Genomic DNA, 288358 nt, shown 5'->3' with positions numbered 1-288358 from the left:
TCTCTAAGGACATTTGAAGAACATTTTTTTTTTCTTCACTTCAAGATGAAGAAAAATGAAACAGCATACGGGGATGGGAAGAAATACTCTAAGAACAAGAAAAGTAGAGGCAAAGCTGGCAACACTTCGTACACCAGCATATAAATAGTCAGGAAGTGGAAGAAGCATCATTATCAGCAGAGGAAGGAAAGTACAGCACTGCAGGACTGGCCAGAGGTACATATCCGTACCCTTGGTCTGTTTGGCATGCACAGGTCTGTGAATTTTCCTTCACTGCCTTGCAAATTCTCCTTTCTCTTTCTCTTCTACTAACAAATGAAAAATAGCTCACATGGAAAAGCAAAAAGCCTGTGATGCACTGCCACTAAGCGCTGTTGTTGGAGCATACGGCTGGGTAAGCCCGGAGGAGGGTGACGTTTACTCGCAGACATCCGCAGGCTCTCCACGTGCAGCCGCCCCACAGGAGAGCGCGGCAGCAGGAGACAAAGCTCTGCAAGGAGTTGTGCAGCTGACAGAAATCTCCAAACAGGTTGTTTAACTGACCTGGAGAAGTAGAAAACCTACTTAAGGCTCCTGATCCCAAGCGACTCAAGTCTGTTGGCTGTAGACACCTCTACCAGCATCTGCCTATGAAACTCTCCTTTTGTGCGGGCAGAAATAACAGATTAGCAAGCAATACACAGCGCAGCAGCAGCTGACCCACATGGAGGGAGCACAGAGCTGCATTTGTAAGGACCAACTTACTGCAGTACCTAAAGCCTGAAGCTACATTTGTTTATTTGTTTGCTGACAGGCGTTAAGTTCAAGTTTGCGCTCTTTTCCATTTAAATGTGAGGTGCTGAGGTGGTGTGAGTTGGCCCTGAGATTTTTTTTTTTCCTTTCCATATGTACGTGCGGCACTCTGTACTTCCATCTCCATTCCTATCTTCATTAGAAGATGTATTTTTTGTGTAAACATACCAAGGGCCATGAGATGGAGTGAAGATAAAGGACACGTGGCACACAGGTTACATTTGTCACAAACGTAGGAGACTGATGCTGCATTACTCACAATCTCCCAAACCTTCTCATTATAAACAAGACAGCAAATGACTATAAAGAAAGATATTTAGAAAGAGTCATGAAATACAGACTGCAACACTTTAAAGGTCAATAATTCTGATTACAAAGAGGGGCTTAATCCTGCACTCCACAACCTCATTTCTGTCAACAGATTCAAGTTCGGCAGCCAGTAATTGAAATTTGAGGAGGACTCTGCCCCATAGCTCTGATCCAGCAGCTTTTTCAAAGGTCCCCAGGAGAGTCTGCAACAGCATGACTTATACCACCTTTGTATCTCATCTCTCCTGGTAACCCTCTTCATGGTGTTTCTCCATCCAAAACTATTGTGTCAGCTCTTACAAGCCAATTCACAAATCTAGCAATAACTCTGCAAATAACTTGTTTGGGGAAAAAACACCACAAGGGCTAGCTTGGAAAAAAAAAAAAAAAAAGAGAGAGAAGAAAGTGTTAATAGCAGTGCCCAACTGTGGAGGAAATTCCCAGGAAAAGAAACAATAGTCACTGAGTTTCAGAGGGAAGTTTGTGAAGCTGAAGAGAAGTGTTCAAAGCAAGACAATATGCGACAGCCTGCCCAGACACTACACTTTCAGATTAACAGCAGAACACCACCACTTTTTTTTCTTTTTTTAATGCAAAGGATTGTTTTCTGAATGAGCACTTCCTAATTCTTTTCTGCAAGTTCCTGAATTATCACCATCCCATCATAACATTTAGATATTGTCCCCAACTGTGGCAAAAACCCAAGATGATATAACATGAGTGACATGGCCTACACAACATGGGATAGAAAAAAAGGAGCCTTTCAGGCTTCAGTGCAAGTGCAAACTATTTTGCCTGGATAACTAACTGATTTTAAATTTGTTTTATGTTATTTTTATGCTCGCATTTATCACTTGCAAACCAATACTGCTTTCTTTGCTCAAAGCACTGTATTGTTGTTATTATTCCATAGCTACTTTTACAAGGTTAGCCCACATTACTGGGGATCAAACTAATCATCAGGAGCACTTAGCAATGCAAGTAGTCATAGCAAAATCCGGTGCGTACCCAATGTTGAGACGATTCCTTCAATCTTTTCCATCACTCAGGAAGGGACAATGAGACCAGGTGACCACAGGTTATCAGGAAGTCAAAAGACCAATCAAAAGGCAGGTTTCCTATGTTTTGGATCCTTCTCATACAAATAAATTCCATAAACTTGGAAAATAAAATGCTATCCCTTCATGTGCACTAAGCAGAAAGAACTTCGAAAGATCTTCCTTGCTCATAAGGATGCCAAAGCCACATACCAAAATTTTCTTTTAAGCAAAAAGCACAGTAGCAGAAAAGTTATGCAAAGTAAAACATAAAACACGTGCACTCGTATACTCCTGGAGCTTAATGTTATATATCCATCTTTGGACTTAGTTTTTTGAAGCTTCTTCATGCAGGGTCCTTTAGTTCTGGTGTTCAAAGGCCTCAAAAGCCAGGGGGGCTGCAAGGTTTCTGAGGCTCCCTTGGCCGTGGCTGTTAGCTGTGGTTGGCAAGCAACCACCAAGTGAATGTAAAATTGCCAGTGGAAGCAGCCAGGTGTCCCACACTTTTGAAAAATCACATATTCAAGTAGGGGCTAGGACAATATTCTTAATACCTAATTTAATACCTAGAGCCTTAATTTCTGTTCCCAAGTTTGGCAGCTTTTCTGCCTGTGTCACCACTGAATAGAAACAGAAAGGAGGTTTAGACATTAGAAATATTTAAAATTATATACTATGAACTCTTCTTCATTTCTTCCAACCCTCCCCCCAAGATCTATTTGGAAGCTCCTATTGAAAACACAGTCTCAGATGGATATATTTCATATATAGACACACAATTTCTTTGTGTATACACACACTGCTACAAGTAGCAGAAAACATCTGTAATTTGCTATTGCTTCATTTAGTACTCAGGCACCAATGCAACAGGTAGAACAGAATTACCCTTGCACCCCAGGTACCACTGATCAGAGAAACGTGAAAGCATACCCCTGCTGGGCTGTCTGATTCCTGTATCTTTTACAACTCTTCAGTCTGTTTCTTCTGCAAGTCAAGAAAGAAAAAACAAACATCAACAAGTTACTGAATATTACTTGCTCCCTTCTGGACTTAATCCCTTCTTAGGTTGCTGGGCTTCAAATAATTGCAAAGAGCTGGTGGCATGTTTGTGGGGAGGAGCTATCTGGATCCCACCATGCAAACTCTCTGTTGAAGCAACCCCCAACATTAAACTCCTTCTGGGGCTGGAGGCATGTCCACTGTGGGCACCTGGACTGCAGTGAGCTCAGCCAGCTATTTCAGTATGAAAGAGCTATATTTTGAATAGTAACTGAAGTGACATCTCAGGGAACAGTTGAAACTGTTGACAAATGAGTTGACTACCAGAAAAAAAAAACTGAAGAAAAAGAAGTCTGCACTTTTAAAAGAATCCTTTCCATTTTTCAAACTAGATTCCAAAGGCTTCTCTGGTCAGATTCACAAACACAGAAAGAAACACCTCTCCAGAGCCAAGGCCTTTCCTCTCCCAGTTCAGCCAGTCCCCTCAGAGCCAAGTCCAGCCAGAGATCTGACACTGGAAGAAGTGAGAAAATATTATCCTCAGGTCACCAGATATCTGGAATTCCCAGCTGAAATAACATTTTCTCTATAGGCTACAGATCTTGGAGGAATAATAACGTGAAATGCATTTATACAGCAACTGTCTCTTTACCATACGTTCCAGCACAAGATCAGGCAGCAAAAAATTATGCAAGCATGATTTACAACCTTGGACCAACCCAGGTTGCCCGAGTTTGACAGACGACCTCCAGAGCAGAGAGCACTCGTCCGCCGGGCACAGCGCTCCAGACGTCCACGGCTCGCTTCTTGGAGCGGGGCGGCGAGGGCGGACGAGTGCCGTCCTCCGGGACGCTAGCGACGTGCAAACGGGTTGATGAAGCCCAGCACCGTCCAGGCCCTGATCGTTACGCAGATGGGCCCTATGGCGATTGCGCCAACTCTACAGATTCCTAGAAGCTCCCAACTTCCTGAGAGATTTTTGTCTTTCACCTTCATCAGCGCAGGCTTCAGGGATCAGCACGCTCCTTCAGCCTAAGCTACCCTTTCCCTCCCAGTGCAAGGGGAAGACACAGAGCTGGGCAGTACCGCTTCCCTGAGGGCTCTGGGGGTTATTTTCCACCTACGAGCAACTCAAAGGCCTCCTATACTGCTGATGGTTTTCTGAACACGGCAAATTAGCAGAGAAGCCTAAAGCGAGGAAAATTTGCCTGCAAGTGCTCCCTTTACTTGAACCTGGCTATTTTAAACAATGCCTGGTATTGGAAAAACCTCGTGCACATGTTTATTCAATAAGCAGAGTAATTATCTTTGATCTTCATATACAGCCACAGAGGGGAAATTAAAAAAAAAGTAATAATAATCTTGTTTCCGATTTTCACATCCATGAAACATAATGCAACAGTATGAGGGATGTTGTTTTAGTCTGTTAATAAAAAGAGATATGAAAAATCCAAACAAAAGTTACTTAAAAAAAATATTTCGTTTAAATATTTTTTCCTGATAAATGCTAATGCTAAGTGCTCTCATAAAATCTACTTGTGAGTTCTTCAGGAACCCCAGTTTTTCATAATATTTTTTCGTTTGTTCCAGAACAAGTAAAAGAACTGAAATGCTTGATGGAATGGAGCTGAACTTCACTATACCCCTTCTGTCTTTACCACTTAGGATACAAGCCTTTGAGAGTTTCATACAAACAAATCCACATCATACTAAAGAATTCGCAATACAGTAAATCAAGCATTCCTTGTAAATATGTGATATATTTCATAGGTGGCAAAATACTGCAACAAACTCATCAGAAGATGCTGTTAAACACTGCTGTTATTTCTAAGTTCTACAGGGTTTCACACGAAATAAATGGATTTTTTTCAAAACCAGCTGTGCTCACATCACAAAATTATTCTATTTAAGAATAATAATAAGAGGGGGTTTTTTAAGAAAAAAATATTTTAAAAATTATTTGAATCTGATATTGCTGCATGGTTGTTAATAAAGGCTAATTAGCTTTAATTTTGCAGATAGTGAGGTCTGCCGTGCCACCTCCCATGCCATCTACGTATTCTGAGAGACAGGATGAAGACATAGGATTTAGCTGTAGAGGTCCACTCCATTAAGGGAAATGATTGCCTTGGTATCTGTGGCTAAGCTAAAGGAAGGGCCACCGGCACTGTAAGGTTGTACACCCCTGCACCACAGTGCTGCAGGCCACAGCAGCACCAGTTGTAGCTCACGGACAGCCACGGAAGTGACCGGCTGTATTTTAAGATTGAAATGCCACTCGTGCAAACTCAAACTTTTGCGCTAGTAAGCCCATTTCTGGATGCAAGTTCCCTTTTGTCGGACTTGTGGTTCCAAGTAACAGGCTACTCTCCTGAATTTGTCAAAGCTTCTCTCCTAACTGCCCCAACCCACCTTGGTGTCACAGCCTGGGGGTATATGCTGCTCCCAATAAAGAAACGGCTCATCTAGTTTCTCATGCCTCACCTTCCTTACAGGGAGAGAGGAACTAGTTTCTACTTTTATGCAAATTGTCATCAGTTACTTCATCACTTGTTCAAAGAGACATGAAGGAAGCCACCAGTTAGGCATCTTCAGTGCACAAAGAAAAAAAAAAAAAACACCACCACACACCTCTGTAGGTCTGCAGGTCTGCTATTAGTACCTCTAAAACACACTAGCAGATGGAAAGTGTAGCAGTCTCTCCTTCACTAAGCCAGTCACTGCTGTGCTATTGGAAGTCCTTTAATCAGATTTTGTTTATACTTCTATCCAGGACTGCTGAGTCTTGTCAGCAAAAAAATGCCCAGAAAATGCTAACATACAGCATTTTGTGGTCAATTTGCTGTTTTCGTTTGAACTACCTTTTGCAACCCGTCTACCTCTTTCCAGAATAGAGGGGAAAAAAGCACTTAACAAGTTTATTTTCAAGGTTAGTGACTGAAATTTAAAAGAGTCTAAGAACTCCTGAGGTTGGGAGCAAGCAAAGAAGCTCATATATATTCTGGTCTTTTCTACTCTTCGATATAGACAGACAGCTACAGATATCTGCTTTACATATTAAGGAATAACAAAGAAAGCAAAGGCTGGACAGTTTGGGCGAGAGGCAGAGGAGGCGCCAAGGACCTGACACAAGGCTCCCGTGCGGAAGATGCCATGCAGCTGCCTCAGCCCCTAGCCAAGACCACCAGCCCATGCACTGCTCTATTTTCCATAAGAAAACAGAGAGGGGCAAAATACAAAATGAGAAATATTTTTCAATTTTAATGTATTATTTATTTTTACTTTCTTCACATGGATGGTCTTCCTCTCGTGACACAATGTGCTATTGATGATGAGTGTGGGATGCAAAACTGAAAGGTGCTGCAGGGTTCTAACAATCTTAGCAATATATGTTTTTATGGCATCAGCATCTAATCCTTGGAAAGTTTTACTGCCCCTGGAAAGGTATCTTTTGCGAGCAAAGGGATGGATGCATTACTATCTGAATCACACTGATATCAATAAGCCAAAAGATAGGCCACTTCTGCCATGAGGAGCAAAAAAAAATGAAAAATAAAGACAGGTTTCATTTACAAAAACAGGTTTCTAGTGCATAACTTTCAGCATCTCACAAATATGATAATATAAATACAGAGAGCCTGTGGGTTCTTCTCCCCTACTCTCTGGTATTTCTCGAATTGTTTATGCTGTATATGTGTCGGAGCACAGGCTTTTCCACTGCTACCTATATTTGCATGAAATACATAGCAGCAAGAATTCCCAGAGCGTTCTCTCTTCTCTCCCTTCCCAGTAGGCACAGGCTTCCTCTGCACGAAAACTGTTATTAGTATCTTGGATGGTTGCTAGTTTCATATCAAGCAAATTTGGGGAATTACTTCGCCGTTATGAGAAGGAGTAGTGGCAAAGAGCTGCTTGTCTTTCATGCTCCCTTTTCCTCCAGGCTCCTTCCCAAGAGGAAATGGTATGTAGCTGGGATTTGACCATCTCTCCAAATACAACAGCATACAATCCAATATACCATAATAGCAGTAACTGGGAGGCACGTGAACGTTTTGGCACAGGGTCCCCTTGCACTCCATGAGCAGAGGAGGAAGCCCAGCACGGAGGAAGTCAGCAGGCTGCTCGGAGGGTGCTGCTGCCCACAGGGATCATTTAGAAATGCTGCAGCTGAAACCCAGGGCCCATTCAGTAGGACAGGAACAGTCCCAAAGATCAGCCAACGGTACCTGGAACAAACCTGGACGAAACACAAGCCGTTGCACTTGGTGGGGCCGGTGGCAACGCTCAGCAGCTGACCACAGCCATGCACGGCAGCAGCTGCCAAAGGCCAAGAGCAGCGAGGCTCCGAGCAGTCGCTCGCTGGTTACAGGGAGTCTGCTGAAACTAAACAGCAAGACAAATCATACAGGGAAATTCACACTTATAGGGAAATTTCTGCGTTCATTACAAAACATCAAAGTAGCCTAATCTGTTAAACAAGTTGCACAAAACAGCTCCTCATCCATTCCCACCAGAATGAGAATCATTGAGTTTCGACTGATTTACTCCCTTTCCATCTATCATTTTAAAAAGTGCTGTAAAGCCACAGCCAAGCCAGTGCTGCTGGTTAACTATGCCTATGTAGAAGCTAGGAGATAAAATGATTCAAACATCAATCTCTTTTTTCACTTTCTTGCTGCAAAACGCAGCAATAAATTGCAGGCAGTTCACCACAAGGCTAAGATGTAATGCTGTAAAAACTTCTATAAAGCTTCAGTACCAAATTTAACTCCAGTGATAGCCTGTATCACAAGGTCCTCATGCTGTGGCAGGAGATGGTTTTGCTAAACAGTAGCAGCAAATCAGTGAAAAGCTGCAATCAACAGCACAATCCCTTAAAAAGCATTCATAGTAAAAACATGCTAATGCTTCACGTTATATTTAGAAATAGCACATAAATGCCTCACAAGTGCATTTATAAAGCTTTGCTTAAGGATAAAACATCACTGTATATTAATTATAGCTGAAGAGGCTTAAGGAAGTTTCATGGAGGCTTTGCTGTGAAGGACTCTAAACATTTGTAATACAGACTGACCGCACTGTTGCTATACTAAAACTCACTGCTACTCATATGCGAAAGTCTGTTAAGACCAATAGAGAAAAAGTATCCTTGGGTGTATGTTGAAGTATCACATGTCTGTCTGGTGGTTCACGTCCCCTGCGAATGGGAAAATCACTGTGTTCAGGGGGAGCCGCTTCATCTGGGCAAGCGGCAGTGCCAGACCTCCAAGACAACACACGCAAGCAGGCAAGCGCCAGTGGGGCGAAGGCCGGTTCCTCATCCCAGCTCACCATCGAAGTGCCACAGGTCGTTCCCCTGACCAGCTAACGTTGCTGCAGCTGATCTGGATGCTGGCTCCAGAGACACCCATGCAGAACCATGCGCCTGCGGGTGCCCAGGTATGATCTGTGTGGACCTACACCTGGTGCACGCTCCAAGAAAGCGCATGAACACGAGTCAAGATGTCACCTACTGGTATCCACTTTTGAGACAACAGAGTGACTAGGTGAATAGTCTGCAGAAACCACAGCTTACACTTCTCTTGCTATTGGCATTAAATACTTATGATTAAAGAACCGGGGAGCAGGAACAGCAGAGCAGATTCTGCTTCTGCCAGTCCAGAGGGGATGTTTGAACATAGCTCTTAAGGCCTGAGCACAGTGGGAAATATTTTGTCTTGTGGTTCCTATAGAACCCAAAATATTCTGAATGCAACTATGAACTTTACTCTGAAGTGGAAACAGGAGATGAAATATTAACACAGCTAATCTAGAATTGCTGTACACTTATACAATACCTTCCAAGTCAAGGCAAAAGTACAACAGGTAAGCGTGATATTTTGTAGCTGTGATATTAAGGAGCTATCTTGTTAATGAAAATGCTTTATAAATCTTGGGAGACAAAGAGAATCCATGAGACAAAGCAATTTCAACACTTTCCAAGTCAGGTCTCAGAGATACAAATAGTAACATACAGCTCAGTATTTACAAAAGTCAAAATAGATCCCCTACAGATATCCCTAAAAAAAACACTTTACAAACAGCATGAATGCAGGAATCCTGGTACCAGCTAATCAGTGTATTATTTGCCCTAAAATCTACTGTAAGCCTGATCAAAAAGAAGAAAACTTCTTTCATCTAGATTTACAGAATAACATCCACCTCTGTATGATCATGGAATGAATCACAGTCCCCTTTAGCAGAGGGCGTCTCCACACATAAAGAAGAAAACACAACTCATATTGGCATCAACATCTCCCCAACACAGCGCCCTCCGTGCTCCCACCCTCCAGGCCCTCCAGTTCTGCAAGTAGAAAGTACGTCCTTGCGTGTACTGAAGCTCTCACACACAGCACCCCGGACCAAATCCAGCATAGCTATGGCAGCCGATCTGCCACTTCCTCTCTTACTGAGCAGTATACAACGTAATAAATTATTTTCCCCTCCCTTTATCCCTGAGCATCTGCCCCTCTCTACCATTTAATTCATCAGTCTTTTCATGCATTAGGAAGTTTACTCCTGGCTTCAGTAGAATAGATGTAGACAACACGAAACTGAATAGCAGTAAGATAAAAAATACAGAGAGAAATTATATGACCACAGACTAACAATACACATGCAAGTGCATATATGTATATATTTTATAACTTCAGTACATCACACATCCCCAGCTATTCATTTAAGTATTTGGCAGTATAATTGGCAGTTACACATGACCAGCATTTTTCTATTGCATTATTTTTTAAACTTAATATATCTCTTGTTACAGGGTGGAGGCGATTTAAAATATATGCATATATACATATACACACAAAAAAAAAAATTTCCAGGACACTGCAACGGAAACCATTTTTGGTGTAGATTATACAGCACCAAGAACAGCAGGATTCTACGAACAACTGGAGCTTTGTGTACAGCTATAGCAGACCTAAATATATACTTATCCTTTTAGGAACTTTTTCTGTGACAGGAAATTAGGTCACAGTTTTACCCATTTTAGACTAACACCTTCTGTCCAGCTGCTTAAAAAACTACCAAGGATACTCTCCAAGGGCACCGTGTTGAAGATTATGTCATCTTGAAAGGATTTTAATATAGAGGCTAATTCATTAAAAGCGAGAACTTGTGCTTGTACGTGTGGCAGTCTCATGTAACACCCATGTATTCAAAATGCGCTCTAGCATTCACAAGCAGAGAACAAAAACCAGCAAAATCGGTAGACAAGCAAGATTGCAGTAGGATAGTAGGACATCAACCTATTTTTTATTATCTTTTAATAACCGAGACAAGAAATCAAACTGACATTTGCAAAGATCTGCAGGTTTCAAGCCAACCTCTGTGTAACAGTGGGACATACCAACCCAGCTCAACTCAACTGAGTTGCGTCTGCCACCGCAAATCGCCTTCTTGTCCGTAGGCTTGGCCTCCCGTCCCTCCGTGCAGCACTACGAGCTCTCGATATTGTTTCATTCTCTGTTGCTAAGACTCAGATTTGGCACCATGTCAGTACTGAAATAACACCACCCCCAAAAGCCTTCTCCTTCAAAATCTTTGCCCTGCAAGATTTCAAAGCATTTCAAAAGCTACCACAAACGTCACCCTGTTACCTCTGACATAAAGAGCAAAAAAGGCCTCAAAATGAACCACAAGTAGAGCTTTCCATGCAAATATCCTTTTTGCTAGTGTGAACCACCCTATCTTATGGAAAACACCAAAGTATTTTGCAGTCAATTAAATTATATCTATTTTTTTTATGTAAAGACATTCCACAAACAGAAGAGTGAGTAAAAAGAAAAAAGCTGAACGCATTCTGCTTTGAACTTCTTGTGCATTTGTTGTAGAAGCAGACACCCTAAGCAATTTCAAAACCTTATAAAATAAGTTAATTGAACAAAAAAGTTAATTAAAAGAGGTCAGCTGAGTACATGAATGGCCATGCATTCTATGCAAATACTAGAAAAACTAGGCATTCAGAATCACATTAATTCTATATAGAAATCATATGCATGTCTAAAGTATATGCAATTATCAAGTTTGTCATGCCTAAACTTGTGTTATAATTCCCTTTATCTAAAATGTATCAGAAAAGCAGTGCTTCTAAGTCACAAGGTAAGATTGCCTTTTTTTTTTCCATTTTATTCTGGATAGAAGTTGGGATTTTACAGTTAAATGATTTAATACAACAGATTTTTTCACCTCTTTAAAGTGTCATATAGTTTAAAGATAAAGTTCTAGAGATAAACCTTTCATATGCGTTTACAATTATTAGCTTTCACTTTTTAGGCCCTCCAAATTCATACCTGTCACAAGTACGCTTTGAAACAAAAGTAATGTTCTCCTCTTTCCTTTTTAAATACTAAAGTGATGCTTTAAAAAAAAAAAGAAAAAGAAAAAACTTTTGTTCTGCTCAAAAAGAAATCAAAGCAAATGAGATATGTGCAAGTCTTGCACTGTACTATTACCAGGATTAAATTTATTAATTTGATTGTCACAGGCTATAAAGTGCAGAAAATGTCTGAAGTTTACAATTAGAGGAATTCTGGAATTTACTACTTCCCACTGCCATTTACTTTGAAATGCCACAGTCAGCAGCTGGAAGCTAGAAGGCTGAAATTCACATTTTTATGGCCAAAAGAGGCAATAATAAGAATGCTGTTAGAGAAAGCTACTTCCTGTTCCATCCATGTTTCCTAAACAATCCAAGACAAATTCTGTTTTCCATATTATTCTAAAAAGTCAAGATCCCAACTATGGTTATAGTCATATAATTCCAGACAAGGGCACTATTTGAAGTCCTAAACATGTGCCTGTTTTCAGGATCAGGATTCTGCAGGTATAGAACTTGACATTTATTTTGGTATCCTAATATTCTTAAGACTGCAAGAGATGGATAATTGTTTTAAGTCCATTATTTTGATGTCATATTGACTAAAAAGACAACTTGAGATTTAGGGGGGAAAAAAAAGAAAAGAAAAGAAAAGGCTCTTTGTCCTCCTATAAAGGAGTTATGGAGTATAAATGGAGTTATCAGAGAGGGTCTGCTTTTACTTCAGTTCTTTTTCCTTGTCAGCTCTCCAGTGCAACACTACTTAATACCTGTTGTTACCTTCAGCAAGCCTTAAAAAGTGTAAGCACCAAATTTTTCGGTGTGCAAGTGCAGTTTACGTACCTCATCTCATTAACTATATATAAACACCCAAAAGTACAGAATTATCTGCATTTCTTACAGGTGAATTTCCCATCACTCGCTCCTTTATAAGCCCATCTGACATTCACAGCTATATTTCTATATATATTTTATATATATATATATATATATACACACACACATTTTTTTTATATATATATATATATATATATGTATATATATATGTATATATTCATATTCACAGGTATTATAAAATACAAGTCTCGTAAGGAGACTTGAGAGTATCACATGCCAACTCCATGGCACAGCTATGCAGCAACTCCAGTCAAGCAACTACACCAGAGGTCCATAATACAAATAAATAAAAATGGCTCTCCCCAGCAAAAAGTAGAATTGGGAGTCAGAGCTTCTCCTGAGCTCTAAGGAGTGGCCTGGAATTTGCTGCTGAAGATTACAAGGGATGAGCACCTGAAAACAGGAGAAAGAAGGGAAGTATAAATTTGCCTTTAGAAAAAATTAAGATTTTTAAATAATTTTTCCAACAAGTGGCCACTTGCATGTTGTTAGTGCAACAGTTCAGGTATGAAGCCCGTGAAGAATGGGCCTCCTGGGCACCTCCTTTCGCTGTGTTTTTTGATGGAAATAGATGATATATATGCACATTGCACAAGCTGAATTGTATCTTCTATTTTGTGAGGGAAAACGGTCAGTTAGCAAATACTTTCCTCATCGATTTCATCTCGTCTTCACTTTTTCATTTGTTAGAAAATAAGGGCAGTAGCATGTTCCAGCCCCGGAGAACATTATGCTGCCACAAAGATATAAGAATCAGGTATAAGCAGTTTGAGTCCCTAGACATATGGAGCCTTCTTTCTACTCAAGGAAAGACAAACAAGCAAAATAAGATTGAACTGCATTTATCTGCTCCCTGGCACGCAGAGCGATGTGAGATTATCATTTCAGAACCCTATTTTTGTCAGCTTTATCTGAACACTAGCATTATTTGCTTATAGATCGTATTCTACATACAGTGCTCGAGAATGACTGCATGAAAAATGATTTAATGTGCAAGCATTATTAATAGCATCTAGAGAAGGTTGTTTTTGCCTTAAAGAGTAGTTAAATGCATGTTGGGCTCTTTGGGGAATTCTGATCCTATTCCAGCAAAACATCTGAAGAGGTTGCAGCTTCTCATATGCTTAAAACTGAGTGTATGCTACAGCTTTTAATAGCTCTGCATATATTATAATTAACTCTCTGTGGCTATTTTTCATTATTGGATTTTTGTGAAGACTGCAGGAGACTTGACAGACTTGTCACAGTCTGCAGTCACTCAACGGAAAAATAAGGCAGCCTGTATTAGTGACATTTAAGACTATGAGTCTAACAGCAGAAACTCGAGCAGTAAAAGGAGACAATTTTACAGTGCCTGCTTAATGAAACAACATGCAGTCCTGCTGGTGATCAGAATAGCTAACTGCTGCCAGAGAGTCACCTTGCTAAATAACTGGACGCTACCCAGTACTCAAATTGCCAGCGCTGTCACTTATTTACCTAATCGGTGATCATTGAAGGGATTTGTCCTTTAAAGTTTTGTGCAAGTTTGACTTTGCTACTATCAGGTTCCCCGAAACGGGAGCCGTGGCAGAACAAATAGTATGTGCCCCCCTGCTTCCCTGCACGAGGGGCAGGTGCGCAGGGCAGACCAAAAGACTGGCTCTCACCCACCTAAAGCCGATGTTTATCCTTCCCTTTTTTAAAATATTTTTATTAATTGTCAAGTTGATTATCTTTCTTCACATGCAAGAGCAAAACGTGCAGCAAGGCGCTGAGAAGATGTGATTCACAGTGATTATATATGTACACTCTGCAGCTGGAAACACGACCACAGCCCCCGCAGGACACGCGCCCTCCACTTAACCCAGCCAGCCGAGGCAGGAACCAGAAAGATATGAAGCAGAGGATGTCAGCTCAAGGTTACAAACCAAGAGCACGCCCAGGGATCCCCAGAAGTCCTGGGCACAATTTACTGACACATCCAGGCCACCACATCTTTGCTGCAGATGCTACCACCTTTTGAGGTCTCTGGGAAACACCTTCTGCAGAAAGTCTCCCCCAATATCACAATTACCTTCCAGCTGCAGCTGGTGTCAGGAGGCAGGGAGCAAACACAGGGCCACACACTGAGACAGGGCTTACTGCCTTCATAGCAAACCCTTTCATGGGACATTTTTCTGCATCCCCCCACTGCATGCTGGCAACATCTATCTTATTTTATAACCTGGTATCTAGCAGAAAGCTGGCCCACCAAGTCACACTAGCCTTTCAGTGCAGGCATCTTGCTTGAAAATAAGCAGTTCAGCTCAAACTGGTTCTCATCCCCAAAATTATTCCAGTTTTGTTCCAGTGCGCCCCTCTCTGCCATTTGTACGGTAAGAGGGATCTGGAAAACTGATGGTACACGTGGTCTGAAAGTAAAGGAGGGCTTTAAGGGAAAAGAGCTCTCTATCACCATCTCTTGATCAACACAGGGAGAGACAGGACAGCGGTATGCAACAAAACTACTACTTCATTTGCTACCCACCTCCATTACCAGTGTTTTAATGAAAAAGAAAGTTAAATTTTTAGCTCCTGGGAGCAATTAAATCTTATCCTAGTTGAATACCAAAAGATCCACACAACTCACTGTGCTCTGAGCCACCACTCTAGCCAGAAAGGCTGGATACTGAAACTGAGATCCCATCAAAACCCATGGGGAAAGGGGAACTTGCGGTCAGGAGGGAGGCACTGTGTCTGGTGGAGGGTTCTGCGCATACTGAACCCCTTCTACAGTGCAATTGCAGAGGTGATTAGATATTCTGTTTTCCCATAATTTAGTAGTACAAATGGAAAGAAGGTTTGTTATACACTGTACTACGAGCTCCTAGAAGAGAATCCTTTTAACATCATCCACATCCTCAGATAGGATTACACAAATACGCATCACTCAAAAGTCACCATGTCATTGAGATCAAATTCTGTGATTTCATTTCCCGTTTAACAGTCCTACGAGAATCCAGGTGTAGATCAGTTTCTGCTGCTGGGTGTACCTGTCTCCTCAACAAGGGCCAAATTCCTGGCCAAGGAACACTGGTCCTCCGCAAACACCCCTGACAAAAGATGCCAGCTCCAACAGTGCAGCTCATCACAAGGAAATATTTTGCTAGCCGAATGCTTTGATTTCTAGACGGTTACTCATGACATATTAAAGTGAAAAACAGAATTATGGAAATCAATGAGCGTGTATACTTTTACCTTACACCTCTGAGCTGAAGTTGGTATTTTACTGGCCAAAATGTACATGGAATGTCCAAGTGCAGTAAAAGGCGTATCTCATTTCATGTCTTCCTCCCCAAAGATCTACTCATTAACACGGATAAAATATGAAGTACACTACACTCAGCAAAAGCAGACATCTACTCGGTCTATAGGACTTGGTTCTCACAAGCACAGGAAGAATCCTTCAGTTTGTAGAGCCAAGACAGAAGAAATGGTACCAAGGTGGGAAGCGATGTATTTTCAAATGCTCTAGCAAATGTAGACTCTCAGGAATTGAGAAAAGAGATAGAATAAACACAGCCTGACTGAGTAAAAATTCTGGATTCATGGGAATGCATGGATTCATGCCTTTAACTGATACAGAGACAGTTAACTGTTATATGGTCATGCATAAACCTCTCAAAAGCTCTTTTTTATCTTTTGGTCCTTGTGGGCCTTTTAACAAGGCTCCATCTCACATCAATATCAAATCTAAAAACTTTGTTGTTTTACGAACAGTTTCATGGTGCCAACGATGCTAGAGAAGCCCAGTTCTCTAAGGAAAAAGACATCTTAATGATCAGTTAACTCTGATCTCTCTGTTACTGATTTGCCGAAAAAGAAACCCTCACTTTTAATAATAGGACTTCTTTTCATGCAAAGATAGTGGATGATTTCAAAGGATAAATAATTTGTGGTCTTCCAGGCTCTGAAAATAAATTTGTTTCTTTTCTGTTTTGCTTTCCTTCAAGATAGGGCATCTTAGGAAAGCAGAGGAAAGAAGTAGACCGCTCTTCACTTCTAAGGATATAAACATGCTCAATGTTTCACTCCCCATTGCAACAAAACTGTAAGATCAATAGGCAAGCGCTGAAAAGCTTTTCCCACCAGGCAGAGACTGTGCCACCTAATAGCCTCTCAACAGATATAATCTCACAGACAGCAACAACAAAGAAACAGCCGACGCCGAGCTAGGGAGCACGCTCAGAGTAATCGCGGGTGCAAACAAGCCCACAATAAGACATCAAATTAATTAAGTTTGATCATATCAGTGGCTGATGACCTATAGTTCTCTATCCATTATTTTAAGTTTTATCTGCATTCTGAGGGGGATACATAAGAGGGAGGAAAAAAAAAAGCGTGGACTAAGTTGGATAAAAAATGCATCCACCTGGCTGGGTTGCATTTATATAGGTCTGAAGCAGGTCTCCCGCACAGGAGTCACTCCGTTCTCAGCCTGCTGGCCCTTGGAAAAGGATCCGAAACTCAGTTTCTAGACAATTCCCATGACTCCTGTTTGCGTCGTGGCAGGAATCACCTTGTGTCACGTTTTCTTATGAATCACAGGAGATGCGAGAACGTAAAACCTGCAGTCAAAGCCACATCTGGCCCAGAACAGCGTCTCCTCCTGCAAGGAAGGAGGTGATCACTGAGGACAGCGCGTGAGAAGGAAGGCCAGAACCCATCCGTTGGTATCTGGATGGTATCCCCATCCGTCCTGCCGGATTATTTCCTAAAACACACTAACTCTCCGCCCAGTCACAGTTCACGTTCGTCGAATAATAGAGCTCTCAGCACTTACTGCTAAGAGCTCCCGCAGCGTTATGCGGATGCATCACTGCCAGCAACCACAGAATACCAAATGTAAACACAGTTCTGCAGATGAAAGAGTAATATTTTCCAATGATAATTTTAAGCAACATGTCCCTATTCAGGAGGCTCAGAGTGTATTAAAATGACTGATTTGCTGACCAGAGAGGGAGTAGTGCCATTTGAAACTTATAGCTGCTCAATGCAAAGTAATGCTAAGGGTAGAGGGGGAAAATAATAAAATCACTATGCAAGTGATAAGTCGTTAATTTACACCTCAGTGGATGAATTATTTCTAGTAATACTGACATAAGTAGCCATGAAAAAAAAAATCACTGTCAACCATTTCTTTAATGACCGTTACTGTCAGCACTGCTAATCTAGTTAAGAGCCCACTGGAATGATCAAGGAAACACAAGATAACAGATACAGTCCACCCTATAAACCAGCTTGCTGCTTTTAGGCCAAATACCTCACACAATGTGCTGGTATCCATAAAGCTGCAGCTTTCACAAATGTGATGTTATGAAAGTGGCGGGGGAGAAGCAAAGAAAAGTCAAATCAGTTGATTGCAAATACTTTGCGTGGCTGCTACAGTTCATGCAGGTCAGAGGCAGCGAAAGTCATGGAAAAGGGAGGAGAGATCACTTGCAGGGACAACGCTCACGGCTGCAGTGTCACTTCGTCTTTAGGGTCTGGGGCACGATATTGAAATGGTTGTGAAAACTCTCTTAACCATTTCTTTGGAGGAAGTGCTGTTCCAAAGTAGCAATTTTTAGTGATTTATATATATATATATATATATATATATATATATATATATATATATATGCTGCTTTCTCTTTATGCTCTGACGCAAAAGAAATGCAATCACATGTCACTTAAGGCAAAAAAAATGGCCCATTTCAATGTCAGCTGGAGAGAAACTGGACAATTTGCTACACGTCACACAGTTCTGCGAAGGAAAAAGAATCGGTATAAACAGCAACGCAGCAGAAAGACTCTTCTTTCTCAGCACCACTATAACGCAAGGAGAAAAGAGGAGGCCATCAAGGGGCACAGCCTCACTTTTTACTCGCTGAAGACCATCTCACTACTAAAGAATATGATCAGCACCCAGACAGACTACTTTAAATTTAGTTCTGCTAGCTCTATACCTACACTACCCATGACACTGCAAGTGTACCCTCACTTCAAAGACACGGGGTTTTCAATGTCTTAAACCCAATACCCAAAGTTACAGTAAAACAGCCTGGAGCTGTATATCATTCTTTTCCCTCAGTAATTGAAAGGAGAGGGAGGAAAAAAAAAAAAAAAAAAAAAAAAAAAACCACACCCTTAAGTACTGCTTTCTTTAGTCAGTACTATATACATTTAAGCAATTTAGCACATTCATTTCATTAAAATCCAAAGGAATTACTTCAAAGAAATTTAATCAAATTAGCTTTTCTTACACAAGCAAACCCCTTTAAATCCACTGGAATGGGAGTTACGCAGTAGAGCATTGACCACAAAAATCTTTAAACCTTTAGGCTCTGCTTCCTCCAGCGTAGTTTTAATGTACATACTTAACCTGTACTTAATTTAGTACATACACGCTAACACATGAGGGAGCAAGTAGATTTCCCAGTCTTCAACTGGAATCTGTTTTTCCCGGTTGAGTTATGGCACAAAACACCACAGTTGCTTATGCCAAGTCTTCTCTCCACACTTTTGCCAACCTGTCGGTCTCGGTCAGGGATCTGGAACCAAAAGAATCCTCTCCCAGTGAGCGTGTAAGCTACAGCAAAACTTCACTCATGCCACCAAAGTTTATTCACTTTAGAGAACAGGAATAAGACAGGCTGACATAAATACAGTTTTACCACAACTATGCCATGTATAAGATTCAGGTTTATAAGCTGAACATTGTTATAGACCTGACCCGAGCAGAGGAGTGGAGCAATTCATAAGAAATTAATTTCAGCAGATAACTGGAAAGACCTTTTGCTTCCCAAAGAGAGCGAGCTTTGTTAGGGCGCTAGGGTTCAGCTAATTACTGCAGTTTCATTCTCTTTTAGAACTGAATATATCAAGCATAAAAAGTGGTGAGAAGAAAAAGGTTCCCATGCAGATATCAATTTCAGTCACTTAACAAAAATTTCTGTCCCACGTTCAAATTCTCCAAGAATTAAAAGAACCTAGGAAACTGGTAATACAAAGCCTGCAGCAGTCAGTACTAGATACTGCGCTGGTGCTGATTTACACATATGCAAAGGGACTTCAGCAGCTCTTCGGTCAGTGCATCAGTCCGGGATTTCTAGATATGTAGGAGCTCATTCCAGCAGCCCAGACCAATAGACACTGTCACGTGTGCAGTGAGCGTGATGCATCCTGGACTCACACTGTGCATGCTACGGCCCAGCTACATACACACCAAAAGTCCTACAGTTGCACAGCTACAGCTTATTTTACAAGTGCAAGGCATGCACGGTGCATTTGACATATTGATGCACTGATTTCATTGCACATGAATCCATATTTTTGCTCAAGGCATCTCAAAAGAAGATATGGGAACTTGCTGTGCAACTCGTGAGTTATACAGCCCCATGCGTCTCCCTAAATCCCTCCTTAGTTCGGATCACCCCAGCTCAACCTCACATTGTCAGCAGAGAGCCTTGCTTTCACCACCCCTTTGAGACTGTTTTCCCCAGATTTTCACCCGAGCACTGTGGGGTTCCTTGAGCTCCCCAAAGAGGAAACTCTATAGCCACTTTCTCTCTGTTAAGGACTTCATTGACGTAGTTTTGCACAAATAAGACAGGGCATTTTATATGAAAATGTAAGGCAGAAATATCAGTATATATCAGATTCCATAGTCTCGGTTTCAAAGTCATTAACGCCATTACGCTCGCATTTTGCTTAGTCTGTTTCCAGTGTAGAACAGTGTTGTTCTACATTACATTGTTGTTACACTACCCACTGTGGAGTGTGTTTCTCCAATTTGATGTTGTACATCTTTTGAGATCTCACAATTTCTCTCCTAAGCTACTTTTGCCCAAGCCTCCAGCACTTCACTATCAGAGGAAACTGGCTACAATAGCACAGGGTAGCCAGGTTCCAGCACCATATCAGTTCTCCTCAGATCTTCCCCTGTGTAGAAATCCCTTCAAGTATTGTCTGAAGAAGAAAAAGTCTTTTCAGGTTAAGTGCTCTTTCTATTGAATTAGTTTTAAGGCTTTACTTTCAAAAGGCACTCAGGGTTCAGAAGCAAGTAGCTGTGAAAGAACATGTCCACTTCTCTGTTTGCTGTCATATTACAGAACAAGTTAGTCCCCATCTCATCCACATTTCTGAATACATGAGTTTTTTGATTAATATAACTGATTTGCCTTCTTTGTTCATATGCTAACACTTTTCCAGTTGAAATGACAATGTAGAGCAAGTCTTAGGATGACAGCTTTGAATGCTCAGGGTTAAACAGACAAACAAGCAAAAAGGAAGTGATCTGCAAAGTTCTAGCCAGGGGTTATAGGATTTCAGAAGGCATTTACATGTTACAGGTTTTCCAGATCTGATTCTGGGCCTTATCCAAAGCCAGCTGAAACCTGCCCTGTGCTTCTTGCTAATGGACCCTGAGGAAGCTTTCACTGATAATTTAACTGTTTCCAAGGCCAAGTCAGATCTGGAAAGCAACTGACTCCGCTAGAATAATTAAATAAGAAAAATCCAAGGACATTCTGAACAGCCTTGAAGAAGTTGGAGCCTTCTCCTTGAAATCAGATAAAAATAGTTCTGAAAATATTCAGACTAAAGAAAATAACCTAGAGCATTTCTCTCAACCTGCAAGAGCCAGCTAGTGTTGGTCTTAGATCTAATCACAGTTGGACAAGAAATGGTAAGGACCGTGAAGTATTTTTTTGTCATTTTCAAAGTTATTGTTCTTCCTCTAAAATTACCTGCTCTCATGCTTAATAAAAAAAAAAAGTCATAGAAAATAGCAAAACTAAATCTTAATAAGCAGCTTAGCTAGCTTTTATAGTGATCTGTTGGGGTTTGAGTTCAGTTGCCTTGTAGGGAGTAGAAGGAGATCTAAAAATAAACATGCCTCAGAATCTTTCTTCATGTTCAGACCAATCTATCACCTTAGTGAAAACTTCAGATGTTCAAGAAATTCGCGTTTGCTTCTCCCCTGTATATTCTTTACAGGGAGCTGTAATTAAAGAGGGAGAGAAGCAGCTTTACATGACTACCTTTGAAGCACATCATTACAACATGTAAGGGAGAACAGAGAGAATTCATGCCCTCAAGTGAAAAAAAAAATATATATATATAAACAAAACAAGGATTATTTAATGGCTATGTGTTCAAGATTGCTTCTAAAACAGGAATTTTGCATTGCGGTTGTTGTGTGGACAACAGCACCTGGCCATTAGACATTGCTGCAGGCTCCAGGCAGGTTTCCAAAATATACCTCAGCTGGGTAAAAAGTGCAAGCCTGATTTATAGGCTATAAATGAAGCTAGAAAATGGGCAGCTTGATTTTGATGATGCTCATAATAGCAGAAGGTGAGACGACTCACTGGCTAATACCCCATGGCCTTGCATACAACAGAGTAATGACTCACTGCACAACCCGCCAAGGGCCCAAGGACTTTTGAAAAGCACGCAATTTGCCCCAGAAAGGAGAGAAAAAGCAGTAACACACAGGAGAAGACACTCACAGGACATAAAGGCTCTTGCTAGTTAGTGATGTCTGTCGCTAGAAAATTTTCTACTTTAATCTGTGGGTCTGCCTCACTGAGTTAAACTTGAGCCCTAAAAGACAGCAAGGACTAAAACTACAGGTTATATTAGCCGAGATCTAGTTAAATTCCTGCACTTCAAATGTCACTCCTCCAGCATTTATTTACACACACACACACACACCAGTTTGTTAGAGCCCCAGAGAATTTTCATTTTTGTTAGCACTACAGTTTTAAACTTATGGCTCTGATATACTTAGTAACAAGCTTATTATTTCACACTTACTGCCACAGCTGAAGGCTAGGAAATCAAAGGGGGGCTCTGAGATCAAGTTTCCATTAAGCTTTACGTAGAAGGAGGAAAATTGTGAAGAATGCTCTTAGCTAGGCAAAGTTTTTCTCAGGAACTACAAAACCAGTAATTTAAAACAAAATAAAGGTGGACTTTTTCCAAGTTTTTCATATTTCAGCACAAAAATTATTCGAACACAAGCATTTGAGAGGAATAGGGAAGCAAAGGGAACTGAACCAGGAAAAGCAATACATAAAAGAAAGCAGATGATCAAAAAAAAAAAAAATCCTATTCAGAGTTGCCCTAACACTTTCAGATGCCAGGCTCCAAACCTTCTCCCAAGAAAAGGTAAACCTTTGAAGAAAACCTTGAACTTGAAAACACATTCAAGGTAACTTTATATTTGGAAGTTTCCTTCAACACAAAGGAAAAGCCCAGCTGAAAATGAGAGATACAGATCCATTTTTGTGGATTTATTAAACCATTCAAAGCACTCCAGAAAGGTAATGATGATTCCCTGAAGATCAGTGCATATTTAGAACAAATTTGGAATATCAATAGCATATGTAAATATATAGGATGCTTGCACTGTGCACAACTTGCACAACTTCGCACTGCTTTACGCTATGGTGAAATTCAATCTTCCAAAATGTAAATTTGTGACAATATTATGTTAGCAGCAACTCAAATCTCTGCAGATTCCTGGGTACATTGCAAGAACAGGTTAATGACAACCTATATAAATGCTTTCTTCGTGAGGTCTAATGACAGATTTGGTAAATTAAAGAAGCATTTCAAAGATAACAGTTTTCTGTTTATTTTTCTGTTAGAGGCATATCTGTTCACTACAGTGGGGACTTTGTGTACTACACCAGCACAAACCCTTCACATAAGAAAACACAGCTTTGTGGTAATTTCTAGAGTATAAGTTGCTTCTTAAAATGGAAAACACAGAAAAGGTTACTTTAACCAAAGCTGAAATTGCTCACCCAAAATCTTTCAACTTCTGTACAACAGCTAGCAATTGTAACAGCATGTACTTGGCCGGCATACAGATTTCTAAACAAGCTGTTAATATATTTACTGAGATTACATTATGATTGATTATTAATTCATTTCTTATTTGACTGAATCAATATTCAAAGTCTACACTTAAAGCCCCCTGTTAATTATGCAGGAAAATGAACGATCTTATAGGTTAGCTTTGTCAAAACCAGTTGCACCAGCTGACAGAAATTAATTAGGAAAAGATTTATAAGCACAAATGAATTTGTCATATTTATTGAAGAAAAATGGCTTAGGTGATGAAAATTATTTTCTAATGAATATAAATAATATATATATGGCTGTAACCTCTTGAACTAGACATTAAATTTCAGTTCAAAATAAGGAAGAGACAGAGGTACAATTTTCACGTTTGATGCTTAAGGAAAACATACTAAAGCAGATTCAGCTACCTCATGTTTCCTTAATTAAGCCTACAATTCTGCTTCCTCTTACATGTTTCTGTTTACTCAAGTTGTATACCGTGTTCAGTGCCTGCCAGGACAACAGCTGGGGAGGTCCGCTGGCCCCACTGGCCCCAGCTGCCCTAGACACTTTGAGGATCTGGACTGCAAAGCAGGTAACGAAGGTGGCTGGGTACAGGCACCGCAGAGCATACGCCGATGGAGCCATCCCAGCCGAGTCTCCTGGCAGACCTGCACCTCACCCTTCACTTCAAATACCAAGAGATTCCCCAAACTCCAGCAGCCTGAAGGAGAATCGGGGCTATTTTTGGAGCTGTAAATAACACGGCCTTTTCAAAAAAAAAAAAAAAAAAAAGTCCAAAACAAAGTTACCTTTCTCACGCTATTCTCTTTTGCTTTCTACTTCCCTCTGTTGCATCTTGCAGACAGCAGTCCTGATATACTGCAAATAGCTATGCTTAATGACAGTGCCGTGAGAGCTGGCTGCTGCTCTGCAAAGCACAAGCTGCCCTTCCAAGCTGTCCTCTGCAACCAGAGCTGCTGCTCAGGGCTTCTAAGATGAGAAGCACCAACAGAAAAAGCAAGGCCAACATTTCTGTTGCATTAATTGAAAATATCTCATGGTTACTGGGGGATAATGTTTACAAAAAAAAAATGGGGCCTTTCAATGGGAATTTCTGTTTAATTCCCATCTTCAGGCCCATTTAAACAATTCCTCTCCACTGGCTTTTATCCACTAGGTAGGAAATTCAGGTTGCGGCAAGAGCAGGTCTCTGATGAGACCCGCCGGGGAGCTGGAGCCGGGCCCTGACACGGGAAAACAAGGAGCGCCCTGTTCGAGAGCCGGAGGTAGCACAAGTGGGAAGCGCAGGAATAAATTAGCGCAGTACGGGAGGCAAACAGCTCACAAAGCTCTTTTGTGGGAAAGAGAAGGAGTTTGTTTTGGGCCGCGTTATAATGAATTTTTTACGCGCTCCGAGGCGAACGTTGACGGCGAAGCTCGTAACGGGCAGCTGGGGCCGGAGGAGGCAGCTTGAAAGTAGGTTTGATCCTTCCCCGCGCCCCGGAGAAGGGCCGCGCTGGCGCCGGGCGCGGGGGCCATTCGCAGGCACGTCGCTAACGAGGTATAAACCCGCCGTCCCGCCGCTGCCCGGGCTGACGACGGCCGAAACGGCGGGGGACCGCGACCGACGCCATCGCGACCGCCCTCCGTCGCGACGAGGCGGCGCTCGCCGCCGCCCGGGCCCGCGGCTGGGCTCGCGGAGCAGGCGGGCGAAGGGAGGGGAGGGGACCCTTCGCCGCTGCCCGAATTTTATCCTGGCTCTGTCCCCAGCACGGTTCAGAGCCACCTCAGGGTCGCTCAGGTCTTTTCCTTCTGCCCGCTTACTTCACGCAGCAAGTTGCTCTATTGCCATTTTTGTAATAATCAAACACCACCGTTATTTTTCCTCGTGACAAACGTAATGGATGAAGTCCTGGCTCCCAACACATTTGTATTTTCTATCCTTTGCCCATCTCGGTTTCTCTCATTTCCGTACCCTCCAGCTCCCGCCTCACCCCGGCACTTGCAGGGCGCTGGAAGCGGTCTGCGGCTGCCCAGGGACCGGCCAGCGTACGGACCAATACAGCTGGTCGCTCGGCTGAAGCGGAGCGGAGCGGCGCGGGCTGCGGGCTGCCCATCTCCTCCTCCGCAGCACGATTGCGCATCTCCTTCCACTCCCCTGCTACCAGCTGGGAAAGGAAACTCTGGAGAACAGCACGCCTTTAAGGCGCCCACTCTACTTTTTATTTAGGTTGCATCCGCCCCCGCCTTTCAAAGATGATGGGGGACAGGGAGATGCTCATAGACAAAATGCACCGCTGTGTAAAGCCTCATTTCCCAAGGAAAACAGCCTAAAAGTACCTACACATAACACTTCTTGAATTCACAAGCATAGATGTGCATTAGTTGTTGTTTCTCAGCAAAGACAAGGCTAGATCATCGAAAGAACCTGATCAAAACGTAGAGTTTGTGTGTTCAGTGCAAATGACATTAAAATCAGAGATTAATCAGAAGAAAAGGAAAGCACCATCAAGAAAATGAATCTAATGGCGAGAATACAAGGTTTATCTTATTTTCTGCTTTCTAAGTAGACCTACAAAGTCTCAGCAGAAAAGTCATACCAGTCAATATGTGCCAGCCAAATCTGTTGGATTTCTCTTCTGAACTAATCAGTGACTTCAGGTCAGTTCCCACTATCTGTAAGAAGTAAAAAGCTTAACATGTACCCAGTTACCAGGTGTAACAAGCCTCAAAACTTACAGTGATGAAGGGGGAGAGATTTGCTGCAACAATTAACTTAAAATATTTATTTATTCATGAAAAGCAGAGACTGGTCCCACAAACCTAACTTAGGCAAGTACCCTAACCATCAGACCATGCAGTACATCCCAAAGTTGCACTACTAACTGTAATGCATTTAATATATATGTTAATAATTCCCTAGCAGGAAGGGGAGTGGGGGGGGGAAGGAGGAAACAACTTTTGATTTTACAGCAAATAAAATAAGCTGAAATTGAGAACCAACCCCCCAAAATTATTTATGTAGCCCTAATTTTTCATGATCTACCTGAAAAATTTTGGCTCAGATTTAAAAGTACTTTAGGTGCCATATGTTTTATTTGTAATTTAAGGTCACACATTCACAAACATCGGGCTTAACTTTAAATTTCTGAAAGACAGAATTGAAGAGGTCTATTTATTTGAATAAAGCTAAGCACAGTCATGAAGAAGTTTGGTACCTCATGGCTTATCTCGTGCTTTATTCTGCTCTGGAAGATTTTAAAAGGTTTTGTCATTTGTTCTAATCCTTCATTACAAGAGCCTGCTTTTAGCTGTATCACTTATATGCATCCATATTTGCAGCTGGACTCTGCCGCACCAGACCACGTTGTCACCTTTCCCTGTCCACTGAAATCAGCGTCAACACAGAGCAAAGAACAGAAATAACACAGCTGTTGGCTTAAACGTTGATATCTTTGTAATAAAAATTCAGTTTTCCTTCACTGTGGTTAATACACTTTTTTTGCTAACATCCATAATCCATCACAACAATCCAAGTTACATGAGTTTGTTCTGAAAGCGCTTATTTATATCCACTTGTCCAGCTTTACCTCCACCAGCTCTGGGGCTCTCCTTACACAAGCTCCAACCACCATATTCCCCCTTTGCCAAATAAAAGCAGTGACAGGTTACAAACATGTAGAGTAGCAAGAAAGGAAGATTTTGCTACAAATATATTACTGCCAGGTGAGATTCCACGCTTTTCCTGATAGTTACTGAAAATGTGTTCAGGCTTTTCCAGTAAATCATATGAAATATCCATGTTATACGCAAACATGAGATTCAATGAGATGTGCAGAATATATAAATATATATATAAATAATATCAAAAACTCTTATTTTATTCTAAAGTTTAGGTAATAACTTTAAAGTAATTAAAATGATAAAAAAATAAACTATCTGCCACCACTCCTTCGGTACCTCCCATGGAATAGGATTATACAGGCAGACCTGCATTACCAACTGGTAACAAGGGTAGAAGCAGGATTCAGTCTGCTGCTGTCCATTCGTAGGACCACATATCTACACTATGTATTTACCAGCAGTAAGGTTTGCACCAGCTGCTGGTCCAAGATGCAAACCACGCACATGGAAAGGGCTAAGTGCTGGAGCACCTAGCATCCACACTGCACGTGGGGCACTCCAACTAGCAGCCTAGTGCACAACTTTGATCTGAGTTTGAGCAGGAAGAAAACAGTTTCAGGTGCACCAGCAGTGTGCTCAAGCACAGGCTACAAGGCAAGTTTGGACCGAAAAGAACACTACATCGCTGATGTGAACAACTGTCAATGAAATCTAGATAAATAAGTTAACAATGATCCTGCTGAAATCTTGAACTGTGTAGAAAACAGCAAAGTTGCCACTGCTTCTAAAATCAGTTAAATTATAGAAAAACACAAACCAAAAGCTAGCCTAAAAACAACTCAGAACAAGACTCTGAAGTCACGGACTTCATAGCACAGGAAAAACAACAGACAGCAAACACCTTAAATGCAAGAGAGTGGCAGCCTTCAGTGTTTTCCCATGAGCAAGAAATCTTCCAGGTTGTGTGACAATGTTTTCAGTCTACCTGGTACAGCGCTGCTTGAACACTGCCAATAAGGCGAGCAATGGAAAGCAATGCACAGAGTCACTACACCTACAGTGGGAGAGAAATCAGCACCAGAAAGGTGGTCCACGTTTCTGCCCGTTCTGAAAAGGGCCAGGGGCTCTAACATCGGGAAGCAAAGCATCTGTCTAGAAGGACTCCTTTGAGAAACCCGAATGCCTATGGAGGCCTCCAAGAGGCAAAATAGTGACTCAACATTGCCAGGATTCAGAGGTCCGACTCCAAAAACAGTAGGTATTTCCAAGTTGAACCAAGAGCATTTATCTTTCTTGGAAATTGTGTGTCCCTCCTTTTAATTCTATTCTGCTGTTTCTAATTTAATGGAGAAAATTAAGCAGTAATTCTAGCCAGATTCTGCTGCTCTATTCAAAATTATTTTCATCAGATTATCACATCCAGCAGTGACAGAGATATTAATGATATCTTAAAGGAAATATTGTGTTTAACTATACCAAAACTTTTGGTTCGTTTGAGTCAATGAGAAGGAAACATATTGACCGGGAGTTGTGGCTAATGCTGCCTTTTGTAGACCTCCTGTCAGGCAAAGACTGGCTCCCCGGTCTTACCGGCGCTCGGGCGCTTATCTCAGCGCAGCTCTTCACAGCAGCGGTGCCTTCACGCTCACACCTGTGGGAATCTGTTATGCACAGATTGCACACAGAAAACACACCTGGACTTCGGTGTCTGTGAGCTTACAAATACGCTTTCAGCTATCTAGTGCAAACAAGGAGCACAGCTGTCAGAAAAAATGTAAATGTAAGAAAACACATATTAGCATAATCTAACCATTTCTAACTGCATAGTAGGAGAAGTGAAGTAGTAACCAGCAACGTGTGATAACCTAGCTAATTTAATTTTTTTTCTTTTTAAAAAAATGATTTGTTCACAGACTAACTTCTGTGAGGTTTAGCCCTATTGGCATGAATTCAGCAAACACTTCAGGAACCGCATATTATGACAAACTTTACAAATTTCTCCAAATATTCTGACTTGCAATTCCAGCTGTGCAAGTAGTCAGAGGCCTGGGGGAATTTTTGGCTCCTGAATGGTTGGCCTCCACTTTGCATGCCAGTCACTGGGGCATCAAGTCCCTCCGGAAGCAGCAGAAGCGGGTCAGGGAAGGTGCTGCCCTACGCCCAGGAAGGGTCCCGCTGCTTGCGCAAAGCTGTCCTTGCAGGGTTCGTGCAGTCGCGGAGAGGGCAGTAGCTCTGGGTTTTCGCCCTCGCTCACGTGATACGCTGCTGCCGAGATGCCTCGACCGTGAGTAGAGCTGAAAGGTCTAGCACTGCTCGTCACACAGAAAACCTGCTCATCTCATGTGGTTTAAATCAAGAGTGAAGTGGTTTATTGATTTGTTAATGACATGTAATTAATCAGCAATCAGTGAACTATACATTCGGGGTCAATATCAGCAACGCAAGAGGAAAACCCCGGCGCTAGACTATCTCTAAACGTTAACACGTACAAATTGCTAAACCCCTTCCGCAGCCGAACCCCTGCGAAGTCCCCTTGCAACATGCGCCCCGTCCCAAGCCCCGGGGTTATCGAAGCGTCCAACCTGGACGGCTGACTGACCGACCGACACGTAGCAGAGCGCTGTCTCCTAAGGACCTGCCGGAAAGGCTCCGTAGGGAGCCGAAGCCCAGAGCCGAGCTCGCATGGAAGCCGGGTTTGCACCGCGCACCTTCGGAGAGGCACCCGCTGACCTTCCTGCAAAGCGAGCGGGAAATAGGATTTGGAAAACTTTGCAGTCCCTTTTAAACAAAAGGCAACCCGACAGCAAGCCTAATTCTTCTTTGTGCAGGTTTCCCCATGCTCTTGCTCTTACTCATGTATGAAAAACTGCTGTAAACGCACACCTCCCATGCATGTATCAGCTATTAAGGGAAATCCTGCAAATTAAAAAGTTACTTTTTATGGAGTTTATTCACAATGAACAAATGATTTGACAACTGAAATTCAGTTCATAGCTCTCTAGGAGCGGTCACTTTGATTTCAAATTAAAGTAATTCAGCTGTTTTCTCTTCCCAAAGTTCTTTTCCTATTCAAATCTTCAAAATACATTTTTCAAACCCTTATTACCCCTCTGGTGAATGCTTCTATTTCATGTGCCAAAACACCCACAGGAAGCAAAGGCACAATAATGAAAACGTACACCTGCTTGATTTTTTTTTTTTTTAATAATAATATGCTCTATTTGTTCCCTTTTCATAGACAAATAGTTCCAATACATTCTTTAAAAGTCCTAGTGAATTTTGTAACAGATATCTATTACATGCATTTGCCATTCTCTGAGGATATACTTCCTGCCAATCACACAGAATTCAGATATCCGGATTTATATGCCACCAACCATCTTGTTTGCTGTTGAGCAGACTGACATGAAGAGAGGACTGATGTCCAATTTAAGTGCACGCATTGCAGAAAGACAGAAATCCCCAGGAACTAAGGAATTTCCTTCCAGAAAATCTCTATACCATCCGAGCTAAAAGCATAACATAGCAAAGCAAAGCCAGAAATCAAACAAGGCTTGGGTTTTAAAGAAACATCATGTTTTAAAAAGGGCATGCCACTCAAGTAAAAAGCTGGTTTCTGGGTAAAGTTTTCAGTAGAATATCTGCTCAGCTGCTGGACACTTTCTGAGGAAGATTAAAATAAACCTTCGTCCTCTGCTACAGGCCTCTGGTTATCGGTTTCTGATTTATTATCCATTTATTTGGAGCAAAGGAATTGCCTCTAGCCCTCTTATTCTCATCTCCAGCTTTTTTTCCACTGCCTACCCTCTCTATAGGTGTGGATGGCAGAAATGGCTCCATGTTCCTTCAGATGGGGCAATCTTTATAACCTTTATGGGTTTAAGTGACAGGAGGGAAGCACTGCTGCAGAAGTGAACAGTTTCTTTCTTGCCTTTATTGCCTTCCAGGACTGTAAATCTACCAAAGCCTAACCTAGTTTCCTTAACTTCTGGTTCACAAAAAGCTTGTGTTCAGTTTTAGATCATACTTTGACCTGGCGAAAGGTAACACAGGATACCCCAAACAGGTATCCCTGCTTATTATTTATACATTCAAGAACTCAAGTTTCAACTGGGTTTCAGCTGTGTGGCACAGCTCTTATTTTTTGGAGAGACACTACTCCAAAATAACCTGCACTTTTCAATCCACAACGTAAGAACATTTTATTATTTGAATTACACCAAATAATAGTAAAATATTTCACTCCAGGGGTTTTAGAAGTGGAAAAGTAAATGCAATAAAATAGGGGCCATCTCTAAAAGCCTGCAGCCCTAAAGCACCGGTTTAACGTTCAGTGCAGCCCCATGGCCTCAGAGATAGAGGGAAGCAGCTCCTAGAGCCAGGGCTAGTTTGCTCCCAGGGAAGGGAGGAGAACTTGGTCTCTGTGGTTGCTACCTGCCTTTTGAGGAGCACCTTTTTAGTCAAAATGCATTTAAGTTTTGGGTGCAGAGTGCTGACAAGTCCTCCTTGCTCTGCAGCACAAAGACCACAGCAGTGAGATGTCCTCTTGATTAAAATCTGTTTCCAATGGCCTTGAAACTGCACGCACATAGCAAGGGGGAAGTGGAAAATGAACTGCTGTCTTGAAGATAAATGGCAATTTCTGGCAGCTCAGATCACACATGTGGGCTTCACACACCATCGAGTGCCCTCTCCCCACCATCCTCATTGGCACAGCAGCACGGAAATACTGAACTTGGCCTTGCAGCCAGTTGGTGTCTGAGGCCACTGAGGTTTCAAGCAGACACCAGCAGAGCTGAGGGTGTCCTCTTGAAGGTCTCCCTTCCCCGCTACCCAGGCAGCTGAAGCAGCAGAGCTGGGACAACGGTGCCACAGGATGGCAGTGTTGCAGACCACGCGCCTGTGCTTGGAGGAAGTGGGATAACCGTACAGAGACGGTCTTGCTGTTGGAGGCACCAGCACAGCAAAGCACCGGAGCAGCCTTCACACTGTCCAGAAGAACATTACTTTTAGCATCTGGAGCTGGGCTCAGCTGACACGTCTGGGATTTCTCTACCACCCGGTAATAAGCAGCAAGCAAATCTGATCGGGCAGGTGGGAAAGCGGCACGTCAGGAGGCAGTGCACAGCCTATTCTTCACAGGACACCACCAGCACCCTGCTGTGACCAAATTAATAAGCAGTATCCACCCAGAGCCCAGGAGTAGATTCCCATCTGCCCTGAAAATGCCAATCCAGCATACCCAAAGTGCAAACCAGCCCCTAGACACCTGACCCAGACCAACCACAGAGCTACAAGGAGAGGGAGAAGCATTGCTTGCTGCTGCCAAGAGAGCACCGCGTTGGTGCTGCGGATGCCACACACCCTTCCCTCCACACGAGCATCTTGCTTGCCTTCCCACAGCAGCAATATTCATGAGAACAGAATATTTGCTTAGGGCTTTTAGGGGATTAATGGCATGAACAAGGTCTCCACACAGGCACTGACCAACATGCTTTGAGAGGAGCCCTGGAGGTTTCTGAACCTCGCTGTTGCTTCCAACACCACCACCCAGCAGGTGTTTTACCCGTGCAGCAGACTGCTTATTGTCCCCGCAACCAGAATACACGGAGAGAAGAATACCTCTCCCCGTACCTGCGTGTGTGCACTTTATATTTCCCACTAGTGTCCCTTTTAGATACTAGCTGCCAATAGCTGATCAATACCTCACTTGATGAAATGCTGTATTCATTTGTAAAATAATTCTGCCTGATATACTGGACTGAGATAAACTGCAGCGTGTTGAAGCAGAGTGTTGAAGTCCAATAATGAAGTATGGTTTCCGAAACCTTAGGTCACTGACTATCAATAAGCACTGCCATCTAGCTAAAGATGCCATTTCTCTGGAACTTAGATAAAACACGATCAATAAGATCACTGCAGCAATAATATCCCTTGTGCTGAGGAAACCCAAAAGTTTATTTCAAAAGCAAGTTGTAAATAGAAAACCAATTATTAAACACAGAGAAACCAAATTTTGCCCTGTTGGACTGATACAGCCCTGCAGCTGTCAACATACAGCACAAGCTTGTTAAATGAACAAAGCCACGTAAGTCAAGATGCAATAAATATCACTAATACAGTGTCACAGAAATTGGATTGCTTCACTCCCTTCTTGTTCTTGACTCCCAAACTGCCAGCAAATCTCTAGATCGCTTCTGTCTAAGTTATGAAGGCAGCCAAGGTACCAATAAAACCCTGCATACAGCTCCGCTGGTATTTCATGAGATGGTGGGGAATGGCAACCAAAGTTCAACCCCTGGATCATAAAAGCCGTCAGGAAGGGGGGGAAAATAAAAATAAGAACACGGAGCAGCGAGTTAGGTGTGATCAGCAGGGAGGCGCAACCTAGGAACGGAGAGGAGCAACGCGTGCCGCCACGGGACGTAACCTCCCCGGGAGCGTTTCGGACCATCTCCCCGGCTTCCGCCCTGGCGACCCGTGGCATCACGCTTGCCAGAGCGGAGGGAGGTGTCAAGAGCCAGGCCTGAAACAGCTCGCTGATTTAACGCCAGTTAATTATCGATAGGTCCGTAAGCAGACTTTGCCAACGCGAGTCGCGAAGCGGCACAAATAAGTAATTGCAAGAGAAAGCTTTTCAATAACGCGAGGAGAAAGGTCGTTTCATAACCAACTAGTGATCTGCCACGCAGCTGTGGACTTAGTAATGCTGCCGAGTACTATCCTTAATGGACCTGGGGGGGAAAGAAAAAAAAAAAAAGAAAGAAAAAAAAAAAGAGTCATAGGGCACCAGTAACATGTCATCAAATGGAAGAAGCTGCAGCACGGAGACTGGACCAAGCAGCTGGACAGTCTGCAGACAAGGTAATAAGCAGGGTTTAATCATCAGGAAAACACGTGGGCCTTGAATCAAATCACAAGGGAACTACAGTGGCTGAGGAGGAAGATGCCTACCAAAGAAGGGGAAAGACACTGAAACAGAAGAACCACACAATGCATTTGTATAGCATTTACCAACCGAACCTCGATCCCATTTTAAATCTTCTAGACCCTTCTGGAATTTGAGTGAATAAACTATTACAACAACTGCCAAAACCTTCAGTAAATCACAGCTCTCCATCAATCCCAACTAGTACAGTCCATCAGTGAAAACAGACATGAGACATACAAAAGGCACAAGGATAAACCATCACTCCAAGAAATAAATTTTAATCCCTCTTCCTATTCAAATAGGGAGCAGGAAGGTTATGTACAAGAAGTCATATAAATTAAATGCAGGAGGGTGGGGAAGGGAACAAAATCACTGCATTCCTGGCCTCAAAAGCCAAAGGCAGCACTGTGATTAAATAATTAAACTGTCTCACCTTGTGCAGTCAAGCTAAATTTCAACAGGAGTAATTAATCTTCATGTGGTCTTTCATACCCTGCCCTATTTGTACTTTTAGCCAAAGTAAAACATTTCCTCATGTTGCCTGTTTCTTTCTGAAAGGAATAAATATATGAGGAAAGAATAACTCCTCATTTAAATTAAATCAATACCATTTACAAGGTTGCCATTCAAACATAAAGGCTTGTCCTTGTGAGAGTTTTCACATGCATTTGCAGAGCTTAGACCTGGATGAGAAATAGTTTGCACTTCCTGAAGCATTTGGAGTTTCAAAAGGGTTTCTATACCATGTCAGGACAAGTCTTAACCTCTGGAAATTTTTCCATAAACAAAAAGCAGGAACAGAGCAAGAGGCAATCAACAGTTAGTTCTCACCTGTGATGCAGGATACCAGATCCAAGTCCCCTTGCTGAAGCAGGCAGACCATGGACTTGAACCTTGGGCTCAGCCAAGATTTTATTTTTCTTTGTTTCCAGCTTAAGAAACTTGTGTCAAATGAGAGGTAAGACATTTCCACAAAAGCTTTTACTTTCTAGACTCTTCCTTTCTTTTTTTTTTTTTTCCCTTGACATAATATTCCTGACTGGCTCTGTTTAAATTACAGGGGCTGGTACTCCATAAATACAACACATCAGACTATATACTGACAGACACGGTTGCAAATCCCAAGTGCCCCCACTACTCCCAGGACAGAAGGAGCAATAAGCAACAGCAAGTCCTGCTTACTTGTCCCCATTCAGACAGTTGCGTTCATGTCTTGTGTTTCTAAGACTTAGGAAACGACCTGAACCAAACCATAAGGTTCAAAATCACATACTAAGGGAAAGGTCGCATACTAAAGGGACAATATTGTATTAAAATGCAGCTATATTTAATCTCAGCTGCAATACCAAGGCAATCTTTATGCAGAAGCGGCTTTGAGCGTCGATGTCCAGACCTAGCCCTGGTTTATGAACACTTGAGTCACCTCTTTTGGAAGCACTGCAGCTCCGCACCACGTAAGACCACTTGCAAAAAGTCTGAGAACCTGTTTTGGACCAAGGCATCAGCACAGCAGCTGGTAGCTCTATCTACACCACAAGCAGGACGATTTCTACATCAGCATTCGGTATATCCATTTCTAGCACTACTATTATTTCTGTAAGAGAACTCCATCAAAGTCTAGCGAGAATTAATACCTGAATAAGCAGAAAGTGAATAATTTAGAGCTGAGAGGAAAAGGTTTCAAGCCTAGTGTAACAGCAAGCACAGCCTGCTGCTATACACTGTCAACTACCAAACTCTTACCTATCTAATCTGGCACTCAGGATGCATTTTAATTTTCTCTGGCTCTTGAAGATACAGTACAGATTTGAATGAGATAAGAGCTAACCAAGAGCAGCACTAACAGAAAGATGGGGAGAAAGGAACAAAAGGAGAGAAAGAAGGAGCCTTCACACTCCTCTCCACAGCCTTGCACTGTCACTTATACAGATCTTATCCAGCATACTTGATTTTCAGATCTTCTCCAGCACAGCACAATTTATCCAGAGATAGATAAACAGCGAATAATATGGGAAAAGTAGAAATAAATAGCAGTTTTAGTATTTATTTTAGTGGTTTTAAAATTCAGAAGATTAATAATGGACCAGTGTAACATACCTACAATGTCTCAATGTGTTAATACTAAACCTTATGTACCATGATAGTCAGGGAATGGAAAAAAACAAACAAAAAAACCCACCCCACCCACCACTCAAAAGCTAAAACTCCAAAACTGAACTCCAAACGATATCTCCAGACGATCCTTTCTCCTTCTCCCCTCCATCCTGACCAATATTGTCTTATTATTTTTTTTCCTTGGGATTTTCTCTCTTTTCTTGCAGTGCGTCTATCCCTATACCCCCCCCCCCCCCGCCTTCCTCCCCCCTTTTAGGTTTTACTCACTTTTTCATATTTGCCATTAAGGAAAGAGTGAAGTGCAGGCCTCTTTTCATTCAAAGTGCAATGCTGCCCTCCAGAGCTTTCAAGAAGAAAATTATTTTCGGAAGCATGAAACCATCTCCAAGTAAAACCTAGAACCTGGTAGTTCTCTAAGCCTCTCAAAATAAGGAGCAGTCATAGAACTTTTCAAATCCTGACTGCAAGGCTCACTCAGAAGATATTTACTGGTAAGCCAAGAAAAAAAATCAATGTTTGGGTCTGACAGGCATTCAGCTACCAGAAAAGTATTTGATTTTAGATCATCCTTTAATCTCAGTCCTAGGAATAGACTTTCCCACTGACTCTTGAAAATGATGGTGCTGGATGATATCATATCTGGGGTCTCTTTTCTACAAGACAAAATTTTGACTATAATTGAAGTATAAAATTATTCCAATGATTTACAATGAAAAAATGCACAGCTGGAATAATATTGTTAAAATTCTGTCTGGAAGAGCTGCCTTGTTTATCACTGGTAAAGCCATAATGCACAGCTTACAAAAACCTTTTATTTTCTGTAACACCAGGTTTCAAGTCAGCAATTTTTAACCTAAAAGATGCAGCACCACAGAACAGCAAACCTTCCTTTTCTTTTCATTAATATCACTTCCTAACAGCTTCCAGTTGTTGCTGTAAAAAGCAACAACAAATAACACAATTTCCAAACCATTTTCCTCTCACCTTCAAGGTCTGATGAAAAAAGCTTAGAGAGGAGCTTAAACATTAATACATAGATGTTGATTTCAACCCTTCCTTCCCAGGAAGGTTCCAACGTGACTGCATGCAGCCGTGATGTCTTAGAACGCTCCCTGAAAATTCATTGTTGGGATTTATTTTACTTTCCCAAAGCTCAGAGCTACTCTAGTTTGGGGAAAGAGGTGGGAGGGTTGCTTTAGGGCCTCCATTAAAAAGAAAAAAAAAGAAAAAAAAAAAGCCAAACTACTAAAAATTCCATATAACTAGTTCATACTTAATGAATAGGAAAAAATCACCGCCTATATCCTCATGACCCAACACCAGAACTTACCATCCAGTTCTCATCAGTTCATATGTGCTCTCAAGTCCTACCTGTTCTCAGTGGCAACCGAGCTGCGATGGGCCAGACCCTCACTGGCGCAGATCAGGAACAGGACCTGCCAGGTTATCGAGGATGGGAATCTGGCCCAGTTTGTTTTACCAAAGCAAGCTGAGGTGCCGCGCAAACACACCGACTGCTCTGAAATAAGTACATCTACAGCATTCTTGCCATTTCCAGTAAAAACATTCAATCCTTCCAAATACTCAGCTCTTCTGATACAGCGACCAGAAGAGCAGGCAAGAAGCCTCAGGGATCAAGTGCCATGACACAAGGATGCTGCACCAAGGCAGAGGACTCATGAGAAAGGATCTGAGCATCACAGAAAGAGGCATCCTGGAAACAAAACCAAGGCCAGATTTTGAGGTTGGACTCAGCATAGCCTTTATACGATTCACACGTCTGCTTCTCAATTTAAAAGCCACGCAGAGCAAGCGAGAAGCTTGGGAAGCGCCCTAGCTCACAGGGCACGAGAAGGAGCAGGGAGAGACCTTCCACCCAGCAGTGCGTGGCACAGGAAGCAGTCCCCAGCCAGCTGCAGCACTACTGCGTCACCTGGGATGAGCTCTTTTGTCCTTTGTAGCTCTAGTTTCTCAACTGCAAAAATTGAGAAAAACACTTGCTAATACTTACACAACCTCTGTAATGCACTCAAAAAAAAAATCTCTGAAAAGAAACTACTAAATAGGAGGATCCAAAAGATAAGCAGAGACAGCAAAGTGTGTCATAATTCTTGATTACACACTGATGAACTCAAAGCTTCTAGTAAATTTTAATTCAGATACCTATTTTCCAAGCTCCTATACCATAATTTACCTCCCTCGTGCCAGTAGGTCACCTACCCCTGACATTGCAGATCAGATATTTTATCCCTGTATCTGCATACTTTTTAGGTGCTATAGCCAGTTATGATCTAGAACTCTATGCAATCGATTTCAATACAAGGTTTACTTATTAAGGTATATATTCTATCCACAGATTTTGGCAATGGAACAAAGCTGATAGCTCTGGAAGACACTTATTTTTTAAAAATAACTTTAAAGTCTGAACATCACCTTTTTTTCTTACCATCATATTTTTTTCCATTTTTACTTAATTCAGATTCTTTGCCTAGTGCAATTTTTAAATCTCTCTTGTCCCATTTCAAGCATTTTTTAGCTATAAAACCTTAGAAAGAAATACTGAAGGGCTAAATTTGCTTTCTGCAAAATTGCAAATCATGCACATACACCAAGGATATTGTACTTAGTGTAGAAAGACAAGAATTCAATTAAACTCTTTGCCATATTCCAACCTAGACTCCACTGAGTACAACAGTTGGATTTGGAAAAACAGATGACAGCTTTTTTAATTATTATTATCTATTTTAAAGACCAATTTTCCAGATTGTCTCCAGATGGTGGAATTTTAAAGCCAATTTACCTATTCCCTTCACTGAAGGTTTTGTGGTGGTTTTCTTCAGAAAGCTGTAGTATCTGTAAAATTATAAACTGCTTCCAGTAGGAATAATCCACTCAGAAGAAACGCTGGTTTATTTAACTTGGTATTATGTTAGACAATTATAGTCCAATCTTGTAACCTCTTCTGCATTAATGAATCCTGAAAAGTTGCTAGCAGTGTGTTTGGACCTCATCCAGTTCTCCTTGTGTCTCTTCATTTCACACAAAATATTGGCAGTGATTTTGTTGGCCCTATATGGGAGGACACGTTTTTTGTAAAACGTCACTTTTACATGTAAAATCTCAATAGTACCCTAATGCCAATCAGAGGAAGAAAAACCTGCGTGAAAAACCCATATTTCAAAAAAATCAGGCTGTGGCAGCTCTTTCAGAAACATCTCTTCAGTGATATTTTCCGAGAACAAACTGTGCTGTACTTTGTGACCCGCAGCTGACGCTTTGGTGAGTTCCCCAGGATATAATCAAAAAGGAGAAAAGCTGGGGAACTGTAGCTAGGAAAACTATATCACCTTGAGGTTGATATAGCTACTCAATAGCAAGATGTTTATTGGTACGGAGTTTTTTCCTTAGCAACACGATACCTGTGCTCCTCAGCCACAGGCTAATGGATACCCCCAAAGGTCTTTAAAAACCAAAGTGCCCCATATTCCACAATCAACAGCTGTACTACAAATTTCTACAAAGTACTTGGAAATTTCAGGAGCGCACAGGCACCAATGCCGTATGCGACTATGAAGAACCAGGGATGCTCTTTCGGGTGGCAGAGGGTACTTAGCAGGAGCGAGCGGACAGCAGGGGCACAGTGCTACACTCAGTGAACACTTGTACCTGGGGAAAAGGGACGAGAGCCGCACAACACAGCTCTGAGGTTTCTCAGTGTTGACACTCTCAGCGCCTTTAAAGACACTGAGAGACTAAACTGCATTAAAAAGATTCAGAGGAGGTGGGCTCAGAAGAGATCCCAGGACAGATCAGGCTGGAAAGGGTCGATGGGGAGCTTGGCCCAAGCCCTGCCCTGAGCAGGGCTCACCTGGGAGGCTGGTTGTGTCCAGTCAAGCTCTGAATATCCCCAAGGATGGAGACTTCCCAGGCTCTCAGAACAACTTGGTTCACCGATTAACCCCTCTCACAGAAGAGGATTTTTCCTTGTGTCCCGGAAGAAGCTCCCTTGCTGCAGCTCCTGACCACTGCCTCTTATCCTTACATTGAGTAGCTACAAAAATAGCTTGGTCCCACCTTGTCTATTAAAGCCCCATTAGGTCACACAAGCTACAGTTGGATCCCCCACACCACGTGAACATTTCTGGTGTTTGGTTCAAACAAACTCTGTGCCCTCAGCATTTCTTATGCTCCAGCCCCCTTAGCATCTCAAGGACCCTCTGCTGGCCTCATGCCAGCTTTCTCACATTAGGAGACATCCATCCTTCTTAGCTAAAATCCAAACAGCCTGCCAGGATGGCACCGGAGGGGAAAAAAAACACATGGATACTAAAATACTTGGAGAAAGGGAAAAGCAAACTTCTTAGCCACCGTAACACTCCTCTCCAGTAATGGCTGGTCACCTTTCTCCAGCACCGGACCTGCACTGGAAGCGCATTGTTTCCAATAAATAAAACAAAATAAAGAGAAGCAAAACCGATGCAACCACAAGTAACACTGCAGCCATGGATCATCCCAGTTCACATGGAAAGTGCGCACTGCATGCAGAAAAAAACATGGAGAGCACAGCAACAGCCTTGCACCCACAGCTCATTTTTATCCAGAGTTGTGATGTTCCTCTTTTGTAGTCAGAATGGCAGTAATAGACAACAGGTACCTCCAGAAATAACGTCTGTAAGCATACCTAAACGATCACCACAGAGGAGAAGTTGTAGAGGACTAAAACAGCACAACACAAGGACAATTAGACACCCTCACAACGATGAAAAGTGATGAACGTGGTAGGAGCTAAGGAAGTGGAGTTAACTATTAACAAATTTCTCCTCCGTTCTTAAAGCTTTGGTAGAGCTGCAGAGGCTCAGACAGGTGACAGCGTGCCTTTGTAATGCACGACAAACACGAAACGAGAAAGACAACATAAAAGAGCAGGGGTGGCAGCCTGAAATGATGTGGGATCAGTGTGGGCTATAAAGCATAAAGCTTTGTATTGCAGGGTTTCAAGATTCAGCATTTCTAGCACCCATAAATTACAGCGATGCGCGGTCAGAAGCCAAGTAGGGCTGTGAGTGATGAAACCAAGCACGGCCCAAGCAGGGGCAACGTGACACGTGGCAGCAAAGGGAATACTTTTTGCCCATATGTGTCCTGCTGGAGAAGCAAAACAAAACCAAAACACTCAATGTAAAAAGGCATGGCATCATCCTTGCCCCAGTAAAATATATATCCTACCAAGACACAAATATTATTGCCTTTTAATCAGAAATTCACAAAATAATTAATACAGCCCATTTGGAAATCTTCTTAAAAGACATTTAAGGAAGCACTTCTTTGCAATGCTGTGATTTTTTTCTACCAGAAGAGAAGCTTATACTGAAGTGGGTCCGTAAGGATGAAAACAGGGAAGAAAATGGGGCTGGGAGAGAGAGAGAATAGGAGCCATACTACAAACAAATCATCCATCTTTTTGGCTCTGCTCTGCCAGCAGCAATAATGCAATGCAAAAGCCTTATGTCCTGTACAACCTGCCAAGTACAAAATCAGCACAGCACATCCTCTCTGTCATGGAGATGCAGGAAGAGATAAATTTCTTGAATCTATCTGAACAATAAGTAGATGATACAGTGTCAATCCCATTAGGAATAAGAGAAAGAAATCATTCATAGACATTGCTCACGAGTTGCCAAAGCCAAGTGGAGGGCTTTTTGTTACTATTTTTCATGAATAAAGTGCAGCCTTCACAAACATGATAAGACAGACAGACAGAAAGACAGACAGAAATACCAGTGTGCCTTATACTGAAGCCTGCTGATACTGGCCTTGAGACAGAAGTGGTTTACCAGATCCCTGCCCTGTCTGGAGCAGAGCACGTGACACTAAGGTCTGAGACAAGCAGCACCGGTGGCCTCACCAAAGAGGAGAAGAAACACGAATGCAGGAGGCCACCACCGCAGAGATGTGAGTGGGTTATAACAACAGAAAAAAAGATGAGGTGAGGAGCCCATCGTGCACTGTGTGGGCTGCTATAACCCTGAGAACATAAGGAGAAATCTTCTGTACCGCACCCGGGGGTCTAACGACTCGAGCATCTCCTGGAGGACGGGATCCCCGAACGACACCTCATGCTTCCCTGCTGCTGCCTCCAGCCCTTTGCTGCCACGCTAAACCCCCCTACGCAGCCCCCCAAAGGTTGCTACCGCCAGGCCCCCCAGCCCTGCCGAGGGCCGCGCCGGCGGGAAGCGTGCCGCCAGGGAAGGTGCCTCCGCGGCCCTCCCCGAGCAGGATCAAAGCTGGGTTAAGAGCCAGATGTTTACAACAGCACTCGAAGTGCTCCAAACTCTCTACTTTTCTTGATTAAAAGAGCTCATCTTTCTTCAAAAACCTTCATCTAAAGAAAAACCTCAAGACCAAGGGGAGATACATTTAAAAAATATATATATACTAAGTATGATTTTTTCACCCCCGTCATCCAATCGAACCCATTAGGGGTTTCGATTAGCGAGCGTTGTTTCGCCGCAGGCAGGAGTTCCTTACGACGGAAAGACGACGGCTCGTCCAAGCCCCGTAAAAGCATCCTCCTCGCTAGGGCAGACCGCCTGCGACCCAAGCTCGGGCGCGGAAGACTCTGCTATGCGCAGAGCCACGCATAGCGTGCAACAACTTCTTTCCTTGAAGGCTTGAGCCGAAGCCAGTCGAAGTCAATTGAAAGACAACCAGTGACTTCAGTAGGTTTTGGCTGCAGCCCTAAATGCACACCACATGCCAGACGTGACGACTGGTTCTATATCTGTCTCTAGGAAGCACTTAAAGATTGAAATGAGGAAAGGGAAGAAGAGAGCAAGTCTGCATATATCACACACTGTATGTTCAACCAGCTTCAATAAATTGCAGCAGCAGCGCACACGCTGGGAGTTGTTTTCAATCAATAACACAGGGGTTGAATTGTTCACCTGCCACCTCATTACTGCCCCCCAGCAGAGGTGGAATTATCTTTTAGCCTCAAGGTTACTTGCAAACTAAAAGTTACATTTACAGAAACATCTATTTGCCAGCCTTTTATTTTTTCCTTTATTTCCATTACAGGCAGCAGCAGTATTTGACACCCACAAGGACCCTTCTCAGCAAGACATTATATATCACTCCATGGAAATACATAAATGACAAATTATCCCTGATAGCACTGTGTCTCTGCTGACCTGCTCAAGGTTTAAAGGCAGCTAGCAATTAAATGCCATGGCTACAGACCTGTTAAAGGCTTAGGCAGAGCTGTATTTATATTAAGCAAAGGGAATATAGTATTTTGTAGATGTATTTCTCAAATGAATTTGAGTAGTATCCTTTCTTTCACTTCTCCTGTTGAAATTATCTCCCCATCTCTCTCTCAAGTTTTACTGCTTAATAAGCTGAGTTCTCACTTGCACTGGTGACTGCCTGTCTAAATTAAGCACATTGCCTTCCCCTACCACCCCCATCCAGTAATTTGCCAGGGACTGGGAAAGTAGAAGGATACCACTTGCCATGGATCTCTAATAGCTATAGATTTGTAAACAAAACTGTGCCAAGGAGCATTGCAAAGAGCTGGGGGCTGATTGAGCCTATGGAAGATAAGACTAGACTAGACCGTCACGTGGGTATGGGGGGTTTTTTTGTTTGCTTGTTTTTTGTGGTGTTTTGTTTTTTGTTAAGTGAAATAACATCGCATCCCCCTGGGAGCAGGCAAATAGCCTGGCCACTGTTCAGAAGCCCTGGACACAGGACAAGCTAATCCTCATTTCACCCTTGACTCTCCAGGTAACAGCCACAGGCAGCGCACCGCAGCAGATACCATGACTACTCTGCTAACATCTTTGTGAGTGAACCAGCTGCAGTGGAACAGAAATGAGTAGCAAGCTCTGGGATCTCTGAGAACAGGTGCATCTCTGAAGTTCAGTGCGTGTGTTCCCAGAAAATAAAGTTATGTACTGAGGGACACTTCTGACCAAAGACACCCTTTTGTGCAAGAGCAATCATCCAAACCTCCTGGGGAAACAGCTCCAGCTGAGCAAAACTGAGAAGAGAGATTTGTCACAGTCAGGAAGCTACTGATAACCAAGAATGAGGCTTAGAGCAAAAGCAACCAGTTTTAAAAGCTGTGAGTAAATCCAAATAAGATCCCCAGCAAACAAAGTCTCACCCATGTGATTATCACTGTTAGCTCTGCAACGCATATGCATCTGCATGGAATAATCTGAGAATTTTTGAACTAGTTTTTACCATAGCTGGACCTTTCCCCATGTTCTAGTCCTGTATTTTGATATTTTAAGAAATAAAAGGCTGATGCTCAAATTAGCCATGCCACAAAGCTTCCTTCTCCTCACCGCCCACAAAAGTCCTCCTACCTTACTACAACTTGTTCATATTTCAGCTGCTTAGATATAGCTATGAGAAATCCCATGAGAAAAATTAGGTATATAGAAGAAATAAAATTGACAAGTTTTGATCATACCTAAGCTTAGCTTGGAAATTCTCATCTCAAAATTGGAATGCATTACAATTCAGACACAAAATAGAACAGCCTGAAGAAGCTGTAATTCCCTGGGCACACATCATTACTAAGCCTTGGTCATTTGATTAATACCTTATGATATTGGGTTTATTGCAAATCATAAAGATGTATTTAATCTTCCGTCCACTTGAAAGAAACTTTCACATCAGATGAAGACAACTACATCCTCAGCTCTTAGCGTTCCTAAGAATTTCTCTTAATACTCAAACTGTAGACATGAGTAATGGAGTTTCCAAATGCATTCAGTGCCAGTAAACGCTCTGCTCCTATCCCAGTCACATTGATCACAAGGGAAGCAGAGTGAAACTGGCTTTGTGCACGCCAGGAAAAAAAACACTAGCATTCTATGCGTCCCTATATGTATGGGATGGTTGTTGATTTCCCATTGATTTTTAAGTACAAATATAATTGGAGTTATAATGTGTAGCAAAATTTAAAAGAGTACATAATTCATATGTCACATAATTCATTAATATGATTCACAGGGACCTTGGAGGCTACAGCCTGCTGTTTTATAATCGGTATTCTGACCATACTTATCAATTAAATACAGTGATAAAAAAACCTGTCTGGCTAGCAAAGTTTATGTGTTGGGAAAGAAAAGCTATTTGATTTTGTATGAGAGAGAATCATGATTAATAATCATGATTATTGAAGGACTGCCTGCAGACCAACTAAGAAAGGAGCAAGATCCTAGGTGTGTGCTGGAGTAAAACTAACCCTCCCTTAGACAGGTAAGTCCCCATCTCCACACTGCTTTCACTAAAAGTCTTCGTGCATGGTGTGGCAACGCCAGTTGACTCAGCCGCTCTCTTCACACTGACAGAGTTTTGAAATGTGCCTGGCATTAAGAAAGGCATGGATATGACAACCCACCGGCTCAAAGGAAGATACAATCATGCAATATCTTTAGCAGGCCGAGAAAACCAGGCAGCAAAAGCTAGTGACCTGCTGAGACATCCTTGTGTTACAGATGCAACATCACAAGGTAGTAGAGGATTTGCTGGAGACATCTAGAGGTATCTGGCCAGGATGAGGATCCCCAGGAAGAAGTACCTCAGAGCCTTTTAGGAAGGAAATGGAACTGAGGAAGCAAAGGGTTAACAACCGCAGAGGAAATAAATGGTGGACCAAGGTGCCCAGAGACCAAGAATGAGGTTCAGCCAGGATTACTTGGGGAGAGACTAAAGCCTGGGCAGACTGGGAACGTCAAAGGAAAAGGAAAAGCCAGTAAGTAGGCCAAGGAGAATTTTCCACACGATGCATAAGGACTCTTCTAAAAAGATTGAAGATTCAAACCCCTAAAGCACTAGGGCACTTTTTAAGCATCACTATTTAACTTTCAGATGGTTAATGTGACCCATGCCTCCAAAGGCTTTTTACGTTTTTCAATCATTAGTCAGACAAGATTTGGGAAATTAAGAGTATACAATTATATCCCTAGGTTGCCCTAGGAAGGCTACTACAAGGAAACTGTGGGGTAAAAATTTCACATTACGTCTGTGCATCTGGTTTCCATTATATCTTTCTTCTGAAAGAAAGATATAGGTATTTACACCGTCTGGGCCCAATCCAAAACAGACTGAATCCCTACAGAGATGCACTTTTACATGGTACCAGGACATAAGTGAATTCAGTTCCAGCACCTTCAGAAAGGGACAGGACATGCACAAACTGTGGTTGTCAACAAGAACAGCAGCAAGGAAAAGGAACGCTGCAGTCAAGGACTCTGTTCTGAAAACAGTTTGCAGACAAGTCCCAAACACTTGAAAGCTGTTAGTTTTTACTGTCCTGGCACAGACTGTTAGTTAAAAGCAGTCACTTCTAAGCTGCATTTGGAAAGATTAGCTTCATTTGTAACATGAGAGAGAGGGGAAAAGTCCAAATAGGGCTGAATCTTTGAAAACTAAAAATAGTATAGCAACAGTTGGAACTGGGTGGCTTTCATCTGAATTAAGAAAAACAGTAAAAATAGCCTTAGGAAGAAAGACTAATGATGTGAAAGCAAGTTTCACGGAACCTTGACAAGAATATAGCCAAATACAATTTGTTCTTCAATTGGCCCTTCTTTTAGCTCATTTTATTGAAGAAAAGACCTGCATGAACACAGTACTACGAATGTGTGTATACACACACACATACATATATATATATATATAAAATTGATGTTACTGCCTTGAAAGCCATCCTGTAAAAGGAAGAGAGACTATAGGCAGAAAGATTACAAGAGCATCTCTTCACTATTCACAGTTATCACACAGGAGACACTTTCTTGTGGCTCTTTTGCAAGGACATTTCATTTTATTCACACACTTTCCATCTTAATTGGTCAGCGATAAAAAGCAAATGGTTCTACTGTACTTTACTACCAGCCCTCTAGTGTCAAAGCGTCTCTTAACTGGAGCCGAGAGGTATTTCTCCTCACAAACCTTATTCAACCTGTTTGGCCCACACAGGGCAATCACGTCTCTTCTGCAGAAGAGCACCCTATGTTTTTAAGTGCTTTTGCATCAGAGGAAGGCATGTCAAAGTCATGTGCTCTCTTTAAACAAATAGTGTGTATGCACAAAGTACGCATCTCTTATACTGTCCATTAGCTTACAGAGGATTGCACTTACAGTTATAATAGTTTATTTTTCCTTCTTCCATGGGTAATGGTGCATGGAATGAATGTCTGAATCTTGAAATAGCACTGTAGACTACTAATCTTTAAAAAAGTTTCCAGCAGCAACAAAAGCACAGGAGAGCAATTGTTTACACTGTCTCCTCAACAGGGGAGAAGCCATCAGCTCGGTTTCACTGCAGGTCCAAAGACCAAGTCACAGCTGAGAAGTCTTTGAGGCAAAATGCAAAGCACAGTTACCAGAGAAAGCCTTCTAGGAACATTAGATTTTGTTTACTATATGGTTACTTAAAATTACTGGTACAGGACTCACTGCCCTAGATAGTCCATTACAGTCCTACATTTGTGTTTAGCCTATATTCAGTTTGCTGCTGACAGGAGCAAAGTTTTCAAACGATTGCTAGAAGCTGCTTTTCAGCTTCAGTACACCATTATAAATGGAAGGAAGCACCAGACAAAGTCCATGAATTAGCTAGAGCTGCATACATGATCAGCTTAGAGCATCCTGCTACTATTGATTTTTCCTGCATTAGTAACTGAGATATTGCCCTCAGATTTATTCTAGATGACTTTCTAGATTAATTTTAGGCTTCTTGGTGGAATATGAAAGGTCTGAATGGCCTCTTGTCAAAGTGACATGTCTCAGACACAATACAAGTAATACAGAGTAAGTATTTACAGTTCCATACGTTACAGTCATTAGCATGAACACACTGTGAGCAATAAGAACACAATGCTAGACAGGGGGATTGGAATGCAAGCTTTTTTCCAAAATAGGTGGGTTTTACCTCCACTCTTGCTAGTGCGTACGGTCTTAAAGATTAGCAGCACCTGAAAAATGAAGTTATATTTCCATACAGCATACAAAACACCTACACACAGAAGCCATGCTTTGTCTTCTCTGGGCAACTGTTCCAGTCTTTGACCACCCTCACAGATAAAAGATTTTTCTTATGCTTAAATGGAATTTCCCCATGTTTCAATATGTGTCCATGGCCTCTTGTCCTGTCCCTGGGCATCACTGAGAAGAGTCTGGCTCTATTTTCTTCAAACTTTTCCATCAGGTATTTACACACATTGATAAGTTCCCCCACAACCTGAGCCTTCCCTTCTTCAGGTTGCACCATCCCAGCTCTCCCAGCCTCTCATTTTATGACAGATTCTCCAGTCCTTTCATCATCTTCGTGGCCCATCTCTACACTCTAATGTAGAGGCTACTGTCCTGGGAAATACTGTGATGCAGGGCTGCATCCTTTCAAAAATAAAACTAACATGCACACACAAAGAAACTTTGTCAGAAGTCATCTGAAATAAAAGAATAGTATGATATCCATTATACCACTGGTGCCAGTCATTCTGAAAGGTCATTTTTCCCCAGATTTTTTGACTGTCTATGAAAGACATCTGTAGTCCTCTTCTTTGAGGGATCAGCCACAGCAACCAGGCAGTTGAGAAGCACAACCCCACGCAACACAGCCCCTCCACATAACTGACTCCTCAGCGTATAGTTAGCTACAACAGCTTGTCTAAGGATAATAAGCCTGTGTCTAATATCGGTGAGACAAAAAATTTCAATGATTACAGATAACAGTGAATTATGATCTGCTCCTGGACAGCTCAGGGGCAAGAAAACAAGTCATTATGAAATTTCTGATCGAGTCATATTTTCTTCTCCTCTTTGAGATGTCTACAACAGGCAGGGTACGTTATAAGTAAAGTAGGAAGATACAGGAAGGAATAACAAAAAGCAAGCCCCTTCATGAGGTTTTTTGAGTAAGGTGCCATCTGCTACTTTATTGCAATGGTTTTTAATGTTGTGCTGTGGTGGAGCAGTGAAACTGCACTAATCACAGAAACAGACTGTTCAGCCAAAAAGTGGAGCGTGCCAGATTCCACAGAATCTTAGCCCAAGTGTATTGAAATTGCAGGATTTGCTTGCACTTTAATGGATATCTTTTGTATTTATTGGGCTGGACCAAGTTCAGATCTTAGAGGAGGAATATGTCAGATTTCATCTGTTTGACAGCCAAGTATAATTGTATTTTCTGTACGAAATGACCAAAGACAAAAGTGCACATGTCTAGGTACTTCAGTGATGTGCCATATGGAGGTTTAGATAAAGGTTTTGTCGATTGTTAGAGCTCCCTATAATAACTGGGCATGGCCTGTATCCTGAGCAACTAGAGCAGAAAGGACAGATTTGAAGGCTCTTCTGGAACAGAGAATTAAGGTATCACGTTATTTTTCATGAAAAGAATGTGAGGCCTCAAGGATTTAAATTTTCAGTAGAATACACATTTATCCTTCTTAACAGAAACTAGTGTATGCACCTACATCTCAAACTATATAAAGGATACTCCTTCACACATTGAAAATAAAGCAAGAGAGGATATACACAAAAAGATAAGGTGCAAGCACTAGCACCACATCATGCCTTTAATGATTATATCCATTTCAGTCCTCTCCCCTCACCCCCACCCTCACATTTTTCTTTACACTCCCTAACTCTTGATGCTTGGTAACCTAATTTTCTTCCCCTCTCCTCTTAGTCACCCCTCAAAGAAACATCAGCTTCTTAAACAGCTAAACATCTTCAGTTTGGAAAAATTAAGCTTTCTTTTATCAAAGTTTCATCCTTCCTTCCAAAAAATCCTGCTTTAACACACAATTTAGGAAAATAATTTTGCCTCCATCATCATCTGGAAATGAAAGATTAAGGGAGCTCAAACTACAGAACAAGTAGCTCTTCTCTGCCCAGCTATATAATGTCTGTAAACACCTGCTGAATGAACATTAACATACTTCTAATTAGCACACTGAAATTAAAAGAAACCTTTATGCCTCAAATGCAAACTTCTGTAAAGGAAAATAACTATTAAAAGGAGGTTATAAACGCTTAATATCGATATCGTTAGAAGAACAAGCTAAGGTGTCCAGTATATCATCCTCATTACAGTCATTGTTAAAAGAATGGCCTAATTTGTGTAATACAATATTAGTCACGTAGTCTTTGTAATGAAAACAAGTATCCAATTCTATTGCCCAATATATTTTGTGAATAGTAATGTGTTCTACTGCAATGGTCTTTTTAATTTTCTGTGTTTGTTGGTCTCTTTCCTCACAATAATGAAACTTCAATAGATGTGGGAGAAAGGCTACAAGGAAAGATTATTGAACAGTTCAGAGTGCTCTAGCCATGGCTGTAACTCAAACAATACACAGAGCCTTAAAACATCACTTCCCAGGTACTGGGACCAGATCGTAACAGCAACAGAAAATGACACAGCTTTAGCCTGTCGTTATAAACTTACCAGGCCACCTTTATTCGCATGTATATTGCCCATGTTGCACAAGGGATGTTAATATTAGAAGTGGCTGACTTAATATTAAATTGAAGCCCCTCCAGCCAGCCTCTCCTGGTCTGTGCCAATGAGACTTAAAGATGCTCTTACAGTCCCCAGAAAAAATAGTGGATAACCAAGGATGATATATCTAGCACTGCAGGAAATACTGCTCAATACAAAGCGATCACTCTTGGAGTCTACACAACCAGATTTCCACTAACATTCAAGACGTTATTGCAATGTGCTTTTTAGACACTTTGGTTACTTCTTGCTGAAACAGAAGCCATTAAAAAAAAAAAAAAAAAAAAAAAAAAAAAAAAAAAACACTTTGACATAGTACCTGAAAGCCCCTATGATTTTTCCAGCTATTTAAAAAGCCAGATTGCTCTCTACAAGCTGTTTCTTCTCTTACCTTCACGGACAACTGCAGGCAGCTGTAAGAGCACTATAGGTACTTGATTAGAAAAAGGCATTACAAAGACTTGGAAATCATATAATAGTAATTCATTAATCCTATCATTACAAAATTCTGGAATACTGATAATGCAGTTTTGGTTACAATGTAACGGAAGGCACAGATTCAGTCCATACATCTAATATGCTCATGTATACACACACAAGATAACGATAAAAAACCCACACCACACATTGGACTCAACAACAGACAACTGCCAGATGAGCTCTAGGATCATCTTACATTGCTATTTTTTCCCTACAAATTATGCAGCATGATAAGCGACTGTTCTGATACATCCTGCAAGCAATGACTCTGACTGTTCTGGAAGAATTTACTGATCAAAAATGGTTTATTTTAGACGTTACATTTTGTTAAGTATCTTAGAAAGAAAGATTTAAGACTGATTCTTTAAAAAAATAAAATAGACACACACAAAACTAGTCCCTTAAGACATCCCTGGACAACGCTGATGAAGGCAAATAGGGGAAAGCGGAGGTGCACTACTGATATGAGAAACCTAAATGAACAAGAACAGCAGCAGAGAGAGTGATTCCAATGAAACCTCATCCAAAGCCTTCCAGAAGTGTCAGAGAAAAAAGAAACCTTCAGCTGCTGCCTTCCAACAGGCTACGGAGATCAGAATTGCATCAAGACTCCCCTAGAAAGGGCCACACAGGCCCCAAGGAGGAGAGGGCTGCACTAACAAGAGGAAACCATTGACTTGTGATTTACGTAGTGAGAACAGATTTCCTGCCCCCTTCCATTGCTGAGACACAGTATTTGGAAGAAAATAAGACAAAGTCTCTTGTTTACAACAAACAAATAAACAGAAAAAGTCTTGAAAAGTTTTGGTTTGTTTGAATTCAAAATGAAAACAAGGTCTGTGTTTTTAGAAGCTAGTAACTTGTCTCAAATACAGCAAAAACCACCTTGCACTGTGAAGTAACTGAGTTTCTGCACAAGCACTGCTTAAATAATTCCAAAAATACATACTATCAATAACAGCTCTCGCTCTAAAAGCGCAAACCCAGAGGCTCTGCCACAACGAAGCTGGACTCGCGCTGCTCAGCAGGGAGAGTCCCTGGACCCTCCACCCTTGCCGGGGCTCCACGGACTCAAACACACATCACGAGGCAGCAGCTCCAGCCTGCCGCCCAGGCAGGAGCCTGCCCATCGCACGGCTGCCCGGGGAACGCCCGCCCCGGCTCGGGCTGAGGACACCAAGAAGCACACGGCCAGTGACAAGTTTTACTTCTTATCTTTGCTTCTCAGCAGCAGACCAAGTTCTCCTGCATTTTTACAAATTGCCATGAATTTTTCAGTTCACGAACAAAAACATTCTGCTTCCGTTTGCTCTCCATTCCTCTCTGTTTGGCATTTGGATGGCAGAAAAAGGAGACATATCTCTATCAGCAGCACACATACTGTGTTTTCCAGAAACTGCGCACAAATCCTGAGGGACAGCAATAAAAAATGGTCTGTAAGTACCTCAGATGAGTTTTTAAAGTGAATGCAGGATTTTTAGCCACATGATTCCCATCTATCTTAACTGCTTCATTGCTGCTTCACCGAATAAGCACACCATGTAAAATGCGACCTCGGTGCGGGCTGGTGTGCACATCACTGCATGTCACCAGTTTTCAATCGCGGACGCTCCTGTGCTCCAGGCACAGCACAGGCACCGTCGTGGAGAACAAACAACCCCGTTATTATAAGCCCCAGCAAAAGCCATGAGCTGCGCATTGCCTTTTCCTCCCAGCCTTCCTCATGCTGAGTGGTATTTTGCTTCAATAATAGTCCAGCTGATTTCTGTGAAACTATTACTCCACATGAGCAAGAACAGCAGCTTCATAACTTTCCACATAAACATCATCAGGCTGTTAATAGCGGGGCTCCTCGTGCAGTGGAACTAGGGGAGCGCACCGCTCTTCCCTGAACGACTTCTTAAAATTGTTACTGAAGAGGAATTAAAAAGATTTTTTTTTGGCTAAGATGTAAAATGCTGATGTATCATCCCAAAGAACTGGCCAAATATAAGAAAAGGCTGCAGCAGAGCAAGGAAATGCATGGGAATGCACCTACTCGCAGAAGGTATAAACCTAACCTAGGCAGGATCAGGCTTTCACAAGTACTTGCTGCAAGACCTACACTGTGGCCAAAATTCATGTGGTAAAGAGCTGCTCTTTTAGAGCACGATCCTCCTCATCTATCAGAGTCACCAAGAAGGGGGAAATGCTCCTCCACCATCCACAAATACCCTGACACATGCACGCTCAGTTGTAGCCTTTATTTTATTCCAGGCCGAACTCACCATGAAACGAGCTGCCCAATTCTTTCCTGGCAGTAGCCTTTAACTTGAGGACACATACCAAAGCTTTTACCTTTGGGGCGAAGGGTGTTGGGATTTCTCCTCAGAGCTCTCTTGCAGCGGTCTCTAGATCAGGCAGAAGGGTGAACCCAGAATACCGCAAAGCTTTACTATCCCCAAGTCTGCACGTGCTAAACCATCACAAATTTTGTGACAGAATAATTGTTGTGTTTACTGGGAAGGATAATAAAACAGTTTAGCTGCAGAGCTCCTTTAAGAATTACATTTCTCTTTAATTAGTAAAGATTTAAAAATCATAGGCTTTCTTTAAAAAAAAAAATGCTAGGTGTTTAGGGTGAATCAACCTTAATCTTCCTTCTAGGAGGCAGAAATCAATCTGCCAATTTAATAGCAATCACAGCCTAGCCTCTGGGGGACAGCATCCACACCAGTGAAGCAACCTTCTATAGCAGCCTTCTTAGTTGTCCCAGCAAATGTACAAAATGCAAAAAGAACACACTAGCTTCTCATCCAGATTAGATGTATAAATACACTTGAGTTGCAGATGATTAGGTCAAATGTATCTAACAAACCACCCCAGCTACAGTTTAGGATCTTTCCTTCACTGTAAATTCATTTGAATCAAACAAACATATCCCAGGAATGAATTTCAGTTATGAATTCAGTGATTATTTCTTTAAAGAAAAAAAAGCTAATTTTTAGAAGTATTTAAATAACCAGAATGTCTATAATCCCAATTGATTTAATTATGAATATTTTTCATCTCGTATTTGCAATGTTTCTCATTCACTTCTTCAAGCAGCTTCATATCTTATCTTGAAGGACAATAAAGCCTCTCAGCAGAAGTGTGAACAACAAGATCACTTCCCAAACCTGCTACTGTGTTCCTAATCTTTGGTTTGACACATGTAGTAAACTCATCTATACTATAACATATAGACACTCTTTTTCCTCAGGCCGTAGTACTCTCAGATCAGTCCACAAAACTATTTTCACTGCCTAGAGTCAAAATGTTATTTCTGTCTTCTTTAAAATAAGCCAACTTTTTTTTTCCCCCCATTCAGACCAGCATGGATAATTCCCTCCAGCAAAGGAAAATTGCTTTCATCACTGTGTTGGCCAGTCCTGCTACAAGAATGCGATATTTTTAAAGGGCTTTTTCTCATGAGAAAATGCTATAAGCTATATTTATCTCTAACTAATCCATTTCTAACTCTTATTCTAAGATTAAGGAATTAGAGACTGCTACAGCTGCTGTCCTTATCACATTAATTGCTGTAAATTGGCTGTCATCTCAAAAAAGAAAATCCACTTCCAGGGAGTGCCTAGTTCCATGCTTCAAATACCAGGCAAGGAACATACTGAATAGGGTAATGCAATGCTCAACAAATAAACATTACACAAAAGCAATTGGACTCGATACTACCATTCTTAATTTGTCCACACACACCGGTAGAAGAACTCAAGATCTATCATTGCTCAGTGTTTATGTTTAATTTCAGTCTGGCACAAATTACATCCGACTACAGCATTTGGAAAATAGGCATGCTTTATATGTGCATTTAAAAAGCTCTAACATACCAAGGCCTAAAGAAAAACAAAGCTTTGCTTAGACATGGGATTATGCCTTACTTAGTGCTATAGTAACCTCCTCCTTCCAAATACAATTGTTTTTCAGAAAGGCAGAGAAATTAAATTGTAAGCAACACTAATAATTACCGTAACACCACAATAGCGCTTGAGATGCCTTCTGTAACTGTGGATGCAGAGTTTGTTCACTAGTAAGCTCAGTGCCAACAGAGTGCTCATCTTAGAGTGCTTTTATATGCTTCCTCAGCAAGATGCCCTCTAAAGAGTCTGGTATACAAGTGAGAATACCATAAAGCACAATTTCAGACAATTCATGAGTGATTTGGGGTTGTTTCAAGCTATTAAATACTATCTGAAGTTGCTAAGCAGCTGACTACCTCCTCTGTTGCTGATATCTATGTCATGATGCTGTGAGTTTTAACAACATTAAACATGCTAAGGAAACCCACAAACCCTTTCTTCCTAGTCTCATGGGAAGCAAACATGCATCCTTGTGTCTCTGATACACACACAGTACAATATAGTTTCTCCAAAGGATCAGAAATGCAGGCATGAAAGAAAATCTATGTATTTTAATACTTATACATTGACAGTGAAGAAGCAAACGTCACGAATATTAAAGAAATCCCCTAAAGTCACCACTTTAACATACATTAAAATAAAAGTGAAAAATCTGTTTCAGTTTTTGCATTTTTATTGCTCTCTGTAGATGGAGACAATTTTGAAAATAAAATTTTAAATACCAAGGCAGAAACCAAAATACAAAAGCAAAAGATAACATAGTATTTTGTAAGTTATATACTTTACAGAGTTTAACATTAAAAGCTTTCAAAAACTTATTCCTTATAGGATATTTTAGGGGATTCTTCCAACACTGCCACTGGAGAACATGAGAAACAAGCCTAGCAGGAACTGCACAGATTCAGCTTTTAACTTTGATATAGTCTTTTCCTTATAAGCAAGGAATTGCTTCAGAGTTTCAAACCTTTGAGATTCAAATTACTGTAGTAACATTCTGGAAAAAAAAATAGGCTTTGGAAGCAAGTGAATTTTTCAAAAACCATTTTAGTACGGCAAGTAAAGACAACATCTTTTGTGCAATCATCAACAGCTGTGACACAAGCATTGCAATCAAAAAAACAGAAGTAGAAAAGTTCTGGGGAGAAACATGATGGAAAAGCAAGTAACCATTCATCTGACAGAGATTCAAGTCAACCAAGCTTAACTAGGTAACACTTCTGATTTTCCAAGTGATGACAGAGTAGGAACTCAGTATATCATTGCCATTATGATTACAAAATATTATTGAACTACAGCATTATCAAGACAAAAATTTTCATTCAGTCAGATTAGCACACATGCACTGGATGACTCTTCTGACCTTCAACATGAATATCTTTCATTTCCCCTCCACACTACTTCTCCTCCCTGTAGTCCCTGCACAGGCTGATTACACAGCCTACGCAGCATTGCCAAAGCCGAGAAGGGAATGCAAAGAGAATTTCCTAATCAGAGCTACTGTAAGCTCGGATGCTGAAGAGAAATATTGTCCTCCCTATGACCTTCTGCCTTCAACAGTCTGAGAAGGAGAATGTCGCACAGTGACTATCCTCAGACTAAACCAGCAAAGACGCTTCTGACATTCCAAGCAATTGTCAGCTCATTTCAAAAACTGAATTTCAGGAAAGATGGATTCAGCTTTTGAGATGTCATTCTATTAAAACTGCATTTATTTTTGAAGACACCATAAACTGGCTGAGTGAAATCTTGACTGCATTAACTTCTTAAGATTCTTTCAAATGACTGTATTTCATGGAACTGCTACAAAAGCCAGACTTAGTACTTATGTATCACCTCTCGAAAAGAAGTCCATTCTGATATGTTTTATTGAACATCATCCAGTAATAAATCCAGACTCTCCAGACCGTATATGGCTATATCAGTGGAGGACTCCCTTTCACTATCAGATTAGGATCTAAAATGACAGATTCAAGTGCCTAAATTACGTGGCAGTTGCTTGTAGAGATTAGGAGACCACTGGCGTTACTTTTTGAAAACTATTTAATAAATTTAACCTACTCTTTCCAGCAAGTTTTATGGAAGACATGCTATGCTGCTGCTAAAAAGAAGCCATAAACCAGTCCATAGTTTAAACAGTTTAAATATAACATCCCATTCTCCAGAGTATCGAAATTCATTATCATACCCATAGATTATGTGGCAGCAGCAGCCCTGAGTAGTGTTCTTCAGTGACCCTTATTTATTCTAAGCTCAGGGAGCTTCTCAGGTATCATCCAACAGAGGGGAAAAAACCCTCTCTTTCAACGTCAATCATTCTTGGCCCATGTGCACTTTCTCACTCATGCATCTCAACTCTAAAGTGATTGGTCTTTTCCCTCTGGAGTCAGACTGAATGATATAGAAGCTTTCTCAGTTGTGATATTAACACTTCAAGTCAAGCCTCAATCCACTTCTCTATCTGAGAGACGAGATACAAGACCTCAGACCCGCAAGCACTCTGGAGAAGTTCATTTTGATTTGCAAAGTCTCTAGTGCTTTAGAGTTCGGAAGTTTTTTAGTAACCAAGTTGCCTCAAGTTCAAATTCCTTCCTCAGAACACAAAAATAAACTCTTAAGATTTATAACCAATACTGCTATTCTGGTTTTGGTAGGATCCTCAAGCCCTGCTAGTTTTAAGGAAGCGCCCTATTTCCTTCAGGCAAGCATGTGGAAATGGTACAAAGCACTGCACCAAACCTGACTGCCAAAAAAAACACTTCATCCATGCTACAGTTAAGGTTACCCGCATATCCAACAGCTCCAGCAGCAAAGCGTGCCTCTCCATAGACTAATCACGCTGCACGTTGCCCAGCCATCAGTTAAGGCCGGGCTACAAGCAGCAGGAGGGCTGGTAGCTTCCTCTTACCTCAGCTCTGGGCACCAGTGGCAGCGTGTGGCGGTAACTGAAGGGAAAAGTCAAGTTTTCTCATTGGTCTTACTCAGACACAGAGCCACGTGCCTTGGTGGCCCTTCTACCAGGGACAGCGGCTGCAAGTAAGATGCCACTTACTCAAGCAGGTCAGAGTTTCACCATGGAACAAATCACGACAAGAACAGGAGCTGTCGATTTTTAAGACTACTCTTTTTCCATAGGTCACTCTTAAATCTCTTTTCTGGCATGATGATTTTAAAAATGAAATATTTGTTTTCTTTCAAAAGAAAATTTTCATTTTGAACCAGCTCCTGAAAACCAAGATGCTTTAGAAAACAGATATGCCCTCTTTGTATTACTCCCGCTCTGCTGGGATATTGAATGCAATTGAAAGATAATTTTGTTTTCATGAACAGATACATCTTTTCCTTTTCCAGTTTTTATTCTGACTTTTCAAAATACTCTTTCAACTTTAAGATATTCATTTATCCAAGAGAAAAATCAAATTAACTTTTCTACTGAGTAATCTCTTATAAAGTTGAAGAAGTTATGAAAAGTTAAAGTTGGCCAGAAATGTTCGAAGCAAAAAGGTAAAACCCCCTGACATTTGCTTTATTTCCCTTAGAAAAGGGAAAGAACAATGCTTAGTTTCTCTCCTTTTCTTCTTTACCACTTATGCTTCTAACTTCAAAATTTCCAGTTCTAAGGGGGAAAACTGGAAAAACTGAAGCTTTGAAAAGAAAAAAAAAGTCAAATTCAAAATGTTGGGAAAAATAGCATATGAAGTATTGAACAGGCAAAGTTTTTTCTATTTTTAATCACATGAAAGAGAGACAACTGAGATATTTGACAGAGCCACGAGGTTCAACAGTTGTTCAGTTGTAGCTCTCCACCATGGTCTTGGACCAGAAAGACTACACAGAGACAGCTTTGGCAAAGGAAAACAAAAATAGTAATTACACTGGGACAAGCAGTGGCAATACTATGTGTGCTACAAGTAATTTGGAAGAGTAACTGCATAACAAACTCATTCTGAGAAATTCTAATACTAAAATTCAAACTACAATACCTAATTTTATTATTGTAATAATTGCAATAATTTTAATATTTATTGTAATTTTTTCTTCATAGAATTAAGTATCCAAATACTATTGTACAATCTGAACATGTCAGTGTAGGAAATTAGGTCTGTCCAGCTGCTTTGACAAAGAGCAGCTGCTGATAGAGCAACACTGATTTGCGTAAACTTATTCATTTGCAATACCTACAGATTCAGTCTCTCTAAACGAAGGATGGCTGTGAGAAAAGGAGACAACTCGTTGCTCTTTCTGACTTTATATCAGACAGCAACCAGCCAAAAATCTCCATTATTTGCCAGGGTCCTGCAGCCAGGTTCACCGTTGCCTTCGCATGCTGTAGTGGTTGCTCCTCTGCTCTGCTTCCCTGCCATACATTTGTTTTCATACACACACCAGCCACTTGTGTCTTTGGTTCAGGTAGTGACACAACATCCGCATTAGCATCCAAAATGTCAGTTTGGCTTAACAACTGGTACACTACAAATATGCACAGTGTTGTCCTTCTCCCCTCCAGCCCCACAAACTCTGCAGAGACCTACAGCTGAACCCCTCCTGAGCAGCACAGCGTTGTTACCACACGTGGTCTCTTTGGCTATGCGTGGGCGCAGACTTTTTTTAAATTTTATTTATTTATTATTCCAACAGCACTCTAGCCTGGGGGCTCTGGGTAGGTGTTTGAGCCAGACCCGTTAATTTAGAGGAGATGGAGATGAGGGATGAAGTATGTTCCTGCAGAGTCTCGCTGTTGCAGAAGCAGCCCAGGCATGACGGCAGGGGCAGCAAACTGCCCGCAGTGTTATTTTCAGAGTTACTCTACAGAGATCCACCAGGCCTGAAGTTTTACTTAGGGAAGGAAACCTTCCTTATCATATTTTGTATTGGGCAGGAGAGAAGGGTAAGATCAAGCAGCTCATGTTTCTGCAATGTTCGAGTTGGCACCTAGCAGTCTGAGTAAACATCCTATTATACGTAGGAGAACCTCATGTAAGTAAAAATAAAAGCTTAGAGCAGTGGCAGAAAATAGCTTTACCCAGGTTTAAACTCCCTCTGATACTCAGGTTATAACACATTAGACCAGATTCTGGCCTCATTGTAGTCAGTGGGAAAGCTCCCATAAATGTGAGAAGAGACAGGATTAAATTAATGTTACTCACTCTGATCACTGATATCTACAGAGGCAAAGAGAAACTGTACTATAAAACAAAGGGATAAGTTTTACATTACTCTGCAAAACACAGCCATAGCTGTAGATACTGAATAAATGAGAACAAGCTTCAAATATAATCCACACTCTTATTTATTTATACCTTAATGAAAAAAAATTCTCTTTTGGAGCTAAAATGTTCTACACTTGCTCTCTGCTGCAAGGTGATTTTTTTCTGGAATGCTTTGACACAAATATCAAAGCAATGTGAATATTAAAAAGACAAAGAGAATCATCTCTAAAATACAAGTGCATGAAGATATTTTATGAGTGAAGTGAATCTGCTTATACCACATAAAGGAACTGAAAGATAGCATTGACTAATATCTTATTTTCCAGACCCTTAAGCTATTGTGTCTCATCCTGAGATTAGCCTAGAGCAAATAGATATAGACTTTAAAAATCCAAGTTACCTTTGAAGAAAAAAGAATAACTGTAAAAAAATGCAAAGTCTAAGCAAAGGGGACCAGACTCCTACTAAAGTCAGTAAGAAAAACGTTGCCATTAACTTCAACTCAGGGTAAGGACTGGATCCTAAATGACATATTCCTAACTGCAGTGCCTCGTCTCTACCGACAAAACCCAGCATTTTCAGAAGGGCTACACATCTCAAGTCAAAACGACCCAAAGACATATGAGCTACAACATTGCACCTCTGGACCAGGCAATGTAGAAGGACCTCAGATGCGTCTCCTGGGCCAGGACTACCATACCAATTGCTGGCAGCACTGTCCTGCCGCAGGACTAGTGGCTCAGCCAAATCCCCAGGCAGGGAAGGAAGCCAGGCAGCTGGAGTTACTGGGGTTGGCATCAGCCGGCACCCAGGACTGCCCCAACCGCAGCCTATCTCCACTCCACGTCCCATCCACGGGACGTCTTCTACACTTCAGCCTCTCCAGAAACTCCCCTTTTTCCAGCATCACTGGGGTCTCGCGGTAAGCGCCAGGCAGCTCTCAGCCATGCAAAGGCTTTGGTACCCAGCCACAGAGTGGGGAAAGTCAGTGATTACATCCTCAGAACAGCCCACTTTCTGCCTTAGAAAAACCTAACAATGAATTTCTTCCTCTGCTTTCACTTTGAGAGCAAGGCATAAAATTACCCATATTACTCTATTACATCCACATCAGTCAGCCCAGTAGGCTGTACACGAAGAATTTTGCAATGCTGCCCACGGCTAGGCATTCGGAAACAAGAGGAGTGACAACTTAATTGGGACACAGTGCATGCGTTTCTTTGTCAGGTTTTTGGACTGCTCCACAATCTCTGTGCAGACATATCAGAAGGAACAGCAGCAAAAACTAAAGCAAAACACAACTGCAGAAGTCTCCATCCCCTTTCTGGAAAAGGCACTGGCACTTTCCTATTCTAATCGAGACAAATCGTTCATATTGTAATTAAAACACACCTCATCCTCAAGGAGAGGATAACAAAGGTTGAAACAATTAGCTGAGTAAGGCAAACAGCACTAATGGCCCTCCTCCCTCTCCACACTGCAAACAAGTTTTCCTAAGGGGAAAAAAGCACAAAGCTCAAAGGCAAAAAACAAAGCAGCCACTTAAATTAAGAATTATTTAAATTGAAATTTATATGAAAAATGCTCAGGAGCCAGCCTGTTTAAGACAAACTTCGAGTTTTCTGCATGGCTGGAATCACATTAGCAGAGAAATGATAGCCTTATGTATTCACTAATCTATTACCGTCAAGTTAGAAATAGAATATTGCATTAGCATGCAAAAGGATGCAAGCCAGCACTACAGGGGAAAGCAGTATTTCTGTAGTAAGCACTGCAAAATGGCAGTGCAGATTTGTATAAATAATGAGTCAGAAGGAAAAAAAAGTGAGCTCGTACTGTTCTAAGGCTTATGTGCCTTGATTATAATATTGATACTACATTCATTTTAACGCGTCAACTGTTCTGAATGGTCTACTGAAGGCCAATGTTTTACATTGTTGTGCTGGGCCCCTCTCTTTCCCGCTTTCATTTCCCTAAAAAAAATAAATAAATAAATAAAAGAATTAAAGCTCAGATGTCCTGAAATCTTTCATCCACTGGTGACTGCCAACCTTCAAATTAAATTCAAGGGCTGACTGCAGCTCTCAGTCTTAGCTATGTAATTTACAAAGCCTACTAGAGCTGCTAAAATCTAATTTGCAGTTCAGCAGCGATTATCGTTTGCCGACTGCATCTACCTGAAGTTTTTCTTTTGAAGACTGGAAAAAAAAATAGACTTATGACACTGGCATATTTCTTCTGGCCATTGCTTCCAAGAGACATTACCAGCAGATAGCCTGGCATGACACTCACAGCTTTATATAAGCTTTGTTCTTGCTTATTCCCATTGCCTTTAACTCAAAAATGAGCCAAGTCACAATCCATGTTCCAGTTATTGAAAATCTAGGAAAGTTCTGGTCCGGACTGTAAAATTTATTGTTCTCGTCTCAGCTGATGTTCCCAACTTTCACCTTGTTTTTTTTTTTTTTTTTTTTTTTTTTTTTTTTTTTTTTTTTTGAAGAGTTTCCTACATTCTCATAAAGGATATTAGCCAAGAGTCTGACTTGCCATATGCTTCTGTTCAGGTACTATCTGCTCCTGTAATAAGCATGCATCTTCCAGCACCATCAGTAGCAGGTCCCTAGACTTACTCATATAGCTTCTGCCTTTTCTCCCTTTTGAGGTCAAATTTATGCTATCTTTAACAAAGAAGGGAAGCAAGTTACTAGTGATTCCCTAACAAAAATGGGGTTCAAATTATGACATCTTCCTATAGTGATAAAAATTGCTCAAAGAAAAGAGATCTCACAGTGCTTTCCCAAAGCTGGTCAGACTGCAGATTTGCCCAAAGTCCTCTGAAGTAGGACATAAAGCATTCTCCAAGCCAGCTGGGATGTACTTTTTCCCTGGCTTCGATATTTACACAGATGATGGTGAGCATAAGCTGAGGGTCAGAGCTGATGCCAGAGTCTGCAGGCAGGGACTTGCCAGAGGGTCTTCACAGGGCTGAAGGACACACAGAAGTGCTATAGGAACTAAGCAAGGGGTTTAAAGTTTTGCTAACAATGACAAACTCTTATGTTAGCTTAAGTATATGATCTTTTCTTGATTCTTACTCATATCAACAAACAGGCTTTTCTGATGAGGTTGCCTGTAAGGCCATGTGCTGTCCCAGGCTGGATCCTTGAAGAAGGCTGTCCAGAAGTTACTGAGGGCACATCGCCGGGCAATGCTTCAGCTGCACGTACTGCACTCCAGAAAACGCAGACATAAGGCAACCGAGAATACTGATTAATTTAACACCAAATTTGGTAAGTCATTCCAGCTGAAAGCTTGTCTTAAATTTAAAACTTTTAATTTTGAGATCTTCCAAGTGTTTGGACACATTTCATTCAAAACACAAAGTGAAAACATTTCTAGAATGAAGGAGTCCCAAAGACACTGTTTAGTCCTACTCCCAAAAAATCCACACCTTTACCCCCTTGGCTTTCCAAATTCTCCAGCAAACACACACAAACACACACAAACACACACAAACACACACAAACACACACAAACACACACAAACACACACAAACACACACAAACACACACAAACACACACAAACAAAAAAAAAAAACAATTTTGCACTGGTCCGCCTGGGAGCTTATGGAGAATTAAGGATAAGGAGCCCAAGAGATCCAGAGCACTAGGCCCCACGTTGTTCACGGCAGTGTGCAGTAGAAGAGGAAGAGCCAGCAAGAACTTGCAGCACCACAGATAAGAGAAGCTGAAGAGTACACGGATGCAGGGCCCAAACAAGCAGCCAGCTGAGGGCCCAAGCAGAAAGTCTGCTTTGCTGTTAGGTTCCAGTAGCTCTTCATTTCCTATTGCTTTCAGGTTAACTCACTCCTATTTTCATATCAATGTGACAAAGGAGAGACCCTCAATATGTGACATAATTAGGTAGCTAGAGATCCCTAAACATGTGGCCTAATCTTCACCTGCCAGAGATGTAAGAAAATTAGTGTTTTTCTGTTCAACAGCCATTTAGCCAGCTGTCAAAGGCAATATTTCAGCACCTCTGTTAGATCCAGTGTCCTACAGGCAAAATCTGTCAAGATTTAGGCTATCACATTCTTAAATTTGCAACCTGAAAAAAACCCACTGTCCTTCAAACAATGTAGATTGAGAGCTTAAACAGACAAAAATTATTAAATTCTCCCATACTTGATTACATAGCAGGAGAACATATTGAGTATTAACTACAACAAAATACAGAAGGAAAAAACAAGTATATGTATCTCCACTGATCACAATTTTTGCAATCTCCTTTCTCAGCTGAAAATCTGGTCAACTACTTTCAGCCTTGCCCAAAAAGGGGGAACAGGTAGTAACATAGCCAAAGGCAAGGGTTTAAATAAACTTCGTTCTGTTTGCCTCCTCATGCAGAGGTGTTTTACACAGGAATAGAGTTGTTCACACACGGCAATTTTCTAGTGCACCTGCTGGAATAACTCATGAAACTTCCCCAGGCAGATAGACAAGCTGCAAGGAGATAATTTTACACTGCATGTTATTATTTGAATAGGACAGGAAGGAAATGTAATAGAATAATATCAGACACAGTAGACCTTAATTCTCCAACCCACTTCAATTTCTTCTTCCTTATGACTTTAAGAACTACGGTAAAAGGATTATTTATCTGCTCACTCTACAACTTTGCTGGAGTTTAGTTTGAAATGCCATCTCCATGTGGACACTATTAAGACGTGCATGCCCTACAGGGGTGTAATTAAGCAAGCATTAAGATGTTTTCACCAAAGGACAGTTCATTCGTTGCAGCTGCACTCTCTTTTCAGCAGGTTAACTACTTGGCAGCCCTTGCATGTCCTAGAGTCAATCTGTGTCTAAAGGATGGTAGTGAGTGGGCAGGACTGGGCCGTTCATCTTCTCCATCCCCTCGTTTATTACTGCATTGCTCAGCAGTATCGTTGACCCTCCTCACCTTGGTACTGGGACCACACATCGTTGTGGCCAGCAGAATCAGAGAGAAACAAACCTCCTTTGGAGGAAGAGGGGAAAAAATGCCACATAAATGATGAAAATATTAATGGCACAAGGACACCCAAATAGCGCAAACATGTTAAAAGGAAGCTGCTATTTCATTTACTCCCCTACACTCCTCCTCCTCCCACTAAGTGGTTAAAAGATGCACTGCATCTTTTGCTAACTGTGCAGCAGCCATAGTTACGTGTAGGCACAAGCGGAAAATTATTTGCACTTTGTCTTCAGTTCGAAGCAGCTGCCATTTTAGGAGGGGGCGCTGGCTTGCGAGCGGTGCCGCGCTCTGTCCAGACACGAAGGCCGTCTCAGAGACGCCCTTCTGCATGATGGTCTATGGCTTACAACAGCAACATCATCATAGGTGTCACACGCCACGTCACATCGTTCACACAGCTCTGCTGTGATCCTGAAGCAGCAAGGGGAGATCGCGAGGAGGAGGCAACAACAAAGGATATCTTCCATGTGTTTAAACACATCATAAAAAGCTCAAAGAAAAAAAAATTTGATCTGCAGAGAAAACAGCAATGTAAGATGAACAAGACCCATTCTTCTCCCAGCCCAAGGGAGACCACACTGCTTCCTGCTCCCACTCCTCCCCAAGAGCCAGCCCCACCACTGGCCCCCCAGGAATGAGCCCCAGTGGAGCGACTCTGGTGGCATCCCATGCTGCACCAGTTCCTGCGATAGGCACATGCTCTGTGCAAGTGTGGCATCTCCTCTCACCCCACACTACCCCACCTCCTCGCCAGGTCTCCAAAAAGCTTGACATTGCCCAGCAGAGGGGAAAAAAACCCTTAGCAGCAGAAAGCATATCCTAAGGCCAAGCTGCAAAGAATTACTACAAAATTTGACTGCAATTGTAAAGAAAGGAGAAAGTTGCCTTCAGCCACTGCAGAAGCCATTAAGTGGACTTAACACCCCCCATACACCGTGGGCGACACCTTTGCTACAGCCACTAGTGCTGGCTGGGCCTGCTGCACGTGGTTGACCACTCTGCTGAAACCCAAGGTGACTTTCCAGTCAGCATTAACACCACTATCCTTCAGTGCTAGCAACCCCATAAAGTGAAGTAAAGGAGGCAGGGCAAAGTCAAATCAGCTGCGAGAGAGACTAGCAGCAACTCAGCTCTGATGCTGCAATTCCCCAGGTCTTCTCCCCATATATTATGTTTGGGGACATAATATAAAAGCAGCATTTGTTTCCATGCTGTGTTTCATCTCTCCCCAAAACTGTCTCCTCCATTTTCACCAGATACCAGCAACCACAGGAAAGCAGAGACTCCCCTCCTTGGGCTCTTCCATGCAGTCCAAGCCTTGTACAGAGGAATCTCTTGCAAAATAGCTGCACAGCAGCTGCAGGAGAGCATAGAAGACTAAGCAGGTACAGGATGGAGCTTTATACACAATTTGGTATTTAAAGTGCTTCTGCATTAAGAATCAGATAAATCCTGAGGAGGAGAGTGAAATTCTCAAGCAAGTTTAAATGCGCTTAGATCTGTGATTGATAGATATGAGTGACTGCTCCATACTCCAGGGTGACCCTATTCATGCTCTCTCCTCTGACAACAATTCCAGAATAAATTGCCCTGACTGACAAAAGCATAATAAAAAGAGCAATTCTTGAAACCTACTCACTTATCCCATACAGACATGCCTGCACTCTAGTTAAATTTGCCAGGCACATCGGTCTAACAGCTATTAATTTGGTGACTTAATTGTTTCTATTTTAGGGAAGCAACAGTTGTGATGGATAATGATGAATTCATGTTGATTTTAGGGTGCCTATCATCCGAAAAATTACTTTCAACTACATCTAACATTAACCCTTTCATTTGTCTTTAATGACTCCTTAACTACTTTCAGAAAAAAAAATTGGATGAGTAGAGATTGTTTTGGTAAGAGCAAACGTCTGGCAAGACCAAAGGGGACAAGCAGAAGGCATTATTAAAATAAATAATACCAGTTCTGTAGCAACTAGGGTAGAATCTGAAATCCAAATCATTATTACTTTAGCACTTTTATTGCCTGTAGTTCAGTCAGGTCTGAACCCACGCACAAATAGCAATACCTCAAAACAGGTTTAGATCTGAGAAAAGTCACAAGAAGGTTATTCAAACAAATTCAAGAGGCAGATACGAAAGGGCCAGATTACGGATCTGAGCTATTCTTTTCAGTCAAGAGTAGGTATCACGAGCCAAACTGGCTTCTTTCTGTTTCTGACCTCAGCAAGAACAGAAATTATTCTATTAGAATATTCTTCTTATTATTATAATCTAATAGAAGAACCTTGTAAGCAATTTGGTTAAGGTTTTGGGAAATCAGAAAAGACGCTCTCCCCACAGCTGGCTCCACAGAGTAGCAAAACCAAAAAATAGAAAAAGAAGAAAAGAGCAAACCAGATAGAAAAACTCATTTTTTAATCCCACGGCTAAGTAGCTATGACCCAGCACTCAGTGAGAAAGTAGCTGTACTGAGCAAGGGGTCTATTTACATACTTGCTATTACCCTAATAGCACTTTAAAGGAATTGGGCAATCCACGTTTTACATTTGATAAGGATTGCCAGTAGCATGGTTAACGGAGATGGTTATTACTCTTTAATACTGTTAGGGAAGAAAGCCAAGCGAGAAGCAAGCCAAAAAAGGGGGAGGCAGAAGGAGAGAAACATGGTGCTCAAGGCAATCCAAAGGGCAGGTAGGACGGGGACGGCCCCTGCCTCCCCGTCCTCGGGGGGATCCTTCCACGGCATTTTCCAGAACCGCCACGTCCTGACTTGTGCACAAACCAAGCAGAAGTGATTCAACACACCAAAAAATAAAATTAAACTATCGTCAAGACAGCTCACCGGGGTGAGAGGCCTGCGACAGCATTAAGGGCGGCAAACATGAACGCGGGTAGATTGCCTGTGACAAGATACAGGTTATTTCACTCTCAGGCAAATTCAGTAGTAAAGCAGAAATCATGGCATTTTCATATAAATCGAAAACAACAACTTAAGGGCTGGAATCCAGCCCACGGAGGTGGAGCGGGGAAAAGCGCAGCGGGAAGGCGGCCTGCCACCAGCGCAGGAGGCGGCCGGTCTCCTCAGAGCCCCGGCAGCCGAGCGAGGGTGGCTCGCACAGGGCTGCCAGAGGGGCACGGCAGCGCAGGGCAGCGTCGCCGCTGCTCCCCGGGGAGGTGGCGTTTCTGGTCGCCTCCTCCGCCCACTCAACAAAATCCAGCATCAGGTTGGTGGGGAAAAAAAAAAAAAAAAAAAAAAAAAAAAAAAAAAAAAAAAAGGACCACGCCATCCGGCTTTTCGGTTCTTGCCTATTGCAAGTAGAAAAATAACTATCAAACAGTAACATTTTTGACTATTTAAATATGCAAATATATTTTCAATTATTTAAATTATCAAACGATATCAGGGTAACTATATGTCCATTCTGTTCTCATTTAAAGCAAATGTCCAGACCTATCGCTTATCCATCCTCCTTGAAAGATGCTTCTCAGACAGTACGAGGGGATGGATAAGAGATCAGGAAAAAAATGTTCTTTCCTCACCATGCAGTGAGAAAAACAAACTGCACTACACTAGCACAATCTGAAACAGCTGAAAAAAATTTCTCCTCTCAGTGAACCAAATTGGTCTAGATATCAGGCTATTCTGATATATTTTCTGAACATTTTTTTTTTCTTTTAATAAAGTGTTTTTTGACCACCAGGGACTAGCCTTAGATAATATTGCCACCAAAAATAACGAAAAGCTAGTAATTGCCTCCACCAGTTGCTACGTGTTTTCTTTACTTCAAAAGCTTGCCTCCCAGACAGTGTGCACCATGTGCTCCAGCCACGTGAAAGGCTTAAATTAAGGCATCCCAGCATGGAAGAATTTCCCATACTTTCCTTAGATTGGCGCCCTAGAATAGACCCAAACAAGGATCTCGTCCTACGGCCCCGACTCCCAACAACCTGCAAGGCTGTTAACGCCTTGTAGGTATTAACTGCTCCTCAACCTCCTCGCTTTCAGCAAGAACCTAGTTAAATTTGTACGCGGTCGGCACGCAAGGCCTTTTTATTTGCTCCCCGGCTACGGTCTTTCCTTGGCAGGCCCTTACAAAAACCAGGACCCGCGAGAAGCGAAGCTGACGCGCGCCAGGAGCACACATGCAGGGGCTGGTCCTGCAGCGTGCCGAGGGGCCGCGACGCCCGCTGAAGCCCCCCAGGGGAAGGGGGTCCCGGGGGTTGGCAAGGGGGGACCCTGGCCCGGCTGCTTCTGTTACAGCAACACGTTTTGAGGCTTCCTCCTTAAGAAACAAGTCTGAAATTCTTCTGGGATGCAGCAGACGTGAAAAAACAAGGTGCTTTCGTAATTCTCCTTTACATACTGAGAAATTCTTTGTCTAGTTTCTGCCTGCATTAGAAATCGTTCAAAGCAAAATGGCTTTATAATACGGATTATAAAGTTCAGCACAGATGTGTACAGATTGTTCATCAAATATCATACCTTATGGGCTGGTCACATTAGCACAGCACGGAAAGAAGAGTGCTGGTGAGTCATGAATAATAAATGCTGCACACTGAGTTCAGTAATCTCACTTAAACTATTTGTTTTCCCTATTATGGTTGGAAACAGGCAACATAAAACTGTGGAGTTTAGTAAGCATATATTTTGTTTCCAGTTGAGGAATATGAAGCTGGGGGTACAGTGAGAGTATTAACTAGGTTTGCATTTTCTAGATGCTGTAAGATCAGGCATAAAAGGTTAACAGTTACTGGCACTGCTGCTGAACTATTCTGACAAGCGGATGGTTCACAGCTACCTAGACATTTTGCCATATTGCAAGCCATCAGCGGGCACGAAGAGTGAAGAAAACAGAATTCAAGCACACCACTTGCTTATTTTGAAGACTACTATTTGAAAACTATGGCCATGAAATAGCAAGCAGCTTCATGGTGCTCCTTGCTCCCTCTTTCCCAGTCCTTGGCCACTGGGCACCTTTTATTTATCTGTAGGGGGAAGCCTAAGGACTAGTGGAAATGAAACATACCTGTGTAATGGCTCAAAATAAAGTCTCAACAGCAAATTTAGACACATGGGCGCTGAAGATGGTTTGCAAAATTAACGCCATCACGTTGTGCCTTCCTTGCATAGGCTAGATGGTCCCTTTGGGAGAATTGGACAGGACGGCCGGAGAGACACTGGCCATCAAACCCCTTCCGCACCTACTGCGGAGGAGGCAAGCCCATCGCGAGCGAGACAAGGCTGGTGGTAACATAGCGCCCAAGCACCACCTGCTCGTACCCCCTGCCGGTGGGCACCAGGCTGAGCCGAGCCTCCGCGGGCACCTCTGCGGGGACGCTGCCCCTGCAGCACTGCGCCAGCAGGGAGACGCGCTCCCTTGGGGCCGCCACAGCGGAGGACCATCTCCTTCAGGGGAAAATAAGTCAACAAAACCACTAAAACAATTTTTCTTTTCTTTTCTTTTTTTTTTTTTTTTTTTTTTTTTTTTTTTTTGTTGAGGGGAAAAAAATAAGAAAAGGAAAAAAAAAAAAAGCACACTGAAAGTTCCTCTAAACAAATGAAAAACCACAAGAGCTGGAGGCAGTCGCCCAGCATGGAAAATGAGCTGAAATCCTGGAAAGTTATTACAACAGAACAGAAAATAGTCTTATAATGGGAAATGCCAGGCAACCCTAGTAAAAATTGAGGTTTCTAGTCCCACCTGTAATTGCCACCGCTACACTCTTAATAGAATATTTGCAATTATACGCAGATGGTGAGAGATGTTGTAATCTTCTGCTGATGTTTGTGGTTATATATTTTGTTTAATAAAACACTCAGGCAAATTAAGGGCACTCCTGGAGATTTCTCCTTTATTTCTTAAAAGATCACCTCAAACATCAGAGAATATAACCCTAGCAGTCATAACAAAGTGTCTGGAAAAGATAGCTGACAAATTCTAGTTTCTTCTAAAATTGTTTTATCTATTTTCCTAGTGTATTCCAAAAAAAATTAACATTTATTTTATAGGCATTATTTCATATAAGTTTTTAGCTTTTAATTATAAATGTGCTGCTGCAAATGACAAATCAATCATTTAAGAATCATTTTTTGGACAAAGAAAAATAAAACTATTTTATGCACAACCAGGGCATGATGAGAGCTCATTTTTAGATATAAATTTTGGTATAGATAGAATTTTACTTCAAAAAAGCAAGTTTGATGAGACACATTTGAGAAAAGGCTTTTGTGTTTTTAAAAACAGATTGTGTTTTGTTCAGTATACTTCCAGGAGGCAATTAGGTTGAAGTCTATACTTCATTGGAGTTGATATTCAAATATTATGTCCTTAAAATGAGTCCACTTCTCACAGAAAAGTCCTAGTTAAATCCCCAAGAAAATAACATTCTAAAATGTTCCTTCTTAATATTTGAAGAACAATTTATACACTGATTTGTAGAAGCTCTTTACTACCTCTAAATTGTTTATTTTCCTATTTAAACATGAAAACTTTTGTTTACTCCTAAATACTTGAAGGTGGCTTAGTTGTTTTGAAGATGTATTTACAGATATTATTCATCTAAATAAAAGATTACAAAAGGCGGCTTCATGATACCAAAGCTAGATAAATGCTTTCACCCACCAGCACAACAGCTTCGTTGCAAGTGGCAACCAACACCAGAACTCATCTAGGTTTAAGATCAGCCATGGGACTGGTTACCTGAGAATATTTAACCAGCCACCTCACTGAACTTCAGGAGACATGAACTACCTGGTCAAGCTATCCCAGAAAGAGCTAACGTTAATTTAATTTACTATTAAAACTTTCAAAACTTAGTTATTTTGTTTAGTTTATACTGAAAAGTTTATGTAAAAAACATGTTTTACCTATACCAGTAAAATGAAGTTTTACTGAGCAATGGCAAGTAATTGTATATAAATTTTTCCCAGTGAGTCTAATCAGATGCTAAAACATTGCACTTATAGTTTAAGATAGTGACAGCTTCTCCTGCTGAACACCACAATGTTTACACTACATATTCCTGGAAACGAGAATACACCAACAATGATAAAGAGATGACTTTAAAGAAGATATAAAATTCTTAGGATTAGTTACCTTATCAGTCTTAGAATAACTTCTTTGGAGTAATGAACTCAGCAATGTCTTTTAGTTTCATAGGACTTGGATAAGATCAATCTATTTTATCCATCCAAGTCAGTATCTGACAGAATGCATTTATTATCCAAATTATTTTGTCCATCTGCAAACAGTTTAGTTAGGCAGAACAAGAAAAACAAGTTCAAAATCAATTCTAGGAGCATTTCCTCCCCTTTGGTTGCAAATTCATTCTCACAGCTGTCACCTTTGAAGTCCATATAATAACCATTACTGGTTTCATTTTTATCATCTTCACTTTAATTGTAATGCCTTTCTTTTTCTTCCCCAAGATATGGCAAGATACCTGTGCAGCTACAATACTGGCATCTCATCTCTCAATAAGCATTGCAGAAATAGGATTTGGCTGGCATTTTCTTGAGTTTCTATGGAAAATACAGTTTTAATTGCTTTTTTAAAAAATATATGGCACTCAAATTTTACATACCTCTTTGCAATCTTCATATCTAACAAACCAAACATAATTGCAATAATTACATAGTCTAAAGAAAAGGAAAAGTCAAGTTTGAGGAGCAGGTCACAGTCAGCCCTGGATGTGTAACTAGAGATGCACAGAGAGAGAATAACAGGGCTGACAGCAGAGTAGTAATAACATTGCAACAAGGTCTCTTATTTGTGCAAGAAAAAAGGACTAGCATGCTCTTAACCTGCCACTGTTTGCTAAACCAAAGCATCAGGGCCATGGTAGCAAGCAGCAATCTGGATATTCTGAAGTTGTCCCAGCTCAGGGAAAAAAAAAAAAAAAAAAAAAAAAAAAAAAAAAAAAAAAAAAAAAGCATAAGCAGAAAACCAGAGCCCTCATTCCAGATCAGCAGCTATATATTGCATATTCTTAAAGTAACATCATATATTTGGGGACTCTTTTTTCATTCATTCCTTATGTCAATCTGATAAGGCTAAAAATCTCTTCCAAGCAAAATCTTTTTTCCCACGTGTAAGGGGGAAATAGCTCACTTCGGACAGCTCCAAGTTTAATTTTGCCCCCTCTGGAACTTTTCTGGTCTGAAACACAATGCCTTCGAGGCAACCCCAAGCACGCAGGTGCTAAATAGCCCTGTCAGCCAGAAACAGCAGTCTGCTCGAGCTGCAAGGAAAACATCACACAGACACGCAAAGGCTCGGGCTGGAGAAGGTCGCTGCAGAAGGTGCCACGACTGCCTGGGCTGATCAGCGAGCGACCTGAGCAGGCGAAGGAGCCCGTTCTCCACCGTGCTGGGACACGCACGGACGTTTACGTCAAGGATCAGCATGATGCCGCAATCTTGGCTCCAGGTTTCTTCAGATTACTATACAGAGCGAGAGTCAGGCCAGACTCGCCAAAAGACTTTCTGCAGAGATTGCATCTCCCGTGCTGTTTTAACACCAGCCAGCTAGGACCATTCACTCCCTACAGGTCGCTTTGCTGGCTTACGCAGAGCTAGCTGATCAAGCTTTCCACAGAGGGCTGAAAATGAGCTTGAACCCTCTCAACAGAGTGTCAGTCCACCTGGTACACTACCTCCTGGAGACCCATCACCATCACCTTTTGTCAGCAATCGTTCAGGTCCCTGATGTCAACAAGGTTATTAATTCATTAAAATCCCCTTTATTATGATGCTATTGCAGTAGGATGAACCCAGCATGCTTTGGGACCTGGGGTCAGTCATACACGAGACCTTCTCTTCACTATTAAAAAAAAATCACTAAGTATATAGAAAAACACAAGAGCAGAGTCAGCTTTCTTCTGCAAGACCAACTTAAGATAGTAACAATAGGGAAAATCGTCACTATTCATCCAATCACGAGTCAAATTTCTTTGTTTACATTGTGATAAAACTAACAAGCTCATCTTCACAGTGTTTTCACTTTGGGTTTTTTCACATGCAGTTGTCATTACAATCTTTAAAAAGCATGCTTTCTTTTTTCTTTAGCAGTGAAGGCAAGATCCTTCATGACTACAGGGATTTAAATAGGACAGCACAAGGTGAAGAAACTAAGAGTTGTGGAAAACTTGCGGAATGCATTTTGATCTAATTCTCCGAATTAGTCATTTTGAAGGGACTACATCTCTGTTTAAACTCTCAGAGGGCAAACTTCAGAAAACAAACCTCATCAAATATTAAATACTTCAGACTGCACAAGATTAAGAAGTGGGATTTTGGTATAAATCCTTCTTATGTTCAGGATCACTAATGCCAGCAGAGGGTTTGCTCCTAGAATCAACAAAGGCAAAATTACTAGGCAAATACAGCCCAGCAAAATCATTTTTAATTATTACTTAGAAAGAGCAGGCTTCTGAAGTGCAGTGCTCTTTATTGCCTGCCAGCTCAGACAAATAGATTGGTATGAGAAGCAGGTAAAAACAGCTGACACCTCTCAGGCACCTTGTCAATGCCAAGACATTTTGTACCTACATACATGTTTTACTTTTTTTCTTTTCTTAAATCAAAAGTGCAACTACCGCAGTCATCAGGCTGCAGGTATGGCAAAGAAAGAACAGAGTCTATGTAAGAAGAGGCAAAGCTTGACCTCTCCTCCCGAGCACCTTGGAGCTGAAATACCCATCCCACTGGAGGCGGTGGGCACTAGTGCAGCTGCAAAATGGCACATGGCAAAGCTGTAGATAGCAACAAAAGGAAAGCTTTTCTCTCTTTCTTGATTTTTAACGGAGATTCCACCCTTACATGGACAGGAATCACCCTGTATGGTATAAAACCAGTTGCTCATCTGGGTTTCAAACCAGGGCATTTGACCCACATGCCATTTATGCTTGATTTACGCAGCTTTCCTGTAGCCCATTTTTCTGAGGTACAAACACAGTATTGTTGGCTTCATGGGAGAAACCTCAAGGGGCTTAGTTTATTTGATTTCTAGGAAGGAAACAGAGTGAAAACAGAGCAATGGCTACTCTAGCATCAAAGCAAGGCCTCCCCTCCCATCCAAGAACAAGCACATTTCTTTTCATTGCTATGCTTCTTGTTGGGCTAGGTACTACCAGAACAAATTAGCATATTCAGTTCAGTGCTTCCCAGCCTTGACAGAGACACCTTAGAAAAGCAAAGAGTAAATTAGTTGAACATATTCTGGGTAAGGAAAGAAAATAATTCAAACAGAGAAAAGTGAATCTATGCAGGCAAGGACTTCATCGAAAACACACTAAGTTGATGGAAAGAGTCCCACAGACTTTATCTGGCCTCCATCTGTAAACTGCTGCAGGGAGAAAAAAAAAGAAAGAAAAAAAAAAGAAAAGGAGCGCTATCAGCACCAGTACTTAACTGAAAGTCGCACACAACGAGCCTCCCGAGCAAAAGCAGCTCGTCACTATCACAAAATGCCTGTTTTAGGGACCAGTCGAGGACGGGGATGCTCAGAGTCACAGAGCTCCTTTATGACTGAGGAATAAAATTGAAAGCAATGCTATCCCAGAGCTGCTTCTCCTTTTACCTCCAACAACTTCAGCTGCCAGGTATGATTTCAAATGACATTGCTCATGCTATAGGACAGAGTGACAAGTGCATGCATTATGCATGCAATATTTCTTCTACACACTGTTGAATGCATCGAAGAAACCAGCCAATACTCTTCCCCCGACCCACAGCTCAGCCTCTGCCAGGGCATTCAGACCTGTACAGGATGCAAGTCAGTGCAAAGGAAGGCAAGCCCTGTTTGGGTCCAGCAAACCGGTTATAATGCAATCACTAGAATTTAGATTTAAAATCAAAGTGTGATGTGGAGAAATAAAAACAATAAATAAAAAAATTAAATATCATCTTACCAAATACAAATGATTCTTCCAACTGATTATGAATACAAACAGGAGACTGGGAAGACCATACACACTTCCTAGGGCTTGAGACTATCATAATAAGCCACAAGAGCTAAATTCATGTGGTTTATGATAGCACCATAACTTTGGGATATATTGATGGTCCAGTTCACTGTGTTTTCATGTCTACATTTATAAAATACATGGACCCAACCACAAATTTTAATGGAAAAACAGTTTTATTTAGCAGAGAAGTATAATTCAGAATTGAGGTCTCTCTCCTGGCACTTACAAACTGCATATTTCGACTTCCACTTTATCCAGAAATGACTGCCAATATGCCAATTTATTTGATACAAGGTCCTACTGATGAAGCCATTAATAACCTAACCCTGGGGTACTTGAGTGACAAGCTCCCTAGGCCAACATAACTCAGTCTGCCACTGTTCATTTTTTCCCCCCATCCCAAATTTTCCTCTAAACCCGGTGGGGAGTAGGACCTATTCATACCCTCGTGCTGCTTAGCCAGTGTCTTTACATTTTGCTGCACAGTGTTTTTATTCAGAAAAGCACCTCCCTAACCTGCTCGGGTTCTTTTCTGCTGCTCGGTTTTCTGGACTTATTTTTTTTACCTGTTTTCCTTTCTCTTCCTGTTGTTAATTTTCTGGGCCACTAAGTCCAGCTTTACTTTCCTCATGTTTGCAGCATCCCAGATCCCTAGCAATGAGCACTTTAGAAAATACCACCATGAAATAACAGGTGACTTTATTTAGGCAATAGCTTAAGACTCCCTGTTTAGGATGTGATAAGAACATTTAGAGACAAATAAATTCAGAGGCACGGTGCTTAACAGTGGAAGATACTGCCAGCATCTTATACAGAGAGGGAGCGGTCTCAGGTCACTGTTTTGACATGTGTTTTACCTCAGCCTTTTCCTGTACCTCTCCTGCTCTATTGAATGCATTCCCTCACCACTTCAATCACTGTGGACAGGGTTTTTGTTTTGTTTCATTTTTTTAACCCAGTTAGTATGCTTACAGCTCTCCCCTCTTTTCCTTCCCCATTCTCTCTGCAAGCAACACCTCACTTTTCCTCATTACACTGTTTAAAATCCACTGCCCTCAAAAGAAACAAACAAACAAAAAACAACAAAAAACACCTAAACCAGATCAGCCTGGGATATTACTCCAAACTGCTGAATGGATGCAGCCCCAAAGCCCTGGCTGGCAGCAAAGTAGAGAGTTAGTAAAAACCTAATGACTTGTGTTTTATTTTTTGTGTGTAACCTTCAGTCACAGGTACTCAGATCTCTACTCTCCATTATTTAGCCACCACTGCAACATTTGAGTCCAGCTTTCCCGCTTGTCTCCTGCTACTAAACTATTTTATAAATACAGATGAAATGAATCCACTCTACGAGGCTACAGTGAGAGTCAATGTAGTGGACAGGATCAGCTCCTACCTTGACACTGAAGAGAATGGCACAAGAGAAAATGGCAAGAAGGAAAATGTTTGACACACAATAGTATGACTAGCTTTATACCCAAAAGGGTGCACAAGAAGTGCACTGACAAGGTGGGCTGGTGGGTACAGACCTTGCACCACCACATGGACTCTTGTTGACACTAGAGTCCCACCCTGCGCTGGAAGATGGAGCACGTTTTCGCCCATCTAAGAAGCCTTTGCACAGTGGTGCAACATCTGGCCCAGAAGTGGTGTTGTTCCACTGCCTTGTCCCAGGGTGTGACAACATTTTTGTCATGGAGCACAGTTCTCCCTGTGAAAAACAGCCAAGGCCATTACTGACAGTGCAAGCTACAGGGGTTTAGCACTGCATTCTCCAACCTTTTTTTCTCAGTTAGCTTAAAAACCACAACAGCTGAAACAACTATTCTCTCGCTACAGGCAAGCACAGTACTGCCAGGGTAAGGGAGGTGAGATTTCTTACAAAGGCCACAAAGACAGCCACCACCTGCAGAAGTTGTCTCCTTCAGCTAAACCAGGTAATTTCAAATGTGCTTCCATGTAAACAGAAATATGAGTTATATTCAAATGCCACCCTTGTAACTATTGCTTATGATCTACAAGTGTTTCTTCAGTTTCGACAGATAGAGATAGCTGATTCCAGGATATTTAAACAAATTTTACCTCTTTGATCAGGCCAAACATACCTTGACTCATACTTCAGTTGTTACTGTTAATTCCTCCTTTGGAGCTCATTAGTATACTCTGTTTTTCAAATGGAATTGCTTCTAGTTGTTTACATTTTATAGGGCTGCTCTACCATGATTGTTTTTTGCCTCGTTGAATCCCACTAAACTTTTATCCAGCTTTCTCACTTCCCTTTCAGGGCTATAGCCAACTTTATATACTAATTAAAAACAGGGTATGCTAATTAGATTTTCCTTTGTCTTCTTAATCAGATATAAAGCCTTTTTTGTACTTGTTTGATCATTACTTACATTATATGAGAAATAATAAAGTTGCATGACTTTCAACACTAGCAGCTCCACTTTCTGTAGCAGAAGCATCCTGTCTTTTCCCCCTCCAGTCCACGTACCATAAACACCAAATCTAGCTCAGTAACAAGCTGTTGATGAGTGACAACTTGCTTTTTCCGTCACATGCCTCTATTTCTGTAGAAGTGCAGCTTGAGGCTCTGTTGTGACAAGGAGCAAAAACGCTGCCTTCCCCTCTTTGCTCACCTCAGATTTGTAATACCTTGTCTTCCCCTTAAGCCGTTCTCTTGGTTTACATTTTATCCAGCTGTAGGCAATTTCTACATTTGAGGGAATAAGGGTTCCAAAGTGGAGGACAGGCTGCTTATAGAGCAAAATTTCCAATTGTTGGCAATGCAGTAATCAAAATTGGAATTTTTATTTTCTTGGATGCATCTCTCAAGGAACAAATATGCCACCTGGACTGTAACAGGATATTCTTCCTAATTCTGTAAGACTAATGATCTCATCAGCTTTGGGGCTCCCATACCCTTGAAACGTCGCCTCTTGCTACATATTGAAGATTGCTTCCATGTTCTCCATGGAGCTGCATGCTGGGATAACAGTTTTCCACAAAGAATCTTCAATTTTAGACCTTGCTCCGAGGCACTGGGATATAACCAGAGCCAGATTCATCTTCAAGTTACAGGGCAAGACCCAGGCACACATCCAGATCTCCCTCTGGGGGGGGAGGGGTTCTTTCCCACCCTCCTCCAACCAAATTCTGACATCCGATTCTACAAAACTTACTTTGGCTTAGATCTGCATGACTTTACATATTCCATGAACACATCACCATGGCCAAGCATGTTAAATAAAATGAAATACACATCTGTCTTTATAATTCTCTCATATTGAATCTGATTATTCATACAAAAAAAAAGATAGGTTTATGTGGCAAGCAAAACTGAAGATGCATATTACTGTTGGAGCATTGTACCCATACATTACAAGGTTTTTATAGCATCACAACTGCAAATTACTAATTTTTCCCTCTGCTTCTGATCAGTTAATTGAATTGGATAGCTATCTATTACAGCTGCCTATCATGACTATATCGTTTGTCTTGATTGCTTCAATGGCCTCATTTAAAGCTTTATCACTGTAGCAGCTGGTCCAGACGGAACCACTCATTCAACAAAGTGATTGCAGAAGCCGCTAACTAGGAATGTGCGTCCTTCACCATCAGACTCAATATTGCTCTCCAACGTTCTTTCTCAATCAACTCATTTTTTTCCTCAGACCCTCATTTGTCTCCAAATTTCTGATACTCATTTTTCTCACTTTAACTCATGACTTTAAGGCAGTGACTCTCATTGACAGACTTCTACTGTGTCACAGAAAACTTCTGAAAAAGTCTTCACGTAAGTAATATATTTGTAAACAAAAAATGATCCTAAATTAGAACATGGCATCTTCACACACTCTATTTTTAGAGCCAAAATCCAAATGTGTCTGGGTTTTGCAAGGAGTTCTTTAGTTGATAAAAATTCCAGTTCCATTGTTAAATCTTCCAAAGTTTTCACTATCCAAATGCTGAAGTTTAGATATGATGGGAATTAGCACAGTTAAATCTGACTGTAAGTGGCTTTACCTCTGGGAAACAGGTCCAGTTCTGCAGGAAGTTTGGTCAGTGACACCCCCAGCATTTGTGTAGTGAAGAGCACGATCCCAGCACATCCCAGGAAATGCAAAGGAGAAGTGAACAGTTGTGACAGATAAAATATGACACTTTGTGTTTACTTAGCCTTCTCAGACTCCATACCACCTATGGTCTTTGCGCTGCTTTAGTTGTCTAGATTATTGTTATTCTTCTGCTCTCAACACCTATTTGGTATCACAAGACTTGTCAGGCTGTTTCCCAGCACACCAGGTGGAACTGTGCACCCTTGAGTGCTCTTGGCTGAAATCTTGTTTGTGCTACAAGGACTATTCCTGCAGTCGCGTACAGTAGAAGTCAAGCTGAGATGAAGCCCTAGGATGATCGAGGCTGAGCTGCAAAGACACAGCTGCAAAGCACCAGTTCCTTCTCCCCACCCCTGCCCCGAGCTTGCAGTAGCTCCCAGGGAAATCCCTTGGAGCGGGTGGGGTGAGGTTTTAAACACATTAAATCCTTCCAAGTCTTTCCAGATGCCAGAAAGCACAGTGTTTCCCCTGCAAACTGTTTTCTGAGTTGGTCTGATCAACTTGCCCAACTGAGAGCAGATCCCTCCTCTGGACTGTCAACCGTCAGTCACCTCTGGCTCACAGGGCTGCCCAGGCACCCAGGGGACACAAGGGGTAGAGAGAAGCAGAGGAGGGGGCTGCAGAGCAGCAGAGGACAGGATCCCTCCCCACATAGACCCAGGCAGGACAGCCAAACTGCATCGGCAGCACCCGAGGAGCCCCGGCTCCCCAAACATTTCCTGGGGATGGTTGCCACTCTCCAACTCTCACTGTGCAAAGAGATACCGAATTGCTTCTTCCATATTCCTGGAATAAAGGAGTTCGGCAATCCCACCAGCTTCAGCAAAACCTGTGAGCATTTGCTGATCAAAGACCCCCCTGACGGTGGCCATTAACTCCTCCCTGAAGAGCTTTGTTTTATTCATGCACTAGCGCTGCTGTTATGTTTCATCCTGGAGGGGATTGTTTTCCAGTGGTGGGTTATGTGGTAGAGTTTGTAAAAATCACTTTGTGAAGCGCTGTTTTTCTCCTGGGTAAAATGTGCTATACAAATAAAGATCATTATCATCCCACAAACTTCTCAGTCTGTGGCAAACACTGTTCAGGTAGGCAGCACCAACTGTAACCCAGGCCACTGCAGTAGGGGAAGGCCTTGAACTGCCTCTAGCTGATTTATTCTGTCATTTGAGGCTGTATTTAATGAGTATTATTTTCAGGATTTACTGAGCTTTTGCTGCCTCAAGAGAGCTTAGGACTCAAGCATCAAAGTTAGCAAGTTCGGAGAAAATATCCAGTGTATTATATAAAGCTATTCTTAACACACACATCCAATTTCTAAGAAGTGTAAATCACAGCAAGTATTTTAAAGTATTTAATATAATAAGAAAAATGGTAATCCAATAGGAAGTTTCTACCCTGTCAGTCTGAAAAGGACCTCAGGTGAATTCACATTAAACTATTCACATCCATGTCTTGAAGGATCAAGGACAAGTCTAGATCTTGAGCAGAAAGTCACGAGAGTCAAGAGTGGGTACTAGTGAAATGGCAAGAGAAGCAGGTTAGCAGACGGCAGCACTTGCTCACCACTTACAGCTGTCAGAGAAGACACAGCAACGTGTCACCTGCAAGGTTTTAAGAACAAAACTGAGAAAGGAAATACGAAGGATGAGCTAACATAGTTATGTGCTACCAGAAAACTTCAGTATTGACTAGGTCTTGTCTTCCTTTTATGATCACCTCCTTTTTTGTGTTCTTGTATAGACAGCTAGATATTTTGCCTGTCACAGACTGCTCACCTATTCTTATTCTGAAAACTAAAGCTTTTGGTGAAATTTCGTATTTAAGAGCTATCAATACTAGCCTTGCCCTGCAGAATGCTTCCTCCTTTGTCCCTTTGGTTCCATATTAACTGGATGCTTTTATCTTGAAGGCAGACTCATTTATGGTCAAGAAGTTCACAGTCGGTGGCAAATTGGACCATGCGTCTAGACTGTGAAAGGCAAAGCATCATACTTACTGGGCCAATTACATGAGATGAATGGTGCTCACAAGCCCAGACCACAACTAAAGATAAAGAGGCTACCCAAGTAAATAAACCATTAAGGATGGACCATATTTTAAATGTCCCTCACCTTTTAATTTCTCTCTACAATTGCAATTTTTTATTGGGAAGCTGAGAAAAGACCAGGTTGCAGCCCTGGGCTGCCACAGTAGTTGTATATTATGGGGAGTATGGGTAGGGTGACAGTTATAAACACACTGTCTCCAGAAAAACACACCATTTGCAAAACAGATTTGACAGCTCTGTTTGTTTGCAATGCAGAGCACTCCTCCCAGCCCCCCACATGGGCCTGTGAGCCTTGATTACTTCTTTGATGCCAGCTCTTCCATAGAGACCTCTGAAATGGAAGTGATGAATGAGGTCCTGTCAGGCTCCATTCCCTGGGTGGCCTTGAATCCATCCAGTTATCTGTTACACCGCCAGCCCTGACAGCGATGAAGACAATCCAGGCAGCTGACAACACCTCTATTCATTACAGAAGGAGGGAGAAAAAAAGGGGGACAGGGGGTATGTTTGCCACCCTTCAAAGCTTCATTCATCTGTGCTACCTTTAGAAGACCTGCTCAGGGAGATGAAGCCTGTTATACAGTTATGTGGAACATGAAATCCTGCATCCCTGAGCTCCACTAAGGCTGAGCATCAAACTGCCCAGATGTTGGCATTTCTTTTTCTCTAGTTCTTTAAGTTATCTGCAGTTAACATACATTGCAGACATGCAGTCTGACAAACCTGTCACGTGCACAACAGCCACCCAACAGCCTGACAACACCTTCTGTTTTCAGGTTTCATGAATGCAGTGTGCCTGTTAGCCAACAAAGTGACTCCTACAAGTTACTCCTGTAAGGATGAAAGCCGGGAAGAATCACCAGCCCGGTTTACTGCAATTATTGCAGATTCCAGAGTGGCCTTGCTCCCTCCATAACACTGGAGCAAAGGATCCTGCACATCACACCATAGCTGGGGTTGGAAGGCACCTCTGGAGGTCATCTTCTCCAGCCCCCTGCGCAAGCAGAGCTAGCTCATGGCCTTGTTCAGTTGGGGTTTTGGCATCTCTTAGGATGGAGATGCCACAGCCTTTCTGGGCAACCTGTTCCAGAGAAACTGTTTCTCTCAATACACCCTTGTTCAGCCTCCAGCAGGCTATCCACACCAGCCAGTGCCCTGCTTATTGACTTGCATCACCAAGACTGACCATATGAGCTCCCAAACAAGTGTGCCAACAGCAGTTGGCAAGGCGGGTATATATATTGGCTTACAGAGCCATGGCACTTTTCTAAAGCCGCAGGCTAAGCAAGAAACACAAACACAGCATTCAGACCTACAACACATAACAGCACATATCATACCTCACCCAAATGGATGCTGCCTCAACTTGTTCTTTCCTTGTGTATTCCTGCAATTCAGTCCTTAAAACAAATATCAAATACTACAAAACTCATTCCAAAAGATGCAAGAGCCTTGTCAATAAGGTATACTGAAAAGACTTCTGTTCAAATCACTGTGACAAAAAAAAAAATCAAATTTTTTTTAATCCAGAAGTCTTTCAATGGCGTGTTTTAATTTTCCACTGAAACACAAAACCCAGATCATAGAAATGTCCCCATGTGCTACGTCAATGTCTGAAGAGAGACCACTCAGTTATTTTCTGTCCTTGTTCCTTGTTATTAATCAGATTTCCCAAGTCATTTATCATATAGTATACCACAGAAAACCTTCATTGCACTGTAAAATGAAGCATTGCAGAAGTATTCAAGAAAAAAAAATATTTCAGTTTTTGATTTTACTTAGAACTTACAATTCTCGTTGGAAGTTTAAATGAAAGCATTCCTGATCAGTTTTAATTTTTTCCAGAAGGGAGAACTCTCATAACAATGTTGGATTTATCCAGCTGACATTAACAATTTAAATACAGGCATTTGCTTTTAGTCAGCTACTCAGGCTCCCTCTATAGCCAGTGTAAAGAAGTATCTCCAACAGCACATTTCATCTTAGAAACCATTTTGCCTTAGATTGACCGATCCCTTCACGTGCTTCTCTGCCTTCATGTGCTATTGAAGCAACACCAATATCTAGCTTAGACTAGAAACCTAAATTTGGTACAGTTAATGCTAAGTGAGATATAAAAGTAACACTGAAGAAATCTTTCCTTTATTTTCACACACACATTAAACCAAAGCTGAGTGGGGGGGGGGGAGTAATGCTTTATCTCAGGAAACAATTCTTCCTCATTTACAAAACATCACAATTCTTGAAAGTTCTAGTTTAAAAAAAAAAAAAAAAAGCAGAATTTTTTTTTGCATGGAAAGCAAGCATCCAACTCTCCCTGTAATTTTAGGGGAAGCCTTCATCCAAATGTAGGGTGCAGTGAAAGAAATTCAATACAAAAAGTACAATTGACAGAAGATTTTCACAGAAGTAATGCAAAAGACCTCGTGGCAAGATAGCCTGCACAAGCTGTAATTTTAAAATCATTTGTTGTAATTATTTTGCCTATTTAATACACTAACATATACTTCGGCTCTAATTGCCTCACAAATAGAAAAATAACCCTCAGAAAGCAAAGCCTGTAAATTAGAGGTTACTCATGCATATTTTATTCTCCCTCTGTCAAGCCAGCTTCTACAAAGCACTTGGTAAAACCTAATCTAATACAAAACCAAGCTTTTATGCAAATAAACAGTGTTGGAAAATGTACTAAAAACAAGCTGGAAGGCCACGTGTGACCAGCTGCATCCCCCTTTCACGAGCCTCCAGGACCACAGGTTCAACCCCAGCCACCTACGGCCGCCACATCGCCCCAGAAGGAAGGTCCATCTTCCTGGTAGGCAGCTCCCAAGCTTCACGAGGCTGAGGCATGTGTGTCCTGTAGATCACAGGACCCACTTCTGTGCCCCCAGCAAGAATCCTGTTTTCTGCAGGGGTTTAAAAATTCTGTCTTGTCATTTAAAGTAGGAGTCCCCACAGATGAGGATGAAGACAGAAAAATCTTAAGATCTGCGCTTTGAGAACACGCTGCAGAGGATGTTTGCCACCAGACTGACCTCTGATAGACGCAGCCCCACTGAATCAACCCTGCTTACAGCAGCAGCAAATCTGGTGCTCAGACTAAAGGCAGGAGGAGTGGAAACAGCAGAAAGCCCAACTCTGATCTCGAGTCGCCCGATGCAGCAGAGATGGCCTGCTGACAACACACTGTGCAAGGCCTATGATGCAATTCAGAAAATAAAATTAATCCAGGATAATTCTATTCTCTCACACTTATAAATATTTATTGATTGATTGTATCTTTGTCTGAATTACCTGGATGTGTTGCTGAGGAAGAACAACATTGTTAAAAGAATCATCTCTAAAACAACTAAATCTTTAGCTACTGAAGCAAGCATGCTGCAGGCAGTTACTGAACTTGCCTGGCCAGCAAAGAGGCAATAAGCAAACAGAGCAGAAATGCAGGAAAATGGGAGAAATGACAGATTATTACAGAGTTTTTTTAATGCAAGTACCATAAATACATGTTAGGTGCCAACAATCTCAGAAATCATATCCAGTTCTGACATCCTGAAAGTGAGTAATGGGTCTTTAGAGGTCTCCCTATGGAGCCAAGCACACACACACCTCAATCTCTTCTGCTCAAATCCTCAACAAAAAGCTGTCATTTAGCAGATGCTGATGGATATACAGATGGGGACAGAGATGAAACTGCATTGAGGGACAGAAATACATGGCACAGACTGGTGGTGCAGAGAGGCAGAAGGCATTAACATCTGCAGCCTGCCACCACCTTCCCCTGTAAACTCGCCCCCAAGTAGACACAGTGGTAGACCTGGTCCTGGAATACAACCTAGAACCACAGAAAAGCACAGAAAGGAATGGAAAGGACATCCGGGGATGTGGGGGCACCCAGTGCACTCCCTTCCCCAGGGCAGGCAATATCATTCCTCTACCACTACCGAGTTAATCACTGATCTCCCATGGCTTAGCACCAAAAATACTTTCTGAAATATTGCAAGGAAAGTGATTTATTTATTGTTCCAATGGAAGCACAACATATGGCACTGTCATTCTAGAGTTCACAGAAATGCCTGTGCTTATCTTCCCAAGATTATTTTTAAGTGAGAAACCATACTTTTCTAATTGTTTGTCCCTGGGATTATGCAAATAAACAAAAATTTACATCACCTTTAATCCTAAAGGCTCTTTTCACAGGGCAATCTAGAGTGTTACATTTTAGTGAAAACTACTAAAATGTAGTATGTGGCATAGCACACATGTTAAGCTCAAATGATCTTTTTATGCAGGCAACCAAAATGGAGAACTCAGAATTAAGATTTTCTGTATTAGCCTCATCCTCTTCATCTCACTTAATGCAGGAAAGAAGTACTCAGCATTTTGAGGTAGACAGGAAGAACATGAAAAGCAAGGCCCCGTGCTTTCTCTCCTTTCTTCCACTTCAGAGCAAACCTACACCTGGCCCACTACTTTCAGGTAACAGGGAGTTGTGTTGGGCACAGAACCATAGGGCTGGAAGGAACCACAAGAAGTCATTTATTCCAGCAGTCTGCCCCAAGGAGGATTCAGCTATACCTGTACTATTCCCTATAGGCGTTTCTCTAACCTCTTCCTAGAGGTCTTCCATCAAGGGAGAGTCCATGACATCCCAAACAACATTCTCCAGTGTTTCACTATCATTATCTTGGGGAAAATTTTCCCTATATCTTATCTGAATTTTCCTTGTTGCAATTTAAGCTCATTTTTTGGCATATCCTTGGACTTGATGAGCAAAATATTTTTTTTCCTTTCTGCCTATTCAGAAATTATTGCAGTTTATACCCTCAATTCTCTTCTCTATGGAAGACAAGCCCAATTACACCAGTCCCAGCCCTTCTTCCTGCACCATGGAGGCTGCAGGCACTCCTCTTGCTTTAGTCCCATACTCTCTATTTGGTTGACATCTTACTGGAGGCATGATGACAGTTCAGTGACAGTTACAGTGCCTGTTCTATCTTTCACGTTTGAACCCATCCAAAACCTGAATCAAAGATACTCTTCCACTGATCTTTGTTTCAGATCATTTGTAACCTCAGAATATTGGTTATAGATTTTTATCCCTTTCTACAGGGGCTTTCTACACTGCCAACAACCACCACAGAATTTGTGTGAGTTGAAGTATCATGCTAATGAGCAGAAGCAAAGAAGGTAAACAACAATTCTCAGCAAAAATGGGGTAGTATGAACTTTTAAAAGAACCATGATACCCGGCAAATTCCTCAGAGAGAACCTACTCTAAGCCCTACAGGGAATTTTTGCACAATACCAATCCACTGTGAGCTGCATCTCCTAAACCCACGGCTACTTCAAACCTTGATGTAACTCCTGGAGTTACATCAGAGAGGTATTTCACTCTAAAAGTTTAGGATGGATGACTGGTTCTATTGGCATCTGAAGAAGAAATCATTTTTTTTCCACTTTCCAGCTCTCAGAGGCAGTTGTTGCACTTCCTGCCTTTTGCTGCAAATGATCACTGAAGTCTGACTAATCTGAACCCATTTTCATTGTCTTTCTATCCACCAGTGACAAATAAACTTCTTCATTTGCAAGTTCTCTATAAAGCGTGGAGCTGATGGACAAGAATGAAGCGTCAGTGTCACTACTGGAGCAAAAGAACCCATCAGTCCTGCGAGGGCTCTTTTATTCGAGTTGATCAAAGCACAGTAACATCTTAAACTCCAAGAGACTAACTCAGAAGCTTCCAGAGCTTCTCAGAAAATGACTCTGATCAATGGACCAGATTAATCAAAGAACGGAGAAAGTTTCACAGCTTGCAGCTCAATTACAAGGGTGACTCGCTTCTAAGGCTATGAGGCCTTAAATGGAAATAATCCAAGCAAAGGAAAGGAGCAAATCAAAGCTCTTGGAAGAGCCCTTCTAGTGCAGCAGCAGCAGCCAAGTAAAGACAAGAGTTATTTTTGCTCATTTCTAACTCCCACCCTATAAAAACTAAACACAACCTAAGTAGAGGGAGAACTGTTTAATGAATGCCCAGGCTTGTAGCATCTCCTAGAAATGTAAGGTAGCTCAATTAAACATCTGCCTTGCCCTACAATACTAACAGAGGTCCCCTCCCCACAAAGCAACGGCTCTCAGTGATGTGCCCTGGTACGCTCCTGCCCAGGGCATCCCGGCTCCCCAGGCTGCTCAGAGCTCCTTCAGCTTCGTGGGAGACTACACCCGGGGTTTGCGGGCCCGTTTCATCAGCCACGCGATGAACTGCTTTTGCAGCTGAGCCCACTGGGCTTTCCGAGTCGAAGCGTTCTTTAAGAAGCACCTCGGAAGAGGTAAGGTTTGGAGACCGCGAGGAAATTCACAGCCAGCATCCAGCTTTTCTCTCCTGTTCCATTCCCCGGTGCTCTTCTGTAGGAGAGCGCACGCATCTCCATTTGTCTTCAAAACAGTTTCTCTGCTGCTTCCAATTGCCATTTATGCACACAGAGGTCTCTTTCAGGCTAACTAGCGGGGGCCTGCTGAGGAAAGTCTTTGACTTTATATAAAAAAAAAAAAAAAGAAAAAAAAGGGGAAAAAAAGAAAAGAAAACTAGAGTCAGAACAAAGCACTTGTTTAACTTGAAGCCCAGAGTACCTTTCTTTTCTTATACTGTATGTGCTATTGTTAACTTTTATCAGAGGAGCAGATATTTCAGGAATCAGAGATAGCAACACAATGATTGATGACCAGTCAAAAGAAACATCCAGAAAGCAATAAGCTGTAAGAAGGGGAATGTGCTGAGCCTGGTTCAGGATTGCCTGGCTGTGCCTTTCAAATTTCTTTCATCACATCTGTGGTCGTAAGCATTGCGGGGTGAGAACAGGCGAGGACTTTGCGGAATATTTGGAGGTGCTGATAGGTAATCTGTATTGCCATTGGTAGCAGCCTGAGGATAAAAGATTTAAAGAAATGGAAACAAAAGGACAATGCAGGGTGGGAGTTGAAAGAAAAAGAGAGCAAGAACAGTGAGATTTATGTAAACCCATTGGGAGCGCACTGGAAAACTCTTTGATGAAAGGCTGAGATTGCTTTGAAGAGACTTTATTGAAGAAAAAAATAAGCGAGTGTTGTATACAAGGATGGAGGTTAGCTGGGTCACTTATCAGCACGTCCTGATTTTCCCTGTTTGTTTTCCCTGAAATTGTGCCCATGTCTCATGAGTCCCTGGTCCCCCAAATCTTGCTCTGAGGTGACACATCACACAGAAGAGGGGAACTTTTGGGAACTTAATTAGTTTGTGCTGCTGTTAGTGCTGAAGCCCAAGGCAGTCTGTGGGGGAGGCAGGGGGAAAGAGCACAGCACAGAAATAGCTTAGCCTAAGCAAGGAGCACATACACAGACATGCCCAACAACAAAACCCGACGCTGTTGATGAGATGTTGGCTCTACAGGGCAAGCAACTCAGTGCAGCTAAGCAATTACATGCTATTTGCCTTTATATTCCTTCCATGCTCTCAATTAAATTGAGGGCTTTTCCTCCCCTGGACTTCGTCATGTTCCTGAGTACTTAGGCATCTTTTTTATTCCAGCTGGAGTATATGGAAGTCAATCCCGATTAGAAATGCATGCCCATTCTACGATATAACCCACCATCAAACCCAAAGCTGCTTGGCACTTGAAAAGATTGGATCCAATTGCTGCACTATTACTTATTACTAAGCTCATCTAAAGAGAATCAATGAAATTTCCATCCAGCTTACTCCCACTAGATTTGGGAAGATGAATTTCAACCTAAGCATTTAAAAAAAAAAAAAAAAAAGAAAAGATTAGGTTGAAGTCATCCCCTTCTGTAGCAAGCACAGGAAGCTGTTTCTACAGACAGGTTTTGTGCAGAGAGGTACACAGACCTCTGCAGATCCCATTCAGAAATTACTTGTCTTTTATTCAAACATGACCACTCTAGTGAACAAGATGCAAGTAAAGTGACCAATTTTATGACTCAAAGCAAGAAGAACAGTCTTCAACAAGGATGGCTGTAGCAATATAAACTTCACCTGCATATAGGTTTTACTATTTTAATAGTTAGGTGTGTTAGAGCATGCCAGCAGGCAATACAAATCCCCCTGCATACAACTCAGCATGAGATCATGATTTTTCCCTGTACAACTGAGGACCACTTGCCTTCTCATTACCTGGTCTGTATGTACACGACATGTGTAAGAGAAAGAAACTGTTCTTCACCTAGAATCTGACTGGCAGAAAAGTGCTGAAAGCAAATGTGTAGCCTCTATTTATTTGGCATTACTTCTCTAGTGAAGAATCAGGATGCCTTCCCCCTGCTGTTTGCTATCAGTGTTCCCTTCAGCCTACGTCTAACAACTGTAGTCCTAATTTACAAGCTGACTGTACAGCACAAGAGGAAGTCTCAAAAGATTCGTTCTCATTGTCAGACTTCTCATTAAATACAGTAAATTTACATTTTCTTCTGACTTACTGCACCATTAAAACTGATGTAAGAAACTTCCTGTTCTTAGCAATTTGTTTGATACCCCTACAACAGTGTCAAACATGATGAAACATCACCTTAAAGCAAGTGCCAATCACAAGTGTAATCCTGGGTCTGCTGAATTCAGTAGCAAGAGTCTGCAGAAACAAGCCTAGTCAAATCCCTTCACATTGATTTCAATGGAGATGGCCTCTTCCACTGAAAGGAGAACTTAGCAAAGTATCCTGCAAAAAGTGCAGTCACCTGTAGCCCACCCAGGACAGCCAGGAGCCCATGGCATAGCATCAAGTGAGGCAGCTGATGCAGTATATTAGGATTTATCCCTCTTCTTAACGAGAGCTGCTCATAGTCACAAAGATGCTGCTTCCTGAGGTATCTCTGAGATACCACACTGCACCTTAGAAGCACACCAAAAAGTATTGCCTGTGTAGCAACATCAGACCAGCCCATCTCCCACAGCAAAGCCCTCATTTCTTCAAGTTCACTGCATTGCTATTTATCAGCACATGATTTCTGTGAGACTTTTTGCCCTTCCTCAGGCAGCCCAAGGGAGAACAGGTATGGGTTAGACCACATGCTGGTCATGCTTCCCCCTCTGCACAGGCCAGCAGCACTGCCTGGCCATGGAGGAGGAGAACCTGTTCCTGTCCCTGCTCCCACAGCACATATAGGAAAAAAAAAATAAGTTCTCAAAAAAAACCACACACACAAATGCCTGAGGAATGGAAACACACCCAGTCCAGCAGGCACAGAGCAACCATCACTTGTATATGGGAAGCTGCCCGAGCTTAGCTCCAAGCCCAGTCTGCCTTGCACTAATCTTATCCAAGGACAACAGCTGAAAAATAGCAATCCAGCTATTAAAGTATGATGCAAAACGTTGCCAAAAGATAGCTCAGTCATATGTTTACAGGCACAATTGAACTAGTAGCTTAGAGAGCCCCAATTTTGCTGGAAGTCTTAGTTATCAACCACCACGCATTTTTCACAGAGCTGTGTCTCTGCCTTGCTCACTGGGAGGAGACAAGGCTGATTAGCATCAGGATGAAAGAGGCTGGCTTGAAATGCTAACTCTCCTTTGGTGGGGGACTCCAAGGACTTGAAGCAGGTTTTGGAGAAGAGAGAGACACAAGCTTAAAAGGATACTCTGAAAGCCAGAACTGAACGTGATCAAAAGTAAACTTTGTTTAGAAATTCCTCCTGATCCTCAAAAATCTCTCAGTCATCCAAAGCAAGAGCTCACAATGCCAAATAATCTGCTAGGTACTCACCAGTTCCCAGGTTTCCTAAAAGTCACAGGCATATCAAGCTATACAGTGTGGTAACTTGCATTCACTTCATGCTCCTCTAGCTCCAATGGCCTGTTTGCAATAGGCTGCAACACTTACAATGTACTAAACCTGTCCTCTGAGGGTGAAGATCTGAAAACACACAAAAGCACCAAACAGCTGGGATTTGAGGTTCCCCCTTAAGCAAGATTAGAGACAGATCTGCCTCTTCAATCAAAGGGTCAGCCACAGTAGCAGGTTCTCAGCAGCATTAGCACACATCGCTGTACATCCTCTGCACAGCTGAGCCCAGAGCTCATAAGCCCCTGTGTCAGGTCCTTTCTCCTGCTCACTCTTACCTTCTCCTCTGAGCACATCCATGTACAGCAGAAACTCAGTGTTTTCCCTGGACAGAGGGCCTGGAAGCTGCTCTCAGCAACACAGTTCCTCCTCCCCGTGCCCATTCCCCCAAAGGTATTACAAACAGAGAGGGGCAAATCCAGGCTGACAGATCAGTGTAAGACCAAATAGCCCAAAAGTTATTTCAGTATTAGGCCCAGGTTTGAAGGTCATCTTTTCATTACCTTTAATGCTTGCAAGATAAAAAGGAAAGGTTTCAGAGGTTCTGACTGCCTGCGACTGTACATGACATAACAAGTCTGTAATGCCTAACATCTCTCTCTCTGTGAGACTAGAGGCGAGTTACTGTGAGTGAGTGAGGCAGGATAATAAATGCAACAGCAACATATCTGCCTTTGAGAGGACATAGTTCCTTGCATTTCCAGCTTGCATTAATACATCTCTCTCGCTCAGTTCACGTAGTTCTTTCACGGAGAGTTTTCAAGAGACACAAAACAGAACAGCATGCCTTTGAACTTAGAACAGTTCAGAGATATTAAGCATTATCCAGTAACAATCCAGGTTTTGCTGAAACTCAGAAGATACAACAACTGCTATTACATTCAACTGCTTAGCAGAGAATACTGGGCAACATTTACACCTTAACAAAGCATTTCTTGTTCTGCATAATTCTTCACCAAGTCAGGTTTTTTCTAAAAATTACACCTCTCTAGTTACAGAGAAATTTTGATTACATCAGCTGATACCACTAAAGTAACACCTACTGAAGGAAAGTGCAGGCCAAAGCATGAAGGCATCTTACAAAAGCTCCTAAAGCACAGGCCCAGGTCATGCCCCAAACTCACACTCCAGGCCAGCAACAAACAGGCACCAAGCTGTCTGAGCCAAAGAGTCAGAGACAAGTGGATATAATTCCCTCCTTTTCAGTACAAGGCAGAAACATACCTTAACCATAAGAGGCTGACAGATCACACACATGCAGGTCAATGATGACTGAACAGGGACTTCCAAATTTAGATCAACTGGATGCAAACCTTCAGGCCATGGCTGCTATGGCAAAGAAGCCAGGGAGAAGTTTGGCGTGTATTTTACAGCAGGCAGATAGCTTTCAGCTGGGAGCTGAGACAATTTACAGAGCTCTGCCCACCCACCTGGGAGCTCTTGCAGGGTTACATCCCACTGGCCTGGCTGCAGGTGTGCAGGCTCCTGCTTAGCACAGAAGTGCACAGGTATGTGGCCTGTATGAATATAAGCACCTTAACATGATAACAAGGGTGGATAGTAAATGCTGATTTGAGTTGTGCACTAAGTAGCTAGTGAGAATGTTATTTATATACCGATCAGCATGCCTAAGAAATTTTAAGGAAATTGAAATGTGAACTAGATTAAAAGACATATTAGTGGCTGCAGTTCCCCAGGTATGAAGTTTCTAGATATCTGCTTCAGCTAGGCATTAGTAAGATAAACAAGGTAAATGGACTTTTTGCTTTTGTGCAATAAAAAGTATCGACCTTACAGCTTGATTTCTACTGAAGTAAATCTGCAGAATTCTTTAGTAAATTCATTGTCAATGGTAAGGAGGGAAGAAAAAAAAAAAAAAAAAAAAAAACAAACCAGTTGACCAGTGTTATGTTCAGTAATCTTAATCTAAACTAAGAATCAACAAAACAGATCCACTTAATCTCAGAAGGATTTAGTTTTAAATATGAATTAGATTGCTAAAACACGTTGGACTTCAGCTCAGAAATACCTGCAGGATCTCTTTTCCTAACCAGCAAGACTGGTAAAGTGCTCTAAAAAGACATAAATTTGTATTCAGTTTGTCAAAAGTCCTTTCTGCTTCACAGCCTACTGATACAATCCTCTGTAATTTATTGGTTCATTTGAGCAAACAAACAAAAAACCTTAAAACATTAACTCAGCTTATGCTATCCATTCTGCTTTTAGAGAAATGTGAGTTGAAAGTGGTACAAGCTTATGCTTTCCTATTGAAAAGTATCTCATGAGACCCCAAGAGACTGAGGACACATCAAGCGATTCCAAACACTTAAATTAAGGCATTTTAAGGAAATTACTATCCTGTCTCCAGAAATTACCATTCTTAGCTACAAGGTAGTAATTGATAGCAGGCATGTTCCCAATATGATTAAATACTGGGAATCACATCGAGATAACTCCAAGGTTTTTTCATTGTGCAAGGAAGTCTTACATTGGTTTAGGCTCGACATTTTATTTCCTCTTTGCAATGAACTGAGAGAGCACGAGCTCATGTACTGTTTCTCAGGTGTAGATGGTTGCTAAACTTGAAAGTATGCAAACTAGATCATTTGTGGTCATGACTACACCTGGAAACTGCTACATAAGGTGAACTCTATTCAACAATTAACTTTTCTTTGCAGTAAGTCTTTCTTATTTTTTTAGCTTGTTATCTCTATAAAGCTTTGTAAACATTAAAACTTCTAGTCTAGGACTGTAACTTACCTTGAACAAATATAAATTTGAGAATAAGGGTTTTTTTATTCAGATGACTTTTTTGTGAAAAATAAGGTATGATTTTTATAGTGGGCTAACAATTTCATGCTTAGCCCTTTGCCAGACGGGCTTACTCTGGACAAAGACTTTGGGCTTCATCTGACTAGATTTAAACACCTGCCTCTGACTTGGCTGTCAAGGCTCTCAAGCAGATATGTAAAGAAAGTCAGGTGAATAACACACCTATTTCTCCTGGGAAAGGCAAGGTGACTAACTCTAATGCAAACAACTGCACTGTACATGCATAAAGTTAATAAAATTAATTCCACCAAGATAAGATCTGTAGTGTACAAAGCATTGCTTACAAAGCGTAGCAAAAAAAATAGAGTGGAAGAGCTGTTTTGTGCTGCTTATCCACAATATTTATTCAGGCCTATTCTAAATAGAAACAGGAGTAATTGCTTTGTACATTAAGTCATCTATTCTCCCTACTCTGTGCAAATTAAAGTTTTTCTAATATTTTTAATGGAGGTGATATTTAGATGAATAACCCAAGCAGAGGTTGCAGGCAGTTTCCTACTAGCTGATCTCCGGAAATTTGTTTCAAACAAGAGTGCCTTTTTGGGGTCCTTTCTTATGGTCATGCTCTGGCACAAGGGTACTTACTCCTGAGTCTTGCTATGCTCATAATATTTCTTAGGCTACCAAGAACAAATCTAGAGGAAATCATTTCATGTTCTGTATGAGAATGTGAAATCTTATTTGCTCAGTTAGCAGTTGGATGGTGTTGCCAAAGGGAACGTCCTTTGGAGTGAATGTGAATCACAGGAGTGCTGCTGTGTCTGCTGCTTGGAAGTGCTTTCTTCAGTTCGGCACTCTTTCTGTGCTGATACATATATATTCAGATATGTATTTTATACTCCTTTTTATACTAATTGTATTTGGGAGGTTGGGAGAAGTAACGTAAGCTGTATGCCAAAGATTATGCAACTGCAAAATAAAACTTGGTATTTGCAGACTCTAGACAGAACAATCCCAGATAAAAAATCATGGCACTGATAACAAGCAGTAAATGCAAGGAGAATACGTGGTAGGAATTCAGGGGAAATAAGATTTCATACAAAAAATGTGGGCAGTTAGCATGGGCTTTAAGGAGAAACTATGGAGTTAAGTAACATTAATACCACAGCTGTTAACATTCAGTATTTTAGAGCTTCATACCAGCACTGTACTACCAGCTCAGAGGTATAAAAGAATGAAATCAAAGCGAGTTTCCTGCTTCATAATGCACGTCCTTATTAGGCAGTTAATTCTTGAAGACATTTTATGTAGATCCTGCTTTTGTTCCTCTGCTCACACAGGTTAGTTATGAGCTTGTCCTCCATGTGGCTGTTCTTGCCAACCTTTATGACATGAAGCATGAATACGGGCGAAACCAGAACGGAGAACTGTCTCCACGCCTTCTCAACGAGAAGAGCTAGACGTGACGGACACCCAACAAGCCACGCTAGCGTACGGGCCAGAACACGTCTGCGTTGCGTTTGTAACGGCTCTGCCTACCCAACACTGGCACCTTCCTGCTAGCACGCAAAAAGCGTTTGCTTTTCCTCCCCTGTAACGCTAAGAAAACCTCTTCCCGGTTCTCTCAGGGGCTTCCGACTAGCAGAGGCAGCGATGCCGCTCTGCGGCCGGCGGTGAGACCCGCAGCGCCTCCCCACGCTACGCCGTGAGGACGGGGGTCACTCGCATTGCTTACGATGTCTCTAGTTTACATTTTTCAATTAGGAGGTAATCAGCATGCTATTACAGCTAAAAATTGTTGGGATGACCTTTGGGCTGTTTTCTCTGTGGCGAATCCTCAGGGGCAGCTTGCCTGAAGGAATGACAGGAGAATGAGCTGGGCTAGACTCATGATAAATAAGAACAATTATCACGGTTATTGTCTGATAAATAATGTATTATGATTTGCCGTTAATCTATCACAAAACACCTACTTGGGGAGAAAGCCTGCCGCCTGGCTTCCTTTTGTGCATGCCCACTTAGTGTCAGGTGCTCGTGTTAAGGGGACATAAAAGGAGTGTTTACTCAGAAGCAGAGAGCTGCCTCTGCATCCTTGATCACTTCAATTAGGGAGGATGAATTACAGCCCTCATAGAAGCAACAAATTGATTCTTCTGACTCGCTGCTGCATGCTTAAGCGTCAGAGGCCCGTCGCAGGAATAGGTACTAAACCTGTGACCCTCTAGCGCGGAAAAGGCTTCAAGACACTTCAGGCATTACAAAGATTATCCTCCTTTTTCATGGATAAGTGCACTAAGCTACAGGATGGGCAAGCCAATTTTTTCCTGAAGGCTGCACCTGAATGGAAGAGCTCTGGCTCTGGGCAGGGCACCTACCCTGGGGTTTCTGCAGTGCCTCTGCTCCCCACGGGTTTGCTGCTCTGCCTCTTCTAGGTCCTCACCCCTCCCACGGTGACAGATCAGGACACTGTGCGGCATGTGAGCATGTGTTTGGGACACCAGCACAGATTTCAGTTTTCCATAAGGTACATTAGCTGCTGCCCTCAGTCACCAAGCTGCAATTGCTGCAGAGCTGAGGGGCACTGGGCTAGAAGAGATTATCTCTGTTGCTGTCTAATTTTATTTTGCCCGTACTTTTGAGCGAAGCTCTTTGCTTTCTCACATCCTGGTTGGACAGCTGCGGAAAATGTTCAGGTTCTTGAGAGGTGAGTATTAGTACTCTTACTAGATATTCCAGCTTGATGGAAATGGCTTGACTAAAATCACAGAAGAAATCAGTACCAAAGCCAGCATGAAACAGGGTGCCAACTCATCCTGTCTCCGTCATGGGTACCTCGCATGTAGAGTTCCCTTTGCTTGAATAAAATCAATGTCTAGAGAATAAGCCTATAGAGTAAGAACTCACAAGCTAAATAATACTATCCTCAAGCAAAAAATACTGATTGAACGTGAATTTATTAATCAATACTTAGCAAATATTGAACCTGCACAGAATCCATAAAATACACTCTAAATGCAGGAAGCAAAGCCAAAATATTTTTCTGCTCTGTGCTCATTATAGCAATTTCAACAGGCAAAAATGCATTCTAGCCACTAGAATGCAGTAATCGGTTTGAACCTTTTGAAGATGTACTATTTGTTTGCCAGGATATTTCATTTATTGATTTCTTGCTATCTTTAAAGTGTTTGTTTTAATTTGTTACTCTTCATTTTTTTTTCCATTCAAATTATTTCTGCTTTTATATCCTTCAACCCTAGACCCAATTACAATTTGGTCTAGTTTTCAAAGTTAGTATTTAACAGCTGTACATATTTGTTTACACAATTAAAAGATGTGCCTTACAAATAACTATTCCTAAATTTTTTGATATTTTTCTTTATGTATTTCCTAGCATTTTTTCTGCATCATCACATTTCCTCCTGTGTGCAACTGATTCTCCTAAAACCGTGCTTTACAACCACATGATAAATAAAGAAGCCCTAAGTAAATCCCTAAATATTCAAGCTATTGAAAAAATAATAATTATCGCATAATATCACTAGCTGAGAGAAAAATCACCTCTTCCTTTCAAAATACAGAACTATTTGCTACTGTAAATTCAAATACTATTATTTGCTACAGTAGCCAGCGACAGTATTTTCAAGCATAACCCAGAACTCAGCAAACATAGGCCTTCAGGTAACATACATTTTTAGATAACTCGCACAAAATCAGAGGCAGAAAGGGAATCAGAGATAAAGGAAATACTGAGGCAACGGGCTACCTGAGAAAAGGACCAGAAAAAAGAGTCTACTGCCAAAGAAAAAGTCCTAAGGGAAATTTTACTTCAAGTTTTGCTCTCATTACATAGAGATAAAAAAAAATCTCACAGAAGTTAATGTGTAAAGTAGAGTTTTCTGATTGGTTGGTTATTTTTCTTCTCAAAAGAGCCTCAGTTTTTATGTTTGAAGCTATCGTCGTTCAGAAATATCAAAGGCTGTATAATGACAGCCCAACTTTTCCTGCAGGTGTCCAGCTGCACCTTCTTAACGGTTCAAGTCTTGAAGGCTTCATGGCCAAACAGAAACACAACTTTAAAGAAGAAAACTAATTCTTTTTAGACCTTCACTCCTTTTGTTGAGCCCCTGCTTCACAGAAATCCTCACATTTTTGGAGGATCAGCTTGCTATTAAACATTTCTGGTTAATGATCAGGCTCAGCAGGAGGTTTTATTTAATTAGCTGTACTAATCATGAATCATCTGGTTTCCTGAAGCTCTATTCTACTGAGAGAATAACGTCTTTACACAATATTCTTGCCTCATTTTGCATGCACCTAGTACGATTACACCAAATGAGCAAAGCAAGTTCTGTGGGCCCGAGACAAACTTAGTAGTAAGTTCCAGATGGCCACTTAAAGGTGAGCATTTTCCCCTCTAAGTACCTACTGGCATGTCCACGTCTGTGCTTCTGTATTCGGCACTCCTAAAGTCGAGAATTGGGGATTTCTCTGCCTGGCTGTGATTTTTCTTTCTTTTAAATTTGAACAAAACTTATTCAGCCACTCAAGAAAAATACATCCGTTATTATTATTAGACATTTCTGTGGAGAAACCTCTGAGTCTGGTTGTTCTCGTCAGCAAATTCCTTGAAATATAGGCAAGTTAATGTATATTCCCGTTACTGCGTTAATGCTCCGCCTAGCGTAATGGGGTAATTCTGTTTTCTAAAATCTCCTGGGATATTCCCACGGGAACACAGAAAGCAGATAAATTGCGTGTTGGACCGAGAACCGGCTCTTACGCCTGAGCGGAAAGAACGGGAAAAGGTGAAACAATTTTGGCCGTGTGTCGACCAGCCAAGGAATGATCAGGATAACCAGGAACGCGAAAGCCGACGGCACTGCCGAGGCCCTGGCTGGCCCCAGGGTGCTGAGAAAGGCGCTTCTCCTGCAGCTCGTTGCTTGGGGTGCTGTTAGGCCGGCATTAAAACGCAGCCGGGGGCTGGGGGGAATCCTGAAGCGGAATGAAGCAGACATAGCTAAAAAGCGTAAAGGAAAGGAGAAGGTGTACCAAGAAGCGCGCTGCAGGCTGAGCCGCGCTCGCCTGGGGCCCCGCGGAGAGGCTCTGCGCGTCTCGGCCCCCGCTGTCGCGAGCGGGCTCGGCTGCAGTCGGGGCCGCGGGATCTGGCAGTGCACGGCATCTCTGGAGAAAATTTCGGCACCCGGAGCGGCCAAGCAACAAGAAACAGCCGGGATGTTCAGTCTGCCTGGCACCAGGCAAAAATCAAAACCCTGACAGCACAAAGCGCTGAAGGCTAAAGATGATATACATAAGATAGCGGGAAGAACTGATAAGAAGCTTGAAGGGGGAAAAAAAAGAATTAAAACGTACAAAAACAGGAAGAATTTGCTGGAGGGATCCTCTGGTTTTTAAAGAGCCAGTAGGAGAAACTGTGGCAAGGACTTCCTAGGAGTCCTTGAGAACTGCGGGACCCACAAGGCTGCAGCGAAGGAAATAAACCGCCAACCTTCGGGAAGGAAAACTCAACAGAGTAAAAGATCCTCAGTTAGAAACTCACAGTCCTGTCACTGACAGATGTGTAACAGCAGAAACTTTGAAGTATGTTGGGCAAAAACAGACCTGGCACGCTGGGCAGCAAAAGCAGGGGAAATGCTAGATATTGGGGGAAAAAAGGGATGCAAAACAGATACTGTTCAGCAACACAATTTACCAGCCCCTGGAATGTGTAGGAGAAGACTTTGATCCATTCATAAGGTCTACTGGGAGGTGAAATATTCCTCTGCTCTGAAGATTAATTCTGGAAGTAACCGTCCTTACTGTCCATGCCAGTGCCATAAAGCAGTGCGGGGAGCACTAAGGTCACACCGCGTTTGCTTTTTCTTATATGCCATATCAAAAGAAGTGCACTAGTCCAGTATCTCAGTCTAAACAGCTACCACAGGTAGGCAGTCAAAACCCAGCCCAGCTCTGATGCCACTCCTACTGCTTTAGCAAAATGCTTTCCTCTACCCAGACACCGTCCTTGCGCCATCACGATTACATCAGTTCTATTGCTAAAAGTATCGTCTGTCATTCATGAAGGTACAAAATATTTATTAAACACTAAGAATGAAAATTGCAGCCCTCTTTATATCCCTGTCTTTCTGCCTATGTTCAGCAAGCCATTGAAGACAATCGGATTATTTAAGGATTTCTATTTTGAGTTACTTCTGGACATATCAACCCTCTTCCATTTTTATCCCCTTCAGCATTAATGATGTAGGACAGCTGACAATACATTGAGCTGCTGAGCCAGCAGAGAGAGTGGAGAACGATGGGTCATGTTCTTCTTTCTGATACTCTAGTGTTAATTTGAAGTTTAATTCCAATTTTTAAAAGTAACTGCAAAACAAAAGGGAAATTTTGAATTCAAACATCTACAGAACTATAGATTAGAGGCTTCATTTAAGCCTGTCTTATGATGAACCAAAATTTGGAATGAGAGCACAAGTTGTGACACCAGGATTTTGCCTTTACATACAAGCAAGCTAGCCACGAAGAAGGGTGGTTTAGTAATGAGGGTACGTCAGTACGCTTGGGGGACCCAAAACTGCTGAATGCACTGCTCTGCCACGAGCTTCCTCTGTGACCATGGGGGGACTCTCAGCTTCTCTCTGCTTCAATTCTGCACTTGTAGGGTGAGAGATGTAGCATTTGTTTGCTTCCTAATGGTTGTGTTGGGGAAAACGTGTTCAGATTGCCATGGGTCCAAATATCACAATTTGGGGGAACTATAGATGTTCCCTAGGTCAGCTGGAAGTTACCTTCCAGACTGCAGCCACTGCAGCAACTGAGCAGGATTTGGTCTGACACGTCAGCATTTAGCCAGATGCTCCTGACCATCATCTGCTCAGCAACATCATCACCACAGCTCTTTCCAGTAGCTTTAGGCTGAATTCTTTATTCAGCCTAAGTTCTTTATTCCCGTATACTGGCTCATCCAGGACCAAGAGACAGCAAAATATCTGTACAGTCTCTTTTTTGGCCTTTGCAAAGAGGGCTCCTGGCAGGAAACCTGAGAGTTGGTACCAGGTCAAGAACAAGAACTGGATATACACCAGGGTGAGGGAGGAGATGCAGCTATAGGCATCCCAGTGCCCTGGCTGCTCCCTGGCTGTGGCCAGAGTGCTGTGTCACCTGTAGCAGGTGGGGTACAATTTAGGGGTGCAGAAAGAGCTATCCTGACAACACAGGAATTGGAAAGGCATCAGCAGCCTCACCCAGACCTTTGTAATGGGCTGCGCAAGAAGAGCACAGGCCTGAACTGGAGTAAGCATGTCTTCTCCACAATTCGAACAGGTCTGCTAAGCTGCTGGCTCTAGGGTTTGAATCACTGTTGCTGCAGATCTAAGCTACTCAACAAAAAATTAAACCTGAAGGGATCCTTCTGCCAATGAAAATGTTCATCAGATTGCATTTCATTAAATGGTATCCACCTGCATTGGGTGGCACCTCACTACAGTACTTACACAGCCATTAATTGAAGAGCTGGTGCACGACAGCAGAATAACCTGCCTTCCTCAAAAACCCCAGTCCCAGCACAGGGCAAGGGAGCTCTAGCCAGAAAGAGCAGTCACCAGAAGTTACAGTAGCCTCCAGGCAGGAAGAGGTTCAGTAGGCAGCAACTCTAAGCGAGCTTTTGGAGCTAGAGACACTGCAGGTGACAACTCTGCAACCAGCTGCTCATTTTGCCTCCCTGACTTTTCCCTCTTTAGTGTCTTTTAACCTGCCTGTCAGCCAGCTTGCTGTTTTTAGCACAACATTTGGAATAGGAGTGACTCAGCCTACAAAGGCTGAAGAAAAGCTGTCCAAGCAGGAATACTTTTTGAAAAAAAGGGGTGTGAGACTTACAAAGAACATTTAGTAAATGTCCAGATTACTGTAACCACTACTTAAGGCCAAGCGGAATAGATGGCAAGTCTCAGACTTGCACTGTATTTGTGGAGCTCTGGTGCAAAACTCAGTCACGCTGAGCAGCTCCCAGGTTGCTACTGCAGCCTTGAGGTTACACACCGGTGCTTTTCTATGGCAGATTAACAGATCTGCAAAGCGGCTGAAGGAACAGGGCAGCTCCAGCCCTGCCCCTAGTCCCATCCCAGCCCGGCTCGCTCCTGCCTGTGCAGGACTGCCGAGTGCTGGGGGCCACGCTAGGAGCACAGCTCCCACCATGACGTCTTTTGGCCCTGCACACTATGACTGAGCTGGAGGTCGCTGCAGCTGGAGATGAAGAACGGTCTCCTCTTAGTATTTGCTGTCATTCATGTTGTCACTACGATTTTAGGAAGATTGGCTCTCTCCTGGAAACAGCTTAATGCACTCCATTGATCCCACAAGGGACTTACTTCAGACAAAATTCAAAGGCTGAAAGCATGCATAGGTTAAGAAGAAGCCAGAAGTTTTCCACCAGCTAGCGGAGTCCACCCGCCACCTCCCTGAAAGCTAAAAATAATCAGATAAACATGGCACCAAATGCATCTGCAGTGCTGTTCTTCCCCTCTCGCCCTGACTTGTCCTCACTTCAACATAAATAATACCCAGGGTGCTCTCATATTCAGCGTGCACCACATTACAGCTAGTCCTAGACACACAAAGACAGTACTGCTGCCTTCTGCTCTGCAAAGTGAATACAATTCTGTAGGAGCAAGAGGCTTTACGGGAGGGTCTCATCACCCTGTACTCCATCCTTCTGCAGCAATGAGCAACGTAGATTAAAGCTTGTGGTTAACAAGACACAAAGCAACACACTTATTTTCCATTCTTGGGCCTCAAGAAGTACATTTCAGGTCTATTTGGTCCTCTACCAAAAGCAATGTTGTATTAGGCCTCATTCCATAGTTAAATCTTTTACACAGAAACATAACTGTTACGCATGCACTATTACTAAATGTATCTTACTTAAGAGTACAGGCCAAATCCTACCAACACTGAAAATTCATCAAAGTCAATACTCCAGTCTCTTCATGTTTTTAATGATACCCTCATCACTGTAAGTATCTGCTGCCCTCCAGAAGTACAACGAATGATGAGACAAATGCTTGTCATTTTCTTTTCAATTGGAAAATGATGCAAGGCCTTTTTTTAAAAAAAACATGCTGTACTCTTCACTGTTATTGAAAGCAAGAACCTGCCTACATAGAGCCACTGCAGGATCACACACTCTAGGGGAAACCTCCAACATGGTGTCTGATGTAATGAGCTGTACCACAAATGTCTTGCCTCAGATTTAGCACCTTTTTTAGGATTTATGTAAGGTAGGGGGCTTTGGGGGGAAGGAGGAGAGGGATAAGAATCACAGCTAAAAGCATGAAATCCATTCAAAATATGTTAGAGCAGAAATTGGCATTATTGTTTTAGAATATGTCGTCACAAAAGGAGTTTTAAGTAAGAGGAACTGAAGAGACAAAAGGGCTAATTTTTCAAACCTCGAGATCAGTGATGAGCTTCAGTTCGAAGACTTCAACATTTTATAGTCACATGTCATACATTTATGTGCCAACAATTTCATAAGCCATTTGCTGCAAAAGCTAGGGTTAGATCCTCAGCTGGTATCAACTGGTGAATGCAGATTAGATTCAGTGTAGTCATACTGGTTTACATGACTTGATAATCTTGTCCTTAGATTCATATGCTTGTATAAACTGCATTTCTTTACCCAGGTCAGTAGGCTGTTCAGTTTATGTGCATTTAGAGTAGTTTACATTTAACAGTTCTTTTTCTTTGAGATGTAATATGTACAGTCCATCGTGCGTACAGCTGTTCGAATGACTGCAACAGTTCCTATAAATGGAAAGAGCCATTTTATACCTGTTTGGGGAAAAAAAAGAAAAAGAAAAAAAAAAAAAAAAAAAAAAAAGGAAGTACTCACAACTCTCACCATTCTCAACTCTCAAGAGGATTTTTATCCACGCAGGTGCCTCTGTCACACCAACTCGAAAGGGAACTACAACTGTACTGGCCACAGCCTAACACCAGGGTTTGGAAACCCTGCTAGCAAGGCATGCCAGCGGATGTAATCATCTACTTTGCCATCAACGATTCAAGTGAAAGCCACCTCGTTACAGCAGCACAGAGCTCTGCAAGTAAATTAGTCCACTCAGAGCTCCATGTGGCTGCAGCTAGCCTGTTTCCAGCTACCCAGGTGCTATGTGTTTATACTGCATGAAGGAGCAACCTTGCCCTCAGATGTGCCCTTGCACAGTTTCCCTTTGACTTTATATTAAGGGATAGTAATTCACTGCTGCCTCACATACCAGCCTCTGTGGCCGGTAAGGAAAGGAGTCTGTTCTCCTCTTTACTCCGGCTGTCCTCTCGCATTTCTCCCCCATCAGCTCTGGAGAAGAAAGGTACCTAACAAATCTGAATGAATCCCCTATAACTACTGCTTCCTACCGCAGGTATGTGGTCCAAGCCATAACGGCAGCCCTAAAGATTGTGTCCATCCTATTCACTTTCTTTAAGGAAAAAACCCACACTTTCAATGTTTTCCTCCAGAGAGGAAAAGTGACCTTTCACAGCAGAAAAACATACTAGCTGCACATTTCACACTGAGTTTGGACTGAAGAGCTGTTTGAATAGCCATCCTCCTCTCACTGCTGCAGAACTGGAGCGCTGCATTTTCTGCTGTTTACATCAGTTGCTGCCAGTGGCACTGAATGCAAACTGTACATTTCTCAGTACCATACATTAAAAATTTTCCTTATATTTAATAGGAAAGACTCTTTCCACCTGAAAGTCGTGACATGCCACCTCAAGGAATGCCAAACAGTCTGCTATCCAGAGTTTCGTATTACATATACATCTATTGCTCAAGTAAGCATATATGCTAAAGAAAATCTTTGAATGACATGATGTGCAATCATTATTAGCTGAAGTAAGTAAGTACCTCATTACCTCATTCATGACACTCAGTTTGAGTGATACACCTCATTCATTATTACTTAAGTTGCTCTGTGCAGAGATGTTCTCACTCAAGATACACAAGGCAGCAATGTTTGGCCAGTTAAGCAATTTCAGTAGATGAATGTCCTTACATGTCTTAGTGCATGTACCTGGAGACCTTCAGTGCTAAAACAACAGACAGAACAACACTAGCAAGTTTTTATGTGTATTTCTACTGGAGGCTTTACTCAAAATGAATGAATAACTTTGTGTTATTCAATATTCATAACTTTCAGAATGTTTTTTCAGTTAGAGGTGGTGAAGTGAACAGTGAAGTTGGTATCTGAAATTCAGGGTGCAACTCCTGTTGCTCAGGTTTAGTGTTCAGATGTTTGTAAGTCAGTCAGTCACACTTAGTCTGTTATGGAGACATGGCCTTTCTGCCCTGTTCCTGAGAAAAGCAAAGTATGTTCTGCAGTACTACCGAGCCTGCAATACTGAGCCAGATCTTGGGGGTTTTAATCAAACAAAAGCCCAAACTCCCATCATGGATTTGCTTCCAAAAGAATGGGAGGCTTTGGCTGGGAATATTGTAGTGTTTGAAATTCATTTCAACAGAAGAGGCTTGCAAATGTCCTCGGTGTTCCTCAGCTTTGTGTTTTCTTTGTCAGACACAAGTGCAAAAATAATGTAAGCTTAAACCTAGCCCAAACGCTATGCAATTCAAAAATGTTCCTCCGTGTATTGCCAAATAAAAGAAAGAGGAGGAATGTCGGATGAGTACATCGCACATGTACTAGCAGAGTCCATTATACGCAATTGTGAGAAAGGGAAGATTTCCACAGAGAGAGGGGAAAAAAGAACAGTGGAAAACATTTCTCTTAAAACACATTCCTCTGCCCGACGTAGAGCCCAAGTTTAGGTTACCAGACACCCCGTTTCATCCAGTGCAGCCCAGGACACAGGAGCATCCCGGAGTCTCCTGGATTTTTGCCCCGGACACAGGATTTTCTACATCACCCAGCTCTCAGGCTGCAGCTCTGGAGCCCTGGAGCCAGGCAGGGGCAGGGGCAGGGGCAGGGGCAGTGCCGTGGGGGGCTGGAGCTGGCACCGCTGCAGCACCGTGGGGCAGCGACCCACTGGGCTCAGATGGGGCCCCATCGCTCGTGGTTGGAAGCGATGCCGGGGAGGCACCTGGTTGGTTGTTTGCCGGAGAGAAATTTTAAACATATTGAATCCACACGTGAGCTTAGGCACATGAAGATGGGATGATGCCTTGCTAGGAACAAAAAAGAAAAAAATGGAAATAAAATCTGACATTAACTTCCTGCCTGCCCTCCGATGCTTGCTGCAGGGGCTTGTGCAGAGGAGGGGGCGGAGGAACATGACCGCGCTGCTTTGGGTCGTCGGATCACTTCGCAATTTGCTCGTCTCAGATAACAAGCATCTGACGAGGCCCGGAGACTCCTGCCAGCCTGCGCTGGGCTTCAAAACGTAACAAAACGCCCTGGGTGTTCAGCAGCCGCATCGTCCGCAGTCAGGGCGAGCAATAACGTGTTAACGCCTGGTCCTAGCAGCAGAATTTATGCAGGTACATGAAGCAGTGCATGAAGGGCCTACCAGGTTTTTCAGTGCCGTTATCTACCCTGAGAGCATCCTCCTTTTTTTAAAAAAAAAAAAAAAAAAAAGGTACGCTGCCCGAGGTGGCCTTGCCTGCCAGCTGGCGGTGTGGAGCCGAATTGGAGAATTACTGAGTGCCAAGTGCGTAATTAATGAGCAGCCCCGGGCACCTTTGGAGAGCTGTGACCCGAAGACAGGAGGGGTGGCTAACCCACTAAAATAAATGACTTGTTCAGCTCGTTACCTGATCAGCATTTGTTTAGGAGTTCTTCGGTGCCCTATCAACAGTCTAATCTGTTGCATTTAAATCACACTTTTGTGGTGTGTTGTTACAAATATTAACTTATGCCTAGAAAGTAATAGCTTCCTTTCTTACCTCCTGAAGAAGCAGGTAAATGAAAGCATCTACAGAGCAAAAAAATATATATATATATATATATTATCAGGTGGGTTCAATGACTACTGGGACTTGCACTTGCCAGAACGCATCCAGAGACTCTGTTCGGATGCTTTCGGAGAAAACCAGGACAATGCAAAGCGGAGAGGCAGGCAGGGGCGGGAGGGAGACGGGAATTGCACCCGGCGCGCAGAGCAGCCGCCATCGATCACCCCTAGAGCAGGCACGGCAGCGCTGCTACCTAGTTCATCTCCAGCACAGGGCTTGTCACAGGCAGGGAATAAAATCCGCAATGAATCTGGAGCATTCCCGGCACCAAGCCCGAGTGCAAGGCTGGCTGGCTGCCTGCGATGCAGCGGTCATCCTTAAGCTGTCTGCGAGAGAGGGAAGATCTCAGATCTGCGAGAGCTCAAGAGACCTTCTCCCTGCTAAACACAGCTTTTCCGAAAGCCTTAAGAAAAGGAAAGATTTTGCTGGCTCTTACTCTCTGAGCAGGAGCCCATGCTGAACCCTTTTATTTCTCGCAGTAGAGCCCCGGTCTCTCTCTAGTGGTCCTGCTAATGAGAAAAACAGCATCTTTTTAATACGAAGCTAATCACTGCATGTCCAAAGTAACAGTTCTGTCAGGCCTGGTGCATACTCGGAATTTGCTGGAGGGAGAAAATTACCCACACACAGAACAGAGCTGAGCCCCAAGGGGCCAGCGCTCTGCCCACCAGGCCAAGAGGGGTGGCACACCCAGGGCTAGGACAGCGTGACATTGGCCAGACCAGGTCAGCAGTAAGGCAAATCTCTTGTCTCGCTGGCCCAACCTCATCCCTCCCAAAGAAACTGCAACCAGAAAAAAGAGAGATGCCAAGTGCTGTCTGTACCCAAGCACAAAGCACATGAGAACATCTGGGGCAGACGAACCTTCCCTCACTTCCAAATGAAAGGCAACAGAAGGCAGCAAAAGGGAGAGGAATCTTTGTAGCAGGCATCACCACCGGCCCCTGGTATCCCTACCGTGATAAAGGAGACAGCCTTTCCCTGGGAAATTTAAAGTTCAGGCTATAGACATTTTCATTTGCCACTTTCAAAGTACTTTTATACCGTGGGTCAGTATTTTTTGCTCTCTCCCTGTCATGTGCATTGCAACTCCAGGGGAAGGAGCCCCTGCCTCCATTTTTGATTAGTACAAGTGACATTTCTCAACTATTTTTATATGGCTACTGTCAGTCATATCAACTTTAAAAATCTCATTTTAGTCAGGACAGCCTTGAAAATGCTGCCTCACTTCCCTGGAAGTACCTGCAAGTATTTTTATTTACTCTTATTTTCGTGATGATTTTGTTTTCTTCTTTTTACAATTTCTCTTTCCCATAATCTGTCTGGCAATCCCTTAAAGCAAGCAGAAAGCAAAGAAGCAAGCCCTAGAAGCTACAAAGTGTGGAACAAGTCGGAATATCTCAATTTAAAAAGCTCTCTTCCTCTGAATGTCCTTCAAGCTTTAGATTTACCTTCCACAGAGCTTGGTCTATTTTTAGTTCACAGGGTCTGGGGACCTTTCCTTGCCAATTGCTACATGGTCAATAGTTCAAAAACTATTGACCAGCTAGGAGAGCAACAGTACAAAACTGTTTTAGGTTTCATGACCCTGTCTCAGCCAAATGGATTGTTTCTGAGAAGCCCTGAGGATAATAAATTATATAGCCAAATAGACACGTTAAAACACTTTGGCTGCACAGAAGACCAAAAAGTGCTGTGGTGATGATAGGCCACATTTTAACTCTATAATGAGCATAGGTCATACAGTGGCTTTTAATTTACTCGAAGCACAGTTGTTTGTGTGTTAAGACCTTAGTTCCTTCACTAGGCAAAGGAAGCTGCAAACATGACTCTGAAATCTCTTCACAGCTTAATCCAAGTGAACTCTCTTCACACCATTTACCTCCCTTACAATTAATTTGGGGACAATGTCAGGCAAGCAAGCACACAAATAAAAACAAAGCAGGCGCTATTGCTGGATTTTGGTGGCAACGTGAAAGTCTCCTGGAGAGACAGAACAGAAGGGAAGGGCTAATGAGGATTAACGAAGTAAGTGACCCAAAGCTCCTACGAAGACTATATAAAGTCACAAGAAGGAAAGAAGGAGAAACTAATAAATGAGTGCACCATGCAGCGTTTCTTGCATTAAAAAAGAAAGGCCTGGGCAGTGAGGGATAAAGAAAGCGGAACGGGGTGGGTTATCTCTTCAGCCACAAGCCACTGCTCTGCTCGGCGCGCAGGGCGGCTGCAGAGGAGAGGGAGAAGGGACGTGGTGCAGGGGGTGCAGCCTGGGAGGGACGGGCTGGCACGGCCAGGGTGCCGCTCTGCCGGGGCAGTGCTGCACGCTGCCCTTTCCTGCTTTTAGAAGTAGCCTAATCTCCCGGCAAAGGCTTCCCGGAGCCGCAGAGCGGGTGACTGACCCCTTCACCCGCTGATGTGGGGTTGGATTTTAACGGCGGACTGAAGGAGAGAAGCAGCTTTGCTGGTGGCCTGGCCCAGCCTGTGCCAGAAGGGGTCAAGTCGGCTTTTCGGACTTTGAAGCAGATGCATTGAGAAAGTCTGAGATAGCATGAAAAGGAATAAAAAGGAAATTAAAAGAAAAGAAAGCCCTTAAAGGAAAAAATAATCTGTTCCAAGAAATCCCTGGCCTTCTCAATTTCTCTGAAAATTTACGAAGCATCCCTTAATGTCCGTGAGTCCCTCCCTCCGTGCAGCCCAGGGTGCCTGTAGCAGTGTCGCAGGGGCGGTGGGACATGCCACCAGAAACTGGCCAGTCCAGTTCTTCCTTTTTTTTAAGCATTTCTTTCTGTGGGCTAACAGCAGTTCCCTTCAAAGACCCTCTGAGTTTGCTGACACAAATCCATTCTGCATCCATAATGCCAGGCAGCTAGGGGTGATCCTAAAATCCACTGAGTTCACACATACAAAAAAATACGGATTATTAGCTTAAATATAGCTTTCCAGGTTAAGGCACATGAAATCCCAGGTTAAAGAGTTTTATATTCACAGTGACAGCAGGATTTCAGTCCCTAGGGCCGGGTGTAGGAGTTTGGCAGCTCAAGACAGTCAGACAGATGTCTTCTCCTTCCCAGCCTTTAGTCATCCATGTACCTCTGCCCATTTGTTATTCCCAGCGGCTGTCTATTTTACTGGTATGGCAAGGGTTGCATAAGCCGAGCAACTTAGACACACGCTTTATCCATTTTCTCCCAGACTGATTTTGTTTTAACACATATAGAGTACATCTGTGTTATGAAATCGAAAAAAAGCCTCTTAGACATCAGAAAAGGTGCACAAAGGAAGTCCCGCAGAGTGTGCGTGTCAGAGAGCAAACAGCGCATCCCGAGTTTGCTTTTTGGCAGTGAGATAGATGATAACCAGAAACTCTCAACCCGAAGACATATTTGGATTTCAGCTTCAGCATACGGCCACTGAAACACGCATCTCAACATGCAGCTTTTGTGCTTGCAGTTGACAGATTTTTTTTCTTTGATGGGACATGTTCCCTCACATTATTACAAACAGCATCAGGACTATCCGTTACTTCTACAGCACAACACTGCACCTCCAGTGATTTCAATGGAGAGGCAGCATACGAGCCACGGTGACAAGTTGTCAGTTGCTTTTATCAGCCCTATCTTCTCCTTACAGATATAAGAAGTAATAAATCTGTCATCAGTATTTACTCAACCCCCATCAGCCTCATGCCTCAGCACCTCATAATCTTTAATGCATTTGCCCTAGCACTTTCTGAGGCAGTTTTGCTGTTTTCGGCTTACAAGTGAGAGAAAACTCAAGGAGAAGGCAAGCACAGAGTTGGGCTCTTTTCACCTCAAGTTCCCCGTCCGTAAGTTAAAGACGACTGACCTGCCCAAAACCTCTTTAGTAACCTGCAGCAGGTCCAGGAATTGAGCCCACTTCCTCGCCCAGCACCATCGCCCTGGGTGTCCCCCCGTCACCCCCGCGTCCAAGACAGCCGTACGGGGACTGTCCCGCTCTGGGCGCTTGTCGGAGCACAGGATCAGACCCAGGTTGGGTCCTGCAAAAATTACCAAGTCAGCTTCACTGCGGGAGCACCCGCCACCTCCGCAAGCGCGTGAGAGCTGGCCCTCCTGCCGGGGCGTTTCGGGCACCGGCAGTCTCCCCGGCAGCAGCGGCTCAGCGTGCAAAGCCCCAACGCAAGAGCACGGCATGGAGGCAGGAGGGCTGCCAGCTTCGCAGCACGTGGCACCACCAAATCCACCTCAGGCAGGACTGCTATTAACCGTTAATTCCCTACAGCCCGCGCGCTGCTGTGCAAAGGGAACAACGGCTGAAAGGGAGCTGACTTCACGTGCTGAATTAGTATGGTTTTCGTCCTTTAGCATCTCTCTCGCTCTGGCTTCTTTGTCTTTGCAGTCAATCAGAATTCTTTAAAACTCCACATGGAAAGTAAATAACCAGCCCCAGCTCTTTTCACCTCCAAACGTAAGCAGTAAATAACATATTCCCAGTCATTCATATTCCGTGATTTGAACTTTTGCTGAAGGAGGTTATATGTGTTAGCACTGGAAACATATCTCTCAGGCAGGCTGTGCTTAGCAGCTAATAGTTATGTGCTGCATACCTGCGCTGAGAAATCGTTATACCCCCTGTGAGCAGTTCAGTATTTATATATAATGATCTCATTACCAGGCAGCTATTCCAATTTTATCTAGAGTTTAATATTTCTTGAAGCAAAAACCATACAAAGAGAGTTCAAAATGCCAACTCAGTCAAACTCCGTATTGATGGACAATTACTCAGCTGCAAGTCAGTATAAATAGAAAAAGAAAAGGATTATCCTCCGACCAGACTAAGCTGTCTTACTTTGCTTCACTGTCTCAGTCTGTACCTAGGACTGACACGAGCTGCATCCAGAACATGGTGAATACCTAAGTGTTTTGGTGAAATTTTACCCGGAGTTGTACAAATGCAGCACTTCTGCTTCACTGATGCTATGCAAAGATTTTTCTTCAATTTCCCTCCATATGGTTCTCATCTCCCTCCTCTTCTATCCTTAGCGTTTCACCCTGAGTCCTTGTCTGGAAAAATTTAAACTCTCATCATTACTTCCACATCAGGCAATTGAGCTGGGCTCAGACAGGAGACTTGCTGAAAATATTCAAAGGACAGGGGACCTCTCCTATACCCAGAAGCTCCTTGTCAGCACATCGAGATCCTGCTCTTTATTCTGCTCTTTATTAAAACAAGGGAGTTACTTTGGATTTCCCTGGGAGAAGCAAAAACATCTGATTTTCCCAGAAGATCGCCCAGCAGTCAGCCTCCTCAGGGCCTTTACATTTGCAATCTACCACCTTAGACCTGCTTTACCATACTAATTAAGTTCATGCTGTGTCACTTTTGTGCTCTCCACAGATTTCCCACCTGGAAGCGGGCCCTTTTTGCCTCATTCTCTGATCACATTAATGTGCTGGTCATAAGGGCTAACTAACTCTCCGCAACATCTGTCGCTGCTTTTTCTTGTGCTCTCCTTGCTTGTTCCAGCGCCTGTGGCACGGTCTGCAACAACGCCGCCCGGTAGCGAAACAATTCATCCTAGTGCTGCAAACTGTCATGAGCAGAGGGCGGAAAGTTAACCCTGCCTCGGGGGGACAGTCTCGAGACTTGTCCTTCTCCAACGGGGGCACTACAGGAGCCATCAACAACACCTTACCCTCCCCGCCTCAACACCTATCGAGCTGCAGATGGAAAGCACTAGCACTGAGCTCCTGGCATGCGTGACAGCAGGAGTCCACTATGGCTGGCTGCTGGCAAGTAATCCCCAAATACTACTTTCTTACCTAAAATACTAAGTAAAGCTCATTTAATCTAAAAAAATTATCTCAGAAGGAAAGGAGGAAAAACCTGCTGACGGAGGTTTGTTATTCTACAATCCTATCGCATGAACCGTTGTCTCCAGTTCGCTGAGTGCCAGGGACGCACTCCTTTGCTGTAAGGAAACTCAGCAGCTTTTCTTTCAAGTAGCTAGCGATAGATGTGACACGAGTGCGCAAGTCACTGACCTTCGTTTTCCTTGCCCTGTGGGTTCTTGGTTAGTTCCTCTGCTTGAGTTTCTTCTAGAGGAAGTTCAGTCAGGTTACAGCAAGGTTCCCTAAGAGGTTTTGGTCTCCGGCGCTACGCTTCCTAGGCTCTCCTGGGCTTCTGGAGACGGCCATCTCCGACCTCCGCAGCGGAGCCCGAGGGTAAGATGCGGCTGCCTGAGCCAGAGCAGCGCGGACCCTGCCTTGCCTGCTGCCGGGCCCCCTCGAGCGCTCGGGCGTCCGCAGCGGGCTGGCGGCATCGCGTGGGCCGCCGGGAAGACTCAACGAGCTTTGACTTCTCCTCTTCACCCCACTGCCCAGCTAAGCCTCGGTGCCAGGCTCGGCCGCCGTCTATGCTGGGGAAAACAGTCTGCAAAAGTCTGCTCTTTGCTTACACACCTGAAAGCACGAGAGGAGCGAAAAGGGAGCAAAACCAAACTGACTCATGTACAAAAATTGACAGAACTAAGAAAGCAACGGCAAAATGGCAGCCAGGGAGAAGCTACATCTAGAGAACACAAACTGACAACTTTATCAACTGCAAACACATTCCCGTTCCCTTAGCTTTGAGCGAGAGAAACAGACCTTCCTGTCGCGGCCTCTCTGCTTACGTTCAGCTAAGCGAGTAACCTCCCAAAGCAAAGGCACCCACCCCATCCCCGTCGTCTCTTCGGCTTCGGCAGGACCGGCGGAGCGCTCGGGCAGCGCTGAGCGTCCTGCCTGCGATCCGGGGGAAGTCAGCTACAAACCTCCCCTTTCTCCCCGAATGTTCTAAGGTATGTGGTGCCTTTCTGCAGGGCTCTGAGGAGCTGCCGTCGTCACCCCGAATCGGCGGGCGTTGCGGGGCTGCTCCCTCGGCTCTGCGCGCCGGCCGGGGGAAAGCACGGTGACAGCACCAAGGGAGGCGTGCGGTGTTGAGGAGGCCATGTGGAAGTTATGCCCATCTCATAAAAATCACCCCGTGTACAATCATCGTCCAGTGGCTGATAACGAATTCATCATTAGATTGGAAGAAATTAGAGTTTGTGTGCCAGTGCTGAGTAAATGCCAGCTTGCATTTCCAGATCCAGTGTACAGTCGTATCATTGTATCTCCTTGGCTGTTTTTGTCCTGTTATTTGTTCCTATGACAGTGGCTTAGGTATTTCCCAGGGCGGTTTGTTGCACAATATGACCACATTTTTGCTCACTTCTATTAGGTGCTTGTGCACTATATAAACATGATAATCATAGTGTCACCCTGATGACTGCTCTTCACTATCACACAAAAGAGGCTGGCTGACCTCCTGCGAATCTTACAAATTGCACTTATATTTACTGTAAGTTCATATTCTGTAAACAGTACTCCTGAATACTCATTTCAGAATCTTTACTACAGCTACAAAATCTTCTGCACAAATTGGTAACAACCAAGCCAACCATCTGTCTTCTGTAGCATGTTGTTATCCATCAGTTTTTGCTCCTAATGACTAAAGTCTAATATTGCAGTCAGGTGGTTGTGATATATTCTTGTGATGCATCAGGCAAAACTGTAAGTGCAACTTTCTGGCAGCATCAGTAACCTAAAAGGCATCTATAATTATACTTCATAATTATAATCTGTCCTGTTCACTATAACCGACAATTAATTTTCCTCACCTGTGCAGACCTAAATTTATTCTCAGCTAAGTTCAAAGGCTGGAAGAGGGAAATTAAGTGTTTTCATCTTTCATTAGAGATACTGAGATGCATTCCATATTTTCCCATTCCTTGTACATTTTGTGCCAGGACAAAGTATGGGTTTGATAAAAGCAAAATGATTGCTAAAGGTATTAGCTGTCATTAGATAAGAATACTAATGGAGATGCAGTAGCAGGAGCTAGCAACTGCAACACTTGTATGTGGTTTCTGCAGGACTCATACTCGCTTGCCCACTGCATGCAGAAGCCTGTACTGCACAACTTCTTGGGAAAGGTCATAGCTGGCAGAGTTGCACCTACCTGCACTGTAATCACACCTTTGCTTGCTGCCTAAGCATACCTCTCAAATGTGCCTATTCAAAGTCAATAAATAGGCTTATTGAAAGGCAATATGGTTTGCCTCCTACCCACCCTTGCTCAGCTTGAAGATATCATGCAGCCCTTGCCTTCTTTTGAGACAATATTTGAAATGTCACTCACTTCTTGCTTTCAGAACAAGAAAGCATTTGCTAAGGGCAAAGGCCTTTGCTTTGCAGCGTATGAGTTTATCTTTCTCTTGTTTCCTAATCCTATTATCTGTATCCGTTTTATCTATTAAACCCAAACTCAGCTGCATTCTAGCTCCATTAAAACCACCCAGCAGTATATCTTCAGCAATCAGAAGCTCACTTACTAATGCTACTTTTGGGGCATCACACTCTAAACTACCCTTTCTGCACTCTTTTCTACAGCAGCCTTTCCTATGGCTCAGGATCCCTTTATGACATGAACACTCTTCTTTGCATCTGTCACCCATAAGCACCTTCTGAACATCTGCTTCCATTAACTCAAGGAAATAAGTTGTGCTTGCAACAGCATGGCCTTCTTAAGTGGAAACCTTGTTTGCTGGAAGAAAAGGCTTCTCAAAAAGATAAGATCTGGTGCAACAAAGCTATCCACTCTCTGCTAACGATTTACTTAACTAATGTAAGACAGCAATCTGGTGATCCTACTGAAAATGAGGTCACACTGTAAATAATATGCATAATAGCACAACACATTAAAGTTGTAATTTGATTTTCCTCTGGGTATCGAATTCTCGTATTATTAGTCTATGCAGCCGCATCAGGCAGTAAGGAGAGCATTTGCTACACAGTAAAACTAGCTCTTAGCTGTCAGCTATACCTGTTAATATTCAGTTTTACTGTATTTCAGGAGCTTTGCTCTAACACCAATATTTGGACCTCCTCAGTCAGTATATGTATGTGTCCACAGGAACATGCCACAAGTAGAATACTCTTCCCTGCTTTCCCTTTCCTCTTCTATGCCCTCGCTACCTAACTCACACCTGGTTATAGAGGGTTTTATCCTGCAACCCTCAACATTCATGCAGCTAGTTTCAGCACAACGTTCCTGCCATTTTTTTGTTTCCCCAAGAAATATTGCTGAGGACCTGGGCAGCTCTGGCTGGAACATTTGAAAACATCCAAAGTCGGCGGCAAAGGTATGACCGTTCTGACTGGACTATCCATTGCAGCCATTACGATGTCAATCTGTGACTTTATGGAGTAGACAGCCCGTCTGTCTCAGCGTAGATTCTCTATCCTTAAGCCGAAAGCAGTCTTCTCATTACTTTTTGATAGCCCAAAGCCACAGGAAATAGAAAGCAGGCTGGGCATTTCTGCGCTTTGTTAAAGTGAAAGGACAATCAGCATCAGGAACATTAGCGGTGGCAGGACACAAGATTGCTCAGCAGTGTATGAAAAGAAAACTAGTCATCTGAATTGAATTTTCTACCAGGGCCTAAGAGGCCAAATTTAATCATCCACCTAAAATTATCACACAAGTCAATATTCCCTACATCCCTTTGCAAGGGAAAGAAACTGATTCTCTATTTTTCAGTCAAGCAGGTGGCCCTGAGGCAGCTAACCAGCTGGTGGATAGCTAAATACCTTGGCCGAGACAAAAGCTAGTAGCATGATTGATTATCTTCCTATTGTACTGGACGTGGACCCTCTTTGCCAGTCAGGCTGCTGAGCCCCTGCTCCGCTAGCCCGCAGTAAAACCCACCGGAGAGCTGCCAGCAGTGGTCCCCACTGCTGGCTGCTGACCGGCCTCTGCTTTAGCTAGCAGCTCGGGTCAGGACAATCTACTGATGGGGCACAGATAAAATTGCTCTGAATCTTAAATTCCATTATAGAGCCTCCAAAGAGATACCTGCAGTATCAGCCAGGCTTTGCAGCCCTCCCCCCTATCCATGGAGGAGCTGCCAACGCGACGCTCGGGGCTGGAGGAGCATCGGGCCGCGGGCGGCTGGCGCCGACAGCAGCCAGGAGCAGCCTCCCGTGGAGCCGCAGCACCACCAAGCTCCCCGCAGCCGGCAAAGCACTGCTTACAAGCCAGGCACATGCCCAGGCTGTGCAAGCTAGCTATACCCCAGCTCATATTCAGTTTACAGGCAGCCCCCAGTCTGTCCGCGCTGCGCTGCAGTTGTCTTGCTGATCGCTTCGCTTCCCGCAGTGCTGGCTAAGATCGGCCGTAGTTTTGTACGTGCTCCAGGGAGAAGAAACACTCGTGAGTCCCATCACAGCTCCTGCTCCTCCTTGGATCACGTCCTGGCGTTTGTGTATAAAAACCACCCTCCTGGCCAGTTTGCAGTCAGTTTGGCCTGTCACGAACACACGCTATCCTGTTCGCAAGGTTTTGTTGGGCACCACGCCTGGGCGTGCGCACACACACGTGTGCACCCACACGCACGCACACACGCACGCACACAAAAACTAAGGGGTAGAACAAAAATGCAACCAAAGGCAAAGTTCTGCAATTCCTGTCAGTCCTTTACTAATTCGATAAGAAGCCAGTCTATGTGCTGGACATGACCCACGGTGTCCTGGGCTGGCTATGACAGGAGGGTAGCAGCCCTGGAAAAACACGCTCGTACAACCGGGTGACATTAGCACCTGCCTGAATTGCAGAAGCTGAAGTCGAAGCTAACCAAGGACTGACTTATCTCTTAGGCTCCAGCTGCTGGGAAATACGTGCTCATCAGATCTGGTCACTCCTTTCTAGCTCTCTGGCCTTCTTAGAGCTTTTGTGGGCTTTCTCACAAAGCCCCATCCAGCCCATTTCAGACCCAGCCCTCACAGCCAAGTGATCCATCCCAAATCCCAGCTCGGCTTTGAAATCAAGCCAATATGCTCTAGGTTCAGCTGCCCTTTGCTTCCGCTTCTGGGATCAAAGGCTTGGAGAGAAGGATGAGAGCCAGGTCTTGGCATACCTATGTCCAGCTCTGGCATGGATAAGCTTCATGGCCCTTTTTGTTTTGTCATGCCTCAGTTTTCACATGTGTGAAAAGGCTATGGTAAAAACAGTACATGTAGATTAAGAGGAGAAATCAAGTGTAAAATGAAGAACTGTAAGGCTGCAAGCTTGTTTCTCGTTATCTCCCTGTCGATCCCCTCTTCCCACCCTGTCCATGGAGCCCCATCACCGCTCCCATCGTTTTCACTCTGCACAAAGGAATCACAGTGCAGCCTGCGTATGAGGATGCCATAAAATGTTTTTCTGAATATTTCTTGAGGCAGGAGAAGCTCTGCAGATTCCCATGTGGCTGACACAGGCAAAGGGCAATCATAAATTATAGGAGCAATGTCTGGGCCTGAGGACAGGTGGATCAGAGGTAAAACATACAAAAACAGCCAGAAAGCAGAAAGGAAAAGGAGTTATCCTTTCTATAAGAGATTTTCCAGGTGCATTTTAACTGGGAGGCACATGAAGGGAATATGTTTAAAATGTAGATTGTTTCAGCTGCGAGGAGGTTTCCATCCTAGCCAATGCAAATCTTTAGGGAAAATAACAGGTTTTGTTAGAGTCCTGTGTCACAAATATATAAATCAGGATGCTTACCTCACTGTGTTTCTTTATGAAGAAAGAGTATTTTCTTGTATTTTTAAGAAGTTAGGGGAGATAAGAAGGGGGAGAGGCCTGAGCCAGCAAATGCAGATTCCTGTCTGATTAGGCGCATAATTCCCATGAGTTCACTGCTGCTCACAAGCAAATTCACCTCCCACATCACTGTTTGCAGGATCAGGCCCTATAACGACATTAAAGTCAAGGAGTGGATAGGAGATGAACTACAAAAAGAGCTTCCACAGCGCACAAAATGCCTCAGTTGTTACCGAAGAATGCACTGAGGTCTCCAGAGACAAATTCTCTCATGCCAGCGCTCTCACTATGTCACAAAGACGTTACTTACTCGGTTTCAGTTTTTTAGATGAAGGCAAGAAAAAGAAATACTTCAGTAAAACTATGTGCAGTTCATGGAAGGAGTTTGCTATAACTGCCATGTTACTTTTTTTATGTTACAAGAAGAACCAGCAAGGTATGTTGGGAATATTGGAAATAACACAAAGGGAACAAAGCATTTGCAGTGCAAATAATTATGTTATTTCTTGTGCATATCTCAGCAGCACAGCTGTATGCATTAGCTTTGCCTGAGGACGCATTGCCAGGCTGTACCCCAAGGTGCAAGGCTTGATTCTGCACGGTGCTGGGCGTTGCAGCCACTGGGATTACCCAGGTGTGGAGCAAACACCTACGAGCTTTGTGGAGCGGAGGATGCAACGTTGGAGGGTTTGCAAGAGGGAGCTTCTGGCGGGCGGGAAGGAGGATACCAGCCTTCGCCTGCCCCGTTATACGCTCCGAAGCAGTGGGGTTTGAACCAGCTTAAGCTTTCCAGCCCCTGGTTGCCCTTTCCAGGCCCTCCCTGGACGATGCACACGCGTGTGCCCCTTGGGTGAGTGCAGCGCCGCGGGGAGCCGGAGCAGGGTGCCAGCTCCCAGGGCCTCCTCCTGCCGTGGCAGGTGGAAAGAGGTACGTTTACTGACCACAATATTGCTGTTTCTCAGGAGCCACCTGTGCGCTTAGTACATACGGACTTTCCTGAGGAACTAACTGGGCCAGATCCTACGTGGGGTTAAAGGGAAGGGAGCCTCAGAGCGGGAAGGGTTTCAAGGGTTTGCCTCTGCTCGGAGGGGGGCTGTGGCAAACGTTCAGCGAGAAAACGCTAATATTCTCGGATTTGCATTTCATCGAGACAGTTGCATTTGGAGCTTGAGAAAGAACATCCTGAGATCCGTTTCACTCACTTGAATTCCTCTTCTGAGCACAAACCCAATTACATTTCCAAATGCAAAATGTATTTCTCATCTCTTTCAGATATTTTACTTTAAACAAAAATTAGGATGCCTGTATGTTTGTGAGGAAACCTGCCACCCCATGAAACTCATATTTTCTGCATTTTCCAGTCTCCCGGATACAAAACACCCAAAGGCAGAAAGGATTACCAAGCTAAAATGTATCCAAGTCAGCTGGAACCGTAAAGATTTTTTCTTGGTGGTCACAGAGCTGCCAATGCTTTGCGTTCTCCGTGCATGCCGTTTACACGATGGCACCACTGGGGTTGGGTACCTGAGTGTGAAATCAGTGAAACAGAAATCAGGAAAGACACCAAAACACAAGAACGATGCAATCGTCTTGCGGCCGGTAGCGCTGGCTGACGCCAGAAGTTGTGCCCGTGGTGCTTTCACTGGAGCGGGGAGTTTTTCACGACATCTCCCTCACCAGCCGCCTTCTGCCACCAGCTTCGGCGACCGGCACAGTCCCACAGCCCCGGCCCCCGCCTCCGTCCCGGTGCAGTGAGACAGCGAGCATCTGCAAAGAAGCGAAATCACTTTCCTGGACGTCGCACGTGGTCCGGGAACAAATTGCATGTCCGCCCCCCCCCCAAAAAAAAAAAAAAAGAAAAAAGAAAAGAGAAAGAACAGCCAAGGTGCTAAAGCTCCTGCTGGCAGCGGGTACGGGGCAGCAATGTCACACGGGGGCCGGTGGCCCGCAGGCAGCTGCTCTCCGCAGAGCGCGGCGTCTCCGGCCTCGCGCCGGGAAGCGAAGGAAGAGCAGGAGTGCCCTCGGGAAGCAGCTCCGCTCCGAGCCGGGGAGGCGCCGGGACCTCCTCGACCCGCGCGAGCATCCCGGAAAGGCTAGAGAGGATGGGGGGCAAGGGACGACGGTGAGAGGGTGTTCAGCCTCACCTACCGCCCTTCCTCTCCGTGAATATCCCGTGACAGTTCTAAAGGCAAATTAAGTTATATCCACGTGTTTGAGACACAGAGCTGTTCAGCAGCAACTGAGGTAGGATTTGGCCCTGCATTCTGATTCTGTGCTGTTAAAATACAGAAACCCTAACAAGAAACACAGAAAATTTCAAAAACTCTTGAACCTCTCCAGCCCATAAGACAGTCCCTATCCCAAAGCTTATCCTTAGCCAAGTCAGCATAAAAAAAAACAAAAAACAAAAACAAAAAAAGCATTGGATATTGAGAAGATATTCAGGAAAGGTACAGCAATAAAATAAGAACTGCTCACACTTAAATCTCCCTCAAGCCTTTCCTAGTAATACTTAATCTTAAAATGCTTGGATTTTGAAAGAGGCTTGGTAAAATTTTTTGGGGGTTATAGCTCTTTTTTAAAGATGTCTACACAGCTATTTCACAGAAAAGAAACAACTTATGGTTAGAGAAACCTGGAGAAACTCAAAGTACATTTACAAATGTAAGGACACTCCAGAGAGTGGAGAAAAGGAGGAAAAAATAAAATTATCTCAACCTCAACGTTCCTACTTATCAATTCCAACCTTCAAAACACTCCGAAAGCCTAGTGACAGACTGATGCTTTCAACCTCGCTGAAACCAACAGGTTTGGATGAGTTCAGAGCAGTCCAGGTGAGGAGACAACAGGAGGCCTTCACAGAAAGACCTTTCAGGAGCAGATTTTTGCTGGTTTATGGTCAGCAATAAAACGTGGCTGAAGACACCAGCCGGGCAGCGGCACGCCGGCTGGCCCTCGCCGGCTTTACCAGCGCACCGATGTGCCCGGAGAGCCCCGAATTGCCTCCCGTGCTGTGCCCCCCCGCGTTATAAGCGATGCCTTTAGGAAGGCCGTTTCCCAGCAAATCGCATATCGCGTTGTGTTCAGTGCCATTCCCCGGCAAAACACAAGGAGCAAATGCAATGGCTCATGGTTTTTAGCCTATTTTTTGTTACTGTTGCTGAGAAGAATATGCTAAAAGTAATACCAGTGATAAGAGCAAGCTGAAGTGCGGGTGGGTGGCAGGTATAAGTCTGCTTGCCTTTGCCTTCATGAACGTCAGTAATTCTTTTCTTATCACATCATTATCAGGGGAGCACATAATGTCACCATGTGGCAGAAAAGAATTTCTGTTTCTCTTCCTACCTGTTTTTTACATCCAAATTCCTACCTACTAACCACCGATGATGACAAAAAAAAAGGCAAAATCGAGTTTCAATTTCCTCCTTAAGTATTTTCCCATAATGAAGCAGATCTCTGCAAAAGCCTTTTCTCCATCTGGCCACTCTGTCCTAGTGAATCGGCATGAATACATTTTTGACAAGGGTAATGCTCGTTTTCAGGCGAGGAATAACCCTCTGTATCCAACCTGCCAAAGCTGTGGCTTATGCGTTTTCGCTCCCTTGTGCTATCAGTCCTTCATTTCCCTGCAAACAGCACACAGATGTCTTGGTCAGTGCATGCTAAACGCTTAGTTTGTCCAGCTCTTTGAAGGGAAGTTTAACAGCGGGAATATGCTGCGTGTTGAAAGAAAAGAGCCTTCTCTGTTGGAAAATGAAACTTTGTATCTTGGGGAAAAATACAACAAGTCCTCTGCAGGATGCATTATGAAGCCCTTATTGCATGTGGGATTTACGGCCAAGGTCTCTTTTCCACGAGGATCTCCGCTTACGCCAGCCGCCTGCAGCGCCCTTTCCGAAAGCCTTCAGTGCCATCTAATGGCACTTTCTGATAAAGCCCGCTCATCACCGGGTTTTAAGCGGGGCTCAGAGAACAGACAGTCTGCCAAGGCACCCACAGCACCTCCCTCCCACGCTGCCCCAGTGCCCCCCGGGAAACCAGCTACACCAGTCACTGCCAGGTGATAGCTACTAGGTGCTCTCTTGGTCAGTAGGAAGCTACGTGCATTAATCCTGGTTTGGCAGCAAAAGCACCACTAGCAAATGGCAGGTTTATATGTGAAAAGGCCTCGGGGTCACGGCGCGGCGGGGAGGCGAGGGAGAGCCGCCGGGCCTCCTGGGCGCGCGGGAACGGGCCGCGGGAACCGGGGCCACCTCCGGAGCAGGAGCAGGAGCAGGAGCAGGAGCAGGGCCAGGCCGCACGGCAGAGCTGAGGGAGGCAACAGGTTCAGCTCTGATGGAACGAATAAATGTCTAGCAAGAGACGGAGGAAAAAAAAGCTGGCCATGAAGCTGGACTGAGCAACCAAGACATCTCGCAGGTCGGGGCAGTCTTGGAGCACTGTCTTCTTCATATATGTCTCCCAGAATAAGGTGTTTCTCCGATCAGCTGCGCAGGCTAGTCTAAAGGTTTCAAACACAAAGGTCTGCCAAGCAGAGCACTTTCCAAACACCATCAGCGAGCTAGGAAAGGTCTGTGTGGTACTTGCAAAGTTATAGGGAGCACTGCTGAACCCAAGGGCCCGGAAAGAGCATGTAAATGCACAAAAAGAGGAAAAGGATGTACATAAAACACGAAACTATGTTGTGTTTTCACAACAGTTTCCTCTCGGTTTGCAAGGTGTGAAATGACTGGCCTAACCAAACCTGAAAAAATAAATGTATTCTCTGCCTCTTTGTATCATCCTGAAACATTCAGGTAGTGTCCAGTTCTTTTCTCAGGAAAAATCCCATCAGCTGGGAGATGCATAAGCAAAAGTGAGGGAAGGGGGTAGCCCGGAATGGTATAATCCATATAAAACATACAAATATTAACCGGGAAAAAAAGAGATCAAATGATTTCATTTTGAAATTAATAAATCACTGATGGAAGGAAGGTATTCAAAGATTGGCCTGCAGCTAATATTAGTTTCTAGCATAGATATATGAGCAATACTTTTTCATTCTCTTGCCTATCTGTTACTATGTTGTTATGTACTATGTAATTAAGACGTTTCTTATAATGTGCACTCCCATGACACCTCTTAAGGACCTCGAAGTATTTTTCAAACAATAAGAATTATCTTCTGCTATTCTTAGAAAGCAGGTATCACCGCCTGCATTTTAGAGGTAGGGGAATTAAGGCAAGGTGCAGTGAAATAGCTTGCCTTAGAGTGGCACCTTGACATAGCAGGTTGGAGAACTCAAATTTCCCTTCCCATTACAACTTTTTATGATAGTTTTCTCAGTGCAGAAATTATCTGTGAGCTCTATTACCAGTGCATGTGCTGGTGAATTAAGACAATTTTTATTTAACATATATACACCTCTGACAACTCACCCCTCAGAAACAATTCTGCCAGAAAAGTTGCATTTGTACAAACTTTCATTGAAATTTTACTGAAATTTTACATCGCTGAAGGGTGTTCTGTGTCCCAATAAAAATACTTTCAAGCAAATTTGTGTTAAATACCTGGATGTGCTCTTATGGCCTATCTGATGCAAGGGCCAGACAGTTGACCTAGTGGCTTCTTCAGACCTTAAAAATCTATGTAACCCAAAGATACAGAGACTCTCGTTAGGATATCTGGTAAGATTACATGGGTAAATACAAGTACAGTCAGAAATATCCATATCTTTTGGGCCAAAAGATTACAAAAGAAAGCCCCAAGGTAAGTTGCACAGGTACAAATACAAAGTAAATTTGTTAAAGTCACAAACTTACACGAATATGTTTGTCCAGAATCTGCTGGGTGCTTCCATTACTGGAACGGCCATAGACAGCTATAAAAAAAATACATCACCTCCTCTTTGAAGAGGCATAATTAGAGTAAGGAAGCAGAAATAAAGACTTAGGATGAGGAAGAAAATGAGACCTCTTATGAGATGCTACAAAATATATCTAAAACACATCGACTCCGCATGTCACTGCGGTCATTACTTTCTCCATTTTCAAGAAAGTTGCTCTATTTTTTTCCAGCAGCAGGGCAGCCTAGTGAGTGTAAGGTGTGTTACCCGAATCGCCCAAAACGATTCAGTGATCGCGGGACATAAACACGTATGCACACGTGCACGCACATGTACGCACACACGCACGCGTGCTCCACGCTCTCAGCACCGGAGGCGAGAGGAACGCGAATAAACGTGGATGCAAAGAGTGGCTATGAGCCTCTGGGTGCAAACTTCGACGCCGGCGCAGCATCGCCTTGGGTTGCCTCGTTGATTAATGCACTGGAGAGACCAGCATAACTCTCAAGGACAGCATGCACCGTGATCAATTGCCTGGATTTTCTTGAGATCTTTAATATACCATGCGGGAAAGGGATAATAAAATAATCTCTCTGTGTTTCCAGTACCTAGCAGGAATTTGAGCTACGCGCAGATACATCCAGAGTGATCCAAGACAAATGCGCTGTAATGACAGAAGCGTTTCTGAGCCTCTCTAGTAAAGCCCCCATGAAAAAGCATTTACAGCCTGAAAAACAAAAGGTAGAGAAAGAGGAAGGCTTTAAGATTCCTGATCCGGGTTTCTGCAGAAGCTAATCTGAGGCTCCAGCCTGTGCTCTTCCCTCTTCAAAGACCGTAGCATATTTTCCTCAGCTCTGCATATTCCCGATATTGTAGCTAAAGGGAAATACATCCATTTTGTCAGACATTTATTCTAGTTATTCATTCTATTATTCTTTCAATATTCCTTTCCCTTGCATTTCAAAATATCAGATATGAAGGAGTTTTCGCACTTTTTTATATTCAAGGAGATTTTCAGATATGCTTGAGCTATCTAACCTTGCTCTCAATATCTTTTCAAGGGTACTAGGGTCACTTAGACTTCTTAAATCTTCATCACAATATCCCAGTGGAGAGCAATGGAGTACTTTCAGCTCATGGATCCTCTCTGTAGGATAATCTACCTAAGTAGGAAGAGCGGCAATATAGCTGTCTGAGCAAAAGCACATTTTTTCATTCATTCTTCCATTTACTTATAAAGTTATAACATGTCTCCTAGCTGTGTCTGAATTCAAAATAAGTGGCCTTTAATGTATTTAGCAACACTGCTTTGCAGAGAAATTTGTTTTTCTGAGAAGATAACAGTGGGGAGAGAAAAATCTGATTTTATGGCTAGAGCTCCTTATTAAGAGGTGTTCTCGGTTATTTTTTTAGCAAATAAAAATATTCAGCTACTCACCACTTTTCTCCTCCAGGGACTCTCAGAGTCCCCTGTGCTAGTTGCCACAGTGGAACATGCAGAGTGACATTATAAACAGCAATTTACACAACATTTCTGGCACTAGTATCAGTGACACTCGCTGAGAAAATCCACCTCATCACGACAGGGCAGCAGAACCCAGCACAGATTTTCCTCCCTTTTCTTCCCACCCACATTCTGGCTTGAAACATCCTCTGACACTGAGCAACCCAGAGATCAGTATCCTCTGCCTTAGTGCTATTTACCTCTTTCTTTTTTTGAGGAATAACTTAACAGGAACAGGAACCTCCATGCCTAAGATCACCACAGCCCAAAGCATCCTTGCAGAGCACCCCAGCAGCTCTTCCTATTCCGCCTCAGCCAGCTGGGTCAACACCCAGCCTGGCTCCACGTCCAAAACCCTGGGTCAACCCTGATTTTGTTATATGCTATCCCAAAGAAAACCCCTTTATTTGCTGGTGAGTGTTGCACTTGAACAAGGTTAATTCCTCCCATCCTTGGAGCACAGCGCAACTCGCAAGACCACAACAGGAAGCTTCATAGAAGGAAGCTTCTTCTTTCAAAAGTGTATTTATGTGAAAAGGCAGAAGGAAGGGGAGGAAAGGAAAGAGAGAAAGGGAGCGGTGCATGCACACGCTCCCGGACTGTCGGGCAGGATGTATGCTTCACTAACTAGCCATGTGGCACTTTTCACCTTTCTAAGCAAGGATGCTTTTAAAGCGTCCATATCTGTCAGTCCATGCTAACTCCTGCCCCGAAATGTAGCACTGAACCCGGGATCTTCTGCCCATCTGCCATACGGTACCAGCCACAGCTTTATCAGCAGCACGCCCCCCGGTAATAAATATCCTACCCATCATTTTCCCAAGCAAAATGATTCTGTTACTAGAAAACACTATAGACACATTTCCTAGAGCACAGGATTTCTGTGGAGCTTCTCCACTCCAGATCGCTTTACTTGAAGCTGAGCCTTGCTCTTCTTGCTGTTCTTTCAAGTTCACCATATTTTGATAAAGGACATCACTGGCTGCAAATCCTTTCATCAAAGAGGCATTGACTATTTAATTTTACAGTTGTGACTCTTTCCCACAAGGAATACAGAGAATTCATTAGTAATCACACATCAGAGAGTGCATCCACCTACATGTTCCTCTCCTTTGGCTATTGTATAATTACACAATCATTTCTTATCAAAGAAACTTTTCCCTTTAACTTCTGCACAAAGATAGCCTGTGGCTTTGCTTCCCTTTATCTCCCATGAAGAGAGGGAAACTCTGAAAAGCACTTGTGTCTAGGGTTGCTCTATTTTCTTTTAAACAACAAAACACTGGAGAAGTGCAGGGAGAAATGATAATCTACTTCCGAAATTGCAGAAAATAGAATTCAACAGAAATGTTCCAATCAGCAAGTGACAAATACACGGTGACGGGGGTGAGAGCGAGCAGAACCCGCAAGCAGCAGCAATTTTCTCCTTCTATATTACTCCTTCTCTCCCTTTTTTTAATTCCTCAATGGCATTTTGTTATTAGTCCCCACACAGTAAATACTGGGTTGCAAATTCTGACAAAATAAACTGCTGAAATGATTATTCATTGCGCCAAGAGATTGCTCTGCGAGCCGAGAGCTACATGTTCTGCATTCTGTGACTAAGATACAGTCCCATGTGTTTTCCCAGTTCAATCAAGTGTGCGAAGAACTGTCACAATAGTCCTTGATGCCAGGAAAATAAAATTTAGGGTAGAATGGTAAACCTGAGTTGCATTTCAATGGATTTTCATTTGCACCTGTTTTTTCTACTCTTTGTTTATTTTATTGTTTTTTAATCTTTATTGACAATTCATTAAATTCTTATCATCCCTCTCAACAGCAAAAGGAAAAGGAGTTGCTATTGTACCTATCTGGATAATTGCTACTGAAATGTTGTCAAATTCTTAGAAGTGGCTATATATCTTTCATGTCAGGCCACTGGGACTGATAAAAAACGTTTCCAGGCTTGTGCAGATTTTTTCTTGTCTTTAGAAGAAGACGTAAAAAGAACAAATAAGTCAAAATGATAAATTATGACAGGAAAAAAAATCAACATTTGAATTGCCTGATTATGGCAAGAGCGTAGGGTTTGAGGGAAGATTAGAGCCGCGTCAGGAAAGAAGAGAACTGAAAGTTATTTAAGACTGATAGAAGCCCTCTAGGATCTGCAATCCCACCATTGTTTCCCTCTGGAAAAGCAGTTTTCAGAAGCTCCAATTAACCTTAATTGAATTCTGCCTCAGCAATACCTAGAATTTTAATTGACTGGGAAGGTGATCATAAATCTCTGTTCAAAATGCAGCTTGGCCATTAGCAATTCCCAGAACGGCACGGCGACGTGTCGCAGAGAAGGGCTTTGCTATTCTGCAGGTGAGGCCGGCTTCAGGTCGCAAAACAAACATCCAGAAGGGAAAATCCCAATAGCAAAAGCCGCTCCTGCGAGGAGTCATTTTCTCCAGCGCTGATGGCTGTGAATACCAGTGACTCCTGTGACCAGCGTCCTCGAAGGTTACCACGTTCTTCCCGGGCACTTTTTGGTCGGGTTGCTTTCAATCTGGCTGATACGCAGTTATTCCTGGGGTCTGGCGCTTCCAAAAGGATCTCTGCAATGTTGGTGCACTCACGCTCTTGAATTTCAATGGCTTCCAAGTGCCTGATTTCCTTATCTCCTTTGTAAATCCTGTCCTCCACGACCTTGCATTGGCCCAAACTTTTGGGCGCAGAGAGATCTCACAAACTTACAATCCCTCAGACACCAGATAAAAGCCTCCTAGCTGTACCGTGCAGCTATCACGTGCGGCAAGGAGTTATTTTGCCGCTGTCAGCCGTACGTTTATCGGCACTGCGCCGCCGGTCCGGCCCAGCCGCAGCCCCAGCTCGCCTCGGCCGTGCCGCCGCAGCCCAGCACAAGCCCATTTGCAGGGGGCTGCCAGCTCGGTCTCCTTTGCAGACCTACCAAGCAGGTAGGTCTCAATGCTCAAGATCATGAAAGCACTGTGCAGCTCGGCCTTCAGCCCTCGCGATACCCCTGGCCAGCAGGCAATCATTGCTGTCTTGGTTTAGTGGATAAAAGAGAGAGTGAGTCGGGGGGGTGAAAGAGGGGCAGAGAGCAAACACAGATACATGCACACGCAGATATTTAAACCTGGGCATCAGGACGGGCCATGTACTTTAGTCCCTAGCAACGCCGGAGGGTGGTGGAAGCCCTCAGCCCCTTCGCAAAGTCCAAGGTGCTCAGTGAGGTGCCCAGCATTAAACAGAAGTGAAAATGGAGACCTTAATGACCTCCGTAGCGCTACAGCAATCAGAAGCAAAAGCTCCTGGGGTCTTTTTCTTCACTGCAGGATATAAATCCCATTTACTTTAATAGGAATTTATGTCATGCAGCAAAAAGATAGGACCTTAGCCTCTAGTCTGTACTCAGACAGCATCTTCTCTCTCCTTCTCTTGCCGCTCTTATTCCTTTCTCAAAATAGAAAGAGCAAGAATAGCGACTTGCTCCTGTTCCTGTAGCCATAGATTGGATTTAGGCTGGACTGACTGATTAAAAGTTGTGAATTAAGGTGATTTTGTTGACTCCATGAAATTGCTAGTAAAAGAGGCAGGGCAGCTGCATGACAAAGCTGGAAAACACATCAGAGTGAAGCTAAGCTTGCAAGCAGCTATATTGAGCAAAGAGGCCGGTAAAGAAAAGAAATAAGATTGTGATCATATTAAAAAGTTTTAACAGGCTGAGAGGGCTAGACGCACAGGAAAATCCGGCATCAGAACTAAAACCTGCTTCAAGATCAAAAGTGAACAAGGAAGAGACAGGAGGGCGCTGAGCGAAGCAAGTTATCTCGCTCAGGCGAGAAGCTGCCCAGCCTCCCAGTTGGGATTCGGGCAGAGTTCGGAGAGAGACGGAAACCAGATGCCACGGGGAGAGCCACCGCACAGACCAGACCGCAAGGCTTCGTAAGGATTAGCCAAGGGCTGAGCGCATGGTATGTACGCAATACAGGAACATCAAGACTTACTAAAGCAAAGTTCGACTTAGGATGGGCAGATTGCTACACTGATCAGCGGGCATGAGACAAAAGTAATTTTAAGGTCCTCCATGCTTTCACACCACCTTACAGCAGCTCTTCAAGAGGGAGGATTTGTTGCAAACTTGTGGATCTGTTTAGGATTTCATCCATGATTTTTCACTAGGCTGAGACACTGACCAAGGGAATGAATGCATGGCACAAGCCACCTTAGCCTGCAGTGCCTTCAGAGTCAAAGCCATCCAGCTAGAAGGCAACCATCATGTTCACACTATCACAAATCTGCCCCCCAAATCATATACCTCTGCAGACCTCAAACAAACCTGCTCCACAACTTGCAGAGGACAGCACTGTTGGCACCATTATGCTGCAGGGCTTTCTCACCAGCACTCCCAAACATGAGGTTCAACAAACAGAAAACAAAACTTAGATATTTAATTATAAATAAGAAGGTTAGGATGGGATACACCACGGCTAGTTTCTATGATTTATCCTATTGGATAAATCCTATAGGATGCTTCCCATACTGACTGTAAAGTAAGCCCAGTCAGCTAGTTTATGTTAGAGACCTAAAGCAGTAAAGAGAGATCCAGAGAAAAGATTTTAAATGAAAAAGCTATTATTAAAAGCCGAAGTTCAGTTCCAGAATAAGTGCATTATTATTTTAATAACTTTTAAATAATACTTGTCTCACAGTGCACTATCGCAGTACTGGGCAATGGAAGCTGCTACCATCATCCAAATTTATGAATGGGAAAACTGAGGCAGGAAGGGGTTTGTCCTGTGTCGCTTCCTAGGTGAGCAATGAAGCTGAAATCAGACCCAAGTGATGTCAACCAGCAGCACAGGTCAGCCAGGAGCCACAACTCCTCCCAGTCGCTGCAGTAAACACTTAACCTCGCAAATCCACGCCAAGCTTTAGTTTCCTTTGCTGAAAAGAGGAGAAAAGGTTCAGGATGGCTATAGAGGTGAAAAGCCCCTTCTCTTCAAAAGACTGAGAGATAAGAATTTGGCAATAGCAAGGTCTTTATGCCAAGGGTGCCTGTAATGGAGCCCAGTATATACTGCGGTTGGGAGTGCAGATTTAATAGCCTATATCTGAGGTGGCTATATAAAACAGGGCATTATAGTGAAAGTTTAATGTGTTTTGGAGATGATTGAATGAATTACTGTCTGTACCCAGAGCATGTTCCAAGCTGACAGTTTGGAAAGTGACTTTAATGGCGTAAGCAGAAATGGAGAGTGACATTCATGATGGGTAGTTTGACGTTACATTGAGCACTTGGCCCCAGAGCTTCTGCAGTTTTACTACATATTGATTTTACAGTATTTTTCCACTTGTCTAAAGCCCGAGCGTCTTGCAAAGAGCGCTGCCTTCCCCCCAGGTCTCAGCAAGAGGAGGAGGAAACGTGCTTTTGCCACGACGGCCAAGACCTCTCCCCGCGTGTCAGCTCCTCGAGCGGCGGTCACCCCTCCTCGCCCTCAGGGAGCTGAGGAAGTCAACCTGGACCTTACCGCCGCTTGTCCGGACCTCCCCGAGACAGCGTTAAGGTGGCCCGCGGCGCGGGGGGCAGGCGCGAGCGCGCAGCGGGGAAGCACCCGCAGGGCCGGCCGCTCGGTCGCTCGGTCCACGCGGGGCTCCGCGCTGGCGGGCGCCCGCTGCTCCCAGGGCCCGCGCCGGCGAGCCGAAAGGGACTTCGAAAGCGTCCCCACGCGCCGAACCGACCGGCGCGGTGCAACGTCGCGGAGCAACCTGAGGACGGAGAGGAGGTTTGAAAACGGAGCCGAACGACAGCGGCGCACGTCAGAGAGCCCCCTGCCTCTGTTATACCCCGAGGCGAGGAAAGCTGCAAGGGAGTCGGAGGTCTGCGGCGCGGTTTCATAGCCGACTTGCGCTGCCAGACCGCTAATCCCCTGCACCTGCTGACTGGAAGCTCGAGTCCCAGTGGGAACTCCGACTTCAGAAGAAGGAACTGCTTGTAGGGCCTTTGAGGCTGCCTTCTTCTGCAGCCGGGGAGGGGGCGGCGGCGGGAGGCGGAGGGGAGAAGCGCGCAGCTCCCGCGCCTGCCCCTCCGCGCCGGCCTGCGGCGCGTCCCCGCGGGCAGCCCGGCGCAGGGCAGGTTTCTCAGCCTCGGTATTTCTGGTTTTACAAAGACGGAAAGGCATCTCCAAGCTTTTGACGTGCATCTCAAGGAAGCAAAGGAAGGAGCAGGCACCGTCCTGTTTTCCCGGCTCGTCACCGCTAAGACCCCCCCGGCCCCGGCCCCGTTTGGGGGCAGGCGCGCAGGCCGCCGTGCGTCGGAGGACGCGGCGACGGGGCGGCGAGCGCATACCTGACCCGGGAATATTGGTTGCATTTCAGTAGCACCCAAACTCGGTTCCTTTAACGGAGGTTGTGTTGTTGCTGCCTCTCGCAGCCCTGGCACCTCGCGCGGTTCCTGACGGCTGCTGAAAGCCAAGGGACGGGGGACACCCTGTCCCCCCCGAGCACGGCAGCCCAAGAGCTCGGCGGGGAAGGGGGGCTCCTCCGAGAAATAAAAGCCTCTGCCTTCACAGGCATCTATCCTGCCTTTAAGCGACTGGGGAGCTCGACGTCTCACTTGTGTTTTGGCTACCAAAGCCTGCCGCAGAGCCCCTTCCATGTTTCATAATCCCACGGTCACGCCGTGGGATTGGGGCTTTTTATTTTTCGTTTTTCCCCCCTCATATTCCTTTCACGGAGCGGGTCGCCAAAGGCAGAAAGCTAGCTGCAAAGAAAAATTCCACACTCAGGTCTCCTGTTTTGCGCTTCCCTTGATGCCGGGGACTTTTATCCCTCCTTCTCCAAACCGAACACAAAAAAAATCTTTAAGATGCGTTTGATCTTGGATTTGTCAAAAAAAAAAAAAAAAAAGAAAAGAAAAGAAAAATCCTCAAACTTTCCCCATTCTTCATAAAATAAGTAATAATTGTCCCATTTCATGGAAAAGGAGGCTGAAGAATAACAAACAAATCAGCTGCCCCTGGAACTGAAGAAGCTGCATCATACTTGGCAGAAAAGCTAAGGAAATCGTCCAGATTTTCAGCTACCAAAGCCCGTGCCCTGCTGTCGTTCCCCTGTCCCCGGGGAGGCCTCACACACGCAGGAGAACAGCTTTGAAAAGAAATGGCATCGTTTGCTAAGGTCGGTAGCAGAATACAAAGCAGAAACAAAAGCCGTAGTTTTCTCCCCCTCCTCACCCTCTCCTTTTTATTTTTCCCTCCCCTCCACTACCAGAGGAACGCTAACCCACACAAACACAGCAAAAGTGGAGATAATCAGGCAATTTTCCATCTCCAGTCAAAATGGTGAATTTCCTTTTGATTATAAATTCCAAATAAAATGAACATTGTTCAGTTTCCTTTGAATGTTTTACAAAAAGCAATTGCCATTTCTCAGTCGTGTCTGCTGGCTTCCTCCCTGGACATTATTTCCACTTGAGGCCTTTCTGGACACGTTTCATAAAAGCATTAACTGATATTCATCCGACATGGCACTGCTCTTCCCATTTCTCCTTTGGTTTAATGGAACCCTATAGATAGCAGCGAGAAAGATTTTTTTTTATTATTATTTTAAGCCGTTGTGCAGTTTCATATATCCTCAGCTTCATTTCACCGTACGCGGGAATCCTGTTATTGAAAGATGAGGCATAAAATCCAGTGCCGGGAGCCCTGGAGCCCCCTCACGCCGGGCACGTCCCACCCCTCTCCAGGACTCAGCCTGCCCCTACCAAAGCGCAAGGAGGGAAGAAGAGATGAGCTCGGAGCCGTCATGGCTCTTGGCACTCTTACATTGAGGCTGGCTGTACCTCTTCCAGGCAGGGGAGGTGGTGGGGGGGAGGGGGGAAATGAGGGTTTCCATTATAGAAGGAGTTTCAGTAGAGTCGGATGGCTGATTTTCATTGCTGGGTCAGGGCTGGTAGGTCACCTCGAAAATGCTATGTCTGTACCCAGGGATTGCCCAGGAAGAAAGGAGGAAACAGCAGTATTTTCTTAAAGAATAAAAAATAAACAAATAAATAAAAAACACCCAGCCCAGGACATTTGAGTCACAGGTGTGTGCAGCATTGCCAGCAATTCGGGACTTGACTGCACTATAGATTTTTGATGCTTTGACCAACCTCTGGCTCCAAATCCGCTTACCGTGGCTTAATGAGCTCTTGTAAGGCAGGTGATCTACGGGAGCCACCCTGTCTGGGAGGCTTCATGTGCTCTCTTATCCCCAAGGTTTGCATCAGATCAAGATTTTTGCTTACATTCCAGGAAAGAGGAAACAAAGTTTAACTGCATTTCATCACTGGGTCACACAGTGCTATGCCAAGGTCCTCAGTACCCGAGTACCCCCCATTTCCCCAAAGAGGGACCAGCGGTGCTGAAAAGCTGAATTGTGCCACACGAGAAGGCGTAGACCTGGGAACACACCTGAAGCACCAGGAGCCCCGTCCGAAACCCTGGGAGGGCAGGAGCCCTGGTTAAACGCGAAGCCAGGTGTCCATGTGGACCGTTTCCACATCGTATGGTCTTCAGGGGTGAGGAGATCGAAGGGAGGTAGACAAGACCTGTTGACTGCCCTTCCTATTTACATTAGCAAATTCCAAAGTTGCAAGAAGATAGCAAGCCAAGTGCTTAAAAAAATAATAATAATGCCACAAAGGGTAAAATAAAGGCAGCTCTGGCACTGACGACGTGTTTCTATGCTCCATTGCCTGCCAGACTGAAAAGAAGCAACATTCCCTGTGCAGCAAAGTACAGCTCTCATCTCGCTCTTCCAAGCTAAAATCTTTAAGGAAGGAAATTCTATGATTTACAGGACATCTGTGATGCTAAAACCCACAACAGAATGTAAATAACAGTAGCAAAAGCCAGACTTGCCTTGTTATCAGCTCTGCCTGAAGCACTGTTTATTAGTGCCATAACTAGCTGGCTGAAGCATCCTTAGAATTGGTTAAAAACCTGGAAGAACAAGAGGAGGAAAAAATGACATTACACCATGCAAAAAAAATGTTTATTCTTTACAGATAAAAGCAACACAGACATGGAAGCTAATGTAGCCAACAACTACCCATCGCACACGGTCTTATTTCTTTGTATTCTTTTCATCCTGTCAGCTTAACTAAAGGGTTAATTAAAAAGCTCCACAACAGAGATGAGGAAAGATTTTTTTGAAAAAGCTCAAGAAAACAGATGAAAATTGCTGCTCTGTTACAGTCAGGGGCTTTTCTGTTATTTGCTACCATTTTCAGTCTGTGCCACTAGAGAAAGACGATTAAAACCCAGTCAACGCTACCACCTGCCCTTTGCAAAAGGGAGAAGAGGATAACCTGGATGAGAAGGTGTTTTGCAATCCAGCTGCACAGCTGGCTAAATCCTGGCTGCCAGAGAGGACAGGCAAAGGAAAGCTTGCCAGCATCCTCACTCTCCTTTCTTTAAAGAGGCTTTGAGGGGTTTCAATTTACCAAGCAGCACTGAATGTCTCTTGCAAACTGTAGGGGGATAGAAATGGGGGTAAACCTTCTTCTTTGGAAGTAATTGAAAATATGTTTTCCAGTCACTTACCCAACCTCGCCAAATAGTTTTTTTTTGTTTTTTTTTTGTTTTTTTTTTTGCCTAATTCAATCACCCGTTCCACTGGCTTCTGAAATTCTTTGTATAGAGAGTGACATCTAGTGAATGAAAACCGAACTTCTCCAGACCCAGGGCTGCACCTGCGAGAGGCGCGATGGGCATTCGGCAATACCGCGGCGGCGATTTCCAAGGGTCACTTGGAAACACGGTCGAATACAACCCAGCAGAAACTCATTTATTCACCTAGCAACAAACTAGAGGGCTTGCAAGGCGCTGAATTTCTTTTTGCCTGGGAATAATTTTCAGAGCAAGGCTCGGTTCGGGGGGCGTTTGTGTTGCAGCAGAGCTGCAGCCTGGCAGCGCGCAGAGATCCTCGCCTTGCTACACCCGCTGCAGCTGCGCCGGCGGCACCCACGGTGCCAGAGCGCTTTGCGGCGGCCCCGGGCTTCGCACACCCGACCTCCGTCCCCGCAAATGCGGCTGCTGAGGTGATCTTTGTTGGGGAGGAAGCCTGGGAAAACCTGCTCCACTGTTCTGGAGTGAAGAGAAATTGAGTATTTGTTATTGCTGTTATTAAAAAGTCACTTCCTTTCCTGCCCTGCAGCCACACGAAGCGCGCAGCCTTCATCAGCAACTGCTTGGCAACCTGGCATATAAACGCTTCTGAACGCGCCACACACGTCCCCTCGCCCTGGAAGAAGTATTTCCTTGACCGCAGAGGCATTTGGGAGCCGGCAGAGCCGTGAGCTGGGTGAAGGAGCTCAGCGGGGCTTGGGGGGCAGATTTTGCTAACGCGCGAAGCACGTCTGCCGCCGGGCAAAGCCCTGCGAAGGGCCCGTCCTGCCCGCTCCGCCAGGACTTCGCCTCGCACGTGGCTCGCTACCAACGGGAGTTGGAGGCAGATCCGATCTCTGCCCCCAGCCTTTTCCCCCTCGGCGGTGAAGCTTCGAGGCAGGACGGGGCGGGCTCCCGGCCCCGGCGCCCTGCCCGACGCCACCCCGGCGGTGGGGAGCAGCGGGGGGGGCAGCTGCCACCGCGACGGCCAAAGCGAGCGCTGGCACTTTCGGGACTGATCTCCCTTCCGGCAGCCCCAGCTGGGCATTTCCCCTGCAGCACGGCAAAGATTTGCAGGACGCGACACCGAGATCGTGGGCACCGAACAAACGATATCCCAAACAAAAAGGGCAGTCACCCAAAATCGTCAACTTCTGCTGGGTTATCATATCTATGTGGCGTTCAACTCTTCTTTAACGACGAGTGACCTGCTGCAGCGTTCACCATCTGCCCCAGCAGAAGCCACTGAAGGGCAGAGATGCAGTTTGCTGGAAAGTTCATAGCTCTTTTTAGGAAGGGTCTTCTGGAAGAGGAGAGCTGAGCGGAGAAGCTCCTCGAGCAGCCAGCCGCAGCTCCGCAGGCAGTGGCGCACCCGTCCCGGCTGGGCCCAGAGGCCACGAAACCCAGACGACACCGGCCGCTGCAAAACAGCCTTCACGTTTTGCACCTGCACCAGTCTCAGCAGAAGAGCATCGGATTTTCTCCCACACAGGCAAGCTCCAAAGTCCCACCTGGAAAGTGATGTGCAATAAAGCATACAGAACGCAGCATGCAAGGAGAAACATCTTTTTTGGTCTAAACCTCCTCCGGTTCCAGTATTCCTTGTAACTCTAACCTGCAGAGTGTTTTCACAGAGGAGGGTGGCTCGCAGGCTGATAGCATCCCTCCAACATAGCTGCAGGCTGCATTTACTTTTCAGTCAAATCCCAGGCAAGGAAAAATGCGCATAGCCTGACTCTGGTAGGGACAGCTAAGCTCCCCATCCAACACCTCGTTCAATCAGGGTGACAGCATAAGGTGACAAGGTTTCTTTCCAGAGGAAAGGAGTCATTGTAACCTACAGTGCCATAAAAAATGCTGTTTCCTCAGTATAATCAGACTGCCCTTTCCTAGACTTTGCTAGAAAAGTCAGTATTGTAGGTGTAGCAGGTTCTGCGACACAGTGAGTCAGCTGTACCGACCACCAGCAGCTACACAGGGTTTGGGTCAGTGCCCGTGTCGGTGTTTGCCACATGGACCTGGGATTTGTTGTCCTCCCAAGAGGGAACTTTCTGCTCTCGAGGACCCAGCTCAGTGGAGGGGAAATGGGTTTAACTGAGAACAAGGTCCTGTTTCCTCGAGGCAGACTAGGTGAAGGGCTCTTTGCAGGACAGGCTACTGCTCTCATGTGAGGGAAGAGCTGTTCAAAACTGTCCCTGGCCTGTGCAATATGCATGAATCCTCAAATCACCCCAAAATACTCACACTTTTCTTTTAAATACCACATTCTCTGAATCTACCCTGTGACTCTTTCCCTGCCCTCTCCTTGTCAGCAAGTGGGTGTGCAATGACTTCACGTTGAAAAGCCAATGCTGAAGTGTCGCACAAACATATACCTCTTCTTGGCCTAGAAGCGTTAACCAGACCTTCAGATGGTCTCAGGCAACTCGCCAACATATTTATCACACTGTCAAGAGACAAAATGATAAAAACAGCATCGTTTCAATCTTTTTGCCACCTTGGAGCATCTGTCTATCTTCGGTCAGCTCCATAAGTCACATGCGTCAGAGCTGCTTTCTCAAGCATCTCATCACCCTACGCGCGAGACGGAGGTGGCTCCTGTCACTTGTCAGCTTTGAAAGCTAGGTCTGGGCTCTGCAGATGCTGCAGCAGTGCCCCAAAACCAGGGAGTTAAAACACTGAAACAACCAGGCTCAAATAAAGTCAGGTGGAGATCCACATAAACCGACGGAGGGATACCCCTTAAAGCCAGATACGCTAGGGAGCGCAATGCTTTCACATTCCGGGAATCGCTTCCTGACTTTGCTCTTCTCTATAAATTCTGTTCCAGACTCACAGCAAATGAAAGTCTATTGCTGAGACCACTTAAGTCTCTTGATATCCCTGCGATAAAGGTCAGTTTAGAATTTTGAGGTAAAATTAGAATTTCTTTTTTAAAAAAAAAAAAGAAAACGAGAAGATAATGAACGCAGGAAAGCCAGCTGCTCTCCTAGAAAAATGACAGCAGCTTCACCCAAACGCAAGAGTGTATGTGGAAAGGAAAGAATGTTTTGGTGAAAACAAATCAGGAAGAAAACTGCTGGCTGGCGTCTGAGAAAGTAACTCAAATAGGAAAAAAAAACTAGGAATGACAAGAACCTGAAGACCCTTCCATGTCTCATAGACCTGTTTTGGAACTACAAAGTCTATCTATAATTAAGTTCATTTAGATGCATTACAAATCAGTAATTCACAGAGGAGTTTGCTATTCAGTAAATAGAACATGTTGTAGGGCCCAGAATTTATTTTCAATGCAGTCTAGGTGACACTTGCCATCACTTGCTTACATCAATTATGCAGAGCAACCATTCTGGCACACTTCTGGCCAGGTGAGATGCCCAACGGACCAGTCGGGAAGTTACTTTTAACTGACCCCTGCATGACCGGTGCTTAATTAAAATTTGAGATCTCCGGTGTTGACATATCGGAAGTGCTGGGTGGCAGAGCCAGAGGCCAGTTACACACCCTGTGGTGCCCGATAGGGCTCCAGAGCGAACTGTAAAGCCTCCCCCCGGCAGCGCTGTGGGATGCAAGCGAGACCTTCCTGGGTCTGACACGCTGCTCTGGGAGATGGTCACCCGCAACACCACGCGCTTCCCAAGGCAAGTCCCACCTGTCCCCATTTTCAACAACACTGAGGACCTATTTGACTTTTTTAGAAGCAAGGAAGACTCCTGGCTCCCCAGCAGAGTAAACGAATGTAAATATTGCCACCATGGGTGGAGGACCTGACTGTGTCTGGCAGCAGGGCGCAGCAGAGTGGGGCCTTGGGCCAGGGCTGAGGAGGACCCCGGAGAGCCGGCGTACGACCTCGTTGCATAAGCTGGTGCTTGGCACTCGGACAACCTGGCAGGATCTGCATGCTTGGCTGGCAGAGGCAGGGGCAGGGTTTAACCATGCCTCGGAGCCGGGTCCTGCCTCCGGAGCTGCCCAATCGGGGCTGCCCCAACCACGCACACCCTCAAGGGAAACAAGTCCAAACTTGGACTTAGCTCCAAGCACCATCATTCGAGCCCCTCTGCAATTACAGATTTACCAGCTGGAAACTGCTGAGTTTTGCTGAAATGCCAAGGTGCACTGAAACCAAAGAAATAAAGCGTGAAGAAATTGTACTTACTTCCTAACATGAACACCATTTTACCCAAAGACTGCAGTGCTGGGTCAAGGATTTCTCAGTATTTCCATGCTAAAGGCAACAGTTCTTTGTCTTTACCCACCACTTCCTTTTTCCAGCAGAGCCCATATATCAGCAACACAGCTTAGCACATAAATGTTTCATCTATGATTTGCAGAGCAGCTTCTAGAAGTTTTTTGGATAGGAAAACTTGGGGACTCTGACTTACATCTGCTTAAATTAAGAAGGTGTAAGTATTGTGCCCCTACCACTGGAAAATAGCTGGGCCTGGTCAAATGAGGTTTGAAGTAGGACACCAGATGGGCTTCCACAGGCAGCCTGTGGGATGGTGGAGTTCCCAGAGTCCCTAACTATTGCACTTCACCTCTTGGTCTCAAGCCTGCTAATGAGCAGCACAACCTAAGCAAGCCATGCGCACGACAAGATACCCAGTGCCGCAGGTGTGCTGTGGGCCACATCCACGGTCAATAGGCAAGGAGGCGCAAATCTAGCACCAGGCCGAGATGCTCCGCCACAGAACACTGCTACGTAAGGGCAAGAGTAGGCAGCAAGTCCCTTTACTGCCCCTCAGCAGTGCTGAGGTAAAGTTTTATGGCAAAACAACTTGTAAGTGAGCAAAACCCAAGAGTTAAAGCTCTCCGGCACAACCCTTCTTTATCTTCTCCTCTCCTCCCAGTTTAGGCTCATCTTTCCAGCAAGCTAAAATTTCAGCTCCTATTTTGAGGTTGTTTTCTTGGTGCAAGAATCACACACATCACTTTGCAATCTGTTGAAAGTGGGAGGAAGAATGGATCACAGCCAGAGCTCCCTGAGAAAGGGAACATGAGGAGAGGGTAGGAAGAAAGCCCTCTACACAGCCTGTCCCCAAAATCACTGCTTCCTCAAATGCAGTAGAAGTGGACTAACCTGATCCAGCACAGTCCTACTGCCACCTGCTTCCTTTTGTTCCCAAGGGTCATGCTCCTCCTAAAAGAGATCTATTTTCACCTTGAAGGAGAAGGAAGAAGAAGGTACCCAGAAGACCCAACTGATCTTGATCTAGAAAATCTTCAGACTCTTCATACCTCCAAAGCAGTCACCAGACTAAATCTACCACACCTTGGAGAACACAGTAAAGAGCAGCAGGTGCAGACAGCCTCTGAGCGTGGAGCAGGGAGGGCCTCACCACCAGCTGTGGTGAGTGATGCTAACAGGCAGCCCCAGCCCCTCTCTTCCCATCTCTAATCCCCAAGCACCACCAAGTGCCTCACCGCTGGGAGCTCTGACGCGCTACAGAGTCAGCACCTCCACAGTCTGGGCTCTGCAATGAGAAGCGTCAACCAAAATCACCTTTGCACAAACCCCGGGCTTCTCATGGCACTACTCCACCTGCCTCCCATTTGCCTCACGCTGCAGGTGGAGGCAAGCGAGCCACTCCTGCGCCACCTGACCAGCAGGAATTGAGCTGTAGCACTACGAAGGGCTCCAGGATCTGTCACAGGGTTGGGCTCATGTGACAATCCTGCCATGCCTTACAGAGCTGGACCTTTCTAGAGTCCTCTAAAAATCATGTCACTGTCTGATAACTGCCCAAAAGTGAACAGCAGAATGCTAAGGGTCATAGCAGCAGCCTAAATGGACGATGTGCCTGTTTCTGTCCCTCTGGAGAGAGACTAAGAATTGAATGGAAATATTTTATGTCATGTCTTAAATGAAAATGAATTATGCTCCCATCCCTTAGTAGCAGACCAGCATGGCAGCAAAAGTGGCTGAACTGGCTCTACAGAGAGCACATTAACTCCCTTGAACATTACTAGCATTGTAAAAGGAAATTAAAGTGGCTTTGCCCAAGAAGCTGGGTAGCAAGTCTTCACAGCACAAAAACTTATTCCAGGAATTATTAACAGTGGCAGAAAGTAGATTCAGGGAGCTACCTAGCGGGTCTGCCTAAAAGCCAACTGCCGTACGCATAAGTATTTGATAGCAAATTTTGATTCAACGGGCAGACACCCCTCAGGCAGACAGTATTCCTAAATAGGAAGTACTGCATTGGTTCATTCACACTGCAGCATATACTCATATCGAGATGAAGCGACGCACATGTTTACCTAACGAGATGTCAAAACTGTCGCTGTCTTTCTTTCTTTCTCTTGTCTTTAGATGCTTTAGAAGACTTCACCATCTGCTGCCCAGACTTACTGCTACTCATTTCTCCATGAGATAGATGCTGGGTTAAAGTGGCAAAGTTCCCCTTTCTGAGAGGCTTTAGTCACTAAGGTGCTTTAGGACTCAGGGATGAGTCTTTCAAGACTCAAATGTCGGCAGAAACAGACTTGTTAGGGCAGCAGTAAGCAACAGTGTATGAGTTATTTCCTGACAAACTGATGACCAGTTGGGAGGAGCTGCCTGCTTAAGGAGGCAAAAGCATCATTAACCTTAGCCTGTTATTAATTCCAAGGAAATGGAGTTTGTGGAGATCACTGATTTTACTACATGCCAGGAAAAAATAGTCATATGCATCTTTTAATCAGTAGCATAGCCTGATTGGCCTACTTGGCCTGGGATTTACATGGCATCAGAAAAGGATTAACAATCTGTCTACTAACTAAGATGCTCAAACTATCACCATCTCCAGTTTAACAACAAGTCAAAAGGTTAAGAAAAAAGCATTTCACATAGTCTATCCATGCCTGAATCCCTTCTCTCTCATTGCTCCTTGTTTCTAGCTAGTGGAAACATTAGCCAGTTGTGCCTGGATAGCTGAGATAAAGAAGGGAAAAATAAGTTACTTTAGAAAGCTAAGTCACATGTTCCCCAAATTAATTGCACCTTTTGTGTATTTGCAGGAGGATTTTATTTGCTGGAGCAAACTATTGGGACTTTTAAATCAGCCCTAGAGACTCCAGCCAAACACCAATTCATTTTTTGGAGCTAAATCATCATTCTTCCCAAGTGTAGGGGACAAAGTGGTTGGTGTGAAAAACAGCTTGATGCATGAGAAGTAACTCCCGTTTCTTTGAAAAACATCTTTATTACAGTCATACTAGTCCATTCACACATGGCTTAGGAAAGACAAAAATAAAATGGCACAGCATAGCACACTCAGTACAAAGGGAAAAAAGGAAACCTGCCTTCTTTCCTTCCTCTTCCACCTCCCCCTCACAGATTGTATATGGAGGTGGTTTGGCCTATACCCAGCTACTCAAATCATTAAGTTAATAAACTGAGTAATAAACATATTAAACTTCCCAACCATTAGTTATTTGATGAAAACTGAGCTCTCATGAGTGAGCAGCCTGGGAGCTGGTGGGTGGTTAGCAGCTGGAGGGCTTGGTGAAACGTGCTGGAGCAGCTGGCGAGGAGCTGTGACAGCGAGGAGCAGCCACCAGCCCACAGCTGTGGGGCAGGAGCTTTGCCATGGAGCAGGACAGACAGAAGAAGAGGGGAACGAAGAGACTATTGGGCCAAGAGGTACTCGGATGCACAACTACTGACAGCCTGACAAGAGCTGACAGAAAGGAGTTCAGGAGATCAGTCCAGCTGCCTCATTTCAATCACCTCCTGAACAGGACAGTAATGTCAATGCAACAAAAAGCGAATTACCTGTCTCTAAGCTCACTGCTGTTACAAATTTGCTATTACAAATTCAGCCAGAAACAGAGGTGCCATCATGCTCACTCATAAATTACCTGAATCACTAACAAGTCTTTCTTTCAAGAAGTGTCTGGCTTTCTAGAAAGGGAAGAAAAAAGCAGATTACAAATGATCACACACAACAGGTATAGAAATAATTTCTTAGTCAAGAGTTTGCCAGTCCAAGAAGGGTCCCTAGACTAAAGAGCAAACAAGGCCAGGCAGGCCCTGAGCCCAGTTTGTGAGGAACTAGGATTCACTATATTGCATAACAATATCAAACCTTAGTCTCTAGCACGTAGATTTAAAGCACTGTGGACCAAACAGAGGATACGGGTCAGAGAAGAGCAAAGGGTAGACAGGGCAGGAGAAACAAGTGGCCTCTGCAAAGCATCTCAAATCAGAGAAAGCTGAGCTGGAGCCCTTCCTGCTGCTTCTCTGCTGCTGCTTCTCCCATAGACTCCCAGACTCGGCTCGTCTCTATTAAGAACATGCAGCACGACAGCAGAGAATTCGTTGTACAGAAAACAAAACTGAAGGAGTGAGCAGGGTCCTAATTACCTACATTAAAACAATTGCAGAGCATAATTGTTGTTTAATCATCTTTCTTGCTCTTTAATTACCTTCACTTTAAATGATTCCATCAGTCAGCGGAGTGTGAAACAGCTTGCTCAGAGAGGGCTCTATATTCAGGTGACCAGGTGTAAGTTCAGGCACCTAACTTTAGGATCCGTGTTTGATGCTTCAACCTCTGTATACATGTCTCAATTTACCCTCTCTTTTACTAGAAAAACAGTGCAGAGAGAAAAGCACTGTCGGGAGAGAGCTCGTGAGATTACCACTGTTTATGATTTGATAATGAAAAGGGAAATGAGGAACAAAGAGAGATACATGTACAGATGAAAATAATGGATTAGTACAAGCATTTAGGGATAAAATCAGGATGGCTTACAACTGAAAATGAGTCACAGCCAGCAGGGTTCAAAGCATCAGAAGAATACAAGGCATCAGAATAGCTCTGGAAATCAGAGGGAGACACAAAAAGCATGAAGCAGGGAAGTTACACAAGTGGACAGAGAGAAAGTTGAAGTAACTGATACCTCTTCCTCACAATCTCTGAACCAATAGTAAGTAGCATGTAAAAAGCATGTATGTTCTCCCTTCAAAAAGAGAAGAAAAAAGAAGCAAGGGAATTCTAGCGTCCCGAAAACCAGAACTGCTTGGGCAGCATTACTGTAAAAAGGGACCTGGCAAATACAAAGGAACTGCGACTGGAATAGAGTAACATGACACAGTTTCAAAAGAAAAAAAAGGTGAATTCATAGTGGGATGAATCAGCAGGGGTATTATACGCAGGACACAGATGGAAAGTGCACCACCATACCAGGTCCTGTTGGTCGGGTGTGAGTCATGGGGCACCTCACTTCTGGGCAGCTGTAAGCAAACAGCAGAGGCTCCAGGACAAAGAAATATGAAGAAGAGATTTAGAAAACATGATCTGAAAGCAAATGAGTTTCTTTCTTCTGGAGGGGAAAAAGAAAAAAGAAGAAGAAGGACCAAGATGCCCATGACAAACAGTCTTTGAGTAGATTAAAAACTTGTAATAACATGCACAGCTGCTCTTCATGTCTCCCAGAACCAAGATATGATGCAGTCACCTTTCTGAGCTGGGGGGGGGAAGGGGGGAAAGGAGGGAGGGAGGAGAGTAAGCTGATACGGTTAGGAAAGATAAGGACCCAGCTTTCCCAAAAAGTCAAACAGCTCACCGAAGGACAGAATCACAGAATGGGTAAGGCTGGAAGGGACCTCTGGAGATCCTCTAGTCCAGCCCCCCTGCTCAAGCAGGGTCACCTACAGCATATTAGACAGTGTTGCATCCAGGCGAGCTTGAGTATCTCCAGAAAAGGAGACTCCACAACCTCTCCAGGCAACCTGTGCCAGTGCTCCGTCACTCTCACAGGAAGGAAATCCCTCCTTGTATTCAGGCGGAACTTCCCATGGAAAATCTCATTACATCAGAGCATCAGCCCCCTGGAAAAAGAGTCCAGCCTTTCTAATGACATCCTGCATTCAGTCCCACCCCTGAAAGGCCCAGGAAGACCAGTTTAGCCCACAGAAATGTGAAGACTTCCTTTCACATGTAACATGCGGTGGGCTTGCATTTATGTATATTAATAAAAATAGACATTGTGAAACATACTTAGAAGTCATGAAATCTCCTTCCCTGGAAGCTTAGAAAACAGTTTGCACAGCCATCCATAAAGATGGCCTGCGCGTAATTTATCCCGGCAGTGCAAAGAAAATGAGCAAAGTTAAGATCCTCTCCCAAACTTTGCTTCTCGTCAGTGACAGAATCTGGCTTGCGTTTCTCTCTAGCTTGGACAGACTCCTCTGCCTTCCCTTTTCCCTTTGGCAGGCCAGCTTGCACCAGTGTGAGCCAAGCAGGCAACGAGCTGGAAGAAAATTCCATGACCTCAGCAGAAAAACAACAAAATTCAGGGAGGGGCTTTTGTTACCTACTTCTGGCATTCTTGAGGAGGGAAAGTTTGCGGAAAACAGGGTCGAGGCCGTGAATGTTTAAGGAGACACAGGTGTGGGAAGATGCTGCCTACACGGTTTATTTCCCTCAGCAGCATTTCTCGCAGGAGACAGCCCTGTTCCACGAACCCTGCCCCGTTCCCCGGCACTTCCAGGAAAGCCAGGCCCTCCAGGGAGCGCGCAGCTCGCGCTCTGGCCAGCTGCAGCTGTCGCCTGCGTTTCGGGTGACAAAGCCCGGCTGCTGGGCCGCCCGGTGCAGGCCGTGCGCGCCCCCTGCGCTCCGGCAGGGCCACGGGGGGGGGGGGGGGGGGGGGCGCGGGAGCCGCAGCGCCCCCCGCTCTGCCGCCTGCCGCGCACCCGACAGCGCGGAGCGGCGCCTGCCCGCGTGGCGCGGGCTGCGCGCGCCTCCCCCGCCGGGGGTGGGGCGGGAACGGGACGTGACGTCCGTGAGAACAGAACGCTCTCTCTGTGACGTCGCGGTGGGAAACCTCCGCCGGGCGAGACCACTTCGCCGCCGCGGGGGGGGCCGGGGGGGAGGGGAGCAGCGGCCCCCGCCGCGCTGCCCCGGCCCCGCCGCGGACCGGCCCCGCGCTCCCCGGCGGGAAGTGGCGGCGCCCCCGGGGTGCTGCCCCCGCGCCGCCGCCCCGCGCCGCCCCGCGCTCCGCCCCGTCCCCCCCTCGCGCCGGTTGGTCGGTGCCGGACGCGGCGCCCGGTCCTAAAAGCGCCGCGGCGGCGCGGGCTGGGGAGCTGCTGCCGCCCGCGTCGCGCCGCCCCGCTCCACTCCGCTCCGCGCCGGCGGGAGCATGTACCAGAGCCCCGCGCGCTGCCTCCGCGCCGCCCTGCCCGGCTGCCGCGCCGCCGCGCCGCCCTCGCTGCCGCTGCAGCGGCGGGGCCCCGCCGCCGCCCGCCGCCTCCTGCTGCCGCCCGCCGCGGGGAGGGGAGCGGGCGGCCGTCGCGCCCCGGAGGCGGCCCCCCGCGCAGGTGGGTACCGCGGGCGCGACGGGGTGGGAGTGGGGCCGCCTCGGCCCGGCTCGGGCCAGGCCGGCGGCGGAGCCCGCTGGCCGCGGGGGAGGGGGTGTCCGGAGCGGCGCTCGCCGGTTCGGGGCCGCTTCCCCCCCCACCCCCCCCGCAGCAGCGGCCCTAGGGAAGGGAGCGGGCGGCAGCGCAGGGCTCGCGGCGCGCTGCGGGCCGCACCGGCGCGGCCGTGGGCGATGCCGCCCGGGGTGCGGAGAAAGCTTGCGCGAGGGGTTGGGCCGGGAGCGGCCGGGGGGTCTGCACGCTGCTCCGCGAGCACGGGCGGCAAGGTGGCCGCGGCCTGGTGCGGAGGGGCCGGTGCTCTGGGGGCTCCTGCAACCGGGGCTGGGCTGGCTCTGAAGCTCCGCCGTGCCCCGGGACACCAGCAGGGTGATGCTCCCTGCTCACAGCCGCAGCTGGGGATCTGCTGGAGTCTGGGCTTGCTCCTGATGTGTAGCTGGTCTGTTGGCAAAATCAGCTGCTGGAAGCAGGTGAAGGTGTTTGATAGAGATGCAGGATCTTTTGGACTTCATCCGAAGAACTGACCCAATTTTGGGGAAGTACCTTGTGAAATCGGTGATGAAAGCAGTGATGTGAGATTCCTGTTCAGAACAGCTTTGGCCCACTGTCATTTCTGGAACAGCAGGCACAGACTTGATGTAGGCAGAGCGGCTGCTTTGGAAATAGTAGCAGCTCTAGTCCAGGGAGAGATGGAGGGGAGGAATTACACAAATTGAGCTGAGGTGTCTGGAATGGAAATGAGGCTTTTTTTCTAGTGTGAAGTACTACTATGAGATTAAAGAAACACTTGCTTTAATTAAGCAGACCACTAAGGACTGCATGTTTCACTCAAAGTAGAAACAGCTGTTTTATCTCCAAATTATCCAATAATAACGTGTGTAATTGTTCTCTTACAAGCAGCTTTTCCATGCAAATGTAAAGCCCAAGTGGTACTTGAGTAATTGAATTGATCCTTTTATTTTAAGGAAGTGGCTTTGGCTTCTGCTTGTGGAATATGAACAAGTGACATCCAAGAACGAAATGACAAACTGCTGGTTTATGAGCGATGCTGCCAGACAACATGCCTGTGGTGCGTTATTGCTTCCACAACAGTTTCCTCCTGCCAGCATTAGTTATGTGACAGGGCTAAATCACTACTGATTTAGAGTGGCTTCTTTGAATAAAGCAAAATATTTATTTAGTATCTAACTTTTTAGGTGGCTGAATGGTTCAGTATCTTTACTCTGTGGCCAAAAAATATACTGGATTGACTAGTTTTCTCTTTTTTTTCCAACACTTTTCTCCTCCAGGGTTGTGACTTGTGTATGATGCACTTGATTCACAATGTCTTTTTCTAGTAGCGTGGCAATGTTGGCAGTGCTAAACCATTAGGCTCCTATTTGCCTGAACTACTAGGCATCACTGACTGTGCTCAGACTGGGAGCTGGAAAGCATTCAAGATCTCGCATGTCCTTGGATGCAGACTCTGACGAGAGCCCGCGTCAGGATGATACCCTGGTGTGCACTGCGCTCCCTCCCCTCTCCCCACTGACCTAAGCATGGGGTCAGAGCAGAGCTGTGATGCTGCAGCCAAGTCTGCTGACCAGATACAGCCCTAAGCTGTGTTTGCCCACAGGCAGCTTGACTCTGTGGCTAAAAATGCATCCAGAGAGATTCCCAGTTGAGACTGTTGCTCTGGCTGCCTCTGTCCCAGGCTGCTGCTGGTGGAGGATGGTCGAGGCTGCCACTCTTTATGTGACATCTGAGGCTACAGCACTTACCTGGCACATAGGAGAAGGGATTTGTCCTGCCTTTCCCAGCTCGGGAAGGGAAAGTGGTGTTCAGTCCTTACCGCTGCTGTCATGGGACAGATCTCCAGGTGGCACTGGACAAGCCAGGCTGGGGCAGGATGCTTCCAGGCTTCCTGCTGAGGCCAGGCCAGGATGCAGAAAGACATTGAAGCTTCACAGAGTATAGGAAAGAGGAGCATATGTGCCTGAGTGCTGGCAGCTGGCAAAGTCAAGCTCATGATTTGAGCACTCATGAGGAAAAGGGTTTCCAGAGCTTGTGCCAAGTACTGAGTCTGAGTATTATTCAGGGGCAGGATTTGAAACTCTCTCATGCTAGTGTTGACTAAGCAGCACCTCCCCTGGCACAACTGCTTTTTGCATCCTGTTATGATGTTCCTAACTCCTCTGTGCTTTGAAAACTGGCGTGGGTGCCAAAACAGACTTGAACTCTAAACAGTAGCAACTGCTGCTTTACATGCAGATGGTCTGGGGCCATAACCCTGCTGTTGGCCAAAACACAGCTATATATGTAGCATGATAGCATGTAGTGTAGTATTTCTCATATGAGGATGCTGTGTGCCAAGCTGCTTCACGAACTGTAGTTGCAAGGAGAGCATGTTCTGTTGCTGCAGACCTCTCGGGCCGAGGCAACTGCTGCAAATACAAACCAGGCTGCAAAGACAGCAGAGCCATTCACCTCGCAGTAAAACCCCTGCAGTGAACAAGGTGGGGGCTGCCAGCTGAAAACACCACTAGGAGATTAAAAGAGGGCAAAAATGGAGTGCTGGTCACCTTATTTGAAAAGGTAAGGGCTCTGACCCAGATGCCTCTAGCCATCTCCAGCTAATGAAGTCTAACTGCTTGTGGACAGAGATCTAGAAGTTTCTTTCCCATGCTACTGCTGGATGACACAAGAAACCTTGAACTTTACAGCTTACTTTTTGGAAGGTTAATGGATAGTTTAATTTCTTCCCTCACTCCTACCCTTGTTGAGAGAAAGGCTTTTGTATATTCAGCACCATGAGTAATTGGTGGTTCCCTATTGCAGCATGGTGCCAAGGGATTGCTTGTAGGTTCACCCTGAGCACCAAGCTGCAAGCCCAGGAGGATGCTCCTCCACAGTATGGGCACTAGCCCTTACCCCAGCAAGCTGCAGGTCAGCTAACTTGATGTGTAAGGATTTTCAGACTATGGCTTTGCCTTCCTCACTGCCACAGGAAAGGTTAACATTGCAGAAGTGGTAGAGAGTTGTTGTGTTTTGGAGTTCAGGTTGCTGGTCTGCCACCTCTTCTGCAGGAAGATTCAGCCTTTGTGATGGTTTCAGGATGGCAGGAGGGTGTCGGGGGGGGCTAATGCAGCTCATTACTCATTTTAAGTGAGTCTTCTTGCAGGAGTCCCTGCTCGCCAAAGGACTCTGTCTATCACCAGCTGGAGAGCATCTGATCTACAGCACTGGTGCTCTTCCACCCAGCCTTCCCAGGGATCTCTTGAAAGACGAGAAGCTCTTTCTCTGCCTGAAGCACTACCAGCTTTAAGAGCCGTCTGATCCCTGCTGCAGCTGGACCTAGCACGCTCGAGCGGACTAGGTTATGCCTACCTCTCCAGAGAGTGCCAGCAGCCCTGTGCTCAGGGAAGCCCTGTGTGACTTGAGGGAAGACGGGGTTGGGGTAGTGTTGTGGCCTTGTTCAGAGATTAGCAGGTGCATGGCTGAGCTTAGACGTGTAGATGTTTGTCCTGTAACACAGCTAAGCTGCTTAGAGCTTTAATGTGGGCTTTTGGCTTGAGGTTTCATTGCACCTAGCAATTGTCCCTGTGGTGAGCTTGTTCCTTCTGAAGTTTTTTTTTTTTTTCCTCTCCTTCCTCCTCCCCTCCACTTTTGTTTCAGGCAAATTAATAAACAGCCAAAACTTGAAGATGCAGTGTTTAACTGGGGGCTGTAACACACACTTCACCCATTGGGGTGAGGAGCAGGTGAGGAGCTCCCTGTGGCTTCCTTCAGCTCTATTGATTTGTCAGGGGTTGTCCTGTGTGGCTTCCCTGCTCTTCTGGGGCTGTGTAAACCTGCCCTTGACGTAACCAGCACCTTACCTACGTAATGGGTACAGAGCGTGCCCCTGCTCTGCCCCCTGCCCTGGCAGCTGCACTGGCTCCTGTTTGTGGATTTTGGTGTTCGTGCCAGTTTCCTGCCTAAAACCAGCATTTCTTCTACTTTAGCCACATGTAGCTTCTTGACAGTAATCCAAAACTGCCAAAATTTCAAGAACTGGAATGCCTTACGCCAGCATCTCCTAGGAGGATACTCGTGCTTGTGAGCCTGAGCTCATGTTTCATCTTGAGGAACTTTGCGTTTTGCCTAGTGAGCGGGGCTGGGGTGGGAGGGGAAAGACATCCTGCTTTCCCTGCCAATTCCTGCTCTAAGACTTCCTTAGAACAGTTTGAAGGCACTACTCCATTGACTTGCACATCTTAAACACTGAAATATATATATTTGAACCACAATATTCCAATTAAAGCCTTTAAAAGCATCTAGTTTCCTAAAGGTGGGGATATGACAGTCTCTAGCTTCAGGTTTCCTTTTCTCCTTCTGTCCTAAATATGTTTTTTGAACTGTTAGGACTTTTATCTCACCCTCTAGGCAAACCTGTTGCTATCCTATATCTCTCACCAGCTTTTATGACTGATAATGCTGTAGCCTAAGGTAGTGAGGGCCAAATGCCCAAGTGCTGGCAGGGGGACCTTAAGCCTGGCATGAGATGCATGTGCAAAGAGACAGGCTCTTCCCTTCTGAAGTGTTGCAGAGGCGCAGATGAACGTGTTACAGCTGTGGGTTGCAGCAATGCAAGTGCTCACAGTTTGGTTTTTTTTTGGGTGAGGTTGTCTTTGTTGTTGTTTTTCATGCTTACCTTTGGGAAAAGCATTTGGGGTAAATAAATTATAACTACAACACAGCCCCATCAAAGCTGTCCCTTGTGCACGTGGCTTGCCGCAGGCGGTGGCTTTCCTGCCCCTACTTGCCTGAAGACTCAGTTCACGTTCGAGTTGCTTGGGCGCAGCGAGGCTGGAGCTGGCCGCAGGGGCTGGAGCAGGGCAACGGTGCTGGGGGCTCCTGTGGGATGGGGAGGATGAAGAGTCTCCAGGGTTGCGGTGGGATGGGGGTGGCAGTGGCCACCTCCTGCTGGGGGGCCGGGAGTAAGGGGCTGTGCTGGGGGACCCGAGGTGAGAGGTGCAGCCAAGGGGGGACAGCTGGTACCCGCAGGGGAGCGAGGTCAGGGGCCCCCTAAGCCCGTGGGAACGTCCGGCTGCTCGGCTTTCGCGGAAGTGTGGCCGAGTTGAGGACAAGTTAACTCCCAGCAGGAGGTTGCTATTAAATATTAACCTGAGGGAACAAGTCATCCCGCTTGCTTTGGCGCTCTGCAAGCATGTAGGTGTCCAAAACGGCATGGCCCAGGACCTGCACCTAAGGGCAGCCTCTGGTAAAGGCAAACGATGAGCAGGTGGCGTTCATTTACCTGCCTGGCCCTCCTTAGTGAGGAGAGGGAGGAAGAAAAGTACTCTTTATTCTAATTTCTGCATGCATTGTAGAAAATAATCATAGCCTTGCTATTCTGAATGAAGGATTTCTTTGCTTTCAGGAAAAAAAGCCTGCATGATGCCTTAAACAAGGCAGTTTCTCTGCCGCAGAGGCTAGCCACGTCCGCTAATAAGCCGAGCGCTATGATGGCACTGGGCTGAATTAATCCCATCTCTGCGTTCATGTCATTGCATCTCCGACTCGGGCAGGAGCCCCTGCGCAGAGCCGTGAATTGCTCCTGCTGCAGCGAGCTCCCCGTGAGCACTGGGAGAAGTCGGGGTGGACATTTCTAACAGCAGTTTTTCCCTCTGCAGGCTGTTCCATGGGAAACAGCAGCAGCCGGCTCTACAGCGCGCTCGCCAAGACGCTGAGCAGCAGCGCCGTGCCCCAGCACCGGGACTGCTTGGGGCAGCCCGACGCGGCGCAGCTGGACCCCATCGACCCCAAGGACCTGCTGGAGGAATGCCAGATGGTCCTGCAGAAGCGGCCGCCCCGGTTTCAGCGGGACTTTGTGGACCTGAAGGCAAGCGCCACCAGTAGCCACCGGCCCATTCGGGTCATGCAGTGGAACATCCTTGCCCAAGGTGGGAGCCGCCTGCGAGCTCGAGTCGTAACCTTGCGGTTAGCGGGGGAAACCTTTTCTGCATTTAAAATAGCGACTTCCATCCTACTGCAAAGGAAAAAGGTCTCTTTTACAACTGTGAAGGCAAACGTAGCCCTGAATCCCTGTTGTAAGTGCACGTGCTGTACCCAAAACACTGGTGCCCATCACTTTTAGATAGTTCTTAGAGAAAATAGGTTGTCCTTCTGTAAGTCTTTTTAATGCTTCTCTGCTCATTTTTTCTCATAACTTATTGGCGAACGATTCAACCATTCAGATCTGTTATGGGAAATTTTTAATTCTTTACACCTCAAAATAACTTATTACTGGCTCTGAGCCCTGCAGTCAGGACTGTAAGGTGAGGCTGTTGTTAAGTCAACTTTATCTTTTTGGTGGGGGAAAATCCCCCACTTAAAGATTGTTGTAACACCCTGCTTACATAACTCCTGTAATACTGTGTTTCTTCTTAGTTAAGCTGTGGCAACCACATGTAGAAGGACTTGCCAAAGTGTAGTAACTTTTGGAAAGAGGGAGGGGTCTAAGTAAACGTGTAGTTAGTAAAGTAATTTAACCTTTTTTGGAGGGACTTCACTGTTCTGAAAATGGTTTCTCTTTGGCTAGCATGAGCAGCCTTAAAGTCACAATTATTCCTGCAAATCCCATCTCCTGTGTGTAAACTAATGTACCCACGCTTCACAGGGAAAGCAAAGTGTGTTGCAAAAGGCTTATGCTGCTTCGCATTGTAACTTCCTGCCCTGTGGAAAAAGGGGGCGAGCACAGGGCTGTTACTCTCTCATGACTGTGGAATAAAACTTGGTGATTGAGCGGGGCCATTCTGGTAGCAGTGGTGTCTTGGAGCAGGACTTTCAGGATGGCACAAACCCCCGAGGGCAGTAACAGAGCAGCCAGCTCATTCCCATGTGCCCTGAGCACCCAGATACCGTGTGGCAGCAGCAGCAGTGCTGGGCTGCAAGCGGTCACCGGCTGCTGGGAGCAGAGCCGTGCCTCTGGCACCTGCAAAGCCTGGAGGAAGACAGCCTGGCTTAGCTACTGACACCTTCTCTTTTTCTCTCCCCTGCCAATTTCAGCCCTCGGAGAAGGCAAAGACAACTTTGTTCAGTGCCCCATGGAAGCTCTGAAATGGGAAGAAAGGAAGTGCCTCATCCTGGAGGAAATCCTCGCGTACAAACCCGATATCTTGTGCCTGCAAGAAGTCGACCACTACTTTGACACCTTTGAGCCACTCCTCAGCCGGCTGGGCTACCAGTGTACTTTCTTCCCGAAGCCGTGGTCCCCGTGCCTAGACGTGGAGCAGAACAACGGGCCGGATGGCTGCGCCTTGTTTTTCCTCAAAGACCGCTTCGAGCTCATCAACAGCGCTAATATTCGGCTAACTGCAATGAAGCTGAAAACCAACCAAGTGGCCATAGCTCAGACACTGAAGTGTTATGAAACTGGAAGACTGTTCTGCATTGCCGTCACTCACCTGAAAGCCCGTACTGGCTGGGAGAGGTTTCGGTCTGCGCAAGGCTGCGATCTTCTCCAGAACCTGAAGAATATTACCCAAGGAGCAAAGATCCCTCTGATAATCTGCGGAGACTTCAACGCGGAGCCAACTGAAGAAGTCTACAAAGAATTTTCCAACTCCAGCCTCAATTTAAACAGTGCGTACAAGCTGCTGAGCCCCGACGGGCAGTCGGAGCCGCCATACACCACCTGGAAGATCCGGCCCTCGGGAGAGTGCCGGCACACGCTGGATTACATCTGGTATTCGCAGCATGCCTTGAACGTGAACTCGGCTCTGGACTTGCTGACTGAAGAGCAAATTGGACCCAACAGGCTGCCATCGTTCAATTACCCTTCAGATCACCTGTCCTTGGTGTGTGACTTTAGCTTTAATCAAGACCCTGACAGACTGTTATAATTTTCTGGAATGCCACCTGGTATTGCAGTGTCTTAATTCACCACTTTTCTTTAAAGAAAACTTTGGAAGCTGGAAACTATTTAAGGATGAGGAAATACGGTTGACTGAGTACTGTTTTCAGGCAATTTGGAATTAACACTTGCCATGCAGAGCTTGTTAATCTGAAGCCTCCACGGGAGGAAGGAAGGAAGGAAGGAGGAGGTAGTGCCCTCGTTGTGTGTGTTCTTGCCGTGTCAGGGTTTGGAAGTTGGAAGGAAAATAAGTTTCTCCTTTCGCTAACCCCTGTGTCTAAGGCTTTCATCCTCTAATGAATATGGAGGCTGTCAGTATTTAAATTAAAAAATCACTTATGTATGTAAAACAACTTGCCCTGACAGCATGCTTATTTATTTCATGTTAAGCTTGTGCAAGTACCAAAGGAAATGAAGCTTGACAACCCTTTTTAAAAAAAAAATTTTGCAGTATGAAGAAAGATAAATGTGTTTTAGACATGAAGAAATCTAAGCTCATACTAGCATTTTTTTTATGACTTGAGATAAAAATTCTGTTAAAAAGAAATGGATAGTCATTTCCCAAAGCATAGCATGAGGAAAGCCCCCTCCCGTATAAGAGCAGATGAGGAAATGGAGGCTTACGACAGTACATCATCTAGTTATATCCTCACATTTCCAGAAGAATGTGCATGTGTCTAGTATACTCATACAGCCCATAGTATACATAGTAACTGGTACCTTGTTTCTTCTGTACTTCCCTTCAGTGGACACACCTAACCAGAGTGAATTTTCTTGTCTGCTTCCAGTCTTACTTTTCTGAATATTTTGAATTTGTAGTTTTGTCAGTCTTCCTGTTTCAGAAAAGGGCCAATCTTCATGTTGTAAAACTTTTTTATTGATCTTCAGAATCTAATGCTACACTGGAACCTGTTAGAAAATGACATTAATTTATTGCAAGAAGCTGGTGATCCTGTGTCTGACTTGAAATCGTAGAGCAGCTGTGTTTGGGAGCACCCCCAGGTCCTGCCAAAGTGCCCGGGCTGCACCAGCGCTGGCAGCAGAGCGACTTGCGGGTGGAGGGGTGCTCTGTGCCGTGGCGGAGGCCTCGGGCGTACGGACTGCGGACAGGGCGCTACGCAGGAGAAGGGGGAAGAGAGGAGAGTGCTCGGAGCAGCGCTGGTGTTAGACAGCTGGGGGACATGAGGCAGAGCGAATAAAGCAGTACTTCTGTGTAAGGTGAGGCCCGTAGTAACTAAGTGTTCCCAGGTGTTTGTTAATAAAAGTGTTTTAAAAGAAAGTGATGTTTCTACTGTTGTTTTATTTCTGTTTCCTAAGTAGTTAATCTGTCTCAACTAGCAACTGATTTAGCCTCCTATTAGGGGTGATACCACCTACGGACTACCTCTTCCAGACCTTTTTCCAACCCTCCTGTCCTAGTCTTTTAACAGATTGTCATGGCTGCTTTTCTTTTGTGGCAAGTGTTTTTTTTTTTTTGTTGTTGTTGTTGTTGTTGTTGGGGGTTCCCCCCCAACTTGTATGCCCAGATTTTCCTATACCTGCAGGGAAAGGGGTTACCTTTAGAGAAGTTAAGCTGCTTTCTTTAGCAGCTGAAGATGAAGCCTAGACTTTAAATTACCATGTAAGTATTTCTAATAGTTCCCTGGAGTTACAAATCGGGCCCAAATCCATCCCCAAATTACCCCCCAGTGCATATGTATTGCTCCTTGAGGGGGCTGCTGGAGCATACTTACCTGAGCTGGCCTCTGTGTTTGTCACCTCTGTGGAAAACACAAGTTGAAGAGGGGAAAAAAGTGATAATGGTATCTGCTTTACATCACCTACAAGTTGCTGTATTTGTGGTGGTAGATAAAAGACAGTCTGGCAGCTGGAGTCCCAAGTTTCCCCCACCCCTTTGCAGGCAAAAGGAAGTGGTGTGCGGCTGGAGCAGTCTTTGCATGGGTCCTTCCTGGTGATGAGCTGCTCCAAGCAGGGGAGCCCAGGCCCCTCTAGCAAACAAGGATTTAAAATTCCCCGGACAGAAAGGATTTCACAACCAAGGGGGCCCAACATTCTGGTTAAACACTTCTACCAGGCAAATGTGGCATTTGCGATTACCAACCTTGGGCCTCCTTCAGTTGTGCCTTCAAAAAGAGCAGATCTTCACTCTGTCCCTGGAAGCCAAAAAATCCTATTGCCCTGCAGGATTGCAGACCTTTATGCGTGCCTGTCATAAGCTTCTCAGACCAGCTGAATCAAGACAGCTCCCTCCTCCCAGCACTTGGTGTTAGGAATTGCTTGCTGAGGGATGAAATGCAGTGCTGCTGGTGCCTGCTGTTAGAATCTCTCTCAAAGGTCTTTAGCAGGAGGAGGACTAATAAAGTTGCCTTTTAGTGGAGGCATCTAGGTATCTGCGTGAACAGCTTCTAAAAGCAGCACTGTAATGTATACTTATATGTTATCTTTAATAAGTCAGTCAACTACTTGCTCATCTACCAGAAGAAGTCACACCAGAAGCTAGAGCTTACATTTATCCTTTTTTGGCAGTTTCCAGAAGAAATTACAGTTGTGGTGGAAGCCCATGATTTGCAGACAAGGAAAATATCGCATAATCCAAGCAACATTAAAAAAAAAAAAAAAAAAAAAAAAAAAAAAAAAAGCTTGTGCAAAGCAGCTCCATTTTCCTAAGGCTAGCCAGGGGTGTTCGTTAATGTGTTACTGCTTCCTATCTGCCACCAAATCACAGACATTCAGCATGATTTCTGTGATACTGCCATCCCTCCAGAGTTTCTCTCAAGTGGAAAAGGGCCGAGATTCTTATTTCACTCTGGATACCTAATATTCCATTTCCACTGCTTCATGTCCTTAAAGGCCAGTTTTGAAGGCAGGGAGGGGGGAGAAGAAATGTGAAGAGGGTGGGGTATCTTCTCATCCCAGGGCAACTCTTAATAGTATCATACTCAGAAAAATCACACTTCCCTGCTAGAGCACAGAAGTGAAACATCCTACTGTATTTTAATAGTTTAAAGGCAGACAAGTCTCAGCAAATACCAGATAACTTCGCAGTCAGGTCCAGCCTTTTATTTCTACCCTTGCCATAAAATGTATTTTGTAGGCTTAGTCTTTTGGAAAACTGAAGTGAAATACTGCCCTTGTTTCATTTTTATTTTGCAAGAGGCAGGCCTGCAGCAGCAAAATGCTTCTGGTCGCTATAATCATTCGTAAATAATCATTTTCTTAACAAGAAACAGGAAGCTTTTTTTTCTTTTCTCTCACTCTATGTGGCAGTATGACTAAAATAAAAATGTCTTCAAAGCTTTTCTTGTGGCAGTCTGCCCTATGAGCATATAGACTAAAAAGAGCTCAACAGATCCTTTGCTCTAATCGTGAATAAAAGCTGTATTAGCTTTAGCAGTGACACTTTTCCCTCATGCTCAAGTTAGCTGACGGAAGAAATGACCCACTTACTTGATTTGCTGAAAGGCAGAAGCTGCTGCAAGCTCATTAAAATAGTCTCTCTCTCTGAGAACTATTAGATCAGAAGCAGATACTGCCACTCAGATCTTTCCCACTTAATAATCTTAATACCTCCTATTTGAACTGACTCTATGAGGCAAAAATTGAATTTAGCTTGTTCTGGCTGTGACAGTCTTCATGCTTAAATGAGATCCCTGCTGCACATGTCATGGTGAGTGCTTCAGGCAGCTCACCACTGTCTTGCTTCTCATCAACTATCCTCCTGCCTCTGGCTCGCTAATCCCTGATCAGATCAGAGGTAATTCTCCAAAGTCCAAAAGTTGATGGCATCAATTAGTAGAAGACTCCAAGATCTAAGCCTTCCCAGCAGCATGCTTCACACAAATTAGTTCTTGAGTTGTGTCAAGGCACAGAACCTTTCACCTTAATGCTAAGTAAGTGTGAGATGCTAGCAATAATTTTTGCCAAAATATACAAACATTGGTATTTTGCCAGACTTGCACAGAAAGATAGACTTTATCAATCTGAGGTAACAAAAATAACTGTCTCAAGGATGGGATTCCCTTTCAACTCTTAGACCAGTGTTCTTGCCACAACCCATAAAATCTGATATTAAGATATTTATTCTGAGTTGCCATTCATAGTTAGTGTCTCTCCTGCAGATTACACCATGTCTCTCCTGTAACATATGAAAGGGATGATTTGAAGAAAAAAGTTTTTTATATGCATATTTATTTTTATCTATATAAAATCAGTGGTACCATGGCAATCTATGTCTTAATGCCTTCTGTATAAAGCATGCTCACCCCACACTAGAGCTCCACTCCACTCACACAGCTAGAAAAGTCATTGCTTGCCAAGGATGAGTCAAGCCTGGACTCTTCTACACAATACACCAGCAATAAATGTTAGTCCTGCTTTTACATATAGACATAGGAACGGATTTTTCCAAAAGGGATTGCAAAAGTCTAGCAATATAGCTAGATGCTAACCTTTACTGTTTCTGTTACTGCTCCTTTGTATCGTTCAGATTTTACAAAGCTGACCAAAGCTCCCTATTCCTGAGGTCACATCCTCCAGCACCACCAGTAAAAACATTCCTTGCCAAGTAGCAATTAATTATGTCAAAACAAGCCAGGATATTGGAGAACAAGCTTGCAGGGATCTATAAAATGACTCAGAATTGTAGTTACAGGTAGGAATTTTTCTCTTCTGAAATTTAGCTGAAGAAACACTCAGTGAGAGACTGCCTCCTGTGAAAGGTATGGATTGCTACCTACCTACCTACCTTACACACCACTTCTGAAGGCTAACTCATCTCGGAGCAGCTCACAGGAACCACACACACAGAGATGCTGAAGAGCCCTGCCTGAGCAGACACACCAAAATCACTATCCGATTGTGACCAAAAGCCTGCCTGCATGCCTACCTAGCAGCTAAATTTACGAATGGGAAGTGCAAGGGCATACCTAGAAATACACATAGCAGAAAGGGGACTTTGCTATTTGAAGCCTGGTACCATTTCCACTTCAGTTAGTGTCCCCACATCAACTGAGATTCTCACAGCGCTTAATGCACTTCCGATAAATGTCCGCTGGCAGCCTGTACATGTGCCACTCACTGTGCGGCCAGCGGAGAGAGCCACAGGACCATCACCGCTTCTGCGGCAGGATGCAGCACGGGTAGTGACAACAGCAGTGTCTCAGAGCACGGCCATGGGCTGCCAGCCTCGCAAGGAGCAGAGATGCGTGCCTCCATTCCACTCATGCTTGCCATTGCACGAAGTCCTGGCTCTAACTTAAGAGAAGGTCATCAGCTGTAGATCCTTATCTATTTCCAGGAAGATTACCTTGCCCACACTAGACTTCCAGTGAATCTAAATTAGGTGTGGGAAAGGTCTTAACTACAAATACTCCAGAGATATATGTTTCATGCTCTAAAACACAGCCTCTTTGATATACGATCAAGTAACAGCCACTTGGAAAAGGATCTCTTACAGAAAAGACTTATACACATGGTTTTAAAATGTTTTTACTTTTTTCGTCTTCTAGCTCCAACCTGTTCTACCTCCAGAGCATGGATTGCCTGCCTGCCTCTCTTCTTATAGATCCATGCCCATTTCTCCAGAATAGCTGCCTACTGAGTCAGTCAGCCTGTTGTCCATGTCTTTCCCCTCATCCTTCCCCCCTTTTTTTCCTACCCCTTTTTTTGGTAACACAAATCCTCTTCCTTCTCCAACATTTCCTCCTATGAAGGAATATTTGTAATCTACTCCCAGGTCCAGAATCATAGCTCATCTGTAAGAACCTTTGCTTCTTTAGATTAACTGCTGATAGAAAGGATTCCTACACCAGCTTCTACATTGGATTTTTTTTCCCTGCTGCAGCTTGTGCATTCATTTCTTCTTTAACTCTTCTTTTCTGCTTGATGAGTATAAAAAGGAACCCTTTTTTCAAAAGACATTTAAATTTCCCCACACACTCACTTGGCTGTATGGAGCTCTTCCCGTCTTTCTTTCCATTTGAAGGGAAGAATGAAACTTACTGCTAAGACTCTGCAGGTAGCTCACTTTTCAATATGATAGTTAAAAGGAAAAAGTTAACTTCAGTATAAGGATTTAATTTTGGCCTCCTTTATCATTACTTAAAATCTCAGTTTCAGACTTCTGCCGAAACTGTTCCACCAGGTATGAAATACTTTAACAGTCATTTAGACTTGAATTACTTCAAGGTTACCTGAGAGTTTCTCCTTCAAAGAATCTCCAGAACATCTTGCAAAGAAGTGGGGGTGTCACTGGGCATCTGGGTCTTCGCAAACCGATGTCCTGCTTTTGTAGTGACTGCTGTAGTACCATCTGCAGACCTCCATGAAAACAGGGTAAGCCACCCTGCATCTATTTTAAGGCAAGCTCTTGCACATGGACTGTATCTACAGAGAAATTAGTGTACTGTGTGTTCTCACCCTCACTTCACTCTGAAGTAACTTAAGTGCAACTATAAATAGAAAATCTATTTAGACACTTACTCCATTCGGGAATTAACATCTACCTAAAATCATGCATCTGTGCTGAATCCAAAATTTTAACAGCTGGAAATGTCAAAGATAAGTGACCAGCAGCGTAACTCAGTATTTCTCCTTTTTTCAGATCTTTTACCTACCAGTACTTTCTACCCACCTCTATCAGATAGCCAGAGAGAAAAGTACAGTAGAGTAGCCAAGTTTGTTTACTTCCACATTGTCTTTGTGGTGCAGCCTTAAGCTAAGGTGTACTGGAGGACAACTAGTTAGTTCACATAGCTCAAGTTCTTATTGATTCTCAGTATGATTTAAGCAAACATGGTTTTCTTTTCATTAAAACATTGGGCGTGCACACAAAGTTATCACATCTCAGCTGGGGGGCAGCAACTTCTCAACCTACTCAAGTCTCTCCACTAGTACTCATGTGAACAGCCTCAGGACAAGAGCACTGTAAACATTCATTCACCATCCTGAAAAAATACACTAAGAGAAGTAGACTCTTGTCAGAAGTTACCTCACCAACTACTGCAAGCTGCTCAGATACTTCAGTGGTAAATATTTCAGTATACTGTGTGGAAGAGTTGGAGTCAAACATTCAGAGTAGTAAGAAATTCCAAATTTCCACAGTGTATCAGCTATCTTAGGCTGAATACCTGGAAGATTTCAAAGAAGCAGAAAAGTAGGTTAACAGATTGAAATGAAGGGGGGGAAAAAAAAAGCAGACCAAACAATTAAATTTCATTTCTATATTTCAGTAAAACCTACTTGAATACACTTTGAAACAAGAGTACAACAAAATAGAATATACTTCAAATGTTGAATATACAAACTATTATAGTTCATTCTGAACACTGGTACTTCCCTCTTAACTTCAACTAAAAAAATTTACAGGTTTAAAACTACCTGACAAAAGTTCATGCTGGGTGTGACCTTTCAAGTGACAAGAGTAGAGCTGAAACTGAAATGTATGCACAGATGTCAAGGCTAAGTGAGAGACACAGGCATGTTATAGCAAAAGGCCGAAAGCCTGCTGCTATTTTGTCCACAATTAAGAAATTTAGACAGACTTTAACTACCATACAAAATATGTTACATGTAATTCTATAACAATACTGTGCTAAGTACAAGATTTTTAAAAAATTTGTTTTAATAAAAAAGCTTTACACAAACAAGCCATTAGCTTATTTCAAGAAAGGTAACTGAAAATCAGTCTAAGGCTTTCATTTTAAATTTGCTTAAGCTGTATGATACAAAAATCCCTCTAGGTCTCTGTCTTCTTTTAGAAGCTCTTTAATTTTCTCCTTTATTTCACATTCTAGAATACCTAGTAGCAAGAGTTTTTCACATAGCACCAGTTGAGTACTGTGGGCACACAGTAGTAATTGCTGGTATGCATATAAAATGCACAAAAATTTGCCATTTATAACAGTAAGACCTCTCCCCTGATAATTGAACCAAGGCAAAAATATCTTGCACAACTCTCTTAGTGTTCCAGATCTTAGTGTAACTTGATAACGTAGTGAACTGTTTGGTCCCTTTTCAATCCCTCTAACTTTCCTTCTCCATAGGTTCAGCTGTTTCCCAACTGGAAGAGGCAGTTTCTGTCAGCATATCGATGTGGTTCAAATCTCACTGAAACATGGGAAAATAATTTTTTTTTCCAGTAAGTCTTCAACATATGCATGTTTATTAACATTTCAAAACTCTCCTTTTTGACTTGGTGATCACATCCACTTCCCTCCCACAAATTATGTCAGTATACTCAAAATAAGAACAGTCCAGAAGTCCATGCTGGAAGCAACCAGTCTTCATTTCTCACACGTTATGATTCCTTCTGTTTTCATCGTTACAGGAAGGGCAATGGCTGAGGGCGTACTAACTACTACAACATGGGTCACAGTCTTGCTTCCATCTGCTGGCTTCTCTTCTTGTACAAGCTGCAGTGTTTTCACTTCACGCTCCTGTTTTAAAGCTGTTGTGTCTGATTTAACTTCTGGACTCTTTATAACTGCACTAATAACCCTGGGAGGAGTCTGGCCAGATGCCTGCTGAGCAGGCACCGATAGTCTCATTACTGGTGTCCCATGAGCTATAGACACAGGGGTTAGTGCTCTAACAGCCACGGGTGTTCCAACGATGTTAATACTCCCTGACCCAGTCAGGCCCGTTTTTGTTTGCAGCTGACACTGTGTAAGTTGCGTGGCAGGGATAGTAATGATTTTGGCAGGCTGCATTGTGATTTTGTCTCCGTTTTCAGCAGGGGATGGCATCACAGTAGGGATTGTCTGGATTACTACCTTTGGAGTCGTTGCTGTTGTTGGACTTGTGTTGGTTATTAACGGTGACCCTGCATTTACTGACTGTACTGCCACGGTTGAAATTTTCTGTCCCAGAGAGGTCATTACAACAGGCACTTGCATTGCCACACGTACAGTCCTGCAAAATAAACAAATATATATATTTTTTTAAAAAAAAAGTTATTTAAAACAAAACACAGGGCATCATTAGGGCTGAAAATAAGGACAGACAAATCTGGAATTTACAGATTTTTAATAGGCTCTTTAAAAAACATCACCCTTTTGTGCATCTAGCAATTGGAGCTCACCAGTTTAGCAGCATTCATATCGCTTTTTTTCCCCTCTACATAATTTTAGAAAATGCTTGAGGGCAAGCACATTGACAGACAATTGACTCTAGTCTCAGACACTACACTTTCACAGTATTCTACCATGTTACACTGCTGCTTGCAAATCAATAAGGACTTCCAACATTTAAAGTATAAAACTGGAAACTAAAAGACAGCTTCCTAACCAAAAAAAAAAAATCAACAAATGACAAGCCCAAGCTACATCAATACCAACCTGGGAGCTGTCGTTGCTGGGACAGTGGTAGTGGTAGTTGAGGGACGAGATGACGATGTATCGTGCACTGGTGAGGCAATGTTCACAACTCTGGTGACTGCTTTTTCTGTTCTTGTACAGCTTAATTGAGAAGAATTTTTTCCTCCCCGTGCAGAGGTTGCAGCTTTTAAAAGATTTTCTGCAGATAATGACACTCTCTCCAATGACTTCTCATCCGTAGGAACTGACAAATCTTCATTGCAAGATTCACTTTTGTCATCATCTATGACAACTATGTTTTTCGGCATCTCCTTAAACTGATACACAAGCCTCTGTCCCTCAACTTTTGCAAGAATTCCTCTTTGATAGTAGTATCTGCAAGGAAAGTACAAATAAGTAGTAATTGACACAGTGACAGTTTTTAAAGAATAACTCTTTCTATGCTAACAAGAAAATCTGAAGTAACCACAGTAATACCTACAATACGAGAAGTCATGGAAAGAAGCTGTTAAAACATATTGGCAAAATATTTCAAGGATCTAGTTGAAAAAAATCCGACTTTTTTAAATATGCACTTGAAATTTTAAATAGCAAATTAACTGGTAACCTAAAAAGCAACAGGAACTATAAGACTTTCTCATAAACAGCCAAGTCAGAAAGTATACAAAACATTTTTTAAAATCCCAGAAATTTTATTAGATCTATAGGCAAAATTAAGAATTAGAATTACAATAAATAACTCAAGTATTAAGGAATTTACCTCAAGGCTCTTCCCATAGTCTCATAGTTCATATCAGGTTTGTTTTTGTGTTTGCCCCATAGTTTGGAGACTGCTTTTGAGTCCACAAGTTTAAAGATGCCCTTCTCTCGCTGAGTCCATTTAATGTATCGAGGACAAGTATTTTTGTCCTGGAGAAGGTCCAGAAGAAATTCCCATAAGTACGTTGTATTTCCTAACAATGAGAAAGCGTTTAGATATTAGAAATCCACTTTTATTAACAGCAAACTCTCCATATATAGGTAACTCTGAATGACCTATATTACAAGGAAATGTTACAAAGAGGATGGTATATAAAGTAACTGGCAGGCATTCATTCATTCTCATAAGTTTAGTAAAACTTCCATAAATATTTACATTCCAAAAAAAGATAATCCAAGCATTCTGCTGTATAGCACTCTTCAATCCAGTGCCCACTCTCAGTTCTTGAAATAAAGCGTAGAAAGGAGTACCAAGTCACTACAACCTACAGCATCTCAGGTACCAAGTTGCTACAACCTACAGATCCTCAGGAGGGACAGGAAGAGAGGAGCTCAGTTTTCCCTCATGTTCTCACAACAGTGAACTGAAATGCCACTGCATTTTATGATGGTGAAGGACAGGGGGCTGTAAGTATTTTAATAATACACAGTACCTTGAATAACAAACCATCTTAAACTGTGATAAGGCTCTTTGCACCGTACCATAATCTCCTGCTTATTCTGATGCAACATCAGCATCAGAGACTCTCACACTTTTTGGTGACATCCCCTGTTCTGACCCTTCCCAAATATATGTTGCAGAGTGACCAATGCCCTCCTAGTGCCAAGTCATTCCAATTACATCCTACAAGTGTTCACATAGTAGAAATACCAAGGACTGCTCTGTAATCAGGGAGGTAGAGCACAGAATGAAGACTGCCTAGAAAAGAATTAAATGTTCTTCTGAGATATTCCAGAGATATACCATTTCCACCAGGGGAGTCCTGAGATTTATGATGATGAATCTCAGGATGGCATGAAACAAAACAAGGGGCTCATCTGGACTCTAGCTATAGTATTTGCATGTAGGAAGGGGTACAAATGCAGGGGAGATTAAAAAAAAAAAAAAAACAAAAAACCAAAAAACCCACATCACATTCCAAATTCTATCACTGGAGAGGATTCCTAAAGAGATCTGGGAAGGAAGAACTGACACTGAGCTACAAAAGTTACAATAACCTCAAAATATTTCTCCCAATTCTTCACTTGACCATGCTTCCAAAGCCCATCAGAGGCTGAGGGCTAAATTAAGACTTAAAAAATGTGCAAAAGGATCGTTAATTCCTGAGATTTGGTGGCCCAGCATAGCATTTGTTTTGATGATACACATGATGAAGACTATCAAAAATACATTAAGACAGGTTAAAGACTCCAAAAAGTCAGACTCCAAAAGTCAGCTTTCCTTGAAAAGCTTCAAAAGAGAAAAGTTGGAGTTTCCATCTTCCAAAAGACCATCTCATATACAGAGAACAAACGTATTTTACCAAGTGGTCGAATAAAGAGTAGGTACTAACCCATGAGCTACCAAAAATCCAGCTTCCAGTGGATTTCAGAAACATTTGAATTTGACTTATATAAGGAAACAGTCAAGAACAGAACCCAGGAATCTTGGAATCATCCTAGATAATCTCATCTCTGTATCTTAGGGAACGAAAGGATAATTTTGACACAATGTACTCTTTCAACTTTTTAAAATCATTTTTCTCATTTCATTTCTCAAGTCAGAATGGCTCAACTCACTGTTTGTTGCCTGCTAAGTGTTACAACTCCTCATAACTGCACATAACAACAAGATCAGTAAGTTCTCAGATCAGTAAGACATCTACCGTAGAAAAAAATACTAATTTTCAGAGTATTCCTTGGAATTAATCCAGTGCTTTTTTCCTCTAGCTCCTCAGAAACAGAATTTCTGGGTTTACTGCCAAATGCTGTAGGTCTGCAGAAATAAAAGTGAACTTCAGCATCAGGAAGAGAACAGGAACTTCAAGAGAAACTATTCCCTGAAGTGCTTCATCTTTCTGTAGGAACAGAGCCATTGACTCAACAGTTCTTCCTTTTCCCTTGTAGTTTGCACTGACACAAATAGCAGCTTTCTTCCACAGGAGGAGTGTGAAATAGCCAGACTACTCAAAAATCATGTACACCATGCCAGAAGACCCCAATGATTCCACTGTTACGCTGCTGAGCCAGCTGTAGCTACTATGCATTTAACACACAGCTGATTTTAGAAATGCTCAACACAATTTTGAATCATTTTTAAAATCCTTTATCCTAAAACACAGACTCCTAATTCAACGAATCCAAGCATACAGACACTTGAGAAAGATATAGTTATAAAGCATATTATATGAACGGGCTTACATTTATGCCATCCTTAAGCATTAGAAAGTCCAGTTTAGTAGACATAAAAAATGTACTGCAGCTTGCTAGGAAGACGGACATTGTCTTTAATTATATAAAATTGTCATCATCTCTCTAAAAGGTCTCAAGTTAACTGATGCTGTAAGCTGGCACTGAGGAGGCTAGACACAATTATTACCTCTCCTAGCTTCAATATAGAGTAGATTTTGCATATAGAAATAAATTTTGAGGGGTTAGCTGATCATTACAACTGCCAGTTATTTAAGAATGTTAACAGCAGTCTCAAAATAGAATGATTAATGGCCTGGAGGTACATGAATGATACAAGGTACTGTGTGTGTCAACAATCTGTCACACTGGTACCAGCATCTACGCAGAGAGGCTTAAAGCCAACTTTGTTCCCTCCAACAGAAGGGAAAATCCCCAGCAGCTTCATGCTATCTGCTTCCACTTTAAAAAAAGTATTTAAGCAATGCAGGAAAAAAAAATACAGAAAGAGAAGCCAAGTCTAAACTGCCATTCCTCAGTGCTGGAAGCAATGATAGTAACTCTATCCCATTTAATAATACATCTTCAGTTCCTCCTGTATAAGAAAGTCAAAGGGCCAACTAAAACAGAAGTACAGCTGCTCCACTTTGCACCAGACAGTATCAGGGATGCACCTGGGAATAAGTATCCACAAGGACAAAGAGCAGTCCCCTTCCCAGTTGTGCACAATCAGATGTCATCTCTCTCCCCCATGACTTAACACTAATGATATCCCTCTAGATATAGTTTGCTTTTTCCAAAATGATGCTGCATGTCAACTAGCTTGTATTTGCAAGCAATTTTTAAAATAAATAACAAAAAAGAAATCCAGTTATAAAACATTTTGTAGGACACTAAGCGCACATTAAGAAAAAAAATCTACATTATGCAAGTTGTAGTATGAAGTATGTAAGGAGGTACCTTGCAAGAACAAGAGACTTAAACAGATCATTAAAATGTCCAGCAGCAGTTTAAAAAAAGTCAGTAACATCCTCTACCTCATAAACAGCTACAGAGAGAAATTGCTAATACAGACAAAACCTGGGAGAGAGAGAAACACAGGCTTCCTTTTTAAAAGTTATGGTGCAGCAAACTACAAACTAGGACACTTCACAAGCACTCTTCAGATAACAGAAAGGTGTAATCACAAGGTCGGTTAGAAAGACAGCTAAGAAGCCTTTAAAAATACTGAAAAAAAACAAAAGAAAATCAAACAAGATGTATTTTTAAACACACTAGATGCAGAGATCTGTGATCATCATCAAGGTCCACTGCTACACCCAAAACTGAAGCAGCAACAGTGGCCACTGCAGAGAAGTTTATAGTTACTTTCTGTGTTTGTTTTCACCAGCCAACATCTGCACAACATCAGTCTCGTTCTTCCTTGGCCTACACACAAATATGACAACTCAGGAGCTATATCCGGATCAGAAATTATGTAAACAGCAGAGGTCTTGCTTTCAAATGAACCCCAAAATAGTAGTGCTCAGACTGACAACTGCACACTCCTTCAGACATTATGCTGCTCCCAAAAGTCACTAAAACTTCATCCATCCTAGATACAGCAACATCACCAAACCTTCACTGAAGACCAGGGGAAAGCTGATACGCTGTACTCCACTCCAAAGGCAACCTGTGAGCAAAGGTTCACAAGCACTGGGCTGTCTGCTGTGTGAAGGGCAGAGGCTTGTAGACCAAAAAAGGACTCACTACTCATTAGAAGAAACATTAGGAAAGTATAGCCCTCCTGCACAAAGCTTCTCACTCAATCCAGCCAAGAAGCATATCATCATTTGTTTTGTCCTCTTACACCAAACTGAATTTATTAGTCAAGCAGCATATTCCCACTGAAGTTTGTGAATCAATTAAGGAAACATGTTTTCAGCTACCACCATTAAAAATGCTTATAGACTGCTTCAGCCTGACAACAGGCCTTTCAGCCTGTGGCAGCTTAACAAATTACATATCTAGCAACAAGCCAGCATACACCACAAGATACAGCATGAGCCAATAAACACAAATCAAACGAAAGAGAAAATGCAGAAAGCTTTCTAACTGCTGAGTGCATTATTGGGCATTAATGAAGTGGTAGCACACAACCTTGTGCTATGGCCTGTACAACCAAGTTTCAAGACTTGGAATAAAATTAAAACTGTGACAAAGTCAGCGGGAACTCAATCACCAAACTTTCCAAAATCTGTATTTTTGTCGTAATATATACAAAATAAATATACTGCATTAATATTAAAGACTTAATAAAGAGAAAAATATACCTTTGCCTTCTCTAGGTTTCTTCTTTATACCTAGATCTGGAGACCCATCGGAAATAGCTGATGGCTGCGTCTTTGGTTTACGGACAGCTGCACATAGAAAGAAAATGGAAAAAGTATTAAACATACACTGAATAAAAGACTTCCCTGAAAGAAGCAGATCATATAGGCTTTTTTTTTTTTTTTTTTTTGCCATTTCCTTGCTAAGGAGGTGGATAAATTTAAATTTCTAGATTACTACTCCTGCTATATATCCAATGTAATTCATCACTTGCTTATTTCACAAGCAGATTTAGTTCAGTTTCAGATGAGTTGCTGTCAGGCGAGGCAATCGCCAAACACATGAAATACGACCTCTACCTATTTGCGCGCTTTCACTCCAGTGTCTGTTTTACTACAAAATGTATTACTCCTTCTGTTTTGTTTTTGATATTCTAGAATGTGTGTATGAATCTAAGCATCAGTCTTCTTAAGAAAATTTACAACCAAAACTGTACTTTTCTGCAGGTATATAAAATAAAGTCTTAAAAAAAATAAAAAACTAATCATGTGCCCCCTTGTTAATGTACCCTACTGACAGGATCGCCGCCCTTTCATTACGAAGCAAGTAACAAGCACAAATACGGTTTCAAAGTGGAAACCGTTCTGCGTTACCGCTGCATCAAGCACTCCTTTATGCGATGTAAACCTAAGCCTCACTTAAAACTAACCACAAGCACCGCACCCGTTCACGCTGGGCGCAGGCTTGCCCGGACCCCGGCGCGCTGCCGGGGCTGCCGCGCGCCGCCCGCCCGCCCGCCGCAGGCCTCCCGCTGGGGGGCAGCTCCCCCGTGTCTGCCGCCCTCCTGTGCAAGGCGGCTTAGGAGGGAGACTCCCCAGAGGCGGGCTTCGAGCTGCCTGAGCTCCCGCGCCACGGGAACCCTCTCCCGGCACGACCTGTGGCTTCTTGATCCTTTCACACTCGGGTGACCTCAAGCTAAGCAGGCCCGAGCGGGGGAAGAGGATCACACTCCACCGCAGCGGACTGTAAACAGTCCGTGCTCCTGCTTGCAGGCAAAGGAAAGCAACAACGATTTAAGTCTCCTCTGTCAGGCGTAAGAGCACTAATTCTGCCAGATGAACACCCCCCTTCATTAAATACTGAATTTTAACAGTCATTAATTATGAAGAGTGAAGTTATGGCTCCATAACTATGCTGCATGACCTTTTACACTTAAAAAGCAGGCATTTGGAACCTCTGTAATAGAAAAAAAATACATACAAAATATGAAATTTCAGAACTTCCTGAATATAGCCCTGTAACATAACCTGCCCAATAATGACCATTCAAACAGAGGGAAAAAAAATAGTTTAATCCATTGTATGGCCACAGCCACTAATATTTTTTCTATCATGATGTTCTTGAGTAATGCAATTTGAAGTAGAGATGCAGTTGTCTGGGTATACAAGTCTGCATAGCCATCTTTATGTGTGTCTGTTTTAAATATCATCCTAACAGATTAAATTTATATTCTTTTATCACTAGATTGATTTTTTTTCCTATATTACAAATAAATACTCCATCTTTGCATGTTTGGAAGCTCTAATAAAACAATATTCCTAGAATTATGTGGATTATATTGGTGCCTGTAAAAAAACTGCTAGGCCAGAGAGAAACTTCATCCACTGCCAGCCTTTAACAGAGATTTCATTTGGCTGCTACACACTTAGAACTCAAACACTGTTCTGAGCAGTTTGTCCTTCAAAACATGCCAATCAGACAAATAAGATAGAATAGCTTCCTGGTAAGAGAGTTATTTATTCTATAAACTGATCTATGGGTTTGTAAGTTAACTTTTAGAAAGGTACAGATTAATTATCAATTGCAGTAAGAAAACTGAGTTATAGCTCACAGTGAACACTTACTGTCCAAAAGTTTCACTGAAAGCAGAGTAACTACATGAGTCACACACTGAGGGAGTATCACTGACTGTTTAGTCATAACCAAAGAAAAAAAAAAACTCTATGATAAACACTATTCCATTAGTAACAAATTCCCCCTCTCCAAGAAAAACCCAGCTGATGCTGAAGTTCTCCCTCAAGAGTGTTTGTCAGCTGGTGCACTAGGAGACTTCATGAGTTTTTACAATACTGTAAGAACATGCCAGCATCCCCTGAGGCAAAAGCAGGATTCTTCTGTAGTACTTTCAAGCTCCTGTCCTAAAAACACCACTGTGGACACCAGAGTTTGCTTAGCTACTTCACAGGAGGCAACAGCTCAATAATCAGGTGCATAGGGGAAACAGGGCTACAAAGCTGAAAGGACTGTGAGAAGGAAGAGACATTCTATAAGCAGAAAATCCCAAAGCACACACAAACACTGTTGACTGCCTCAAGGTTATTCAAGCCTCTTTCTATTAACAGCCACCCAACCCACCCAGGTAATCAGCACATGCATGCATATACACACACCAAACCCCTTTGCCCTGTAATCCTGTGAGCTGGCAAAGGCAGCTTAAAGAACACAGCTTAAGTTCGGTAAATCTGACATTTTGGCAATGAAGATGTAATATGCAGAGTATTCTAGATTTGATTTTTCATTTGCTATTGGATACTAATAAAGTAACTGAAATATTATTATTGTGACATATGCAGAATTTATTGTAGAACTGGTTTTCACAAAATGGCTTTTCTTCTCAAGGTTGCAGTAGTAAGAATATTCTACTAAATATACTCACCACAGAAAACTGTTAGTTAATAAAATCAGTATTGAGAAGCTACCACAAGACTGGCTGCAGCATCTTAGGAAATGACATAAGCTGAGAATTTTGGCCTAAAAAAGAAGCTTGGTGTTTCATGCTCTAATTCCAGTGTCCATCACAAACACCATTCCGTGAAGCACCTCCTAATAATACACATATTACAGTCCTTACCCCCTACATAACTTCTTATGTTCTCCACAGTTTCTTTTTCTTCGCATAGTGGCCTAGACTTCTAGCATTTGTTATATTTGAAATTGAACGCAAGACATAAGATGATTCAGGAGTAACTGTCAATACCTATTAGCAAGATTCAAATGTCCAAAGGCAGTATCAAATCTTGCCTTTTCCTCAAAAAAAATCTCTGAGACCACCTCCTCTCCAAATATATTCATATTTCAGGGAACAAACATTTATTTACCCATATATGTCCTCTTTGAATCCTTCTTTACCTTCCCTCCACTCCCTAAATCCTGGTTAATAAAAACAAGAAAAAAAAGTAAAACAAAATCTTTTTTCTTCATGGCCGGGTGAACTGCATCCTCCCACTTATCATTTTCTCTTATTTTTTGTTGCACATGTTCTTTAAGAACTCACATTTCAGAGTTCAATTACTTTGCATTATTATAGGAGTAGAAAAATAAGATAATCAAATCTAACTGCACCAGTATCAACCACACTATCTGCAGCAGGGCACATTAGAAAGAGATTTTGACATTGCTGCTACAAAGAGCCACATATACCTTTTTTCTTTTTCATTGGTTCATGGATATCAGGGGATGTTGGAACAGGAGACGCATCCATCGGTTCAGATTCCTCTGTTGATACCTCCACCACAGTTTCTGTGATCACATCGGGTCTCATGGCAGCATGGATAAATTCTGGGGTTGACACACAAGGAGGGACAAAAACTTCCACTAGGTTGAGGAAGAAGGGGAAAAAAAAGAAAAAAAAAAGAAAAGAAAAAAGAGAGAAGAGCATATGATGAAGTTTCTACCTATTTTATCATACTTACATGAAATTATTTTAAACAAAGCGTACTAAATAGTACAGCAAGATTCAGTACTAACAATCTGTCACCTAGAAAATCAATTCACACCCCAAAACATGCACATATTTGTGAGTATTGTTATGCATAAGACAACCAGGTATCCCAGAGCAATAGTCTTTAGAACTAAATTCAACTTTAAATTAAGTAATTTAGAGTTCATTTTCTGATTCTAAATGAGCAAACGACTGACTGGATTCCACTTCAACCTCCATTTCCTATTTTGTAGCTTTCAAGTTACAGTTTGACCATTATTTTAACCAATATAAATTAAGTAATTTCAAATGAAACAGCAAGGTAAAGGAATCACCAATATTAACTTTCATTTTTTGAACTGTTAATACTTTGCAACATAGTGCATTTAGATAGTCTCTCTAAAATAGAAAAAAGGTTAGAAATAACTGCTTGTTTTATCAATGTAAAATAACAAGTCCACTTCAAATGTGTAATTGTTCATGTACCCACATCCAATAACCTCTCCCACAGAAATGAAATCATCCAAAGTACACTTGTTACAGAATAAGGAAATTACACAAAACCTAAACAAATCAGTAGTTTTGGAATACGCAAGCAAATGTTTTAAATCACATACAGCTCTATACAAAAGCAGGTTTCCCATTTGCTTGCTGTACAAACTGGTGGAGGGATAAACTGCTCAAGGAGCAGGAACTGTGCTCAACGTACCAGGACTCCTGGCATCTCTCAGGCAGGTAGGAGACTCCATATGAAGCAAGGCCTCCGCAGCTTCAATTGTCTTATCTGTGCAGTGCACATTACTTCCATGGACTGACGCTTCCACTGTGAAATAATAAAAAGCATAGTGACACCATGTTATTTATACAACCAAGTCCACAAATATTGCTGTACAAAAGCATTATTCAATCTTAAACACCAAGACACTCTTCTTCCTGTCAACAGGAGTATTTAAGACAGACATGACACAAGCAGAACCAACACCATCACTTCTCAGACTAAATATCTGGTTCGCAAACAAACTCCCCACTTCTATTAGGTCATCAAGAGCTCATGGAAGTGCATAGTTTGGGGACGCGTCTTCTGCCTTCAATTTAACAAGAACAAGCCAGATTACAATGAAGATGGCTAAAAATTAAGCACAGCGGCAGAGAGAGGTAGTCCCATCTCCAAGTAACACCCCATTAAAACCTAAAGGTCACTTCTCTTCAGATTTTCAGTCTATTTGGATAGAAAAATATAAATACAAGATTAGTTTGCAAAACATATATATCCAGTTTCATTTTTTGACATTAAATTTATCTGCAAGTTGGGTTTAGCAGGCTTGTTTGTTAAAAACAAAACACAAAGCATATACCACACTATGCAGACATTTTTTAAGCAACAGCTGAGGAAAGAAAGTAAAATTTTCTGGGTTTTTTTAAGTTCTAAAAGTTTAAGAAAATTAAATTATTAACCAAAAGTAATCAAAAATAACCTTAAGAACACATTTAAATTTTGAGAGAGGGCAGATCACAGCAACTTGCACACAGCAGGAGCATGACAAAAAAAAAATTCTAAATTTCCAATTAAAATTACAATCCTACTCAAGGCCAACTCTACAGTCCTCACCCGTGAAAAGGTTTTTAAAACTGGCGACTGCAGGAACACCTGTTGCCCATCATCCACACTCTCCCCAAGGTACTCGTCTCTCTCCAGTTGCTCTTTCCATTTATGGCAATCTGCTCAAAGCCGAACTGTTCCAGCAAGGCAGCCAACATCTGAGTAAATCTATCTTTAGCTTAAGCAGGGTCACCTATCTCCAGCGTCACTGAACTAAAGAGGATTCAGTATAAATCTCTGCGGGAACTTCAAGGCATCTATCCTGTTACTGAAAACATCTGAGAAACAATTTGACATTTCTTTAGTGAAAAGCAGAAAAACTACTACTAGCATTAGTTTTGCCGTAAGAAAACACAAGAGATATGCAGGTACAGAGGGGGGAAAGTCTGTCTAGTACATTCCAGTTAATACTGCTGGAGGAATTAAAAACTTACTACAAGCCTACCAGTCAGCAAACTAAACACATCATCCTGAAGCCAAAAGCGAACAAAACCAAGATGACACAAATGCAAAATCCGGAGCGAATGAAGCTGGCTGAAAGAGCCCAGCTGCCCACCAGCGGGCTGCTGAGGCATCTGCCCAGCCCTGTCCCCAGACACCGTGTCAGGACTTTGCCTTGCGGAGCAGGAGATGCCCGATGGCGCTGCCGTTCCACCACCGCTTCCCTGCGACAGCGGGGAAGAACAAAAGCTTGCCTAAGCACGGAAATCACCCTAAAAGAGAGGGTCTCTATTCCAGGTCCCTTCCCAGATGAGCACCAGTAGAAGAGCCTTCAGCCCCAAGAGCCCCTGCATCTCCGGGGCGCTGCCCTGTCCCCGTCCGGGGCCAGGCCGAGCCTGGCACCAAACACCTCCACTGAAGCCGGCGGCCTTGCAGCACACCCTCCACCGAAACGTTTTCCTTTCTAAAGAGCAGCTTCAGTTGCACAAAAGTTGCTGACAAAGTTTCCCCTCATCCACCACCTAAAACTTTCCACTGATCATCAGAATACGGAAACGATATTCAGTTAGCCATTACAAATACATCACTTTACACCAGCACTGGAATCCGAAATTCAAAATCAGCATTAAGAGCATTATTGAACTGCAGTACAAAAAAGATTTAAAGTGGGTCAGCAAAGCCTTTCGCCCTCACTCTCCTTAATGAAGAGCTGTACAATTTTTAATTTTATTTCTGCTGGTTACCACTTTGGGCATAACAAGTTAGTTTCTTCGAAAATATCATGTTCTGCATATAAATGGAAAGGCAAAATAATGGTTTAAGGTCAACTTGGTATCTTTCCAATATTATGCCACTGCCCGGTGAGGAGCCAGAGCAGTCCGAAAGGAGACGCAACCCCCAGCATCAGAGAGGAAACCTGCGACTCCATTCCAAGGGAGCAAGCGTGCAAAGGAGCCACCTCATCTCTGACCGAGGTGATCATGCCACCTCTAATAAAAACATAATTATCTATTCTTCAAATACCTTCTGATGTGTAGATATGAACTCCATAGATGCTTTTTCAACATTTTATACTCTGGACTTCACTAAAATTGTCATTTAAAAAACACGGCAGAAAAAGAAAAAGCAACGCTTTTGCTTTCGCTGGAACAAAACACATGCTGTCCATCACGATAGTTAACTAACCTAGATGCCAAAAAGACATCTACTAAACACTTCCTAAAATGAGTGCTACCATCAAGTTTGAAGTTTTCCCAACTAGTCATGTCCTCTCCATAGCTACTCCAGGGTCTTAGAAGCGTTAGTCTACCCAGTCAGCATTACAATAGTTTTCAGTTGTGCTGCGGCAACATTATTGCCCCAAAGCATTTAGAAAAGCATAAATGTATCTCTCAATAAGAAAGTCTCACATAAAATACCATTTTACCACTCCAGAAAATGTCTAAGTAACAGAGCACAGCAAGTCAAAGTGTTCATTCACAAGGCGTATATACTGGTGGAAAAACAGAGCTAGAAAAAGATCCTGAAAATGAAAAGGGGAACAAGCCAGAAGTTTTCTCTGAGAGGAGGAGATGGACAAGCAAAAACCAGTAGGCTGTTCTTGAAGATGGCTAGATAAAGAAGTATCATCAATTAGATAAAGAAGTAACATCAATTAAACTGTACTTGGATCACAACAATTTGTAGTGCTTCTCAAGATAATGACAGAGGAAGAAGGCAAATCAAGTGAGCAGGGTTCCTCAATTAAAAAAAAAAGCGAATGTCAGTCAAAAGACATCACTGCAGAAAATCACTGAATGGTACTTGTTATGCAGTGCCTTTCACTGTGCAAGCACATATCATCCTAGCAATCTTAATTCCCTCTCTACATATCCGAGGTTGCGATACTCCAGCAGTTTCACAGTGGGCAAAAAAAATTTTAACCAAGGAATAACATTTATCATCCATTACTCCCAAAACATCTAATTCAGCGATTTCCTATTACATTTATACTATGAACCATGATACCACTGTGCACACATAAAAGACTCCCAAAACTGGAACAACTGTATTGCTTGAGTAAGCAACTTCAGATTTAACTCTCTTACCTTACAGATCCATTTTAGGAAGAACTACCACTTGCCCAAAACAAGCAAAGTAGTTTACTAAATGATGGTTAAGTTTTCCAGGCTTTGGTAACCAATTATGGTAAGAACTGAAGCTTACAGATCTAGAATACTTCAGAGCTAACATGACCACTTTGGAGTCTTTTAACTCCAGAATTGCATCTTGCTCCTTTTACAAAGCAATCTGATTCTCTGGCATTTCTTAAAGCAGTTTATAAAAACTCTTAAACTTTCTGATCTGTTTTCTGCAGAAAATTAAGGATCCTCTTATTAAAAAAAAAAAGCATATTTCCACTGGAAAATAAGATAATTTTAACTTCTAAAAAACAGAAAGTTAACTAGGCTACTTGATGTCTCTCTTCAGCGTTGACCTAATGTCTTCTAGCCTCACTTCCATCTTTCTAAACAAATACTGTGTACAGAGGATTATTCAAGGCTCTCAACAGCTGTTACAAAATACCAAACTTGGTAATTAAGTCTGACAGGACTGTACTTCAGCATTACAGAACAGAATACTGGCAATGTATCAATTTTGTAACAATGCTCCTAGTTTTAACATGAAAGAAGAGTAGCAAAATGAGCTAAAGCAAGCCATGGGAGAGAGGAAAAAAGGACTGAAATGTTCAGCGTTATTTTCTGAAACTGCAGTACAGCCCCCTACCTTCATCTGAAGAGCTATCACTGTCTGCATTTACAAGGTCAACACTTAACTGTAGCACCTGATTTGCAATAGCTTATCCTTTAATACCATCAGGCAACTAGAGCAATTCTGCAATGAAGAATTCACAATTCCAAGCATGGAACTCAGTCAAGAGTAACTATACATGCTCTAACACACTTCATTAAAGTTTATTGGTGTCCACATGCTTGTTTTATCTCAGTATTTTAAAGACCTCAATAAACAGTAGCATAAGAGAGTACTAGTGTTTAAGTCATATTTTAATTGCCACCATGTAAGTCATATTTTAACTGCCACTACATGTAATACCCAGATTCTTTCTATACGCACTAAGTCACTGGAAAGGGGGACATGTTTAGTCAACTGATTGTTTTATGGCAGACGTATGGCAGCAACTGAAAGGTAATTCCTCCATTTTGTGGATATTTTGAACTCCCTCACTGGGTTTTGCTAGTTTCAAAGATTTTCAGCTGAAGGGAATGTAAGGATGACAGGTAATCCACTGCATACCAGCAACTGATAATAAAGACAACAGCAGTCATCTTAAAGTACCTGCCTCCAAGTGTGTTGTACCTTACCAGGCTGAAATGGAGAGACTATTTTTTTTAAGCCTGTCTTTTTAAAGGCACGTAAGAGTTGCTCTTACAACCAAGAATTAGGATAACCTTAAGTGGAAACAACTTTGCTTCAGCTTTCCTCCCACAGCTATCAAACAATCTGAAGTTTTCTCAACTTTGAAGCCACAAGATATAGAAAGAATCACAGCATATTTAGTGCAAACCCTTAAGATAAAGGATTCCTCTCTTAAACCCGCACAGTTATCATCTACATACATATATACATACATATATAAGTGAACAGGTATGGTGTCCTGATAGAGTGATGATGGGAATACTAAATATGTGCAGGTATCCGTATCCCACACTGCAATGCAAATATCAAAAGAAAAGAAAACAGCATTGAGTTAGGTAGGCTAAGGATCTCAGAAAAAGCAATTCAAAGGTCAGTTTTTATTTGTCTAAGGGTTGGCTCAGGTGACCACAAGCAATCTAGTTAGAGCGACTTAAGAAACTGTTGAGACAATAACCAACTACTTAAAAGTCCTCTATCCGCTGACAATCAAAAGTAAAAACTGACTAACTGAACCTCCTGCAGTAGTGAGACATACAGAAACTAGAGCTTTCAGTTGAATATTTTGTTGGGTAGGGAATCAGTTCTACTGACAAAGTTAAACTATCTTTGTTATTACTCATGGAGGAATATTGAATGCTTATGATGTGTTATACTTTTTCAGTTCAGGAGCATAATGTTTCTACATTGCTCTCCTCCCCCCCCCACAAAAAAAAAAAGATTTTTTCCATATTAAATAAGCCATCACAAACTTTAGGCAATATGCCCCCTTTTTTAAATAGCGATGTCCTAATACACTGACAGTGTTAGAGCACTTTAATTAATCACACATTCATATGAACCTAATATCATGTTGCCTTTAAATATAATACAAAACTAAAACTGAAGTACGCAAGTCTGCAGACACTGGGTGTACAACTCGCTGCCTTTAATGCGCTACACTGTACTTCCACGTGACTCCAAGGACTACTTAAAAAGAACAGCGGAGAGCCGCGTTATAGACTGATACAGAGAGGTATCAGCTGATAAAGGCTCTTGGTGCAGGACTCCGCATTTGACGTTGCCTCGCCTGGCGCTCGAGAGCGGTACAGCGCCGGTAACGAGGACCCCAGGAGGCGCCGCGCTCGGGGGAAGCCCGGCGAGCGGCGCCGCCTCCCCGGTGAGAACCTGCGAACTCCACCAGGGCAGCGCAGAGGCGCTCTGCCCGGGCGCCCCGGCCCGCCCACGTGGGGCGCCGCCGCTGCTTCCGTGTTTACGCGCCGCCGCCAGCGCCGCGCCCGCGCCCCGCCGCCCGCCCGCCGCGCGCCCATTGGCCGGCGCCCGGCGCCGCCCCGCCCCGCGCCCCGCCGCGCTCCGGCGCCCGCCGGCGGCGCCCGCTGATTGGCGCGCGGCGCCCGTCACTCCCCCGCGCCCGCGGCCCCGGGGGAGCGCGGCGCTTCCGCTACGGCGCGCGGTGGGGGAGGGGAGGGGAGCGGGCGCCGCGCCGCCCCCCCCCCGCCGCACACGTGTGCCGCGGCCGCGCCGCCGCCCCGCCCCCCGCCGCCACCGGGCAGTTTAAAAGGGCACCGGGGGCACGGGGGAGGGGGGGGGAGGACAGCGCCACGGCGCGGCGGCCGCGCAGGCAGCGTGGCGGCGGGAGGAGGGACGGGACGGACGGGGCGGGAGGACGGGCCGCCGCCGCCGCGCGCGCACTTCCTGGTTCCCCGCCCGCGCCCCGCAAACTCCGCCGCGCGCCCGCCGCAACTTCCCGCGCCGCCGCCGCCGCCGCCGCCGCCGCCCGGGCAGGTGCCCGGCCCCGGCTGCCGGCCGCGCCGCGGCTGCCGGCGGCGGTCACTTCCTGATCGCCCTCCGCTACCTCCCGGCCCGCCGCCGCGCGGCGCGGCATGGACGGCCGGGGCGCGGGCGGCGGCGCGGCGGCGCGGCGCGGCTTACCGGCGCGGATGAGCAGGTCGAGCTGGTTCGTGGGCCCCTCATGCAGGGAGGTCGCCATGTTTCCGCGGCCGGAGCGGCTTCACATTGAGCGGCGGGAGCGCGCCGCGCTGCCGGGGCGGGAGGGGGGCGGGGCGCGCTCGGGCGGGCGGCAGCCGGGGGCGGCGGCGGCGGCACCGCCACGGCGCGGCGCGGCGGCGGGAGCGCTTCCTGCGGGGCGGCGCGGCGCGCGCGATCCTTCCGCCGCCGGCCCCAGACAGGAAGTGCCGCGCCGCCGCCGCGCCGCCGCGCGGGGCCGCCCGCGGGCCGCCGCCAGCGCGGGGGGCGCTCGGCTTTCTGCAAGGAGGCGGCCCGGCCGGCCGGCCGCCGCCGCCGGCAGCAGGAGCACCGGGCGCCCGCGGGGAGCCGGGCGCGGAGCCGCGCCGCCCGCCGCGCTTGCTGCGGCCGCCGGGCTGCCCAAAGGCGCGGGACCCGAGCCCCGGGCAGCGCGCCCCCGAGAACCGGGCTCCAAGGGCGCATCAGCCTAAGAGCGGGAGTCTCCCCTCCGCGCTCCGTTTCAGCTGTCCCGGGATCGAGAGAAGTGAGAATTAGCAGCATTTCCCCCCGCACACAACTCGCAAAACGCTACTCTGAATTCATCACCGCTAGCCAGTAAACTCCGTGCAGCAAGCACTCTTCACAGACCACATTCCCTCTGCACCTCCCGAGCTTTTCAGCAGCAACTTAGAGATAAAACTCAGGCACCTTCCAGGCTTCACTCATTTATTCCTCACTAGACCTGCAAGGGAGAGCACTCATCTTCGCCGTCAGGCTGCGGTATCTAAGGCTAGGTCTGTGCTAAAGTTTTGCGAGCGGAGCTCCTCGCGGCCAGGAGCATGGACAAAAAAGGCACTCCGCAGGCCAGCGCGCCGGCAGAAGGCTCGCATGCAGCCACAGCCCTGCCCGCAGCGGCGCGCTCCTGTCAGCCTACGCTACGCGGAGAGGTGCGAGAGGGCTGCTGGCGGCACTCCCGCCAGCGCGCTTCCACTAGGGGACTCCGCCGCCCGCAGAGAAGCCCAAGGACAAGCAAAGGCATTTTGCCTTTGCCAGTGGGCAAATTCTTAAATCCGCAATAAAACACCACCGTCCTCTAGTTAAAGAAAAAAAAAAAAAAAAAAGGAAACTTCACAACGCTGCAGATCCAGCTTGCACAGCCTGTACTAAAATAGGTAATGCATGCATTGCATCACATCCCTGTTAACAATCAGAATTAGTCTTGTGCACGAACATTTTCCCTGCACTTCTCTTCAAGCGGTTTGGCCCACAGCAGTTAAACGCACTTAAAATGGTTTGGCAGTGTAGGTCCAGATCAAAGGGCACACGGAAACACTAAACACCTTTGAAGATCCGGCCCCATGTCAATACAAGTTCACATTCCTGTACTCTGCAAAAGATGCATTCATAGTTGATTGCCTTATTCTTAGGCATGTAATTTAGTGAGGAGGTTTACTGACTGCAACTTCCACAAATGCCAAAAATCAAGCCTTTGACTCATAGCCAAGTCATTCCCTTCATCTCCTGCAAGCAGACTGAAGTTCTGCCTAAAATATGCGGACTTTCTGAATAACTCTTTTCCTGTGGTTTGTGCGTGCGCAATTTTTGACCAACAGCGTGTCTCTAAAACAATTTTTAGAAAAGGACAAAACGTCAAGCTGCAGGTTTAATAACTACTTTCCTAACTGGAATTAATTTACTATTCCTTGCGCAACTCTGATGTTTGCCAATTTGCATGAAACGGACTAGAGCAGCTGCATGTGCTAATATAATTCTTCGCTGTCTGATCAGACAGAGCATCATCACTGCACTCCCAAGGGATTCCAGTCAGTTGAAAAAAGTTCACGCACTTTAAAGATTGCAATCTGAACAACCGCAATAAATCTGTGGAATGATATTTTGACCCATAGCCAAAAATTATACAAGTATTGTCAAAGTATAGTATTAAAGCAGATTACACTGTCTTTAAGGAGGAATGTCGTCTTCCACAGTAGTTCTGCAGTTCCAGGTGTTTAAGTTGTATGATTTCCACTATTTTACAGTGAACACTAATTGATTTGTAATGCCAATAAAATCTTACTATTTCAGGAAAAAAAAAACTAGTCAATAGGGCAGAAAGTAAAAGTGCCCTTAACTTTTTTAATCTCCCTTTTAAAGCCTCCTTTTTGAGGCAGAAAGCTAGTAAAAAGGGCTACAATATTGACTTTGAAAAAGAGTGGGGGAAGACGCAAAGAGCCAAGAAAGATTTACTAATAATGTAATAAGACCAAATTGCAAACTTGCTTATGTTTGTGTGATTTAAAAAAGTAGAAAAATATATAGAAACAGAATGATCCCTGAACAGCAAGTTTTTCATTGTCAAGCAGGAATATATTTATTAGCCTACTGTCTTTTTTAGTGTTAGACTACACAAAGACAGCTGGACTTTTCAGGTAGACCTATATACTCATAGTATGCTGAACCTACTAACTGAAAAAAAATCTTTTATGCAGGAAAACCACCATTCAAAACCATGCTTTTGACAGACATGAATGTAGTTAAGTGCCAGGCTGTATGTAATTTCAAAACAGTATCAAGTAAGTGCAATTTTAGCTGGCACAGACCCTGTGCACTTCAGAGTCTTTGGTAACTAAGATAGACAACACAAACACTTGAGTAAGTTATGACCCCCTATATGGATTGGCACAGAGGCAAAATATCTATCAACTCATATGGGATAAGGTCCCCCCTCTTGATAAGGAACATGGAAAACTTTGTTTAAAGGAGATAAGTTTTACTTTTTCTTTGAAATATACACCAGTTAAAATTCATACAGATTATTCCAAAAAGTGAAAGACCACCCAAGAGAGGAAGCAGGATGTGATTAACTGCATGCAAGATAGCGGAAGTAGGAACTCAGAATATGGAAAGGGGGAAGATTTCAGCAGATCTGAGAAGTAAATGGTTGTAGAATCATCAAGTATCTTAGGCAAATCACAAAAAAAAAGTCAAAGAATTTTTGTTGGGGCACTTTTAAATAAAAAAATATTTATTCCAGTTTAAAGGGCAACACATATCAAGAAATATTGAAGAAAGATTATTAGAAGCATGCAGAAGACTGATGAAGTTTGGAAAAGTCAGTATAATTTCACGTTAAAGTAAAGAGTTCGGGTATTTTCTTCACTGCATTCAAAACTGATGTGGTATTCAGTGGCAACAGAGGAACAGTCAGTTCCCTCTCATAGTTCCCTAAGGAAAGTTTCCTCTCCCCTTTCAAATGCCTTGAAAAACCTACTCTCTGGTAATAGATTTTAGTTTTCCTCAGAAAGCTATGCCTTGCAACTCCAGAATCTAAAAGTAAAACTTTCCAATGGCACTTTTTTGCTTTGCTGTCCATCACTGACAGAAAACTCTGAACCAGAAAATTTGCATTTCATTATTTTTTAGCCATAGAGGATTCCAGTTGTATTTTCAAATGACAAAGCTACCCTCAGAAAAGGCAAGTATCAAAAAGCAGTTATTGTTACAGAGGCAATTGGTTTGACTTGATTTAAGTAAGTAGTCAAAGGCAGATAACTCCGTCAGAGGGTAGTATCTGCAATCACAAGAAAGTTTACAAGCATGAAAAACTGCAAAAGATGAGATGACAGAGGGACTCTGCTGGAACACCAGAAGTTTCAAGTATCTTCAGAATTCCAGGGACGTCCTGTCCTGAGCACACAAATTGTTTACAAACTTTAAATAGTTACAGAATACTCAGTTTTCCCCAAGACCCTGAAGAAACTCGCATCCAGCAATTATGGAAACAGTTGCTATCACAGTTGATAACTACTACTGCATTACAAGAGTAAAGATACAAAGAAGCGTTTTAACTGCTATATTCCAAAATTCCCCAAGACGATGCAGCAGTCTTATCAGTACATCAGCATAATCATTAGCATCAATTGCAGATTCTACAGTAGAAAATTGGAAAAGTAACAATAAACCAAGCACAGTGTCCCTAGTAAAACCAGGGAAAAAAAACTGAAAAAGCCGGGGAAACAGTGGCCATGACCATAAGATTATCTTAACTACAATATACATGAAAAAGTATGAAAAGCAAACACGTTCCGAGGAAAGGAGCCACTCAGAACAAATAGCAAATGTCTAAATTTCAACATTATTACTTATGCATGCAGAATAAGAAAAACTTAGCTGTCTCAAAAAATATATGTACTTCCCTGCCTCATAATGAAGTTCTTCAACTTCAAGATAGTCTAGTATACTATTATAAATCAGGTATTTCCAGAGCACATTATCTAATCTTACAAAACCTGCAGTATTTGAGACTGGTAACAGACTGACCTGTAACTAAACCATAGTTGAGTATTTTTGCTGTCCAAGAGCTAACATTTATAACTCTTCAAGACCCCTTTTGTGATAAGATGTCTAGTCTATAAGCACAAAGAGTTTGAGCGGGAAATTTAGTCCTTATAAATACACAAAGCTTTACTGTGATCCTAAGAACGTCAACCACAGCTACAGTCTTAACATGCAGATCACCTTTAAAAATCAATTATTACTTACAAATTTGTCACAAGTTTTTGATCACTAAGGACTATTACTTCCTGTGTAGCCACACCAACATGACTTTGATGGTAGACTACACTGCATTCTAATTTCAGGTTACAAACTAAATAAATACTTCAACTTACGTTAGTAAAAAGCTGTTGCTAACTCATCATAGTAACACATTACCATTTCCCACTGCCAGTTGGAACTGGGGTTGGGAGCTGAAAGACTGCAAGTCTGTCCAATTAAGGTCTAACCCAAAACGCTCCATACTGGCAAGACATTCAATTAGCTTCATAACAACCACAGAAAATAAGTTACATCTGAAAAAATACGTTAAAGTAGCTTTTATTACTAAGTATTTAGTCTTGTGATATTCTTTCAGCACAAACGTCGCACTGAAAGCAGCAAAACAGAAATCTGAATCTAGAAAGAACTGGACACCACAACCAGGCTGCTTCTGTTAGGTTAAAAACATCATTAATAGACCACCTGTACAGACTCTTTAGCTTCTCAGAAAAGGAAACACCTGCAGTTACAAGCCAACAAAGATGACACAAAATTTAAGTTGCAGTTGAATTCTTTATGAATTAAAAATGTTACTGAGAACAGATGTACATACCCTCAGCACAACTGCTCTGAGTTGTATAGCAGTCACATATGCAATTGGTGGGGGATCATTTTGTTTCATTATCACCAATATTTAACTTGTAAAAATGCAATGGATCTCTAGCAGAGTGAGAAATCACATCAGTGCAGTTACAGCATGATGTTAAAGTTAATTCACATTCAGAGGACAAATTCTTAACCCATGAATGTGTTAGGGCCATCTAATTCTCATACTAAGGCAAGCACTCCACACTTCTGCCATAATTCTATCTTTTCTTCTTTCATCTACCAAACTGGTTTCGTATCAGTTCTTTGATGAAAGTGAACTCAACTCAAGCCGAAAGTTTAAGCAAGTTTATGGAACACCCAAACTCTTGTTTCTAGTCAACACAGTGTTCCAGAGCAACCTTTTTGCTTTTAAAATTGCTATCAAGCTGTCAGTGTCAGGAAATGAAGTTCAATCAATGCAATACATCAGCTCTTCCAAAACGTACACCAGATGTTCACTCATTTTTTTGTAAGAGGCAGTTTAATTAAATAACGTTTGAACAGAATGAAGGATAACACCGCTTTGTTTATTCCCTATGCACACATGCCATAATCAAATATAAGGTATAATACTTAACAACTGATGCAAACTTATCTTAGATAAACAAAAGAGTTTACTGGCCCAAATTCAGATAAAGAAAGTCAAAAGGAAGCAATTTTAATTATAATGAAAGAAGGTATATAAAAGTGAAACAAGAACAAGTAATAACTAAATAATTTAAGCAGATGTACCGGATTGGTTCTGACAGTGATAGTAGTGTAAGTAGTAAAATTTTATCTGTAAAAGAAGATTTGCCTTAAATATACATTTTTTATGCATTGGTTTAAATTAGGGAAGGAGTTAATTCTCAATTCATTGTTTATTCACATTTTCCCTCCTTAATGATGACTATCAGTTTACATGATAGTTTCAACTGGCGGAAAAAATTTTAAGAGATTGTAGACAAACATACCAGCATTGATGTCTTTGTAGCTCAATATTTTTCCATCAGATCGTAATCCTGGAGGGGCTCATTTTCAGATCCCCATTTTTTCATGCAGGTCTTCTACCTCCCTGTGGCAATAACATTTTTAGAATTAAAACAGACTTTCAGCTTGCACCACAGGGAGGATTTCTGATGGAACATAAAATTAAAAAAAAACGTGGTGACAGTTCACAAGTTGAGATATCATTCAACTTCTCTAAAGCAGTAGTTTGGTTTTCTCTTCTTTGATCTTAATGATGTGGGAAAAAAAATCCCAAACCTGTGCTTTTTGTTTTGATAATTAATAAAAAAAAAGGTAAAATACTACTGATATGAGAAGTAAGATTCACTGAAGCAACTAAAGCAGGGTATATACTGTCAACACAATTTTTGGTGTACATCTCAGAGTGACTAAATTTATCGTACTCGTAACAACATTTAACTGTCTAGCGTGCAACAACATGTAACACTGGTTTTGAATATTTATCAGGTAGGAGATAACAGAAAAGACAAGTAAAATTTTAAGAAAGTAACTCAGTCTCCAGTAGTCCACATGTATCACTCATAAGAATGATATCATACAGATAGAAAAATAAGTGTAAGCACCATTTCAATCTAACACTTATACTTTGCCTTTAAAATGTTGCAAGAGGCATTATTTGCTTCCACAGAGAACATTATATGGACACCTGAAAAAGATCAAATTCTTGCATTTCATTTTTCCTATGAAATTCTTTTCTAAAGATTTACTACTCCAAGCATACAGGTTTTTAAATATAAATGCTGTTTTAGTACAAAACTACATACATCATAGGCCCTGATTCTGCCATTAAATCTGCACTGACACAGCCCTTGCAATGCACACAGACTCAATCCAATCACAAAATAGCAAGCTACAAGTACAACCATTCAATGCACAGTACAGATCAGCTCTTCAATGTTAGAAGTAAACCTAACAACCGGATCAGTTGGCCTATTAAGTTTATCAGAAAGGGTACTGATTCGTATTCTCTGGAGGCTAAAAATGTTGCATTTTACTACATAACATAAAATTAGATTAGTTGTAAAGTATCTCGGGTCTCTTGAAATCCATTTGAAAAAGTTATAAAGCATGTAAACAAGTAATCAGTGGGATTGCAAATAGGCTGTCACAAGAAAAAAAATCCAGGTCTATGGCCTGACACATGGTAGAGATACGTACAACTATACCTGTATTATGATATGGAAATATGGTTCATTTCAAATACTGACAATAACTCTTTATGATGCATTTTTAATATTTACAATACTACCTATAGAATCTGCACCTACCAAAGGTATTAATTCTCCTCCTTCCTGGTGTAAGAGCTATATATTTATCAAGCAACTCAAAAAATTTTATTCTTTCACTTATGAAAGTACACTTATGAAGTACAAGTCAGCTGAGAGCCACCAACATAAGTATTTTTTTCTAACATACACAGAAATCATGTATCTAAAACAGGATTCCCCTAGTATAATTAAGGCACGTCTTTCTTAAATTGAGCATCTTAAATGAACTTCTTAAAAGGCTCTTTAAGTTAGCATTATTATACAGCATTTCCTTCAAAAATAAACTTAGTGCACTCATTTCTCCTTTAGTTTGCTTTCTGATTAGTATTTACTATGGTTTCTTTCACCTTTCCAACACCAAATTGCTTCTTACTCAGAGCCCAGTATCCTTCCTTTTTAATTACAAAAATCAAAAAATACGCTTAGATTCACACTTCTGCAGCTCCCTGCTAATAGTCGCACATCAAAGTTAATGCTTCCTGTGGCCTTTATACTCCCCTCTCCACCAGTTTTACTCCCCGGTAGGAGCAATTAATTCAGAAAGACTCTTGGTAGTAGCAGAACTTCCTGGTCAAAACACGTGCTCCCAAAAGACTGCCTCCATTAGAGTAGTCTAACCCACATCTTTATCTATAGTTTATCTAAGTTACAGATTCTGTGCAGAACCATCATTCATTGTAGTGTAAAATTACAGCTTGAAAACTGCACTGGATTAATAGCATATCTACTATCCTCTCATCTTTTAATTGCTATTTGTATGGGAAAAGATGTGCAATGGGAGATTGCATCTTTCTCCACAGATCTTTTAGGATCACGAATACAAATGTTCAATAATGATTTCTAAAAATCTTCATTAGATTGGATTCATCATCTATATTCCTGTAATTTTGCTTTTGTGTAGAAATCATCTTTCAATGAAGTTTTTATATCAAAATTATTAAAATAAAGTTTTAAACATAATAAAATGTTGCAAACGTTACTATACTAAACTAAGAACAAAGTGAATGTTATCAAAGTTTTTTTAAATTCCATCTACAGTCAAGACATCTCTAAACACGCCCTGCCCCAAACTCACTTATTATATAAACTGGCTTATAATTTTTAAGAGTGTATTTTCAAATATGAAGATTTGCAAGTAGTCATGTTTTTTTCTCTGAGCTACAGCTTAAAAAAAAATCCTATAAAAGAACTACAGGTTTGTAATTGTAGTTTCTACCAAGTTACTGTGGCTAAAAGTGACACCTTAAAAAATATGGTATTCATTCGCATTAGCTCTTTATCTGAGACAGTTGTTCCATCAGTTATTAAACTATCAAAATTTTACTCATAAGAAACAATATATTTCATGTTTAAAAATTGACACCTTTCAATGCAACAGTCTTCAAAGCACAAGCACTATAGTTTTTAAACAAAGTTAAATTCATAAAACCCAACTTCTTGGTAAGAATACTCTCACCTTTCACTTACCGTAGAAATTTTACTACCATACTCACAAAAAAGGAAAAAAAATACATTTTATGTTTTTTCTTTACATGATTTTTGTTGAAATTGTAGTTAGCTTACTTAATTCAAAATACATTTGAATAAACTGAAATTTCAACTGTTCTTCAAAAACTTGTTTGTGTACACCTTACAAAGTTGATGCACATGACTTTTCATGAAGTGATCAAGAAGATTAAAATCCTGATTCACTACAATATATGAACAATTGCACCCACTGTTCAGGGAGAAGAAACTTGACCTTAAACCCACCTAATCTTACGGGAATGTAGACCAGGTATTTACTGTGCTCCAAAGTTAAACAGTTGAGAGAAAAGAAGAACCTGTCGGGCTTTTTTGCCTGCTTGATATCATGAAATTGAATTCCTATGCTGGATTAGGCAGCCCTGGGATACAAATGCAAGGGATCCCTCTTCTAGTCAAGTAGTCTCACCACTTCACTACTGAGTTTCCAAGAGAACCTGTCCTCACTTTGGCTGCAGGTTTAATATTCCCAGCCCAAACACTCATCAGGTCCTTTGCTGAGCCATATCAGCACAATAACCCAGTAGAAAGTTAACCTCCCCAAAAATACTGGACAGTTGAGGGTTTCTCTGGATTCCTGCCCTCAAAGTTAGCATACTGAAATGGTTAAAAGAAGTACAACAAGCATGAGAAATAGCACAATAGAGCAGGTAAGAGGGACAACAGGAATGGCAGCATAGCAGGAGCCTGGTAGTCAGCTGTCATTTGGGCCCTATGGGAGCAAAGTTTTTGTTTCTTAAGACAACTTAAACAGGCTTTGGTCTTCATTAGAAAGTTCAAAACTTACAACTATGTAATTTGAAGAGAGGTGAGCAAAAAGATACATGCTTATTTCTAACTGGGTCAGCTGCTTCAACACCTAAGTTCTATGCCTTTCTGCCACATTTCATTTTGTGTTGTTATTTTGCCATACAGTTGAGTTGATTTCATCCCTGTGGGCTCTACGTCCATAAAAGGATAGTCCAGCTCTATTCCCCCAACCACAACAGCTTGCCACTAAACTAGCAATAAAACCTCTCTTAGGCCAAAAAGGCAGGAGCACATAGCAACGGACAGTATACTCACGGGGAGGGGAGGAGGAAAGAGCTGGAAGATAGGGTAAGTAGAACAGCACAGTCCATTCTGCTAGTTGCGTCACAGCTATTTGGCTTAGACACATTATAAAACTAAATTCTAATCACCTTCCTCACTCATCTGATTTTTAAAACTCCATATTTAGATGTCTAGTTAACCCCTTGAAGCTAACTTCAGTGGGAACAGATGTGATCCCAGATCAGAATCTCTACCCTTAGGGGTAAGTCACATCCCTCAGGGAGCAAGCAGTGCAGAAATTCTCACGGAAAAAAATTTAAGTCTACCTGTTTCCACAGTTTCAGTCTCAATTTCTTGTTCCTCTGCTACATCTTGCATCAGGTAAGTCTCGTCATCATAAACCAGGACTTGAGCAGCGTAACCCTGTTCTAGTCTGGCACTAGGAACTGGCTCCACAATCACTGCTGGGAATTCAGAGACTGGTTCATCTTCCTATAGAAAGGAAAAAAAAAAAAGAAAAAAGAAAGAAAAAAGAAAAAAAAAGCTCTTAAGTATTGCACTGCTGAAATCTAAACCAATCTTTTCCTTTTATTTTCTTACTTATTTTATGGAATAATTTAGAATATTTTTAAATGAAATTTTCTTCTCCTAAAGTAAGAATTTAAAAAAAAACAAAAACAAAAACAAAAAAAAAAAACTCTTATTATCTACCAAAAGGACTTTCCTGAGTCCCAAATATATTTTTCCGGCTTTAAACATTCAATTTAAAGCATCAGACAGCTAAAGTATTGGGAAGAACAAATCTTCTAGTTAAGACATTCAGCTATGTATAATATTTCTCTTTCCTTACTCCATTAAATGTAATCAACATAATGTAAGCAATGTACCTACATCTGACCTGTATCTTATGAACACACATGTTTTGGATGAAGTACATAAGCTATCACAAAAGAAATAGTTACTTCAAAGCCCTTATGTCTATCTCTACTTATATAAAGATTAGAATTTTTGTAACAGCATATTTAATCCATTAAAGTGCTGCAGAAGTATAACTCTGCCAGATTCAATTTACTACCAGCTACAGGAGAGCAGCATTGTTCTTTGTTAATACTGAAAAATACAAACATTTAAGTAGCACTTTGAAAAAAGACCTTCTATTGTTTTGCTCATCTCATGCTACCTCAAGGCACATTTGAGAGCTTCACTTTAAAGACATACTTGATACAGAATTTAACTTTGTAAACCTAGTCTACAGCTGCAGACTTCAAAATCTACTACTTCCACCTCCCTGTAATAATAAAGACTCTAATTATAAAAACCTGAAAAATGGGCTATTCTCTTCCTCACCACACAGTCTCTAGCCCATTTTACACAGGTTAAAGTGACTTTTTTCTTTCAAATTAAGACAAAAGCCATTAAGTTTATTAATAAATAATAAATTCTACTTATTTTTCTAACCTCCGGATTTTTTATTCCATTGTTGTTGAATTCCAAAGCAGGGCCGCCAGCGCCAACCATTGCTGATGTCATGGTGCATTCCCTGAACAGGCTTTGAGAGCTGTTATCTATCCCAAAGACAGTAATGGGGACAGCCTGAAGTTAAAGGCTCAAATTCACAATCCACTTCTCTTAAACAGCTAGGCAGAGGTAGCTGAAACACAAAATAATTTTAAATAAGTTATTTACATAGTTTACATCTGAAAGACTTTCAACTTCTAAGAAAGCTGTTCTGTGCTACATCTTCTGTATCAACAGAGGGCATCAATGAGCACAACAGATGTGACAGAATGTGCTGACAAATACTGCCATAAACCATAATTCTCACACAGCCTTTAATATTAAGATAACAAAATTTTGTTTTAGTATGAAATTTAACAAATTGCAAAGAACATTATTTTCAAAAACATAATACATTTAGATACTTTCCATTGTCCGAAAACATGAATTTCTCACTAAAGTCAAATACCAACTCACTCACTCTCAGATACATATATATATATATATATATATATATATATATATACACACACATATATATTTGAGCTAAGTTTTTGAGTCATTTTTTTCCCTATTAACTTAGGAGGGGTTTTTATAATTACTCTTTTCTTTATTCCATTAGTTCCATAATATAAACAAAGCTTTCACACACGCTGCCTAAGCAATACATACATAACAACATACATCTCACAAACACACACTTTCTTATCTACATTTGTCTTGGAAATAAAAAGCATCATAGCAGTTTCACACTTTGTCTATAGAGAAGATATTTGAGTTCAAAAATAGTAGTTCCACATCACACTGGTTTAAGCTAGGTATACCATGGATTCATTGAGCTTATAAAGATACATAACCTTCATTTTTTTTGTTTCTTTTCAAACTAGATCAACAGCAAATCTTTGTTTCTAAACAACTGTTATTTATGCCATATAAATATTATCGTTCATATCCTGTCCTTCCAAGAAGGAAATAATCTGTGTTCATAAACCCTGTGTTGTCAGGAGTGGTTTACTATTTCAAGATGCAAAGTTTGGCTTCTTAGTAGTACAACAGAAAGCACATATTCCACATGAAACTTAAGGACCCAATCTGATACCAATTACCCTTTTTCAAGTAACTTCACTGAGATCAATGCATTATAACAGAAATCAGAATTTAGCCCAATATTATTTAATAAAACCCATCCATTGAGAAAGCTAGCACAACCAGAAATCTGCAGGAAAACGAAGTAGTATGGTATGTGCTAGATTTTTGCTATGTGCAAAGGGATCTTCTAACATACATACTAAAGAAAAAAAATGTAATTAACACCCAATTGATAAACAAAATAAATCTGCTTTTCAAAAGTAGGCAGCCAGCTTAAATTAAATCAAGCTCACACAGGGATAAGAAAGTTCAGATTTATGCAGAGCCCCATTAACAGTAACAGGGTTTCGCCTGGACATAGAAATCTTTATAGGCACAATAGCTTAGATATGCTAATAAATCTTATTAACACCATTCTCAAAATTAGGTGTCAACTCCAAAGCAGCAAAGTCAATAAAACTATACTACATAAGAACTGTTCACAAAGTTTCATGGCTCAAAGCATTGAGGACCCCTCAGCACTGTGTGTGTATGTGCACACACGCATGCAGGATGTGTTCAGAACAGCCTCATTTGTGTCACCATGTTAATTTAGTGCAAAATGTCAGTACCCATACAGTGGCAGGTTACTATAAAACAACAAAACCCCCCAAAACAACTAGAAAACGAAGAAAATACACATAGCCAAACAAAAGCCACCCTCACACCAACATGACAGAACAAGATGTTCACATTTTTCAGCTTGCACACAGAAAGCAGAATAAATTCTGACAGCAACTTTCTATGCAACTGATCCTAATGTCTTTGAAATAAAAATAAAGAACAGGAGATCACCTTTAAGTCACTGTAACAGCAGCAGCAGAATTAAGCACAATATACATCTAATAGAGAGGAACATATACATAATTTAGAGAAAAAATGTGAAAATTTCACTTAGGTAGGAAGTCAACTTGTGATTAAAAAAAAAAAAACTTGATTCACGCCTCAATGTTTCACTTGCAATGCTACAAAAATCCCAATACAATATAGCTTTTTTTCCCCCTCCATGATTTCATTACAGTTAACAGTAAATTTTGATAGTCATTTTTTCCCTGATAAAAAGGATGCACAGACCTCCTCCCCTCCCTAAAGAAGATTCAAATTGGTAAGTCTCCAACAAGCATCCTTGCAGCCATATACACCTGTCCCCCTCCCCTCTCCAGGCTTTTAGCATAAGCAGCTTATTCTTTACGTAATAATTGATTCCCACATTATTTCAAAAATCATGAAAATTCAAAAATGCATGAAGTGGAAAAATGGCTGTACAGGAATACACTAAACCAACCAATCAGGGAAAAAAGAAAATTCACATTTACTAGACTCAGACCTTTCTCCCCTTTCTCCACTTCTATGTCCACCCACATTAAAAATGCCTCCATACAGCCATAACACAAAAGTAGAGTCTACAGGACAGAAATTGTGTTTGAAATTGGAAGGACAACCTTCAATCAATTTAAAACATTTTTTTTCTGTGACTCAGACCTGCATCTACGCAAGAACATACAGTGTTTCAGGTAGTACATCAACACAGCTTATGAATACCACAAACCTAGTTTGATTCTTAAGCAGTATATTAACACAATCACACAACAGACCTTGTATACTGTATATTCATACTGAATGTACTCCAATTCCACCCAGCTGGTTAAACAGCTGCCAAGTTACAGCAATTGAAAACACTTAACTTGGTGTAGTAAATTAGAATATGTTAAAAAATGCTTATGCTACAAGTTTAGACTACTTCTACACATGAACTACCAAGTCCCTAAAGAAGCGAAGTTAGGACAACACTGAAAAATAAATGCTGTTAGTTAATGCTCATTCTCCAGTTCTAACAGAAATGCATTTGAGTACAGTCCTTATAGGAAAAAAATTATCCAGGAGAATCAGTAAGACAATAAACCTTGGGATTCATTAAAGGAATGATATCTTCAGTATCTTTACACTTGATGGCACAGAACAATCCAGGCAAGGAACAAGTAAAAGACCCTTTACACAGCAAAATCTGAACTTCATACTAACAGTCTTGCCATTCAGCAACCTTTTCAAAAACCTGCCAGGGTAAAATAAATAAGTATCTTTTTTTAATTAAAGGGTAAAAAAAAAAAAAAAAAAAAAAAGACAAGCCCACCTGACAGCAAGTGGGAAGTTAAGAGTTCCAGTCAGGCTGACCAATAGTTTATTCTGTTTAGCAGTTCTAAAAAGTTAAAACAAAGAAAACAAACAAAAAAACCCCACATACCTGAAGGTATAAGATTCTCACAGACCCATCCTTTTCTGAATGAGCAAGCTATGTTTTTGTCCCCTTCACTGTCATTAAGCAGCACGTCCTTGTAGAAGGCTTTTCCTTTCTCCTTTGAGTTTCAGTAGAATACCAAATCTCTTCCTCGCCTTCCCTTCTTCCTAGCAATTCACTAACTAATCTGACTTCTGTAAAAGGGAAAAACTGCCTAGCTACTTTAAAAGATCAGTTCCAAGATTCACACTTCCTAAGGCTAAATGAGACAGACAGGCCAGAAGAACAACTACTCAAACTCTTAAAATAAGAGAAGATTCAGGTCTGTAAGAAGCCAAGTTCTCTCCCATGACACAATTAGCCAGCATAGAAGTTGGTTCAAGGTATGGCTATTTTTGAACTACAGTAGAACACATACAAACTCAATTACTCTTTAGACAGTGTTCACACAAAAGCTAAATATGGAATAATATCAGAGGAAAAAAAGATTAATGTTTCCAGAAAAAGATTAAATCATTTTAGTATAGATCTAACATCCACTCCAGCTCTTCCTGGTCCTGGAAAACGCAAAGAGAAACTAGCTCCAAAATACCTAAAATAGCCTTTATAGCAGGAGTTTTTTGCAACATCATCTACTGATATTTATACAAACATATTTTGTGGGAAAATAGAAGTCATAAAATAAGTCTAGGTGCTCCCACTCTCAAAAAAAAAAAAAAAAAAAGAAAAAGAAAGAAAACGAAATTCAAGTCATAAAGCCACATACTTCAACTGAATAGCAAGAACTGTTGACTGTTCACTGCTCCAAAGACACAAAAAAAGCTCAAGTCTTTGGCACGGTTTTCACTCGCCAAGAGAAGTAGTTACAGTATATAGGTCTTCAGGGCCCACAGATGAGTAAACTAAACAGTTTATTCACATATTTAAGACTATGTGACATACATTATGTATCAAAGTAACTGCCCACAGAAAAACCAAACAGCCCTATTATATTTTTCAACAGTTACCAGAGAAGGTTTAAAACAATGCAATTCACAACTGTGACCAATACACATTGGTCACACAAAAAACAGAACCTTAAGTTAATCCCTCCGTGCAATCACCTGTCAAGTTAACAGGACACCTAACATGTAGCTCTACAGATTTAAATAATAATAATAATAATAGTTTAAGAAACAGTCTGAAAACAATGGAAGAGAGTGTTACATTTAGTAGGCCTGACTCAAATTACTTAAGACTGGCATCAAAACAAAACTTAAAATATATATCCGTAACCTACTTCAGCAGAATTTTATATAAACTATAAGCACAAATCAAAGTTTGAAAGGGATAAAGAAAAAAAAAGAAAAAAGAAAAATGCATATACGTGTACTCACACATGAAAACAAGAAGAACATCCAGAACACTGGGCAGCAACACTCAGAGGCAGCTGCTCCCACAGCAGTCAGAAGAACTTAAGAGTACTTGGAACAATGTCCCCTTTTATACAGCTGGCATCTAAAACCCTGGGGATGGATTTATGTGGATACCTACATAAATGCAACTGCACGAACAGGACTGCAGCCAGCAGCAGCATCCCATGCAACTTTTTGCAAAGTAGCCTTCCCTTTCGTTTTATCAGAAACGTTAAGGAAGCCAGCTTAAGAATGAAATTGGTCACACATACAGAAATACACCAGCCAAGATCACTGCAGAATCCCATTAACTCTAACAAGATTTCCCAAGGGTTCAAAGGTCCTTTTTTATTGGCAGCACCACCAGTATATATATCACATACTCTCTGATGTGTATGAACTACAGCAGGCTCTGTAAAAACAACTTTACAGCTACAGAAAGTTCTTTCGTAAGATATTTTCCACGAAAATATTCCAGCTCTGGCTAACTGAATCACCCTGGCATTTGCAGAAACAAATTTCAATTACCTTTCTTTATAAGTACCAAATTATTTTTGTGACACTCACAACAAGTCTAAAAACTAAAAAATTAAATTACTGCAAGAACCAACTTGGAGCAAAAAGGTTTAAACTAGTAAATACCTCAAGAATCACTAGGCCTGCTCAAAAAGGTGATACAAAGAAAATCTTCACATCTCCAACTTCAGAAAAAGCAAACAGATAATCTATGCTATGTATAACACATCAAATTATACCAACCACTACATGTTACACGGAAAGAAGTCAAGATCAGGAATGGTCAAGGCAAGTAGCCCGGGCCACAACATACTTCAGACACCAGCAGTTTCCACACAACAAGACAATAATTCTACCACTCAATGCAAGGGAGTTATTACATTGGCTCAGGTTAATGATGTATCGAATCCAGTAACTAGACACTAATACTAGCAGAAACCTCAGAAAAAAATTGCATTAACTGCTTCCACACATTTAATTAGATAACCCAAACATCCAAAGTCAGTTCTGAAACCTCAAGTAGCTAAAGCTGAGGAACCCCGAAACAGACAAGCTTAAAATCACTTACGAACCATTAACTTTTGCAAGAAGCTTCACGGCTTCAGTGACATTATTCTGGATGTCCCCATATTTCACTCAATCAGTAGGCCTCCTTCCCAATGCTTTTTATGTAAAGATTGCCTGAAACAATGTCTTCCCTCCGACAGAAGTCTAATAGGCACCCCCTACTTCTTACAAGCACAGCTCTTTCCGCCACGTCAATCGTCAGTCAATCGTTGGTCCTTAACATCGTTTTCCACTCCCCCACAAGCCAGAGCAGGGAGCAATTATTCATCGTTTTACATAATAAAAGAGCCAGATGAAATAAAATGGTGAGGATGCAGGTTTAAAAACAAACAAAAGGAAGTAACACACAATTAAACTATGTAACCCATTTTTATAAAATGCTTTTGAGATTAAAAACATAAATTGGAAGATTTAAATTAGACAACTTAATGAAGGTAAAACCCCTCAATGGCTTCAATGACTATTAAACACAAAGATGCATTCACATGCTGAAGTTTAAGGACCTTCTAAACCAGATATTAATGAAATCTGAGATGGAAAGAGTATGCTAATAGAGGTATCATGCAATGTACACATCCTGTTCCCCAAATCTTTCTGAAAGCAACTGGCACTGTTTGCTATCAGAGATGGAGCAGGGGAAGAGGGAGAAAGAGGACTCTGAATCAGACCCATTACATTCAGCTTTATATTTTTACATTTAACATAAGATCCTTGAAATGAAGTTAATTTTTGTGGCAACAGTCTCAGAGCCAGAGCTTTCTCTTCTGTATCACTCAATATAATAAATGACTTTATTATATCCTACCTCAAGCAATGATATGGGAGTTTTCAACTTATTTTTGCAACAACTATTTATATAAAGGGGTCCATAACTGTTATGAAATTTCTTTGTTAGAATATGGTTTTTAGGAGTCTTGAGAATTCTCTCATGCTTATACTCATACACCCCTGGGCTTACCCTCAATTCACGCTATCTGTCTTGACTAACTGGTAAGCTCTTAAAGTTTGACGCACATGCACTACTCAGAAAGTGCTAAATGGCTTTCTGACTAAACTGCAGTACAGAGGAACAATTATCAGTACATACAGCATAAAGACAACTTCTCAGCATGACGAGAGGCCAACTCTGCGGATATGAAAGCCTCCTCACGCACTGCTGTTTATAAACCCGATAGCAAAGACTGCTAAAGCTTACCCACTTAGGAGACGAAATGGTTAAAAAAAAAAAAAAAAAAAAAAAAAAAACTCACGGAGAGCCTGACAGTGGCTAGTCATAAAGGAGGGAATAAGCAGACTGAAGAACTGAATTATTAAATTAAAAAGGGGGGGGGGAGATGACGAGGACATGTGGTCGCACCCAGAAAAGCAGCGGACGGACAAACACCAGAATTCGCCAAGCGCGACCCGACCCGCGCCGCGGCAGCCGCGCACGGCCGAAGACGCGCCAGACTTCCCGGCGGCCGGGCGGGACGGCGGCGGGGGTCGCCCGCCGCCCGCGCCAGCACACGCCTGACAGCGCCGGCCAGCGCGACCGGCTGCCATCTTCGCCCCGCGTAAACAAGGCGCTGCCCGGCGGCGGCCCCGGCCCGGCTCGGCTCGGCTCGGCCCGGCCCGGCAGGCCGCGGGGCCGTGTTTACACTGACAGCGGCCGGGAGCCGCCCGCCGGCGCCCCGGAGGGGGGAGGTGGGGGGGAGGGAGCCCAACGGCCGCCGCCGGCGCCGCGCACTGAGCCCGGAGCGCGGGGCGGCCCCACCGCCCGCCTGCCCTCGCCCTTACCGTGCCCGCGCGCCCCGTGCCGTGCCGTGCCGTGCCGTGCCGTGCCGTGCCGTGCCGTCCCCGCCCCGGCGCAGCAGCGGCGGCGGCAGGCGGCGGGCGCCGCCCGGGCAGAGGCAGGGCCGCCCCGCGGCGGGCGGGCGGGGCGGGGCGCGGCGCGGAGCAGAGCGGAGGGGCGGGGCGGGCGCGCCGCGCAACCGGCCCGGCCCGGCCCCCCCGCCCCGCGCGCCGCCCCCTCCGCACATGCTCGCGCCGCCGGGCGCGCGGGGGCGCTGTGGGCATGCGCGGGCGGCGGGCGCGGGCGGAGCCGTTGCTGTCCGCGCGGCCGTTAGGGGTGGAGCGGGCGGCGGCTGAGGCGGCCGTTGGGGAGGGGTATCGTGCTCGCTCCCTGGAGCCCTTATCCCCTTCTCTGCGATAGCCCAGGGGCGTGCAGGGCCTTCGTATTAGTTATCGCGTGCATTCCTAACAGCTGAAATAAACCAGCTAGCTTCGTGTGGGGAACGGGGAGGGGGAACATGCCCCCCAAAGGGCTGTGGGGCTGCGCTGCAGGCAGACCCCGCTTGTCCCCCGTAGTACTCCCAGAGCAGGCTCACGGAGAGGTACCCATCAAGAGTAATCATCTCCATCTACCCTTAGATGGGAGGTTTAGGATAGCATTGGTGCCCTCCTTTACACATGGCAGGCTTTAACTGTTAAAAATACCTTTTTTTTTCTGTGGCACAGAAGAGCCTTAATGCTTTCTTTACAGACAAGACAAGCTGATTGTGATACTTCAGCATTGCGAAGGAGTTTGCTCAGCAGTAAGGAGCACTGGACCGGAGCCCTCGGTGCTGAACAGCAGTTCACACGTCGCACCCTCACCTCTGTGTGCTCCTCACCTTCGGCAGCATATAAAAAGGACACCTCTGCCCCACCTCACCACCCATGTCTAATGTTCCCTTGACACTCCTGCTCATCTTCACCAAGTCTGATTTCCAGTCCTCAGTTTCTGCCTTAGGCATATTGCCACCCTTTAGTTTAACAGGTCTGGCTACCGTCCCTGAAACATTTGAACAGGGTATTTCTTTCCCCTGCATCTTTGGGACATCAGCTTCCACTCCTAAGGAAATAAGAGCTGTCAGGTGTCTTTAGGCCTTAGAACATCTTAGAACATGACCTCCTTTAACAGATTGTGTACAGATAACCCATCTTCAAAGGTATATGGTTTGCCAGTTACTTTCCCTGGGCATGGCACAAACATTTCCCTGACAATAAAGCCAGCTCTGCAAATACCAGGTCAGTGCCCTGCTGCATGAAAATGTTAGAGATTCCTCCCTTCCAGGCTATGTCCAGCAACATTAATAATAGATGGGGCTAGAAGCACCATCTACAATGCAGCCTCTTACATAAGTGGTCAAGTGGTCAAGGCATAAACTTAGCAGTCTCTTTAGAGCATGTGTTGTCTTAGCAAAACTGAGGTCTTACCACACATTAAGCCCAGCAGACTTTTAATAAGGTGTAACTTGGGTGTTGATAATTAATTTCCTAAGAATACATCAAGCAATGTCAAATTTTGGTTTTCTGCCCACTCTTTAAAAGATAAGACACATCATTGCCAGATCTTTTGTTTGTTTTTAAAAGGAAGTAGTTCTTTTTTTCTTTGCTTGTGTCCAAATAAACATTCAAAAAAAAAGAAGAAGAAAACTTCTTGGTATGATCTCTTCATGAAGAACAACAGCAGACACCTTCTCCTTTCAAAACAGAGGCCCATTGTCAATCAAACAAAAGCCACATAAACCAAACCTTGTCTGTAGCTCCTTCACGGAGTCACTGGGCTGGTCCCACAACTTAGAGGTGCTCCAGAGGTGGCCATTTAAATGATTTTCTGTAATACTGATGTTTGTTCTCTCATAATCTGGCACATTCAGTCCTCTGTTTTACTCACTTTCACTCCACACAGCTTGGATGCCAAGGTAAAAATGTTTTTGCCTCCTCTATTCTTATTTAAAAGACTTCTATTTCTCATCTTGTCTTCTAATGAGCTGAGCTGTGTGGCCGTTTTCAGTGACAGCACAGCAGTACCTCACTGAGTGCTCTCCAACTACAGAGACCTTTGCTTATCTGCGCAGACTGGAGATAATCACAATGGCATGTGTTTTTTTTTCATTTTTGGTTTGATTTTTTTTAAACAAAAACAGACTAACTGTTCATATGGAAAACGATTTCTCTCAAGAACATCTCTTTTTAGTTTATCTTAAGTTACTTCGAAAGCTAAGCTGAAAAATACTAACCTCAAAGAGAAAAAAAAAAGGCAGCTAAAGGGTTTGCATCAGTTCAACTGAAATGTTTTTGAAGTTATATAAATGATGCAGCTATCCCCCCAAAAGAGTGATGGCCCTTTTTACCCACTCATGAGGTAGATCTGCAGTCAATTCAGAACTGCTACTGCTAGGATATTGCTGTGCAATAACATGGGGTCAGTAGTTCAGCAGATGCTGCTCTGCCCCTTTTGCATGTAGAAAGCTGTGGTCCACATTGCTTTTTAAACACTAGTCCTCAAAAGATTGTAGGCTATCTAATTCTAAATGCTGAGCTTACTGCTCTTGGTCATTCAGATGAAAGGGGAAAATTATACTGATTCAGACCCAGAAGTATGACCCAGAAGAAATGACCCAGAAATGACCTAGAAAAGATGAGGGAGTTAAGGTCCCACGACCCTTCTGTCAGTCAGACCATTTTGTAAATCATTATTAATGATTTAGCAGTAATTCTACAGGTATAATTATTTTTTTATCTTCTTAGAGATTTACAAGACATACAGAATATTTCATGAAAACTCTGGAGGCAGAGCGATAGTGATGCAATCTAGGAACAATAAAAAGTGTCAATCATTTCTAAGATGAAAATGGAAACTGTTCTTTGTTTTCACTGCTTAGGGTTTTTACTTGAACTTTCAATAGACTCCATAATGTGCTTATAGAGTTGTAGAAAAGCATCCCATTTTTTGCTGTCCCATATTCCAACATCACTAAAATAAGCTACATTTTAGCCTAAGGAAACAAGCCTCACAAGACCTGGCTATCTGTGTGTCTGGCCATCTCCCTGTCATTCCTTTCACTTTGAAATTATTTTCCAATTTCAGCTCCATTTTATAAAAGAAAAGAGCCATCAAAGATATGAAGTTCCCCCAAGCTTCAGGAAAGCACATATATAAGCAGAGAAGCCCTACACCAGTGCCCCCACGAGGGAAAGAAAACAGATATTTCAACACACAGCAGCTACCTGACATGTCATTGTGTATATAGCTCTGTACCAGCCACAGAGTCGCTGCTTCTTAACTAATTGAATCCTCTCCACCCCCACAAAAAGGAAGGCCTTTAGGGTATTTGGGGGCAGGGGTAGGAGAGCAGTGGAAAACTGGTAGCGCTATGGAACTAGAAGGCATGAGGAAGGCCTCATGATGCAGCAGCAAAGGGGTCACTGGGACCACAGGGGCTACAGCTGGGATTGCAGAGAGGAAGATGACAAGGGAGCATGCATATAGGCCATGAATCCGTTGGAAACCAAGCATTATGGAAGAGTTAGTTTTTATATGGCTAAAGACAAAGTGAGGCTGTGGGACACGTGGTGAAAGCACTTGAAAGGTACCTGAATTTTCTCCTAATGGATGTACTGCTTTGTATCAGATGCATACCATGTCACAGTTTGATTATAGACCTATAAACTCAGCATTTTCAGTGAAGTGCTAAGCATGAGCTCAACCAAAACAAATATAGATAATGTGTAGAAATCAGACCCCAAATCCAATTCACACACTTCCTAAAACAGTTGGATTCTAAGATATTCCTGTCTACTGCTTTAAATGTTATGGGCACTAACAGTCTCCACCAGAAATAAGAGAATTTCCTACTGGGTTTGGATTGGATGTTTTGTGGCATGTATTCATCCAAATGCAGTCACTTTGCTAACATAACTATAAAGCATTTCAATATTCTTGCTTTTATCTAGGACTATATCTAACAAACTACCAAACTTATAAGAAAAAAAAAATACCACTCTGTGAGACAGCCAAAAGCTCAAAGATTATTGCTAGTAAAAAATAGAATGATAAAAGCAGGGTAGAGTCTGGACAGTATCATCTCTTTGGGCCACAGTCACCTGGCACAGTGTGGACACAAACTTCAGGAGACCTGCTCCTGGTCTACCCTGCCTTTCTGCAGGAGATCAAGTTAGATCCAAAATGGGGAATGCTATTTTGAAGTCCTCTTGGTAGCAGGAACAGATCTTTAGTTCAGTTTCAGGCAACTGCAGGTAGCAGTGTAGCTAATGTCGAGCCCAAGCTTGAAATGTTTTCCCAGGCGCTATAGTATTTGTACAAAACGTAGGAAAGCATGTCAGAGAAAGAGGACAGCACCACAGTTTTAGATCCCTGCCACTACAAGGCAGTGGTCGAGCAACCAGCTGGTTCTAAGAAGCAGATCAGTGTTTACACCTGTTGTGGTAGGGGGAGCCCCTCTCTCTGCTGCAGCCACTGCTGCCCGTAGAGCGGAGAGGAAGAGCCTTGCTGACCCCAGACCAGTGATCAGCTTAACCTGGAGAGCACAGGCAAGCCTCATCAGCTTCTGACATTACTTTTGCAGGAATAGGGGACCTAATTTGAAGGCTGCAGATTTGATGTTTCAGATGTTTTTAGTTGCCAGGCATAAATAGAAAGATAAGGAAAGAGTTACATGTGTGAGGAATTTCAAATCTTACAGATTTATGACCAATTTTCAGATTTTTTGATTCCTCAAAGTGCAAGGTTTATCACACTTCTGTGTTAGCAAAACCTATGGCTAGTGTCAGCTTACCTCAAACTTATTTACATTTCCTATCTACCTCATAATTTTAATCATGCTGTAGGCTGCTGAAACAGTTTACATTTTACATTGAATAAAAAGTCCTTTTACTTGCAAGGTTAATCCTTATCTTTTCTGAGCTTGTTATGTCTCCTATATAATTTCCCCTTAGTGACATCTAAGTAAGTGGAAGGGGGCAAGGGAGGGAACACACACAGACACTCTACCTCTTCCCTTAAAATTGCAAGGCTACTTTTTCTTGTAAATTGAGGTAAGCCTGGGAAGCCTGATCCAGATCCTCAGTGTTGTTGGGATGTATCACCACTGATTTCATAGGAGTTACGTAATTAGAACATGAAAGCAATGCTGAAACAACCCTGTCAGGAGCATAATTTTGCCCTTATGGGTTGCTTTTAAGAGAGAAGGAGTTACACTGATACAAAGAAGGGCAGGAAGTGGCAGTTTGTTTCTGGCACAGTTGCTATACTTTCAGGAAAAGAATCCAAGTCAGAATAAGAGGACTTTATTATACCACATTTTCACTTAAAAATACTGAAGATGCATATGGTGCATTGATTTTCTTAATTTAGATGTAGCAGAAGACAGACTGCCCAGAAGAAACCCTTGCTACAGGGAAACCCTTTGGAAAGTGTGTTGTGTTTTGCAAAAAGAAAGTTCCTAATGCATAAAAGAAAGCCCTTATGCTAGTATACTTGTTTTCAACTAGACTCACTTAATGGAAGTAAAATTTATCCTCAAAAACAAATTTGTCTTTCACAGCACATTATTTCAACATTGGAAACTACTTTTCATTTATGAATGTCCAAGCTCTGCAATCAGTAAGTGTCTTCATGCAAATGGTGCCTGAGTGAAGATGTCTTAAAACTAGTGTAGAAGACAAGATTCTGAGAATAAATATGCTGGAAATCAGGTGAAAAAAAGTTGAACTCTAGGATTTTCTCATAAAGGGGTTTAAGGAACAACCTCAAACACTTCAGAGTACTTGTTTCTGGTGTAACCTCCCCCAACTACTGATAGTATTAAGTCAGTGAAAAGGGGCAAGACTGCAGTGATTTTGAAAAACTTTGTTAATCATTTAAATTGAAACAAAGACATTCAAATCCAGCCTCATTGTATTCCTATTGTCAAGAACTGTCAAGCCTTGAACATTTAGTCCAGGTTTGGCTCCTCTCGTTATAACAGCCTCCAAGTAGTTTGCATTGGAAATTAGTCACTTGCTGTAACAGAATAAAAAGGATCTGTATTATTTGGATTTTCTCCAAACCACAATTAAGCTTACAAAAAAAAAAAAAAAAAAGTCAAGGCAATCAGTGGGGAAAAAAAATACATTATTCATTTCTTCCTGCATTGTTCAGCTCTAGGTTTGGGGGAATATGGATGCTTTCTCTGTTCTAGGTTTGTAGTAATCATACTACCTTGGATTTGGTGCCCTCTTCTGTTTGGTAACATGAATGCATGTTGGCCAAAGGTTAATTATTCTCAATTAGCCCTCACTGGAGAATAACGTTTCCCTGTAGCTATTGAGAAAGAAGATAGCCTGGTACAAGAAGAAAGAAGGATGCCAAAATAAATAAATAAATCCAGTTATGGGAAGGCCATCCATAAACTCTCACAGACATGTGGAAGTTAGTTTAATTGCTGAGAGGGAAAGACAGAGGGCAATTATGGTCTCAGTACATATTACTCTTTCATCTTCCATGTATTCTTCCTGTTTTTCCCTTTAATTCAGTTGGCTTGCATGCAGAATTGAGAAGATAAAGTATAGATGGCCAAGCTTCCCATGATGAAGCACAGGAACTGCTACACTGTGTAACACCTTTCCTAGGGTAAGAGCAGAGCTTAAACACACAAATCTTTTAAGAGGCAATTAAGTCATGATGCTTTTTTTTTTAAAAAAAAAAAAAGTTATCACTATACAAGCAAAATTTGTAGGTAATTAATTGACACTAAATCTGCACATGAAGCTGGTACAAATAATTAACAGCCATCCTACCCTCCACAGAAATCCACAGGTTTTTTGTTATACACAAGCTGTTGAACATCAGGCTTTCAGCCTTTCAGAGCATGCTGCAGGCATCACTTGCATTTTGGTGAAGGTTCAATAACTGGAGAACATGGAGCCTGAGTTTATGGATCGCTAAGTGATTAAGCAAATCATACAGTTTCAACAAGCTATTCAGTTACCCATAGTTCAAACAACAAGCATGAAAAATTTTAGTACAGAAGCCTCTGGTTTTCATTCTTCTCTTTGTCCCAGTAAAGCTGGAGGAGCTGACTTCCCATACAGCACTCCAAGCAAAGGAGCGAACACCAAAAAGGAGGAATTACCAGTCACCCAGAAAGACATCCAACAGCTTCAACTTTGAGATGATCTTTACTTCCATAATCCTGCAAACCTCCCATTTTCTGCAGCAAAAAAATCAGCAAGTTACACAAAGAAGAGTTACTTTTCCTGCAAAGGCCTGAGTCAGCCCCAGAACACAGCTGCATGGGTGGTAACAGAGCAGCTGCTCAATAGAAATGAGTTAACTCCAGGCAGCATACCAAATAACACTTACTCCTACACCCTTGTGCAGAAAACACTATTTATTCCTGTGCATCTCCCTCCACGCTATATATACCTGCGGCCTCTAAGCTCTCCCCATATGCCACCGGCTCAGTATTTCAACCCGAATCATCAGCAGAGAGCAAACAGCACCTGCAATAGCTGATTGTGATTTGCCCAAGCTGTTCTCTACTGGGCTATATACTTGCATTGAGCACCTATTGGCAAACATAACAAAAAAAAGTACTGATCTCCTTGACCATCAGCCAGCTGGTAGGAACTTTGGGTCTCTGAGCCCTCCCTGCTCTCTGGTAAAACAGGAGTTGGGGCTGGCCAGGTATGAGGGAGGAGAAAGGGGAGACCAGTAGGCAGGAAAAAAACACAGCCTCAAAGCTTGGGTGCTTCCCCCCCCCCCCCTTGGGGGTGGGGGGAGCAGGAGGCATTCAGGAAAACAAAAAAAAAATATTTGATTGCAGCATAGGCACAAGAAATTCTGGTCAATATATTTCATTCTCAGATTTTTCCAAGTCTTGAACACTGGCTTGCAGTTTTAATGGTCTTTAAATAATTATGTATGTCATGTCCTAAAACAAATGAAAATGAAACTGAAGTTCTATATTGACTTCAATGGGCCAAGAGTAAAACTGCAGCTGTGAAACTGACTTCATCTGCCCATAGCATTTTAGCTCTGTAGATCACTGATAACAGTAATAGGTTGTCATCCTTCATGTGATCTAGCACTAGAGGGAGGTGAAACACTTTGCCAGGGGTTTCACAGATGGTTGCTACTTACAGAAGTGCAGTGAAACTCAGGAATCTCAGGTTTTATTCTGAGCTCTGAAGTATATTTTCAAGCACAAACCTTTTTCTTATCTCTTTAATTCTTGCCATCTCCCCAGAGTGTCTGTTCTCTGCTATAATTTTTCATTCTACTTAATGAGCCACTGTTCATTTCATTTTTTTGCATAGCATGTCAAAAATTCACTTTTCTCAGTGTGCAGGATGTAGATAAATTGTCTATCTGCCAGTTAGACTTCACACTAACGTAACAGATAAAAGTCATCAAGGAGGGCCAGAGACCACCTCAAACACTGAGACAATGAATTTCTTATCATGTAACAGAGCATTTTGCACGTGGAAAATGGCTATTTCTTTTGCAGAGCACCACTCTTCACATTGCAAAATAGCTCTGCTGCTCAATCTAGGGTAGTCCAGTGCTGCAGCAGATGCCATGTAGCACAAACATGGCATCACAGCAAGAGTTCGTAACACATTCCTAGCTCCTGCAGCTTTCAGAAGCAGTGTGTCTTTCTTTTTAAGAGGCTCTCTGACATAAAGCATCTGTACAGATTATACTAGAGCTATTTTTTTTTTTTTTTTTGAAAAAGAGAGATAAAAAGCCTCTAGAAATCACACTGTAGGTTGAGCTTCAATTCTTCAGGCACAGGTTCTTGAAGGCTAATATATTTAGTCATTATCCTAGGGCAGCTCCAAAAAGAAAGGGGCATTCAGCAAGGCCTATAATTTCAGAAACCCTACAGCCAGCTGTAGAAATTAGAAGTAGAAAGATTTACCATTGGAAATAACTGGAAAAAAAAAAAAAAAAAAAAAGGAAATAAGAAACAGTGCATTTAAGAGTATGAAAAGCATAGGACATTTAATCTACCAGATAAATAGACTCTCATCCAACAAAATATCAATTTAAGACTTTTATTCCAGTAGCTTTGTCTACAACAAGTGCTTTTAATCACAGTGGCTTTATCCTTCAAGAAGAAGGCTATGGTATTGCTTCCTGGAGCTTGTGAGCCTGATTTTGTCTCTGCATTATTCTAGTTATTCATAAGCAGGTGCAGGAACAATAGACTGTATTTTCATCAGAACACTATTATAACTTGCTTCATGATGGGGGGAGGACAATACATTTATTTGTGCAATGGGTAGGAATAACATGGTACTTTTTTGACATTTTTCTGAGGTTCTGTTTGAAGAAAAAGCAGTCATTTATACCTTATAATTCACAGTTTCTATATAAATTGTGTATGATATGCCTTGTTTCACATCTGAATTAGAATTATCACCATTTCAGGATGGCTGTAATGCTTTTTAGCTGGTGGGGAATCTCAGCAGAAAATTTTGTAGTAGATGCGCATGTGTGTGCCTGTACATGCATATGATCATAATACAGGAAAGGTTCAGGAGCATCATATAAAACATTCATTACAGAATATTTATTATTAAGATAATACTAACAAAACAAGAATATTTTCTGGTTACACATTTTGAAAAACTGAATAAAAGGCCATACTTTTCAAATTCTGCCTGAGCTCTTACATGCCCCTCTCCAGGAGAGCAAATTTTGACAACTAAAATCTTGCTCCAGGTTTCCAAGGTGATGGAGTTTTCAATAGTTTTTAAGCATTCTTGTGCATTTGGACACCTATGCCATAGTCTTTAATGCAGATTTTGCTGGCCATCTCCAGGCTCACAGTGAGGAGCTTTACCATAGCCTACATTGTTCATGATTTGTGTAACAGTCTTCTCTTAAACTTGTATTTTGTTATACCACCGCTGCATGTCCCTGCTAAGACAGAACACAAAGACTTTTGCAAGGGAATAAGGTTTTGGTGGGGATGGAGCCCACCACTTCCAAGCACTGATAATAACTTTAACCTGCATTATTTTGATTTTCACAGTTTCTCTAATTTGCTACAATGTATCTATTGCTACTACTTGCAAAAGGTTGATGTTCTCAAAGCAGGAGACTGCTTTAAACTTTTAAAAAGTTTATTCCTGGATACAACTGTGCAAGGGAGGATAATATTTAAAATGTTTGTGCAGGAGGAAAATTAAATTTTGTACAGACAAATGTTCTTTGGTTATTATTGCAAATTCAAAACTTGAGAGAAAACAAGGTGGTTGTTTTCCCCCATGAACCAATTTAAAAACACTAACAAGTAATTTTAATAAGATTTTAGCACAGTAAAATTTTATCCTTAAAATTTAGCATGGGATGGTACAATGCTATAATTATGCAGCACAGTTTGGACAAAAGGCAGGGCATAAATATGGGTAACTACTGGAACTAAAATGAGTTCATGTAATACAGATGCAGTTAAGTCTACTGCTTCTCTTAAGTACATTTATTTATAACATGCCGGATGGTGCTTTGACATTTATTACTGGATGCTCCTTTCTAAAACAGAGAGGTTAATTACAGAAGCATCTCTCTAACCAACTTAAATCATATTAGGTTGTCTGTTTCAGTAATGAATACTCATCCTCATAAGCAGTGTGGGATATGACAAACTACACAAATTGTTTTATGTCTCCAAGGCAGAGTATGAGGTTTCACACAGGAATCAGCTGGTTGATTGCCCAAATACTTCCATTAAACTTTTCAAAGGCTTCAATGCTGCTCACTGGGAAAAAGAAAAAAGAATATGTTTTAGAGAAAGCAAGAGTAAATCATGTTTAGCAATAGACATGATGCATCACAATTTTTTCTCTGCAGACATCCAGAACACACTGTATTTTTGACTGCAGGTTATCAGTTAAGTGTATTACAGCATATGAGCACTATGTCTGGGTAAATCATACTTATCTGATGGCTTGCAAAAGCTTGCTGTGCTACCACCAACAAAGCAGAATTTCAAGGAATCCTTCATCTTCAGCTGTGTTGCTAAGATATTAATGAATTCCTCTGCATGTTGGACAAATTCCACTAAGCCTTATTTCTACAAATAGTTACTTGATTAACTTTAAGCAGAGGTAAACCAATTCTGTTTGCTGGGATTACTGATGTAAGTAGTTTCACAGTGATGTGAATTCAGGGCCAGCAGCCACACACAAGATTGCTGTACTCTGAGAAGAAACTGGGATAGTATATACTTACTCAGAGGTGCTAACAGCATTAACTCAAGGCTTCATCTGAGATTTCATCCACTGCTATTACTTCTAGCCCTTCACTGATTTTTTTTAAATAAATTGGATATGATTTTCTCATATCATCAAAATTCTTCTGATATTTTTTCCTCTGAATTCTTCAAAATGTTTAATTTGTTTTAATGCAAACAAAGTTAAGGCCCAAACCCTAAGTATATACCCTTAGTATATAATAAATGTATACTAAAAATAATTAGCTTTCTTCTAGCTGGAGATGCATTATGGCTGATGACTTGCAGATCAGAAAAAGTCAGCCTGGTTTTCAATCCAGCAGCAATCTTGCAGCACTGAGAAGTCAAATGCTTTATAAACATTTATTTCTTCAACAAGATTTAATCTGAGCTCATGAAGGGACACTTTTTGTAACCTTGTAGTACTATATTCATAAAAAGTAACTTTTTTGAAGGAAAGAACCCGAACAATCTAGGCAGCCATTCTGGGCACCCATATTCTGGCAAAGAAGAGAGTCATTTATTTACCTTATTTTCAATTTGTTTCATAAAAAGGGTCTCATAACAGCTTGCCTTCCCTCCCACCACCTTTTCAATTACTATCTCTGCCTTCATTAATGAAATTGAACTATTTGCCATCCAAATCAAAATCTAGAATGACAATGCAAAAATTTTAGGGCTGCAAAATATTTGAAGGGGAGGGGGGAAGACCTTATAAATTTTATTACTTTCACAATAGCACTGCATTCATGTGTCCCAGAGTGGAGAGAATTTCTTGGTAATTTGGTTTGTGATATTCTCAGGTGCCCTTGGCTTTCTCCTTGAGCAAAACCAGCTCCTGCAGCTTTTCAGAACATCCCATCCACATTCATTAAACACTTGTTCCCCTTCATGTCATTATTCCCAGTAAAACACAGCAATTCTGTTTAGTAGAGAAACATATCTTACACCAGAATTCTGTAAATTATTGTACAACTTTTTGGGTTGTTTGGGTTTGGATTTTGTTGATTAGCTTTGCGTGCTAAAACAACATGAAAGAAAAATACAAGACATTTGGCTGATTTATTAATGAAGTTAAGGAAAATGTCTACCTTCTAATCACAAGAACGTAAAAGGCGCTATTATTTTGTATTGCACTGGATGATGGAATAAGCAAATATGAACTTGAGAAAAATTCATACAACTTTATTGTTATGTTCTAAGTGTATTTAGTACATACGTTTCCAGGGTACACTGAAAAACACTTTCTCTGCTCCATCTCTTTCCACTCTTGTGTTGGTGCTCCAAAAGGTAATATATAAATTGTTGACTGGCAGCAAAAGTAATTTTGAGAATCCTGATCTGGGAGGTTTATCTGCATAACTTTCAGTTGTTTCTGTTCTGGTTAGTATGTTCATATTTCAGCCACTCTTTTTTCCCTTAGATTTCTATCACCATCCTACAGCCTATTTTGGAAAGCAAGGTCATGTGGAACACAAAACTTGCACAAAATATTTTATTCTGGAAACTAATGAAGCCAGCTGAGCAATTTAAGCATACCTTAATCCCACTGACTACAACTGCTAGTCAGCTAGCTAGTCGTGTACTTCAGGAGGCATACCCTGAGGGATGGGGCCCAATGAGAACACTGTGTTCAATGTTTTTCGTTAGCGCAGAGTAAAAGCGCAGAGAGACTACTCTTGCAAAATGTCTTTAACAGGTCAGAAGGTTACAGCTTCACTGTGTTTACACTGTCATTCTGTGCCAGCTGCCAAGAGAGGAGTTCGCTTAGATAAGGCAATAATCCAAAAGCCCAATATAAATATCATTTAAATTGATGTCCAAACAACACTGTTGCACAGAAGAAAACTAGATTTATCACAACTCTTGGGTCCTAATCCAATTTTCACAGGACTAAAATAATGCCATAAGTAAATACCCAGTGCAACGATCAATATCACAGTGAAGTTTGGCTCCTTTACCTCTAAAAGATGCCAACAATGATTCCTAAATGATAAAAAATACTCCAGATATTCTTTCTACAGTGTACTTGTTGGAGGTAGAAATAGAGATTCACCATCAGAATGTGCGCGCAGACTTTCCATATGCTGCCGCTGCCACTAGCTGAGGAAAACAGAAAGGTGAATTGCAGGCAAGCTCACGCTGGAACTGTACTGCATACCTTTAGGATTCCTTTGCAGCATCTTCAGCTGTCGTCCCTTCCGTGGAAGCTGAAAATGGAGACAAAATACCAATGAGAAACATTTCTCTTGTTTAGTATAGCATAACTACAAGCAAAGGAGATGACTTATTCAACTATGAATAAGACAAATCCTTTGGGCTAAAGGGAAAAGATTTTCAAAGTAATATTAGGGATACAGAGATTTTCCTTTTAACTTTCTTATTTCTAATTGTAATGGAGTTTAGTTAACTTCTAAACTGCTTTGAAAACCTCCATTGTGATGATTTTTAACACACATTTTGTAATGTAAGAAATGTAAGAAAGGGTCATTTATACAGTTAACTAAACAGCTTCATCGGAAGTGCAATATATGCAGTAAACAAGAGTGTTGCAGAGCTAGTATCTCATTTAAAAAAAAATCAGCTTGCAGATAATTAACTATGCATTGAAGTATTGTAAGGTTTATAAATATCACATGTTCTATATTTGTCTTTACAGGAATATAATCAGGAAAAATTCATCCTTCAAATTAAGTAAACCTAAACCAAAAAGTGTGCCATGTCACACGCACCAAAAGGGAGAATTTCCTTGTTTTAATAAGCTTTATATCTAACCACTTAGCTAGACAGCAGAGCATTGAGCTCAAAGTGCCCAGGGGTCCAGCTTAGTAATACCTATTTTTAAAAGATGGCAGATAATTTCAGAATTAAATTCTCTACTCAAAAATACAGTGAGATGCTAACCACAGCCATCATTAGCAGACCCATTGTCACTTAATGCATCCTAGATGCCCTTGCAGCTAGTTCAGTACAAACAGCCATTAGTTTTTCTCAGAAGCAAAGCATTTCAGACCCAGGTATGCTGTGCACCTTCTGAAGTTTGCCCAGACTCCTCTGCATCGGCGTCCTGGTCCCTTGTGGCTGCATCAGACATCTCTTGAGGAGCTGCTGGCGCTACTCCTTCTTTGACACTGTCTAAGCTTTCCTCATGGGCAGAAGAAACTGCAACATCCAGGCCTTCACTCACAGTTTCTATGAATCAAATTAGAGAGATAATTGTCTTGTCTTTGCTCTCCATTCCTCAGCACAACTGAGGGAGGCCACTCAAGGCTCACCACATGGGAGATATCTACTTAATGTACAGACTGCAATCAGGTAACGAAAAGCAACAAGACCTATGAGGTGATTACATTTTATCATGAAAATAAAAGCTTGCAAGTGAAATTCTTACAAATTAAATTTACTCTTACAAATACCCTCATTTTATTTTCTGGTTTCTGTCAAATTAATGATCTGCAAGATACAAACGTTAACATTTCAGTGGAAATAAGCCTAATCTGATCAACAGCATAAAATACACGATGTATATCTTCACGTATTTTTGAAAATACAGTATGAGCAGTTTTAATGTAGAAGTGTCCTAACACCAGGCTGTGATCTAGTGCAACAAGACTGCCAGTCAGCCTGTTTTCAATACTCATTAAGGATGAGGCAATCTATTTGTATGAAAGGTCTGTACTCTGTCTATTTGTTCAAGCATTTATGCATACACGCTGCAGGAGGACTGAGCACATCAACCAGTAGCTATACATTGTAAATGTTACTTGAGTAAAATCTCTCTTATCATATTCTTCTAACCTTTCTGTTGGAAGTCTCAGCATCATCACACATTTTAACAGCTCTGCAAGGTAATTTGTGCAAGGACTTTCTTGTTACAAACTGTTTCCCATACCAAGATACTTGTATATTAAATACAGTTAACTAAACAGCTTCATCAAAAGTGCAATAAATGCAGTAAACAAGAGTGTTGCAGAGCTTGCACTCTATGTTTTTTTTCAAATATCAGCTTGCAGACAGTTAACTAGGGCATATTCTGAACATCAACTATTTAACTTTATTTAGCAAAATACTGACTGAATTTTGAAGAAACATCCGAAAAATTCAGGAATTGCTACAATTTTCATTATAAGGAACAGCTACACTGAGAAATAGTGAATTTAAAATTCAGAATGTCATATTTTAGAACTAGCATCACCTGATGCAATGCAATATATTTGCTGTGAGGACTAGCTGCTAGTTTTAAATTTGTAATATGAAACATTCAGTTCATATTACAAATACTTTGCTCTCTGGCTTATAGCATTTTGTCTTGTTAATTTTTATTTCGCATGATGTTTCACTGTTTCAATCTTTCGCTTTAATAAAAGCAGATCACTAAACAAATAAGTGAGCAACACACAGTTTCTTGCTGTTTTACTTTTTAATAAAAATCTCCAGCCTGAAGTGTTCTGTGTATTTATCGGAAAGGCAACCTACCGCAACAAAACATGGATTGCTCACGGTTTATCATGGTCTGCGCAGAGTAGTTGTCACTCCCTAAAATGCAAAGGAGCTTGCTGCAATACACGCTGTATTTTTTTTTTTTTTTTAATTTTGGTCTGTACATATGAATAATTGTCCCTGGCTACCATAGAAAACTCTAGCTAGTATTTTCATTTTTAAAAAATTCTCAGGTGGCTTTCATGTCTGTTCTTTGATCATGCACAGATAGAATTTCATAAGAACAAACTTCCCACTGCCACAACTTATCTGCTCTTTTCAAGAGGAGAAAGCTGGAAATAGCTTGTGATGAGAACACACTTGTTCACTGCAGTGTCAGATGCAGCAGTTCACACTGGGTCATTATATATTTCATAATGCCTTATCTCTAAGATTCAGACTGTCCTATACAGATCATTTTGGCACTGTTTTTTGGCCTCTTGCAACTGCAATAAGCTACCTAAATGTCATTTGATGCTTTGAGCAGAGCATTGTAACAGTAAGAATTGCTCATTTTGTAATTGTTGCTGTCCTTACAACTACAGCTTTCTTGATTATACATGAAATTAGAGGTTGCATATCACTTTATTAAAGCCTTATCAGTACATGTATGGATGACTATTAAACACTAAACAAGATATGAGCTTCTTAATATTGCTAGAATTAGCTATCTAGAAAAACAAAAAGCAATAGGCTCCTCTCTGTGGTCTTCTATTACATTTCAGTTACTGTTCCTGTTTAAAAAGGAAAGGTGTCAGACTCGTTCCTCATAGTTAAAGATGCACTAGAGCATACACATCAGAAAGGCTCTTTGCATGGCTTTTTGGCTCAAGCACAAGTTTAACTTCATCCAGAAAAAGAACTTGGACACATTTCTGCATCCAGAGTACTGATTGCCTTGTGGTATACGCAATTCAAAAATCAATACAAGTGACTGGATTTTGATGAAATTCATACTTTTCTTTGTTTCTTCTCAAGCCCATACTGAACTACCACTTTTCAGACCTACCACAGTTCCAGTGCCCTGAGCCTATTTTGTACCAGTCCAGGAATGTGACAACTATTTTGAACATTAATCTGTCATACAATTCTCTGGGTACTTTTTGGTGGTTTGTATGCAGCTTGGTCTCAGAACAAATGGTCTATATTCCGTTCACAATGTAAATACATTTCTCTCTGTTCTGGGGAATTCCTCTAACCCCAGGCAACACAAGATTAATGATTACCTGAAACAAGTCAGCCACCTCTTTCAGAATCACAGCTGTGACATTGTCTCACGCAAATCACAGAGAAGGGGTTGTGCCTGGGTCCATCAAACCTGTCTCCCCTATGTTAACCAGGGAGTAGGACAAGCATTACAAAGTTTAGGAAATTCTCCTTTTTGCTTCCCTGTTAAACCTAATATCACTCTGAAAGTCAATTGAGCTTCTAAACAACATAGTGCTTTCTTTTTAATCTGCATGTATTTCATTTTTCAGTCCTATTTAATCTCTTACTTGTTCTATGTAAAATACAGCAGTTACATCCTACTTCATTAGGGGGATTTAAATCTGTGCCAAGCACAGTGATGACTCATTTTCCATAATACTAGAAAGAATAATTTTACTCTATTTGTTCAATTCTTTTAAAGTTACTCATAAGTCTGTCACGAAATTCTGTAGGAATTAGCAGATGATATAATTGAAATCACTTTTAGCTTTTGTTAATTCAAATTCTAAAAAAGCCAAGCTTTATTTTTTTCAAAATAAATCATAGAGAAGTTAAGCATCTTAACTGATTCCATGTTGTTATCCAAAAGCTGACCAGCCTGAAATTCTGAATTCCTTGTATTCCTTGTGCAGTGATGACTGTGACCCATTCTCTGTCTTTGTATCAGCTTCTTAAAACTTCCACAGGCTCAGAAACAAAATACAATTGGGCAGTAGCATATTACACTTGCTACCAAACACAACACCAAGCCATTTCTGTTACGAAAACACATCTGTTTTGAACTATTACTGTGTAAATAGAGAAAAGGAAATTAACTCTACAGACAAAAGGAAATCAGAAGTTTTTGGTTATTCTTTTTTTTTTTTTTCAAAAGGCAGTAGCATCAGGACATTCCAGTAATTTACCAGCACTATACTGACCTCTAGTTCCACCTAGAAATGTAAGTTCCACAAAACTCTATCCCTACCATTTCAGTGAATGACAGCTGCTCCCTAAATAAAATAATTATTTCTGCAGACCTTAAAGAAACAAGTTTACTCTTACGAAGACTGCGATTGCAGCATTGAGAGAGCAGGTCTTTGTATTTCTGTGCAGCCACAACAGAACAGAAAACATTCCACATGAATTGCATTTCCGCATTCTTACGATTTTCAGTTGAATTGTCTGAGTATTAGCTAGTGCAGCATCCTTCCAGCAGAGCACAGAAGCATAAGCAGGGACTTGCATGAACTATATAACTAGCAAGAACCTTTGTTCCAGGTAATAATAAAGGGGGGAGAAGGAAATGGATCAGCTTTCAGAATCCAGATCCTACTACTTATAAAGCACTAGAAGACACTGCAAGCCATCTTTTAAAACTTTATAACATTGCAGAGAGGCAATTTACTTGGAATCACCCTGGAAGTTTGCCTGGGACTCAGAGCTCTAGTTAGAAATTGAATTGACTTGCACTGGCAGTCATCAACTACTTACTGGGAAGAGTAGGCTACAGGGTGCTCACGAAGCGGGCAGATGAAAGGGAGGTATAGAACAAATGTGGGTTCTGATCATAATAAGTGGTTCTGAAGTCCGTTAAAGAAATTGATTTTTACAATATTTTTTCTACAAGGTAATGTTTCCAATAGTACTTCTACACAGGAACTGTTGCCAGGTTTTAGAGTTCAGTGATCATAAAGCTGAATTTACCAAGTCGTGTTTCATACCCAACACCATGTGTGAAAGGTGTTAGCAGAGCAATCTAGTAATTGTCAACTGTGTACGGATAATTTGAGATTATTCAGAATTCCCAAAGAAAACAATAGTATATGCAAGATTAGAGCAACCAAAGCAATGTCAGATGAAACAAGCAGATTTCTTACAGTAACCCGTCAGCATTGTCAAGAGATGTGAGCAAACAAGTCGGAAATTAAAAGTTTTAGTCTTTTGTCAAGTCCAGACTATACTGGGAGCAAGATATCTTCCTTTGGTAAAAGGAAGAAGTTCCCTGAGGGCTATTTTGAATGACTGCTTCAAACCTCAAAGAAGAAAAAAAAATAAAAATAAATTAAAAAGAAACAGCCATATTCACAGTAGGTTGGATCTTCAAAATTCCACTAAGATAGCAGATAGACAGCAATTAATTGATAGGAAAACAAATCTTTTACATAGAGATAGGGAATGCATATAAAAAGGAAAGAACCACTTTCCTCCTTTCTCACGTAGACAAAGCACTTTAGCTTGTGAAAGAAAGACATCTTTCTCTTAATATCCAGGAATAAAGGAAATTTCATCATGTACAGCAGCATTGAAATAAGGGAAAGTGACCAAAAAAAAAAAGGGGGGGCTCTTGAATGCAGATTTTTAAACCTAAAAACATTTTTGCCACTTTTGCCAGTCAACCCAGTACTGGATCAGAATACTTTGTTCGGAGAGGCTTTGTTTTTTAATATCTAGTGATTCAAATTATAGATAGACCAATACTAATGGCCACTAGGCACAATTATGTAAATTGGCTTGCTTATTAAAATGAACTTATAATAAACTTGTTATTAAACTTGAAAGTTTAAGTTTTCTCCTTTCTATTTTTAAAGTAGTTTTATAAGTGTATTTTTCTTAAATACAACATATGACAAAGAAAGCTGTTCCTGATTTTAAAAGAAAAGTATATGCACTTTTTCCCTGCTCTGGGAAAGGTAGCACTTAAAAAAAAAGATGAAAGTTTCATAAGACCAAAAAAAAGTCTTCTCAGGAATAAAAACCTATAAAATTCTTTGCCCTATGTTTGTATTTTCCTGCTAATATATTTAAAACTGTCATATTTTGATTCTAATCCTTTGATTCATTACAACAGAAAATGTTGTTTAAGTTAAAAACAAACAAAAAATATGAACAGGCATGGATCCCCCCCTCCTCTTTTGGATGTAAAAATATACTTTTATGAGGTGAATCATTTCACTGAGAGCACCATCTTTCATTTCATAAAAAGATTTTTTTTTTAAGCAATCAACATGAGTCTGGTATCTCTAATGCAGAATGTCACGTTCAATTACTTTTCAAAAAATTCTTTGCAGAAGAATTTGGGTTTATTAAGCTAAAATAATACAAGTTGCCCAGCATAATACAAAAGGCATCTGCCTGGAGCCATAGAATGCACAAGAACAAAAGCTGGAATACAAAAATGGCCTTGATATTTTAAGCCATCTGTAACAAAACCAATGTCACAAAATAATTCCAAAGGAAAAAAATGTAATCAAATAATTGTGAAAAAGATACAATATTTTACTTACAGCTTTTTTAGAAAACTAGAATGTGATAGTTTCACTTATATAATCTTCCCAGCCTGAAAAGTTTCTCTCCAGAGAAACTCAGTCAGAGCATGGGGAGGGGGGGAAATTTCATAGTTTAAAGGGGGGAAACGTCATAGTTTAAAGAACTGCTAATCAAAAATGACAGTGGAATAGAATTCACTTAAAGTCAAATTCTGTCATGTTTTAAAATTAATTCAAGAATACACTTATGACTGATTGCAGAATAAGAGTACACAAGCTTGAAGCACCCTTAGAGTTCAGCAGGGAGCACAACAGTAGCAGGAAGAAATCGTGATTCCCATTTAGACCAATTTAACATGCTACAGTTCTGTCATACCTTCTTTAAAGGAAAGGGAAGAGAAAAGAAGTTCCTTAAAGAATAGTTTGGGTAAAACATGGTAATAGTGACAGTAGAGGTCCTCTCCCTGCTTTTTTCCCCCACTTGGTACATCAGAAGCTGAGTTGCCACCGTGGGATGGCAGGGCTGCACTTGACAACCTCCTTCACTTAGAGGGACTCAGACCCTCATCTCCCACCTCAGTAATAAGAAGGGAAATAATAATCACCAGGTTAATTTGGGACAAAATATCAAACCTGTGTATACTCCCCTATAAAGTCATCAAGTACTTGAGGATTCATTGACCAGGAGAGAGAGAAAGCTCAGGGCGTAGGATGCAGGTAATCACCGGGAAAAAAAAACAAGCATTGTCATCCCTCAGGACTACTTCAGATACGCTGTCCCTACTCAGTAGCCTTTTATTTCAGTGAACATTTAACATGGTTATCTTACTCCATCCAGATAACAACCTCTTCGGAAAGGAACAATTTTTAACACGTAAACGCTTGGCTTCGAAGAAAAATCTACTGGTTGGTTAAACACAGACCAACACAGGCATCTCTGCCACTGCAAATTCAGCACTCAAGCTTCAGATGGGAAAAGAGAAAGCCCTCCGCTTAGACTTTCTTATGGCCTAAAGTTAAACCCCCAGGCTTAGATGGTGATTTGCACACCAATTTGTGACTTCTTTAGCCATTTACCTCTTCCTAGATGTTGCAGAGGTGTCTAAATCAGGAGTGCAGACCTTACCCCAATAATAGTGCCCCTAAGTCTACTGGAGGAACATTAATGAACACCACACCTGTGTTTATTGTGGCACTGGCTGTTGCATTTTCCTAAAATCCTTCTACTCTCCTCAGTACTTTGTATTTTGTGTAGGATATTGTTCAACCACCAGAAAAATCACTGGTTTACATTGCTGCTGCTGCTCTTTGTTCCTGTCTGTGTGCAGTACAGCAGCACAAATATTTCTGCAGTTACATGCTGAACTGAATCAGAGAACCGACAATAATCTAGAAAAACACTGATTATTTTTCAGTCACATCAGTTCCTTGACCTGTTTCACCGAGGAGCTGCACAAACTTCTGGTGCACAGGACAGGAACCAGTGGTTTGGCAACTGCTGAAGCCAACCCTGCTCAAGAAATTGTTTGTGGAATGGCACCCCTCAGGGGCTGCTTCAGAGGCCCAGGCTCAACCATCTGTTGCTGGACAGAAATATATTCAGTCCCTGTCTTCTCTACTTAATAATAGCTCACTATAGTCTATTAATATCAGGAAGGAGTTTTCTCCCTTTGGCATCTCAACTATTCCTTAAGCTAACCTGAACGAGAGACTTAGCGCCAAAGATCTTTGGGAAACTGAGGAACGGAGACAGATTCCTAATGATTTCTGTCACTATAAAGATAGGCTTTTTTTTTTTTTTTTTTTTTTTTTTTTTTTTTTGCAAGCCACCCATAAGTAACACAAAAATAAACACAAAGTCCAGCTGAAAGCCTAAACTACAGGGTTATGAGGCACATTCTTAAAAATAAAATGTTTTTCTAAACAGCAGGAAAGAAACATCTCCATTCAAGCAAACATATCACAAGTTATTCATGTTTAATGTAAGTCACTAGTTCCTAGAAAAGCCTCATTAGTTCACACTAATGACTAGAAGATTTGCTATAAATGACCTTATTCTGCAATGGATGATTAAAGAAAGCCTCAAAGGGATGTCTATAACGATCACGATAAGGCCTATGTACCTAGTACATATGTATATGATGTACATAGTATGTTAATCCAGAAGGAAACTATACGAGGTACTGCAAAATATCAAGTATGTCATTTTATATTTGTTACAAAGTTGTTACTATGTTAAAGCATCCAGGCTGCAGGCCTCCTAACTTTCACAGAAATGAGAAACAATCCACATTGTGTCTTTTCAACAAGCATCTACTCTTTGATTGGAATAGATCACCAGGAAAACTAGTGCAAGATAATACAAACACACATATGAAAATGCTCTAATAACTGGATTTATGAAATCCTTCAAAAGTTATAACAAAATTTTACATTTAAGATGGGCATCTTCTGCAGCATTTTTCATATGAAGCAAAGTGCCAAGTTTTACTCACTTGGATTCTTTCCAAAGGAGCAAAGGTCACCATGTTGTTTTTGGAAAAAAGACATTTCTCTCTGCAATGAGAAACACTGGCCAAAAATGAATATAAAAAAATCCCATCATTCTTCTTGTATGCACTGCTACCATAGGAAAACAGGAAGAAGTCACTTTGCCATTCTCTCTAAATATTGCAGTATTATGTCTGTAAACATGGCAGTATATCTGTGATGTTGTGACAGTATCTGACATATACAGTATTTCTGTATGTTGCATTTTTTCCAAAAAACACAGGTATTAACTTTTAATGTGAAGTAAATGATAATAGTTTAGGTTGAATCAAAGTAAGTTGTTGTTCACCAATTAGCTACAATCACTTATACATTATTCACATTATGTCATTTCATCAATTTTATTTTTTTTAATGTAGTTACTTATATCCTTGTTCTACAACAGAAAAATAGAAAGACAGCTGATTTTAATGTAATTATTCTGTATACCACTTTCCCACATTTACTTGTTCGCACTCTTAGATAGGAAGTGCTAGCCTTTTTCCATTTTACTGGATTTTTTCCTCGTATAGTAGTAGTATCAGTGCATACAAAAGTATCAGCGCATGCTGTAAAATTCTGTTCACATAAGGTGATCAAAACTGAATAGTCTCTCCTATCTACCAGTTTATGTCTTCAGATATTCATAAATCTTTTACAGAGACCTTTTCTAAAATTTGTTCACATTCTTTCTAAAAAAAAATTAGTTTCTTCACAATATAATGACTCATCTACAAGCTTGGTTTTAAGGAGAAGCCAGGAGAAAGATGAGAACAGTGGCCAATATATGGCAACTGGGAGATAGAAAATAAAGATAGTAGCCAGGGGCAAATGAAGAAAGGGATAAATATGAAGGAGAAATAGCCAACTATTTCAACAGATATGAATACTTCCCCAAACAATATGCATATAATTCAACTTTCTAGGAGCCTAATTTAGCTAGCTAGTGGAAAAACTAGTGGAAAAAAAGGATTCCTCTATTTAGAGGAATTTAGAATAGAAAACCTTTGTTATAGTCAGTAATTAGCATATAGTCAGATGATGTGAATACATTCCTTCAGTCTGCACTTCCCTTGTGTGGCAGCAATCTACATCTGTTTAGAGATGTACAGAATTCTGTTTAATGCAATGACTTTGTATGTATTAAAATGGCAAATAGACTTGTTAAAAGAAGTTTCTGATCTATACAGGCAAGGACAAAGGTTTTAAGGAAAAAAAATACGCACACAGTCACTTGCCCAAAGTCAAACTGTAAACAGGTGATGTAATCATGAGTAAGGTGTGACCAGCCCCAACCATTCAGCATCTTATCCCAGGATCTGAGGTTGTAAAGAATTCCAGGTTGAATATGTTTTCCTCCTTCCTAAATCCCACAGAACAAATATGATTGGAAGAATGCATTTGTACTACAGTGCAACTCAATTCTGAAAGACTGAATAAGTATCCTCAGGTACAAATAACTCTGAGGACTTTTCAGCAGTCCTCAAACACTCCTATTGTCCCAGCATAAATTAGAAAGCATTTGAATACCCATGTAAGGTTTAGTAACATACCAAACATAAACAATATACACTGATCATGTGGAGCATTTTTGTATGTTTGGCATCACTGTGCCAGCGTCAGCAAAAGTTCTCTACAGAAAGCAGCAACTTCTGTCCAGTGCAGCCTATCAATGCCATTCAAAGCTAAACATGGAAAACACTGGCACATTCGCACACTAATCCTCCCCAAACCTAGTTACTCAGCCTTCCTAAATTCAGTCATAGAAGAAGAGTATTTGAAATAATAAACGGAGAAGAGCCCACATTGTTCAATATTTGAAAAAATTAGAAAAGAATCTACACTGCTATAGAAGTCACAAGTCTGAGAAAGCATGGCCTTGGAATAATTGCTGTTGCTATTCCAGCTGATAATATCAAAACCTCAAGCTTCAATTCTAGAGTTGGAGAAAAGTTTATAGCATCAATCTAAAAACTAAAACAGTCACTATTGCAACAACAAGGTCTAATGCAAATAGAATATATGCTATGAAATGCAGAATTGACAACATACTATCTCAGGACTAATTAATTGTAATTTATAGTCTGCAAACACAGCGTATACTAAAAAGCAAACAGCATGAAACTTACAGCATCAGGCAGTGACTCAGAGTGACTGCAATAGCTCAACTGATTGAGTACAGAAAACTGCATTTAGAGGAAGCTAAAACCATAAGAGCAGAATAACAATACCTTTATGGCAACAGCATTTCCCAGAATTTCAAATGGCAGTAGAGGATTGTAAGGTCTTCAAATTGAGGCAAGGATAAAATGCCAGCCAGCTAAATTGTAATTGATTTCCTAAAATTGAAATTACCCTGATTAAATATTAAGTACCTGCATTCAGGGGGACTTGGTTTTCTTTTTTTTTCCTGAACATGTACAAATGAATACATTATTTGTTTATACATACATATATATATATATATATATATATGTATATGTGCTGAAGCTGGAGATGAATATCCATTAGTTGGATTACTTACATTTCAAAATGTACTTCAGAAAGCCTTACAGATAAAAAGAAACAAATTTAATTTGCATAATGAAAATTCAGAGACAATGATAAGAATACTTGCACCTTCATCTGCAGAAGTAAACAAGTTACTAACAAAATTAGTAAGTTACTTACTTAAATAAGTATCCTTGTCAGGGTAAGTCTGCATTTCTCTTGTCAGTTCTAAGAGAAAATACTTCCCTACCTCAGTAGCTATACAGACATTTCTTTTTTCTCTAACTGGAGAGAATACAATAAACAATTAACTTGGTTAAATATCGAATAGCAAAGTATTTCCAGAATGATTTTAAAGATTATAAAAATATATATTTTTAAATACAAAAAGCTGTTTACTGCAGGTAAACGCTCTGACTAGTATTGATACATAGAGATCACAGGCTCTTGAGTCAAAATACCATCTTTTAAGTATTATGTCAATGGAAACTGCACCTTTCATATAGTTTTAAAGCCTGGGATGCTAGTTTAAGTTTGCGCGCATGAGACCACATGCTGCTTCCTAAAAGCTACACGTGGTCAAAAGCCATAGGAATTATATCAGTTCCTTGGAGCCCTGAGGAACAAATGCTTCAGGAGTCTTGTTGTTTTACTGCAGTGTGGACCTAGATTAGACATGCAGATTAATTTTAAGGTGACCTAGTGACATGAGCCTCTGCTGACTTGTACCCTCCTATGGCTGGATTCAGGTTACATGGCAGTTTTAGCCCCAGCAGAGGAACATCACGTGAACTCTTATGAGATTTATGTGGCTCACCCTTGAGTTAAGCACAATTATTTGAAATAGTCTTTACTAGTGACCTGAGCAAGAAAAACTAGGTACAACTAGCACAAAAATATGATCTCAGAATCCAGTTATAACATCCCAGCAATGCCAAAGGGAACAGCCAATGCTACACTGATCAGCACATTCCCTTCCCTTAGAGTCTAGCAATTACTGAGATGAAGCACAGCTTCTGCCTTTTGATATGAAATGTTTTGCCTAATATGTGATATCCTAATTAAAGATTGGAAGAAAGATGACTGAAACAATATGTAAACATTTCTCAACATTTTTACCCCCCACAGGTTCACTTCTGCCAACTTTACCACACAGCAAAGAATAATCTCCGTAGCAAGACTTGATAGAGGCCATCTATCCCTCTATCAAGGGATAAAAGCCCACAGAATTCCTTTTAAATATCCCAGCAATAGAAGAGTTTTTCCATAGCTACAAAGCCAGAGAAAAGGGGATCTAGGAAATCAGTAGCATCTATTCACCACAGCCACTTCCAATCAACACCAGCAGTAACTAATTGTTGGAAGGCACGTGTTCACTCTTATGAAATACCACTAGCTACACAAAGTCTAACATCTAGAATTAGATCCTGAGACATAGTCTATTTTAAAGCACAATGTTTCTCAAGAAAGATTCAAAAGCCTTAACTTCCTCGTCTTCATGAGAGTGACGGGAACATTTATCATATGCAAGATACTACAATATCAATCAAATAATAAATATCCTTAGATAAGCATTATGAGAAAAATATTCAACCACTTCTTGCTCTAAGTAAATGTCCACTTCTTTAATATGAAGTTTTGCAATTGCTCTGCAGAGTGTCAGAGGTAAATATTCCAAGACATTTAAAAACATCATGTAAGTCTTTACATCTCTGATTTGCTGCCTCTACCACATATGGGGTTACTTCCTTCCCCTCTCTCTCTTTTTTTCTTTTTAAACATAATCTGAATATTCTACAGAAATTGAGATTTTTTTAAAGACTCAGTATTTTTAAACTATTCTCTTGTAAATATATTTTTATGTAAACTGTAGTAATCACTACAAATATTTATTTATACTTTTCTATTAGCTATATTACATTTAACAAGTTGGACCAAATATTGTTTTAAATCGCATTATTTATAATCTATTCTTTTGCAGACAAGCACAGGAACTACTCAGACGAGTTGAAATCCCATTCATATCTAGAAACTTCACAGAAGTCTGTCATTTGAAACACAACATTATCTCCCAAGCTCATTTGTTAAGAAGTAATTAAGATGCATCAGTTGCTAAATAAAAAGTCACCAAGAAAAAAGAGGAGGAAACACTTCAGGAAGAACAAATGGAAAAGTATCTGCTAATATGTCTCAAGGTGCTATGATAACCACCTAAAGTCTAACAGTCAAAATATCTTTAATCTCAGCATTAAGAAAGTTTGACCTGCATTTTGGAGGTACCCTCTCACATATATGTACATTTGTTTTCTTGAATGACATCAAGAGTTAGGTGTGTAGTAAAGGTTCCACATTTAAGACAAGCTGAAAATCACACTGGTCTTTCTTTCCAAAGCAAGAATTGCAGTGAAGTTTCTCTTTCATCAAGGGCTTCCAACTTTAACTGAAGATATCAGATGCAAATGTTACTTTCCTATCTGCTGAAAAATTATAGTTGCTTTATACGCATCCTTTTCAACTTTTGATTGGTTTAGCTAAAGGTAAAAGGATAAGTGATTTGTCTATACTTGCAGCTAAGCAATAAATAAAAGTGATTGCTATAAATCAAGTTAAATTATAACCTATTATTTATGTAACTTATGGGTAGTTCTAGCATATTATTACTGTGATTTTAAAAAGGTAGGGTAAACCAAAATACTTCAAGCAAGGTGGCTGCTCAGAATACTTGATATATAACCTCTAATTGACCTAAGTATTTAATACTAACTTGATGTTTCATTGGATATTGAAAATTTTTACCTGATATTTTCTTGTCATTGAGATCATAGTGACATTTTGGTTGATATGCAAGATTCTACTGACATTGCATTAATAGAACAGCTATATGAGCTACTGTGAAATAACTTAGGAATAGTAATATATAGCATTTACATTCCTCAACAGATCCTTAAGAACCAGATTACTGGAACATGTGTTGTATGCTCACTTGAACATAAAATCCTGAAAAAGGGACATAGAATGTGGTAGTAAAATAAATTTCTACTTGTCTTAGACAATAATGCTGGTACCACAGGCAGCACACTTAGAGGCACAGATTTAATGAACTTTCTTGAAAGTTATTGTTACCTTATGCTCATGACATGTCAAGGTAACACCTAGGTTAGTTTTCACTGCAGGACAAACTCCCTTAGGAACGCTGATGTTCGTTCTCTTGTCTGTAGCAAGAAGCAGTGGCTTAAGAGCTCACAACACACACACACACGAACTACATTCATAAGATAACCTTGCAGCGTAGCAGCTTCTGAATTAACAGCTTCTGAACTAGCAGCAGCTTCCTGCTGTGCTCCCTCCACAGCAGCGGGTACATCTGCAGCTGGTAAGCCACTCTCTCCTCCGGTTTCTGAGGATACCCCAGAATTCTCATCCTGTGCTGCAGGTCCAGTAGCAGTTACTGTATCAGTCTCTTCTGTGGCTGTCTCTGCTTCAGTGACTTCAGCTGTCTCCTCTTCATCACCTTTTAAGGATTTATTTAATACAATAAAGAAAGCATAAAGTGCATGCATGCAACAAATTCACCAACTGCTTTTTACCCACCTGTTTATTTCAATTTAAAATGAAAAGCTAATTTTGGAGGTCAGGAACAAAGGCAAGAAATCAAGAGCTAATTTGTCCATCTCACCTAGTGTGACACCGAGAGATGTTTACAAGATCAGGAAACCATATTCTTAATTACTGAGTTTCACAACTGCTTTACTCTAATAACAGAAATAGTGTTGCATAAAGCAAGTGATTGTAAGGTGGGAGTGGGAGAGCAGTGGGGACCATGTCAAGTGTGTCTCTAAATCCACTTTCCTGGAAGGGTCAGCAACAACATACACACACAGACTTCATGGGAAGAGGATTCCTGTCCCGTTTGCACTTAGCAGTGAGGTTATCGTATGTGGAATAAGACATTTGCTGTCATACTTCAAAGCTTTTATGTAGCTCATTATCAGTCAGGTTCACAGCTTAAGCGCACTGCAGTGCATGGCGTGACTTCAGTTTGTACAGGTAACACATAAGCCGTTTTCAAAACAGCTAACTTGGCTGGTGATAACTGCAACAACGCAGAGCCCCACACACGATTAGTTTCTTGGACAGGTTTTGCGCCTCCTCTTAGCTCTAGGTTACCCTATTCACCCTTGCTTGCTTTAGAACTAGATTGAGCACACTGTGATCACACTTCTGACTGCAGTGCAGACATCCAGTAAGAGCCACAGTTCTTGGGTAAGAAATACAAGATCTGTGGAGCAGAATAAACAAATAGGAGATTCATTGAAATTAGGTACGTAAATAAGAAAATAAATGGTAAGTTTTAAGCAAACAGTTAGTTTTACTGGAAGTATGATTATTTATGACTGATGATTTTCTTTTTGCAAATCCCAACTTTCTCTTGAGGAACTGTCTACCTTGCCGTGGGTAAGACTCTGTCGAGTCTGAAAAGAAGTGTTTCACAAGCATGCATTACTTCAAACTCAGCTGAGAAATCATTAAAAACTAACAGCACAAAGCAAGAAGAAGACATGCACAAACACCATGCAAACATGCACGAAGACAAAGTTAAAAAGAGGAGGTAATACAGCAAGTATTCATTGCAAGTTTACCATGAGACCCAACTCATCAGGTGAGGAGCAAAATTGGAAATAAAGTTTGAAATACAGTTGCAAACTAAGCAAGAATAGAAAAAGGGGGGAAAAAAAGGAACTTAAAGAGACATGGTCAGAATTTATTTTATTCTTCTGGATCTGTTTAAGAACTAATCATTTTACTTGTTGGCTTTCTTATGCCAGTTCATGGCTATCTTTTCATATATTCAAATTTAAACACAGATCTACTTATTGATCAACAAAAAAAGCATTATATTAAGCAACTTGACCATGTCCCTTTAAGAGAAATCTATCTTTCGGAAAACTAAACTGATTACACAAAGAACAGACTAATAGCCAAGCTCAACATTCAGTACATTTTATTGGACAGTCAAGTATAGAGTGCATTCATTCAGAACAGCCAGCTTCTCAATCTCAGATTTGCCTTCCACAGAGCAGATTCAGTAGTAGCTCAATATGGTTTGGCCTTGCAAACATAGGTATTTCTTTTAAAGTCTCACAAGTACGGAGTTTTACAATAGAAGGCATAAAGTCATCCCAAGGTAGGCTGCAAGGTACACGTGAACGACTGTCCTTTGTATTTAACTTCCTCAGGTTTGGAAAGAGATTTCCCTTGTATTTTAGTCTGGAAAGTGTAAAAGTAAAGTCATGATTAGAAAGATTGAATCAGCTTCATAAAATTAAAAAGAAAAATAATTGCTAAAAGAAAAGAAAAGGAGGAGATCAGGAATAAGTTTAAAGGAGACATGAAACACACAACTCAGTAGCTGCACTATTTGCCAAACAAGCAACTATAATATTCTGTAAGGCAAACACGATTTTATAGTTCAAATGATGTACTAAGTTTCTAGTCAGGCTTCTTCCGGGAGCTTTTTAAAACCCATTCCTACATTTGAGATAGTTTTCCATTAAGAAGAGCTACAGAAAATTTGCTCTTGCATCTTTTTCTAAACTATCTCATCTTTTCAAATACTATTTCAACTCACTAATAAACAAGCAAGCCTGGAACAGCATTTGATTATTTCTCTTGTTTTGACTGCCTTGTTTGTTACATGCAGGGTTTTTTTTATAACAAACATTTGGGATTTGGACTCAAGGGGAGAATTTTCTCGGAATGAGGAGTTAGTGGGGGAACAGGGGCAAACACTGCTGAATCTTGAAATTCATTCAGATGAGTCTCCCTCTCATCGACTACTCCTCAACTGTAAGTATAAGTTTTTCCAGCTAGAAAGTTTTCTCTGCTTTACCACTAGACATGCAGCAAATAAGCCACAAATGTGCTGTTTGACGTGTTGCTTTTCTACCCACCACTTCAAGCTGTTATCAACCCTGTGTTTAATAGCTTATTTTGAAACTTGATTTTATTTGACCTTAAAAATGTTAGATTACTTTGGGAAGAGGAGTTTTATCACTCTTTATCAGCAATGCTTGCTGTGAAATAAGGTTTAAGAACTAACTGGATCTAAAGAATGTGAGGAGAAAGAAGCTGCAGTGGCACTTCTGGGAAAAGCAATACTATAGTATCAGTGTGTGACAAGATACACATAAAAATATGATTATGCAAGGAGTGGGGGGAAAAAGGAGAGGAAGACAGAGGTTAAGGTTCTTCTGAAAGCATATAGAGGATTCCATAAGCAAAATAGGAGCAGAAACCTCTTTTGGGAGCACAGAGAGTTGGAAATTATGAAGGATTAAAAAAAGAAAGCCTATAGAAAAAGGTATGGTAAAGCTGATTCAACAGTAGATTGAATTGTATTGTTGTCTGGAATTAGCTCAAATATCCAGTTAAGAACTTTGGGTTGAACATTTATTCAGGAATCTAGTACTGAATAATACTTCTAGTATTAGAAACTTCTTATTAACAATAATAAGAGAGGCAGCACTCATCTGCCATTGACTGTAACATTTATATGAGCGACTTAAGCCACACAAGGCATCAAATTATGGGATGTCTGGAGAATACCTGAAGTCACAATGACATAATTTACAGAGCCCTAAGTATTCTCACCCTAGTCACATGCAATATACGTATAGCTTTCAGGGTGTAAACAGTGTCACTGACTTTGCTGATATCCCTTTCAACCATTTTGGTAGACTAGAGTTAAAATTCTCAGTACCTTGTAGTAGTGAATCTTAAGAAAAAAAGGGGAATATAACAACAGGATTTTATGTGCTCTGGAAGGTCTGTCTACTCCTTTTACTGCTACTGTGCTCTTCTGAGCATGCTTTAGTAGCCATCATTTCTCCTCTGAAGAACTAAACACTAACTAGGTCACTAGAAACACCTATCTACTTTGGTTCCAATAAAGGTTTTTAGGGAGAGTGGTGGGTGACAGGTTGTGTTTTCATCATTTATGAAGGAGAAACAGCATATTGTATCAAAGAATGCCTAAATTTTCAGAAGTCTTGTTCTTTTTTTGTTGTTGTTGTTTTGGGGGACAAGGAAGGATGGCAGTTAAAACCTGGTCAAATTCTTGGCATCCAGAAAGGAAATTTAAAACTTACATTGTTTTCAGCCAATAAAGAGAAATAAAAGTATTTTGCCATTTTAAACTTCAGTATCTTTAAAATTAAAGTTTAAAAACTAAAGTGTACATTGTGTAACTTCATTCAAGAAGATTAATGACTTCAAAAGAAATAATATTAAAGGTAGAAAATTTAGAGTATGTTCTTACATTGAAAAGGAATTTTAAAACACAGCACTTGTGTGCAAATATATTAAAAACAGCCTCAAGTACTATGGCTTCATTTTTAAACACATATTTTTTTTTGTCTAATAATGGGGAGTTGGGGGGAGAAAGAAAGAAAGGGGGGGGTATCTCCTTAACCACACCATTTTTAATTGCTTTTCATAGCAAGACCACACTTGCTAAATTTCCATCTTTTAGATTATGTTCATTTTAACACTAATTGAGATAGACACAAACAACATTCCATCACAAGTATTTGATCTAACTTGGTCTAATTATTTAAGCCAGAAGTAGTAAGGAAGGAATTGTGACACATTTAGATGGTGTCTGCTTATTAGACAACAATATTGTAACATAAAAATGACAAAGTCAAAGCTGTGGGATTAGAAATGAGTTGTTTTTTTCAATGTTTTAAATTTATATATAAATTTTTCTAGCTCAATGTACTGTGATTGAACAAATACATTCCCTGATGACATGTGGCCTGGAGCCAAACGGTTGGCTGAGAGAAAGATATAATCTGCTCCCACAAACAAACAAAAGGATAAAACCGATTTTGACAGTATTATGCATTTAGTCAAGTTTCATTAAGCTTTTGGTCATCAAATGCTAATGCCCAGTATACAATTAATGGTTCACATATTAACTCTTTCCATCCAAAGAGAGATTCCTGCAGATTGATTACAGGGCAGATTCCCTGCCTCAACATTAAATTCCTCTCCAAAATCTGTTCTAACAGAACACTGTATAATCTTTACTCATAGTCACAGAACTTGGATGAGAGATGACACTGTTAAGGCCTGACTAGCTAAGCTAGAAGTCTGCTCCAGATCCATACATACCCGGGGGAAAAAACAGAAAAGAGCTCAACTCACCCTTGTGCGACAGAGGTTTGTTTTTCCGCCCCTCAGCTCTCTCATGAAGAATATTAACATGTTCAATATATTTGCTGCGGGATGAGCTGACTGTTCTGTAGGCCTGAAAGAAAATGATATATCTAAACTTATTGCTACATCCCTACAGCTACTGTGTTACATGAAGGGGAGAGAAGAGAAAATGAAACCCACACATTTTAAACAAGTGCCATTGCCTGTCTTGAAATACATATCAAATCAATATAAACAAAGTTAAAAAATGGTTATACTATGGTATTTATACATTTCATACTTCTCCATTGTTAGAAAGTAAAATACAAGATAATGTGCAGCTTTCACAAAACACTGCAGTGTTTTGGGAATGGAACGGAATATTTTAAAAGATAAATAAGGACAAGTTATTTTTAAAAGGTAAGGTAACGAAAAAGCGACAGCAGTAGATTTTATTCTTTTAGCCATGCAATCACACAATTCTACCTTAAAAACATTTTGAACAAATAGAAACTACTTATCATTTAAGAGGATTATTTTGTGGGAGAGGAAAACACATATATCTTTGGGATGTGCTAGTCACTAACTCAAATCACGGAGGGAAAGGAAGCTACAAAATGGAGGCTTTAGGGACATGAAGCACAAAGTCTGATACATTTAGATGCGAGGAAGAAAATGATTAAAGACAAAGTGGAAAAAAAAGAGGCTTGCAGAACATGAACATGTTTTTCTAATAATTAATATTCTTATCTTTTTCTTTGTGCTCCAATTGACAGAGCTAACAGTCTTCAACTTCTTGGTTTAGATACAGCATACTTCACATGTGTCTTATCTACTTTATTATGTTCTTAATGTTTGCAGCAGACAAGCAAATGAAAGGGGTTGGAGGTAGAAGCCTTATTCCATCTTTAGATGCACTCATTTCAGTCTTAAGTATGTTTTCTACTGAAAATTATAACAGCCTTATACTGTAACAGTAAATGTACAGTCAATGTAACAGTAAAATAGACAAGTAATAGGCATTCAGTTTCACTAGTTCTTTGAACAGATTTTTGACTTCTTACAGTTCTGTACTTTAGACTCTATTTAATTATATGCTACGTCATCTACATTACATTAATGCAGTTTATACTTTGACCATATTCTTTAATGCAGAACATACTTTAAATCAAGCCAACTCAAAAAGTACACACGGATCCACTTCCAAACACTTACGTAATATAAGCCACCAAAAGCAGCAACACCAGCAAGGAGATAGTAAATCATGTTCTCTCCAGAAGAGCCAGGAACGCTCCCAGATGACATCTGCCGAAGAGGTGCTACAAAAACCATTGATATTAAGGAGAAGCATTGCTAAAATACGATCACAGAATAGAATGATGTGGTCTAAGCTATATTTCTTTCTTTTTATGGGAGAGATGATTTAAATATAAAGTTGAAGCAAAACTGGAAGGTACAGTTTATCACGGCATTTAGCATGACTGAGTATGACAAGGTGTGGTGCCTTACTAAATGAGATAAAAGGCTGAGGTCAACCAAAGAATTAACGTTTTTTGAGAGCTACACTATGCCAGCTTCCAAGTACTGGATTTAGTCTACATAGATATGCCCTACCTAAGGGCATGTAAAGTACCTGTCCTTATGCAGTTCTGCTATGGTCAAGAACATCAGAGGTAACAGATCTCTTTCAGTGTAACAGCGAAGCACTTTCAGAGAAAGGTTTTCCCTTTTCATTTGCATTCCTTCATTCCCAAATAGACCACTGACCTTCAGGTACGTGCTAAAACCCATAACATCAAGTATGGGCCAACAGGGCAGGCAGCATTACACAATTTTATCTCTGGCTGAGTACTTATTTCACTACAATGGCAGCATTCACTGTTTATTTTTGTTCAGCATTTCAGTGATTTTGATGCTTGCAAGAGCCTTGGAATTCTACTGTACATCTCAAGAGATGTGTCATCTTTTTTGGTTATACATCACAGGTTATATTGAATATAACCTGTGAATAATAAATATATGTAATTCTGTTAATCACCAAAGCTTTCAGCAGAATTGCATAGCTTCATCCTAGATGAGTAGCAGATGAGAATTATCTCATGGAAGGGGCTCTCATTAAATATAAAATGGCTCCAAGCATCGCAATCAGTAGCTGCAAAAACAGCTTCAAACTCAAACTGCCGCACGCCAGGGATTACACTTAGCGTCGCCCGTGTCACGACACGCTTTCCAGGCTCCTCCGCAACGCTCGGGCACCGTGGCGGGTCCCCTGCCGCTCCCGCGCGGCGCGGGGCGCCCCTCGCCGGAGGCTGCCCGTCCGCGGCGGCACGGCAGGGCTCGCCAGCCCGCCGCCGCCCAGCGCGCCGCCGAGGCTCTCGCCACCGCTTACACAACGCGCGCTGCGCCAAAAGCCAGGGCTGCGGCACGCCGCCCCGACAGACACCGCCCGCCCCGACAGACGGCCGCGGCGCGAACGGGCTGCGCGTTACACCACCGCGCCGATTAGCCGCCCTGGGCTTCTTCTCTCCCCCCGTCCCCGACGGGGACGAAGGGAAGAAAACGAGTGGCTCCCTCGCTGGGGGGTGGGGGGGTACATCCATAATTATTACAAAATCTATCTTCACCGACGGGGAGGGGAAGGGCACGACCTCGCTCGGGCCGCTTCTCCGCGGAGCTAGCAGAGAGCAAACCCTCGCCGCGGAGGGGCTGGCTCGCCGCAGGAGCGCCGCTAAGGCTGAGCGGCAGCCGGCCAGCTGCTGCCTGACGCCGACGGAGCCGACCGGCGACACGCGCCGCGCCGCGCCGCCGCGCAGCCCCCAACGGCCGCCGCCAACGGCCGCCGCGCGCGCCCCGGGGGCGGGACTGCCCCCGCCGACCTTGGCGCGCCCCGCGGCTCCCCGCGCCCCGCCGCTGGCCTCCACCTACCGCGCTGCTTCAGGCGGCTCGCGGCGGAGGGAGCCCTGCTCAGGCGAGCGGCCACCGCCTGCGAGGCGGCCCGGCAGAGGTACATGGCAGCGGCGGCGGGACCCTCGGCAGCGGAGCGGAGCGGCGCGACGAGCACGGTGCCTACGGGCTGCCGGCGCTGCAGCGCTGCGGCCGCCGCGCACCGACCCCCCGCCGCGGGGCGGGGCCCGGCCGCCGCGGGGCGGGGCCCGGCCGCCGCGGGGCGGGGCCCGGCCGCCGCGGGGCGGGGCCCGGCCGCCGCGGGGCGGGGCCCGGCCGCCGCGGGGCGGGGCCCGGCCGCCGCGGGGCGGGGCCCGGCCGCCGCGGGGCGGGGCCCGGCCGCCGCGGGGCGGGGCCCGGCCGCCGCGGGGCGGGGCCCGGCCGCCGCGGGGCGGGGCCCGGCCGCCGCGGGGCGGGGCGGAACCGCTGGCCCCGCCCACCGGCAGGTGCCCCCTCCCCCTTCTCTCCCCCCGCCGCCGCGGCCCGGCCGCTGCCGGAACGTCGTTACGGCGTTGGAAACACTGTTCTCGCAGTCGGCGCTGGCGAAAGCACTCAAAAATTAAATGCAGTTGGGGGGCAGTGAATTAAAATGCTGGTATACGTACAGGGTTCTTAAAAACCTGTCTCTTCTCCCACCATTCCTGGAAAAAGGCCAGAAGAAATCAGTTAAATCCACAGCAATAGTCGTTTCGGTTGAACATTAAGGGGGAAAAAAAGATATTTAAATGTTTGGGAGGTAAAACACCGGAGGAAGTTGATCAAAGCCCTAGGATCGCGTTAGCTGTTAAAGTCACAGGAAGGAGCGCCTCAGGCCGGAGGCGGCAGCTGCCTTTCTCCCCTCCCCTGCCATCAGCCAGCTGCCCTCGCCGCTTGTCCTGTCGCTGCTGCAGCGCGGACGCTCCCTCGCCGATTGCTTTACGCCACCTGCCGCTGATCACGGTCACTATCCTCTTTTTCGGTGCTTTGCCCTTGAGTGACCTTGATACACCCAGCTGAGGTGAAGCTGGAAGCGGCGCTGTTCGGAAGGAGGCAGCAGAACACTGACGTTACGTGACTGATGCTGGCCACGCAGTGGTCACCCGGGTGAAGTCGTCCAGGTATTTCAGAGCAGGGAGCCATTCCCAAAACGCAGACAAGGGAAGGCCAGCATCTCCTCCGGCTAAGCTTGCTCCTGCCCCTCCGTTCCCCGTGGCATACGCACTATCCCTGTGCACCGCCCAGCATGATGCCTTCGTCCTAACTTTTGAAACTACAGAATACATTTTGAGTTGGCATGCAGTATCAAAAGCAAAGCAAACTTAGGACAAGGAAAAAATAATTTAAGAACAGACAACCTTTGAAGCATGTATATTTCTGACACAGAAACTTTATTTCTGCTCCATGAAAAAATAACCCAGAGCATAAAGAACTGAAGGACAATAGCACTGCAGGAAGTTCAAGCTTGCAAGCAGATGCGTAACTTGAATTATGGCAGCTCCTAAAGTCACTAGCTCAAGCTCTGAAAATCTAGTCAAGTCTGAGTGGAAAGTTTCCACTCATGTGTCAAACAACAAATGCACATCTTGGCAATTAAATAGATTATAATTTTGTTAATTTTCAGTAAAACATTTCTTTATTTTTATGGTTTTCTAAATCCAGCAACTAAACATTAGGATTGAGAGAAGGTACACTTAAGTACTTCAGGAATATTTGCTGAACATCCTCTGAACTCATGTCTAGTTTAACTGCATGCTGTAATATACCCTCCAGAATAACAAAGATTATTTCATAGTTTTGAAAGTAATCTTGGAAAACTATTAAATGCCATATGAAAACACCTTCAGAAGACTTGAAGACTGAAATAAACATGGCAAGGAAGTAGTCTCATAAGTTCCTTCCAGAGTTTTTACCCTTACCATTTTGTATGAAACGTACGAACAGATAAATATTCAGATACTTTGTACTTGTATTATGCTTATTTATTTCCAAAACACAACAAACGATTCTGTTACTTCTTACAGTATATGTTCAACCTAAGAAAGAGGAAAAAAAAATGTCAGCAACAAGGAAAACAAAATATACAATGTAGTAGTTAAAGTTCTTACAACATATTCTATTCGAGCAGTTATTTATACATTTATATTATTAAATATGTATTCCATACGTATATTACTTATATTTTTATGTTCACATTTTAACAGAAAATATTTATGGTAGAAATAAACTAATACATAAAAACCTGTAGGGCTGTAGTTAAGTGTGTCTTTAAATTGGTGTATTAATTGCTCTGAGGCCATAATCCTCAATAGAATTTTTAGCTGGCAGAAAAAAAAAAAAAAAAGTGTTTCTCACAGTGAGAAGGACAATAACTACATCTAATTTCCATCATATTATAATTCTACAGGCATTGACTTTGTCATTACATGTAATATAAAAGTGAAACTGAGGAAAATGCTTTCCACGTAGGTCTGTTAACAGAATAAATAAATGGGAAAAGAAAGGAGACAAAGAGACTGACTATTTTTAAAACTTGATCTCCTTGCCATTAAAGCACTTACAAGGCATTCTCTTTAGGACCTAAATTTATTTTAGACACAATACAAGATATGCTACATGTTCAGTAGGTCTTAGTGTCTAAGACAAAAAGCCCCAGCAGTGAATATGCACAAAAAGTGGATAAATAACGGATATACGATGTACGTAAATCAGTCACCTTATAAAGGAACATAGTTATTATGCTTGTTTAGAACTGGAAATGAGTTAGCAGAATGACAAATGCCAAAAGGTAAAGCATTAAAGAAAATAACATGGGAAGATGGAAAGTCAGTTCTCAAAGTCTTGATTGATAAAAATAAATTCTGCAGATCTTTGACTTTCATCATCAGTAGCATCTATATTTGCATACTTACTATGAACATCCTGTACATTTATGTTGTTTCTCCTTTTGTCTTCTTTCATATTCCATTACATCTTCATTATGCTGCTTGAAAAGCTATTAAATAGCAATATATGTTGAAGAGCTATAAAGCATAGGGCTAGAACCAGAGTACAAAACAAGTTCTACAGAATATAAAATTCCTGGTATCAGAATGTAAGCCAACATGTAATTATTGGGAATTGGGGCAATAAAGAATTAATTAAAACTGTCCAGTGAGGCATTCTTTCCACACCTTGCTCAGAAATATTTTGTGCTGGCTAGTGATTTACAGTAAGACAGAAAAAAAAAAAAAAGAAAAGAAAAGGTCCCCAAGAATCAGATGGGGGAGGAAAACAGGGAATCCACTCCACACTGGAAACTGATTTGGTCCTATGACTGCTGCTTATCCTGCATAACACTTTCTCATAAGAGCTACTACATCATCATCCTGCTTGCTTTATGAAGCTTATGAGTTCTCTGCAATAGGGAACGTTTAGATTTTACTCAAGAAAAGGGGGTTTTAATCAATTATTGAATACGGCCAAAAATAAGAGTCTGATAAACACAATCAACCCCTGCATATGCCTAGGTCTTTCCATGTGTTAAAAAAGTAAAAATAAATAAAAACAAAAGATTACCTAGAGAAATAATATTCTTTAAGCCAAGGGAATTGAATTAGTTCTTAGGTGGTATCTCTTTTGAAGTTTGCAACAGAGAGGAGCTTAGTAAATTGTTCAATTTTATAAAATAAATCAAAACATAGACTGGGGAAGTGCAACTAGTCAATATACCTGCTTCAATCTACCTGTTGTAGGCCACACACAAGCAGATTGTAGCCTTGCCTTCAAACCACTACCATCTGGGAATAGTTAAGTTTAGCAAGATCAAAGTACAGACACTTACTAGAACCCACAGGGCAGCAGTAGTGCTAAATGCCAAGCCAACTCCAAACCAGTTTGGACGGTCATAATTAGGTTTTCTTGCAACAAACGCAGAACGAGTCAAAACTAAAAAATATAAATTTCCAAAGCTGAATATTTTGCAGGTTTTGACTGCAAAATCAATCACTGATACACATACAATTAGAAAAAAATAAACAAGTCTGATTTTTATTAGTTTTTATTGTATAAGTGACCTCTGTAATATTGTTGTATCTCACCCCTTTCTAGATACAGTGCAACATCCACTCCCATAGCACAGAGGAATGAGAGAGAGGACAGAAACAGGAATCATAGCACAGGTTGGAGAAACGTCCTTTCCCTTCCCTCTGACCACGCAACACACCGCATCCTGCAGCATCGGGCTCTCAGTCCCGTTTGCTGCCCCGCGCCGAAAGCTCCCGGCCCGGCCCCCGCCTCGGCAGCCCCAGGTCCCCGGTGCACCCTCCACCCTGGAGAAGGGGCCCTTCGTTTCAAACAAACGGGACGATGAATGGGCTTGAATTAAATGGTGTTAAATTTAGTCCCCAGCCAGCCACCGCAACCCTGCCTGAAAGCAACGCTCCCGCAGAGAACAGACCTAAAACACAGCCAAAACGGGTTCTCCAGTCCAGTCCAGTCCAGTCCAGTCCAGCCCAGCCCAGCCCAGCCCCACGCCCGCTGCCGCCGCTCACCGAGCCCCGGAGCCCTGGCCGCCAGCCGCAGCCCTCCAGCCAGCCGCAGCGCCGCCGCCATCTTCTCCGCTCCGCTTCGCCCCGCCCAGCGCCGCGGCGGGGGCGGGGGGAGGGGAGGTGCGTCAGCGCCGCCTAGCGGCGAGCGGGCGCCGCCAACGGCCAAGGGCCAACGGCTAAGGGCCAACGGGCAACGGCCGCGCGCCCACACCGCCTGGCACGGCGGCCGGGACCCCCTCCATCCCCTCGCCACATCCTTCCCATCCCGTCACTTCTCCGAGCCCAACGGCCCCTGTGGGTATTTATCAGCTCTCGCCTCGCAGGCCGCCCGCGCTGCGTCTCCCCTCAGCACCATCAGTGGATGCGCTCCTTCTCTGCTTCCGCGCCTCTCTTAGCGGCAAAGCCCTGGCACTCAGATCCACGGCCCGGGATCAGCACTTGGGACCTTTTCTTTGGTGCTTACGATAACGTATGCGGTGAAAGGTCTGGCAGACTGGTAGGTGGTATATCCACTTCACACTGGAGAACGCAGTCAGAGTGCGTGGCTCTTGCAAAAGACTATAATTGCATTTGCTTGTAATAGAAAATGCTGACGCTACACATCATTTAATTACTTGTACAGCTGCATGTATAGCATTTGTTATGATCTGCACGGTTCCAGTTCCAGGAAGGAAAAATCAGAGAACAAAGCATGTCGCTCTCAGCAAGAGTTGACTCGTCTACAGATCATCCTGTTGCCACAGGGCTGAAAGGGTGGGCCACTTGTCCTATTTGTGCATAAAACTGGTTCTGCGAGACTGGGATGATGTTACAGATAGAAGAGCAGTGTCACAACTATGGGCGTAGGCAGAACTCCTGAGAAAAAGGGCATTACACTTATCATCTGCCCCTGCTGGTAATTACTCACCACTTTCCGAAGCGTGTGCATAAATTTAAAGCACCTAAGAGAGTATTATATTCCTTGGGAGCATGAATGAGCACGCCGGGTAGACTAGCGCTCGAAGCGAAAGCGCCTGAGCGCTGACGGCGGCAGGCGCAGGCCGCTCCGCGCAGCGGGAGCACCCGCAACACACCCCACCGCGCAGCGCCGCCGCCGCCCGACACCCCTTGCGCGGAGCGCGGGCGGGGAGGGGCGGCGGCGGGGTCGCGGCGCATGCGCGCGGGCCGCCGTGACCCGGCTGGGGAAGCCCTCGGCGGTGGCCATTTTGGCGGCGCCTCTCTCCGGCCTGCTCAGTTACCACGTGAACCGCCGCCTGGGACTCGGCGCGGGGCGGGCGGGAGCCCGGCGCGCGTACGGCGGCCGGGAGGGGCCGGGCCGGCGGGAGAGCGGAGGGCAGGCGGCCGCGAGGGGGGCGAGGCGGCGGCGGCAGCGGCGGCGGCCGGACTCCGGCGGGGAGGCGCCCGGCAGCGGCGACCGAGCAGCGGGAACGGGACGCAGCCCGCCCCTCCCCTCCCCCCCGGAGCCTCTCGGCGGCGCCGGAGCCAGCGGCGGCGGCGGGAGCGGGCGCGGCGGGACGATGCCGTCGGTGAGCCTGCCGCCCAAGGAGAACGCGCTCTTCAAGCGCATCCTGGTGAGTGGCGCCGCGGGAGGCCGCGATGGGCCGCGGGGCGGGCGCCGGCCCCGCGCCGCGACGGGCCCCTGGGCGGGCGGCGGGCGGCGGCGCCGCCGCCCCGGGCCGGGCCTCGCAGCTGCCGCCGGCCCCTGCTCGCCCGCTGCCGCCAGCGGCCAGGGCAGGCTGGGCGGAAGGGCGCCTGTCATCCGCCCGGCGGGCGCCGGGCCCGGCCCCCGGGGCAGCGGGCGGAGCCCTCGGGGGCCCTTTGCGGCCCCTTCTCCGGCCGCTAGCGGCGGGGCTGCGGCCGAGGCAAGAGGCCGCCCCGGGCGGCGGGTCCCGCGGCCTCCCGGCGGTGCCTGCAAGGGCTCCCTCAGGAGTTCGCAGGAGCCAGGCTCGGTGAGGCGGGCGGGCAGCTCTTTAGCAAATACTCCGGTGGCCGTTTCATTCATTCACTTGTTACCTATGCTAGCTTTTCTGAGGTTTTGGTCATCTTTTGTTTTTTAACTTGAGTTTCTGTCTCAAACGGTGGAGAAATCTGTTAGTCAACGGGGAAGATGGTTTTCACAGGAGGAAGTGAAGAATGATGAAGGCTTTCGACTCTTTTCAAAGTTTAACCTAGTAATTAGCTCCTATTAGAAGTCTCATAGTCATTTTTTTTCTGGATGGCAAACAGCATGTAAGACTGAAACAACCTGTCCTAGAAATTAGGCAGTATGCCTAGTTTTTGGAGTTAAACTAGGATGTTATATTGTCAAAATATCACCAAAAAGTGTTTAGCTCAACTTATATCTTAAGAATCATTTTTCAGTTTAAATCCAGTGTTGCAGGAACTTTCCGTTCCTGAGTTGAGTTGAATGGAAAATGCTAACTTAGATTAGGGACAGGTTTCTGTGGCTTTATTTAGAAGATTCTGTTATCTCTGTCAAGCATTATATTGGTCTCTCTCGAAAAAGTCGGTTTTGTCTAAAAAGCTTATGCCTGTTTTTAAAGAGGGTTAGAGTACTCTGTTGCATCCTTCTAGAGATCAAGTACTGCAGTCCTTTTGAAAAAAAACAGTGCTGTGACTGCCCTGTGAACTTCTCCTCTTTAAGTGGCATGTGCGTGATCTGACTGTCATTACTTTTTTTTGAAATATTCTGTGAAAGTGGAATAGATCTGTTGAACTAGAAATCCGTATAAACATATACAGATATTTCATCGTGAGAATGCCACATCAATTAGAGTTGAAGAACAGACAGGATTGTTCTCGCTTCTACTTTGAAAGATTCAATCCTGCCTGAAAATTAGCCTTGTACTAAGCACGTAATCTTTGGTGTATTACAAGCTGGGAAGGTAATAATCTTGTTGCTCGCTTACTCATCTTCCTTTGTGTTGAGAATGACTTGTATAGTTACAAGATGAACTGAATCAAAGGAGCCCATCTGTGTTTAAAACTAACTTATTTCTTTCTGTGCTCAGTGCATGGTTGCCTGGTTATTTGCGTGGCGGGCAGGAACAAGAGAAGAGCTTTTGGCAAAACACTGGCATAATGCATACGTATATGGTGGATAAAGCTTCACAGTTCAGTCCAAGCGAGAAAAGATTGAAGATCTTTGTATTAGTATTTACCTATTTGAATGATAACGAATCTTTTGAATGTTACTTGTGCTGGTTCACAAAGAGTGAGAAAGATGAAGGTCTGCTCCAGTTCAAGTTGATTTCTGTCGACTAAAGCAATTTCTGTTTTGTCCTCTTTTTAACTGAAAATCTTTAATAAAAATACAAAGATTGCTGCTGCTGGGTAAGCCAAAGAGTTATTCAGAAATTTTGATGTTTTCTTGTATCTAGCAGCAATGAGCCTGTGACATACGGTCTAATAGTAGGACTGCCCTTTGATTAGGTGCCTTTGTAATGTATGACAAATAGAAAAGGCTTGAAGTCAGTTTTCATCATGCTGACAATTTGGCTAATGATGTGGTGTCTGTCTTATTATAGATAATGGCCTTACTTTGTAAAGTTTTGATAGTGTGCTTGGCATGAATTAATAAGCCATCTTTTAGAAAGTTCAGTTTACCAGCACAGACCTCAAGAAACGTTACTTCCTTATTTCTTCAGCACCAGCACTCCATCTCACTCTTCCTGTCCCGTCCTGCAGCCTCTCCTCATCTATCCCTCATTTTCAGGATACTGTAATCCTTCATTTATCCTCTGCTACCTCTTCCTTTGGCCCACAGGTGGCTGAACAGCAGTAAGGCCAGCCTGACTGAAGGGGAGCCTGAGTCTCCCTGAGCAACTGTTTCACTGATGAGACCGCTTAGCCTGCGCTGGCCAAGGAAGGGTGGTTTGATTGGCTGGCCCTGGGTCAGCTCATGCTGTCTCCTGGCCTGGGCAGACCCAAAGCAGGGGCCCTTTTGAGCATGCCCGGATGAAATTATTTCAGCAGATGCTTTGTGATCCAGCCCAAGTAGCGTTCAAAAGATGCGTTACTATTCAAATAGGTAATTACTAAAACACAGACTGCTTACAGAAATACAAAATCATTTGCACTCCAATTTTCACAGCAATAGTAAACACAGCAGTCAAGTAGGTAAGCAACTTTATATTTTTGTAAGTGAAGTACAGAATGAAATGGGAGAGGGGGAGATAATTTTTTGTGTTTTATTAACTTGAGGCCTAAGGCTGAGGCCTCTCTTTTTTGACTAGCCCAACCTAAGGTGGAATTTACCTTTTAGTAGTGAAAAGACTATAATTAGTCTTCAGAGTTTGCAGGGGAAGAGAAGAGTTGGTTGTTTTGTGGTAAAACTCTTAAGTGATCGGTAAATTTCTTTTGTGTATAAGTTTGGTTGCAAACCAGCGTTTCCACTTAACTGACAAATTCTGAGTTCATGAGCATTTGCACTTTGCTATTGTTTGTTGCAACACACTAACTAGACTAATGTTTCCTAGTCACTTTATAGGTATGTGGAGGTTCTAATAGAAAAATTCCTCCATTTGAATGGCATTTCACAGTTTGGTGTTCCTGTAGTGCAAAGAGAAAAGAATCTGCATGATTAGTTTGTATAAGAAAACAGTCACAACATTAGCTACCGCTTTTTTTTTTTTTTTTTGGCTTAAGCTTGTGCTTTCATTAAGAAGAAAGTGTCTAGTTTATATTGTTTCTGAAAATATGCGTGTGTGACCAAGTTTTCACTACTTAATGTTAAATCTACAGGTTGATATTCCTGTGCTGCTCCTGCTGCTGCTCAATGATTCTGTGAAATTCAGAAGAAAAAGTAGATCTCCACGAATTCCCTACTTGTTTCCAATTCTTTTGAACATTCAGAATGAACTGAATCCACGTCATTCTTTTGGACACAAAGTTTTGAAGCAGCACAGAGATTACTCAAGAAGAATTGAGGTGAAGGTAGAGAAGAGGGTAGAACAATGGACACAGGAATAAAGGAAGAAATAATAATAATAATAGAAGTAGATCTTTTGGTACTCAGAAGGCTGAAGGCACTGTAAAGTAATGGAAAAAGCAATTTGCTCCAGTTTTTCCATCTTACTAGTAAAGGTAGAATTAGTAGATGTAGGAAGTAGGATTGACTGAATTTTGTCAATTAAAACTGGTGAATACTTCTGGCATTCTATCAAATTATACTATGACTTTATCTGGTCAGATGAGATTCATCAAATATGTTAAACTTTATTTTGCAGATTCCATTGACAGTATTAATTTTTGTTTGAACATAGACATTAGGTATATTGAAAATATCTTCAAGAAATATTAAATACAGACAGTATTGTGTGTGCCAGATGTTATGTGGAAGAATTGTTCAGTTCCCTTAAGCAGCAGAGGATCCAGTCCTCGGGCTCGCGGCATTCTGGCAGAACAAGATGGTGTGAATACTTCTCGAAGTTGCTGGTAGGCTGAGCCACTAGCTGACTACAGTTTGGGAGCAAGGGCAGAGGGAAATTCAAATGCTTAAAAAAGAAACGTTGTATTTTATAATGTGAACAAACACTTCAGGTGAGGCATGAAGAGTATTCAGGCCTGATTTAAGTAGTTTCTTACTGATTTGTAACCCTACTACATATTGTAGAAATAGCTTACTTAAGATGTAAGATGCCATGCTGGTCTAATGTTGTACATGCAAATGCAGCATATTGTATATGGGTCAGAGCTTTAACCTAGTTTTTTTGACATTGGTGATTATATATGGTCTTCATGATGTCTGGAGAGCCATACATCTTTCATCCTAGTATCCACTGCCTTACATGCTAGGAGGGTTTGATTAGGCCTGGCCAGAACCCATGGCCTCCAGTTGAGCATTACTATAATCAAGGTGTATATTGCAAATGAGGGAGTATTTGAGCTTCACTTCCAGTCGGTCATTTCTTATAATAATGCTGCTGTGCTTGAGCCTGTTTATCTTTGAACTGTTTTTCCTCCTTATTTTAGCTTTGACAAGTGTTGTATGTGGATTCTGCTAAAAGATGTATGAACTTCTGAAAGATCTTTTTTAAAAGGAAAAAGAAACAAGCCTGGTAAACAGCATCTTTTCAATGGCTCTGCTGCAGATATGCTAAGTCCCTCCTGCTGGGCCGTCTTCCTGTTCCTTCGTTCCAAAATCTGCTCCCTGTCCCTCCACTTTCAAACTGGACAGACCTGTGCTGCTCCTCCGCTCGGACTTTCACCAGCACTATCTGTCCTTTAAAAGTAATGTACACTCTATCTCATAAAAGTATAGATGCTGACTTTGAAGATTGTTCAAAGGGTGGCAGACTTGTGATTTCCTGTTAAGTGATCTTGATCCCAGATTAAAAACTGATTTCTGGAATTTCACTTTTATCAGTAAACTTAATAAAATAATGCATTTCTTATGTGACCATTGTTACTCTATGGCAATGCAAATATAATCAAGTATGTTCACCTCTGTAGTTTCACCATATATAATCTGAAACAGCAAATTGCTAATGTCAGTCACTTGCTTTTTCTTTGCTGGAAGGAATACCCTGTTTAGCTTTCCTGGCAATAGGAGAGAAAACTTTGAAATGGCACTAAAGTACAGACCTTCAGCTTTAGGCAGAGTCAGTGTGTCTTTCTTATTCCTATTTTTTTTTCAGAGGTGTTTCCCAGACTAGCTAAAGAAATGAATTACTGTTTGAGACTCTAGGATATTATTAAGGTATTCCTTGAGTAATCCTACTATTACTAATGCTTCTTCATTGATTTAGACCGTTTTCTGTCATTAAGGGTGTCAGAAATTGTGCAAACAAGATTTCCTACCTTAAATTTTGTATGAACAGCATAATTTTGTTTCTTAACAGTTTCAGCTCTGAGGAAAAAGACCCATCAGTAAAAACATTTTTAACATAATTTCTTAATGGTTATAAGATCATAGCCAGTTTTGTGTTGTTATGGTTGATGCTGAACCCAAAGCTTTTTTTTGATGATAATCTGAAACTCTAGTCCACCACAGCACTGCATCACTGCAACTTTTACTAAGAGTAGTGATAAAAGTTAAGTGTTTTGATTTTGCTGATAGGAGAATTAAAGAAAATGAACAGTTGTTCATTGCTGGTTTTGTAACAGATCTCACTGATATCATTTTTAAGTCTCCCTATCTGCTTCCGTGAGATCACGTAGTCAAGCTAGCAAACCTTGTAATGTTGAAGAACAACCTCTTCTGTCTTAATAACTGCATTTGAATATTTTACAATGGGTAGATGCTGCAAAACATCTCTCATTCCTCAGAGGTAAGGGTAAAGTACTCTGGACATAATTCATAGGTAGAAATGACCATGTGTTGCAGGCTCTGTTGTAATACAGAACTGGGTTGAAATGTTCAAATAAGCACAACCTGTTGTAGGGGCTGGTGTAGCTTTTTTGTTTTGCTTTTTACTATACATTGGAATTCAAGTTGATTTGCCTAAGTTTTGGTTTATTATTAAAAACAACACGTATTCTGTCCACACTTGATCTTCTGTGAGATACTGTCGCAGTTTCATGCTAAATTCAGACCTGAAGCCTAAACATATAAGGGATCTTATAGGACAGAAGTCAGCTGATCTTAGATGGCATGCAGCCACATTCATCATAGTTTTCCTAAGGAGGGGAGACGAAAATAAATGAGCAGTGACCAAAAGAATTGATATTGAGTAATGGATTTTTCAGCAAGTGTTTTACTTCAGTGAGTAAGGATTTCTGGTTTTCCTTCCAGGAGAGCTTTTGTGAGCAGCTGTTCCTAGCTGATTTTATCAATTACAGAAATAAAAGGTCAATTCAAAAGCACAGAATTTTCCTTCCTCTATATTAAATGGAAAGATCCACTTATCTTTTCCCTGATTTCACCTCAAGCCTATTCTGTTCCCCTGGTATTTTCTACAAAGGGATGTTAGTTATGAAGTATCAATCACTATCATGAAGACAGACAGACTCTGCAGGAAGAGGATTTCATAGTCCCTTAAATTAGGCAATTGGAATTGCTGAAACTGTTTGCTATATGAAAGTTCTGTTCAACAAAACTATACAGCAATCACAGAGGCTAGTTTGTTTTAGTTTGATAGTGTAAAAAAAAAATTTGTCTCAGTTTCTCCATAAAAATCCATCTGCTAGGTTTGTTTAGTCTTTCTGTCTTCTGGTTTATAAATCTTGCATTTGTCATGAAACTGGGATTGGTGTGGTGGAAGCATTTACCTAGAGCTGTTAAGCCATTTGATATGGTCAGTGCTCAAAGGACCCACTTATTCATGGCGACTAGATACTCCTAATGCTTCCCACTTTCAAGATCTTCTTTATTACATTCAGCTTGAATTAGTGCACCATAGTAACTTGACCTGATCTAGTCTAGTTGGAGCAAGAGTGTTGTAAAACCCCCTTGAGCTGCACAGTGACGAGACTTACTAGTCTCTAAGCTGCTGCGTCTGAACAGTGCTAGCAGAAATTAACATCCTAGAATCATCTGAATGTTGAACGTGCATATAATGTATCTCAAATGCACACATTAGCCAATGCTAAGGCAAAGTGCGTTAAAGCCATTCTGCTGCAAAAGCTCTTGTTGGACTGCAACTGCCAGCATAGCCATGTGCTGCTACAAGTGACTGTGTTGGTGGCCTCTACTGGGAGAAATTGTGGAGTCCACTACAGGACCCCTGTTGCCACGGTTGAAAGGGTTTTTGCCTGCCTGCCTTCTGCTCAAGCCTAAGAGGTCCTCAGGAAAGAGGGTAGCAGAGAGTGAAATCCCTGAACTGTCCTCACAGAGGAACCCGTTCCCATCATGCTTTGTCCTTGAGAACCTTTCAGATGCAGGTAGAAATTTCCCTTTGCATATGTGCATATCGGTTTTACTATTTGATAACTGGTATGTGATGAGGAATAGACACTATACATTGCCTCTTATGAGGACACTTACAGGCTATGTGAACTGCTAAAAAAAGATTGAGAACTAGTGGACTAGGAATAAGAATTTAAGGTTGATAGAAGTTATTTCAATTTTGGTTCTAATTTTCTTCAGAAAAACTTGCTTTTTGACTAGTCCATTGTAACATTGACTAAACTAGGATTGTTGCTTTGCTGGAGTAACCGGCACTGAACTGTGATTTCTAAGTGTTAGAGTTTTCATTAGTTTTAATTCAGTTAATCTATAGATACTACAATTAAAAATGTGACTTATTTGCTTGTAATTCAAGAAAATATGCAACCTTATCAGAGAAAACAGTTAAGTTCTTTATAAAAAGTTATTTGTAAAAATCTGTCTTTCTGGTAGAAATTGTACACTACTGTTTTGTAACTCCTTCAGTTCAAAGAGCGTAGTGATTGGGAATGTGATCCCATCCCACACATTTGGGTTTGTGTATTCTTTTGCCTTGCTCCTCACCCCCATTTAAAGACATTATGTTGAACTTCTCTTATACCAGCATCTACTGAGTTCAAGTGAGGATTCAAAGAAAGCAGGCCATGGTGCTTTGGTGCACCGTTCGGCCGAGTTGGGAAGCAGATGGTGCTTTCTGCGGTTCTGTGGTTTGATGTTTAGTCTTGAGGAAAAGCTTAATTTTTGCATGCTTCCAGGTAAGAAGAGAAAAAGTAGCTTCTCCTCTGTGTTGCTCTCCTAGGGCTATCTTCAGCTTGCTTATGAGGGATACTTAATTCCCCTTCTCGCCTGTTCTGTCAGATGCAAAATTGAGGCTAGGTGGACTCCTGTGAGACTTCCCTCCCAGACACACACACTACTGCAGAGTAGTTTAAACCACTATTGAATCAGCTAGGCTGGGCATAGGTATCTTCTCAAGTGCCCCTCTTAGAAAGGATCTCCCTGCTGTATTTTAATCTAGGTGGTCCTTTGCTCATGCTGGGTTAAATTCAGATCGGAAGTTTGAAGTTCCGTGCAGCATGATCTTCTGAGATCTTGCTGAAAATATGCTGAGCGAACTTGAATGAAACCTGAATGTGGTGTGGATCATAGTGCTCTGAAACTTCCTTCAAGACTCGTAGTAATTCCTGCCATTATATTTTGGTTGTTAAACTTTTACAGAACATGAAGACTGATTTGTAATAAAAAGGTGCTCCTGAAAGTGAATGTGTCCAAAATATTCATGTGTAATGGCAGAGTCAAGACTGCCATATGCTATATATTTGATGCTGAGATACATACTTGAATGTAAAATTCAGTATTTGATTCTTATCCTTACTTTTTAGTAGGAAACGCGAACTCGACCATTAAAAAGCCTCTATTTTGAGAGGGAATGTGTGGGGGACAGATAAAACGTGTTGCCTGTTTACCTGTAGCAAACAGTTAGTACCTGGTTTTATAAGTTCCAGGGCTTTCTAACATTTCTTTAATATTCCTAAAATGCATTTGTGGAAATATTTTTTTTTATATATAATATTTACAGTGCAGTGCTGAATTAAGTCTGGATAAAAGTCGTCTCAGTGCTATTGTCAGCAGTCCTTGAAAGTGCTACTGTAATCAGTAGCATGGCCTGTCAGTTTTCCTTGTGTATAACCTTGTGGGTAACCAGTGGAATAGCTAAGAATCCAAGTCAGTCTTATTTGCTAGCAGTAAGTTTGATAACAAAGTTTAGAAAGTAGGGAAGATTTAGAACTGGAAAACTGGAGTGGGGTAAGAAGGGAAATCCGCCTCTATCTAGCAGCTAGATATCTAGGTAACCTGTAAATAGTTAAGTCTTTCTACCTTGCTTAATGGCAGGCATCAAGTAAGAAATGTAGAGGTGACATTCCACACTCTTGGTATCTCATGGTGGGCAAGGATACATATAAGACACCTGCTGGCCAAAGACTGACTGCCCAAAAGTCTTAGTTTCACTTAATTTACTTCATAGAACTGTATTAAAGCAGGTGCTATTTTATTACTGTAAATACAGAAAATGGATTAAAAGGTATGAAAAAATCTTAGTATGCTTAGAATATGCTGTACTTCTGGCCACAGCATGTACAGAGAAGCTTTTTAAATGTTTCGAAACATCTGGTAGCTTATAAAAATTAAAATAGCAAATCTATCAATAGAGATGGTGTGCTGATGGAGATTCAGTTTCTTTTCTTTTAAAGTATTAGGGTTAACCTTACTTTTTGAAAAGCTAAGGTTTTGCGACTCTGAAGCCGGACAGGAAAGGGAGTGGGCCTGGTCCTCCACGTTGTGCTGCTGTTGCACGCTGCAGTGCATGTTGTCACAAGCCATGGCTGGAGTGCCTGCCTGGTGAGCATCGTGAACAGGCAGCAGCTGCTGGCTTCAGAAATAGGCGTGTGCGGGGGCTTGGCTTGGAAGAGGCAACTCTGCTGTTTTACATGGAATCACGGAATGGTTGAGGTTGGAAGGGACCTCTGGAGATCATTTAGTCCACCCCCCCTGCTCAAGCAGGGTCACCTAGAGCACACTGCACAGGATCACATCAGGTGGGTTTTGAGTATCTCTAGAGACTCCACAGCCTCTCTGGGCATCCTGTTCCAGTGCTCTGTCACCCTCACAGCAAAGAAGCTTTTGCTTATATTCAAGTGGAACTTCCTGTGTTCCAATTTGTGCCTGTTGCCTTTTAGTCATCTTTGGAACTGTGAAATACGTTTTTTCTTGACAACAGCTTTCCCAGTTTAAGGGTTGATGGGCTGGGCATAACTACCTCAAGCTATTCATCTGAGAGGAGAGAAACTACCCAGATGGAGACTGTTGCAGCTTCCAGTGGGCCTGTGTCTTTGTGTCCTAGAAGTACTTGAGGTGACGCCATTCCTACTTCTGTGACTTTTTACTGATTCTTTTCCTTCCACCTACGAAGAAAGTACTGACTCCCTTACGGGCTTTCTGGCACAGACTGTGTATTAACTCTCACTCATCTTTCCTTATGTTACTCTTTTCCTTCCTCCTTTCCAGGGTTTACTGTTTTAAGAGTTTTCTTTCATGTTTCTGTCCCTGTTCTTCCTTCCAGCCACAGATTCACAAAGGTGTTTGCCAGCCGTGATGGCACATGCCATGTTTCTTCCTTTTCTCTCATTCATTTAAGCTTTCAGCCTGTAACCTCTTTTGAAGAGGGAGGAAAGTGTATGCATGTCCTTAGACAGAGGAATCTGAGTGGTGCTGTTGGACCCACTCTGAAACAATTTCCTCCTCTTTTCTGAAGAAGTAAAAGCCTCTCTTGATTTGTTCCCTTCCATCCCCTTCTCAAGGTGTAGAGTGTTCCTGTACATAAGGTGAGAAAACTCATAAACTTACAGTTTGGAATGTTTGCATTAACAGAATGAAATAGACTCAAAGTATTAACATGAAGGTCTGGAGAGTTTGTGTATAGCAAATCACTTACGTGCCTTGACCTACCAAACACTTGATAATAGAGCTCTATGTTTCTTTACTGGGGGAAATATGCAACTATTAGTGTTTGGTTTTTCATTCAGTGCTTCAGGTGGTAAAAGTACATGATCAGTTTCAGATATTTCTTTTTTCTTCCCTGGGTTGATGGGAACCTTTCCATGAACTTCAGTGGATAGAATTTCATAAGGCATTTTTTTTTCCTGGTAGCCTAAAAGGAGAACTTGCTACTATTTTCATTGTGAGTTTACTCTGTTACAAAACTTAAAATGCAAGGTATTTTATATTACTCAAAAAAATCTGCGTGCAACTATTTATCATTACTAGCATGTATTTAATCTTGGCTGACTTTCCTTAAACTTCAAGGTGAAAGACTGTTAGAGTACATAAAATAGAACTGTTTAGAGATAAGATTTCATGTTTGTAGCCAGTAGACCATCTGAGCAGCTGTACTTAAAAGCAAATTGCAAAACTCTAAAATGCCCCTTCTGCTTGTGACAATGCCTTAGTTACTCTAGAGACACCTTTTTAAGTACCTGTGGCAGGACCACTTTTGCAACAGGTTTTACAGCTTTCACACCTAATTAAGTGGGAGTAAATGGTGGTTCTGTGTTCAGGGAGGATACCTAGGTAGTAATCTGTATGACTGATTTGAAAACAAAACCAAAAAAACCTATGCTTGATCCTGTTGTGTTGCCACCTGTAAGCTCTCCTTGAACTGTGACCAGTAGTTTATTAAAGTGAAGCAGACAGTTTCTTCAAAGCAAGTAATAACTAAAAAGTGTAAATAACTAGTCAAGTTAACAACAACAAAAACTCAATGTCTAAACAGATTTTCTTTTGCATAATCCCTAATCTTCTCTTGCTAGGTGGTTGCCCTGCTATCCTATCTTTGAGGGCAGAGAGAGCTTCCTTATGGTGATTCCTTCCTCTTTGTATCCCTCTTGCTTTGAAAGCTCCCTCTGAGCATCTTTTCTTATTCCCCTTTGCCTTCTGTGGTTTCCTTTTAGAAAAAGGAGGAGGAGACAGGATGGAGTGTGGGGGTAGAGTCCCTGTTTGTGATGCTTATAAGTCTTCACCCTTTTTGTTTCAGCTGTATGATTCCGTTTAGTACCCAGAAAATAATACATTGTAACTTAGTCATATAGCCTTTTTTCCACTCTCTTCTGAAGTTTTACTGGTGTTTTTATCTGTGCTTTTAAAGAAACTGAAAACTAACCAACACCTTTCATGATGCGACAGCAACATTAAATAGATTAAGTTGAGGTAGATAGACCATTTTAAAGCACTGTCATAACATCTTTTTTTTTTTTTTTTTCATTTGAATCCTGAGCTGCAGTTCTCTTAGGAGGACTTGAAAATTGTCTGCTGTTAGGCAGGTTTACACTGCTGTCAGCTGTCCAGCATCCAGAATCAGTAAACTAGGATGAGTAAGATTCTGTTATGAATGCCATTCTAATTACCATAGATCTGTCTTCCAGAGATGAGTATTTCTTTACTCTTACACTCGAGTTGCAGCATTCGTATCATAGTAAGATAAAACCTTTAAAAGTCTTACCATTTGCTTAAGTGAGTTAAAGTGTATGAATTAGTGTTTATGGCATTACTTCATCTTCCTTTTGTCTTCTACTTAAAGATTAGCACAGGCAATGGATGAACAAAGAAAAAGAATAAAACTAGTTTTAAAAGTTCATGTTGTATGCCAATCTTGCATTGTGATTGCCTTTCATAAAGAAAGGAGGCTAAGGTAAAAGTAAATTGCTAAGCATTCCTCTACAGTTTTATTAAATCCAAATCTATCATTTCACAGTCAGTTTGCTCATATTTCTAGAGGAATAAAGACTCAGTTTTATGATGTATTGCAATATACTTCAGACCTTATTAATAGTGAAAATAAACAGATGTTAATCTCACTCTTCACTTGTGTGTCAAAAATATTCAGTCTCATCAGGTAAGCACTGCAAAATAAGAAAGGAGAAACTTAGAAATATATTTTTCCTTTGACTTCTAGAGTCATTTAAATCAGGGCACTGTTTAAGGAAGGCTGTGCCTTCCAACTTTTATCTTTGTATTTAAGCAGTAAAATACATAAGGCAAACAGAAGGCAACCCATTTCAGAAATTAGTGTTATCAATGTAATGGTTTTTTGCTAATAGTTTCCCCAAAATGTTGCAGATGCTTTTCACTGCAGGCTAATCCTGTTCCGCTGTACATGTGAGGCAGCTGTGTGAGCAGAGAATTGAGTGCTCCCTTATTACCCTGGGAGGGGAGGAGAGGGGATTGCATCCTGCTCAGCTGCATATGGTGTTCTTCAGCAGGCCCAGCCAATTGCACTTCAGGGAGCTGCTGCCTTAGAGTTTGAAACTGTCTTGCAAGGTTAACTAGTCCTTTTAAAAACAAGGTGCAGCTCTCAAAGCCGTGTAAAGTTCTGAGTGTGATGACTTCATGCAAATAACTAATTTTTGAAGGCATTGCATCTATCCTAAAAACCTTATAGATTAAATTATAAAATACGAAGTTGGCTGTTTTGAATTGTGAGGAAATGTAACATAGGAACTGAAGATGCAAACGTCTGAATGTATGTGCCTTGCACATGAGTATTCCCATGAGCTTTCTACCCACAAATGATGTTGTAAGGCTGTAGGACATTCCCTCTGCTATCTTAACTTGGCAGTACTCTTCACAGGAAATTGTTTTGTCTGAATTTTTGCTTATGCCTTTGTGGATCTATGGAGGAAAGAACTTAAGTCATAAAACTCCCTTCTTCCTCCTTTCCAATCCCCTCAATATCTTCAAATTCCAAAAGATGAGAGATTTTTTTTTTAATGGTAGTAATAATGCCCTCTTCTGGGGAGAAGCTTTCATCTATGTAATAATGATATCTTAGTAAAATAGTTCAAGAAGTTACATAATATACAAAGAACACATTTATCAAGTATATTCAAAGATGTCTAATTATGGGGAAAATGAGAACAGGAGGGACTGGTGAAGAAGGGACTGGATTAACAGGAAGGAGACCATGTGGAAGTCTTTCATTATGCTGAGTACATGAACTATAGAAGCCTATGCTGCTGATTTGTAAACACAGTAATGTATGCTAAAACAGCACTTTTTTCTAGAGTTTTCTGTAGGTAAAGTAATAACTGTTAATCCCTTGTATATACAAACAGATGTAGGAGCTACTGGGAAAGAACAAAGTAGTTCGGATATATTTTAAATCAACTTTAAACTTTAAAAAAAAATCCCAATTCCAGAAAAAAATGCTCTTGCCTAATGAAAGGATCTTTGTAGATAATGTGGGTTTTTTCACGTTTTCAGTGTCTGTGTGGAATGACGGAGATTACAAATCAGTGATGCCAAAGGCAAGTGATACTGGAGTTTTGACTCTTGAGAAGTTCAGAACTTAACAAGCGAACACACCTGCTATATAGAGTTCTTTAATTTTTTCAGATCAAAGTAGTAGAGTTCAGGAAATTTATTCTATTCATGTTAGAGTACCTATTATTAGGAAGAAGCTGTAGAAAATATCATAGATTAAGAGAAATAATTGGAAGATTTGAAATTTGCTTTTGTTTTACTCATTTGTGTAATATTTTGATGAGCGGTGATTACTGCCTATGATCCTAATGTACATGGAGTTCTGTTTCAGGACCTCTCGATGCTCATCAAGAGCTCAGGTGTCTGGCAGACTTGATCAGTTAATGTTTGTTGGATCGATGTAGATTTTGGATTTAGTCAGCTGCACTGTGGGCAGATATCTGTGACAATAAAACCACTAGCAATTTGTAGTGATTTAATTCTTGGCAATGAAAAAAAACCCAAACCCTGTGAAGCATGTTATTAAACATACACTGAGCTTGTAGTGCCTGTTTATTCCCTTAAATACTATGAAATCTTTTTTCAGGCCAGAAGTGAAGTATTGAGTGAGAGTAATGAAATGTAGTGATACAGTTCTGGAGAGGAGTGCAGAGAGAACAGCACCAGTTCTGTCTCCAGCAGATTTTCAGCAAGTTGTTCAGCTGGGCAGACCTGGATGGCTTAGCTCAGGAGATACTGCCAGAGTAATTATTGCCACAAAATCACTGCCATGTTTCTCACTCATTCACTGTTTGTTCAATCTTAAGAAATTTCAAACAGCATAGGGTAGAAGTCCTAAATCACTTCAGAACAGCAACAAGCATAACAATGTTGTGAAAAATCAGGTGAATAACATAAAAACAGTTCTTGATCTGAATAAAATTGTTTCAAAAAATTTAGATTTGTTCAGAAAATGGTGGAATACCGGTAGAACTTGCCAACCGTGATTTTCTAATTTTAGCTGTCATTTTGTGGATACCTGTTGTCCTGAAAATTTTCTGCAAAAGTAATTTATTATTATTATTATATAAACCTGTATTATATAGACCTAATATACACTTGTTGATGTTGGCTTGTAAGATAATTACAGACATTGACACTGCAGGACTTGATTATTGTCTTGCAGAGAGCTCCTTTCTGCTTTGGCAGAGGGGAGGTTAACTCTTTTGAGGGTTCTCAGGCTCCTGCTTACCAAGCACTTTACCTGTAAATTAGAGAGTAGTCTGTAATTAAACTGTCTCAATTCATGTAGTTCGAATGATTAGGTTAGTACTGCTTACGGGCAGACCTGCTGCAGTGAACACTTCTAGCCTCATAAAGGAATGGGTAATTCTGGCACTGGTAATCTTTTGAATGTACCACTGGATTCAAGCTTTGAAATGTCATAGTATACTGCGTAGTAATTCATAGGAGGGGAGCGCATTGTAGAGTTACTGTAGTATTAACAGTAGTAGAGATTTTTGCATCATAAATGTGTGTATATGGTGAAGTAATGGTAGTGCGCACCAACTTTGAAAGTGTGGATGCATATGTGGTACGTGTCGTGTTGAAGCTGATAAAAGAAGTTGCTTTCAGAGATGGTATAAACTCAGTTCTGATCTTCTTGCCTGTATGTGTTTTGGAGTTTCTCATGGTCTTTTTGCAGAAGATAATTGAGCTAAAGTGAGTTGAAAGCTTACCAAGATACATTATTAAACAAGAGTTTTTGTTAAAGAAAACTTGAATGTATTTAGACGTTTACACTTCCCATGATGTTTTACCTGAGAAATTGCTGTGTTGTAATATGTCTTCAGATATACATTTGAAATCGGGCTCTCATTACCATATATTGCTTAATCTAATGATAGGAAGAATTCTAATTACAGGAAGTAAAGAGACTTGTTAAAATGTTAATGCATTTTTCTGAAGATTCACTGATGCTTAACATGGGGATGCGGGGAAAAGTTTCATGCTACGTTTTCTGAATGAACTTATTTGTTCTTCTTCATCAGAGGTGTTATGAACATAAGCAGTATAGAAATGGGCTGAAGTTCTGTAAACAGATCCTTTCTAACCCAAAGTTTGCAGAACATGGAGGTGAGTTTTCAAATGGCATTTTCTCACTATTTTCCTACAATACACTTTAGGATAGAGAAATAACTTAGATTTTGTAAATACTTACAGTGCTTTATTAACCATTTGCCCTTAAAATACATTGTCTTAAGGTGGAGTAATAAGAACTTCCAGAAACCTACACCATGATAACAGTCATTGCTGACAAAATTTGCAATTTTGAAGTCAGATCTTACTTGCATTTGAGAGCGATAGATTGTCATAGTCTATCATGAGCTGCATGTTTAATATTCATTTCAATATGATGCAAGTTTCTTGATACACATCTGGATTGCTTAAATCACTTTTAAGGGGAAATGGGTCTCAATTCTTCTGAAGGAGAAAGTGCAAGACGGAAGAGCAGTCGACAGCACATGTGTATTAACTTTGCTGTCTTGTTGCTTTGTTTTCGAAGGAATAATTTGGGGGCAGAAAAGAAAAAGGTGTTTGTTCCTCACTGACTTTTCAACCTGTTTTTACTGTGGAGTTGAGACTCTTTCCACTGTCGAAAAAACTTCTTTTTTGCCAACTGGATTGGTGTGAATAGATGTGTAGAGGGCTCAAGAGTGTTGTGAATAAATGCTTGATTGATTATAATATTCTTTTATGGTAAACCTTCTTTCTCTCCCAAAGGCTATAGAGAAGATGAGATAATTTTTACTACCTTTAAAATAAAATTCTACTTTACTTTTGATATAAATACTGCATTGAATTTATTGTGGAGTGTGATACACAAGTGAATAATCTCCAAGTGTAGCTTTGCTCGTGAAAGAAGAACGCCAGATCCTGATGCTGCTTAGTACTGAGTATAAAATTGCAGTTACAGATTTTAAAGTTGTTATATAAAGCTTAAAAGCTGTTATAAAAACAAATAACTTATATTTGCTTTATCCTAATGTTTAGAAACTTTGGCAATGAAAGGACTAACATTAAACTGTCTAGGGAAGAAAGAGGAAGCATATGAACTTGTGCGCAGAGGCTTAAGGAATGACTTAAAGAGTCATGTCTGTATCCTTTTTGAAATATGACGATCATTTATGAATGGGAAAAGAGAGGGGTTTGTGTGTCGGGGAGAAGATGTATGTTTTGTTTTTTATTTGTTGTTGTTTTATCTTTCTGTAATTACTTAATTTATAGAATAGCAGCAAGACCCTGTAGCAGTAGTCTTCAAACTGGGAGTTCGGAATCTTAAATTTTACGTCTAATACATAGCAATATTTTGTCTAAACTGTCCAAAGGGCAGATGTTTTGCAGCTATTCTTGCAGTCACAGTTAATTCAAATACTCTGGCATGTATTATGTTTTTTTTTTTAAATCATTAAACTGTAACTCTAAATTTCAGAATTTATAGTGGGCCCAACTAGAACTAAGTGCATTTGGTTTGCTTTAAAAATGTTAGTAGCTGCAGTGACATTCATAAGAACTTGTAATATACTGGAAATGCATCTACTCCAGTTGTCTAATGTAAGCCCTTATTCAAAAACATTTTATGCAGTCCTGATAGTCGTCTTAGAGATGCTACTACTTGGTTTCTCACCCCCCTCCCCATATAGGGAAGTAGAATTTGTAGTTAATTATATGCGTCCTATGTACCTAACTGGTGAATAGATCTGTATCTTCAGTTAGCAATCTGTTTGTTTGGCTGAACAAAAGAACTCTAATGATTATAGTAATGTTATTGTCTGCTTATAAACTGGTTAAGAGGTTTTACCAACTGTTATGTCACTGCTACATTGGATCTGTTTTCTCCCTACTCAAATTTAGTAGTATCCTTAACAGAGTTTTCCAGGTTGGCATGTGTATGGCCTTCTTCAGAGGTCAGACAAGAAGTATGATGAAGCTATCAAATGTTATAGAAATGCACTGAAATGGGATAAAGACAATCTTCAAATTTTGAGAGATCTTTCTCTGCTACAGATTCAAATGAGGGATCTTGAAGGTTACAGGGTAAGTCTACATACTACATTTATTATCAATTTCTCACATCACAGCAAAGGTTGCAAATTGTTACATGCAGCTTTAAAAATATAGAATTATATCAGGAAACCTGAAGTGTTAAAACTATTATTATGTAAAACTATTATGTTAAAGCTTATTAAAGGCAGACATACTACTGACCAATTTTTGTAAGGTATAAAAGTTTAATGGCATATTAAATGACTTTATTTTTTCAGTGCAGAATTGTTTGCTCCAGGACACTTTTCTTTTAATGCTGTAAATACAGCTATAGATATTGCCAGCTCTTATTACACTCTTGAAAGGCTCCTGTAGCTACCAGGTTATGTTCTGAAGACGACTGATCATCAGGCAAGGGAGTTGCTGGGTTTTATTCTGTTTTGGGTTTTTTTTTTTGTTTGTTTGTTTGTTTTTCATTTTTTAACCACTTCGAGCCATATATTCCTCCTCCTGGTTACCCATGGAAACCTCTAACTTAGTAGCCGCCACTTTTCTCTTCGCAGTGGGTAACAATACAAAGTAAACAGTGTGCTGTGTGACAACACGTTTTACTTCCCAGCCAGTCCAGGTGTTAGTGACAGTACTGCCCACTGGCTCCAAGTATTTCCTTACGTTTCCTATGACCTGTAAGATTGTGGATCAGAACTCTCGAATGTTCCCCTTCTTTATTTTAGAACTCTCAAAATGTTTAGATTACTATCTTGTTTTCTTCTGTTTATTTTAGAGTAAAACTGAACACAATTTGGTAATTTAGGTTGAAACCTCTTTTTGTACTCGTTTCTGCAGTGCCAAGTTATATTTGCTTTCGTTTGAACTTGTCTCGGTTTTTCCGTATTTGCAATATCAGATGTTCAGCATGGACAAGCCATTATGAAGCAGTAGTGTCGTGGCAGTGGTACCTCTGTAAAGAACAATGCAGCCGTTCTACTGCCTTCTATGCTACTCGCAATGTATTTAGTTTTTTTGCATTTCCTTGAATTGCAAACTGATGTCTAGTTGCTGCTACCTTTATTTCTTAAAAAGTAGTAACTTCTGTTTACTGTGCATATTGCTGAGTGTCTTTGTGGTTAAAGCTAAGTCTTAGTTGCTGCATGTTTATAATTTCTAAATATCCTTTTATATTTCTTCTGTCTTCATACTCAAGACCCCTCTTTATCTTGAATCTATGATAGTCATTGCTGCTCACTTAAGAGTAGACCAAAGAATTATTATAGATCATCAGATCATCTTTTTGTATTTCTTGCCCAACTATGCAGGGAAAGATGACGGTGGTCACCCTATGGATTTGTAATTCAAACACAGACTTACTTAAAATAAGATTAGTTTTTCCTTACTTATATTTGTGTGCCTAAGAGCTTGTCTGTCTTTCAGTTTATATAGGCTGATGTAACAAGGTATTCCATTTCTCTGCAAAAAAAGCTTGCTAAATTTGAGATTTTTTCCAAAGGGACTTTGGATAATATTTATTGTCAGGTTTTCATCTTTTCAGTTTTTTCTTGGTCTATGAAAGTTGTTTGTTAAAACACATTGGTTGGTTTCTCATCAATTATTTCCTCTTCAAACTGGGGTAATGTTAGTATGCCAAAAAAGTTTTGCTCTTGGAGTTGTGTGGAATCATCAGCTAAAATAGGTCCCCAGTGAATTTATTGCTGGTTTAGGGTATTTTGTAATCACTCTTCTTTCATATTAGTCACATATTAGTTGACTCGTCTCTTGCTGAGACATAGTATCCCATAATTTAGCATAGGTTCTAAAGTTCACTGGCAGACTCTGCATTCTCTTTGTTATAACGGCTTCTGGATAAATTTGAATACCAACACGTAATTATTAAGCATAGAAATAACACATGGTTATAGAATACATTAGGTGTTCAATGTTAAAATGCTTTAAAGCCAGTAATTCCTGACTGCTCATATGCTAGTTTGAAGAGTGCAAATTTGCTCTCAAGTCCTGGAGTAAGCTTTGCCTTAACTTTACCTTCTACTTTCTCCCATTTTATAACAGTTTGAGAGGTCTTCCTGCTTTATAACCAAACTGCTCAATGTTACTTTGTTTAGTTCTTTGGTAATTGTTGTTTCTAATTGTTCAAGATTTTTAGTAGGTACTAACTTTTTTTTCCCTTAGTTTTAAATTACTTGGAGATGCTTTCCAGGAGTCTGTAACAAAACAAGTCATAACTTTCCCTCAGATTCAAACAGCATGATTCCAAGCAAATCTATTGCATCTTAGATCTGTAATTATTCTCTGGCTGAAGAATAGGGATACACTTAGATAACTTAATTTTCCCCAAAACACTTGCAGTGATTTAATACGCTTCCAAAGTGAATTTGAAGCACCAATATATAGTAAATGTCCCTGCAGCTCAAACCAAAAATCCTTAATTGCGTTCTGTTCATGAGCAGTGGGACAGGAAAAGTATGTATGTGGTACTTTAATAAATTAGTCTGACTCCTCAGTCTTCATTTGGAAATGGTATGTGTGAGGGTATTTATTTTTAATCAGAAAGTACAAGAAAAAGTTTATACTTCCTCTTGGTTACATATAATATAGCTATATACCTAAAACTAATTGTTAGTGACATTCCGTAAATATTTGAATACAGAGGACAGTATTGTTTAGTAAATTCTGCAGATCATCAGAATTGAATCAGGAAAATTAGTAGCTACTCTTTTGCAGGAAACAAGATACCAGTTGCTTCAGCTCCGACCTGCACAGCGAGCGTCGTGGATTGGTTATGCTATTGCTTACCATCTGCTGGAAGATTATGAAATGGCAGCAAAAATCTTAGAGGAATTTAGGAAGACACAGCAGGTAATAGGAAAACGTGGAATTCCTCTATGAACTTCTGCTTAAGCCAAAGAGAAAACACTACTTTCCTTTTTGATGTGAAGACTTTATGCATTTTCTTTAATCAAATTAATTAAGTTCCAGGTGTGTTCTAGAAGGATGAACTTTCTCATGTGTCTGCTTTCTTACACAGACATCACCTGATAAAGTGGACTATGAGTACAGTGAACTGCTTCTGTATCAAAATCAAGTCCTCCGGGAGGCAGGACTATATAAAGAAGCTTTGGAGCATCTTTGTACCTATGAAAAGCAGATCTGTGATAAATTGGCTGTGGAAGAAACTAAAGGTAATTGCTTCTGGAAGGTAGTATTATTTTGTATACGTGCATGTTTCTGAATATCATAGATAAAGTAATTTTAGGAGTATAATATTTTTTCACTGTGTTACTTAATGTCAATTTATACCTTACTATGAAGATCACTTGTATCTTTAAGAAGCTAAAATTTGTTTAAAAGAGCTTGGAGACTTCTGAATTTTAAGCATCCTTTTAGTGTTTTCTGTCTTTATCTTGTGTGATCAAGACAAGAATGTGTATCAAAGCAAAATAAAGTAGTCCTTTTTTGTTGTCCAAGTTCAGAAATAACAAAGATGATAGAACTGCCTGATGGTTCTTTGCCTAAGCTAAGACACTCCAAATAAAACTTTTTTTTTTTTCCAAATCAGCTAAATGCATGATATACAATGGAATACCTGTATTGTCAGCTTTTTCCTTTTGCAATTTCATCTTTGCTCTGGTTTTAGATTTATTTAATTCCTCAGTAGTAAAAGACTACCTGTAAAAGACTATACAACTCTTTTGTGTTTGTCAGACTCCTTGCCCAGGTAAATAAGGCATCAGCAAAGCACGGATGTGCTCTGCTGCTACTTTTGACTGTTTAGGACAGAAGATCCTGAATTTCAGCCAAAGGGACCACTTGTTGAAGGAGCAAAATTATCTTCTGCTAAGTAGGAAGCTTTTAACTCACTGCTACTGGGTTGCCCAGCTGAAGAACCTGTTTTCATACATTGCAGAAGTGTGTGTTACTAATATTATAACATTACAGTATTAGAACAATATAATTATACTGCATAACTAGAACTGCAGAATGGTAGAGGCTCGCCCTTGCATCTCCGTTAACAGATGCACTTGTTCAGTAGTATGCCGTGTTCCTCACCTGCTTGATGCCTGCACTGTCCTGTCACTGTTTGTGAAACTTCCTACCTATTGGAGGTACGGTTTGTTAGTGGCCCACACTAGAATCTATTGGGGTGATTGCTTAAAGCAAAGAAAAGGTTTTTAACTCTACAGTATTATCCATGTAGATTTTGTAGCCTACTCATTAGTCCTGTCAACAGTACTCACATGGTCTTGCAAGAACCTAGGAACTGAGCCACTGCAGCAGTGTGGCAGGTGTGTGAATGCAGGTGCTTCCTCAATGACAATTACTGCAGGCAACTCACCACTGTTGCTCGGTATGACTAGATAACTTGATTTGCATACAAATGCTAATTGGTGTGAGGGTGGTTATTTTGGACATAATAAGTCTTTTTTGGTATCAGCTGGAAGAAATTACTAGAAGTAATCTTTTTACAGTCTGGTCACTTGCAACAGGGTACTACAGATCAATTTTTTTCAGCGCTGTTCTTGTGATATTAGCTCTTAGCTATTACACATATTACAGAAAAGCCTGCTAATAAATGACTATTATCATCTATGAATTTTAAATGCACAAAAAAGGCTGTTGTGAATGAAATACAACTGAGTAACACTGGAAATAGTATTGGTAGTTGTCACCATTAGATTTAAATTAGCCAAACTTCCATCTCAGGGGAAGAATTTAGGATTATATTGCAGATTCTGTCATTATGGAGGGTGCTATTTGATGTTTTCCGTGGCATTTGATGTTGCCTGTAGTTCCAAAGCTGGCCTGTTTGTAGGTAGCAGTGTCTTTTTACAAAATTACATATGCCAGTTATGTGGCTTAGAGAGGAAGACCCATAACACTGACTTTTGCACTTTTTTCTTGAAACAGGACATGAAAGTCCTATTTTAATCTAGAATGACACTGTATGACCTCTTACGTATAGTTTACTTCTATTGCTAACAACAGTAGATGCTGTATACAGTTGTTAGATCCAAATTTTACTTTTAACCGTCATGTCTTTTAACCAAGTATGATTAAAAGCAAATGTGCTTGCTCAGTTCTGAGAGTTCATTAATCAGATTGATAGCTTGATTTAAAACATTAAGTCAGTTTTATGAAATACCAGACTGAAGAACCATTTTTAATTTGCAGCTCGGCAATTTCAATTTGATTTTCAAGATGCTTTATACATGAAATACCATGTACTCCTTTTAATTGCCTTCTGTAGTAAAAACTGCACTTAAAGTAACCAGTCACTTCAGTAAGTGATATTCAGTAAGTGTATGCATATTACTTTTAACATTAAATTTTTCAAGCAGGTTTTACAGAGTTATTGTCTGAGTTATGAAAAACTATTGTAAATGCATCTATTTTCAAAGTAAAAGCGTATCTGTCAGCTAGTTTGTGATGCCACAGTGATGATTTGTTTCTAAGAAGTTAGAATCTGCATGAAGTTGAGGATTATCTAATTTTTACTGTAGTGATTAATATGTGGTTTTATTCTCCTGTTTCTTTAATTTTAAACTTCTTGGATTTTACACAGGAGAACTTCTGCTCCAACTTGGCAGGCTTGAAGAAGCAGCTGAAGTCTACAAAGGATTGCAAGAAAGGAATCCTGAAAACTGGGCCTATTACAAAGGCCTAGAAAAGGCACTTAAACCAGGTAATGATTTGATATATTGTAAGCAAGCTACCTCTGCACAAATGGCACTTTGTATGTATTGAAATCTGTTGAATTTATTTAAAGCTACTTAAAGAAATTTCCATTTAAGTTCTGAGTTTTAGTTACAGTCTGTGTATCTTTTTCAGGAAGCCTTGAATTATTTCTTATATTGTTTTTACCATCTCTTATTTAAAACCAGAACAAAAGTGCAGTAATCTCATTGTGCATGGCTTAAAGAACAAAATTTCTTAGGACATAATTTTAATTTAGAATTTTTCTTTTGCTCTTTGTCATCTTAAAACACAGGTTTTGGACAAAAGTTTAGTTCTCCTGAAAAATTCTTTGTTCAAGAGTTTAGCACAACATTGAGACAGAAGTTCATCCACACATCCCCTTTTTTTATATAAGAAAATTGTGGTCATAGCTACTGTTGGAAGAACAACTTAGACATTGAATACCTGAAATCGTTCATTGGTGCAACTTCAAAAAACATAATGCAAATTAATGTTCTTTAGGAAGTATGCTGCAGTTAGTTGCAATGCATTCTGACCTTTTTTTTAACTGGATGTAATTATTTCACATATCTTCTCCCCTACACACACACATATTTTCTTCCAACAAGGAAGGAAAAAGTAAACTGTATGTTTCTATTCCAGCCGATATGTTGGAGAGGCTAAAGATCTATGAAGAGGCCTGGACTAAATACCCGAAAGGACTAGTTCCAAGAAGACTGCCATTAAATTTTTTGTCAGGTAAGCACATTTTTGACAAGCAGGTAGTGATCAACACTCATTCTTTTCTTAGATAATTGTTTTGACAGCATCAGCAGTCTAGAATTGATAAGTAATGTGTGGTAAAACAAAATCAACAGGTCTTTTTCTTCTCAAGGTGAAAAGTTTAAGGAATGTCTGGACAAGTTCCTAAGGATGAATTTCAGCAAAGGTTGTCCACCAGTCTTCAATACTTTGAGGTCATTGTACAAAGACAAGGAGAAGGTAGGAAAATCTATATTGTTCAGCTTTTTACATAATTTCTCTCATAGCTGTTACGCATTAGAGGTGAAAGTAACCTTTCTCTTCAGTGTCCTCTGTCAGCGCTGTTGTATATTACGACCTAGCTTATCTAGAAAAATCAAATACAAGCATACATACCCTTGTGCCAAGTTAGTGTAAAAAACAAAATTAGAAAAATTTAAGCTGCTTGAGTATTAACATAGAGCTTTCTCTAAATTAGTTTAAAAGAGGTGAGATTGAGTGCATTCCCATATGTATGTGTTGCAATTTAGAATATAGCTAAAGCCTTTTACCAAGAACAGCTAGTTTAGGTTACACCAAATAGTTCAAATTAAAGTGAAATGCCATCTTATTTATATGTTTTTTTTTTTGTCTTGTGTTGCCTTGCACATACAGGTGGCAATTATAGAAGAGCTTGTGGTAGGTTATGAAACCTCTCTAAGAAGCTGCAGGTTATTTAACCCAAATGGTGAGTGCTAAGAATGCAATATTTTATGGAAATATTGCCTGGTATGAGCAATATGTGACCATTCAGAGGTGGGAATCAGAGGGCATTTCAGAGGTTCTGAAAACACAGAACCAAACCACATTGGCTTAAAATAGCACAGCTGTAATCCATATGATGTGTGTACTCAAAATCCACTCACTTGTTTTAAGTGTTTTACTGGATACAGAAAAGTAATCATTTCTTTGCAGGTTTGAGTCCAAGAGTTCTATTTCAAGACTTAAGTTTATCATTCTCCAGGAAACTGCAAAATGTGAGAGTTATGTAATGTTTATTTGCAAATGTATGAAACAAAAAGAATTAATACTAGTTCGGTATGATAGTACAATCTTCAAGTTTTCTTGGTTTGAATTTTTGAGGGTTTTTGTTTGTCTTTGAGAATTAAAAGTACTGTTTTCCGTGTTTTTGGTTGACAGCTATTCTGTTTTGTGGTATGATTCTACATAGATTGAATCTAGCCCTCATAGTTTCTTCTTTGGGGTTTTACAATATTTTTTACACGTTTGCCCAACCATTTTGTAACAAATTCTTTTTTTTAAAAAAATTACTGCATAAAATCTCAATGAAAGGTGATCATAAAATTTTGTAAGGTGATCACAAGTGTAATAATTAAGATAGCACAAATTACTTCGTACATTAATTTTTTTCAGATTTATCCTAATTATTAAGCACATTTTCACTTAAATTGACAACTATTTTTCTCTTTGCAGAAACATTAATGTGATGCTTCTTTATGTCATCCAAGTTACCTGTTAAACTTTTTCCCTTGAATTTAATGCTGTAATCTACAATATAACTATGCAATACCTGTTTAAATTTTTTCCAAGCCGTTCAAACACATCCATGCTTTCCTAATTTAAGGAAATGGGTTGCTGTGATTTCAGTTTAATTCACTATTTGCTTTGCTGACGGTAAATTCTATTCAAATAAACAGTTTTCCACTACCTTAAAATAAGCAGCCAAGCACATATAATTGCATAGTTAATTTATATCATAAGCTGAAAAAACAGAACCTTTTGGGAGGACTTGCACTCTCCCCACCATCACCACTTTTTTTTCCTACAAGGTGCCATACATCATGGTCATAATTAAACAGCGAACGTAACTTTTAAGACTTCAGTACTTTGGATTTCAAGTAAAGTTCTGTAACTTTCAACACAGACTTGCATAGAGGAGTTTTTCCTGTAGATGTAGCGTAAAGATATGTTTAGGTGAAAAGTGACAATTTGTCAAAGGTAGAGATGGAAAATATTTTTAAAGGTTTGGAAAAGAAAGGGAGTGTTTTGGGGTTTTTTTTGTTTGTTTGTTTGTTTTGAAAAATACTCAAATTTCTTGGTTGGAAACAAATCTCGAATGTACTGGAAGGCTTGCCTTGTTACTGTGTGGCACTTGCATTTAGTAGGACTCCCTGCTACGCCCTTGATCCAAAACAATATTGAATAAAAAGCTGCCAACACTTGAATGGAATAAATGTTTCATGGATGTCAGATGTATCAGGATATACCTGTACTGTAGGGCATGTATGCTCTACATCATGCACTGAAGTCCTACACCTTTGGCTGCCCAGATTAGGTGACAAGCTGGAACATGTTGCAACTCCCTGCTGACCCATCAGCCCATGTTTTCTTTCCCTGAAAATCAGGATACAGGAGAAGTACAGTAGGTGCTCAGTTCTTGCAAAACATGGGGTTGATGCTTACCTGGACCTGAGAATTCAGAAGCACGTCCAGGTTTTGTGCTGCAGCCTTACGTAGAGACTGAGTTAACTTCAGTGGCTGTATTTATAGGATTTTTCTTGTGGCATGCCGCTTGAATAAACCAAATGTGGAGGAAAAAATGCCATTATTTTTCTCCCTCCAGATGATGGTAAAGAAGAACCTCCAACCACTTTACTCTGGGTCCAGTACTACTTGGCTCAACATTATGATAAAATTGGACAGCCATCCCTGGCTCTAGAATATATAAATGCTGCTATAGAAAGTACTCCCACTTTGATAGAACTCTTCCTTGTGAAGGCAAAAATCTATAAGGTAAGTTTGTTTCGCTCATTCTTAGTGACCAGAGATTATTTATGCCAGAAGATCTTTACTACTGCTTATGCTTTCCAGTACTGATTTTGTCATGAACATTAAAATGTTAAGTTTTGCTTGAGCAGGACACATGTAGAATCCAAGGGAAGGTTTCATGAATTTTTGTGCTTTTCCAGATAAGTGGTCGTTGGAGTTGTTTGTTTGCTTTAGTGTGTGTGAATAAGGCCATGCAAAGATTTTTAAGTGAATAAAGGAAAAGTATACTGCAAAATGTGCATCATCGATTCACAATTTATTTAAGCATTAATAATCACACTAATGAATTAATATTTTTAAATACCCATTCTTGCATGGGTGTTTGTTTTAAGATTCAAAAACAATTTCTCAAATCCACTACTGTATTTTATCAGAGTGGATTAACCAAAGTGTCTGTTAGGTGTTTTCAGGAAGATTTTCTAGTGATAAAAGACGTGTAACTTCATAATGGAAAAAAGTAATTATTTTGCTTTTATTCTTTAAAGATCTTTTGTTTTCCTAAAAAGAGCTAATTATAAAAAAGTCTGAAAAAAATTACTTATGATATTGAACAGTCAGTGGATAGAATATGTGTGTTTATAATTATTGAGCTTTAAATTTAAATCTCTTTCTCTTTAAGCATGCTGGGAATATTAAAGAAGCTGCAAGGTGGATGGATGAGGCTCAGGCTTTGGACACAGCAGACAGATTTATCAACTCCAAATGTGCAAAATATATGTTGAAAGCAAACTTCATTAAAGAAGCAGAAGAAATGTGTTCTAAGTTTACGAGGGTTGGTTGTGTTTAATTTATAGCTCTTTTGAATAATATGTAGGCCTTATCCTCTGTGGAATACTTTGTTCATATTAACTATCATCTAACTTTTATGATCTTTTAGTTCTGTTTCAGGGCAGCTATGGTTGCTTGCTTCACTAACAATAGACAATAGGTGGGTTAGAATTACTCTTTGCTAAGCATAATTCCATAGTCTTAAGTGGAAACTCAACATTAAAACTTGGATTTGATCTCTCTTCTAGGTAGGAAAAATACAGTATGACCTTCCCAGAAATAAGTACTTGGAAAAAATAATTTTATGAGGATTCTTGGGAGCCAGTATTGATTCTCTAGGGCCCTTAAAGCATCTGATAAAGTTGCCCATATCTCCCATTTTTGTTCAAAATTATGTTAAGTTAGAGTATTCAGACTTATAATAGAATTTCTGTGTGGCTAGCAGATGAAAGGTTTCCCAAGAAGACATCCTTTTGTGAAGAAGACAACCCCCAAGGCCGTGTTTAATAGTGATGAAGGGGAGCTTCAGATTTTATCTTTTTTTTTCTCTCCTGTTGCTGCTTATCCATGACCAGTTAACTAGCATAATTTTGCATTATGCAAACTTTTTCATTTGAGACACCAGTTTTTGTCTTCTCTGCAGTAACCTGTTCTTACTGGTTTCATAGTCTCATAGCTTAGGTTTTTTTTAATAAGGATTATTGATCTCACTTGTTATTTTTCATAAGTGAAAACAACACAGCTCAATGTGTAGTCTTTCTAGAATATTTGGCAAATGGTAGTCTTTGAGTACTGGCAATATCATTTATATGTCCCAGTGGCAACAAACAGTTGGGATCGATCATAAGCTTTTTGGTATTAAATGTCAGTGACTTGCCTTCTTTAAAAGGATCATTTTGGAAAAGGACACCTAACAAATTTTGGACCTGTCTGCACCTTTGTCTTGGTTAAGGAAGAATCAAAAGATCTTCTAGTCGGGTTGAGGGGACATTACAAAGCATCCTCCACCAGGTGGTTTCCAGAGCCTGAAATGGGAACAGAAGTTACCTGCTCTCACTATTGCTCTACAGCCAGCAAACCAGCTTCGGTGTCCCCTGCTCTGTAGTGCCGATCGTGTAGGAAATAACAACCGATTACTACTGTCAATTGCTTTCAGGCTTAACTCAATCAGCAAGTTTCTGGAAGAAACAAGTGGCAGTTTCAGTAAAAATTCCTGCAGGTGTCAGTGTCATGCCACATGTTAGACCTTTTCTGCCATTTGTCTTCGTGCTGAAAAGTATTATATATTGTACATAATTTTAAAAAACATTGAATGAATACCTTTTCTGTCTTAAAGATGAGGGGAATGTCACAGGTAAATGGTCACCACCTGGCTATTCGTTGTGTATCTCCGACTCCCCAAAAGTTGAACGTAGAGGAAAGTTTTTCTTCACTTTGGAGCCCTGGTTAATGAACCAATCCCCTTCGCTTGAGGTAGTGTTTTGGGTGGAGGAAAAAGTCTCACATTTCCACTGAAGTTTCTACATAAATAAAGATCATGTCAAAGTACAAACGCATGAAAGAGTCATATTAAGGAATAACTTTAATCATAATTTCTAACATGCAGGAATACAGTTTTGAAATTTAACATTTTTGATGGCTTTTTTATGTGTGCTTTTAACTAGAGTGAGATGCAAGAAATAGCACTTAACAAGTTGAATGAGATATATTTTTCATAACGCTTTTTCCTTTCAGGAGGGAACCTCGGCGGTAGAGAACTTGAATGAAATGCAGTGCATGTGGTTTCAGACGGAATGTGCACAAGCTTACAAGGCAATGAATAAATTTGGAGAAGCACTTAAGAAATGCCATGAAATTGAGAGAGTATGTATCTAGTTAAACTACCTAGGCTGGAAATGCTTGCTTAAGTGTACTATGCTGTTATACTCCCTTTTTGAACAGTAGGCTCATAAGTATACTTCCTGCAGAGATTCTTTCCTGTTGAATACTGGGGGATTGATTAAACTATATTTTCTCATTAAAAAAAAATGTAGAATATTTATTGGAAAGAGGTTGTATGGAGTATTTTGAAGATACAGGAAAGAACAGAATATTTGTAGGAAAGTCTTATTTTAGGCGGAGTATGTCAAAACATATTTGGGTAAAAATAAAAAGTGTGTGTACTTTTAAGTCCAAAAAAGATGATTGCTCCACTGACAATAGCCTTAAAAATACAAAAACAAAAAACAAGACATCTTGGTTATTGTCTTTTTAAGTATAGTGTCTTAATAGAATAAATTTAAAAACCTATTTAAAAAACTAGAAAAGATCCTCTCCCTTTAGAAAAAAGAAAAAGCTATAGATAAAAAGCAACTATTAGAAATATAAGCACTTCTTAAAGTAGAAATTGTATCCAGAAAGGGGAAAAGAGAACATTTGCACGTTAAATGTAGATCCATAATAAGGTAAGCTAAATGTTTGGATTTACAACTTCCTAAAAAATAATTTAAAAAAATTTCGAAACGTTAGGAGCCGGAAACAAGACAAGATAGTTGAAATGTAAAGGAAGTGTTCAAAAGGGAGTACTAAAAAAAAAAAAAAAAATAAAAAACAAAACCCTATAGCTTTTTGCAAATGGAGGAACTTAAGGAGACTTAACATTCTGTTCACCCCAGTTCTGTAAAGAAACTTGATTAGGAAACTGCTACTCTTGTAATGTAAATCACCCTGGATACCAGAAGAAGGTAACAAATGTAGTCCTGACTTAGAAACAATTTTGAGAATGGCATCTAAGGAGGAAAGTCACTACATTCATCAATTGGGTTAACTGAAGGTGTAGTAAAGATGGACACATACCTTGCATTCAGAAAACATCAACAAAGCTTTTGTAAGAAGCAGCATTGCCTATTGAATGTTTTAGATGTGCCAGATACGCTTAAGGTAGTCTAGCCGATTAAAATCTGTTCTGGATTTCAGAAACACTTTTGATGTGATCCTTCATATTTTAAAAGGACTAAGCTATCTTAAAAAGAGAGGAGAAATTGATTTCATGGATTTCAGAGCTGGTTGGTGGCTGGGAAACAGAGTAGAAGCAAATAATCAGTTTTCATAAGAAAAGGTGTTTACCATAGATTGCATAGCCATCTCTATATGTTATCCATTGTTTAATATATTGATAAATCATCGGAAGAAGGTGGTGAATAGTGTGAGGACAACATTAACTGATAATGTAAAGTGATTAAAAAAAGTGGCCGCAGGAAGTTGCGGAGAAGGCTCTCGGAATAGAGTGATAAAATGACATCTGAAACGCTACGTTCAGTAACATAGTTGGGGAGGGAAGGACAAAAACCTTTGCGTATGTGTAAGTAGTAATGGGCCCAGCATGAGTTATTGCCGCTCAGGAAAGAAGTCTTGGAATTACTCTAGACAGTGCTGCAAAAGCCATCATGTCAGCGTAGCAGTCAAAAAAGCAAACCATGGTGGGAATTATGAAGAGACTAAAGAATAAAACAGAAAATATTTTCCTGTCGCTATGTAAATTCATGATACTGTTTACATTTGAATATCATACTTTAGTTTCTGTCACCTCCTTAAAAAATGAACTATGGAATAACTTCCCCATTAAGAGAGTGTGATTAGCTTTTCATACTATTTTATCCCCAGCTTTGACAAGCAACAACTGAGTTAAGATTAGGAAAAAGTTGTATGTGATAATAAACATATGGAGAAGTTGAAGAGGGGAAGGACTTCTCACTATTTCACAAACAAAAACAAAGGGACATCAGGTGACAATGAGGCAGCTGATCTTAAACAAAAATAAGTACTTTCTCACACCACATGTGATTAAAAGGTGGAATTTGTTTCTGCAATATTTTATGGAAGTCTGGAGGTATTAACTAAAAAAGTTAGACAAGTTCATAGAAGAAAAAAAATCAAGTACTATTTAAATATAACAACAAGGGTAGAACCTTTTTCCATAAACTGCAAATTGTCAGAGTGGTTACTGTGAAAGAAGTTGTGGTTTGGGTAAATCTTGGTTCTCACCTACGGTAATTTCTGTGCTTTTATTATTATTATTATTATGACTTAATTTTGTTTTCTTTCAGTTGTACATTAATTTTTTTAAAAATGTATAAATAAATGAAGATTTATTTCCATTTGCAGATGCTTGCTAAATAATGTCCTGTTGTGTTAGCATTTTGTAGAAATCACAGATGACCAGTTTGACTTCCACACTTACTGTATGAGGAAGATTACGCTTAGGTCTTATGTGGACTTGTTAAAACTAGAAGATGTACTTCGACAACATCCGTTTTACTTCAAGGCTGCACGAATTGCCATAGAGATATATTTGAAGCTTCATGATAATCCCCTAACAGATGAAAATAAAGAACATGAGGCTGATACAGGTATTTCACTCTCAGGATTGTATATGTAGTTTCACTAGTTAGTGAATATTTTATGAAGATCTGGTCATCTTACAGTTGGTAGATCCCCAAAGTAAAGGGATTTTTTGGAATTAAAGAAGGGCAAATTGTAACTTGGCCTGCAAGATTAGTTCAGTGAAAGTTAAACTAATATATATTTTTATCTAGGTATTAAACAGCTATATTTTTGTGTTGGTGGTTTTAAACATTTCTAGCAATTACAGGATTTCTTGGGTAGAATTACACTTTTGTTATGAAAACGTGGAATTCTCATGCTGGTTGATCCCTGAAGAAACAGACCAAAGCAAGTGTGCTTAGAGTGATACTTTCTGAGCATTTTATCAGTATGCAGAAGTTTGACTAGTAGCCACGTAAATCATGTCATCTTTTGCTGTTGATGCAAAAATAACGTTTAAATCCTTTATTTTCTTTTCTCTGTCTATTTTCTGATTGAAGAACAACTTAAGTGATTTATGGCCCGGGGCACCTCAAGGGGTATGCACAGAGACAGCTGAATCCTCCAAAAGGAATTTGTCAAGTTTTAAGACTTACCATCTCAGTTCATTTGTGTACCTTCAGATTCAAATTAAGAAAAGTGGAAATGTAATAGAATTTCTCATAGTTGACTTTTGATGCTTTTTAAATTAATTCTCCATGCTTTAATTGAAGAGAGGGACGATCTGAATATGAATAAAATGTAAAATGTCCGTAGGACGTTAAAAGCAAAATTGGGCATTAAAAGCAAACTCGAACTGCCTATGCCCAAAATGTGACTGTTTAACCTTTTCTGTTAAACCATGTAATCTATGTATTAAACGTAACTTTCCTGTTGTGTAGTGCCTAAGGAATAAATCAATGTGCATTGGTGTATATTTTTACTTCTGGCACTACATTTGTGAAGTCATGCAGTAATTACTTGGTCTTACCTTCAACTGGTTACGCCATTGTTCGAATTTCTATTGCCATGGTTTCACCAAGGAATTTGTGAATTATGAAGCAGTTGCATGGGCTGTCAAATTTTTGTATTGCTAGTAAACAAACTCTTACAAATGCAATGGCAGTCTTACTAGTTCATAAATACTGGATTAAAATACAGTAACTGGTATACTGATTGAGATGGGATAATATTGGAAGTCAGCATAGTCTGTGTTTTGCTCTTTGCCTGTTTACAGCAAATATGTCTGACAAGGAGCTAAAGAAGCTACGAAATAAGCAGAGAAGAGCTCAGAAGAAAGCACAGCTAGAGGAGGAGAAGAAAAATGCTGAAAAAGAGAAGCAACAGAGGAATCAGAAAAAGAAGAAAGATGATGATGATGAAGAAATTGGAGGACCGAAAGAAGAACTTATCCCTGAAAAACTGGCAAAGGTGCTTGCTAACATAATGTTAAGGAGTTGGTTGAATAAGAGTCAAATGTAGAAAAATTACTATGAACATGCACACAATTTGAGAGCTGTTCAGATAACATGTTTGTTTTTTGTATGGCTTCTCTTCACAAGTGGCATGTCTTAAAAAATAAATGTTTCTAGGATAGTTTGGGTATACCATCAAAAATATGACAAAATCACTGCTTCTGTTTCTTACTCTCAAAGGCAGCAGTCAAGAAGACTTTACTACAGATGGGATTATCTTCGTATATGAATTGCACTAGCTTGCTGATTATATCCTATTTCTAGTTAAGCAAATGGAAGTCTTTCTGTTCTGTATGTAAGAAGGTTGTCATTACACTCCCATGGCCCACAGTAATCTCTTGTTTATATGAGCACAGGCAATCTGTGGAAGAGAGTGTGCAAGCAGGAGACACTGAGAAACTGAAAACTTTAACTGCATTTGTGTGTGTGTTTGCAATTTATTTTGAATGAAAATAAAAAAAAGGATAAAGAATCTATTTAGAAATAGCAGTAGATTAGGCTGAGATGGATTTTGAAGTTTGAATTAAGAATGTAGAGATGTGTAGAAGGGCAGTGATCCAGAAGACTGTTTTTGTGATGCAGGTTGTACCTGGAAGGAGCAGGAAAGCATTTGAAATAAATGTAGAGAATGGTATTGAAAAACGTAGACTGGAAAAATGAATTTCTGGTGGTAGTAGTAGTAGGATAGTATCTAAGTACTGATAGATATGGTATTCAATATCTTCATGTCACAAGGATAATGAGTGTTGCTGGCTCTTGAGGGGCAATATTTGAAATCTGAGACAGTGTACTTCACTACATAGCCAGGAAGCAAGTGGCTTTATAAAAATGAGATAGTATTCCTAAAGAGCTGATCTGGAGTATTCTTATTGTTTAGCTTGCTAGTTGTGAGAAAAAGCAGTCTCATTACAGTGCAAATTAGGAATGAAATTTCAGTGGTGCATATCGAAGTTGAGTTCTGGAGTAGTGGGATGTAGTGGGATATCCCAGGAAAATTTAGGCTACTGCCAAGTTTGTAGGGAAATAATTACAGCTGTATAATGCAGCCCTTCGGCAAATATTCCCTGCTTAGGGAAACACTCTCCAGAGAGTTCCAAATTCAATTGGCCAGGGTCTGAGGACTATTTTAGACGTAGCTGGTTACCTGCAAACCTTTTTCCTCGAAAAGTTACACATAGGCTTGGTTAGTTGATATGTAGTCTTGGGATTAAAGATGTAAGTTGAAATCTGTTATAGTATTAAATATTTCCAGCATGCAGTTGTATATATGCAAACTCATAATTACTTGTATAAATAGTTGAAATACTTCATGAAAACTGCTAAAATACATGATTAATTGGGAATTATGTAAGGTGTCCATCATTGTCTTCAACTAAGTTATTCACACAGTGCAAATAATGTAGTCTGTCAGTAACAATTTAGTAATGTTAACAATACAGGTAAGTTTTGTAACCAGTTCCTAGAGAGTAGCTATATTCATAAACACATAAATAAGAAGGGCAACAGATGATTCTTATCCTCCATCTCTAAATGCAGGAGAGCTTTCCGTAAAGAATTTCGGCATTATTTGTGTTCAAGCAGTCCATTTCTGGATTATGCTAACTGAGCCGTATCAGTACCTAGTTGCCTCAAGCTTTAAATTAGTTGCCATTAGCATCTTAGCTGAGAACATTGCCATGACTTTGCAACCTTCAGGAGCCTTTCTGAAGCTTGCACAAACAGACTCAATTATGAGCATAAAGTAGTCATAAACATTTCTGCCTATACGTGTACATCTCGTGGGTTGCCTTCTCAGAGTAATTTTTTCTGATGCGACTCAAAATCAGAAACAACTAATTCCTCTTGTTGTTCAATGGTTTTAAGTTTTGTGACATAGCTGTGTGATAATTCTTTGATTCTGTAGGTTGAAGCACCTTTGGAAGAAGCCATTAAATTTTTAACACCTCTGAAGAATTTAGTAAAGAACAAAATAGAGACACATCTTTTTGCCTTTGAGATTTATTTCCGAAAAGGTGGGTGAGAAAACTAATGAAAGAAAGTAAATTGTGATTCTTAAAGTTGTATACTAGAATTTGTGTAAAAAATATTGATGAGATACAAGCAGTCAGTGCCTGTGGATGCATATAATTTTCATTGGACAGACACCCTGTCATTCAGCATTCTGTGAAGAATCAGAAGCTTGAAAAGTTAGATGATTATCCCATTTCTTTTCTGTGTTTAAATCTGTGAGACATGAGACTGTAGAATTAATTTTCCCAACTTGCGTTTTTCCTAGTTACTCGTTTTCATCTATAGTTTATCAGATTCAGGTGTTGATAAAACTGTGTGCTGTAAATCTAGAAATGGCATGCAGTTGCTATGAAAAGTGGGCTTTTGAATTACTTTGCTTTTGAATTCTGGTATCAGTTAAATATTATGCTTTAAGAGCTTGTTAGGTTCAAATGTAATCATTAGATTGAAAAGTTTAATTCACTGGATAAAGCAGTGTTAGAAAAATGGCTTTTGTGTGCTCAGCTTTTAATTTGTTCTGATCATTGTAATTTCAAACACTAAGTACTATGGCAGTGCAATACAGTTAGAGTTCCAACTACAGTTTTTTTGACCCTTTGTCATTTCTTTCTTTTTCAGAGAAGTTCCTTCTGATGCTTCAGTCTGTGAAGAGAGCATTTGCTATTGATTCTAGTCATCCTTGGCTTCACGAGTGTATGATTCATCTCTTCAGCAGCGGTATGTATCTGATATGATTTCATCTGTGCATGCCTCCAGCTGATACCTGTCTTACATACAGTCATTGGTTTTAGTTCACACTGTTAGCATGATTCATTCAAAATATTTAATATGTGTATACTGGAAAGCTTTTTAAACAAGTGGCTTGTGTTTAAAGTTAAGTGTGTTTATTATGACTACAACTGGGTTTAGTAATTATTTTAATAATTACTTCATCATATGTTAGTAAGTCTTTTTTAAGACTGTAAGGAGTACGATGTGCCTCTGAAAGAGTGAGTGAACTCACTGATGGTTGCAAAAATGGGAATGACAGAATGAAGAATGTGGCTCCTCTGCTTGCAGGTTGTGTCAGTGTATGAGGAGAAAGTTAGAATCATGTCCTGTTTTAGTGGAAGATTGGAAGGATTCTCTTTCCTTGCCCCAAAGGCTACTTTTTCTGTTGATGACTAAAGACAAGATACATATTAAGAGCATATTTTTATGACCTCAGTCTTTAGGCCTAATAGACTAATCAGTAAGGTGGGAAAGGAGTTTGAGCAAAAAGGCTTTGGATTTTTGTAAGCATCACAAAGCTGTCACAGTTAAGCTTTTTCCAACCAGCTTGTTATTTACCTTTTTAAAATTTTATTCAACTGCCTTTGAGTTTTTTTTTCAATTATAGTAATAATGTAAGTACAACAAATATTAAAACAGAAGGATTTAATATGAAGTATGTTGTACTGTGATTGCTTGTGTTACTTCCCCCCCCAATTTAATAGTATCTGAAAGTAAGGATCTGCCAGATGCAGTCAGAACAGTGTTAAACCAAGAAATGAACCGGCTTTTTGGAGCAACTAATCCAAAGAACTTCAATGAAGCTTTCCTTAAAAAGAACTATGACTCACTACCACATAGGTTATCAGGTATTTTGCCTCCATCCTTTATCTTTCTCCTTCTCTTCTCTGTGCTTATCTAGCAATGGCTTCTGAGTATCTGCAGCAATGATGTAAAAAATCACTCTTGTCAGGAATGCTTTTCTTTCACCTATTTGAGTCTTTGAAAACACAACCATTCAGTTTATCTGTGGGTTTCTTCAATTTCTTCTTTTGTGTGCTGCTGAAATACAAATTTTTGGACTTTCTCTGCCCTGTTTTCATTTCTGGTGCATGCTGAATGTATCATAAGGCTTTTTAAAGGTAATATATTCAGTGTGTTTGTAGCATAGCTTGTATGAGCTATGGTATGTTAAGTAATATTTTGAATTGATGAAGTTTTCTATTTGGAGAGGTCTTTTCCTCGTATTTGGAGAGGCTGACTGCAAATATGCTGAGTGCCAAACAACCCAGCTGACACTCAGAACTATTGGTGTGCCAAATAAGAGGAGCTGAGCTAGTGCTGGTTACCACAGCTGGCATAAAAGATCATCTGTCAATGGTGATCACGTGTTACAGTGGGTATTATAGTACCCCCATGAGATATGGCATGTATACCACCCACGGCAGCATTGCTGTTGTGTCTTGGTCTGACTAGATGTGTCCACTGAAAGCAGTGAGTTCACCTCTGCATCTTTTCTGACAATAAGCCCCTTCACCTACATCTATATGGTGAGACTTGGGACTTTGCATGTCCTGACACTGCATTACAAGAGCTGTGTGTGCTCCATCTTTTCTGTGCCCTGGTTTCTGTGGGAAGGAAACCTGAGGTCTGCTGCCAGAAATCAACTGTGGTGTGTTGCAGCAGGTCTGATTTGTCTTCATTGTCTTCAGGACTACATGGTACACTGCAAAATGCTCCTGCCCTGCAGAGCAGACATAGCCTAGTTGTTTCAGTGCTTTTCCCGTATATCTTAAGCATTGGATAGTAGAACTGAAGCTCTGCTTCTGTTGGCTCTAATGTCAAACTTAATGTTCCAGTATCTCAATTTTGAACTACTACTACAGAATTCAGTATCCCCTTTCTTAGTCTTAATATCTTATAGTTGTATATATTATAAGACTTATTTAGTCTTCTAAGTGACGAAACTTTTATTTTTCTCCTGTAGCTGCCAAAATGATGTTCTATTTAGATCCTTCCAGTCAGAAAAGAGCAGTAGAGCTGGCAATGACCCTGGATGAATCCCTCACTAACAGAAATCTTCAGGTAACAAATATGTATAAGTTGTAAACAACTTCTTTTGGTATATCCACAGAAGTTTTACGCAAGTTGTGGAGTTAAGAGGAAGCTGAAACTATCACTGTGCATATATAGTAAAAAGGTTGGTGTATGACATGAGAGAAGGGTATACTGCTTTCAGATGACCTGAAGCATTTAGTGTCCTTTTTGCGTATTAGAATTACTGTAGCTTTGTCCTACACATGGTGTGAAAATAGCTACCTAGCAAAAGAAAGTGTGTTATTGCCATAAGTAACAGGAAAGCATAAGAAAAGTTATAGAGCAAAAGGTGCTAAAGCTTCCTAGTAGGAGAAGGTTGTAGTTTGTCAGAGCTTTAGGTGTTAAACAGCCAAAAACTCACAAGGAGGAGTCTCTTCAACACATACCTGTATCCCAATCAACCTATTTCCTTTGGCATCAATATGAGAGTGTGCAGCAGATTTAATTAAGTATTAGAGAGGTTCTTTGACAGGTAGGCAGGTTGGCAGGCAATCTGTAGGATGCTTCATTTCTCTCAGTTCCCTTGGCACTTTATTTCTTTATTGTGTTCTTTATCTTTGGGGACTCCAGGATATTTAGACCTATTGGAAGTAGAATTGGTAAATTTTCCAATAAAATGTACTCTTTTGTTGGCAGAAATCAACATTTTCTAAAAATCACATTCTTGGGAATACAGTGGGTTTAACAGAAGTGTAGCTGTGATGGATTTTGCAAGGCCACACTAGAATTTTTGGACAAAACAGAGGGGACAGAAGCAGGAAAAAACATGTTTGCCATGATTTATAAGCTTGCCATGGATGTTGAGGATTTAGATCCTTTCTTTAAATGAGCTGGTTATGGGATATAAATGCAAATCTTTCATATCTTAAATACATATTTAGCAGATTATAAACTATTTATTTGAAATATATATAAACTATTAATTTTTGGTTTTGTTTGTTTGAGCTATCTCAAAGAGCTTAAGCTGGACTATCGATAGAAAACAAGCTAAAAATTAAATTTTCTTCAGTAGCATTCATTGCTTTGTAGCTGCGTTTCTTGCCCAAGAATGGAATTCTTTGAATTGGACAAGGGAAGATCAGACTGTAACCAAAATGACTGGGTGTTTTTGGGAGCCTAACCTTATTTTGTAGCACTGGTGGAAGCATATATGGACTTCAGAGCGTGTGAAAAGCAGATATGCAGCATCATGGTAAAACTGAAAAAGTTCAATGCAAGTGCTCTCAGTGCTAATATAAAGCAAGATTTGGAGTTCTACCAAACTTCAGATGGAAAATTTAACATCTTTTTAAAAGACAACTTCTGAAGGAGTCTAAGTCTAGGCGTTGGTTGAAAGGTATTCTCATGAGCAAGGAGGTTAAATTTATCATCTCATTTGATTTTTAGTAGCGATTGTCTTGAACATATTCCAGACATAAATCTGGATATATTTGACCTTCTATGGAGGCCCACGTCACATGAAGCTGATAGCAGGAAAAGTGTTGAAGAACACTGCAAAAGTGTAGGCAGGGGGACAGAGCAGTTAATCTCAGTACCATAGAACAAATAAAAGCTACAGTAAATGTCGGAGTGGAAAAGACTAGTTTACTACACTAATGCTGGCATAGATAAGGTGGAAGGATGTTAAGTGCTGCTGGGTATTGGTGAAGTCCTTTGGCTGATGGATTTGAGTGAAACATTGGTCCTGTAATGTAAAAGGCAAGAAAGTGCTACAGAAGCAAAATGGAAAAGGATATGGATATAGAAAACTTTTAATTGCCTAAGCCTGAATAAGTTTCACAGTTTCATAGCATGAATGTCTTGGAAGAGATACAATATTACTTGCCCTAGCAACCAGCTAAGCTAGTAACTTAATTTTAAAGTTAGGCTTTCACTTTAGAAGGTGTGTTAATCTCCCTTTAAAAAGATGTGTTCATCTACTACTCTCATGAACTTGAAAATACTTTTTTTCACCTTAAGATTAAAAAAGTGTTAATTAAGGTTTTCTTAAATTTAATGATAATTAAAGGTGGAACAATAGTCTGTATAAAGACCTAGTTAGTGCGTCATGCTAAAAATACTCAAGTAATGTGTTTCCTTTCTAAATTTGAAAGGAAACTAGGCTTTGAACCAAGTCATCAGCAAATCATATAGACACTTTTATTACAATAACCTTTGAAAAATAGCTTCTTGCCTGCACATTTAACTTTATTTGATGTACTAAGTTTCCAGCTCAGTTAGTAGCTCAGTTTCTCGCTTTTTGAATTTAAGCTGAAAAAGCAGGAAACCTCATTTTCCTCTGCCAAATAATGAAGAAAAGTGAATATAAAACTGAAGCTATATCTGAAGGACGTGATAATGACCAGAATAAATTGATAATGACCAGAATAAATTGCCTCAGTTTACTAATGACAGACACACTTTATTGTCACTTAAATGTAAAGTATTTTATCACTGCCAGAGGTGTCATGACATCAAATTTACGTTTATTCAGCTGATGCTGGTTTTATATTTTAATTATATTACAGAATTCTTCAGATTTCTATCTGAAAGCACTTTGACAGAAATCACTATTAGGAAATGATGATATATTTTTTGATTCATTGCTTCTATTTGTGAAGATCATAACATGCATTCAAATTTTATTGCTTAAATGTTTAATATATCCCCAGCTTAATGGGGGACGCCTTCCCCTCCCCAAATTCCCCGTGCATACACACGCATGTGCGCACACGTGCGTGTGTGCGCGCGCACACACACACACACACACACACACACACACCCCTTTAGTTGCAAGCCAGCTCAGTTCTTGGTTGCCAACCAGTGAAAAACAAACTTTTTAGGAAAATAAGGAACAGATTAAAAAAAAAAATTTTTTTTAGCTTCATTTAAGTTTTCTAGCTGTGGGGTTTTTTTTTAATGACTTTAAGTGGAATTATTTGAAATCTGACTGAACTGGTTTCTCATGTTGTATTTAATTAGAAAAATGTCATTTGGTAGAAACCTGAAAACAATGCCTCTGATAGGTGGGGTTTTTTTGGAGTATTATATTTCTTGTGAGCGTTAATGAATGAATGTTTTAAGTAACCATAACACTTCTTTTATTTTTCTCTTTAATTAGACTTGTATGGAGGTATTAGAAGCTTTATGTGACGGTAGCCTTGGAGACTGTAAAGAAGCATCTGAAACTTACAGAGCAAATTGTCATAAGCTTTTCCCTTATGCTTTGGCTTTCATGCCCCCTGGATATGAAGAGGATATGAAGATCACAGTTAATGGAGATAGTTCTGCAGAACCTGAAGAACTGGCCAATGAAATATGAACAACTTTATTGGAAAAAAATAACATTGGACCATATCTGGTGTATAATATTTTTGTCACGCACCTGCTGAATTGTTCTAACTTACACAGAGAACGGAAGGAAAAAAAAACGTTGCCTTCAAATAGTTTTACTTTTTTTTTTATCCTGCTGACAAAGTATATATATAAAATATCTAACATATTACTGGATATAGGTTGTTCGGTTTCTTAAAAATTAAAAGCTGCTAAAATTGAAGAAAAAAAAACCTTATCCTTTCCTACCTACCCATGTTTTTAAACTAATTTATATAAAATCTGGAGGCTCATAGCTGTCAGAGCAGGTGTGTGGCAGAAATATTACTTTAAAATTGTCTTGTGAGATTACTGTTATCTCAGACAGCAAAAATGCTGTTTTAGCACTGGATTCTTTCACTGAGCACAAAGAGTTGTTGGGGCTTTAGCATCTGACTGATTTTGATACGGGATGATTCTGTCCATAGGAAGTATGCAATGTGAATCAGAATATACAGAGAAACCTACAACATACGTGTGATGTTGTGGATGCTGGGACATACAGATACCAAGCAGAATTAAGAAACATAGTGTGTTCAATAAGCTTGTTGTGTCTCTGAAATTCACTGTACACGATCAGTTTGGTGTTCTTGCACCACAGTTTTTAACTGAAGGAACCAGTTAAATCTATATCTGTATTTGAATTAAAATTAAGGGGGTGGGCTGGGGGGAATCAACGTTGCTGTTTTTGAGATGAACCTAGCAGCATAGGTTGGCCAAACTTTTTAAAACTGTAATGCAAGAACCAAATAAAATTATGCACTGTGATGTGGCACCAACTAATTAGAAAGATAGCATGCATTTTTTTCACATAGAGTGAAAATAAAATGAGAACATACTATGGCTTGAAGTTGCAAAGAGAAGAACTCCTGACTACCATTTTGACTGATCAAGAGACTAATAGTTTAAAACCTCAGCAGGCCTTGTTCACGTTATGCAGAAAATAAAGTGCTGCAGTTTAGATACCTCTGGAACTTTTCCACAGTGTCACAGGTTTGTAATACTTGAAGCCCTACATTTCTAAGAATATATTTCTTGCTCAGTTGTTTCAGGCAAGCCCAAGACTTTGTAACTTTTAAGGGGCCCAAGATTTTTTTTCAATAACAGACCAGCTTCTTATTCCTGCAGTTACAAATGTAATTTCCTTTGTCAAACATAAGGTACCAAATATAATGCAATAAAATGTTTTGAAAAACAATTGTGTGAATATTTAAACCAGTCCGTTGTACTTTGAAAATGAATGGGTTCGGCAGAGTGCAGCTCAGGGTTGGCTTACTGTGCTGTCCAGTTATGCTAATAATGTCATTGCTGATGTGTGGATGTTGAGTATATATTAAGTTTAAATGCATTATATATGAAGGCTGAATGTCTGGGAAGTCCCATAACACAAAATGCTTTACTACTTGGCTTTTAAGTTCCACCGGTGTGATGTTGAATTTTATTTTCCAAGTTGAGCTACAGTCTACAAGTCTACTGTGTCAATAATATAGATAAGTGCTCAAATGTTTTTATAGGCTCATCACATAAAACCAAGGAGAAAATAAACTACAGCTTTTAAAAGTGAGTGCCTTCTTTGCTGCAGGATTTTAGTTAGAGTATCAAGCTTATACCCAGTATTCCTCTTCCACATCATAGAATTCAATGATTTACACATGCAGTTGAGAAATTTTGGAAGATTAGTGAGGCTTGTAGTTTTTTGAGGAAAGAACAATTGTTTGTTGTGCATTCAGCACCACTTTCTGGTTAGACTGTCCTTGTGTATGTTTATGTTGTAGTTCATGTCAGAAGTATAAGTTGCATTGCTCTATTTGTCTGTTTAAACAGCCGTGCTTTTAGGGGCTCGAATACTTTTAAAGCATTTAATTGACTCTGGTCAATTAATGGTCTGGTCAGTTATGACTGGTCATAAATATGTCTAGATCTCAGTCTCTTCTGCAGCCAGAGATGCTTGGACTGCATGTTTTCTGCAACTAGTGAAGACTGCTCAGTCTTGTTACACAAGCTATAAGCTTTTGGCCTTGCCTCTTGAGTGTTGCTGCCATTTTCTTTGCTTCTGATGCTATAGCTGGAGGCAAATGAATGCTCACATTTCTTAACAGATTGTGAATTTCATCAAGCAAACTTTTTTCCTCATTCTGTTATTTTGGGTGCTGCCTATAAATGGGATTACTTCCTGTGCTTTCTCACTGCCTATTTTTATGCTGAAGCAGATGAACTAAAAGCAAGAAGGTATTTGTTATCTTTCACTATGCAAGTGGGAAAGGATATTTTTGTGGACCTTCCAGAAGCCTCAGTTCACGCATCTATTGTGATCCTCCCCCAGACACCTCCTTGTAACCTTGCTGAAAGGCATCCATACAGCTGCTGAGATAATGCTTTCAGATTAAAGAAAGGTTCCTCATCCCCTTCCAGAAGACTGCTACTGCTGTCCCAGGAAATGAGAGAGACTAAATGAAGAGTTTCCCTGAAAAAGAAGGTTCTTTAAGCGGCATAGGAATTGTTATTTCTTCATCTTCACATCTCGCCTGTCAGATGCTATGTTAACTTTGTAAAACACCAATTGCCCTGGATTATGACTTAATTTCCAGCTCTTAAACTCTTCCTCAAAGTAGTAAAAGCGTGCTGTGCTACAGTGAAAACTTACTTTCGTGTCCCGAGATCCCAAATTGTCCCTGGTGCTAAGCTGCCATAGCTGGTGAGCAAACAGCGAGGGCATCACAACATGGCAGGATCACCGTCGTGGTCAGTGACCTACACTATCAGCCTCTTAATGACAGAATTCAGTTCAACTCTTCAAGATTTCCCCTGGAGAAAGAGATTTTCAGCATAAACGGAGCTGCCGGTGATGAAACATGCCTTGAATATTTTGTGTTTAAAAAAGAAAAAAAAAGATTTTTCCCTAGATAGTGAGTGTAGATTGTGCTAATGCACATTGCATGAAGCAATGTCAGTGTCATAAGTTGACTTAAATTTTTAATAAATAAATCACAATAGTTATTGGCCCCAAATGATACATGGGGTGCTTAGCTAAC

The 288358-nt window shown here is 41.8% G+C and overlaps 5 protein-coding genes across 10 annotated transcripts; 2 read left to right on the top strand and 3 right to left on the bottom strand.

The window, feature by feature from the left end:
- Positions 1–147624: 147624 nt before the first annotated feature.
- On the top strand, positions 147625–156909 carry NOCT (nocturnin). 2 transcript variants are annotated; one of them, XM_062573963.1, is made up of 3 exons: positions 147625–147700; positions 153409–153678; positions 154784–156909. In XM_062573963.1, the coding sequence occupies exons 2-3, from the start codon at positions 153417–153419 to the stop codon at positions 155617–155619; spliced, it is 1098 nt and encodes a 365-aa protein (XP_062429947.1). In that variant the 5' UTR covers positions 147625–147700; positions 153409–153416; the 3' UTR covers positions 155620–156909. The 2 variants fall into 2 exon arrangements, with proteins under 2 accessions (XP_062429947.1, XP_062429946.1); XM_062573962.1 differs by lacking the exon at positions 147625–147700 and having other exon boundaries at positions 152725–153678.
- A 5926-nt stretch (positions 156910–162835) lies between these two features.
- Positions 162836–200779, bottom strand: ELF2 (E74 like ETS transcription factor 2). 4 transcript variants are annotated; one of them, XM_062574782.1, is made up of 9 exons: positions 200712–200779; positions 193056–193248; positions 191924–192089; positions 174871–174984; positions 173882–174055; positions 170404–170490; positions 165705–165897; positions 164966–165319; positions 162836–164540 (listed from the first exon to the last, which is right to left on the bottom strand). In XM_062574782.1, exons 2-9 carry the CDS (start codon positions 193125–193127, stop codon positions 163913–163915), a joined length of 1788 nt encoding a protein of 595 aa, XP_062430766.1. In that variant the 5' UTR covers positions 193128–193248; positions 200712–200779; the 3' UTR covers positions 162836–163912. The 4 variants fall into 4 exon arrangements, with proteins under 4 accessions (XP_062430766.1, XP_062430765.1, XP_062430767.1 ...); XM_062574781.1 differs by lacking the exons at positions 191924–192089; positions 193056–193248 and having other exon boundaries at positions 200712–200736; XM_062574783.1 differs by lacking the exons at positions 191924–192089; positions 193056–193248; positions 200712–200779 and adding an exon at positions 181549–181651.
- Positions 200780–209787: 9008 nt separating this feature from the next.
- MGARP (mitochondria localized glutamic acid rich protein) lies at positions 209788–237264 on the bottom strand. The gene is made up of 7 exons (XM_062573961.1): positions 237064–237264; positions 235354–235457; positions 234148–234250; positions 229220–229450; positions 215015–215176; positions 214146–214194; positions 209788–211510 (listed from the first exon to the last, which is right to left on the bottom strand). Exons 1-6 carry the CDS (start codon positions 237146–237148, stop codon positions 214148–214150), a joined length of 732 nt encoding a protein of 243 aa, XP_062429945.1. The 5' UTR covers positions 237149–237264; the 3' UTR covers positions 209788–211510; positions 214146–214147.
- A 1753-nt stretch (positions 237265–239017) lies between these two features.
- Positions 239018–241699, bottom strand: NDUFC1 (NADH:ubiquinone oxidoreductase subunit C1). 2 transcript variants are annotated; one of them, XM_062574778.1, is made up of 4 exons: positions 241590–241699; positions 240881–240984; positions 239970–240052; positions 239018–239093 (listed from the first exon to the last, which is right to left on the bottom strand). In XM_062574778.1, coding segments are annotated over exons 1-4 (249 nt in total). In that variant the 5' UTR covers positions 241651–241699; the 3' UTR covers positions 239018–239092. The 2 variants fall into 2 exon arrangements, with proteins under 2 accessions (XP_062430762.1, XP_062430763.1); XM_062574779.1 differs by lacking the exon at positions 239018–239093 and having other exon boundaries at positions 239969–240052.
- A 1121-nt stretch (positions 241700–242820) lies between these two features.
- NAA15 (N-alpha-acetyltransferase 15, NatA auxiliary subunit) lies at positions 242821–286524 on the top strand. The gene is made up of 20 exons (XM_062573960.1): positions 242821–243157; positions 259260–259344; positions 260263–260367; positions 261149–261306; positions 263992–264126; positions 264296–264449; positions 266831–266950; positions 267607–267702; positions 267839–267945; positions 268360–268432; positions 270329–270498; positions 271154–271306; positions 273037–273165; positions 275477–275690; positions 276881–277074; positions 279022–279130; positions 279747–279845; positions 280604–280747; positions 281866–281963; positions 285076–286524. The coding sequence occupies exons 1-20, from the start codon at positions 243104–243106 to the stop codon at positions 285274–285276; spliced, it is 2598 nt and encodes an 865-aa protein (XP_062429944.1). The 5' UTR covers positions 242821–243103; the 3' UTR covers positions 285277–286524.
- The last annotated feature ends 1834 nt before the right edge of the window (positions 286525–288358 follow it).

The sequence above is a fragment of the Rhea pennata genome, chromosome 4 (assembly GCF_028389875.1).
Source record: "Rhea pennata isolate bPtePen1 chromosome 4, bPtePen1.pri, whole genome shotgun sequence".
Lineage (NCBI taxonomy): Eukaryota > Metazoa > Chordata > Aves > Rheiformes > Rheidae > Rhea > Rhea pennata.
Note: the sequence above shows the minus strand (reverse complement) of the source record. Positions and strands in the feature narration are given on the sequence as shown.

Bases quoted from the DNA above. Each gene is read 5' to 3' on its own strand.
- NAA15 (XM_062573960.1), top strand. From the start codon at position 243,104: ATGCCGTCGGTGAGCCTGCCGCCCAAGGAGAACGCGCTCTTCAAGCGC. The intron at 261,307-263,991 runs GTAAGTCTACAT...ACTCTTTTGCAG, and splicing joins GGGATCTTGAAGGTTACAGG to GAAACAAGATACCAGTTGCT. The intron at 270,499-271,153 runs GTAAGTTTGTTT...TTTCTCTTTAAG, and splicing joins TGAAGGCAAAAATCTATAAG to CATGCTGGGAATATTAAAGA.
- NOCT (XM_062573963.1), top strand. From the start codon at position 153,417: ATGGGAAACAGCAGCAGCCGGCTCTACAGCGCGCTCGCCAAGACGCTG. The intron at 153,679-154,783 runs GTGGGAGCCGCC...TGCCAATTTCAG, and splicing joins GTGGAACATCCTTGCCCAAG to CCCTCGGAGAAGGCAAAGAC.
- MGARP (XM_062573961.1), bottom strand. From the start codon at position 237,148: ATGTACCTCTGCCGGGCCGCCTCGCAGGCGGTGGCCGCTCGCCTGAGC. The intron at 229,451-234,147 runs GTGAGTTGAGCT...AATCCTTAAAAG, and splicing joins CAAACCTCTGTCGCACAAGG to GTGATGAAGAGGAGACAGCT. The intron at 215,177-229,219 runs GTTATCTTATGA...TTTGATTCATAG, and splicing joins AGAAGCTGCTACGCTGCAAG to AAACTGTGAGTGAAGGCCTG.
- ELF2 (XM_062574782.1), bottom strand. From the start codon at position 193,127: ATGACATCAGCAATGGTTGGCGCTGGCGGCCCTGCTTTGGAATTCAAC. The intron at 192,090-193,055 runs GTTAGAAAAATA...TCCTTTCTATAG, and splicing joins ATGGAATAAAAAATCCGGAG to GAAGATGAACCAGTCTCTGA. The intron at 174,985-191,923 runs GTAGACTTAAAT...ATTATTTCACAG, and splicing joins GACTGAAACTGTGGAAACAG to TGGAAGCGTCAGTCCATGGA.
- NDUFC1 (XM_062574778.1), bottom strand. From the start codon at position 241,650: ATGGCGGCGGCGCTGCGGCTGGCTGGAGGGCTGCGGCTGGCGGCCAGG. The intron at 240,985-241,589 runs GTGAGCGGCGGC...TATATTTTTTAG, and splicing joins GGCCAGGGCTCCGGGGCTCG to TTTTGACTCGTTCTGCGTTT. The intron at 240,053-240,880 runs GTAAGTGTCTGT...GCTATTTAATAG, and splicing joins CTGCTGCCCTGTGGGTTCTA to CTTTTCAAGCAGCATAATGA.